Source organism: Mobula hypostoma, chromosome 20 (genome assembly GCF_963921235.1).
Source record: "Mobula hypostoma chromosome 20, sMobHyp1.1, whole genome shotgun sequence".
NCBI lineage: Eukaryota > Metazoa > Chordata > Chondrichthyes > Myliobatiformes > Myliobatidae > Mobula > Mobula hypostoma.
In genome coordinates, this window is record NC_086116.1 from 63,577,857 (window position 1) to 63,866,214 (window position 288,358).

At 42.8% G+C, this 288,358-nt stretch overlaps 3 protein-coding genes across 14 annotated transcripts in view; 1 reads left to right on the top strand and 2 right to left on the bottom strand.

The window, feature by feature from the left end:
• The first annotated feature begins 876 nt into the window (after nucleotides 1–876).
• On the top strand, nucleotides 877–166,534 carry LOC134359578 (interleukin-15 receptor subunit alpha-like). Of its 7 annotated transcripts, XM_063073071.1 has the most exons (11): nucleotides 3,528–3,776; nucleotides 56,013–59,119; nucleotides 97,017–97,214; nucleotides 111,011–111,097; nucleotides 119,517–119,651; nucleotides 123,041–123,163; nucleotides 123,291–123,506; nucleotides 126,169–126,273; nucleotides 139,892–139,939; nucleotides 145,036–145,114; nucleotides 159,308–166,534. In XM_063073071.1, the coding sequence occupies exons 2-11, from the start codon at nucleotides 59,104–59,106 to the stop codon at nucleotides 159,423–159,425; spliced, it is 1,125 nt and encodes a 374-aa protein (XP_062929141.1). In that variant the 5' UTR covers nucleotides 3,528–3,776; nucleotides 56,013–59,103; the 3' UTR covers nucleotides 159,426–166,534. The 7 variants fall into 7 exon arrangements, with proteins under 7 accessions (XP_062929144.1, XP_062929143.1, XP_062929141.1 ...); XM_063073074.1 differs by lacking the exons at nucleotides 3,528–3,776; nucleotides 56,013–59,119 and adding an exon at nucleotides 877–927 and having other exon boundaries at nucleotides 97,014–97,214; XM_063073069.1 differs by lacking the exon at nucleotides 56,013–59,119 and having other exon boundaries at nucleotides 3,532–3,776.
• On the bottom strand, nucleotides 24,434–36,739 carry LOC134359581 (uncharacterized). The gene is made up of 2 exons (XM_063073081.1): nucleotides 36,382–36,739; nucleotides 24,434–25,001 (listed from the first exon to the last, which is right to left on the bottom strand). Exons 1-2 carry the CDS (start codon nucleotides 36,423–36,425, stop codon nucleotides 24,434–24,436), a joined length of 612 nt encoding a protein of 203 aa, XP_062929151.1. The 5' UTR covers nucleotides 36,426–36,739.
• An 11,125-nt stretch (nucleotides 166,535–177,659) lies between the features above and the next one.
• Nucleotides 177,660–288,358, bottom strand: part of fbxo18 (F-box DNA helicase 1) — a 114,183-nt gene continuing 3,484 nt past the window's right edge. Inside the window, exons 1-20 of one of the 6 annotated variants that reach the window (XM_063073063.1) lie at nucleotides 281,909–282,588; nucleotides 281,158–281,827; nucleotides 279,435–279,565; nucleotides 275,508–275,643; nucleotides 261,242–261,432; nucleotides 260,339–260,431; nucleotides 256,802–256,899; nucleotides 239,995–240,163; nucleotides 235,118–235,337; nucleotides 233,585–233,663; nucleotides 225,533–225,619; nucleotides 224,433–224,569; nucleotides 222,877–222,976; nucleotides 222,219–222,340; nucleotides 220,027–220,102; nucleotides 203,528–203,725; nucleotides 197,252–197,377; nucleotides 194,659–194,765; nucleotides 183,424–183,558; nucleotides 177,661–179,190 (exon numbers count right to left, since the gene is read on the bottom strand). In XM_063073063.1, coding sequence (XP_062929133.1) covers nucleotides 179,137–179,190; nucleotides 183,424–183,558; nucleotides 194,659–194,765; nucleotides 197,252–197,377; nucleotides 203,528–203,725; nucleotides 220,027–220,102; nucleotides 222,219–222,340; nucleotides 222,877–222,976; nucleotides 224,433–224,569; nucleotides 225,533–225,619; nucleotides 233,585–233,663; nucleotides 235,118–235,337; nucleotides 239,995–240,163; nucleotides 256,802–256,899; nucleotides 260,339–260,431; nucleotides 261,242–261,432; nucleotides 275,508–275,643; nucleotides 279,435–279,565; nucleotides 281,158–281,733 — 2,835 coding nt within the window. In that variant the 5' untranslated portion in view covers nucleotides 281,734–281,827; nucleotides 281,909–282,588 and the 3' untranslated portion in view covers nucleotides 177,661–179,136. Of the gene's footprint in view, nucleotides 179,191–183,423; nucleotides 183,559–190,554; nucleotides 191,052–194,658; nucleotides 194,766–197,251; nucleotides 197,378–203,527; nucleotides 203,726–220,026; nucleotides 220,103–222,218; nucleotides 222,341–222,876; nucleotides 222,977–224,432; nucleotides 224,570–225,532; nucleotides 225,620–233,584; nucleotides 233,664–235,117; nucleotides 235,338–239,994; nucleotides 240,164–256,801; nucleotides 256,900–260,338; nucleotides 260,432–261,241; nucleotides 261,433–275,507; nucleotides 275,644–279,434; nucleotides 279,566–281,157; nucleotides 281,832–281,908; nucleotides 282,589–288,358 lie in introns of those variants that run through there. The other 5 variants (XM_063073062.1, XM_063073064.1, XM_063073065.1 and 2 more) reach the window with 5 other exon arrangements.

Consider the following 288,358-nt stretch of genomic DNA (forward strand, 5'->3'; position numbering starts at 1 on the left):
TGTATTTGTCTACGGGTAATTTTTGGAAAAGGGCAACATTCTACTTCAGCAAAGGGCCTGAGAAACAGTCGGAACAAAACATTAAACATACACTGCCAAGCCAGCTGTAAGAGTAGCTAAATATATGCACGACCCAGACAGACTTGTCCCTGGACTGTGGAGGAGGCCAAGTGTTGTTGATGAAGTGGAGTGAGGAAAATGATCCAAACAATTGCAGAAAGTTGTAAGCTCACCCAGCTCTATCATGGGCACTAGCCTCCCCACCATCGAGATCACCTCCAAAAGGTGATGCCTCCAGAAAATGGTATCCGTTATTAAGGACCTTCACCATCTTGGACGTGCCCTCTTCCCATTGCTACCATTAGGGAAGAGGTTCAGGAGTCTGAGACACACATTGAATATTTTATGAACAGCTTCTTCCCCTCCACCATCAGATTTCTGAACGGACATTGAACCAACCCACGCTTATCATATAAATTTCCTATGGTACCTTACAGTTCTTTTAACGTGTAGTATTGTACTGCTGCTCTACAACGAATTTCACAACATCAGCGATATTAAACCTGATTCTGATTCAACTGCGATCTTGTAAATTGGCGGAGAAGGTTCAAGGGGCTGTTTAGCATCTCCTGTGATAAAATTTTATGCTCTGATGAAGCACTTGTCCAAGCTTTGCATTTTTCACTCTGAGAAAAAATAGCTGACCTCAGGCATAGGTTAACCACTTTGCTCAACACCTATTAAGAGAAGCAATTAGAGATGATACCAGATTTCTGCTTCATGACTCAGACCTAACTGCTTATTTCAGCGTTGGGCTTATCTGTGCTGCCTCACCCTGGTTACATAAAGCTGCCCACAGCAACAACGTCCTGTCGTATACAGATGAACTTCGCTGGAGTGGAGGAGAATGAGAGGGATTTGATAGAGGTATGCTAAATTATGAGGGTATTGATAGGGTAAAAGCAAGCAGGTCATTTGTACTGAGATTGTGTGACATTAAAACTAAAGGTCATAGGTTAAGAGTGAAAGGTGAAATATTTAAATGGATCATGAGGGAGAAATTTTTCATTAAGAGGGCAATGTGAGTGCGGAATGAGCTGCTGGCAGAAGGTATAGATGTGGGCTTGATTACAAAATTTAAGATAATTTTGGATAAGTACATGGATGGGAAGGTATGGAGGGCTATGGTCCAGGTGCAGATTGATGGGCTGGGCAGAATAACAAATCGACACAGACTAGATGGGCTGAAGGACCTTTTTCTGTGCTGTAGTGCTCTAATAATCTATAAAAATGCATGCTGCGATTAGGAACGCAAACAGACTGAATCTGTGGAATGGCTCCCCAGCTGTGGTCAATCGTGCAATGACCATCCACACAGTACTCCTGCAATGGTCAAGCCTGCCATATTCATGCCTGCTATATTTAAAACTGTTATGGTCAAGATTGCAATGGTCAAGCCTGCCATAGTTGAACTGAACTGATCAAGCCTGTAGTGGCCAGGCCCACCATGGTCAAGCCTGCCATGGTCAAGCCTGAGATAGTCACTCTCACCATTCTCAAACCTGCCACGGTCAAGACTGCAGTGGTCAAGCTGGCTATGGTCACGGCTGCAATTGTCTTTGCCGCAATCTACAAATCAGCAAGTATCATTTCAACAATGTACATACACCCTGTCTGAATGCCCCGTTGTTTCACTTATTTATATGACTGCTCGTTTTATTATAATAGTGCCAGTAACATTATATTGTTGTACATAAGCGTGCACCTTGCACTTTATATTAACCTGTCAATCTACAGGCTATGCCAATCAGGGATGTGCTAATATTATTTTGTGACTCTATGTGCTGGCTATGTACTGTGTGTGACTTGCACCTGTGATTTTCACCTTGGTCCCAGAGGAACAACGCTTCATTTATCTGAAATACATGTGTATGGTTGGGTGACAATAAAGTTGAACTTGAACAAATGAAGTCAGTGAGTCAGGCAGCATCTATCAAGGAAACTGAATGGTCAATATTTTGGATTCAGATCCTTTATCAAGACCGGAATGAAAGAGAGGAGATAGCTAGTATGAAAAGGCGGGGGTTAGGGTTGGAGCAAGAGCTGGTTGGTGATAGGTGGATCCAGGTGAGGGGGGAGGGAGACTAGGAAGATGCAGGATGTTGGAAGGGATTGGTGGAAGTGACAAAGGGCGGGGGAAGAGGGAATCTGGTAGAACCAGAGAAAGAAACATGGCATAAAGAGAAGGAGGTGGAGAATCAGTATCAGGTTTAATATCACAGACACATCATGAAATTTGTTGTTCTGTGGCACTAGTACAGTGCAATATATTTAAAAACTATCAGTTATAATAAGAATAAAAACATAAATAAATAGTGCAAAAAGAGAGCAAAAAATAAGTTGGTGTTCATGGCTCCATGGGCCGTTCAGAAATCTGATGGCAGAAGGGAAGAAGCTGTTCATAAAATGTTGGGTGTGTGTCTTCAGTCTCCTGTACCTCCTCTCTAATGGTAGCAATGAGAAGAGGGTGATGGTACATCACAATGAATGCCACCTTTTTAAGGCATTGCCTATTGAAGATGTTCTCCATGGTGGGGAAGTCAGTGCCCATGATGGAACTGGCTGGGTTTATAACCCTCTGCAGCTTTTTCAGATCTGGCAATGCCGTACCAGTTGGTTATGCAACCAGTCAGGATGCAGTCGCTTAAAAAAACAATGTGTTGATTGTCCACTTGCCTTTGCTGATCCTGTCCGAGGCAGAGTTTTCTCTGTTCCTTTGTGTGATATCCCAGATGTCCAGTCTCCATTCCAGCAACAATCAATTTAACAGTAATGACGATCGCGGTCAGCATCTATGAAGAGAGAAAGAGCATTAAGGTTTCACGTCAAAGACCCATCATCAGCACTGGAAATGTTTTTATTCCAGTCAGCTCTTTAATCTTCATGAAACTTTAAAGGGTAGCTATGCTCCCAGCGCCAATTGCTACTGGTATCATGTCCGCAAATCTCTGCTCGACTGCGAGAGATGGCCGCAACGAGCATTAATGAGCCTGCAAGAGTTGTGTCTGCCAGGTTTTTTTTGCCACAGGTGTCAACCCATCAAGGCGCAGCAGGTAGTTCTGCAAAACAGTGGAACGGTGTAGATAGAAACTCATGTTGGAATTACAGTTAGCGAATTTTTATTCCGGGAAGGAGGTATGTGACAATGAAATAAGTCATACGTGAATGGTATTCCAGTGGTTGATGAAGTAAATCAGCAAATAGGGTGCAGCTAGTTAGCTGTGTGCATTCTGAGACATATGGAGAATATCCTACCCACCACTTCGTGGGGACTTTCACCGACATTGAAAGCGCTTCCTCTCACCCTGAACGCCAGTTCACTGGAACAAGGCGAAGGGAACTTCCATCGCATAGTCACCCGCGTTCCTAACTTCCCAGCAACCAAAACGGCCCTCCGCACGTTTCCGGGAATGCCAGTGTTAAAACTGGGGAGAATTAACGAGAGAGAGCGAGCGAGCGAGCAAAAAAAAAGCGAAAGCGAAAGTTATACCATGCGGGTCAGCCGCCGTCACGACAACAGATTCCTAAAAGGGGGGATTTCCTCGTTGCGAACACTTTTTTAAAAGGATCTGTGTTAAGAGACACGACGATGGGAAAGCTGCGACGCTGGACCGTCAGGAGGTGTTGATCTGGCCGTGTCCACCTCCTCCACATGGCCTGGATTAAGCAGTTTCTGCTCCTCTGGTCAATATTCCATGAATCTCTTGCCTCCAAAGGTAGGATTGACGTTCCTATCACAAGATAGTAACTGACACTGTGTGAATGCTGCACTCTCGCGTTCTCCCATTAATATCTTATAATTGCACCATCTTACGCGGAGGATTTACCTTGGTTCTGGTTTCTGTCTCAGTAATTCGATTCTTAATGTAAGTTTCACATTTCGTTGCTTACAAGTATTTGTAAACTTGCTGCAATCGACAGTAACACCCAGATTAATTTTTTAATTGCAGGATAATCCAAGGCAACTGTTGAGCAGAGGAGATAGAAGTGATATTGAGTGACAGTTCATAAACTTTGAATTGGCAGGCATATAAACTTTGTCTAATGGAGTAAAAATGTTTACTTTAAACACAAGAGATTCTGCAGATTCTGGAAATCCAGAGAAACATAAAACAACAAAACAGTGGAGCAGAGTTAAGCCATTTTGTCAATCAAATCCGCCCCGTTATTTCAGCATGTCTCTCAACTCCGTTCTCCTGTATCCTTTCCGTAACTCTCGACACCCTTACAAAATGAAGAATCTATCAACCTCTGTTGTAAGTATACCCAATGACTTGTCCTCCACGGCCATCTGCGGCGATGAATTCCACAGTTTCGCTATCCTCTGTCTAAAGAAATTCCTCCTTATCACTGTTCTAAAGGGACGTCCTTCTATTCTGAGGCTGTGCCCTCTGGTCCTAACCTTCCCCACTATAGGAAAACTCACACAAAATGCGGGAGGAACTTAGCAGGTCTTACGGAGAGGAGTCGATGATTTGGGCTGAGACACTTCACCAAGGCGCTTTCCATCGCATCATCCCCCCATTCTCAACTTCCCCAGGACACCTGATGAAGGGTCTCGACAGAAAATGGCGACTGTTCATTCTCCACAATAGATGCTGCCTGACCTATTGAGTTCTTCCAGCATTTTTTTTGTGAAAAATGGTTACTGCTGTTTATTTAAGTGAAGGAATGTTTTTATGCAAGATCACACTTGGGACATGAAAAAAAAACAAGATATGGTGCTGGAATCCCAAACAAGAAACAGTCCGCTGGATGAATTTAGTGAACCAGACAACATTAGTGGAGGCAAAGAGTTAGTTGACTGATACATCATCTTGACAACCATCACTCTTCCTCCTCGGATGCTACCTAGCCTGCTGAGTCATTTTAGCCCAAAACATCAACTGTTTATTCCCTTCCATAGATGCTGCCTGTTCACCCAGCAACTTGTGTGAGTTTCTCTGAATTTCCAGCATCAGCAGAATTCCTTGGCAGATTGTTTTCTTTTAGCATTTCTTGATATTCTCAGTTGTATTTGAGAAATTGGTGGGAAGCTGTCTTTTTTTAGAATGGCTGTAGTCCTTCTGGTAACAATACTACCATAGCGTTGTTGGAGGGGGGTCAGGGGGATCCATTGGGATGACCCAGTTATGAAGGAAGAAGGACATTTTTCCAAGCCAGGGTGATGTGCATCTTGGAGAGGAACCTGCAGATGGTTGTTCTCATGTGCCCACTGCCCTTGACCTCCTTAGTGATCAACATTGCTGTTCAGGAAGGTGCAGGATATTAGGAAATTAATGTAGGCCACTCAGCCTGTCAGATCTGCCCTGACAATCAATAAAATCTTGGCTGGTCCGCCTTGAGCCTCAACTCTTTCTCTGGACCACTTCAACATAGACAAGGTTGATAAACATTTTGGAGGGTGTGTGCTCAAATTGGTGATAATCGTCTAAAAAACTTATCTTATGTGCCATTGTAATTTTGAGCAGAGATGATAATTGATTATTGAATTAGTAACAATAATTATGGATTTTTAATGAAAAAAAGATAAGTCCTGTTGCTTATTTGTGTTTATTCATTGCTTTATTATTAAATAAGTATAATAGACAGACTGAAGTAAATGAAGTTTAAGAAAACCCATTCAAAACTTATTAATATTAATTTTTAAAAAGACAATTGGCAACCTGTAACATCATTTCTAAAAGGCATTGTTATTGTACCTCATCTACAACTTAAGAAATGTGATCATGAAGCTATAAGCTTTGGTGTATTTTCAAAAATGATGAAGGAAAGTGAAATATACACTTTACTCTCTGCAGGGGTGCAGTGCTGCTGGAACTCACCGGAGCACCGCTCCAGCACCTCTGTAAAAAAAAGTCAAAATAAACAAGCAGGGAATTTAACTGCGGCCACATATTAAATAGAGGGAATTTTACGGAAGTGGGGGTTGGGGAGAGGGGGTGGTGGCTGGCGGGGAAAATACCACTAATAGCATTAGGATATTTCATCGTTTTTGGTGAAATCCTGGAGCTGTGACTGTTTTTTATTTAGGTATTTGTGAAATTCCTCCTTGCTAGATCCGTTGTCCCAGCCTATCCTGCTGTAGCCTCCCGCTATTTCACAGACCCTCAGTCTCACTCCAGCACTTGTTGTTTGAGCATTGTTCCCTAAACAATACTGTATAACAACTATTTACATAGCATTTACATTGTATTAGGTATTATAAGTAATCTAGAGATGATTTAAAGTATACAGGAGGATGTGTGTAGGTTATATGCAAATACTACACCATTTTATATAAGGAACCTGAGCATCCGCGGATTTTGGTATCCATGGGAGGTCCTGGAACCAATCCCCTGGGGATACCAAGGGACAACTGGACACAAGTGTGAGCATTTTTCCGCTCTTTCCAATGGGTACCATTGGATTCCCGGTAGGAGCTGTATTAAGTAAAGAATGAACATCAAAACCTAAGGTTAAAAGTCAAAAATAATGAAAGGAAAATTCACTGCTCGCTTATCTTTGGCCTGATTTTGATGAAATATTCAAGGTAATCATCCAAAAACCTCTTCTACACCTGGATAAATTTAGTTTTTTTTTACAAGCCAAATGGAAAAAAACATTTCTAGGCTATAAGCTAGTTTTACGTCATTTCAACTATCATTAATAGCGGATCAACCCCTTGGTCTAGCTGCACCAACCATAGCTGATTGGAAAGAGGCACATTTTCTCTTCGTGTTGATAGGAAAAAGAGTAATTTAGTGAGGGAATGAACGAGCTGAAATGCATTTCCAAACCTCCCAATTGGTTGCTCTCCTCCCCGTTAACATTTGTCACTTCCAAAATACGATATTTTTTATTCGTATAGATATGATAATAATTTATGCTTCAAGATTCTTTAACTATTTATATATTTAAGGACTAAACAGGATCTGTGGTGGTCTAACCATATAATAGCCAATATGTGAGGATATTGTGAGTATCGACACTCACTGGTACACTTCCTGTCCAACCATTTCTGCGAGACAAATGGTATGAGGCAGAGTTACCAACCTACCGCTTTTGATACTAATATTCAGCAATATTCGTGGCTTTAGCAATAGTTCATTAGGCGTTCTTTTTTGATACTTGAATTGATAATTTAAATTGGTAAAATACATGATTACCGTCTTTTTCTTTACCTGTTTGATAATATTTGATGATAATTAGTGAATGCAACCGTGCACTACTTTGTCATATTATTAAATTAATTATTATATGTTTTATTCTACCAGTTATACACTGAAATGTAGTGTTAGGCTATAATCTTGTTAATGTCTTAACTATCACTATATTTCTGTGGAGCTCTGGAATTCATATATTTCTTTCATCTTGGTTTAGTGCTTGACATTATAAGAAGCCCTATTCATATGTATATGTCACACACAATTTGTGTACCTGCTCATTACATGAATGGGGCACGGAAGTTGCCCAGTACATGAAATGAGCAGGCACACAAATTGGGTGTGACATATATATAGAGCATTTTCATGATGACTTGGTGTTTCACTGTGTCAAAGGCTTTTGTGTAGTCAATGAAACAGAAGTATAGGTCTTGTTGTACTTCTATTGACCTTTCAATAATATTCCTGAGAATATAAGTGGCGTTTGACGTTCCCTTGCCTTCGACAAAGCTGCGCTGTTCTTCACTGATAGAACAGTGATAGAAAACTGACAAATCTCTGGTTTAATCTTGTTTCTTATTCTGAGCATGATGATTCTAAGTAGAATTTTTGTGAGGTGGCTCATTAAACTAATTGTTCTGTGTTGTCCACACTCTGTTGCACCTGGTTTCTTTGGCAGTGCAATGAATACTGTCTTTAAAAGATCTTCTGGCACTTTGCCACTGTTGTATATTCTATTCAATAAGATTGTTAATTTCTGTATGCTAAAATCTTATAGCGTTTCATACAGTTTAACAGAAATGTTATCTGGTCCTGATGATTTCCCCTTTCGCATTTTCTTCATAGCATATTCCACTTCTTTCAGTATTGCTGGGCACTCGTTGTTGTTGCCAATATCAAAGTTGTCCTATCGGTCTTTGTCGTCGTATAGGTCTTTGATGTATTCTGACCATCTTTGCATTATTTTTCCTTTTTCCATAATTGTAGAGCTGTCTTTTGCTTTTATACAGCCTGTTGTTGCCCCGCTTTTCTTCCGCTTTTCTCTCAGCTGCTACATTCTTCCTATATTGATGTACGGCTGCGAGTCATGGACCATCACAAATGCAATGAAAAAAAGAATCAATGCAGCAGAGATGTGGTTCCTCAGAAGAATGCTAGGCATATCATATACGGACAGGATAACCAACGAAGAAGTTCTATAGAGATCGAAAACAAAACGTACATTGCTTAAAAAAATTAGAAAACAGCAATCAAAATTCTTTGAACACATCATGCGAAGAGAGACATTAGAACATTCAGTTACAACTGGAAATCTGGAAGGAAAAAGAAGCAGAGGCAGACAGAGAATGGAAATGATAGATGGAATAACATCATGGTTAGAAACAGGAGAGGCAACAACTACAATTTGGAGGGTCAGGGACCGTGATGGATGGAGAGACACGATCGCCCATGCCGAACGGCAAGGCACCTGAATGAATGAGTATTTATAGAGAGAATATAGGAAACAGCAAGCATTTTGTCAGCCCCGGCACCTAAAAAGTTAGCACTGCACCCGTGACTCTCTGTTGCTGCACTGATGATGACAAATATTTTATATCTGGCTTGTATTTGGTTCCTTTGAGAGCAATGCACATGGCACTAGTTTCGAGGGGTGACATTGCATGCCACATTGCAAGAACACTTTGTCATGTGCCATCTTGTGCACACGGTGTCATAAATTTTCCACCTCTTGATCTTTCTTTTTTTTGTAATTTATTTTTTATTGAATTTCATCATCAAACAAACATTTCCATAAGATGTATTTCAGATACTGTACATATATATCATATAATCATACTTGTCACAAATCTCCACATGTTTATCTGAGGTATACACATATAGAAAGGAGAGGAAAGAAAGAACAATCGAAAGAAGAAAACTATGTACAGAGCGGGGAGTGATCTTTTTTTTTACAACATATTTATTGACTTGTGAGAATAAAATCAGGCCTATGAGGTGTTATGTAGTTAAACCATTTTTTCCAGTATGAATAAAATTGTTCCACTATATGATTAACAGATGCTGTTATCTTTTTCATTTTGTAAATGTCCATTGTAATTTCCATCCATGCATTTAAGGTTGGGCTCTCCTGAGATAACCATTTCCTGGTAAGGGTCTTTTTACCAGCCACCAGCAGTACATTCATAAATATTTATCTCTTTTCAACCATTCTTGCGGTATATACCCAAAATATATGTTCTTACTCTCTAAGGGTATTTCACATTTAAAGATGTCTTGTAGGACATTATGTATCCCACTCCAATAGTCTTTGATAACAGGGCATTCCCAGAAAATATGATAATGATTTGCAGTTTGATTTCCACAATTTCTCCAGCAAGCAGGGGCGTTACTATTATAATGGGATTTCTGAGAGGGTGTAATAAAATACCTTATCAAGTTTTTCCACCCGAACTCCCTCCATTTCTGTGAACTGGTACACTTCCATTGATACCTCCATATTATTGTCCAGTCTTCCTCAGATATTATTATCTCTCCTTCCTTCTCCCATTTTGTTTTAATGTATGAAGTCGAATGTGTTTTGAGATTTGACAAACCCTTATACATGCTTGAAATTATTCTACTACCGTTGCCTGAACTATATGCTTTTCTAAATAGCTCTATCAGACATGTACTTGCCTTGGTTACATTTTTAACCATCCTATTAGCATACTGTCACATCTGTAAGTACCGGTAACAGTCTTGTTTTTCTAATAAGTGTTTCTCTCTGAGCATTTCAAAACTGAACAGTGTTCCTTCTTTCATTATATTGCAAATAGCTGTTATTCCTTTAGCTGTCCAGTCCTTAAATCTAGCATCCAGTTTATTTGGCATAAAATCTGAGTCATATGCACACCATTTAAGAATTGCAATTTCTCTCTCTAGTTTATATTCTTTTATAATAGTTTTCCATATTTTAAGAGTCCATTTCATCCACGGGTTGTCAATATTATTTATATAACTTTGTAGGTTGTTATCAGCCAAAATTGCCTGTATGGGGATGGAAAGTATTCTCTCCTCAATGTTTTTCCATTGAGCATCATATGATGGGTTGCACCAGCATATCACAGCTCTCAACTGTGCTGCAAAATAATAATCTCTGAGAAGTTAGGCCCATCCCCCCTTTTCCTTGGCTAATTGCAAAGTTTTAAGATGAACCCAAGGCCTTTTACCTTGCCGTATGTATCTTGATAGCATCTTGTTCCATTCATTGAATTGATTTTGGTTAATCTCTATTGGTAGGGTCTGAAAGAGATGTAGTAGTCTGGGCTGTATATTCATTTTAATAGATTCAATCCTTGAACTGAGACCAAGAAAAGGTATTAGGTTCCATCTTGTTATATCTTCCTTAATTTTTTTATATTTAGGCTGATAGTTGCATTCTGATAATTCTACCAAATCTTTTGACATAATGATGCCGAAATATTTGACGGACTCTGTTTGCCATGCCCAAGGATATCTACTTTCAATTTCTCTTGATGGGCTATAGTTATATGAAAGTATTTAGGTTTTATCTGTGTTGATTTTGTATCTTGATAATTGGCCATATTGTTCAAAGGATTGCATCAATTTAGGTAAAGAGTGTATTGGTTGCCCTAGATAGATCAAAATGTCATCCTTGTAACAAGCCAATTTATGCTCTGTCCCTTCAATAGTAATTCCCCTGAAATCTTCGTTTTGTCTGATGTATTGAACTAATGGTTCCAGATATGATGCGGAGAGTAGCAGTGACCTTGAACAACCCTGTCTTGTGCCCCTTTCTAGGGTAAAACTATTAGATAAATATCCATTGATTTTAATCCTGGTGGTAGGATTGTCGTATAGTGCCGGTATAGTTTTAATAATTGTGTCATGTAGACCAAATCTATGTAAAACTCTGTATAGAAAATTCCAATTAGATAGATAGATAAATAGATAGACATACTTTATTGATCCCGAGGGAAATTGGGTTTCGTTACAGTTGAACCAACCAAGAATAGAGTATAAATATAGCAATATAAAATCATATATAATTAAATAATAATATGTAAATTATGCCAGATGGAAATAATTCCAGGACCAGCCTATTGGCTCAGAGTGCCTGACCCTCCAAGGGAGGAGTTGTAAAGTTTGATGGCCACAGGCAGGAATGACTTCCTATGACGCTCAGTGTTGCATCTCGGTGGAATGAGTCTCTGGCTGAATGTACTCCTGTGCCCAACCAGTACATCATGTAATGGATGGGAGACATTGTCCAAGATGGCATGCAACTTGGACAGCATCCCCTTTTCAGACACCACCGTCAGAGAGTCCAGTTCCATCCCCACAACATCACTGGCCTTACGAATGAGTTTGTTGATTCTGTTTGTGTCTGCTACCCTCAGCCTGTTGCCCCAGCACACAACAGCAAACATGATCGCACTGGCCACCACAGACTCATAGAATATCCTCAGCATCGTCTGATAGATGTTAACCGAATCAAATGCCTTTTAAGAGTCCACACTTATCACTATTGCTTCAATTTCATTTTTTTATATGACCCATAATGTGAAGTGTCCTTCGTATATTGTCTTGTGTTTGGCGTTGTTGTATAAAACCTGTCTGATCATTATGTATCAGTGTGGGTAGAAATTCTTCTAATTGTTTGGCCATGATGGAGGTAAATATTTTATTATCCACATTAAGAACAGATAGTGGTCTAAATGACCCACATTCCATTTTATCCTCGCCTTCTTTCGGTATAGCTGAGATTATCACCTCCTTCCAGCTGGGTGGCATTTGCGCCTTTCCTAGGGCCCAGGTCAGTGTGGGGAGTAAAATAGGAATTAACTCACTTCTAAACTCTTTATACACTCTGCCATATATCCATCTGATCCTAGTGACTTGCTTAATTTAAGCCTACTAATTGCAGTTTTTAGTTCAGCTTCGGTTATGTCAGCAGTCATCATTGTATTTTGTTCTTTGCTTAAAGTGGGTAACTCTAAAGAATTCAGGAAGGTGTCATTTTGGGTTATGCTTCCCCCTGGAACTTTGGAACATAGAGTTTTGTAAAACATTTCAAAAGCTTCTTGGATTTCACTTAGCTTATTTTTTATTACTTGTGTTGTTGGATCCCTAATTCTATGAATTGTATTTTCTGCTATCTTTTATTTTTCAGTTTCCACGCCAGTATTTTCATAGATTTAGATCCACTTTCATAGTTTCTCTGTTTTGGAAACATTAATTTTTTTCTAATTCCTTGTGTAGCCAAACTATTAATTTCATTCCTAATTTTTAAAATTTCCTCTGGTGTATCCTGTGCCAAACTCAATGTGTGTTTTTTTCTAGTTCCTTCAGCTTATTTTGTAATTCCTCTAATGTTTTATTCCTTTTTTTTTCTTATATGAAGATATCGCTATCATTTTCCCTCTTAAGACAGCCTTCAGAGTATCCCATAGAATGGTGGGTGAAACTTCTCCATTATCATTGACTTCTAAATAAAGATCAATTTCTTTTTTAATTTGTTGCTTAAAATAGGGATCATTGAGTAGACTTGAATTTAGTTTCCAAATACTATTCTTTGGTTGTAGGTCAAAATCAACAGATAAATATATAGGTGCATGGTCACTTACATCTATTGTCCCAATTCCACAGGTGACTATTTTGTCTCTATCTTTTCCAAATGTTATGAAATAGTCTATTCTTGTACATATGGAATGGGGGGCAGAATAATGAGTGTAATCCCTTCTGTTGGGGAAAAGGTCAATTAGACCAACATCCTCAAAAGGAGTGTTAACTTTCTTATGTAAGGACTTTGTTTCATAAGTTTTTCTATTGGAAGAGTCTAACTTTGATTGTAATTGTAAATTTAAATCTCCCCCACGTATCAAGAGACCTTCTGTTTCTGATACCATAATATTAGTAATTTTCTGGAAGAAACTACTATCACTTCTTGGGGCTGTATATATATTCAATAAAGTAACTGGATTTCCATCTATATTCCCCCTTACCAGAATATATCTGCCCTCCTTATCTTCCATTTTGAATACTTTTTCAAAATTTAGCTTGCTTGAGATGAGAATAGCAACTCCTCTTCTATGTCCTGATTTATGTGAGGAGAAGAACAAATTAGTGAAGCTCATTCTCTTTAATTTTCCATGCTCATTATCACTTAAGTGAGTTTCCTGTAAATATACTACATGGGCTTGTTCTTTTTTCATTTTTGATAGAATTTTACTGTGCTTGACTGGATTCAACAGCCCATTGACATTAAAAGAAATGAATTTTACTTTGTCCTGAGCCATGTGTATTTATCTGTTAGTGTATCATTGAAATTTGCAGAATATAACTTAATCAATCTACTCCCTGAACAAATAAGAGCCGAGAAATGCAAATAATAAAAAAAAGGTAACAAAGGTGTGATTCCAAGGCTGGGGTCTCTAGATGACCCTGGGTTGAACTAGGAGAAAAGTCTAGCCATGGGGGATAGCCCCTCCTACATGTGAGTTGAGGGCCCCCGTTGCAGTACCTATAAAAGTAAGTTAAAAAAACTATTTCTCGAGATAGGTATATCACCATCTATTTTTGCTTCCGTTTAGTTTATCAGCACTTCCACCTCTTGATCTTTCAAGATTAATCTTCAAATATCCTCTATGATATACCCTCACAGAGAATTTCAGAGATTCACCACGGCCTCTCTCAGCAGCCAGGGCAAGTAACTGCTGTGCAGTTCGTGGATGATATCCGCTGCAGTCATGAGGGAACTGGGGTGAAGGTGAAGGGGTGAATGCCAAGAGTAGTTGTGCGAGAGCACATTGAATGAGCTGCTTTGTCCTGGCTTGTGTGAGTCCCTTGACAAGCCCTCATCCCAGGCAGGCAGAGGGCTTTCCATCACACTCCTGACTTGCACGTGGTGGGCAGTTTAAAGGTTGCTGGGTATCAGGAGTCATGGTGTTGCTATGCACTGCCACTGAATTACCAAAGAACATAAACATCTGTTGAAATCATAAACACAAGGAATTTTGCAGATATTAGTACTCTTGAGCATCACACACAAATTGGTAGAGGAACTCAGCAGGTTGGGCCATGTTACAGTGGGACATCGATAGAGTGAGAAGCAGCAGATGGAGATCAACCCAGATAAGTGTGAGGTGGTTCATTTTGGTAGGTCAAATATGATGGCAGAATATAGTATTAATGGTCAGACTCTTGGCAGTGTGGAGGATCAGAGGGATCTTGGGGTCTGAGTCCATAGGACACTCAAAGCTGCTCCGCAGGTTGACTCTGTGGTTAAGAAGGCATGTGGTGCATTGGCCTTCATCAATCGTGGGATTGAGTTTAGGAGCCAAGAGGTAATGTTGAAGCTATATAGGACTCTAGTCAGACCCCACTAGGAGTACTGTGCTCAGTTCTGGTCACCTCACTACAGGAAGAATGTGGAAACCATAGAAAGGGTGCAGAGGAGATTTACAAGGATGTTGCCTGGATTGGGGAGCATACCTTATGAGAATAGATTGAGTGAACTTGGCCTTTTTTCCTTGGAGCGACGAAGAATGAAAGGTGACATTAAAGAGGTGTATAAGATGATGAGAGGCATTGATCATGTGGACAGTCAGAGGCTTTTTCCCAGGGCTGGAATAGCTAGCACGAGAGGGCGCAGTTTTTAGGTGCTTGGAAGTAGGTACAGAGAAGATGTCAGGGGTTTAAGTTTTTTTACGCAGAGAGTGGTGAGTGCGTGGAATGGGCTGCTGGCGACGGTAATGGAGGCGGATACGATAGGGTCTTTTAAGAGATTCCTGGACAGGTATATGGAGCTCAGAAAAATAGAGAGCTATGGGCCGAAGGGCCTGTATTGTGCTGTAGGTTTTCTATGTTTCTATGTGTCTATGGAGAAGTATGCTGTACCTGGTTTGCCCATTGGCGCACCTCAGTGAATCAAACCTGATAATCAGGCTCGACTGTAAAGTGCAGTCTGAGATATAGTGAGCTATTCTGCTACATGTAATGATCATCTGCATTTCTTTTGATGAGGTGCAACACAGGAATACCCGCATGTTAACCTGCAAGAACAAATACAGCTAAGTGACCTCAGAACACTGGGTCATATCAAAAGTCAATAGTCTGACCATATTGAATTATGAATAGCAGAAGGCAACAAAAAAGCTAAAAAGAACTAAAAGCTCCAAAACATTACCATGCTCAACAGTGCATGACTCAGCATTTTGCTAAAGGGAGCGTTGAAGCAATTGTGCTTTGCCTGAACTACTGAATAGATAACTCACTGAGGCATCCCTGTGTCATCAGCACCTGTCTTTGGCCGATTCACTTGGTGTCATTAAAGAAACAGCGAAGGTTGTTTATGGGGTAGGATTCTGTGAGGATCGCTGTAATACAGCAAAGATGATATGATCAGGTAGCAACCCAGCTGGAGTACTGAAGACCTGCATTCCTGGACTGATGGTGCTTCTTGCTATTATTGTTACAGGAGGGTTGCTTCAATAAGATCTACTCAACAATATGAAAAATTAGGCCTACGTGTCTTGTTCAGAAATTTCAGCCCAGATGAATTAAGCTGAAGGGCATCCATTTGTTTAGCAACCTGCATAGGGTGTAATGCAATAACTTCTGTACTTCCGTCCTAAGGACAACCAAAGGATACTTTGCAGTGCCTTTTGGTTGATGTAATCAAAGGCTTCTGTGAGCTCAAAGAAAGGCCATGCATTGTGATCACTATCTAAAGCATGCTGGACTGTTCACTGAGATCTTTAACCTCTTACTTTGGCAGACTGAAGTAGCCGTCTGCATCAAGCAAGCTTCAATGATACCAGTGCCCAAGAAGAACTTGGTAACCTGTCTCAATGACTATCATCGAATAGCACTTACATTCATAGTGATGAATTGTCTTGAGAGGTTGGTAGTGAAACATATCAACTTCTGTCTGAGAAGCAGCTTCGATCTGCTCCACTTTGCCTACCACCACAACAGGCCCACAGCAGATGCCATCTCATTGACTCTTCACTCAGCCCTGGAACATCTGCATACATCAGGATGCTCTTTATCAACTACAGCTCAGCAGTCAATACAGTACTATCATCGCTTCAAAACTACACTTATGACACGCTGGAGGAACTCAGCAGGTCAGGCAGCATCCGTGGAAAAGATCGGTCGACGTTTCGGACCGGAACCCTTCGTCAGGACTGTAGAGGGAAGGGGCAGAGGCCCTATAAAGAAGGTGGGGGGAGGGTGGGAAGGAGAAGGCTGGTAGGTTCCAGGTGAAAAACCGGTAAGGGGAAAGATAAAGGGGTGGGGGAGGTGAAGCAGGGAGGTGATAGGCAGGAAAGGTGAAGAAAGAATAGGGGAAAACACAATGGGTAGTAGAAGGAGGCGGAACCAAGAGGGAGGTGATAGACTGCTGGGGCAGGGGGCAGAGTGACATAGGGATAGGGGAAGGGAGGGGGAGGGAATTACCGGAAGTTGGAGAATTCTATGTTCATACCAAGGGGCTGGAGACTACCTAGATGGTATATGAGGTGTTGCTTCTCCAACCTGAGTTTAGCCTCATCATGGCAGTAGAGGAGGCCATGTATGGACATATCTGAATGGGAGTGGGAAGCAGAGTTGAAGTGGGTGGCTACTGGGAGATCCTGTCTGTTTTGGCGGATGGAGCGGAGGTGCTCCTTCTTAATAGGGCCTCTGCCCCTTCCCCCTACAGTCCTGACGAAGGATTCCAGCCCGAAATGTTGACCGATCTTTTCCACGGATGCTACCCGACCTGCTGAGTTCCTCCAGCTTGTTGTGAGTGTTGCTTTGACCCCAGCATCTGCAGATTATTTTGTGTTTATCGCTTCAAAACTGTTCAGTAAGCTTCAAGACCTTGCCCTCAATACCTCCTTGTGCAATTGGATCCTGGATTTCCTCTCTTGAAGACCCCAGTCAGTTCGGATGGGCAACAACACCTCCTCCACATTCTCTATCAGCACAGGTGCACCACAAGGCCGTGTGCATAGCCCCCTGCTCTACTTGCTTTACACTTATGACTGTGTGGCTAAACACAGGAGGTGTTGTAGGCCAAATCAAAGGGGGTGACAAATGGGCATATAGGAGGGAGACTGAAAATCTGGCTGAGTGGTTCCACAACACAACTTCTTATTCAATGTCAACAACATCAAGGAGATAATTATTGACTTCAGGTGGAGGAAACCAGAGGTCTACAAGCCAGGCCTCATCAGGGGAATCAGAGGTGGAGAGGGTCAGCAACTTTAAATTCCTCTGTGTTATTATTTCGGAGGACGTGTCCTGGACCCAGCACAGAAGTACAATTACAAAGAAAGCATGGCAGTGCCTCTACTTCCTTAGGAGTTTGTGAAGAATTGGCATGACCTCTAAAACTTTGACAGACTTCTACAGATGTGTGGAGGAGAGTATATTTTCTGATGATATTATAGCCTGGTATGGAAACACCACTGCCCTTGAACAGAAAATCCAACAAAAAGTAGTGGATACGGCCAAGTCCTTCACAGGTAAAGCCCTTGCCACCACTGAGCACATTTTCACAGAGCATTGTCATAAAAAAACAGCATCAATCATCATAGACTCCCACCACCTAGGTCATGCTCTGTTCTCACTGCTGCCATCAGAAAGATGGTACAGGAGCCTAAGGACTCACACCACCACGTTCAGGAACAGTAATTACCCCTCAACCATCAGGCTCCTGAACCAGAGGGGATAACTTCACTCAGTTTCACTTGCTCCATTATTGAAATGTTCCCACAACCAATGAACTCACTTTCAAGGACTCTTCATCTCTTGTTCTCAATATTTATGTATGTGTTATTTATTTATTTGTGTATTTGCACAATCTGTTGTCCTTTGCACACTGGTTGTCCAACCTGTCGGTGTGGTCTTTCATTGATTATGGTTATTATATTTATTGTGTATGCCCACAAGAAAATGAATCTCAGCGTTGTATATGGCAACATATATGTACTTTGACAATAAATAACAAATTCACATTGGACTTTGAACTTTGATGCCTTATGCTCATTGCTATCATCAGGGAGGAGGTACAGGAATCTGAAGACATATACTCAACATTTAAAAAAAAATATTCTTCCCTTCGACCGTCAGATCTTTGGATAACCCATGAACGCTGCCTCACTATTCCTCCTTTGCGCTATTTATTTTGATTGTAACTTACAGTAGTGTTTATACCTTGCACTGCACTGTTACCACATAAACAATAAATGTCATGGCATATGTATGTTAGTGGTAATCAGCCTGACCCTGATTCTGCCTCTTCTTTTGCTTCTGATTCTGATTAATGTTTCTCCCCAAATGTTTCATGGAGCTGACATATAATGAAGATCATGTCCACTGTGCTTCAGGGTGGATGGAATTGGGAGTGCAGTATGAGGACCAACTTTCTGGGCAGTGGTCAGTGTTGGTTGACAAAGATCCTGGCAGACAATGGAGAAATTCCTCCATAGTGACTGTACTCAGGATTGTTCTTTTTCTTGAAAATGGTCATGAATACAAAATTTCTGATGTCCTCTGGAATGTCTCCTTGTTCCCAGGAAGTTGCAACTAAAGTTCAATTCCACTGTGTTTTGGAACTTCAGCATGGTTAAGAATAACAGTTTAGCATTGCATAGATGGGCAGAAGGACCTGTTTCTGTGCAGTAGTGCTTTATCTCTCTATGACTCTATATCTTCGGCTCCTGGGGCCTTATTGTTTTCAGTTGAAGTGTGGTTTTTGATCTCATCAGAGCCCATGGTCTGGAATGAAGTCAGGGACATGGACACAGATGAGAGACCTGTCAATAAAAGCAGATATCGGTTATGTAATTCACCAGAGCCTTCATTGCACTTGTGTGCTGTCTGGCCATCTGAGGAAAAGAACATTTGAAGATCATGAGTTTAAATGTACCAAAATAGTCGTAGTCTTCTGCACAGTGGTCAACCTCATATCAGCCATTACTGTGCAGTTTGGTGCAACATCCTCTTACAATATAAAAAAACTACAGCAGAACTGTCAGGTCTACCATCATTGTAGAACTTGTGTGTGCCCAGGACAAGGAAGTGAACAGGAAAAATCATTGTCACCCAGCAAACTGCGTTTTCAAAAAGCTCCATTCTAGAAAGGCTTGTAGAGCTGTTAAAACAAAAACTCATGCCATCTTAAAAGTTTCTTCCCCCTAGCAGTTAACTTGATCAACCATTTTAGTTAACTTCCCCCCCCCCACCTATTTCTATCTATTATCCCTTCGCTGCACTGTACTATAAACATTGTAAACCACTTTTTGTAATGCTGTAAATATATATGGCAAATAAAGATCCTTGATCCTTGCCCTTCATACGGTTCTGAGAAATGGCTACCTACAGCACCGGAGATGCCATCAATGCCATCTTCAGTAAGCCTTCCAAATCCAATCAGTGAACCAGTTTCAGTGCTCTCTCCAAGACTAACATCCTCAAAAGCATGGCCCAGTTGCACAATTAATTCTACTGGTTAAGCTTGACACTAGTCTCCTGAAGCAGGCATTGTGGCAAAGCAGGAGATGAGCAAGTGGACAGAGAAAATGATTCAAAGATTTTAAAAAATAGTGTAAAATACCCTTTGACTCATGGGAACCTGTAGACCATATTCATTAAGAATGGTGAAGAGCAGCTAACTTGATATTGACTGTTTATCAGAACCACTTGAATTCCTGATCTAAATGATAAAATGCACACCTGTCTTTCCAGTCAAACATTACCCACCTATTGACATGGTCTGGATCCTATGCTATCTATGAATTGGAATTAAAATTGTTTTATTATTGTCACATGTACTGAGCTACAGTGAAAAGGTTGACCTACATACTATTCATACAGATCTAATTATTCCACAGTGTATTGAGGTAGAAAAGGGTAGAGTAGAACAACAAAAATGCAGATTCAAAATGCAGACGGTGAGGTCAAGAGTCCATTTGATCATAGTAGAGAACCATTCAGTAGACTTATTGCAGCTGGGTAGTCCTTGAGACTGTTGGTATGTACTTTCAGGGAGAAGAGAGAACATTTGAGGTGGGTGGCTTTCTGATTATGATGGCTGCTTTACAAAGATAGGTGGAGGAGTCAATAGTGTTGAGGAAACAGAGAGCCTGCAGAGAGACTTAGGTACTTTAGGGGAATGGGCAAAGAAATGGCAAATGAAATACAATGTTGGAAAGTGTATGGTCCTGCACTTTGGTGGAAGAAATAAGTGGGCAGACTATTATTTAGATGGGCAGAGAATTCAAAATGCAGAGATGCAAAGGGACTTGGGAGTTCTTGTGCAGGATACCCTAAAGGTTAACCTGCAGTTTGAGTCGGTTGTGAAGAAGGCGTTGATTTCTAGAGGTATAGAATATAAGAGCCAGGATGTGATGTTGAGGCTGTATAAGGCACTTGTGAGACCACACTTGGAGTATTGTGTGCAGTTTTGGGCTCCTTATTTTAGAAAGGATATACTGACATTGGAGAGGGTTTAGAGAAGATTCACGAGAATGATTCCAGGAATGAGAGGGTTACTGTATGAGGAATGTCTGGCAGATCTTGGGCTGTATTCCTTGGAGTTCAGGAGAATGAGGGGGGGAATCTCATAGAAACATTCCAAATGTTAAAGGGCCTGAACAGATTAAATATGGCAAAGTAATTTCCCATGGTAGGGGATTCTAGTACAAGAGGGCACAACTTCAGGATTGAAGGACGTCCTTTTAGAACTGAGATGCGGAGAAGTTACTTTAGTCAGAGAGTGGTAAATCTGTGGAATTTGTTGCCACGAGCGGCTGTGGAGGCCAAGTCATTGGGTGTATTTAAGGCAGAGATAGCTAGGTTCTTGATTAGCCAGGGCATCAAAGGGTATGGGGTGAAAGCAGGGGAGTGGGGATGACTGGATGAAGTGAATCAGCCCATGATTGAATGGCAGACTCGATGGGCCAAATGGCCTACTTCTGCTCCTAAATCTTATGGTCTTATGGTCTTATGGATGTTGATTCGGAGGAAGAATTGCTGGCTTTGGCTGTAACAGTTAAGAGAAGATTGGATAGGTAGATGGATAGGAGGAGCATGGAGGACTATGATGGGGTGGATACAGGTGGATGGGACCTGGTGGAAGACCAGGCTGGCATGGACTAGGTAGGCCTAATGCCCTGTTTCTGTGCTGTAGTGCCCTATGTCTCTGATGACTCTAAGGTCTGGAGTTGATGATTTCTGATCTTGAACTATTAGTTAGCAATGAGCTAATGAAATGATCGAGTCAAATTTTCTATCCCAATTAATTGAGGTTAAAGATTGACACAGAAAGAGGCTACTCAGATCATTGGGCCCATGCCACTCCCAGCAGGGAATTAGAATTGGTTTATTATTGTCACATATTCTAAGTGCAGCTTGTCATCAATCTACTGTCCCCAGTTCCTACCTAATAGTGTTGTAATTAGCCTTTCTTCAATTTAGCTCTTTTCCCTTGTCCAGTCTTATCTTTATCAATAACCATTTGATAACTTGTGGAGTTATGACCACTATTCCCAAAGTGCTCTTCTACTGAAACTCTGATTACCAGGCCAGCTTCATTTACCAATTCAGGATTTGTATAGTACCTTCCATTGTTGGATTATCTATACACTGTGTCAAGAATGGAATGGAAATGTTGGGATGACATTACTGATGGAAATGATGGATAATCAAATAGCCCTCGCATTCTCCATTGGGTAGAAGATGCAGAAGTCAGAGGGCATGTACTACCAGGTTCAAGGACAGTTTCTACACACTTTATAAGTCAATTGAATGTCCCTGGTATGACATTATGGACTATTAACCTCATAATCTATCTCCTTATGATCTTGCATGTTATTGCTTACTTACACAACACTTTCTCTGTAGCTGTTACACTTTATTCTGCATTCTGTTATTGTTTTACCTTGTATTACATCAATGTACTGTGTAATGATTTGATCTGTATGGTCAGGTGATCAGAATTTTAGTGGAAGACCATTCTGGGAACAGTAATCATAACTGTAGGTTTTCACATGGTTATGATAAGGATAAGACTGCACAGGGGAGAAGTGCTAAACTGGAGGAAGATTTATTGCAACAGTGTTAGGCAGAAACTGGGCATTATCGATTGATGGCAGCTGACTGGGTAGGTCAACATCTGACACATGAGAGTAATTTAAAGGCTATCTCTATAGAATTCAGTACCCATATGGTCACATGAGAAAGAAAGACATGGCAAAATTTGGGAACTTGAAAGATGAGTGATATTGGAAGTTTAGCTAAAACGGAAAAGAAAGAAAATGTAAGGGCTGAGAAGCTGAAATTGGACAGGGACAATAGGGAGTATCAAGGAACCAGGGAAGAACTTAAACAGGGCCTCGAATGGGTTAAACAGGCTATAAAATATCCATGGCATGTAAGATTAAAGAGAATCCCAAGGCATCTTATAAGTACATTAAAAATATGAAAGTAGCTAGGAGGAAGGTAAGATGACTCAAGGATAAAGGAGGGAATTTATTTCTGGAGCCACAGGAAATGGGTGAGGTATTAAACATATACCTACTATCAGTATTTACCAAAGATAAGGGCATGGAGGAAAATGGGAGGTATACTGATAGTCTACACCATGTTGATTTCAAGAAGGAGGATGCGTTGGGTCTCTTGAGGAACTTTAAGGTGGAAAAGGGATCTATCTCAGACTGTTGAGAGAGAGAAGAGTGATAATAGTGGGGATCTCAACAGAGATATTAGTCTCCTTTTCAGGCAAGATCCCAGACTACTGGTAGAAAAGCCAGTGTTTTCCCTCTGTTTAAGGAAGGCAATAGGGACACCTGGGAATCTATGCATATAAGGTACATCTGTACACCTGCTCATTAATGCAAATATCTAATCAGCAACTCAATGCTTAAAAGCATGCAGACATGGTCATGAGGTTCAGTTGTTATTCAGAGAAAACATCAGAATTTGGAAGAAATATGATCCAAGTGACTTTAACCATGGAATGATTGCTGGTGTTAAATGGGGTGCTTTGAGTATCTCAGAAACTGTTGATCACGTGGGATTTTCATGCACGACAGAGTGTGGTGCTAAAAGCATCTATTGAGCAGCAGTCCTGTTGGTGAAAATGTCTTGTTAATGAGAAAGATGACAGATGCCAGAGGAAAATGGCCAGACCGGTTCAAGTTGACAGGAGGGTGACAGTAGCTCAAATAACCTTGCATTACAACCATGGTGTGCAGAAGTTCATCTCTGAATGCACAACATGTCAAACCTAGAAGTCAATGGGCCACAGCAACAGAAGACCATGAACATACACTTGGTGGCTATTAGGTACGGGATGTACCTCATAAAGTGGCCTCTATGTGTATAAGCCACTGTGCCTTACGCCAATGCTAATAAAATTATTGTAGATGATTCTGGGGATTGGATCTACTCACATCTGGAAAAGCAAAGTCTTCTTAGGGATGGTCAACATGACATTGTGTGGAGGAGGTCATATCTTACAAACTTTAACTTTTTTGAACAAACTTCTCTTTTTTGATGAAGGTGTTTGATGAAAATAAGACAATGGATCTTGTATACTTGTGGGCTTTAACAAAGCTTTTGATAAATTCCCTTGTGGTAGGTTGATCCAGATGATTAATGACATGGGATCCAAAGAAACATGGTAGATTGGATTCAAAATTGGTTTGGCCATAGAACCAGAGGATAGTTGTGGAGGAGTGTTATTCTGACTGGAGGTGTATGACCTGTGGTGCTCTGCAAGGATCACTGTTGTTTTTAGACACAAGAAATTCTGCAGATGTTGGAAATCTAGAGCAGCATTTTATTAGTGTTCCTCTTCTGTTTGTGAAATAAATAAATAAATAAATATATAAAATGTACTGTGATGGGCAAATTAGTAAGTTTCTAGCCAACACAAAAACTCGTTAAGTTTTTGACAGTGTGGAAGTTATCAGTAAAAAAAAATTGGGCAGAGAAATGGCAGTGTGAGCTTAATCTGGACAAGTGTGAGGTTCTGCAGTTTCTTATGTTGAATGTAAGTGGAAAGTAGATAGATAAATAGATAGATAGATATACTTTATTGATCCAGAGGGAAATTGGGTTTCATTACAGCTGCACCAACCAAGAATAGAGCATAAATATAGCAATACAAAAACCACAAACAATCAAACAACAAAATGCAAACTATGCCAGATGGAAATAAGTCCAGGACCAGCCTATTGGCTCAGGGTGTCTGACCTTCCACGGGAGGAGCTGCAAAGTTTGATGGCCACAGGCAGGCACAACCTCCCATTACACCCAGTGTTGTATCTCGGTGAAATATGGCCGGAGTCCAACAGCAAAAAGTTCAATATCCGGTCTACAAACACGTTCCTCGATCGTAATATGACCAGGATTGCACCATCTGTTGTTAACCAGAACAGCAAGCCCCCAACTCCTTTACGCTTACCGCTCTCAGTGCACTTCCGGTCAGCCCGAACGGTCTGGAAGCCCTCCATGGAAAAGTTTTGGTCGGGTATGTCCTCGTGCAGCCCCGTTTCAGTAAAACACATAACACTGCACTCCCGAAATGTTCTCTGACTCCTGGCTAGTGCCGTCAACTCGTCCATTTTATTACCCACCGAACTGTTCTTCTCCATAAGTCTCTGTTGTCTTGACCCAGTCCTCTTTCTTTGCCTTTGTGATCCCCCTCTGTATCCTCTGTGTGTTTTCCTCCAGATTTCAGCAGGGGTGTCTGCTGCTCTGCTCGCTAAACCGGCCGGCATAAGCGCAATCAGCTGGTCCCTGGAATACACAATACACAGTGACAGTATACAGTATACAGTGACTTCAAAGTTCAAAGTAAGTAAATTTACTGTAAGTATTCACACCGCCCTTGGAAGTTTTCTTGTTTTATTGTTTGACAACATTAAATCACTGTGGATTTAATTTGGCTTTTTTGACACTGATCAACAGAAAAAGACTTTCGTGTCAAAGAGAAAACAGGTCTCTACAAAGTGATATAACTTAATTACAAATATAAAACACAAAATAATAATTACATAAGAAGTCATATGATATAGCAAATCATCACCGGTCTAGCCAATTGATTTGAGAAGTCACATAATTAGTTAAATGGAGATTTTTTTTTGAGACGTGTGTGCAGTCAAGGTGTTTCAATTGATTGTAGTAAAAATACACCTGTATCTGGAAGGTCCAACTGCTGGTGAGTCAGTATCCTGGCTAAAACTACACCATGAAGACAAAAGGAACACTCTAAGCAACTCTGCAAAAAGGTTATTGAAAAGCCTAAGTCAGGAGATGGAAACGAGAACATTTCCAAGTCACTGAATATCCCTTGGAGTGCAGTCGTCAATCATCAGGAAATGGAAAGAAATAGGGCACAGCTGTAACCCTGCCTAGAGTAGGCCATCCTCAAAAACTGAGTAACCGTGCACAAAGGGGACTAGTGAGGGCGGCCACCAAGAGACCTATGACAGCTTTAGAGGAGTTACAAGCTTCAGTGGTTGAGATGGGTGAGACTACACATGCCAGAACTGTAGCCTGGGTGCTTCACCAGTTGCATTTTTATGGGAGAGTGGCAAAGAGAAAGCCACTGTTGAAAGAAACTCACATGAATTCTCAGCTAGAGTTTACAAGAAGGCATGTGGGAGAACCTAAGTCAGCTGGAAGAAGGTTCTATGGTCTGAAGAAACCAAAATTGAGCTTTTGCCCATCAGATTAAACGTTATGTTTAATGCATAAGCCAAACACCGGACATAATCAAAAACACACCATCCCTATCGTGAAGCATGGTGGTGGCTGCATCATGCTGTGGGGATGCTTCACTGCAGCAGGCCCTGGAAGGATTGTGAAGGTACAGGGTAAAATGAATGCAGCAAAATACAGGGAAATCCTGGAGAAAAACATGATTCAGTCTGCAAAAGAACTGCGACTTTGGAGAAGATATGTTTTCCAGAAAGAAAATGACCTCAAGCATAAAGCCAAAGTTATACAGGACTGGCTTAAAAACAACAAAGTTAATGTCCTGGATGGCCAAGTCAGAGTCCAGACCTCAATCCAATTGAGAATTTGCGGCTGGACTTGAAAAGATCTGGTCACTCATGATCCCCATGCAATCTGACAGAGCTTAAGCAGTTTTGTAAAGAAGAATATGGAAAACTTGCAGTGTCCAGATGTGCAAAGCTGATAGAGACCTATCCACACAGACTCAAGGCTGTAGTTGCTGCCAAAGGTGCTTCAATTAAATACTCACTTGAAGGGGGTGAGTAATTATGCAATCAATTATTTTGTGTTTAATAATTGTAATTAATTTAGACCAATTTGTAGAAATTTGTTTTCACTTTGACACAAAAGAGTCTTTTCTGTTGATCAGTGTCAATAAAAGCCAAATTAAATAAACTGTGACTCAATGTTATAAAGCAATAAAACATGATAACTTCCAAGGAGGGGTGAATATTTTATAGGCACTGTACATATATACGTAGTATGCCACCAAATATTACCCTGAGATTCATTTTCTTGCAGGTATTTACAGTGGAACAAAGCAATACAATACAGTCAATGAGAAACTACATAGAAGCAAGGCAGACATCCAATGTGTGAAAGAGGATAAACTGAGCAAATACTTGTTAGTAGGGAAGTGGTGTTAGGTAAATTGAAGGGATTAAAGGCAGATAAATCCCCAGGGCCAGATGGTCTGCATCCCAGAGTGCTTAAGGAAGTAGCCCAAGAAATAGTGGATGCATTAGTGATAATTTTACAAAACTCGTTAGATTCTGGACTAGTTCCTGAGGATTGGAGGGTGGCTAATGTAACCCCACTTTTTAAAAAAGGAGGGAGAGAGAAACCGGGGAATTATAGACCGGTTAGCCTAATGTCGGTGGTGGGGAAACTGCTGGAGTCAGTTATCAAAGATGTGATAACAGCACATTTGGAAAGCGGTGAAATCATTGGACAAAGTCAGCATGGATTTGTGAAAGGAAAATCATGTCTGACGAATCGCATAGAGTTTTTTGAGGATGTAACTAGTAGAGTGGATAGGGGAGAACCAGTGGATGTGGTATATTTGGATTTTCAAAAGGCTTTGACAAGGTCCCACGAGGAGATTAGTGTGCAAACTTAAAGCACACGGTATTGGGGGTAAGGTATTGATGTGGATAGAGAATTGGTTAGCAGACAGGAAGCAAAGAGTGGGAATAAACGGGACCTTTTCAGAATGGCAGGCAGTGACTAGTGGGGTACCGCAAGGCTCAGTGCTGGGACCCCAGTTGTTTACAATATATATTAATGACTTGGATGAGGGAATTAAATGCAGCATCTCCAAGTTTGCGGATGACACGAAGCTGGGCGGCAGTGTTAGCTGTGAGGAGGATGCTAAGAGGATGCAGGGTGACTTGGATAGGTTGGGTGAGTGGGCAAATTCATGGCAGATGCAATTTAATGTGGATAAATGTGAAGTTATTCACTTTGGTGGCAAAAATAGGAAAGCAGATTATTATCTGAATGGTGGCCGATTAGGAAAAGGGGAGGTGCAACGAGACCTGGGTGTCATTATATGCCAGTCATTGAAAGTGGGCATGCAGGTACAGCAGGCGGTGAAAAAGGCGAACGGTATGCTGGCATTTATAGCGAGAGGATTCGAGTACAGGAGCAGGGAGGTACTACTGCAGTTGTACAGGGCCTTGGTGAGACCACACCTGGAGTATTGTGTGCAGTTTTGGTCCCCTAATCTGGGAAAGACATCCTTGCCATAGAGGGAGTACAAAGAAGGTTCACCAGATTGATTCCTGGGATGGCAGGACTTTTATATGAAGAAAGACTGGATGAACTAGGCTTGTTCTCGTTGGAATTTAGAAGATTGAGCGGGGATCTGATTGAAACGTATAAAATCCTAAAGGGATTGGACAGGCTAGATGCAGGAAGATTGTTCCCGATGTTGGGGAAGTCCAGAATGAGGGGTCACAGTTTGAGGATAAAGGGGAAGCCTTTTAGGACGGAGATTAGGAAAAACTTCTTCACACAGAGAGTGGTGAATCTGTGGAATTCTCTGCCACAGAAAAATGTTGAGGCCAGTTCATTGGCTATATTTAAGAGGGTGTTAGATATGGCCCTTGTGGCTACGGGGATCAGGGGGTATGGAGGGAAGGCTGGTGCAGGGTTCTGAGTTGGATGATCAGCCATGATCATAATAAATGGTGGTGCAGGCTTGAAGGGCCGAATGGCCTACTCCTGCACCTATTTTCTATGTTTCTATGTTTCTATGTATTTCCCTCAGTTCCTCCATCTCATTGGACCCTCTGTCCCCTACTATTTCTGGAAGATTATTTATGTCCTCTTTAGTGAAGACAGAACCAAAGTAATTATTCAATTGGTCTGCCATGTCCTTGCTCCCCATAATCAACTCACCTGTTTCTGTCTGTAGGGGACCTCAGGTCTGTATACCTCATCCCAACAGTAATATCTACTGCTGGTATCATCCCAAGGTCATTACACAATGGCATTAAGCAATTAGGTTTATGCAGCAATATATGGAAGTCTTCAGAAAGCCACAATAATAAACACCACTAGAATAGTCCGAATGTTCCTAGCAATTGAGAAAAGAGTGAACTTGGCTATGCAGGTACCTCAGGTTTTACCAGCTAGAGCTGAGAATAAATAAAAATACAACAACAATAACAATAATAAATAAATGCATAATACTGAGAACCTGAGTCACAGAGTTCTTGAAAGTCACACACAGGTGTTCTTCATTAAGGGAATCCACCCTAACATCCCCAATAAGGTCCTGTGGCAATCAGCATGTGGCAAAGGGGACAGGATTGTGAGGTCTGGAAGCCCACATGACACCAGAATATATGGATCCTAGATTGGCCTCTACAGCCACCTGAAGACTTAGCAATAGTTACCCCCTTAGGAGAACATCACCTTCAACCTGAGTGATCGCACTGCTACTGTAAAATGATGTGAGGCATTGATTTGGTAGATGGAATCTTTTTTTTCCTAGGGTGAAAATATCAACTAATAGGGGACATAGCTTTAAGGTGAGAGGGAGAAAATTTAAAGGAGATTTACCAGACAAGACTTTATACAGAGTGTGGTAGATACCTGGACCATACTGCCAGGACTATAACAAAGTTTCAGAGGTTTTTTGTTCTGGAGCAGCAACCAAGCAGAGATCTGAAGCGTAAGAAGACATCGCTCACTTAGGTTCGTTGATTGAGTAGCTAAGGCAGCAACTTGCAGAAGTTTGATGTTTTGGGCAGTGACCAATCAGTAAGCAGGATGATTGGCAAGAACAAATTAAGATAAAGCAGGGGCAAGCAGAGCGGCCATCATTGAAGTGGGCAGAGTTAGAGTGGGGAATTTTGAGGCTTTAGCTCTTTGAGGCTTCAGCAAGGAGAGGCTTGAGTGAGAGAAAGCAAAAAAGCAGTAGGTAGATTTTTGTCCCCAAAGTTTATTTATTGTTTTTTCCTCTTTATGTTTGCTCAGTTAGAACAGTGGAGATATTAGACAGGGTAGTTAAATGCTCCTCTCATGGGATATAGGAAGACAGGCAAACCTCCAGTGACCCTGATGGCCTATACCTGCATGAAGTGCATCCATCTGCGGCTTCTAACACTGCATTAAGGAGTTGGAGCTGGAAATGGATGAACTCTGGATCATTCGGGAGGCTGAGGCAGATATATTAAGGACAAATAGACAGGTAGTTACACCCAAGGTGTAGGACACAGAAAACTGGGTGGCAGTCAGGAAGGGGAAAGGGGATAACAATAAAACATGATAACTTCCAAGGAGGGGTGTATAGTGTATCCCTATGGCCATCCCCCTCAACAACAGGTATCTTTTGGGGGGAATCACCTAACAGAAGAAAGCCACAACAGTCAGGTCTCTGGCCCTGAGTCTGCCCCTGTGACTCAGAAGGGAAGTTGGGGAGAAGAGGCACGCTGTGACGATAGTGGATTCATTAGTTAGGAGAACAGAAAGGAGGTTCTGTGGATGAGAATGAGATTCCTGGATGGTCTGTTGCCTTCTGAATGCCAGGGTCCAGGATACATCGGATTGAGTCCTCAGCATCTCAGCATACTTACGTGGGAGTGTGAGCAGCCAGAGGTTGTGGCCCATATAGGTACCAATGACATGGGTCGAAAGAGTGGCGAGGTTCTGCAAAGGGATTTCAGGGAGTTATGTGCTAAGTTAAAGGGCAGGACTTCCAGTGTTGTGACTGCTGGATTGCTACCCATGCCACCGTGCTAGTGAAGCTAAAAATAGGAAGATTATATAGTTTAATATGTGGCTAATGATTTGGTGTAGGAGGTAGGGTCAGATTTTTGGATTACTGGGATCTCTTCCAGGGAAGGTGGGACCTGTACAGAAGGGATGGTTTGCACCTGAATTGACAGGGGATAATAACCTAGCGGGAAGGTTTGCTGGAGCTGCACTGGGGGGTTTAAACTAGAGTTGTGGGGGGATGGGAACCAGAGTGCCAGAACCGAGAGTGGAGAGGTTGTGAAGCCAGATGTTGTTAGACCTCAAACAAAGTCAAGAATTAAAAGGTTGAGCATGGTGCCACTACTGTTCTGAGCTACGTATATTGCAATGCAAGAAGTATCTTAAGAAAGACAGATGAGCTCAGGACATGGATCAATACCTGGAATTATGATATTGTAGCCATTAGTGAGACATGGTTGCAGAAGGGGCAGGACTAGCAGCTCAATATTCTGGGGTTTCATTGTTTGGGGGGGGTGGCATTTCTAGTCAGGGAAAATATCATGGCGGTGTTCTGTCAGGACAGACTGGAGAACTCAACTAGTGAGGCATTATGAGTGGAATTGAGAAATAAGAAAGATATGACTACATTGAGACTATATTATAGACCATGGGATTTAGAGGAACCAATTTGTAGAGAGATCACAGACTGTTGCAAAAAAGCATAAGGTTGTAAGTGATTTTTAACTTCCTACACATTGACTGGGACTCCATATTATAAAAGGACTAGATGGAAGAGAGTTTGTCAAAAGTGTCCAGGAATGTTTCCTTAATCAGTTCGTAAAGGTCGCAACAAGAGGGTGTGCGATACTTGATCTGCTAGTTGGGAATGAGACAAGGCAGGTGACAGAAGTTTGTGTAGAGATAGTGATCCGAATGCCATTAGTTTCAGGGTGAATATTGAAATGAGTAGGTCTGGTCTGTGGGTTAAGATTCTAAATTGAAGAAAGGCCAATTTTGATGGTATCAGAAATGATCTGGCAAATGGGACATGCTGTTTTCTGACATGGTGTACTTGGTAATTAGGAGACCAACAAAAGTGAAATTTTGAAAATACAAAGCTTGATGTGCCTGTCAGAATAAAAGGCAAAGATAGCAGGTTTAGGAAACCTTGGCTTTCAAGAGATATTGGTACCCTGGTTGAGGGGAAAAAAAGGAGGAGCATAGCAAGTATAGGCAGGTAGGAACAAATGAGGCACTTGAGGAGTATAAGAAATGCAAGAGAACACTGAAAATGCAAGAAATCAGGAGAGCTAAAAGAAGGCATGAGGTTGGTCCTCTAGAAGATCAGAATGGTAATCAGAAAGGCAATCTATGCGTGGAGCCAAAAGAGATGGGGAGATCTTAAATGATTTTTTTGCATCTGTATTTATTCATGACACAGACACAGAGTCTATAGTAATAAGGCAAAGCAACAGTGAGTTCATGAACCCTATACAGATTACAGGAGAGGAGGTGTTTTCTCTCTTGAGGTAAGTTAGGGTGGATAAATTCCCAGGGCATAACAAGGTGTTCCCTGGGATCCTGTGGGAGGCAAGTGCAGAAATTGCGGGGGTCCTAGCAGAGATATTTAAATCATCCTTGGCAACAGGTGAGGTGCCAGAGGATTGGAGGACAGTTAAAGTTGTTCCATTGTTTAAGAAAGACTTTAAATAGAAACCAGGAAACTATAGGCCAGTGAGCCTGACATCAATAGTGGGCAAGTTATTGGAAGATATTCTAAAGGACAGGATATTTGAGTATCTGGTTACACTTGGATTGATTAGGGATAGTCGACACGGTTTCATCCGTGGTAGGTCGTGTCTAACCAATACTATATAGTTTTTTTTGAGGAAGTTATTAAGAAAGTTGATGGAGGAAAGGCAGCAGATGTTGCCTACATGGACTTCAGCAAGGTATTTGACAAGAACCCATCTGGGAGGTTGGTCAAGAGGGTTCAGAGGCTCGGCATTCAAGATGAGGTAGTAAATTGGACTAGACATTGGCCTTTGTGGGAGAAGCCAGAGAGTGTGTAGCTGGTTGCCTTTCTGACTGGAGGCTTGTAACAAGTGGAGTGCCACAGTGATTGGTGCAGGGTCTGTTATTGCTTGTCATTTATTTATCAATGATCTGGATGATAATGTGATTGACTGGATCAACAACTTTGTAGATGACACCAAGTTTGATTGTGTAGGGGACAGTGAGGAAGAGTATGAGAGCTTGCAATGGGATCTGGATCAGCTGGAAGAATGGGCTGAAATAGGCAGGCGGAATTTAATGTAGACAAGTGCGAGGTTGTACTTCAGTAGGACCAACCAGGTTATTTCTTACACACTGAATGGTGGAGCACTGAGGAGTGTTGTAGAACAAGGGGACCTGGCAATGCAGGTCTATAATTCATTGGAAGAATCGGCACAGGTAGATAGGGTCACAAAGAAAGCTTTTCGCACATTAGCCTTCATAAATTAAAGTACCGAGTACAGGAGATGTTATGTTGAAGTTATATAGACATTGGTGAGGTCTAACTTGGAGTTTTATGTGCAGTTTTGGTCACCTACCTACAGGAAAGATGTTAATAAGGTTGAAAGAGCACAGGGAAAATTAACAAGGATATTGCCTGGAAGACCTGCATTATAAGGAAAAGACTTTATTCCTTGGAACATAGAAGGTTGAGGGGTATAGAGAGGTTAAATGCAAGTGGGCTTTTTCCACTGAGGTTGTGTGGGATTACAACTTGAGGCATGGGTTAAAGGTGAAAGGTAAAATGTTTAAGGGGAATAGGAGGGGAAAATGTTTTACTTAGAGCACCATGAGAGCTGACAGAGCAAGTGGTGCATGCCAGCTTGATCTGAATACTTACGAGAAGTTTTGAATAGGTACATAGATGGTAAGGGTATGAATGGCTATGGTCCCAGTGCAGGTCGATGGGAGCAGGCAGTTTAAATGGTTCAGCACACACTAGATGGGCTGAAGGGCCTGTTTCTGTGCTGTATTCTTGTATGACTTTATGAAAGACATATGAACAGGGAGGGGATGGAGAGATATAGACCATGTCCAGGCAGATATGCTGTTTAAGTTAAAGATTAATGATTAAAGATGAAAAGATTAAACATTAGCTTTATTTGACACATGGCTATCAAAACCTACAGTGAAATATGTTATTTGCAGCAATGACCAACACTGCCCTGGGGGGGGGGGGGTGGGCACACACACTCTGGTGCCAACATAGCGTGCCCACAGCTTGCTGACCCTAACTGGTACATTCCTAGAATGTGGGGGAAATCGGAGCTGCTGGAGAAGACCGACACAGTCATGGGGAGAATGTATAACCTCCTCGCAGGTGGCAGCTAGAAATCAACCCCAGTCTTCCAATCACTGGCACTGTAAAGCTTTACGCTAGCTGCCATGCTGCCCTATTGGCATCATGTTTGGCACCACGATTGTGTGGTCTAGCCGTGTAGCAATTAAGACCCCTACTTGAAGGGCCATGTGTTATCTTTCCAAACAGTTACAATATCACAGAGGAAGCTCATTCTGCCATTCCAAGAAACAAACTTTTGTACATATGCCAGGCTTTTGAATTTAATTACAGGAACTCTTTTATATGTACAGTATTTTTAAGTGGCTGTTGTAACCTTGGGGACAGCCTGTATACACATAATATTATGTAACTGCAAATGTCACTGTTCTTGTTTGATCATGAAAAACAGGTCAAAGCAGAACAGCAGAAGGGTCTTCGACCTGAAACACTGACTATTTCCCTGTCCACAAGTGTCACCTGACCTGCTGAATTTTCCCATTTTTCATCATTTTATTGCTGACTTCAGGAAGTTCTTCACGTGCATTGATCAATGTGTGTAGTGTATTTTTGTATTTTTTTAAGCTATGACTAATGAAAGAAAAGCCCTGGACTCATTTGAAAAAGATGTGGAGCAGACTTGATAGGCTGCATGGCCCAATTCTACTCTTATGTCTTATAGTCTAAATTAAACATAGCTGAAATAAGTCAGAATAGCCTTCTTCTTCTGTACTCTGTGCAATGTGCAACTAGCTGAACCTGAAAGGCAACATATTTCCTGTCATAGGTGGCCATACCACTGTTTTAGCTTCTGAGTCTGGTGACACTGATAGAAATTTATTGTTTATCTGGTTTGTCATGAAAACTGGTGTCTATTCTGCGATGAAATCAAACTAACTATGAAACAAAATAGCAGGCAACCCTGTAATAATAATCAGCAATTTAGAGCGAACTCTTCTGGGCACAGTACTAAAAATTCTCAAACAAGAGAAAATCTGTAGAATCTCTTGTGTTTATGATTTCAGGACTGAGAGTGTGAGAGGGAAGACGGCAGGTATAAAGAGGAGACAGGATAGGGGTGGGACAGAAGCACTGTTCCTTTTAAGCTGCATGGATACGCGGCCGTGCAGTAATTGAAATGCTCCCGTGAACATAACGTTTGTTGCCACGCAGCTGGAATTGGACATAGCTAGAAAGAGTTTACATAATATGGAAGATTTGCTTTATTGTACTCTATTTCATTATACCCTTCAATTCATAAATAAAATCAGAAGGGTGTGATTTTGCAATTTTCATTCTAAGTATTTATAGCAGATGGATTACAAACCAAAACGTTTAAAGTACTGTGCAGTTTTTAGGCCCTGTAAAGAAAGGAGAAAACAAATCTCCTGCTCAGAGGAATGGTTTGTCCACGCAGCTGTGAAAAAGAAGTTAGAAGGAACATTGAACAGGAGCACGAAGTGATTGATGGATTGAGGAGAGGTGAAGCCTTACAGGTGGATTGAACCAGGTAAGCAAGACCGAGGCAGGTGCTTGTTAGATTGTGGCAAAATAAACCAGAGGCAGATTAGCAAGGTGAAAAGTGGAGAGGGTGAAGGTGGAGACAGCTGCTGGAGAGTGATAAGCAGGAACACAAAGTTTACCTGAGCTGCAATCTGATAAGAAGGTAATATAAGTAATTAGGGGTGAGGTGAATGTCAGATAGAACCAAAACCTTTAGTCAGTTTCAGTACATCTTGAACGTCATATGTTCACCCTCCTTGCATGTGCCTTAATGGGCTATTAACTAGGCACTCGACGATCAGAAGAGTCTGATCATCTCCAAATTTACAGCAGGTTATTGAACAGGCCTGCTGATTTTTGTTGCCGTTCTAGCCCAACTATCTCAAAGCTATTTAAAGCAGCCAGCAAAGATGTTTCTAGGGAATTCCATGTACGCTGAAAGGTATTTTGCCTTTAGAAAAGTGAAACATTTGAGGTGGTGCAATTCAAGGATTATGAAAGATACTGAGAAGGATATTGGAAACCAATAACAAGATTTGGGTATATATTGAGAAGACAGTAGCATAGTTCTTTAAAGTGCTAGTGACCAGCAATCATGGTTGAATTCCCGCCGCTGTATGTAAGGATTTTATACATTCTTTCCATGACAACTTGGATTCCTCTGGGTACTCTGATTTCCTGCCACAATTCCAAAAGACATGCGGTCAGGGTTAGGGTTAGTAAATTGTGCATGCTATGTTGGCAGTGGAAGCACGGCAACACTTGCGGGCTGCCCCAACACATATTTGGGCGCCGATGCAGAACAACGCACTTCACTTTATGTCTCAATCTTTCGATGTACATGTGACCAAGTTAAAGAACTCAAACTATGTATTTACGAGGGAACATTTTCACACAAAAAGTTGCAGAGTTGCATAGCACTTCCAAAGAAGTACCAAATACAAACGGTTTCAAGAGATAAAAAAATATGTTTACAGAAAGAAAATGCAAAAACGTAAGACTAATAGACCCATCGGAAAGGCATAAGTATTTTGAGGTATCATCTTCCTCCTTCTTCAGACCTTTACGTTTTCCACCCATCACCTCCCAGCTCTCACTCCTCCTCCCTCCACCTACCATCTGGTTTCACCGATCACCTTGAACTCCTTCCCCTCCTCCATTTTCTTATTCTGTCTTCTTCCCCCTTTCTCTCCATCCCTGATGAAGGGTCTTGGCCCAAACTGTCGACTGTTTACTCGTCTCGATCAGCCTGATCAGCTGAGTTCCTCCAGCATTTTGTGTGTGTTGCTCTGGGTTTCCAGCATCGGCAGAATCTCTGGTGTGCTTATGATTTGAGCTGATGATCTGTCTCTGCTCTGTTTGTGTAAGTGTCCAGGCTGATTACTGACTTCCAGAATGAAGACTGAATATGCAAACTTACACACTTGAAAACCAGAAATGTACTTTGCATATTGTGTGTGGGATATTGTGAGCCTCAGGGCTGCCAGTAAGTAAGTCAGCTGTTGGCTCAATAACATACAAGCAGAAAGGCAGGTGGACTAGTGAATTCACTGAAGTACTATGCTGTGCACATGGGAGCACGCACAAGAAGTGAAATATGATCAGTATTGGACGTAAATGCAAATATTACAAACATATGCATCTACTCTATACTATGTGCATATTTTAGGCAAAGTTGTGGGGTGCATTGAGATTTATTGATTCAATGCTACACTGTTCTGTGAAATGAGCTGAGGCTCATCTGTGGATGATCAGGAATTACGATTGGTAAAGCAGTGGATTTAAGACTAAAGATAAGCTTTGATTATTTTGGTCTTAACACCATTTAAAGATTATTTTAAATATTCTTTGCTTGTGTGTTGTCTTACATTGACTCTATTGTGTTATTTTTGTATTTGCTATGAATGTCCGCAAGATAATGAATCTCAGGGTGGTATATGGTGTAAAATGATAATAAATTTACTTTGAACTTTGAAGACCATCCATGGTCTTACTTAGTGACAGAGAAACAGAATTAAACAGAAGACGTTTTGCCACTTCTGACTGCTGTTGGCACGTTCTACTTTTGATTTCTATCACCTGCAGTGCTTTAATTTCACAAATCCTGATGACCGACATCTGCTGTGATTTAGCATTTTCTTATATTCCAAGTTATGTGCAGAACCAAACATTTTTTTTTAATTATCAAGGCTTCTGGAGGAAGGGGCAGAGAAGAGGTTCAGGTAGGGGGTTTGGACAGGAAGAATCCAGCCCAGAAGCAAACTTTTAATCAAATTTTCGACTGGAGTCAGGGACGGCAGTGACACAGGTCTGCAAACGGTGGCTCAGCATGGTAGCTTATTGTAACACTTTACAGCTCCAGCAATCTCCAAGCAATTCCCGCTGCTGTCTGTAAGGAGTTTGTACGTTCTCCCCGTGGTCACTTGGGCTTCCTCTAGGTGCTCTGGTTTTCTCCCACATTCCAGTGACTTATGGGTAAGGTTTAGTAAGTTGCAGGCATGCTATATTGGCACCAGAAGTGTGACAACAGTTGTGGGCTGTCCCCAGCAGAATTCTTGAATTATTTTAGTTATTGACTCAAATGATGCATTCACCTGTATGTTTCGATGTTTTGATGTACATGTGACAAATAGAGCTAATCTTCTCTCTGAGTTGTTATGCAATAGGCTCATTCTGTCTGCACTAGTTCTTTGTAGAACAATCCTAAAAGGCCCAGCTGCTTGTCTTTTTACCTTAATAATCAACAAATCATTCTCCCTCGAATGCTCATCCATTTTCCCTCTGAAAGGTCTAACTAATTCTTTCTACCATACCTTAAAGGAAAGTGGCCCAGATCATAGCCATTCCCCAATTTTTCCTTGTGGCTTCCTTGCATCTTGTGAAAATTAGTCATACAGCATGCAAGCAGGCCACTCAGCCCACTGAGACCATGTCAGCCATCAAACACCTTGTTACGATCATCCCATTTTATTTTCCTCACCTTCCCATCAAGTCCCCTTCCTACCCCCATTGCAGATTCCTCTACTCACTTGCACTCTTTACTTCCTCCTTTATATTAGGCTGTTGGTTCCCTGGCATTTCTGGAAATCTTTCATATAATAACAGAACAACATTTCTTCTTTTATGTCTGTCGGAAATTTAATCCCATTCATCCAACTCTTGTTCCTTTAATGCTCAGTTCTAAATTAGATCTGTCATCATAGACTTGTATAGAACATAGAACACAGAACATAGAATAGTACAGCACAGTACAGGCCCTTTGGCCCACAATGTTGTACCGACCCTCAAACCCTGCCTCCCATATAAGCCCCCACCTTAAATTCCTCCATATACCTGTCTAGTAGTCTCTTAAACTTCACTAGTGTATCTGCCTCCACCATTGACTCAGGTAGTGCATTCCACACACCAACCACTCTCTGAGTAAAAAACCTTCCTCTAATATCCCCCTTGAATTTCCCACCCCTTACCTTAAAGCCATGTCCTCTTGTATTGAGCAGTGGTGCCCTAGGGAAGAGGCGCTGGCTATCCACTTTATCTATTCCTCTTATTATCTTGTACACCTCTATCATGTCTCCTCTCATCCTCCTTCTCTCCAAAGAGTAAAGCCCTAGCTCCCTTAATCTCTGATTATACTTTCTAAACCAGGCAGCATCCTGGTAAATCTCCTCTGTACCCTTTCCAATGCTTCCACATCCTTCCTATAGTGAGGTGACCAGAACTGGACACAGTACTCCAAGTGTGGCCTAATCAGAGTTTTATAGAACTGCATCATTACATCGCGACTCTTAAACTCTATCCCTTGACTTATGAAAGCTAACACCCCATAAGCTTTCTTAACTACCCTATCCACCTGTGAGGCAACTTTCAGGGATCTGTGGACATGTACCCAGAGATCCCTCTGCTCCTCCACACTACCAAATATCCTGCCATTTACTTTGTACTCTGCCTTGGAGTTTGTCCTTCCAAAGTGTACCACCTCACACTTTTCCGGGTTGAACTCCATCTGCTACTTCTCAGCCCACTTCTGCATCCTGTGGATGCCTCTCTGCAATCTTTGACAATCCTCTACACTATCTACAACACCACCAACCTTTGTGTCGTCTGCAAACTTGCTAACCCACCCTCTACCCCCACATCCAGGTTGTTAATAAAAATCATGAAAAGTAGAGGTCCCAGATCAGATCCTTGTGGGACACCACTAGTCATAATCCTCCAATCTGAATGTACTCCCTCCACCACCACCCTCTGCCTTCTGCAGGCAAGCCAATTCTGAATCCACCTGGCCAAACTTCCCTGGATCCCATGCCTTCTAACTTTCTGAATAAGCCTACCATGTGGAACCTTGTCAAATGCCTTACTAAAATCCATATAGATCACATCCACTGCACTACCCTCAGCTATATGCCTGGTCACCTCCTCAAAGAACTCTATCAGGCTTGTATTCATTGACGACCTCGCTCACTTCCATAGCCTCCAGGCACATCTTCCCACCTTTATCTCTAATCGGTCCTACCTACACTCCTGTCATCCTTTTTTCTTCACATAATTGAAGAGTGCCTTGGGGTTTTCCTTTACCCTACTCTCCAAGGCCTTCTCATGCCCCATTCTTGCTCCTCTCAGCCCCTTCTTAAGCTCCTTTCTTGCTTCCCTATATTCCTCAATAGACCCATCTGATCCTTGCTTCCTAAACCTCATGTATGCTGCCTTCTTCCACCTGACTAGATTTTCCACCTCACTTGTCACCCATGGTTCTTTCACCCTACCATTCTTTATTTTCCTCACCGGGACAAATTTATCCCTAACATCCCGCAAGAGATCTCTAAACATTGACCACGTGTCCATAGTACATTTCCCTGCAAAAACATCATCCCAATTCACACCCGCAAGTTCTAGGCTTATAGCCTCATAATTTGCCTTTCCCCAATTAAAAATGTTCCTGTCCCCTCTGATTCTATCCTTTTCCATAATAATGCTAAAGGCCAGGGAGCAGTGGTCACTGTCCCCCAGATGCTCACCCACTGAGAGATCTGTGACCTGACCTGGTTCATAGTACTAGATCTAGTATGGCATTCCCCCGGTCGGCCTGTCCACATACTGTGACAGGAATCCGTCCTGGACACACTTAACAAACCCTGCCCCATCTAAATCCTTGGAACTAATCAGGTGCCAATCAATATTAGGGAAATTAAAGTCACCCATGATAACAACCCTGTTATTTTTGCACCTTTCCAATATCTGCCTCCCAATCTGCTCCTCTGTATCTCTGCTGCTACCAGGGGGCCTATAGAATACCCCCAATAGAGTAACTGCTCCCTTCCTGTTTCTGACTTCCACCCATATTGACTCAAAAGAGGATCCTGCTACATTACCCACCCTTTCTGTAGCTGTAATAGTATCCCTGACCAGTAATGCCACCCCTCCTCCCCTCATGTCATGTATGACATGACATTTGCTGCTTTATGGCAGCAGAGTAGTGCAAAAGCATAAATATTACTGTAACTTACAAAATAAATGTACTGTAATAAAATGATTAATGATGTAGTGTTCATGGATTCATGGACCATTCAGAAATCTGTTGGCAGGGGGCTAGAAGCTGTTCCTAAATCATTGAGTATGGGTCTTCAGCTTCCTGCACTTCCTCCATGATGGCATTAATGAGAAAGAGATCGTATCCTGGACAGTTAAGGTTTTTGGAGATGGATGCCACCTTCTTGAGGCATCATCCCTTGAAGAAACTATTCTCAATCATTACGCTTGCAGCTTTTCCTGGTAATTTTATGTGATCCTTCTTTGGATCCTTCTTGCATTTTTATTTGCTCCAGAATTGAATGTTTACCTGCTGCAGTTCCAGAGTTTGTTCATTGCCCATTCACAGTTATGCCTTTCACTGAAGCTCCCAGGCTATCAAACTCTTGCACCCAAGTCCTTTACTTGGATTCATGGCCCAGGATCTGGGTTGAAAAACTTCACATTCCATCCCAGTGAAAAACCACATTATGATCACTCTTCCCCGATGGACGCACTAAAGCACAATACTTAACTAAAAGAAAAATAGGAGATGTTAGGACGGGTCCTCAATCTGGGGTCTACTGACCCCTCGGTTAATGGTAGAGGTCCATGGCATCAAAAAGGTTTGGAACCCCTGTTTAGAGCAATTTAGTCAGTCAAGCAGTATCTGTGAAAAGAGAAATTGGCTAATGTTTTGTGCCTAGGACTCTTCCTCAGAACTGGGGGAAGAGTGAAGAGCAGGAAAGTGTAAAACAAAAGACTGTATAGAGATGGGTTGAGGTCATAGGTTATAATGGCATGAGTACTGGCCTTTGGGAAGCCACTTTATAGAACAGAAATGCAGTTGTAAAAACGAGATTAGGTCAGCACCTTATCAAAATCATGAAGCAAAATGGGGATCACTGAAGGTGAATAGTGTGAGAGAATTTGATGGAGATCCCATCAGATAGAAAAAGAGGCCTTCTTCCATGTAGGCAGAATTGGAATGGGTGTTGTACTGACTTCAACAATCATGGAAAACCAATAAAACTGCAGATGCTGCGATCTGAAGACAAAATGTAAAATAGTGGAAGAACTCAGGCAGTCAAACCCTTTCTTTGGAAAAGGAAACCTGCCCTTGCTTTGGTTTAGGGATGTTCCATCAGAACTGGCTGCAGCATCAGGAGGCGGTGTGGGTATGGTTAAAATTTTCAAAGCATAGTTGGGGGAGGGAGTGAGGTGTAAATTGAACAATGGAATGGAGACAAATTCACATTAACTCTGCACAATACTCAGGGTAGGGTAGCTTCTTCATCATTTGGTTTCACAATGTATTAGTCCAAAACAGAAATGTGTGCACATTCCTGCACAATTCATCCTGCACAGACTTGCTACTAGTTTATTCAAGTGTTCAAAATCATTCCTTAATCAATATGGCACCCTTGTTACACAAATCTCTAATTTCCGGTTTGAAACTGAGTCTGGCATCCTGCCTGCTGTTAGAAGGCCGTTAGCCAACTCCCAAAAATGCTTTTGACGACATCTTGTCAACTCCTTGGTGATATTTATCCCCCTCAGGCCGATTCTACGTGTCATCTTTTTCAGTCATTGTTATTCTTAAGAGTGTAAAGGAGAACAAAATAATTGTTACTCCAGATCCAATGTAGCATTAAAACACCATTAACATAAATAACACAATAAAATTATTAAAGCACAATACATATGCTGTAAAAATAGAAGAAATCTTATAAATCACAATGCACAAGTAACTGTTTGAGTGTGGCCTAAGATTAGATTGTAAACATAGACGGATTGTATGTAGATAAAGTGATGCTAGATGCAGGAGTATCTGTGCATGAGGTAACTGACAGTAAATGATAAAGTGATAAAGTGAATCTTGGCAAGAGGAACTGTTCTAGGTAGCAGCAGGGCACGTGTAAGCAGTAAGACAGTGACTGTGTCAGTGTAGGGATGAGGTATGGAGAGTAAGTGTAAAGTAGCGGTGCATGGGGAGGGATTTTGGGCTGTGGAGAGGAGTGGCTGATGTGCATGTAATGTTGCTGGGTGGTGGTTAATGGATGGAGGGGTTGATTAACCGCTGGCTTGGGGGAATATGTAGGAATATTAAGTAGAAGCTGAGAATGATTCAGCACAAAGGTGCTCATTCAGTCCATTGTTGCCTGTGCCAGCTATTTGAAAGAGGCGCTCAATGTGTCTCACTCTCTCCACACTTTCCTCATTATTTTTGCAAATGTATATTGATACAGAAATTTGCCCAAATTCCACTTAAATGCTTCAGTTACTGTTGCTTCTTTTCATTCTTTCCTCAATTCCCCACTGGCTGAATTGCAAGTTAATACAAATGTAACCAGTGACTTGTTATGAATTATTTTGTGATTGAGTCACACCTAATTATACATCATAACTTGCGGAATGCAACAGAGTATGGGAAGCAATGACTTGCCTTTGGTGTATACTTGGTAGTTCGTTCGTTATGTGCCATGTCGTATGACGATCATGTTCTGTCAATGACCATGATTGTTCTTGGCAAATTTTCCAACAGATGTGGTTTGTCATTGACTTCTTCTGGGCAGCATCTTTACAGAACGGATGACCCCATCTATTATCAGTACTCTTTAACGGTTGTCTGCCTGGCATCAGTGGTCACATAACCAGGACGTGTGATATGAACCAGCTGCTCATACAACCGTCTGCCACCTGCTCCCATAGCTTCATGTGACCCTGATCAGGGGGCTAGGCTGGTATTACGTCTTGGCCAAGGGTGATCTGCATGTTAGTGGAGGGAAGGGGCACCTTAAATCTCTTTTCGTAGACCCTGCCACCCTGCCACCCAGTACTCTGCAGTAGGACCTTAAATTCTGAGCAGCCAGATCTAAATATGCTTCATCGTATGTGTGATGTATTTGTAATAAAGTGGGTGAATTAACTAGCACAAAGGGATGGAAGTAGACATGATATAATCACCGCTACGGAGAGACCAGAGCTGAACACAATACTCTAGAATGTGGTCTAACCAGGTTTTTTATAGATTTTCAACTGTACCTCATGGCTCTTGAACTCATTCCCCTGACTAATGAAGGCCAAAACACCACATACCTTCTAAACTACCTTATCAATTTGCACATCAGCTTTGAGAGGTCTACAGACTTGAACGCCGAGGTCCCTCTGTTCCTTCACACCGTTGAGAATCCTGCTATTATCCTTGTACTCTACCTTCAAGTTTGACTGTGCAATGTGTACTACTTCGCTGTTTTCCAGATTGAATTCATCGGCCACTTCTCAGCCCAGCTTCACATCCTGTCAATGCCCCATTGTTAATTTTCATTGACAGAAGCAAATGATTAAAAATTGGGTTACAGCTCCAAACTTAAGTGCAAGCAGGAAGCTGGAAATCTGTCAGGATTTGATGTAAATTTAATTATACTGCTGTTGGTATTGGCTTAATTGTAAAACAGTTGTCCAGTGAGACACAGAAGGATTCATTTAACTATTGATTTTACATGCTGTTTGACTTAGTATATTTTTGCCTAGACAAAAGAAGTAAAAGGGCTTTTAAATCTTTTACATTTCTAAAGAGAGTGGGTCCCTTGAGAGGAGACCTAATAAGTGGAGTCATTAACCTTGTGTCAGTCTGTGATACTCTCATCTCTGTGTAGAGTTTTAGTTCCTTTCCAGGACCGAGACACATCATTCGGACTGGTGTTTGTCCTACCTTCAGCCAAGGTGTTTTCCGGATGACACTTCAGCGATGCCCCGCAGGTTCTCTCAGGTGGACATCAGAGATCCCATAGTACCCTAGGCATGACTTCTTTGTTGAATCTGGTCTGTTGCAGCAGTCACTGCAAAATGCAGTGGGACAGACTGCGATGCCTTAATGAGTGTCTGTCCTTTCTTTCTTTCCTGCCCTGTTAATGGGTGCATTAGAGGCCTGTCAGGTGGTGAAGCCTAAGCTGTGGTAAGTCCTCAGGTGATGCAGTGCAGGGGACCACCCCAGACCAGAGAGACCTTTTCTCTGGAAAGCAGTTTGCAGCAAAACTTATCATTGATTTTAGCAAAAATAAACTAGTAAACTTAGTGCAACTAATTAAAAACTATGCACTTTTAAGAAAATGGAAACAAAAGAAGCATATTAAGCTACATAGAAATAATTAAAATCATTAAGATAAAATAACCCAATGATCAATAATCTGAACAGTAATTCAGCAGAACTGTCCAACAGTGACAAGGGCAAGGTGATAAAGGCAATTGTACATCACTTTTATGGGCCGCATGCCAAGAGTCAGCTTTTTGTTAGGAAGGGTGGGTGGAATCCAGGGTGGAATAGAGAGGAACTGTTGAAGGAATGAGTGAGGGACTCTGTAACACGAGAGATCCAAAGGAACACACACAAAATGCGAGAAACTCAGCAGGTCAGGTAGCATCTATGGAAAAGAGTAAGCAGTCGACGTTTCGAACCGAGACCTTTCATCAGTCCTGAATCTCCAGTAAATGCTGGTAATTTAATCCTTATGAAGGGTCTCGGCCCAAAACCTTGACTCTTTATTCTTTTCCATAGATGCTGCCTGGCATGCTGAGTTCCTCCAGCATCTTGTTTGTGTGTGTTGTTGAGGGACTCTGTAACCTTTGCTTATGACGGTATGGATATAGTGGTGGTGGTGTTATGTTATGTGTGAATATAAGCTCGAAACACACCGCAGAAGCTAAACAATTTAAATTCTTAGATAAATAAATGTGGAATAGATCAATTAGTGGACGTGTGAAAATTTTTGTAGAAATATGCTGCTGCTCTTCTCTGTCAGGATCTTATACAGTATATAAAAAGGAAATGCTGTTGAACCTTTATATTTTGACTCTAAACCATAGCTTATCTATCTCACTAATGAACAGATAAGACGAACAGTTCTAAGCATTAGGAAATACAACACAAGAAATTCTGCAGATACTAGAAATCTTGAACAACACACGAAAAATGCTGAAGGATCTCAGCAAATCAGGCAGTATCTATGATGGAGAATAAAGGGTTGACATTTTGGACCAAAATCTTTCATTAGATGTATATACCCCTCTAAGGGAAATAAATATCAAAATTTAAAATAAATACTGTGCTCAGTTCTGGTTGCCTCACTACACGAAGGAAGAGCAAGCCATAGAAAGGGTGCAGAGGAGATTTACAAGGATGTTGCCTGGAATGGGGAGCATGCCTTATGAAAACAGGTTGAGTGAACTTGGCCTTTTCTCCTTGGAGTGACGGAGGATGAGAGGTGACCTGATAGAGGTGTATAAGATGATGAGAGGCATTGATCGTGTGGATAGTCAGAGGCTTTTTCCCAGGGCTGAAATGGTTGCCACAAGAGGACACAGGTTTAAGGTGCTGGGGTGTAGGTACAGAGGAGATGTTAGGGGTAAGTTTTTTACGCAGAGAGTGGTGAGTGCGTGGAATGGGCTGCCGGCAACGGTGGTGGAGGCGGATACGATAGGGTCTTTTGAGAGACTTTTGGATAGGTTCATGAAGCTTAGAAAAATAGAGAGCTATAGGTAAGCCTAATAATTTCTAAGGTAGGGACATTTTCGGCATAACTTTGTGGGCCGAAGGGCCTGTATTGTGCTGTAGGTTTTCTATGTTTTCAATGTATCTATTCCTGTAACCCAAGGGATATGGGAACCTATATTTCTACTAATTTCTCAACGGTTACTTCTTCACTAAGTTCCATTTTCTCTCTAGGTTCCCCACTTTCTGTGGAATTATTATTACTCTGAAGATGCTTACATGTCAAGTTCAAATTCAAGTTGATTACTATTCAGCTGTATAAATGTATACTGCCAAACAAAATAATATTCTTCCGGACCAAGGGGACAACACAGTATATATCACTCACAATAGATTAAATAATATTACAATAACTAAATTAGTAAATAAAATATATTCCAAAATATTGACATTTAGGGTATTTATTTATTGTTTCCACATTCCCAATTATGATTTTCCAGCTTCCAACATCACCTTTTAGGTCCCTCTCTGAAGTTAGTAATTGCGTTATTATTGTCACATGTACTGAGGTACAGTGAAAAACTTTCAAAGGTTCAAAGGTCCAATGTTGAAATGCTTTTTCTTTGCATACATCCACAAAAACAGAGGAGTGCCCCAAAGAATGAGCGGCGGTTAAATGTTAGAACCCCAAAGTCTGCCCCCCCAGCTCCCCTCCCTCCCATGCATAAGCAGCAGTAAGCAACAATCCCCTCTCCCCCCACTGGCAAAAAAAGCATCGGCACCCGCCACCAAGCACTTAAGCGTGAGCAAAGACACAGACTTACAGTTACCCCAGAGACTTCGGGTTTCACCCGGTATTCGGCATGCCGCAGGTTCTTTCTCTCCCTAATAAGGGAGGAAAAGGTGTCTCGATTTTCCCAGTGAGCGGGAGACGTAACAAACAACTCACTGGTTTACAATGTTAAAAGTCCATTACGTCGCTTTTTTACGACCTCTGTCCCCAAAGATAAGTCTCTGGGCACACAGCTGCAGATATTCTGACTCCCCCGATGACACACGGTTCTCCTGTTGTGACACCAACCCTTGATCCGCCTGTCTCCAAAGCCCTGAGATCCTAGCCTTCCAAATCCGAGCTGGTCTCTTAGGCCAAACCCTTGGCATGCTGAACAACGGCCGGTTGTGAAACTCCGAGAGCAGGTCCCACTCCTGCAAAGAACTAAATTCAGCATGTAACTCCTGGTCAGGGTTTTCAAAAGAACCCTGAAAGGGAAAAATAGAGATATTAAAGATGGAAATAGAGCTGTCTCTGAAGATGCAAGCAAAGGAATCTCTGTTTAGCGCCATCATTACTCTGCTTCGCCTCCAGGGGTAGGAGATTTCTTGTGAATACCTTCCAGACAGATCACTTCACAGCATCAGTGCATCAAGGGAAAACAATTATAGAGAGCAGAATATAGTGGTACAATTACAGAGAAAGTGCTGTGCAGGCAGGCAGACAGAAAGGTACAAAGCCATGATGAAGTAGATTGTACAAGAGACCCATTCCATAATCTTATAACGGTGGGATAGAAATTCATCAAAGTGCAGACATTTGGTGCAGGTATTGTTGTAATGCTCCCTACAAGCACAATTTTCCTTCAGTAGCAGTATGTCACCTCAGTGCCATCATCCCTATCTCTACTCATTGGTTTAGTTAATTAAATATTATATATTTAATCTCTTGGCATATAGAAAGGTATTACTGATTGTTCGGCCTGACATTGTGGGCATACTATATTGGCACTGGAATGAATGGTGACATTTGCAGGCTGCCCTGAGCACACCCTTAGGTGTGTTGGTTGTTAATGCAAAATGACACATTTCTCTGTATGTTTTGATGTACATGTGTTACATAAACTTAATCCTGAATCTTATTTGGCTTAAATTGAATTTAGAAAGATTAAATACTTTTCTATAAATATATACCCTCATTGTGTTTCAATGGCCCATACTAATTTATTTTCTCTTGCATCATTTATGGACTAGTGCTTGTCCTCTCTTCTCCCTCAGCCTGTGTTAAACTGGGATTCAATTGTCATATTCAACTGGGCTGACAATCCCATACTACAATTCAAATGAAGGCATGTGTCTGACTCATTGTTCAAATGTTCAAAGTTCTAAGTAAATTTATTATCAAAGTACATATGAGTCACTATATCCAACCTTATGATTCATTTTCCTGTGCTCGTTCACAGTAACTGCAAAGAAACTAAATATAATAGTAATAACTAAGAAATAAATATCAAGAACATTAGAAAAGTCCTTGAAAATGGGTCCATAGGTTGTGGGAACAATTCAGGGTTGGAGTGAGTGAAGTTACTCCACTGGTTCAAGAGCCTGATGTTCATGGGTTCTTGATGTTCTTGAACCTGGTGGTGTGGGTCGTCAGACTCCAGTTCCTCCTTCCGGATGGCAGCAGTAAGAATTGAGCATGACCTGGATGGTGGGGGTCCTTGATGATTAATGATGTTTTCCTGTGACAGTGCTCCGGGTAGACGTACTCAATGGTGGGGAGGGGTTGGGAAGAAAGCTAAGAAACAGGATCTCAAGGGTAGTAATCTTGGGATTGCTGCCTGTGCCACACAACAGTGAGGATAGGAATAGAATGAAATGGCAGATAAATATGTGGTTGAAGAATTGAAGCAGAGGACAGCGATTCCGTTTTCTGGATCATTGGGACCTCTTCTGGGGCAGGTGTGACCTGTACAAAAGGGACAGATTAAACTTGACTCCAAGGGGAACTAATATTCTTGTGGGCAATTTTCCAAGAGCTGTTGGTAGTGGTTTAAACTAATGTAGTAGGGGCATGGGAACCAGTATGATAAAGGTGAGGATGAGCCAGCTGGTTTACGAGTAGATGATGGATGTAAAATGAATGTATGGAAGGACAAGCCAATGATTGGGTACAAGTGCAGATAGAGCAGAGTTAAGTTGTACCACAAAGGCAAAATTCAAAAGGGCGAAGAATGCAGGACTGAAAGTGCTGTACTTAAGTACACACAGCATTCAGAATAAGATGGATGAACACGAGGCGCAACCAGAAATTGGTCAGTATGACTTGGTGGCCATCATTGAGTTATGGCCAAAGGAATGCCATAGTTGGGAGCTTAACATTGTATCATTTCTTAATAGAAACATAGAAAATAGGTGCAGGAGTCGGCCATTCGGCCCTTCGAGCCTGCACCGCCATTCAGTATGATCATGGCTGATCATCCAACTCAGAACCCCGTACCTGCCTTCCCTCCATACCCCCGATACCTTTAGCCACAAGGGCATTATCTAACTCCCTCTTAAATATAGCCAATGAACTCGCCTCAACTGTTTCCTGTGGCAGAGAATTCCACAGATTCACCACTCTCTGTGTGAAGAAGTTTTTCCTAATCTCGGTCCTAAAAGGTTTCCCCTTTATCCTCAAACAGTGACCCCTCATTCTGGACTTCCCCAACATCGGGAACAATCTTCCTGCATCTAGCCTGTCCAATCCCTTTAGGATTTTATAAATTTCAATAAGATCCCCCCTCAATCTTCTAAATTCTAATGAGTATAAGCCTAGCCGATCCAGTCTTTCATCATATGAAAGTCCTGCCATCCCAGGAATGAATCTGGTGAACCTTCTTTGTACTCCTTCTATGGCAAGGATGTCATTCCTCAGATTAGGGGACCAAAACTGCACACAGTACTTTAGGTGTGGTCTCACCAAAGCCTTGTACAACTGCAGTAGTACCTCCCTGCTCCTGTACTCGAATCCTCTTGCTATGAATGCCAGCATACCATTCGCCTTTTTCACCGCCTCCTGTATCTGCATGCCCACTTTCAATGACTGGTGTACAATGACACCCAGGTCTCGTTGCACCTCCCCTTTTCCTAATCGGCCACCATTCAGATAATAACAGGAATTCTGCAGATGCTGGAAATTCAAGCAACACACATCAAAGTTGCTGGTGAACGCAGCAGGCCAGGCAGCATCTATAGGAAGAGGCGCAGTCGACGTTTCAGGCCGAGACCCTTCGTCAGGACTAACTGAAGTAACAGCAACTTTGATGTGTGTTGCTTCAGATAATAATCTGTTTTCCTGTTCTTGCCACCAAAATGGATAACCTCACATTTATTCACATTAAATTGCATCTGCCATGAATTTGCCCACTCACCTAACCTATCCAAGTCACCCTGCATCCTCTTAGCATCCTCCTCACAGCTAACACTGCCGCCCAGCTTCATGTCATCAGCAAGCTTGAGAGATGCTGCATTTAATTCCCTCGTCTAAGTCATTAATATATATTGTAAACAACTGGGGTCCCAGTACTGAGCCTTGCGGTACCCCACTAGTCACCGCCTGCCATTCTGAAAAGGTTCCATTTATTCCCACTCTTTGCTTCCTGTCTGCCAACCAATTCTCTATCCACATCAATACCTTACCCCAATACCGTGTGCTTTAAGTTTGCACACTAATCTCCTGTGTGCGACCTTGTCAAAAGCCTTTTGAAAATCCAAATATACCACATCCACTGGTTCTCCCCTATCCACTCTACTAGTTACATCCTCAAAAAATTCTATGAGATTCGTCAGACATGATTTTCCTCTCACAAATCCATGCTGACTTCGTCTGATGATTTCTCCGCTTTCCAAATGTGCTGTTATCACATCTTTGATAACTGACTCTAGCATTTTTCCCACCAGCGATGTCAGGCTTACCGGTCTATAATTCCCCGGTTTCTCTCTCCCTCCTTTTTTAAAAAGTGGGGTTACATTAGCCACCTTCCAATCCTCAGGAACTAATCCAGAATCTAACGAGTTTTGAAAAATTATCACTAATGCATCCACTATTTCTTGGGCTACTTCCTTAAGCACTCTAGGATGCAGACCATCTGGCCCTGGGGATTTATCTGCCTTCAATCCCTTCAATTTACCTAACACCACTTCCCTACTAACATGTATTTCCCTCAGTTCCTCCATCTCACTAATTTGCATGTTTCTTTTTTGGAATTGAAGGAGATGAGTTATACAGCTCTCGTTACATGCACGTGCAGTTCAACTCTTTGAGTGATTATGCAGAAAGTTTGAAAATAACTCATCTCATTCTACCTTACGCCACAAACTTATCAATCACTCTTGATGAGTTATTAACTTCAAACTTTCTGCATAATCACTCACAGAGTTGAACTGCACGTGCGTGTAACGAGAGCTGTATAACTCATCTCCTTCTGCCTTAGGCCACGAACTTATCAATCACCTCTTGTGGAGCAGGGTACTAAATTTTTTTTTCAGTTATATGAAGACATTTGTTCTAATTGTGTTCTGTCTTGGAAAGATGTGCTTATTTATGTTTCAGTTGTGAATGCTGATTGTATGATGCTATGTGCCTAAGATGCAGTGGTAGGTGAGTTTCTCGTTGCACTGCCTGTGTACATGTACTAGTGCAGATGACAATAAACACAATTTCGACTTCAACTCTGATAATATCTCTCCAAAGTCCCTTGCAGCTGACAATGATAAGCGGATGACATGAAGTGTTTCTATCCCAACTCATTCGTGACCTCTTGAAACATGCTTGATACCCAGATTTATGATGAAAAATTCAACAATACCTCATCCGCAACTTTATATGTGATCTTTCAGTGATGAAGCTGCTACAACTTTAGTGAACAACTCATGAATATCTGCTGTTAGCTGGAGCACCAAGAGGCAATATCGAGCTAAGTTGGAAGCCCAAGCTAACCAGAGGGGTGCCAGTAGACTATGGCAGGGTATAAATGAGATCACTGGCGCAAAAAAAAGGCTGGGAATATCAATAACTGTGGCGCTTCTCTTACTGACAAACTTAACGTATTCTATGCAAGATTCCAACAGAAGAGGAGTGTCCCGCTCCCTCCGGATGAACCGGACCTGGTGGCATCGAGATTCATCGTCACCGAGGAGGACATTAGAAGGGCCTTCCTGAAGATAAATCTAAGGAAGGCAATGGGCCCAGATGGCGTCCCAGGACGGGTTCTCCGGGCCTGTGCAAGCGAGCTAGCTGGAGTGTTTGCTGACATCTTCAACTACTCCTTGCTTCAGTCTAAGATCCCCTCGTGTTTTAAGAAGGCAATCATAATCCCAGTGCCGAAGAAGAGCAAGGTGGCATGCCTGAATGACTATCGACCTGTAGCTCTGACATCAATTGCTATGAAGTGCTTCGAGAGATTGGTTATGGCACACATCAACGACAGCCTACCGGTCAACCTCGACGCTTTGCAATTCGACTACTGGAGCAACAGGTCAGTGACAGATACCATCTCTCTGGCCCTACATTCCTCCTTAGAACACCTGGAGACTAAAGGCGCATACGTAAGGCTCCTTTTCATTGACTACAGCTCTGTCTTTAATACCATCATTCCAAATAAACTGATTCCTAAGCTCCGGAATCTAGGCTTAAGTACTCAGATCTACAGCTGGATCTTCAACTCCCTCACATACAGGACCCAGGCTGCAAAATTAGGGGACAAGCTCTCCTCTACACTCTGAGCACCAGTGCCCCACAAGGCTGTGTACTCAGCCCCCTGCTGTACTCACTGTGCACCCATAATTATGTAGGCAAGTTTCCAGCAAACTCAATATATAAGATGCTGATGACACAACAATTGCAGGTCGTATCTCGGGTAATGATGAGTTTGAGTACAGAGAGGAAATTAAGAACCTGGTGGCATAGTGCGAAGACAATAATCTATCCCTCAACATCTACAAGACGAAGGAATTGGTTGTTGACTTCAGAAGGAGTAGCAGACCGCACAACCAAATTTACATCGGTGGTGCGCAAGTAGAACAGATCAAAAGCTTTAAGTTCCTCGGGGTCAATATCACAAATGACCTGACTTGGTCCAACCAAGCAGAGTTCACTGCCAAGAAGGCCCACCAACGCCTTTACTTTCTGAGAAAACTAAAGAAATTTGGCCTGTCCCCTAAAACCCTCACTAATTTTTATAGATGCACTGTAGAAAGCATTCTTCTAGGGTGCAACACAACCTGCTATGGAAGTTGTCCTGTCCAAGATCAAAAGAAACTGCAGAAGATTGTGAACACAGCACAGCACATCACACAAACCGATCTTCCGTCCTTGGACTCACTTTACACCGCACGATGTCGGAGCTGTACTGCCAGGATAATCAAGGCCACAACCCACCCAGCCAACACACTTTTTGTCCCTCTTACCTCCGGGAGAAGGCTCAGGAGCTTGAAGACTCATACGGCCAGATTTGGGAACAGCTTCTTTCCAACTGTGATAAGACTGCTGAAAGGATCCTGACCCGGATCTGGGCCGTACCCTCCAAATATCTGGACCTGTGTCTTGGTTTTTTTGCACTACCTGCATTCTTGGGTTGTTTTAGAACATAAGGACATTTTTTTCCAGTTGTTTCAGACCCTTCATCAGGACTGTAAAGGAAGGGGGCAAAAGGAGGGGGTGGAGTACAAACTAGCAAGTCATATTTGAGACCAGGTGAGCAGGATGAAGTGGGTGGGTGGGTGGGTGGGGGAGGGGTAATGATGTGAGAAGCTGGGGGTGATAGGTGGAAAGGGTAAAGGGCAGAAGAAGAAGGAATCTGAGAGGAGAGGACAGTAACCATGGGAGAAAGGGAAGGAGAAGGGGAACCAGAGGGAAGTAAAGGGCAGGGGGAGAGATCAGATATACAAGTAATTGGACAGCCAAGGGCTGTTTAAAGATAGTCAGCATGACTTTGTGCATGGTAGATCGTGTTTAACAAATCTTGTAGAGTTTTTTGAGGAGGTTACCAAGAAAGTAGATGAAGGAAAGGCTGTGGATGTTGTCTACATGGACTTTAGTAAGGCCTTTGACAAGAGTCCCACATGGGAGGTTAGTTCAGAAGGTTCAGACACTAGGTATCCTTGGAGGGGTTGTAAACTGGATTCGAAATTGGCTGTGTGGGAGAAGACAGAGAGTGGTAGTGGATGATTGCTTCTCAGACTGGAGGCCTGTGATTAGTGGTGTGCCTCAAGAATCTGTGCTGGGACCATTGTTGTTTGGTGTCTATATTAATGATCTAGATAATAATGTGGTAAATTGGATCAGCAAGTTTGCTGATGACACTAAGATTGGAGGTGTTGTGGACAGCAAGAAAGGCTTTCAAGGCTTGCAGAGGGATCTGGACCAACTGGAAAAATGAGCCAGAAAATGGCAGATGGAAATTAATGCAGACAAGTGTGAGGTGTTGCATTTTGGAAGAATGCACTAACAGTGATTCATCCAGTGACCACAACAGCAGAGGAGAATAGATTCCATTCCCAGTACTATAGTCATCAAATGACTTGGAGGGGTATTTTCTTTACGCCTACCAACACCCATGACTGTGTCACCACAGTGTCCTTAATGGTAATAACATTCATCCGCTCCTCAACAGACAGATATTGCTGGATGGTGTGGCTCGAAGGACTGGAAGGGCCTACATTTGGAAGGGCTGCATTTCAATGTATACAGATTTTTTAAGGCTTCAGATGGTATGGCCTCTGATCTCAGCATCACTAAGGCGGTCTAGGATATTCTGGAGAGACAAACGCAAGTGAGGCCGCTGTAGAGTAACTGTGGCAAGTTCTCCAAGATGCTTGGAACAACCTACGAGCTGACTTTCTTATAGAACTGCATGGCAGTGTACCTAAGAGAACTGATGCTACTTTAAAGGCAAAGGGCAGTCACTCAAAAATTGTTTTGAGTTAGTTTTTTACTGTTTACTGCTCTTTATCTTTTTTTATATTTAGAAACTTTTCATTTCATTATTTTTGAAAGCAGCTTCACTTTATAGTATCTTTTACTTACGCCTGTAAATTTTACACAGTACTGTATATAAAGAATAAGTAGTGCAAAAATAGTGAGGTAGTGTCCATGGGTTGGATTCATTATCTGTTCAGAAATCAGATGACTGAGGGAGGAAGTTGCTCCTGAATCACTGAGTGTGTGCCTTCAGGCTCCTGTACCTCCTTCCTGATGGTAATAATGAGAAGTCCTGGGTATTGCGGGTCCTTAATAATGTATGCTGCCTTTTTGAGACATCACATTTTGAAGATGCCATAGATGGTAGGGAGGCTAGTACCCATGATCTTTCGTCAAGGCAGAATAACGGCTTGATTTAACGTTCCAGATTCTTGTCACTCTTCATGACTTGTGAGAGCAAGGATGGCACAGAACCCTGAAAACAAAGGTGTCCTGTGAAATTTCATCTTCATTTACTAAAGAAGTATCAGTGTCATTACCTTTACAAACTGCATAACCTCTGACTTCTCTGGAAGTTTGAAACTAAGTTCTGTTCACAATACTTTCTTGAATTAATTCATATAGTAAATGACCTTCTACATCAGGGGCTCCAAACTATTTTTATGCCATGGACCAATATCATTAAGCAAGAGGGTCCATGGACCCCAGTTGAGAACCCCTGTTCTGCACAAAAAACAAGGAAAAGCATAGTTTCCTATTCAGTCATGACAACAGTGGCTAACATGGGGTGGTGAATCTGTGGAATTCATTGCCACAGAGGGCTGTGGAGGCCAAGTCATTGGGTACATTTAAGGTGGAGGTTGATAGATTCTTGATTCATAAGGGCATTAAAAGGGGAGAAGGCAGGAAAATGGGTTTGAGAGTGATAATAAATCAGCCGTGGTTGAATGGTGCAGCAGATTTGATCGGCCAAATGATCTAATTTTGCTCCTGTGTCTTATTTATTTTATTTAGAGATACAGTGCGGAATAGGACTTTCCAGACCATCAAGTCACACCGTCCAGCAGCCCACTGATTTAACCCCAGCCTAACTACAGGACAATTTACAATGACCAAATAACCTACCAACCAATATGTCTTTGGACTGTGTGAGGAAACTGGGGCACCTGGAGTAAACCCACATGAATATGGGAAGATGTACAAACTTTCTTACAGAGGACACCGGAATTGAACTCCAAACTCCGAGCTATAATAGCATTGTGCTAACCACTATGCTACCGTGCTGTACCTTTGGCCTTGTTATGGGGAGAAGGCAGGAGAATGGAGTTGAAAGGCTTAATAAAGCAGCTATGATGGAATCGCAGAGCAAACTCGATGGGCCGAACGACCTGATTTTGCTCCTATGTTTTATGTCTTAGGGTCTTATACTGTAATAGTGAAAAAATGTGCAGTGATTTGAGGAGTAGGTAGGAGGTTATAATGGACTGCTGGTAGGTGGAGCTGGTGTGGGTTGGCAGGGTAAGTGGTTTTCTATTTGCTCTCATGGTTCCATGATTGTATGATGATTTATCCAGAAGAGTGGTGGGCAATATGAAGTCAGCATAGGATTGGATTTTATCGTCAGAAGCACACTGGTAATATCTACGATGGACCTTAGTACAAATACATGTCTATCTGCAGTGAGGTTCTGTTAACATAAATCCCAGGATGTTTTGGCACGACCTTCTGTATCAAATAGGGAATTATGCTGGGTGACTCAAACTGAACTTGTCTGGAAATGCTAAAAGTTAGTTGGTATTCCCCCAGATTTTCCTGGAAATGCTGGAGGAAGTTATTTTTTATAATGCTGAATGTTTATGAGGCATTGCAAAACAAAGACTTCTGCAATTATTGGAAAATTAAAAGAAAATGAAAGATATTTAAACATTCTAAACCAGCAAAACATTTAAGGATATTGCCAATTTTTTTTTAATTTAAAGTACACTACGGTAAAGTATTTTAGAAGAGATTTAAAGATTAGCCTTGCTTTCCACATGTACATTGATATGTACAGAGTAAAGTGTCCTTTGCGTCAAATCAAATCAATGAGGATTATGCTGGGGGCAGCCTGCAAGTGTCGCCATGCTTCTGGCACCAACATAACGTGCCCACAACTCGCTAACGCTCACCCAGATGTCTTTGGAATGTGAGAGGAGCCAGAGCCCCTGGGTGAAACCCACACAGTCACAGGGAGAATGGACAAACTCCTTATAAACTGTGGCAGGAACTGAACCCTTTACAGTTGGTACTGTAAAGCATTGCACTAACTGCTGTGGTACCGTGTCACCCAAAACAATAAAGCAAAATCCACATTGAACAAAAATTGCTGGAAGTGCTCGAGTTCAGCTGTGCAGAGAGAAACACTTAACACTTGAACTTGTCAGCCTTTCATCTGGATTTAGAGTGACGATTTCAAAGCAGTATGATTTTCTGATGAAGGTTTATCAGCCTACATAGAAAATAGAACATAGAACATAGAATAGTACAGCACAGTACAGGCCCTTCGGCCCACAATGTTGTGCCGACCCTCAAACCCTGCCTCCCATATAAGCCCCCACCTTAAATTCCTCCATATACCTGTCTAGTAGTCTCTTAAACTTCACTAGTGTATCTACCTCCACCACTGACTCAGGCAGTGCATTCCACGCACCAACCATTCTCTGAGTAAAAATTCTTCCTCTAATATCCCCCTTGAACTTCCCACCCCTTACCTTAAAGCCATGTCCTCTTGTATTGAGCAGTGGTGCCCTGGGGAAGAGGCACCGGCTATCCACTCTATCTATTTCTCTTATTATCTTGTACACCTCTATCATGTCTCCTCTCATCCTCCTTCTCTCCAAAGAGTAAAGCACTAGCTCTCTTAATCTCTGATCATAATGCATACTCTCTAAACCAGGCAGCATCCTGGTAAATCTCCTCTGTACTCTTTCCAATGCTTCCACATCCTTCCTATAGTGAGGTGACCAGAACTGGTCACCTGTTAGCTCTGTTTCCCACTCCATTGATGCTTCCTGACCTACTGACTACTTCCAGCACTTTATCTAATATTAACCCAAGTACCCTGCAGTGTAATTCTCAGAACCAGAATTGGATTTATTATCATTGACTTAATGATGTGGTTTGTTTGCCACCAGGTTCAAGAACAGTTACCTCCCTTCGACTATTCAGTTCTTGCATCTGCCAGCAGAACCCTAAACACTATCTTGGTATTGCAACAGTATGACCACTTTGCACCACAATGGACGTTGTGTTCTTCCTTGTGTAATTTTGTATACTTTTTTCAATGTGTGTTTTTCTTGCGAATGTTGTGGGTCAGATGCTATTTGGTCATGAGGCTGCTCCAAGTGCTTCACTGTACCTGTGAAAACATGTACTTGTGCATTTGAGAACTCAGTGTTGATCTTGACATTCATGAGATTCTTTTTACTGCCTGTGTGGGCATCATGTGTGGAGGTATACAATGTCCAGCTGCACTCCTCTGCCGTCTCAGCTTATTTACAGATTGTGCATGGCAATGTATGATTCGAAGGTACTATTTGCTGAATTCCAGGATGTGTACAAGTTTGCTTAGAAATCTTGATTTCACAGCAACCACAAATAAGCTCCAAGGCAAATTTTGCTTACTGACAGGCTCCTCTCACCTGGCAATTTTATCAATACAAAATCAGGATTTCATCCTCTGCAACCCAATAAATTCTGTATTGCCTCCAAAGTCAACTATTATTTAAGTAAATGACCACACTATGGCATTGATGCAGAATTACTGTATGTAGCATACTGTAAGATTTTACTGCTAATGTCACGGCTTCTCTGTAATGTTCCACTGCTGAGGAAATGGTTTCTCCGTAGCAGCAATGCTTGGGTTATGACTAGAGATAACGGGGCATGTTAGCCAATGAGCGGGATGTTGTTCTTTCTTGTGTGTCTGGGAACTAGGAATTTGTGATTCTTTTGCCGGGGAGAGATGAGGAGAAAAGACGCGAATGGAGAGTTGGTAGACCTCGGATGGAGTGGACTTAGAGCGAGGGTCCGAAGGTCAGCAACGATCGGAGGAGGTCGATGATGAATGAACGGCCTTATCAGTGAGCTTCAGCATTGCACATTAGACCGTTTCATGAGAATGCGCCCTTTTTCTTCTTTTGTTTTCTTTACGAACCATATCGTCAAATTAAGAATTATAAAGTTCAATCGTTTAATCACATATTGTGTACTGTTTGTTATTTTGTGGTACTAATTTGTTACAGAGGACACATTGCACAGCATCCACCCAAACGAGATTTCTTAAGTTTGGACGGGCCGGGGGCTATTATCCCCTATATTAAGCCGCTAGCCGAAGCGAGAGATACATGTATATATGTTGGATCCTTTATTTTCTCAGTAGCAATGGTTGTAAAAAAATACTACTTCTACTTACAACGATGCTTAGTGAGGCACAGAGAGATCTGTATTTACTGACAAATACCTTTATTGTTCAAACTAACAAGCACGTGAATGCATACACTAAATTCCTTGTGTGCACACTCGCTAATATCCCTGACTCTCCTGGATAGTCAAAGAATAGCGAAGGTATTACCTGGGCAAAGGAGTTTACGCTGGCCAGACGTTCCTCGTTGTCCCGATTCACTCGCAATGTGTTTCACACAGGGTTGCTTACACTTGTATCTGCGATGGTTATTCTTCGAAGTTACTGCTACCAGCACACACAAACCATCCACTTTTATATCCATTCCTTATCAATTCAAATATCGCATTCCAGTGTCATTGGCCACAGGTCATGTGTCTGTCCTTTAACACCTTGTTATTGGCTCTGCTCCAAGCCAGCATCCATTTATTGCCCTCTTCCCATCAGGTGACAGTCGATAATTTATGGCTGTTTGTTCTCAATCAGCAATGAGCTCGAATCACTTCAGGCAGGCGTCAACCCCAACATTCACAAACCTGTATGTTATAGACCAAAGAACATCTCACAAGTAACTTCTTATTTGGAAATGATCTCCAGTCCAGCAGATTACCTGAAGTATCACTATGTCTTCTTTAAAACATTGATCAGGCCCAGCATGTCAAGCTCACAAAATGGAGAATAGAGTGTCTTCACAAAATGGCAACCTCCATCCCCAAGCATGCGACAAGAACAAAGACTGCTTCCACTGTCCTTGATTCATTTGAATTCACTGATTTATAGATTGTCATTCTTTCTGGCCAACATCTCCCTCCTCTTGATCCAAAGATATCTATCTTAGGATCACTATCTTAATCTATTCTGTTGACCATCCATTGGATTGCCGTGGATCCCCCGCAGGTGTGCTGCACTTACATCATAACATTTACTTACTAAATTCATACAATTTTTATACTGGCCATCGTTTTTTCAGTATTACAAAATCAGCACTCTCTACCTTTTGCATAATTTCAGCCTTCCATCTTCTAAGTTGATGTACATTAAATAATACAATCATCAATGTACAAAAAATTAATATTACAGCAGCCTGTGAGATTATCCACAACCATGGATGTATTTGAACATTTGATCCTCAATTCCAAAATTTATCCCAAAAGTCCGAGTCACTCAATATTTCATTTGCCTTCTCAGCATGTGTCTTAATAACTTTTGGATGTTCAGCCCACTGATGAATTATCTCCTTTGCCTCCTCCACCACTCGTGTCCAGTCTGCAGTCAAATGAGGAATCGGTGACAACTCAGTTACAACATAGTCCCACAAATATCGATCTGTATCAGTTCATTGGATTGCAAGACTTTCCTCCATCACCTTCTCCACTGCTGGTTGAGGCAAAGTTTGTCCTCCAATAGTCAAATTTAAAGTCATATCCCCAAATGCAACATTGTGACTTTCCAAAGGACACTCTTTCCATCCTTTGGTATAACTCATGGCTGATGTTGCTATATAATATGTTCATCCCACAAGTGCATACTACAGAAAAGAATCATTATTCACAGGCAAAATAGACAAAGAACAATTCTCATAAGTATTGAAACCACAATCCACAAGTTTTTGACTTGTCATCTCTTCTGGACAAGTTCAGTAGTTTCCCCCTTGATGATATTTCGATAAATCTATCCCTTTTCCAATACCATTCATAACAATAGCATGTTTTGGAGGGTTGCTTAAGGATATCCAAGTATCCTCATGCTATCTACCTACATGTGAATCCTTTTCAAGGAGTAAGTTAAATTATTTCCATAATGGGGAATGTGAAATACTGCACCCACATGAAACTTCCCTTTACCATCATCGCAAGTACCCAGTACTCTATTGGTTAGTGTAAGATTTCTAATATGACATGAGGGAACCTCTTCTACAACCCATTCTATCAATTGCTCATCTGATATCCAATTTGATACTTCATGTGCATCAAGTTGTAATAAATTCATACCAACCATGGCGAGCAACCAACTAGTATATATAGCACAGATCCCTGCTTTATGTCTTCCTTTAGATAGGAGGTCTATGCAGTCAATTATCAAATTCGTTGTATCCTGAAGTGGTTTCAGAAATTTAAGTGAATCCTGTGTTACCTGTGATGCACTCTGACCAATTTCACTAGTTTGCATCTGATCCTGATAATTTTCCCCAGTAATGTCCTGTGTTTTTAGCTGAAGAGACTGTATTGATTGAAACAAATAAGATTATTAAGGGATTGGACATGCTAGAGGCAGGAAACATGTTCCCGATGTTGGGGGAGTCCAGAACCAGAGGCCACAGTTTAAGAATAAGGGATAGACCATTTAGAATGGAGTTGAGGAAAAACTTTTTCACACAGAGGGTTGTGGATCTGTGGAATGCTCTGCCTCAGAAGGCAGTGGAGGCCAATTCTCTGGATTCTTTCAAGAAAGAGTTAGGTAGAGCTCTTAAAGATAGCGGAGTGAAGGGATATGGGGAGACTCTTACTCTTAATAATTTCTCCTTTGGCCTCCGTCTAGCGGAATTAGTCCTTACTCTTAATAATTTCTCCTTTGGCTCCTCCCACTTCCTCCAAACTAAAGGTGTAGCTATGGGCACCTGTACGGGTTCCAGCTATGCCTGTCTTTTTGTTGGCTTTGTGGAACAATCTATGTTCCAAACCTATTCTGGTATCTGTCTCCCACTTTTCCTTCGCTACATCGATGACTGCATTGGCGCTGCTTCCTGCACGCATGCTGAGCTTGTTGACTTCATTAACTTTGCCTCCAACTTTCACCCTGCCCTCAAGTTTACCTGGTCCATTTCTGACACCTCCGTCCCCTTTCTAGATGTTTCTGTCTCTATCTCTATCTCTGGAGACAGCTTATCTACTGATGTCTACTATAAGCCTACTGACTCTCACAGCTATCTGGACTATTCCTGTTTTCACCCTGTCTCTTGCAAAAATGCCATCCCCTTCTCGCAATTCCTCCGTCTCCGCCGCATCTGCTCTCAGGATGAGGCTTTTCATTCCAGGACGAAGGAGATGTCCTCCTTTTTTAAAGAAAGGGGCTTCCCTTCCTCCACCATCAACTCTGCTCTCAAACGCATCTCCCCCATTTCACGCACATCTGCTCTCACTCCATCCTCCCGTCACCCCACTAGGAATAGGGTTCCCCTGGTCCTCACCTACCACCCCACCAGCCTCTGGGTCCAACATATTATTCTCCGTAACTTCTGCCACCTCCAACGGGATCCCACCACTAAGCACATCTTTCCCTCAGCCCCCCTCTGCTTTCCGCAGGGATCGCTCCCTACGTAACTCCGTTGTCCACTTGTTCCCCCACCGCCCAACCCTCCCCACTGATCTCCCTCCTGGCACTTATCCTTGTAAGCGGAACAAGTACTACACATGCCCTTACACTTCCTCCCTTACCACCATTCAGGGCCCCAGACCGTCCTTCCAGGTGAGGCGACACTTTACCTGTGAGTCAGCTGGGGTGATATACTGCGTCCGGTGTTCCCGATGTGGCCTTCTATATATTGGCGAGACCCGACGCAGACTGGGAGATCATTTTGCTGAACACCTACGCTCTGTCCGCCAGAGAAAGCAGGATCTCCCAGTGGCCATACATCCCATTCCCATTGTGATATGTCTATCCATGGCCTCTTCTACTGTAAAGATGAAGCCACACTCATGCTGGAGGAACACCACCATATATTCCATCTGTGTAGCCTCCAACCTGACGGCATGAACATCGACTTCTCTAACTTCCGCTAATGCCCCACCTCCCCCTTGTACCCCATCCATTATTTATTTATATACACACAGTCTTTCTCTCTCTCTCCTTTTTCTCCCTCTGTCCCTCTGACTATACCCCTTGCCCATTCTCTGGGTTTTTCCCCCCTCCCCCTTTTCCTTCTCCCTGGGCCTCCTGTCCCATGATCCTCTCATATCCCTTTTGCCAATCACCTGTCCAGCTCTTGGCTCCATCCCTCCCACTCCTACTCCTGTCTTCTCCTATCACTTTGGATCTCCCCCTCCCCCTCCAACTTTCAAATCTCTTACTAGCTCTTCCTTCAGTTAGTCCTGCCGAAGGGTCTCGGCCCGAAATGTCGACTGTACCTCTTCCTAGAGATGCTGCCTGGCCTGCTGCGTTCACCAGCAACTTTGATGTGTGTTGCTTGAATTTCCAGCATCTGCAGAATTCCTCGTGGATATGGGGAGAAGGCAGGAACAGGGTACTGATTGTGGATGATCAGCCATGATTACAGTGAATGGCGGTGCTGGCTCGAAGGGCCGAATGGCCTACTCCTGCACCTATTGTCTATTGTCTATTGTATCTAATTTTCCAATTCTGCTATATCTAATGTATTAACCGTTGCTACCCCTGATGTGTAACCTGCTCCCACTAATTCCAATAGTCCTTTCTTCTTTCTATTTTTGACTGACCTAAATTCACTCTTGCTTAGTTGTCTCCCACAAAGGTGAGTAAATAATTGTTTTGTTGTAAATGAGCACCGTTCAGGCACCATTATTTCAGTTAAATTAAAAAATTACCTGCACATGCTGGTACCCTGGTACCAAAGTGACAAATTCCCTTGTATCTTCTAACACTAATCCTACCCCATTTGTATTACGTTGAGATTCACTACATTTAGGCTCTCGTGTAGTTTCAGTTAATTGGGGTTGTGGAGTGGTCAATTTCCTATTAGTTTTGAAAACCCTGAAAGGACCTGGGCCCTGACGGAAACTCTTACCCGTGTCCCTTAGCGTCCTTTTCATTCTACTCTCCCCGTGTACTACATCCTCCTGTGGACAGTTTATAACAATAGAAACAATCTTTGAGAAACACTTGATGTGGCCACCCCAATCAATACTATATTGCTGTCCCTGAAAGGTAAATGCAAACTTGTATTGACATTCTCTTTCTAGTGGGATATGCCAAAATCTGTTATTTATGTCTAAAACTGTAAACCTTTGCACTCTTTCCTTCTGTTTGACTACTGCTTCTGGGTTAGTTGCTACAGTTGGGGCTGTTAAAGGGGTTACTTCATTCAGCTCTTGATAGTCTATTGTCAGTCTCCAACTACCATCTGGTTTCCTCACTGGCCATGTTGGGTGAGTTATTAGTTGAGGCTACTGGCCTCAGTACCCCTTGTTGTACCAAACTCTGTATTAACTACATCTTCCTCAGCTTTTTTTGGAAACCCATATTGCTTCTGTGGTTTGGGGTCTGCCACTGCCGGCCACCTTTCCGCAGTCATGCTTTACCATGCAAATACCCCTGAGTTCTGTGCAATGATTTGCTGTACCATGTGATCATTGCTCATCTCCTCTGGTTTTATCCACATTTCACCCATGGTGCATATTCTATCCAGATATTCACCAAATGGAATCTGTCTGTGGCATATGTCATTCATACCAGTTGGCATTCGCCAAATCATACAGTTAACTGGGTCAAAACAAAGCCCCACTTTGGCCATGTAATCACTCCCCAGTATATGTTCCTGCTCCTGGGGTAATTCAACTAGCACTATGGAATGTTCTACTGCTGTGTCTCCTATTCTAACTTCTAAGGGTGCACTCACATGTCCCACTTGTGAATGTCCTGTAAATCCACTTAAGATAATTTTGCATTGTATTTCCCAGTTTGCGTTGGTTACGTTAGTGGTGTTGATGGTGGTTCGGGATCCTCCAGTGTCCCATAAGAAGGTAACAGGGCGGCCTCTGACTCTACCATTTACTAAAGGTCTTCCAGTCTTGTCCCACCTTGTGTCACACACCCATGTTGATGAGGCCTGACACCGTCATTGAAGCTCTGGGTACAATCCTCTAGATGGCGATGTCTCCACCACATTGTTTTGTGGGCTTGTTCTACCTGGCCCCTCCAAGGTCAACCCTCCTTGCTCTAGTCTCCCACTTCTCAGGTTTGGAGATGCTCTCTTGATGTGTCCCTCTTGACCACAGTTATAGCATTTAAATACTCCACCTCCAAGTCTCCCTATTCTTGACACTGTTTCATTTCTTCTGGTTTTCCTGGTCACTTCATAGTGTGGTGGGGTGATATTTGGGGTGGGTCCCCTACCCTCATTTCTCCAGGAAGTTGCCTTACCTCCAACAGCCAGCACTTTCCCATAAGCGGGTTTATTTGGCCTTTGTGTCTCCTTTTCCCATGCTCTACTCATTTTCCTCAGTATCCGTGCCTCATTATGTGTAGGGTCATTGGGATCAAACATTTCTAATATCTTTTTAGATTCATTGGTAGAGTGAGACACCAATGTTCTTAACCATCTATTTTTGAGGGCTGTGGTCCTAAATGGTCTCGATCTAATGCTGTTCCATATACTCCTTGGAATACCGTCCATAAACGGGATGCAAACGCAGTGGGATGTTCACCTCTCCTCTGGTAACATTTAGCTAGTGCCTCTACCCGGTCCCCTCTGTTAATACCCATAACAGTCAGTATTGCCGTCTTTAATTCCTCATTTGTGCCCCCACCTTGTTGTTGTATATCTGGCAAAGCCAAGTGTATATTTGGATGTAAACACATTATAATCAATTTCCTTTCCTCGACATCATCTAGGCCGTGTATTATTCTCTGATGATCAGTTGCTTGAAACAGTTCCCGAGGGTCATCTCCGAACCCACAAATCCTGACATCTTTGGCAATGTCTCTGAGCTGCTGTACTCCAAACAGAGTAGTGTATGTTATATTCTGGTTTTGATTTCTGCCCCAGCTCCTCCCTCTCTAATAGTAACTCGGCGAGCTAGTGGTGCCGTTGGCACTGATGATTCCTTAGCATTGTATGCGGGCGGGGGCTCCTCAGGAAAAAGCGCTTCGTCATTATCACAACCATATCTGGTCGCATCATCTGCTAAACTGTTCCAATCTATATCTGCATATTCACTCTCCTCCCCTCTTTCAGATCCAAAAGTACATATTATTCCTCTGTGCAGCAAGTTGGTCCTGCAGTTTCTGTATCTGCTTTAAACAATTTGTATGATCTCAGTTGTAAAATACACCTTCTGGTGCTACTTGGACACGCCTTCAGTGATGAACCCGAAGTCATAGGGTGTTTCAGGTCTTTAATCATCAGACACCCTCGCCCGGTCGACCCAGCCAGGGGCGATCAGCCCCTGACTTGCATCCAAGTGGTGCACTAATCCATGAACCGCGGGGCCTTTTCACCAGCCTCCAGAATGTTCTTGGTGGCTCTTCTGCACTGCAGTCCTTTAATTCCAAGGAGTTTTAGAGTCCGCTGTAATGAATGGCCAGCAAAGCCCTGGCATCCGGCTTCGACTGGCTGACAGTGAGCTCTCCAGCCATCGCTCCAGCATTCTGCAATAAGATCTGTGTATCTAGCCCTCTTGTGCTCGTTGGCCTCTTCAATCCGGTCTTCCTAGGGGACAGTAAATTCCAGCAGGACCACGTGCTTTGTAGACTCCGATATTAACACCATGTCCGGGTGGAGCGGAGTAGCTGCGATGTTCTCTGGGAACTTGAGCTGCCTCCCAAGGTCAGCTTGGAGCTGCCAGTCTCATGCAGTGGCAAGAAGCCCTCCCGAGGAGCTAGACCGATGTTGAGCCTTCTCCCCCGCTCTTATAAAGGTGATGGACTGTTTGTGAGCGTGCTGATTTTTGCTGTCTTGAATCGCTGTGCTGATTGCATCCGCCTTAGACCGTAGAACTTGGGCATGGCACCAGTGGTATTGCCCTTCCCCCAACACCTTCGGGCAGCAACTTAGGATATGCCCCAAGTGCCTCTCCTGTGGCGCAGTCGGCATGCTGGAGTGTTTGCCATGCCCCACCTGTGCAGGTTGGCCGGGCTTGGGAGAACATCATAGACTGATTGGATGAGAAGCTTGATGCACAATGGTTCGGCTCTCCAGAGCTCTGTCCAGGTGAACTTGCGAGGTTCCGCATGCTCCCATCTAGTCCAGGCGCCTTGTTTGTACATGCTGGCCATCTTGCTGTATCGTTCTTCCTCCACTTCTGCTCGTATCTTGTTCTGAACCTGTTGACGCTTCTCCTTTCCATGGGTTTTGTTGTAGCGTGGTTTGGGAAAGCATCCCAGTCCTGCCCGCCCCACCGCCGCAGTGCCCACCAAAATACTATGTCACAGCCGTGCCTCCACCCTGTCGACCACTTCCTTCCGGTCTTTATGCCGATTCCTGCCTGAGGCGACTTTAACATCAGAGGAGTTTCGGTACATCATAACCTCCCTGGCTCGAGTGACTTTGAATTCCTCTGATAGGCCGCTGATGGGGAGCTGCAGCTTGGCGGGATGCCCATACAGGGCAATGCTGCTTAAGGTCCGGGGGAGCCCCAACCACCTCCGGAGAGACTGACCGATGGTCTTCTCCAGAGCCTCCACTGTTGACATTGGCACCTCGTAGACTAGAAGGGGCCAGAGTAGCCTTGGCAGGACTCTGTGTTGGTACATCCAGGCTTTGAATTTTCCTGGAAGCCCTGATTTGTCAATCGCGTTGAGCCAGGTTATCAAGTCGCTCCTGGTTTGTTGAAGTGTGGCTGTGTCCTTCAGGGAACTGTCGAAGATCCTGCCCAGGCTCTTGACTCATTTTTCTGTCACCGTTGGAATCTGGATCCCTCCCAGGGTAAAGTGGAACTGGTCGGTCACTCTCTCCTTCTTCAGGACCAGAGACCTGGACTTGGCTGGTTTAAAGCTCATCCTTGCCCATAGGATGAGCCGTTCCAGCCCTTGAAGGAGCCACCTGCACCCAGGGACGGATGTTGCAATCACCATCAGGTCGTCCATGAATGCTCTTATGGGGGGCTGCCGAATATCAGATCTAGACGTGGGGCCTCTACGTTCCACCTCCGCTAACTTGACAATCATGTTCATGGCCAATGAGAAGAGTGACACCGAGATTGTGCAGCCAGTGATCATGCCCTTCTCCAGCCGATGCCAGGCGGATGTTAGTGACCCTGAGGAGACTCTCAACCTGAAGTCACTGTGATAGTCCAGAATGAGGTTTCGTATCATCTCTGGAACATGGTGTCTTGTCAGTGCTGTTTCAACGAGCTTGTGTGGGATGGATCCACAGGCGTTGGTTAGGTCTAGTCAGAGTGCTGCAATGTCTCCTCTGTTCTCCCTTGCCTCCCGGATCAGCTGGGTCACCACTCCTGTGTGCTCTAGGCATCCAGGTACTCCTGGGACTCCTACATTCTGTACTGCGGTGTCTACGTACCCATTCTTCAAGAGGAACTCAGTTAAACGTTGGGCCACAATCTTGAAGAAGATCTTCCCTTCAACGCTGAGCAGCAAGGTGAAACGAAACTGCTCGATGTTGCTTGAATCCTCTTCTTTTAGTATCCAGACACCCTCTGCGTGCCTTCACTGAGCTGCGACCTTTCCTATCCTGGGAAGCCGGAGGATTGGGAAACTTTTAAAGAGCAACAGAAGGTAACTAAAAAGGCAATATGCGGAGAAAAAATGAGGTACGAAGGTAAACTAGCCAAGAATATAAAGGAGGATAGAAAGCTCCTTTAGCTATGTGAAAAGGAAAAAAATAGTTAAGACCAAAATTGGGCCCTTGAAGACAGAAACGGGTGAATTTATTACGGGGAACAAGGAAATGGCAGACGAGTTGAACAGGTACTTTGGATCTGTCTTCACTAGGGAAGAAACAAACAGTCTCCCAGATATAATAGTGGCCAAAGGACCTAGGGTAATGGATGAACTGAAGGAAATTTATATTAGGCAGGAAATGGTGTTGGATAGGCTGTTGCGTCTGAAGGCTGATAAGCCCCCGGGACCTGATGGTCTGCATCCCCACTTACGGAGGTGGCTTCAGAAATCGTGGACGCATTGGTAATCATTTTCCAATGTTCTATAGATTCCAGATCAGTTCCTATGGATTGGAGGGTGGCTAATGTTGTCCCTCTCTTCAAGAAGGGAGGAAGAGAGAAAACAGGGAATTATAGACCGGTTAGCCTGATGTCAGTGGTGGGAAAGATGCTGGAGTCAATTATAAAAGATGAAATTACGACACATCTGGATAGCAGTAACAGGATTGGTCCGAGTCAGCATGGATTTATGAAGGGGAAATCGTGCTTGACTAATCTTCTGGAATTTTTTGAGGATGTAACTATGAAAATGGACAAGAGAGAGCCAGTGGATGTAGTGTACCTGGACTTTCAGAAAGCCTTTGATAAAGTCCCACATAGGAGATTAGTGGGCAAAATTAGGGCACATGGTAGTGGAGGCAGAGTACTGACATGGATTGAAAATTGGCTGGCTGACAGAAAACAAAGAGTAGCGATTAATGGGTCCCTTTCAGAATGGCAGGCAGTGACCTGTGGGATACCGCAGTGTTCAGTGCTGGGACCGCAGCTGTTTACAATATATATTAATGATTTAGATGAGGGAATTAAAAGTAACATTAGCAAATTTGCCAATGACACAAAGCTGGGTGGCAGTGTGAAATGTGAGGAGGATGTTATGAGAATGCAGGGTGATTTGGACAGGCTGGGTAAGTGGGCAGATGCATGGCAGATGCCGTTTAATGTGGATAAATGTGAGGTTATCCACTTTGGTGGTAAGAACAGGAAGGCAGATTATTATCTAAATGGAGTCAAGTTAGGAAAAGGGGAAGTACAACGAGATCTAGGTGTTCTTGTACATCAGTCACTGAAATCAAGCATGCAAGTACAGCAGGCTGTGAAGAAAGCTAATGGCATGCTGGCCTTCATAACAAGGGGAATTGAGTATAAGGGTAAAGAGGTCCTTCTGCAGCTGTACAGGGCCCTGGTGAGACCATACCTGGAGTACTGTGTGCAGTTTTGGTCTCCAAATTTGAGGAAGGACATTCTTGCTATTGAGGGAGTGCGGCGTAGGTTCACAAGGTTAATTTCCGGGATGGCGGGACTGTCATATGTCAAAAGATTGAAGCGACTGGGCATGTATACTCTGGAATTTAGAAGGCTGAGAGGGGATCTTATTGAAACATATAAGAATATTAAGGGATTGGACACGCTGGAGGCAGGAAGCATGTTCCTGCTGATGGGTGAGTCCAGAACCAGAGGCCACAGTTTAAGAATAAGGGGTAGGCCATTTAGAACGGAGTTGAGGAAAAACTTTTTCACCCAGAGAGTGGTGGATATATGGAATGCTCTGCCCCAGAAGGCTGTGGAGGCCAAGTCTCTGGATGCTTTCAAGAAAGAGATGGATAGAGCTCTTAAAGATAGTGGAATCAAAGGTTATGGGGATAAAGCAGGAACTGGATACTGATTGTGGATGATCAGCCATGATCACAGTGAATGGCGGTGCTGGCTCAAAGGGCCGAATGGCCTACTCCTGCACCTATTGTCTATTGTCTATTTTGTCTATCCACCAGATCACCTTTAAGATCTTCCAGAGTTGCACAAGGAGCCTTGGGCACTGCTTGTAGACTTTGTAAGACACTCCGCTGGGGCCAGGGGCGGAACTTGCTCTTACTGCTTTGACTGCTTCTTTGACCTCCTTCAGGATGGATTAAGAGATGTTGAATTGGGTCACCGGTTCTGGAGGTATCTCCAGTGCCTCACACAGGCCGAGGTCCTGCTCTCTCATGGTGTCACTGAAAGTGATACTGAGATGGTGGTTTATCTCCTCTATAGAACAAGTGAGGTGGTCACTTCGCCTCTGTCCTAGTATCCTCTTGGTGAAGCCAAAGGGATTGATAGTGAAAGCACTGCACTTTCGGGCCCTCTCCCTGCCCTTAGCCTTCCTGAGTGTGATGAGCCTCCTCTTTATGATATCTGTGAGGTCTGACAGGGCAGTTTTCTCCTCCTTCTTGGCCAACTTAAAATGGCGCTTCAGAGATTTGAGTCAGCTGGCTGATCTTCAGTTCCCGCCGGTTTGGTCTCACTGGATCACTAGTATTACTTCTCTTTTCAGAAACTGATTTCTGTATCATATTTATAGCTGTTTTTAAATCACTGCACTGTTTCTTTAATTCTTCTGCCTGGCTCTCGGCTAAGTTAGCTTCTTCTTCCTGTTTACTTTGTTCTTTAACCAGTTTCTCGCATTTCAGCTGAAATTGATTCATATGCACCAAATCCACACTTCTTTGTCCCTGTAAATCTGTAAAATTTCCCTTGAGGATTTCTAGCTCCTTTCGGAACATTCTGTTTTCGTCTCCTAAAACCTTTTTGATTCTTTTGTTTTCGTCTTCTAACTTATCTTGCTCAGTGTCGGCCTTTTGCCGATATCCTGTTAACTCCTCGATAAGGCGAGCAACTGCTACTGGCTTCAGTAGTCGCCTAAATTCCTTATCCAACAATTTCCCTCTGGCAATTCTAAAAAACACTTCACTGCTGATGTGTCCAGCATACTCCCCGTATTGTGGCCATTTCCCCAATACGTACTTCTGGAGGAATCCCCTCCAATCAAAACAATCCAAGTCCTTCAGACTTGCAGATTTCCCAAAATTCTTCATCCTGGGTCAGTACTAACTAGCTACCCAGCCCCCGCCCCCCCCCCCATCTCTCTGTTTCTCACCCACGTGGTCTAGCTCGAGTCTCTTGTTGACTCAACAGGAGATTTAACCTTGAGCCCACAACAGGGACGCCAATTCTGTTGTGAAAAAAAAATACTACTTCTACCTACAACGATGCTTAGTGAGGCACAGAGAGACCTGGATTTACTGACAAGTACCTTTATTGTTCAAACTAACAAGTATGTGAATGCATACATTAAATTCCTGTGTGCAACCTGCTAATATACCTGACTCTCCTGGATAGTCAAAGAGTAGCAAAGGTATTACCTGGGCAAAGGAGTTTATGCTGGCCAAGCATTCCTCGTTGTCCCGATTCACTCGCAATGTGTTTCACACAGGGTTGCTTACACTTGTATCTGCGATGGTTATTCTTCGAGGTTACTGCTACCAGCACACACAAACCATCCACTTTTATATCCATTCCTTATCAATTCAAATATCGCATTCCAGTGTCATTGGCCACAGGTCATGTGTCTGTCCTTTAACACCTTGCAATCGGCTCTGCTCCAAGCCAGCATTCATTTATTGCCCTCTTCCCATCAGGTGACAGTCGATAATTTATGGCTGTTTGTTCTCAATCAGCAATGAGCTCGAATCACTTCAGGCAGGCATCAACCCCAACATTCACAAACCTGCGTGTTATAGCCAACCAAAGAACATCTCATAAATAACTTCTTATTTGGAAATGATCTCCAGTCCAGCAGATTACCTGAAGAATCATTGCGTCTTCTTTATAACATTGATCAGGCCCAGCATGTTGAGCTCAGAAAATGGAGAATAGAGTGTCTTCACAAAATGGCAACCTCCATCCCCAAGCATGCGACAAGAACAAAGACTGATTCCACTGTTCTTGATTCATTTGAATTCACTGATTTGTAGATTGTCATTCTTTCTGGCCAAGGCAACTATTAGCCACAATGCACTTCATATATCTACAATGAAATTCTTTTCTTGATCCAAGGCATTTGTGACCTTAAACACTTCAAGTTCAAGGGGAACATGAAAGGGAACACCTTCTCTCAGAGGATGGTGACAGTGTGAAATGAGCTGCCAGCGGAAGTGGTAGATTTGGGCTCAGTTTCAAAATTTTGGCTAAGTTCATGGATGGGAAGGGTATACAGAGGCATGGTCCAGGTCCAGGTCCAGGTTCATCATGGACTAGATGGGTTGAAGGGCCTGTTTCTGTGCTGTAGTATTCTACGACTCTATCGAATTGCTTAGACTGCTTTATGGAGAACAGTACCAACTACTCCAATCTATACACAAAAATGTGATCTCGCATTTCTTGAAACTTTACAGTGATATTTTTTCCCAAAGCCTTCACTTCCTTTCTAAGATAATGAGAGGTGCAAAATAAATGTGTTTTAGTTATACTTATAACCGTGAGGCTAAGCACAGCTCCAAGGCCATACCTAAGTTTGCTGATGACACCACTGTTGTGGGATGAATCAAAGGTGGTGACGAATGAGCATTAAGGATGGAGATTAAAGTGCTAGCTGAATGGTGCCACAACAACCTCTCACTCAATATCAGCAAAGCCAAGGAGCTAATCATTGACCTAAGAAGGAGGAAACTAGAGATCCATGGGCCAGTCCTCAGTGGGGGAATCAGAGGTGGAGAAAGTCAGCACCTTTTTAAATTTCCTGGTGTTATCATTTCAGAGGACCTATCCCAGGTCCAGCACTTAAGTGTTACTACAAAGAAAGCACGGAAGCACTTCTACTTGCTTAGAAGTTTGCAAAGACTCAGTATGTCATCTAAAACATTGACAAACTTCTATAGAAGCACGGTGGAGAGCAGACTGTCTTGGTTGCAGTCAGCCTGGTATGGAAACATTAAAACCTACAATAAGCAGTGGATACCGCCCAGTCCACCATTGGTAAACCCCTTCCCACTATTGAAAACATCTTCAAGGAGTGCTGTCGCAGGAAAGCAGCATTCATCATCAAGGATCCCCACCATCCAGGCCAAGATCTCTTCTTGCTGCTGCAATCGGGAAGGAGGCACAGGAGACTAAAGACCCACACCACCAGGTTCAGGTACAGATGTTACCCCTCGACCTTCAGGCTCTTGAGCCAGGAAATCTTCATTCAACCTCACTCACCCCAACCCTGAACTGTTCCCACAGCCAATAGACTCAGTTTCAAGGACTCTTCATTTCACCTTCTCAATATTTATGGCTTATTTATTGTTATTATTATCATTTATTTTTATATTTGTAGTTTGCTGTCTTTTGGCGCCTTGGTTGTTTGATTCTCTTGTTGTGTGCAATGATTCTATTGTATTTCTTTGTACTTACTATGAATGCCAACAGGAAAATGAATCCCAGGATTGTACATGGTGACATGCATGTACTTTCATAATAAATTTACTTTATTCTTTTTGAACTTTGAACTGTTTATACCATTGAGCCTGGAATTGTGTATGATTGTCATAATTTTATTGTCTCATAATGAAATATCATCAGTGAGTTCACATTTAAACTACTTTATTGTGAGGAGTGCTATTGTTAGCAGTGAGGAGGATGCTAAGAGGATGCAGGGTGACTTGGATAGGTTGGGTGAGTGGGCAAACTCATGGCAGATGCAATTTAATGTGGATAAATGTGAAGTTATCCACTTTGGTGGCAAAAATAGGAAAACAGATTATTATCTGAATGGTGGCCGATTAGGGAAAGGGGAGGTGCAACGAGACCTGGGTGTCATTATACACCAGTCATTGAAAGTGGGCATGCAGGTACAGCAGGCGGTGAAAAAGGCGAACGGTATGCTGGCATTTATAGCGAGAGGATTCGAGTACAGGAGCAGGGAGGTACTACTGCAGTTGTACAAGGCCTTGGTGAGACCACACCTGGAGTATTGTGTGCAGTTTTGGTCCCCTAATCTGAGGAAAGACATCTTTGCCATAGAGGGAGTACAAAGAAGGTTCACCAGATTGATTCCTGGGATGGCAGGTCTTTCATATGAAGAAAGACTGGATGAACTGGGCTTGTACTCGTTGGAATTTAGAAGATTGAGGGGGGATCTGATTGAAACGTATAAGATCCTAAAGGGATTGGACAGGCTAGATGCGGGAAGATTGTTCCCGATGTTGGGGAGGTCTAGAACGAGGGGTCACAGTTTGAGGATAGAGGGGAAGCCTTTTAGGACCGAGGTTAGGAAAAACTTCTTCACACAGAGAGTGGTGAATCTGTGGAATTCTCTGCCACAGCAAACTGTTGAGGCCAGTTCATTAGCTATGTTTAAAAGGAAGTTAGATATGGCCCTTGTGGCTACAGGGGTCAGGGGGTATGGAGGGAAGGCTGGGTTCTGAGTTGGATGATCAGCCATGATCATAATAAATGGCGGTGCAGGCTCGAAGGACCGAATGGCCTACTCCTGCACCTATTTTCTATGTTTCTATGTTTCTATTGTTATATTCTCACATTACAATCATCAACCCAGGGAGGTACTGGCTAATGTGAGGGGGCATAAATTTTAAAGTTATTGAAGAAAGTATAGGGGGGACATTGGAGGGAAGTTCATTAAACAGAGAGTGGTGGGTGCATGGAACACCCTGCCAGGGGTGATGGTAAAGGCATATACATTAGAAGCATTCAAGAGACTCTTAGATAAACACACGGATGATAGAGGGATGTAGGGTTAGGTGGAAGGGAAGGGTTGGATTGTTCTTGGAGTGGGTTGAAGGGTTGGCACAACACTATGGGCTGAAGGGCATGTACTGTGTTGTAATGGTTGATCTTCAGTGTTCTAATACAGATGAGCTGCTCTTCATAAACTGCAAAGTGCTTCAGAGACGTGCTGAAATTCTCTCTGAATCCAAGCATGTTCCTTACAGAAGGAAAATCTTAAACGCAAAAGATTCTGCAGATATTGGAAATCCAGAGCAACACACATAAAATGCTGGAGCAACTCCGCACATCAGCAGCATCTATAGAGAGGAATAAACAGACAACGTTTCAGGAAGAGGCTCTTTGTCAGAACAATCTATCCTCTCATAAGCTGGAAGTTTGTAGTTTGTAGGTACAGTATATCCTCAATGTAGTATTTTTCTCAATATAATGTTTGTGTGTATTTTTTCATTGTTTTTGTTCTCCTGTGTTCTACCTGCAAAAAAAAATCAGGGCAGTATATGGTGACATATACATACTTTGATAATAAATTTACCTTGAACTGAATATGCTTTGGAAGCATTGCTTTTAAAAAAAAGGATATACTGTTGTTAACTGTGAAATGGTTTGGAAGCCACATCAGAGATATCATAGCCAAATTAGCAGTGTACAGCCAATTCTTGTCTACGGGCACGGTTGGAGGAAAAGATCCTACTTGACTTCTTTTACTGATTTTATGTGTATGGCCTATTCACCTATCATTGAAGATAAAATATTGGGCCCTACCTTTAACATAAGTAAACCCAGGTCCTCTGCCAGCGTACCCTCGCAGTATAAATATCCTCTGATGAAAAGAGTCTGCAATAAGATAGTGGAAATGTGGACTACTTCCCACATCATGGTGACCACCTGTCTATGAAGGCAGGCAGCAGTGTTGGTTCCTCTGTAGTCTGGGCAAAGTCTTTGTCAATCTAAGTGAGAGTGCCTTCCTCAGATAGGAGGCTAGCACAAGACTCGTGGTCTACTAGGGAGCAGTGTGTCCTACCTCTCTGCAAGCTTCTAAAAGGAACTTCCTACAACAGAGATCATTCTTTTTTTCTGTGATATCCACCACTTGCAGTTTAAGTAAACCAACATCAGTGTCTCCTTCCAGGCCAGCATCCATAGCACTGAGCCTTAATTACACTAGAAGTTGATTCTGAAGAGCAAGACCACTTTGTATGCATACCTGGCACCACACTCCACTCCTAGCCCAATCTTGGCAACAGATTGCCAGATGGGGAGAAGAAATGATTGAAGGACATTCTCAAAGCCTCCTTGAAAAAGTTTTACATCTTAACCAACTCATGGAAACCCCTAGCCCATAACTGCTCAAAGTAGCAAAGTGAACATTCAAGAACCTTGAGCCCTTCATCAAGAGTACTCAGAAGCCGAACATAAAGAGTGGGGATAAAAAACAGACCATTTCTCAGATTAGCCACCCATTGTCTAAACTTCTCACTGCCTCAGTAAAGCAGTCATCATAATGAAAGACCCACCCCCACAACCTGGACATTCTGTCTTCTTCCCTCCTCCACTGGACAGAAGATAGAAAAGCCTGAAAGCATGTACTACCAGGCTCAAGGACAGCTCCCACCCCACTGGTATAAGACTATTAAATAGTTTCCAGGTACGATAAATTTGACTCTGGACCTCACAATCTATTTCATTCTAATCTTGCACTCTATCATTTACCTGCCCTGCACTTTATCTGCAGTTTTTAAACTTTAGCCTGCACTGTTGCTGTTTACCTTATTCTAGCTCAATGCAGTGTGTAATGATTTGATCTCTATGAACTGTACGCAACACAAGCTTTTCACTGTATCTCGGTACATGTGTACAATCATAAACCAAATCCAGTTCCAATTCCTTCCCCATCTGTGCATATAGTCTTTGGGTCCCACATTGGTCTTGTCATCGCTGATAACTGGACCCAGAACACACACTTATGACTCCATCATACTTTATGTTACTTGTGCACAAGGAGAATAGCATGGCCCCTGTCCACACACTGCCCTGAAGCCAGGGCAGAAAAGTGGTATTTTTATACAGATTTGACTTATCTGTTACGGATATTGACCATTTGGTAAACTGTGTATGTTTGAATTCCTTGCAAGATCAATAGCGGTGTTAAAAGTCAATAGAAACTACAAGCTGCCAATGATACTTGGAAGTTAGTAAAGCAATTATCCCTTAATTGTTGGATGTGTTCACATCCTTCCATTATATTCCTATCTGATCTGTCTCCAGCACCCCTACTGTGTAAAGGGAAGCTCTGTTCTTCAAATACTTTTCCAGAGAAGTCTCACTTCAGAGGCCCCACTTGTCTGCATTGACTATAACTGCCAGAGGTTGTCCTTGCCTTGATGCTGTCTTTAATCCTTGCCTTGCTGCAATACCCACAGTCTCATCAGGCACTTCAGAACTTATAAAAGCAACTCACTCTCATTCCCAGGGGTGTAGAAGACTGGATCATGCAACTGGTTGAAATACCAGATGTTAAGCTAGAATTTTTTTTGAAAATAACTACAAGGATTCAATAACAGTCTATGTCCTTGGAGCACTTCCTATTCTAATGCTGTCTGGTATGTTCTGTTTTCTTGTGTTCTGTGTTGTTCTGCTGAGCATTGTGGGTATTCAGTGTTGGTGCCAGAATGTGTGGCAGCACTTGCAGCTTGCCCCCAGCACATCCTTGGGTGTATTGGTTGCCAACGCAAAAAACACCTTTCATTGTATATGCATATGTGATAAATACATCTGAATCTGAATCTGAATCCTTTTTTTTAATGTAGCTTCAATGTAAGAATGAGTTTTGTGGGCCAGGTAGTAGTTCTGAAAGATCAGGAGAGGAGACACTTTGGAGCTGTGTACACAGATGTTTAGCTGTGCGACGTGCTGGCTGACAAAGCTGGGAAATAGAAGATGTAAGATTGTAGATCTGATACAATGAGCAGAAAAGCTGAATAAAACACAATGGAGCAAAATTTGATGAGAAGTATCAGCTTTCCATCTGGAACTGTAGGATTTTCTCAATCCAGTGCAATCACTTCTTAATCTCTTCGATTGGTGCTGCTTACTTGGGAGTATGCAGAAATTCCACAGTGCTGACATCAGTTCACTGCTGTTTTTCTGACTTCTTTCACTATTGAACTTCCCTTGGAGGTCAGATTTAGTGAACAAAGTTGTGGGACTTGGTTCAAGAATCACAACTGAGGGAAGGATTTCCAATTTCTCAGAAAGGCTGTGGACATCATAATACTGAAGTCGGTACAATTCACACATGATCAGAAGATGGTGGAGCTAAGTATGGTTATTTCCACAGATTACAGGGAGGCGCCTAAACAACTTTTTCCATGAAGGATCAGTTTCAGATCATCACCAAGAAATAATTAAAGGGAGGATTACAAGAACAGTGTTACATTAAACATTGTAGAAACTTTCAAATCTCAACCCAAGATAGGTGGAGGTGAAAAAGGAATAACTTGTGTTTATGTAAACCTGGACCATATTAACATTTGAATTAGGAGCAGAAGTCCGTCCTTCAAACCATTTGTAATGTTTAACTAGATTGTAGCTGGTTTGTATGTAGAACATAGAATGCAGTGCCCACAATATCTGTGCTGACCAGCTGCATATTTAAGCTGTAACTCATTATTTGAATCCGAACGTTGCATCCTTGCCTAACCAGGTTAACTTTTCACCCACCTGTAGTTTAAGAATTGATTGACCTCTTTCACAAAATTATTCAAAGACACTGCTTCAACTGTCCTCAGCAGAAGAGTTCCAAGACTCAAGAACCTCCATTACATGAAAAAAAAGTTAATTTCTTACTTGAATCGATGATGCCAACTTATCAAAAATATTCTCTTGTTCTAAGTTCTTACAGAGGAGCAGTCATCCTCCTCATATCCGAACATTCCAAAATCACTCAGGATTATGTGTTTAATTAAGAGCTGCTGATCTTTTCTCTCGATTAAGAGAAAGTCTCTTAATTCTGTTGTGAATGGGCCAACCAGGTTTGAAAACCCTCTAAGTCTTTAATCAAGGCCAGATGGTCTGATTTCAGAAATAAGAACTTCTTTATTGATGCACACATTTTGCCTTGAAATTTGGTCATATATATAAATTCTGAACTAAGGAGATATTTAGATAGGCACATAAATAGCAGGGGTGTGGGGGATTTCAGACTGTGTGCAGGTGGATAGGATTACTTTAAATTTGGATCCAAAGACCATAGGACATAGAAACAGTCAGGCCACCTGGCCCATTGAATCTGCTCCACTATTTCATCATGGCTGATTTATTATCCCTCTCAACTCCCATTCTTCTGCCTTCTCCCTGAACCCTTTGATGCCTTTACTATTCAAGAACCTATCAACCTCCTCTTTAAATACACCCAATGACTTGGACTCCAGCGCCATCTGTGACACTGAATTCCACAGATTCAGCATCCTCTGGCTAAAGAAATTCTTTCTCATCTCTGCTCTAAAGGGATGGCCTTCTATTCTGAGGCTATGCCCTCTCGTCCTAGACTCCCCCACTGTAGGAGACATCCTCTCCATGTCCACTCTATCTAGGCCTTTCAATATCACTGGACAACAAAGATTTTGCTTCCTGAATTCTTTTGGGTTCATCTTATGGATTTGGGTTTGCTGATCAGGAAAATCACCGTGAAATTTCCCTATCGTGCATGACTTTTTTTGAAATCTTCTACATTTGCTATTCCAATTCATAATTCGTCAATTAAAATGTTGCCCACACTGCTAGCTGAAAAGTTTTTTTTTATATCTTGTCCAGGCATATCTGCACAGCAGAACAGGTTTTAGAAAGGCTAGAAAAGCATCACGCACACACCGCTCTATGCATTGCTTTAACATGTATATCATTTTGTGATCACGACGTGCATGCTCTATGCGCATAGCGTATCGTGTGTAACTCATTATAATAAAGTAATTGTATTTTCAGGAGTATTTGTGATAGCAAAATGTCTTGCCAATGTTCCAACAGCAGTGATACTTTCTGTTATATTTGTGGTGTGTATATGCTTAAATCTCATAGATGGAGCATGACTCCTCTTCTTAAGAAAGCCTATGAGCTCTACTTTGGCAACCAGTGCATAGCCTGGGGCTCCTCACACTTGTTGCGCAAAAGAAGTTGTTGCTCTTAGATCTTGATTCAGAGGTACTCAGAACTCAATGTATTTCGCTGTACCAATGATATGACAAGAGCAGAAGGATCATGTGACAGACTGCTTCTTCTGTCTGACCAGTGTGTCTGGTTTCTCTGCTAAAAACAAGAAATCCATTGAATACCCCAATCTCCCTTCAGCTATGAGTCCTATGCAACATGACGATAATCTTCCGGTACCGAAGCCATCAGAGGCATGGAGTCTAGAGGAGGCAGATGAAGGTGCCACGATGCACGAGCCAGGAATGGAAAATGACGCAGATGTTGAATCCTTTATGATGAGTGAGCCTCATCTGATAACTCAGTCTAACCGAGTTATATGACCTGGTCTGAGACTTGGGTTTGTCAAAGGCAAAAGCAGAATTACTGGGTTCAAGACTGCAAGGATGGAATCTGCTGTCACCAGGCACAAACACTTCCATGAGGATTTTGATATTTGAGACAGATGTCTCCCAGAATAACTGGTGCCTAGATTAAGGAAGGCATTTTTGTTGGTCCACAAATCAAACTGGTCATCGATGACAGGCAATTCGAAAAACTTCTAGTGGACTCAGAGAAATGCACATGGAAGGCATCCAAGGATATTGCTGAAAATTTTCTTGGCAACTAGAGCACCAAACTATGTGCAGCTGGTTGATAGACTTCAAGTATACAAAAGCATGAAGTGCAAAATGTCACTAAAAATTAATTTTCCGCATTCTTATTTCGAATTCTACTTTGCAAATTTTGGTGCAGCTAGTGACGAGCACGGTGAAAGGTTTCACCAGGACATTCAGGTCATGGAGAAATGGTTTTAGGGGAACTAGAATCCATCAATGCTGGCTGATTGTTGTTGTCCTGGTTTCACCTATCACCTTCTACGTTTGTAGTTTGTATTCCTTCCCCTCCCCCCATCCTCTTATTCTGGCTTCTATACCCTTCCATTCCAGTCCTGATGAAGAGTCTCAGCCTGAAACATTGGCTGTTTATTCACCTCCATTTTTGCTGCCTGACCTGCTGAGTTTCTCCAGCGTTTTGTGTGTGTTAAAATGTACCAGCGAAACATTTCAACTTCTGCTTGTGGGTGCTTTCAGTAGGGATTTGTTTCAATGTAACATTCAAGCCTGACACAACTGCAGTTGAATCATTCTCAAGCTTGAGGACATTAATATTTTAAATACCCCACTTTACCCTGGATCGTATCCATTGGATTTGGCTGAGGAACCCAGGCTGTAATTGGATATGTCCTCCAGAAGGTTTATTTTCTGGGGTTATTTGAGGATGAGAAGCCTGTGAGTCTTCCCTATTCTTTGGAATTTAGTTATTCTGATCCAAGATCCCATTTTATAATTTTGTAACTCTAAAACTGAACTGGCATCATTTATGATCTTCCGATCACACACTCTGCAGGGAATCCTGATGAAGGGTCTCATCCCGAAGCATTGACAGTTTATTCCTCTCCAAAGATGCTGCCTGAGCCGCTGAGTTCCTCCAGCATTCTGTGTGGCTTAGAGAAAATAGGTGTTGGTTCTTCAGGAAATGGTAACACCAGCCAGTATAGCTGATTGCATCCACATTATGAAAGGGCTGCAGAATGATAAAAGGCACTTCACACCAAATGAATGACTTTTATTTCAACCATTGTAATGCATTTTGTGCACAACCAACTCCCCAGATCAATTGGGAGAGAAGATGGAACACTAGAGCACAGGTACAGGCCCTTCAACAGCTGTGCTGACCACATCAATTCTCACTAATCCCATTTTTGTTTATGTATAGGTTTTCATGAATTCCTTTGTTTTTCTTTACTTTTTTTCCTGAACGTGCCTTGAAGAAAATTATTCAAGGTAATATATGGTAACAAACTGGTAATTTGATAATAAATTTATTTTAAACTTTGAAATGGGTAAAATATTGTAAGGCAGAGGTATGTCCACAGGCTCTTTGCCCCTTCTCTGTAAATTATATAGTCACAGACTGTCTGCACCAACCATCTACACTAATCTCAGTCCTCCTCTCATATCCCATCAGCTCCAACTTCTCGGATCATCCTGCCATTCACCTATACTTGAGTGGGAGGGGGGGGTCGCAATTCAATGGCCAATTAACCTGCTGACCTGTACGTCTTTGGGATGTGGGAGGTAATGGGAGCACGCAGGGGAATCCCACTCAGTCACACAGAGAATATGTAAACAGTCCTGGTCTGAACTGAGCCTGCATCACCGGAGTTGGAAGGCAGCATATGCTGACCACCATTGCTGCTCCTTCCCGTTCCCAGGTGATTTCAGGTTGGTAGTTAATATGATCATCCCGCAAAAGCTGGTGGGTAAGCTGTCCTTGTTGGGTCTCAACACCTCTTACTGTAACTGGATGCTGGAGTCCTTGAGAGAAAGACCACAACAATCAGATGCTGGCAGCAACACCTTCAGCTTCATCGCAGTGAGCACCGGCAACCCCCAGGGCTCTGTCCTCAGCCCGCTGATGACGCATGAACGTACTGCTAGATCCAGCTCAAACTGAATAGTCAAGTTCGCTGATGATACAATGGATAGCCTCATCAACAATGACGATGAGATGACATACACAGAGGAACTGTAGCAGCTGGCATAGTGCAAGCACAACATCTTGAGTCTTAACATGGACAAGACTAAAGAGATGATTGTGGACTTCAGGAAGGTTCGGGCTGATCACTCCTCACTGCACATAAACAAGTCCTTCATGGAAAGAGTTAGGAGCACCAGGTTTCTGGGAGTGCTCACAACTGATAATCTCACCTGGCCCCTTAACATCACCTCCTCAGTCAAGAAAGCATAGTAGTAGCTCTACTTCCTGAAGAGATCGAGGCATGTGCGGTTCACGTCTCCAATTCTAATCTATTTTTATAGGAACACCATTGAGTGTCCTAACCAACTGCATCACCGTATGCTGCAGGAATTCCAAAACAGCTGACCGCAAGACCCTGCAAAGGATTGTGAGGACGGCGGAGAGAGAGTCACACCATTCTCTAGAGACTGATGAGTGCAAAAATTCCAGGAGATCAGCAATTTCTGAGATACTCAAACTATGCTGTTTGGCTCCAACAATCTTTCCACGATTGAAGTCACTTAGATCACATTTCTTCACTCTGGTTTTTTTTATTTGAATGACAGCTGAGTCTCTTGACCATGCCTGCATGCTTTTATGCATTGAGTCGTATTAATGAGCAGCTGTGCAGATGAAGCTAATAAAATGGCCACTGAGTGCCAATAAGCAACAAAGAGTTGATGATTGCTCAGGATATCATGAACACATGGCCCAGAGACACAGGATATCATGCATACATAGCCTGGAGCAATAAGAAAACTAATGGCTGAAATTTCTGATCTACATTGCTGTAATTACTGAAGCAGAAACATAAGCCTTTGTGATCTTTCAAATCTCCTCTCAACCTTCGAGGAGAACAAACCCACCCATTCCAGACCAACTTTGTAGCTCAAGTACCTCACTGAGGCATGGATAGTGTGGATAGTCAGAGGCTTTTTCCCAGGGCTGAAATGGCTAGCATGAGAGGACACAGTTTTAAGGTGCTTGGAAGTGGGTACAGAGGAGATGTAAGGGATAAGTTTTTTTACGTAGGGAATGGTGAGTGCGTGGAATGGGCTGCCGGTGACGGAGGTGGAGGCAGATACGATAGGGTCTTTTAAGAGTCTCTTAGATAGGTACACGGAGCTTAGAAAACTAGAGCGTTATGAGTAACCCCAGGTAATTTCTAAGGTAAGGACATGTTCGGCACAGCTTTGTGGGCTGAAGTGCCTGTATTGTGCTTTAAGTTTTCTATGTTTCTATCTGAGAAATATTCTAATAAATCTCCTGTGTGTCCTTTCCAAGAACTTCACATTCTTCTTTAGAATCATTAGAACAGGAGCATAACACAGGACAGACTCTTCAGTCTACAATAGTGTAAGGATCAACTCTCGATGCAAGACTCCAATTGTGGCCTAATCAGTCCTTTCTGCAAGTTCAACATAACTTCCCTCCTTTAGTACCATCATGAATTGTGTGTGCTTTACTTATCATTTTCTCAGTATGCCTTTCCACTTTAGGATTTATGCTCATAAGAAACATAAGGAACGTAAGAAATAGGAGGAATCAGCCTTGTGGCCCATCAAGCCTGCTCCACCATTCAATAAGGTCATGGCTGATCTGGCTATGGACTCAGCTCCATCTACCTGCCATTTATAAGATTCTAAAGGGATTGGACAGGCTAGATGCAGAAAGATTGTTCCCAATGTTGGGGAAGTCCAGAACAAGGGGTCACAGTTTAAGGATAAAGGGGAAGCCTTTTAGGACCGAGATGAGGAAAAACTTCTTCACACAGAGAGTGGTGAATCTGTGGAATTCTCCGCCACAGGAAACAGTTGAGGCCAGTTCATTGGCTATATTTAAGAGGGAGTTAGATATGGCCCTTGTAGCTAAAAGGGTCGGGGGTATGGAGAGAAGGCTGGTGCAGGGTTCTGAGTTGGATGATCAGCCATGATCATACTGAATGGCGGTGCAGGCTCGAAGGGCCAAATGGCCTACTCCTGCACCTGGTTTCTATGTTTCTATGTTTCTATTTCTCCATAACCCATAATTCCACAAAAAGCTATTTAACTGTGTCTTAAGTCTATTTAATGAGGTAGTCTCTACTGCCCAGATATAGACCATACGGTTGGTAGAGGTTCTACCTCACCCAGAACTAGGTCTAATGCCCCAGGAATCTGAAAGCCTCTCTCCTGCACCACAGATCAACCCACATATTCAGTCTAACTATTCTACTATTCCTACTCTGACTAGCAACTTTGAGATTATTACCTTTGAGGTCCTACTTTTAAATTTATCTCCTAGCTCTCCTAATTCAGCTTACAAGGCCTCCACCTGCGTTTTTACTATACAATTAGTACTTTGATGTATCATAACATCTGGCTGTTTGAGCCCCTCTTCCAGAATGCACTACAGCTTCTCTGAGACAGCCTCAACCCTTGCACTTGAGAGGCAACACACCAACCAGGAGTCCTATCCATAGGCCACATAAGCTACACATTCTACTATACTGTTATAAAATTACTGAATTGGTCCCTTCTACAATAAAATCGACTGTTGACCTCACAATCTATCCCATTATGATCTTGCACCTTATTGTCTACCTGCACTACTCTGTAGTTGTTACACTTTATTCTGCATTCTGTTATTGTTTTGCCTTCTACTACCTCAATGTACTGTGTAATGATTTGATCTGTATGAACAGTAGGCAAAGCAAGCTTTTCATTAATCTTGGTATATTGACAATGATAAACCAATTCCAGTTCTAAGTGTTTACGCCAGCTTTTGATGAGCTGTCTTAATAAACATGCACAAGATGTGTTTGAGTTTTCTTCTGTGAAGAGCCCTAGTTTGTTTATGATTATAGAACATAGAAACATAGAATAGTACAGCACAGTGCAGGCCCTTCAGCCCACAATGTTGTGCCGACCCACAAACCCTGCCTCCCATATAAGCCCCCACCTTAAATTCCTCCATATACCTGTCTAGTAGTCTCTTAAACTTCACTAGTGTAACTGCCTCCACCACTGACTCAGGCAGTGCATTCCACGCACCAACCACTCTCTGAGTAAAAAACCTTCCTCTAATATCCCCCTTGAACTTCCCACCCCTTACCTTAAAGCCATGTCCTCTTGTATTGAGCAGTGGTGCCCTGGGGAAGAGGCACTGGCTAACCACTCTATCTATTCCTCTTATTATCTTGTACCCCTATCATGTCTCCTCTCATCCTCCTTCTCTCCAAAGAGTAAAGCCCTAGCTCCCTTAATCTCTGATCATAATGCATACTCTCTAAACCAGGCAGCATCCTGGTAAATCTCCTCTGTACCCTTTCCAATGCTTCCACATCCTTCCTATAGTGAGGTGACCAGAACTGGATACAATCTTCCAAGTGTAGCCTAACCAGAGTTTTATAGAGCTGCATCATTACATCGCGACTCTTAAACTCTATCCGTCAACTTATGAAAGCTAACACCTCATAAGCTTTCTCAACTACCCTATCTACCTGTGAGGCAACTTTCAGGGATCTGTGGACATGAACCCCAAGATCCCTCTGCTCCTCCACACTACCAAGTATCCTGCCATTTACTTTGTACTCTGCCTTGGAGTTTGTCCTTCCAAAGTGTACCACCTCACACTTCTCCGGGTTGAACTCCATCTGCCACTTCTCAGCCCACTTCTGCATCTTATCAATGTCTCTCTGCAATCTTTGACTATCCTCTACACTATCTACAACACCACCAACCTTTGTGTCGTCTGCAAACTTGCCAACTCACACTTCTACTCCCACATCCAGGTTGTTAATAAAAATCATGAAAAGTAGAGGTCCCAGAACAGATCCTTGTGGGACACCACTAGTCACAATCCTCCAATCTGAATGTACTCTCTCCACCACGACCCTCTGCCTTCTGCAGGCAAGCCAATTCTGAATCCACCTGGCCAAACTTCTCTGGATACCATGCTTTCTGACTTTCTGAATAATGATAATTATGATTATGATTATGAGGACACGCAGACCCCTTTTATTGTCATTTAGTAATGCATGCATTAAGAAATGATACAATGTTTTTCCAGAATAATATCACGAAAACACATGACAAACCGACTTAAAAACTAACAAAAACCACATAATTATAACATATAGTTACAACAGTGCAAAGCAATACTGTAATTTGATAAGAACAGACTATGGCATGGTAAAAGTCTCAAAGTCTCTCGGAAGTCCCATCATCTCACACAAACGGTAAACCAAAAGCGCCGCCAACTTGCCAATGCAGCATACTGGAAGCATCCGACCACAGTCCGACTCCGAGTCCGAAAACTTCGAGCCTCCGACCACCTCTTCGACACTGAGCACCGAGCACCATCTCTGCCGAGTGTTTTGACCCTGGCCCCAGCAACAGGCGGTAAGCAAACCGAGGATTTGGGGCCTTCGTCTCTGGAGATTCTCGATTGCACAGTAGCAGTAGCAGTGAAGCAAGCATTTCAGAAGTTATCCAGATGTTCCTCTGCACTTCTCACGGCTGTCTCTATCAAATCCAGATTGTGCACGTCCCCTAGTTACATATGATCGATATTTATTCGGAACGGCCACACGCGCTGCGTTGCGCCACAGTCTTCTCCTCCCTCCTCTCTTTTACTTTGGTTACTGCTGTTGTACAAATACTCACTGCTCTTCTTGGTCCCCTCTGCCCACCTTTTTATTCTAGTGTCTTCCCCCTTCCTTCCAAGTCCTGATGAAGGGTCTCGGCCCGAAACGCTGACTATGGAAATGAATAAACAGAGACTGCCTGACCTACTGAGTTACTCCAGCATTTGTGTGTGTTGCTTTGGACTTCCAGCTTCTGCAGAATGTCTCGCATTTATTCTTGTTGCATTAGTGTTAGCTTATGAACAGGATGTTCTCGTCTGACCCAAGTCCTAGTTGCCCTCAGCTAGATGTGGAAGAGTCAATACAAGAAAGATGTTCCGATTGGACATGGAGTTGTGGAGTGATACAGCACGGAAACAATCTTTTCATCTACCATGTCCATACTAACCATTACACTTATCTGTAGAAGAAAACAAATAACATTTAAAAGTTTATGTGTATAAGCATTTGGGTGTATAAGATGATGACAGGCATTGATCATGTGGATAGCCAGAGGCTTTCTCCCAGGGCTGAAATGGCTAACATGAGGGGCATAGTTTTAAGGTGCTTGGAAGTAGGTACAAGGGGGATGTCAGAGGTAAGTTTTTCACACAGAGAGTGGTGGGTGCGTGGAATGCACTGCCAGCAAATTTGGTAGAGGTGAATACAATAGGGTCTTTTAAGAGACTCTTAGATAGATACATGGAGCTTAGAAAAATAGAGAGCTATGCAGCAGGGAAATATTAGGCAGCTTCTAGAGTAGGTTACATGGTCGGCAAAACATTGTGGCTGAACGGCCTGTAATGTGCTGTAAAGTTTCAATATGCTAAGTTACATTGGGAAATGGAAAAATACCACTTAATTGGCAAAGGTCTGTAACAGTGGTTCCCAGAGTGGGCAATATTATCGCCCTGGGGGGCGATGGGAGTTTTTAAGGGGGCGATAGAGAGAAAGGGGCTGGTGGGGAGAGCTTGGGAAGAAGGTGGGGCAGCTGAGGGATTATCGGCTTGATTTAAGAAATTAATTACTTATAAGTTAGCCTCATAATTGATTACAATAATCACATAATCACCTTATCTCTTGCTAACCCAACTTTCTCTTAGACTTTATTTGAAGCACATTATAGTTGTTGAAAAGCAATGTGACACTTCTCTATCTGGTATACCTGGACTGAAGAATTTGTGTTATTTCCAGGCCCAGCCTGTGCATTATTGCCATTCACTTCTGTAGTACAGTGTAAGCTAGTACGATCTCCATACTCTAACCATGAAGTGCTGTAATTCTCGTGAATTAAGGTATGCATTCGATCAATGCTGGAGATTGGACTTAAACTGGCAATTGACCATGGTCATTAATGCTTAATGAAAATGGCAGAAGCAGACCAAACAAAAACAAGTGTCAACAGTTTAGTCTGGAGTGTCTGAAATCTAGTTTTATACCAGCACAAAGCTGCCAACAGCAGCAAATATGTCTGTGTTGTGTGAAAAAGTTTTTTTTTAAATGAGACAATGAAATAGTCCTGGCTTCTTGAATATCTGGAGAGAATACACTCAGATAAAGGAAACAAGAACTTGGCTTATTTTCAAGCAACACACACAAAATGCTGGTGGAACGCAGCAGGCCAGACAGCATCCATAGGAAGAAGCACAGTCGACGTTTCGGACTGAGACCCCGAAATGTCAACTGTGCTTCTTCCTATGGATGCTGTCTGGCCTGCTGCGTTCCACCAGCATTTTGTTTATGTTGCTTGAATTTTCAGCATCTACAGATTTCCTCGTGCTTGGCTTATTTTCAGTCACTTTTTGATAACTTTTAGAAATTGAAAGGAGTTTAGACCATGTTTACCAGCACTTCACAACAAAAGGGTGATGATGTACATGCTTCATACAGCATGTCATTGCTATATCTGGAAAGTCCCTTACAATTAGAAAAGAACTGATTCTGCCAGCAGTGAAGGAGTTTCTGAGTATAGTTTTGCTTAAGTTACCAGACCAAATAATTAGTGTGATTCTGCTCGGCAACAATTCCGTTCAAAGATGAATAGATAAAGTGTCTGAGAAATTGGAAGACCGTGCCCCTGTGCAATCTTACTAATCACTAATTACATCCTATATACAGGAAAATTGAAATTTCTACCTCTAATCCATAAAGTTCCATCATCTGCATATGGTGATTTACCTACCACAATACCCATCTCAGAGAAAATAATCATTAATCATCATATTAAATAAATAGCTACAAATACTGCCTTGTGGATCCCATTCTCTATCACAGAAGCCCGAATGTACCTTACCCACCCTTACCTGCATAGATTGCCCAATTAAAAAACAAAAAAATATGCAATCACTCCTAATTTCTGTAGTTTAATCAAAAGTCATTCCATGCATAAAATATCATATGCCTTTTCAATATCAAAAAATACTGCCATTACAACTTCTTTATTTACCTGTGCTTTCCTAATATCAGCTGTGGCAGCGTGTTGTGCCCTTGAGCAAGGCACTTAATCACACATTGCTCTAGTCTGTGCGAGGAGTGGCGCCCCACACAGACTTCCAATCGGCCTCTCATGGTCTGAGTCGACGTTCCCTCCCTTCCTAATATCATCATCCAAACATAAAACTGAATTCAATGTCAGTCTACCCTTCTAAAATCCACTGATAAAACACTATATCACATCTTTTCTACTGCTCTGTTACCATATGTTCCATAGGTTTACATAAATGAGACATTAAAGATATAGATCAATAACTAGAAGGATCTGACGGGGTGTTCTCAGGTTTTAGAATAGGCACTACTACTGCCGTTTTCCATGAGGAAGGAAGATGGTCTAACCTCCAAATATGATTCAAAAATGTTAATATTATCTCGAGAGTTGTCAGTCATATATCTAATCATACAGTAATATATGTGAGCCTTTCCTGGAGATGTCTAGCCTGCATTAACAATAGCTGCCTTAAATTCAGACAAAGAAAACTCTACATCTGTAATACTAACATTGCTACAGTTGACTTCCAACACATTATAGTATTCACTTTAAAACCTTATCCCTTTGTTGTTTAACCTCTCCACTTAAATTATCTTGATCATGCATTGCAGCAAATGGTTACCTAGCCAGTAACTCAACTTCCCTATTCCAGTAACAATCATTTTACCCTCATCAATCAATGCTAGAATATTATTATCTCCACATCACGCCCCTATTTTCTTAATCATTCCCCAAATGTCTCCAAGTTTAATATCCCTTCCAATATTATCACAATATGTGCAGCGAACGTCTTTCACAATCTTCCTCACTTTCTTTACCATGGCTTGTGCCCTTTTATACTTTACAAGGTCACTTGTACAGAGATACTACTTTACTTCTCTCCCACCCTATCCTTCCATCACCCCACCAGGGATAGGGTTCCTCTTGTCCTCACCTACCACCCCAGTAGCCTCCATGTCCAACACATAATTCTCTGTAACTTCCGCCATCTCCAACAGGATCTCACCACCATGCACATCTTTCACTCCCCCCTCTACTTTCTGCTTTCCACGGGATCACTCCCTACTCAACTTCTTTGTCCATTCATCCCTCCCTACTAATCTTCCTTGTGGTACTTGTCCTTGTAAGCAGAACAAGTGCTACACATGCCCTTCCACCACCTACCTCACCACCATTCAGGGCCTCAGACAGTCATTCCAGATGAGCTAACACTTTACCTGTGAGTCTGTTGGGGTCATATACTGTGTCCAGTCCTCCTAGTGTGGCCTCCTGTATATCAGTGAGACCTGACGTAGATTGAGAGACAGCTTCGCCAAGCACTTCCAACACATCTGCCGGAAAAAGTGGCATCTCCTGGTGGCCACCCACTTCAATTCTAACACTTCAACGGGAAGCCATGCCATTCCAACATGACAGTCCATGGCCTCCTCTACTGCCAGGATGAGGCCACACTCAGCTTGGAGGAGCAGCACTTTATATTCCTTCTGGGTAGCCTCCAACCTGTTGGCATGAACACTGATTTCTTGAACTTCTGGTAATTGCACCCCACCCTGCTGCTTCACCTTTCCTATTTCCCTGTCTCACCTTATCTCCTTACCTGCCCATATCCTCCTTCTGGCACACCTCCCCCTTCCCTTTCTTCCATGGTCTGCTACCTTCTCCTATCAGATTCCCCCTTCTCCAGCCCTTTATTTCTTTCACCTATCAGCTTCCAAGCTCTTCACTTCACCCCCCTCCTCTCCTAATTTCACCCATCAGCTACCACCTTCCACTTCTTCCTCCCCTCCCCCCACTTTCTTGCTCTAACTCCTCATCTTTTTTACCAGTCCTGATGAAGCGTCTCGTCTGAATCGTCGACCGTTTACTGTTTTCTGCAGATGCTGCCTGGCCTGCTGAGTTCCTCTGGCATTTTGTGTGTGTTGCTTGGATTTTCAATATGTGCAGATTTTCTCATTCCTTAACTTTCCTAGGCACGGTCTTTCTCCCCCTTGTTGCTTCTGCACATTCCTCAGCCCACAATGGTACAGCCTTTCTCCTATTAATGCCCTTTTTAATAGGAATCACTTCCAACTCAGTTTGATGAATAATGTGACACAATCTTTCGTTATCATTCTCAACATTCAGCCCTGACAGACACTCATCACATAACACCTTAAACTTCTCCCAATTTGCTTTACCAAAATTCTACCTCCTAAAAGTGGCCTCCTGTCTCCTATACAAATCCAAACCCAAGCTTATAAATAGTGGAAAATGATCACTCCCCAATGTTTCATTTCCCATAACATGCCACACACTCACTCCAGCCAGAATACTCAAAACTAAAGTCAGAACTTTTTTATGATTATGAAGACACGTAGTCCTCTTTTATCGTCATTTAGTAATGAATGCATTAAGAAATGATACATTATTTCCTCCGGTGTGATATCACAAAACACAGGACAAACCAAGACTGAAAAAACTGACAAAACCACATAATTATAACATATAGTTACAAATAGTGTAACAATACCATAAGTTGATGAAGAAGTCCGTGAGCACAGTAAAGTTCAAAGTTTCTCAAATGTCCCACATCTCACGCTGACGGGGGAAGGAAGAAAAACTCTCCCTGCCATGCCGACCACAATCTGACTCTGAGTCATCCGAAAACTTCGAGCTCTGATCAGCTCTCCGACACCGAGTACTGAGCGCCATCTCTGTCCGAACAATTCGACCTCCTTCTCGGTCGCCAAAAGCAGGCAAGGCCGGGGATTTTGAGGCCTACCCTCCGAAAGATTCCCAACCACACAGTAACGACAGCAGCGAATGGGCGTTTCAGAAATTTCTCCAGATGTTCCTCTGTGCTTTCACGTCCATCCTCCATCAAATCAGAATTGTTCACGGCCCCTATTTAACAGATACTATATCATTTTCACTGGAGAGCTGCGCACGCATGGCGTGCCACCATCTTCTCCTCCCGCCAATCTTTTGCTGTTTCAGAACTATTATGAACATTATATCCCATACCCCTCCTGTCAGCAGGACACACAAGATGAGGAATATTTAAAAATTCATCGACAATCAAACCATGACAATCGTTCTGCAAATATCCCCTCAGAGAACTGTGTGTATTAAAATCCCCTCACCATACAAACCCTTAGTGAGCTAGAACTACATGTACTTTCTAAAAAATCAATCTGAAGTGTTCCACGAGGATTGTAAAAATTAATCACTTTAATAGCCCTACCTGTTCAATCAAATATTTCTACAAGTGTCTCATATATTTCGTTCACATTCACAACTTTATACCCTACACCTTTCCTTATAAAATTGGCAACACCACCCCCTCTACCAGCTAACCTATAACAATATAATCCTGTAAAGAAAAAAAAGTGTGGTAACAACTAGCTTTCCTGAATACATATAACATTGGATAGATTTGACAAATCAGAAATAAACTCCTTAAACTTTTGACTATTTGACTATTGAAAATCAGGCTTCTCACATTCTACTGCAATATTCTTAATCCCGTTATATACCTTCACAAGTAGATTGGGATACAGATACCCCACCCATCAGTTTAATTTACAGCTTCCCACATAACACCAGTTATACCAAGATACTTTTCTGCAGTTTTTACAGTAACTTTAATTTACTCAGTACAACTCGATGGCTGAGCAGTACAATTCACCGCATCCGTTACGAACATCACAAGCTTCACTTTGTCGACTAGTAGAGTATCTTTAGTAAGAACTGTGATGCTATCATATATACACTGACTTCACAGTCTGTTCTCTGTTAATACTTTATCAACATTCCATCTAACTTTTTGTTAGTGACCAACAACTCTGATAGAGGCAGATGCCAAGTTTTTAAGCTCACCAGTGGGAGGTGGTGCTTCAGCACTGCTGACCCACCACCTCGAGGGAGTCTTGATCATAGGCGGGCCGAAACTCCTGAAGACAGGTGGCAGCTCAACTGATGATCCCACTGGTGATAGCACAGGACAGTTAACATCCTAGTCCACGTGTTTTTTAACTCACACACTTTGTAAGGCCACTGCATATGACACACCCAACTGTACTGTAACCTGTTGAACTGCAGTTGCATTCTTAAGCATTTTACTTCCTCTATAAAAACATCTAAGCAGAGGTGGAATATAAACTCGTAGATTATAATTAACATACCCTAAAATAACTTTGTCGGGAAACTTTGCCTCATGAAAATAAATCAAACAGAAACTATGCATCTTTTCTCTCCCATTTCCAACAAATTGCAATCTCTTTACCTCCTTAACCTTACCTCCTAGTGTGAGATTTAACCTTCTCTATTGAAATCCCCACTGAAATATCTATTATCACAAACCTAACACCTCTACCTTCATAAGGCACATCGATACCTTCTCTTTGCCAAGCAAAGTCTTCAAACATAATGCCTTCTCACACTGTTTTGTATCCTTACAAACAATTAACAAATTCCCTCCTCTCTCAAAGGAGAAGCACAGTCTATATCCCCATAGCAGATTTCAACCCTCTATAGTTAATTTAATCAGATTGATGAAAGAGTGTTGTTCCAGGTCAAATTTAGTCATAGTCATACTTTATTGATCCTGGGGGAAATTGGTTTTCGTTACAGTGGCACCATAAATAATAAATAGTAATAGAACCATGAATAGTTAAATAGTAATATGTAAATTATGCCAGTAAATTATGAAATAAATCCAGGACCAGTTTATCGGCTCAGGGTGTCTGACCCTCCAAGGGAGGAGTTGTAAAGTTTGATGGCCACAGGCAGGAATGACTTCCTATGACGCTCTGTGCTGCACCTCGGAGGAATGAGTCTCTGGCTGAATGTACTCCTGTGCCCACCCAGTACATTATGTAGTGGATGGGAGACATTGTACAAGATGGCATGCAACTTAGACAGCATCCTCTTTTCAGACACCACCGTGAGAGAGTCCTGTTCCATCCCCACAACATCACTGGCCTTACGAATGAGTTTGTTGATTCTGTTGGTGTCTGCCACCCTCAGCCTGCTGCCCCAGCACACAACAGCAAACATGATAGCACTGGCCACCCCAGACTCGTAGAACATCCTCAGCATCGTCCGGCAGATGTTAAAGGACCTCAGTCTCCTCCGGAAATAGAGACGGCTCTGACCCTTCCTGTAGACAGCCTCAGTGTTCTTAGACCAGTCCAGTTTATTGTCAATTCGTATCCCCAGGTATTTGTAATCTTCCACCATGTCCACACTGACCCCCTGGATGGAAACAGGGGTCACCGGTACCTTAGCTCTCCTCAGGTCTACCACCAGCTCCTGAGTCTTTTTCACATTAAGCTGTAGATAATTCTGCTCACACCATGTGACAAAGTTTCCTACCGTAGCCCTGTACTCAGCCTCATCTCCCTTGCTGATGCATCCAACTATGGCAGAGTCATCCGAAAACTTCTGAAGATGACAAGACTCTGTGCAGTAGTTGAAGTCCGAGGTGTAAATGGTGAAGAGAAAGGGAGACAAGACAGTCCCCTGTGGAGCCCCAGTGCTGCTGGTCACTCTGTCGGACACACAGTGTTGCAAGCACACGTACTGTGGTCTGCCAGTCAGGTAATCAAGAATCCATGACACCAGGGAAGCATCCACCTGCATCGCTGTCAGCTTCTCCCCCAGCAGAGCAGGGCGGATGGTGTTGAACGCACTGGAGAAGTCAAAAAACATGACCCTCACAGTGCTCGCTGGCTTGTCCAGGTGGGCGTAGACACGGTTCAGCAGGTAGATGATGGCATCCTCAACTCCTAGTCGGGGCTGGTAGGCGAACTGGAGGGGATCTAAGTGTGGCCTGACCATAGGCCGGAGCAGCTCCAGATCAACTCTCTCCAGGGTCTTCATGATGTGGGAGGTCAATGCCACCGGTCTGTAGTCATTGAGGCCGCTGGGGCGCGGCGTCTTCGGCACAAACAGAAACTATGCATCTTTTCTCTCCCATTTCTAACAAATTGCAATCTCTTTACCTCCTTAACCTTACCTCCCAATAAGTGAGATTTACCCTTCTCTATTGAAATCCCCACTGAAATATCTATTATCACAAACCTAACACCTCTACTTTCATAAGGCACATTAAACAATACCTTAAAGTCTTCCTTTTTTTTTACAAAGAATCTCACTCTTCCTCTCCATCATTTGAAATCACTCCAATATTATGTTTCTTTTTCCGTTTTCCAGATGTAGATTCAACTTCATTCCAACCTCCTCCCGCCAACCCACACTCTCCCCCAACCTCCATTTCCAGTTCCTTTTCTAGATGCTCCTCATTACCTAAACCTACACTATATGGTCATAGTCACAGTCACTCACCATCCCCCACCCTCCATCTCCAACCGAGCCAGGCTACACACAACTGAACATCTTGATCTTGCCTGCATGCTTTTATGCATTGAGTTGCTACCACATGATTGGCTGATTAAATATTTACATTGACAAGCAGCTGTATAGATGCATCTCATAAAATAGTCACTGAGTGCACATTGACACTTGCACAGTTTATTGGCACTGAAAAGACTATTTTAATTGCTCCAATCAGAACTTACCTCTTTTTTTTTCTGGCTTTCAGTAGACAGCTGCAGCAAACCCAACTTTACAATTGAAAATGTAGATATGAGCGAAATAATGGAAACACAGTTTGAAGTTGGTCGGAAACTGCGATTGAAGTGCCAGAGGGGTTATAAGAGAATGGCAGGAACATCCAACCTCATCAAGTGTCAATACATCTCCGAATTTGCCAAGTGGACAAAGCCCATACTCCAGTGCATAAGTAAGTACCACAATCCTTTTTACTATATGGGCTCCATATGGGCCCCAGCTATGCCTGCCTTTTTGTTGGCTTTGTGGAACAGTCCATGTTCCAAGCCTGTACTGGTATCTGTCCCCCAATTTTCCTTCGCTACATTGACGACTGCATTGGTGCTGCTTTCTGCACGCATGCTGAGCTCGTTGACTTCTTTAACTTTGCCTCCAACTTTCACCCTGCTCTCAAGTTTACTTGGTCCATTTCCGACACCTCCCTCCCCTTTCTTGATCTTTCTGTCTCTATCTCTGGAGACAGTTTATCTACTGATGTCTACTATAAGCCTACGGACTCTCACAGCTACTTGGACCATTCCTCTTCCCACCCTGTCTCTTGCAAAAATGCCATCCCCTTCTCGCAATTCCTCCGTCTCCGCCGCATCTGCTCTCAGGATGAGGCTTTTCATTCCAGGACGAAGGAGATGTCCTCCTTTTTTAAAGAAAGGGGCTTCCCTTCCTCCACCAACAACTCTGCTCTCAAACGCATCTCCCCCATTTCACGCACATCTGCTCTCACTCCATCCTCCCGCCACCCCACTAGGAATAGGGTTCCCCTGGTCCTCACCTACCACCCCACCAGTCTCTGGGTCCAACATATAATTCTCCGTAACTTCCGCCACCTCCAACGGGATCCCACCACTAAGCACATCTTTCCCTCCCCCCCCCTCTGTTTTCCGCAGGGATCGCTCCCTACGCGACTCCTTTGTCTATTCGTCCCCCCCCCCATCCCTCCCCACCGATCTCCCTCCTGGCACTTATCCTTGTAAACAGAACAAGTGCTACACATGCCCTTACACTTCCTCCCTCACCACCATTCAGGGCCCCAGACAGTCCTTCCACGTGAGGCAACACTTCACCTGTGAGTCGGCTGGTGTGATATACTGTGTCTGGTGCTCCCGATGTGGCCTTATAAAAATAAATAAGGGATGGGGTAAGAAGGGGAGGAGGAGCATTAATGGAAGTTAGAGAAATCAATGTTCATACCATCAGACTGGGAGACTGGGAGACCGTTTCGCTGAACACCTACGCTCTGTCCGCCAGAGAAAGCAGGATCTCCCAGTGGCCACCCATCTTAATTCCACGTCCCATTCACATTCTGATATGTCAATCCACGGCCTCCTCTACTGTCAAGGTGAAGCCACACTCAGGTTGGAGGAACAACACCTTATATTCCGTCTGGGTAGCCTCCAAACTGATGGTATGAACATTGATTTCTCTAACTTCCATTAATGCTCCTCCTCCCCTTCTTACCCCATCCCTTATTTATTTTTATTTCCCCTCTTTTTTTTTCTTCTCTCTCTGTCCCTCTCACAATCATTCCTTGCCTGCTCTCCATCTTCGTCTGGGCTCCCCTTTCCCTTTCTTTCTCCCTAGGCCTCCTATCCCATGATCCTCCCCCTTCTCCAACTCTGTATCCCTTTTGCCAATCAACTTTCCAGCACTTAGCATCTTCCCTCCCCCTCCTGTCTTCTCCTATCATTTTGGATCTCCCCCTCCCCCTCCCACTTTCAAATCTCTTACTAGCTCTTCTTTCAGTTAGTCCTGACGAAGGGTCTTGGCCCGAAACATCGACTGCACTTCTTCCTATAGATGCTGCCTGGCCTGCTGCATTTCACCAGCATTTTGTGTTTGTTGCTTGAATTTCCAGCATTTGCAGATTTTCTCGTGTTTGCCTTTCTACTATGCTGGTGTGAAGATTATATTACCTGATTCGAATGCAAGTCATTAGGCTAAGAAATCGGACTGGTTCCTCTTCTGGAACTAATATGCAAGATTTAAAAGCCCTGAAACAAAATCAGAATCTGGATTTTAATCACTGGCATATGACGTGAAATTTGTAGTTTGCGGCAATTGTACAGGGCAATACATAAAATATACCATGAATTTTAATAAGATATATATATATAATTTAAATAAGTAGTGCAAAAATAGTGTGGTGGTGTTCATGGGTTCATTATCCTTTCAGAAATCTGATGGCATTGGGGAAGATGCTATTCCTAAAAGTTTGAGTATGTGTCTCAGTCTCCTGTACCTCCTCCCTGATGATAGTAATGAGAGGAAGGAATGGGTGATCGGGGTCCTAAATGAAGGAACCTTATATTCATTCAGAAATTTCCACATCAACTTCCCAATTAACTGACCCCCAAATGCCTTTATAGATAATTCAGCTTTGGAGTCGACAACCATTACTGTGAGTTTTAGTAAGGATATTTTAAAGGCCCAACTTGCCAGAAATTCCCTTACATTATGGCATATGTACATAATGGATTTGATTTTTCAGAGTATAGTATATGAAGTTGCCACTAGAATGGATTAGACTACGTCCTTGGCAGTCAGCACATTTGTTTTGACAGCTGGAGCAGTTACCTGTATCCTGCAGGGACGCATTTTTAAGTGTATGTGTCTGGAACACTTGTGCCCTTTAATATGTGGACAAGCAATGCATCCGAGATAGTACAATGCATTTAAGATCAGACCTTTTTAGGCTGAAATTGACACCCATGCAACAAACTCAAGTCAAGATGTTTCTTGGGGGGTGGCAAGGCAGCACAGTGGTTAGCGTAATGCTGTTACATTCCCACTGACCTGGGTTCAGTTCTGCTGTTGTCTGTAAGGAGTTTGTACATTCTCTCCATGGCTGTGTGGGTTTCCTCCTAACATCCAAAGACGTACAGGTTAGTAGGTTAATTGGTCCATGGGTTCCGGTTCCTTGGGCTAGAAGGCCATATCTCTGAATAAGATAAAATAAAATAGAGATTCAATAAGCAATTGGTCAGGCAGCATCTATAGGAAGAGGCGCAGTCGACGTTTCAGGCCGAGACCCTTCGTCAGCACATTTGTTTTGACAGCTGGAGCAGTTACCTGTATCCTGCAGGGACGCATTTTTAAGTGTATGTGTCTGGAACACTTGTGCCCTTTAATATGTGGACAAGCATTACGCTAACCACTGTGCTGCCTTGCCACCCCCCAAGAAACATCTTGACTTGAGTTTGTTGCATGGGTGTCAATTTCAGCCTAAAAAGGTCTGATCTTAAATGCATTGTACTATCTCGGATGCATTGCTTGTCCACATATTAAAGGGCACAAGTGTTCCAGACACATACACTTAAAAATGCGTCCCTGCAGGATACAGGTAACTGCTCCAGCTGTCAAAACAAATGTCCTGACGAAGGGTCTCGGCCTGAAACGTCGACTGCGCCTCTTCCTATAGATGCTGCCTGGCCTGCTGCGTTCACCAGCAACTTTGATGTGTGTTGCTTGAATTTCCAGCATCTGCAGAATTCCTGTTGTTTTCAATAAGCAATTGCTGCTTTTACATCTCCACAGTGGAGTCCTAAAGGCAGTCTTTGAATACTTAATGAAGGGTTAAATAGAAAACATTCAAACCACACTGGAGTCATGGTGGGTGACATTATACCTCCTGGCTCCAGTGAGATATTGTTGAAGTTTTGTACAAAGAAACCTGAACTGCTCAGGAAAGAGTTTGGCCCCTTATTTAGATGTTGCTTCCTTGATACCTAAAAATTGATTCTGATCCAATATTCAGGGATCCTCGGGCAGTGACAGTGTGAGTGATCCTTGAAATTTCACCCTGGGGTGTCTCTTTTCAGCTCAGCTGACTGCTGCAATGTTTTAATAGCAAGATATATTTATGGCCCTCTCAGTTCTCCAAAGGAAAAAGGGAGTTGATGTTGTGGCGATCAGTTATCCTTTCTGATACAACATCTTCAAGAAAGAAGAAATACAAAAAGAAGAAATTCCACAGACTTTATATTCTAGACTAGAAAGGGTTATCTCACGGTTAATGTGATGTAAAATACTTCTGTAAAATGCAGCAGTTTCACAGAAGCTATTTCAGAGTTAACCAAAAGCCAGGGAACCTGTCACTGATTAACACTACATACCCTGAAAGTGAAAGTCATGCAATCGAGGAAACCCCCGATGAAAAATGCGACTCTCTAACTGAGCAGTTGGCCAGGAAATACCTTATTCTGCTTTGGGTCATGTCTCAAATTCCTTTTACTAATCTGGAAAAAAAGTAACAGCTGTAATTTGCAACAATTACCCATGATTCCTCACGACTTAATCTTCATTTATGCCTAAAGCCGCATATACATTTGGGGTTTTGCAAAATTAATGACAGGAGATTTTTGGCAGATCTTCATTTCATTATTAACTTACCTGTACCCTGCATATTTTGATTTCAAGCCTTTGTGAGCAGGTAAGCCTATGGGCCCTGTACCATAGAATGGCCTTATAGAAACCCACTCACTGTGTTACTGACACCCTGAAGGTCATTCCAGGTTGCAGCAGAGCAATCTGTCTTTTAAATATTCCTTATTCTTACTTTCATGCTGCCCATTTCCATCAACCCTATTTTGAAACATATCTATGGGGTAATTAACTTTGGGAGGAGACCAGAGCCATCCGGCTAAAGCCCTCACAGTTTGAGAGAAAATAGAAACATAGAAAACCTACAGCACAATACAGGCCCTTTAGCCCACAAAGTTATGCCGAACTTTTTTTTGTATGTGTAAACTCCAAACAGAACAAGGTTAGAATCTGGCTGAAGTGCAGCTCCACTGATGTCAGCAAATACACAAAACAGTGAGCTGGATGCTTGTTCTGCTAACTAAATAACAGCACAGTCAAGGGCTTGACTTCATCACCGTTTTCCCCATGTTTACCTTTAAGCAGGAGTGATTCCTGGATCAATGCATCCAGTTAATTTTCTTTAAAATTTTTTGAAATTACTTTGCTCTACGACTGTGCACACATTTTCAGAATTGTACAAAATGAAAATTAATAGTCTGAAGAAGATTTAATTCTCTTTTCAAATCTGAATTCTGATGATAAAGACAGCAATGGTCACTGAGAGATTTTGCAGTTTACCACTTTCAGTTTGTCAATGCTTTATCTGACCATATACAAAAACCTGCTTCACTGAGACTGAATTGCGATTTCTAAAATCACAGCTACTTATATAATGTGTGGCCTTCATGTACGTCATGAAACAATGTGAAAATATTTTATGGCCTAAATCCTTCACCTTCCCATACCCAGTAATCACTTGATACAATGATAATTTGATTTTGATAAATAGTTATTGATCTCTTGCAATAAGTTTGCAACACGCCCAGACTTGATGTGAGAAATTTATGAAATGTTGATGTAGATTTACCTGTTCCTCCAAAATGTGTTACATTTACCTTCAATCAACTCAAATTACTCTTGTAACATGCAGTAAAGTGTCATCAAACAAGTGCTTATATCACTATCTTGATCATTTGTGTTGGGCACATGGCCAAGTGGTTAGTGATTTGAAGATCGCTAGTTCGAGCCTCAGCTGTGGCAGCGTGTTTGTGTCCTTGAGCAAGGCACTTAACCACACATTGCTCTAGTGTCTGTGCGAGGATTGGCGCCCTACACAGACTTACAATCTGCGCCTTGTAAGGCATGAAAATGCCCAACGCAGGACTCTCATGGTCTGAGTCGACGTTCCCTCCCTCCCCTCTCTTGATCGTTGGTGTTGACAAAGGGTCTCAGCCCAAAACATTGACTGTTTATTCCTCTCCATAGATGCTGCCTGACCTGCTGAGTTCCTCCAGCATTTTGTGTGTGTGGCTCGGGATTCCCAGCACCTGTAGAATCTCTCATATCTATGCAATAACAGTTGTTATTTTGCCTATGGCCTTAATGTTGTATAATTATAGATCTTATTATCTCTGGCTGAGACGTTACCTGTGTAACACACACAGGATGCTGGGGGAGCTCAGCAGGTTGGGCAGCAGCTATTGAGAGGAATAAATGGTCAATATCTTGGGCCAAGACTCCTCATCAGGACTCTTGTCTTCGTTGTGACGAACTAAAATTGAGCCACACGGTAGCTGTAACTGGGAAATATAAAAGTCTTCATTCACACAGCAAACCTCCAGGAGAGGGAGACTCCAGGAGACTCTCACTCTCCTGACATGATAATTTTATACTTCTTCAACACAAAGATAACAATAACCAGTTTCCATTCTGCTCCTATGCATTATGGTCTTATAGTTTCAGGGCCTGTAAAAAAAGAAGGTTCTCTGTTCTATGTCCTTTCAGCTGAATTGTTCCAGCTTCCATTTTATCCTCTGTTCTGCTTGCCCTTCACAATTGTACAGGGTAATTGATGTTACATTCGCACTGCTCTGTGGAGGTTGTTGTCCGGTCCACAGGTGGATTCCCTCTGGGAAGCTGGTGCAGCTCCCGGCCCTTCACTCTCACCCCTCCTCCCAGGAATGAATGGCCCCACAGTCTTGTTGTGTCGAGGCTGTCCATGAAGGCCAATCCAGGGTGGGCCAGGGTAAGTGATGCAGCTAGTCAGATTTGAGATGTGGGGCTGAGGGCTGCTCTGTGGCTGGGACTGTGGGTGAAACCCTTGCTGGTGGCGGGCTGCACTTGCTCCATGTGTTATTTGAATTTATTTATTTAAATCTTACATCAGTCCCACAATGTGAGTGAGTAAAAATCTTTGTGTTATGACTCCATTGCAATGTACAGACACATGAATTTATAAGTCTAATTGCTATTGAATTTATACTAGAAAGAAACTGTGCCATAGCCTGTTGGTCCAATAGGCCGCCTGGATGCTACAGTCTCGCAAAGTACAAAGTTCAAAATAAGTCCATTATCAAAGTACGTATATGTTACTATATATGACCTTGAGTAGGTAAGATATACGATTTTTCTTTTGCGGCACATAGGGGCGATTCGAGTAGCAGCAGTACTGTCAATGGGTATAATTAAATATTCTCGTTTCAGCCTGATACAGCTAAAAAGTACAACTGCTTCCAAGCTCAGTACAGTCAACAAAGATGTCTTAATGCATTTAAACAAACTATCGCAGCTTAAAACTGATAGAAACAACTCTGATTGTGGACGGAAGCGCCCAAAGCGTGGCTGCAGATCACGGTTACAGGTGTGTTTAAGGAAACAGGGTTTTAAACTCCCAATACCGACAATCTTGCTGGCAAACATGCAGTCTCTGGTGAATAAAATCAATGATCTCAGAGTTCGGGTGCTGAATCAGAGGGACATAAGGACGACAAGTGCCCTTTGTTTCACGGAATCCTGGTTAACCCCTTCCATATCGGATGCAGCGATTCAGATTGACGGGTTTACTATACACTGTCAGGATAGATCTATAGAGTCTCTCAAAAGCAGAGGTGGAGGAGTATGCCTGATGATCATCTCTTCTTGGTGCACAAATATATCACTGCTGTCCCAATTCTGCTCACCAGACCTGGAATATCTAGCAGTTAATTGCCGTCCTTTTTACCAGCCACAGGAGTTCTCCAGGGTCATTTTGGTAGCAGTATACATTCCATCTCAGACCAATGTCAATCAGGCTTTAGATGATCTGAGCGATGGGATCAATATGCACAAAACTGCGCATCCTAACGCCTTCATCATCGTTTTGGGAGATTTTAACAAGGTCAGTCTGAAAAAAATCACTAAGCAATTACCATCAACAGATCACTTGCAATACCAGAGGAAACAACACACTGGACCATTGTTACACCACCATCAAGAATGCCCACCGTGCTATTCCACCCCCTCACTTCGGGAAGTCTGATCACCTGGCTGTACTTCTACTCCCTGAGTATAGGCAGAGACTGAAGACTGCAGCACCAGCAGTGAGGACCAAGAAGGTTTGGACAAGGGAAGCACAGGAGCACCTACAGGGCTGCTTTGAATCGATGGACTGGACTGTATTCAGGGATTCATCTTCGAACCAAGATGAGTATGCTGCAGTTGTTACTGACTTCATTAAAACCTCTGTGGTTGAGTGTGTGCCTGCAAAGACTTACTGTACATTCCCAAACCAAAAGCCTGGATGAACCAGGAGTTACGTTGTCTGCTGAAGGCCAGATCTGTGTAATTCAAGTCTGGCAACCCAGGCTTGAACCAGAAAACCAGGAATGATTTGCGGAGGGCTATCTCAAGGGCGAAGAGACAATTTCGAACGAGGTTGGAGGCGGCATCGGATGCACGACAACTCTGGCAGGGCTTGCAAGAGATTACTTCCTGCAAAGCGATCCCAATAGCATGAATGGCAGCAATGCTTCACTACCAGATGAACTCAATGCCCTCTATGCATGCTTTGAAGGGGAGAATGTAACTACAGCTGTGAAGATCCCCGCTGCACTTCATAACCCTGTGATCTCTGTCTCAGAGGCCGATGTTCGGCTGTCTTTAAAGAGAGTGAACCCTTGCAAGGCGGAAGTCCCGATGGAGTACCTGGTAAGGCTCTGAAAACCTGTGCCAACCAACTGGCAGGAGTATTCAAGGACATTTTCAGTTCCCACTTGCTTCAAGAAGGCAACAATTATACCAGTTTCTAAGAAGAATAATGTGAGCTGCCTTAATGACTATTGCCTGGTAGCACTCACATCTACAGCGATGAAATGCTTTGAGAGGTTGGTCATGACTAGACTGAGCTCTTGCCTCAGCAAGGACCTGGACCCGTTGTAATTGCCTATTGCCACAATAGGTCAATGGCAGACACAATCTTAAAAGGTTTTCCACATGGCTTTAGACCACTTGGACAACACAAACACCTATGTCAGGATGCTATTCATCGACTATAGCTCAGCATTTAATACCATCATTCCCACAATCCTGATTGAGAAGTTGCAGAACCTGGACCTCTGTACCTCCATCTGAAATTGGATTGTTGACTTCCGAACCGGAAGACCACAATCTGTGTGGATTGATGATAGCATCTCCTCCTCACTGAATATCAACACTGGTGCACCTCAGGGGTGTGTGCTTAGCCCACCACTCTACTCTCTATATACACATGACTGTGTGACTAGGCATAGCTCAAATACCATTCATAAATTTGCTGATGATACAACCATTATTGGTTGAATCTCAGGTGGTGGTAAAATGGCATACAGGAGCGAGATATGCCAACTAGTGGAGTGGTGCTGCAGCAACAACCTGGCACTCAACGTCAGTCAGATGAAAGAGCTGATTGTGGACTTCTGGAGGGGTAAGATGAAGGAACACATACCAATCCTCATAGAAGGAACAGAAGTGGAAAGAGTGAGTAGTTTCAAGTTCCTGGGTGTCAAGATCTCTGAGGATCTAAGCTGGTCCCAACATATCGACGTAGTTATAAAGAAGGCAAGACAACAGCTATACTTTATTAGGATTTTGAAGAGATTTGGTATGTCAACAAATACACGCAAAAACTTCTATAGATGTACCGTGGAGAGCATTCTGATTGGCTTCATCATTGTCTGGTATGGGGTGGCGGGGGGGGGGGGGGCTACTGGACAGGACCAAAAGAAGCTGCAGAGGGTTGTAAATTTAGTCAGCTCCATCTTGGTACTAGCCTACAAAGTACCCAGGACATCTTTAGGGAGTGGTGTCTCAGAAAGGCAGCTTCCATTATTAAGGACCTCTAGCACCCAGGGCATGCCCTTTTCTCACTGTTGGCATCAGGTAGGAGGTACAGAAGCCTGAAGGCACAATCTCAGTGATTCAGGAACAGCTTCTTCCCCTCTGCTATCCAATTCCTAAATGGGCATTGAACCCTTGGCACTACCTCACTTTTTAAAAATATATAATATTTCTGTTTTTTGCACAATTTTTAATCTTTTCAAAATACTTATACTGTACAAAGTATACTGAATAAGAATTACTTACTTATTATTTTTTTTCATCTATATTATATATTGCATTGAACTGCTGCTGCTAAGTTAACAAATTTCATGTCACATGCTGGTGACAGTAAGCCTGATTATGATTCTGATTGAGATTCATTATCTGACAGGTATTTAAAGGAATAAAGAAATACGATCGATTATCTCAAGAAAAACTACAGAAAGAAAAAGACTGACAATACAAAATGTGCAAAAGAGTACATATGTTGTGAAGAGTCCTTAAAAGTGAGTCTTTAGGTCATAGAATGAGGTGCATGACGTTACCCACACCGGTTCAGGAACCTGATGGTTGAGGGGTAATAACTGTTCATGAACCTGAAGGTGTGTGACCGAAGGCTTTTGTATATCCTGCCCAATGGTAATAGCAAGAAGAGAGCATGGCCTGGATGGTGAGGGTCTTTGATGATGGATGCTGCTTTCTTGTGGCAGTGCTCCATATAAATATACTCAGTGGTGAGGAGGACTTTGTCGGTGATTAACTAGGCTGAACAAAATGACACTGGTGAACTATGTCAATATGTTGTGGCTGCATACAAACTTTCTAAATATACCTCTTCTGAATTGCTTTCATTGCAATCTGCAGCCTGTCATCCTGTCATTTCCCTTTAAGCAATATACTTTTGTACTGTCTTAATAAGCTAGAGATTTCACGATCTTCTGAAGGACTTGGTGGACTTAACTCTGAGGCATGCAGATATGGCAGCTTTAAGCAGCCGAAGGTACATTGCCGTGGCCGGGTTGAAACACCAAGAAATGAAAGACCCTCTACCAAGCAGCTTCTTAGCACGTGCACAGTCACTGGAGGCAAGATTGAGGAGCTAAAGGCAAAATTGCTGCATCAGAGGGGATTGAGGAATTGTTGTGTTTCATGGACACTCTGGACACGCCGGAAGCATCGGTAAGATCCAAAAGCTTCTCAATGCACAGACAACAGGAATTCTGCAGATGCTGGAAATTCAAGCAATACACATCAAAGTTGCTGGTGAACGCAGCAGGCCAGGCAGCATCTCTAGGAAGAGGTACAGTCGACGTTTCAGGCCGAGACCCTTTGTCAGGACTAACTGAAGGAAGAGCTAGTAAGAGATTTGAAAGTGAGAGGGGGAGGGGGAGATCCAAAATGATAGGAGAAGACAGGAGGGGGAGGGGTGGAGCCAAGAGCTGGACAGGTGATTGGCAAAGAGGATATGAGAGGATCATGGGACAGGAGGTCCGGGGAGAAAGGCGGGGGGGTGGATCCCAGAGGATGGGCAAGGGGTATAGTCAGAGGGACAGAGGGAGAAAAAGAAGAGAGAGAGAAAGAATGTGTGTATATAAATAAATAACGGATGGGGTATGAGGGGGAGGTGGGGCATTAGCGGAAGTTAATGCTCCGGGTCCAACGTATTATTCTCTGTAACTTCTGCCACCTCCAATGGGATCCCACCACTAAGCACATCTTTCCCTCCCCCCCCCCGCTTTATCCCCTTTTGCCTATCACCTGTCCAGTTCTCGGCTCTATCCCTCCCCCTCCTGTCTTCTCCTATCATTTTGGATCTCCCCCTCCCCCTCCCACTTTCAAATCTCTTACTAACTCTTCCTTCAGTTAGTCCTGACGAAGGGTCTCGGCCTGAAACGTCGACTGCGCCTCTTCCTAGAGATGCTGCCTGGCCTGCCGCGTTCACCAGCAACTTTGATGTGTCAATGCACAGGCTTAATTGAACTGCTGATTTGCAGAAGGCAAAAGGTGGGGGCATCTGTGTTTTATAATAATCTGTCTGTGGTGTTCAGACACAGTGGCCTTGGTCTTGTTGCACTGCTGTTCTCCCAACCCAGAACATGTAACGATTAAGTGCCAACCGTTCTGCTTACCAAGGGAATTTTCCTTCATGATCCTGACCACAGTTTACATACTGCCAAAAGCCGAAGTTAATCAGGCGCTTAAGGTGCTGCCATCACCAAACAGAAAACAGCCCACCTTGGCATATTTCAAATCATACTCAGGGACCTCACTCAGACTTGTTTGAAGAAATCTCTGCCCAATTATTGTCAGCATGTAATATGCAGCACCAGGGGACCTAATAGTCTGCTGTCCTATGATTAGGAATGCCTGCTGTTCCATGCATAGACTGCATTTCAGGAAGTCTGATCACGTGGCTGTTCTTCTCCTACCTGCATACAGGCAGAGGCAAAAGAGCAAGTCTCCAGGGATGAGGACAACAAAGATGTGTTTGTGAGAGGCAGAGGAGTGGCTATGTTCAATGACTCATCGGAGGATCTGAATGAATACAGCATGGTTGTCACATACATAATAAAATAGCTTTGACCATCAAAACATGGAGGAACAACCCCGATGACTCTTTGATTTCGGCCTCTGAGGCCAACATGAGAACACCCATAGAAAGCATCTGGCCCTGGCTGAGTACTAAAAACCAATGCCGATCAACTGGCTGGAGTGTTCACTGATATCTTTAACTCCTCACTTTAGTAATCTGAGGTGCTCACCTGCTTAAGCAGGCTTCAATTATACTGGTCCCTAAGATGAACGTGGTAACCTGCTTCAATGATTATTGGCCAGTAGCACTTACATTCTTGGCCAAGAAGTGCTCTCAGAGGTTGGTGATTAAACATATGAACTGCTGCCTGAGAAGAGGCTTGGATCCATTCCAATTTGCCTACTGTCAGAACAGGTCCACAGCAGATGCCATTTCACTGGCCCTTCTCTCAGTCCTGGAACATCTGCGCAGCTAAGGTGCAAATATCAGGATGTCTTTTATTTACTACAGCTTGGCATTCAATACTAACATCCTCTCAAAACTAATGAATAAGCTTCAAGGCCTTGGCCTGAATACTTCCTTGTGCAATTGAATCCACTATTTCCTCACCTGAAGACCCCAGTCAGTTCGGATTGGCAACAACATCTGCTCCACAATTTTCATCAGTACAAGTGCACCACAAGGCTGTGTGCTTAGCCTCCTGTTCTACTCACTTTATACTTATGACTGTGAGCCTAAGCACAGCTGCAATGCCATCATTAAATTTGTGGACAATACCACTGTTGTTAGCTGGTGGTTACGAATCAACATATAGGAGGGAGATTGAAAATCTGGCTGAGTGGTGCCACAACAACTCCGTACTTAATGTCAACAAGACCAAGAAGCTGATTATTGACTTCAGGAGGAGGAAACTAGAGGTGCATGAGCCAGTTCTTATTGGGAGATCAGAGGTGGAGAAGGTCAGCAACGTTTAATTTCTCAGTGCTACTATTTCGGAGGATCTGTTCTGGGCCCAGCACATAAGTGCAATTATGAAGAAAGCACGGCAACGTCTCTACTTCTTTAGAAGTTTGTGAAGATTCGGCATGAATTCCAAACTTTGACAAACTTCTATAGATGTGTGGTGGAGAGTATATTGACTGGTTTCATCATGGTTTGGTATGGTAACACCAATGCTCTTGAATGGAAAATTCTAGAAAAAGTAGTGGATATGGCCCAGTCCATCATGGGTAAAGCCCGACCCACCGTTGAGAACATCTACATGGAGCACTGTTGCAGGAAAGCAGCATCCATCATCAAGGACTCCCAACACCCAAGCCATACCCCCTTTCCTGCTGCTGCCACAGGAAGAAGGGACAGGATTCTCTGGACCCATCCCACCAGGTTTAGGTACAGGTATTACCTCTCAACCATCAGGCTTTTGAACTAGAGGGGATAACTTCACTTGTCCCATCATTGAACTGCTCCACGATCTGTGGAATGACTTTCAAGGATTCTTCAAGGATGTTTTGATATTTAGTGTTTATTTTTTTTCTTTATTTTTGTATTTGCACAGTTTGTTGTCATTTGCACATTCATTGCCACCCTGTTCGTGTGGTCTTTCATTGATTCTATTACGGTTATTGGATATATTGATAGAAAGACAGGAGTACTGCTGTTATTTGAGCAAGTTTGACTCAGGAGGATTTTATTTGAACCCAGACTGGAACTCAGATGAATTGTGTGTGTGTATGAATTAACATCTACCTATCAGTACTTGCTCCTTAACTGATTTTTATTTCTTCTATACCTGCCATTGTCAGGGATAGGTGGTGCTCAGTCACCAGCACCAAGCACTTCATCAGCTGAGGTCCCTGAGGAATTGACTCCTACCATCCATGGCACTTCAGGTTTGTTACCTAAAGCCACTTCACTGACTTTGCAAGCTGTGGAGGCCAGTCTAATACCTGCTTTCTGAGTGTTCAGCACTTCTGCTTTCAAAGTATACTGCAGTCCCCCGAGTTCCTTTAACGTTTGTGTTTCATCCCATGATTTGACTTGTGACTTGCTCTGAAGCAGAATGATCTTTGATGCTTTTATCCCATCCACTGAAACAGTTTGCATTCGTTTACTTGTTCTCTGACTTCAGAACCTCAAAGAGACCATCATATATTTGATGAGGTCGACTATATTCTTTACATCCTGCAAATTCACTAACTCTGCTGACTCACTCGTTGACTTGTTCATACTGTTAAAGTCTTGTCGTCAGTGTCCAATGTGCTGTCTTTTTTCTAACATCAGTATTTAGATCATTTTTCTGTTTCCTTCAAGTGTCTGTGATATATGGAAGCAGCAAAACAGGCAATAATAAATTTATATGCACTCCTGCTAATAGGAAATATGGTGGGGTTTATTAATAGACTTGGGAAGAGTTGTCTCATAAACTTGAGAGAAAAGTAGAAATATCTAAAAGATCAACAGCTTGGAATTCATTGCCACAGGTGGCTGTGGAGGCCGAGTCATTGAGTATATTTTAAGTGGAGGTTGATAGATTCTTAATTAATAAAGGTGAAGGCAGGAGAACGGGGTTGAGAGGGATAATAAATCAGCCACGATGGAATGGTGGACCAGACTGGATGGGCCAAATGACCTAATTCTGCTCCTACGTCTCATGAACTCTGCATCAATGATATTGAAACATTTAGTAAAATACTATAGCAAGCTGGAAAATTAAGCTTGAAAAATGTTTATAAATTCAAAATGAACTTTGAATCCGCTTCCAATGTACGAATAAATAAAATATGATTGTGCCACAAAGTGAAGGAGAATTCTGCCATAGCCTTTACTATGCTCTTTCCAATAGATTTTATACTAAAGATGGTGCTAATTTTAAAGGATTTGGTAGATGAAAAAAGATTAAGGTCCACCCATCCCAGGATGTACCAAACTAGAATCAAGTTTTCTTCAAAATGCAACACACACAAAATGTTGGAGGAACTCAACAGGTCAGGAAGCATCTATGGAGAGGAATAAAGAGCCAATATTTCGGGCTGAGAATCTTTATCAAGGCCTGATGAAGGGTCTCAGCCCAAAACTGGTTATTCCTCTCCATAAATGCTGTCTGGCCTGCTGAGTTCCTCCAGCATTTTGTGTATGTTGCTCTGGATTTCCAGCATCTGCAGAATCTCTTTCTTGTGTTTATAATTTCTTTGAAGTGACTTATAAAATACAGCAAATAGCTTTTGCATACCACAAACCACAGAGTCAGAGTGATTGGATAATAGGCAAATGCTGCAGAGTGTGATGTGTTCTTGCAATGAATACCGTGGAAATTTTAACATCCCAATGAGGGGACAGGCAGGGCCTTGGAGCAATGCCTCATCTGAAAGACAACCAGACATTCACTCTGCCCAGGCATGTAACTCCAGCTCTGAATTTCACACCCTTTCACATTGCTTCATTGGTACTTTTTCTCTCTCTACACCGTTTCATGTCTTTTGTTCATTTTCTCCCTTCGTTGGCTGCTCCCATTAACACATTAATAAAATGACACCCACAACCTATCCCCGTAGCAACCGGGGCCTCACCCCATTATAGATATTCCCTTTGTCCCTCTTATCTCTCCCCCACCTTAATGCAATTTAAAACTGGCATATGTCTCTCCTTTTCGGTTCTAGGAAAGCATCTTCCATCAGAAACATTAAACGTTTCTCTTTTCTTAAACTACCTGCCCTTCTGGCTGGTTACGCTATTTTCTGTCTTTAGGTTGTGTTACCCGTCTATGGTGAATGTTTGCACTTTGGGGAGCACCACATACAAATACACCTTCCAGATGTGCATACAGAACTTGCAGTGACCAACAATGGGAGGTTCGTCTCTTTGTCAGTCGAGCTATTTCTCAACAAGCTATAAACAATCTGTGTATTTCTCCAGGATCCAGCATCTGCAATCTCTTTTATGTCATATTTCTCTGCAATGCAGCAAATAGCGTGTGCCAGCAGGAAAAGCTTGAAAAGATCTGAGGCAAGGCTTCAGAGAGGCAGGGTTAGCCTGTCTTTGACTTTAAGATCAATGCATCAATATGTTTGTTGTCCAAGTAGCATTGTGGCATTTCTCTACAATGACCAGCAGGACTCACATGATTGTTCAATTGCCAAATACACATATAAATATACCTTATGTAGTGGTGTCACAAACAGGATCTTAGTCTGCATTTAGGATCTTCCAGATTGTTTGGAGGTATAAGGAGAGTTTGAAGAAACTTTTTCTGGTGCACTGGAGACTGAGGGGGATCTGATAGGTTTATAAAATTCTGAGAGGCATAGATAGGGTAGACAGTCAGAATCTTTTCCCCAGGGTTAGAATTTCAATTACTAGGGAAAATATCTTTAGGGTGAGAGGAGAGATGTTTAACAGAAATGTGCAGAGCAAGTCTTTTACGCAAAGTGGTAGGTGCCTGGAACTTGCTGCCACAGCAGTCTGGAAACAGATATTTTGGTGGTGTCTAGCTAAGCACAAGAATATGTAGGGAGCGGCAGGTAGAATGAAAAAGATAAGTATATAATTGTGTTGTCCTATGCAAATCAATTCCCATTATGTTAGTGCAAAAAATACAAAACATTATTGAATGCAGAAACTGAAGCGAGAGGTCATGATGTCAAAAATAGTGTTGCGTTGGACGGAGGAAATGGATGCGGTCCTCGTGACTGCTTTGAATTGGTGGACTGGTTAGTATTCAAGGACTGGGCAGCTAACCTCAATGAGTATGCCTCAGCTGTCACGGACTTTATTTGGAACTGCACGGAGGACTGTGTGTCTTGCAAGACGATCCAGGTATTCCCTAAGCAGAAACCTTGCATGAATTATGAGGTCAAGTCCCTTTTAAAGGCTAGAGCTGCGGCTTTTAGGTCTGGGGATACCAGTCGCTACACGGAATCCAGGCGTGAACTCCGGAAAGACATTAAGGGAGCCAAGAGGCAATACTGAGCCAAGTTGGAAGCCCAGGCTAACCAGAGGGATGCCAGTAGACTATGGCAGGGTCTAAATGAGATCACTGGGTGCAAAGAAAAGGCTGGGAATATCAATAACTGTGGAGCTTCTCTTCCTGACGAACTTAACGTATTCTATGCAAGATTCGAATGGAAGAGGAGCGTCCCGCTCCCTCCAGACGAACTGGACCTGGTGGCATCGAGATTCATCATCACCGAGGAGGATGTTAGAAGGGCATTCCTGAAGATAAATCCAAGGAAGGCGACAGGCCCAGATGGCATCCCAGGACGGGTTCTCCGGGCCTGTGCAGCGAGCTAGCTGGAGTGTTTGCTGACATCTTCAACTGCTCCTTGCTTCAGTCTAAGATCCCCTCGTGTTTTAAGAAGGCAACGATAATCCCAGTGCCAAAGAAGGGCAAGGTGGCATGCCTGAATGACTATCGACCTGTGGCTCTGACATCAATTGCTATGAAGTGCTGCGAGAGATTGGTTATGGCACACATCAACCATAGCCTACCAGTCAACCTCAACGCTTTGCAATTTGCCTACCGGAGTAACAGGTCAATGGCAGATGCCATCTCTCTGGCCGTACATTCCTCCTTAGAACACCTGGAGAATAAAGACGTGTATGTAAGGCTCCTTTTCATTGACTACAGCTCTGCCTTCAATACCATCATTCCAAATAAACTGATTCCTAAGCTCCGGAACCTGGGCCTCAGCACTCAGATCTGCAGCTGGATCTTCAACTTCCTCACAGACAGGACCCAGGCTGTAAAAATAAGGGACAAGCTCTCCTCTACAATCACTCTGAGCACTGGTGCCCCACAAGGCCGTGTACTCAGCCCCCTGCTGTACTCACTGTACACCCATGAATGTGTAGCCAAGTTTCCATCAAACTCAATATATAAGTTTGCTGATGACACAACAATTGTAGGCCGTATCTCGGGTAATGATGAGTTTGAGTACAGAGAGGAACTTAAGAACCTGGTGGCATGGTGCGAAGACAATAACCTATCCTTCAATGTCAGCAAGATGAAGGAATTGGTTGTTGACTTCAGAAGGAGTAGCGGACTGCACGACCCAATTTACATCGGTGGTGCTCAAGTGCAACAGGTCAGCAGCTTTAAGTTCCTCGGGGTCAATATCACAAATGACCTGACTTGGTCCAACCAAGCAGAGTTCACTGCCAAGAAGGCCCACCAGCGCCTTTACTTCCTGAGAAAACTAAAGAAATTTGGCCTGTCCTCTAAAACTCTCACTAATTTTTATAGATGCACCGTAGCAAGCATTCTTCTAGGGTGCATCACAACCTGGTATGGAAGCTGTGCTGTCCAAGACCAGAAGAAGCTGCAGAAGATCGTGAACACGGTGCAGCACATCACACAAACCAATCTTCCGTCCTTGGGCTCGCTTTACACTGCACGCTGTCGGAGCAGTGCTGCCAGGATAATCAAGGACACGACCCACCCAGCCAACACACTTTTCGTCCCTCTTCCCTCTGGGAGAAGGTTCAGGAGCTTGAAGACTCGTACGGCCAGATTTGGGAACAGCTTCTTTCCAACTGTGATAAGACTGCTGAACGGATCCTGACCTGGATCTGGGCCGTACCCTCCAAATATCTGGACCTGCCTCTCGGTTTTTGTGCACTACCTTACTTTGCATTTTTCTATTTTCTATTTATGATCTATAATTTAAATTTTTAATATTTACTAATTTTTACTATTTTTAATATTTAATATTTGTAATCCAAGGAGCGGAAAGCGCAGAATCAAATATCGCTGTGATGATTGTGTGTTCTAGTATCAATTGTTTGGCGGCAATAAAGTATGAAGTATAAAGTATTAATAAGTTTTGAGCAGGCCACACAGTAACAAGCAATCTAATACATAATTTTATTTGTAATGGTTATGTACGAAATTCTGTGCCAACTTTAGCTTGAAGTTCAGGGGAGAAAAGTATCGAATGCATCAGAGATGCATGGGAGATTCTACCACCAGTTTATTGAAACTAAATGTGTAGGAGTGAATGCAACTGGCAGGCCAATAGTTTTTCATCAGTTTACTGTTAAAGGTACATATCTATCCCCCAAGAATTAAGGTATAGCCATTTCTAAAAAGACAACAATGTGATCTACCTAATTACACTGTGGGAGAAGAGCTTTAGTATAAATCAATGATACAACAAAATTTGTAAAATATTATTGTATGTAAACTCATGCCTGGTTGGTGTCACTCATGGCACTCTGTTGCAGTGTCAGTGCATTCTGTTTGCCTCTGATGGTACAAGTGTAACACATTGTTCTATCTACTATAGTAGTCGCCAACCGGTCGACCTTTGAGACTTTCCTAGTAGATCCTGAAAAAAAAAGAAAAATAAATACACAAATATATTATGCCTGATAAACCTTTTGATGCAAAAGCAAATTGTACCCCTACAGCGCATATGTGAGTCATATGTAGTAAATTCTGCTTTGAAAAAGGACCACTCGACAACTTCATGTCCAAAGGGACAACTTTATCTGGGACAGCAAAACCAATGTAGCGGAGGGGCTTATACACACATGCGCAGAAAAGACCGGAAGTAAAATCCCGCATCCTGGAAACAACCTCTGTTTACAAACAGCTTTCCGTAGCGGGAGTATTGCTATATTACCATTATCCTAATTGGTATTAACTTATCTTTATAATGCTCACATTACAACATCTTTAATTCTAAGTTTCATTATTTAATTTTATTTCAACACAAAAAATAAATGAATAAAAATTGACTGTTGTACTCAGTGGGATGACTGGGGCTGAATACTTTCTGCTAGTTCCCTGAAATTTGGCTCATAACTACAGACTGCCAGTCTGAGATAGTCTGTGAGGTGTCTGTCAGTAAGAGAGCTCCTGTACTTAGATTTTCACACAGATAAGTTGACCCGAAGTAGGCACTGACTTTTAGTGCACATGTGGTGAGATGAGGAAGCTTCTTCCTGCTGACAAGCCCCCAAAGGTCACCGTCCCTTAATCTTGCTTTATGTAAGATTATCATTGTCATTTTGCAAATCAATTATTTCCATTTCAATATCACTTGGCACACCAAACACTTGCTGGAATTTGGCTGCTATCTGTTCTATATCGATCAGTAGAAATGGGTTTGAAATAAATGCAGCAATATCTTTCATGACGTTTAACTACGTTAAACACCGATCAAACTCTGTTGCCAGTTTGTCTAGGTAAGCACAGTACTGCTCAGGGCAAAAAGCATTTTTTTTCCTTGATGGCCAGTCTCTCCAAGTTGGGAAAGTGTGTCAGCCTCCCGTTCTTTAAATTTGAAATCCAAACACCGAGCTTGGCCTTAAACGCATTTACTGCGCTTATCATGTGGGGCATGTGTCGGTCTTTTCCCATGAGCATGTTGTTAAGGGCATTTAATTTAGCCATTAGGTCTATCAGAAACCCTAAATTCAGTAGGCACGCATCATCTGACAGTTCCTCGTGCTCCTCGTTTCTTTATCTCAGGTAGCAAGTCAACAAGCCATTGCAGCACAGTGCCCTCGCAAACCTCCTGACAAACTGAATATTCGAGTGGACAGTTTCCTTCATTAGACTGAATGTTGAATCTGCCACGTTTTTCAGGTGTTTTGTATTGGTAAACTGTTACTGAGACACTAGTATAAGTTTCAGGGGTATGCAAGCTAATGACACCACTGTTTTTTGTTTCCCAGTTCTTTTACATTTCGGGAATGTTGGAATTCAAAGGGGGAGAAGTGTTGTAATGTGAACAATATAAAGATAAGTTAATACCAATTAGGATAATGGTAATATAGCAATACTCCCACTATGGAAAGCTGTTTGTTTCCGGGGTTGCAGGGTTTTACGTCCGGTCCTTTCTGCGCATGTGTGTATAAGCCCCTCCGCCGCATTGGTTTCGCCATCCCAGATAAAGTTGTTCCTTTGGACATGAAGTTGTCGAGTCATCCTTTTTCAAAGTAGAAGTTACTACAAAAGGTATGAAGTATTGTAATATTCTTAGAGAAAGACAGCTATGGTCTGTTTGGTACAATGTTTTCTTAGTTACAGTGTTTTCTTGGTTGAATTAATTTGCAAGTTTGACAAAAGCATTTTATGTAATTCAAATACAATTAGCCTAAATAAAAGGCCTCAAGTTGGAAGTACAATCTGAGCTGTTTTTTCTCTAAACTATTTGGTAGGTAGATCTTGCCTTTCACTAAGGTCGAGGTAGGGGATCTTGGGCTTAAAAAAATTGGAGACCACTAATCTACTAGTTATGAAGTCCTAGTTAGTTCCTGTAGCTGTGGACCAGCTGGAACCTGATTCTGAATATGTTTCCCACACAGTACACATGAGATAGCATTATCCCTGCACCTGTTCTCCAAGTGCCCCTGCCAGCACTCACGCTGCATGGGTTATAGAGAAGCTAGTACATTCTGTGAAAGTCCACTGAGGACAGAAAGTTCCTTAGAGATTACAACAACAGTCAAAAATAAATAAAGAAAACACTTCTCAGCCCCTTTCTTTTCTGATCATATCTTCCATTTTAGCGTTGACTCGTAGATGACATATTTCAAACACTTCTCACCTTTTTTGCTGACGTATCTGCTTTTAAATGTACTGTTGACCAAGTGTTGTTCCTTGGTTACACCTGACTAACTTATTCTGAACTGAGATTCTGGGTTTACCTTGTATAGTCTCCTGCCCAGACTTGTTCTGCTCGCATTGGGAGCTCCCTTGGGTGTTTGGGATTTATCTTCTTCAAGTACCAAGTGCTGCTTTGCAAGAGCAAAGGTTGCACAAATGGTACGTTAATCTACACAGAATAAAACGATGAATATTCTACCTTGATCACAAGTAGTGATCTGAAAAATGACCAATCTCATTTAACAGACCCAGTTATGGATGGTTGCTGAGGTGACTTCGTTGCCTGTAAAAAATAAAATCACAACATGCCCTCCCATTTCAAAAAATTAAAGCAAAGTACTTTAAATATTTTCCATTTCTTTTGCAATGGCCTAAATTTAGCAGTCACTCAAATGAGCAAAGCTGCCTTGAATCCCAGCTTTAATTTTTTCGAAGTCCAAGCACTGTAATATCAGGCTCAGATTACTGACAGTGATCTATTGACATCCAGTGTATTAGTGCAGGATGCATAATCCTACAATTGTGGGTGAAATGTTTGAGGGAGAGTTATTGTTTTATAATTAGTTATTTAATTTGATAGAAAACTTAAAGGGTGTGTTCTGAAGGAAAGTTACATTGTTGATAATGGCAGATTAATTTGGTTTTAAACACATTTAAGTTTTACATGAATGAAAATCTAGGAAGTCATTTATTTACAGCAATGACATCATTAGCAACATCTGTAAAGCCGACAGCATTAACAACATCTGTAGAACCTACATCGGTAGAGCCAGCAAAATCGGGAACCACTGCAGATCATTATACATCAACTATGGATATTACAGTCGCCTCAGGTGTGTTGCTATTTAATGCAGTTACCCTTCAGGGATTTCATGGCAAAATATCAATAGTATTTGGGTAAAATAAAATGATATTTGAAAGAGATATTTCTGTAACATATTTAATATCGATTCATTTAAATACTATTTCTGTAGTAATGTAGAGACAATTTAGTTACAGTCGTCTTTGGTTGAAAGGCTATAAAATGTGAACTCTGCCTTGAAGTTGGTTTCTAGGGGTTTGTTCCTGTAGAAGATACTGGGTTGTCCCATATCAAGGGAAACTCCCGGAGGAAGACCGAGAGAAAGTGAGACCTTGACAGACAACTTGGGCAAGCATGTGAGGACACAGAGACGATTATGATACAGATTCTTTAATCAGAAATGCAGTGCGTCGAAACTGACAGTGAAATGTAACAACCAACACAACCTGACAATGTGCTGGGGAAAGTCCGCATAGCCATAACCATAATTAACCATAAATGGTTCTAGTTACCATGCCATAAAATTACCAGAAATGTTGAAGATTGATATGTTTTATTTCTAAATGATATTTTAAGGTGACCGAATTTAAAATTGCAGGATTGAGGTGGGAAATTTCCTCTGAGTATCACCAGACATGCAAAGTCTGTAACATACATAAGGATCCTGTTGCATTAACAGCTTTGTTCTAATGGCAAGACAGAAGCAAGTTGAAAGATTTCCTGGTTAATGAGAGGATGAGTGATGTTGTTCCAAGTGGATGCCAGCTTAGAAACGAGAAGGTTATAAGAGAGGAGAGAACAGTTTTGCCTATGTCGGTGAAACCCAACATTGATTGGGTACCGCTTTGTTGAGCACCTTCACTCTTTTTGCTACAAAAGACAGGATTTCCCAGTGGCCACCCATTTCATTCTCATTCCCTTTCCAATTCCAACATGTCAATCCATGGCCTCCTCTACTGCCACAATGAGGCCACACTCAGGCTGGGGAAGCAACACCTCATATTTTATCTGAGTATCCCCCAACCTGACAGCATAAGCATGGATTTCTCCAACTTCCAGGATTTCTTCCCCCCTCCCCTCTCTTTTTTTCCATTCCACATTCTGGTCCACCTCACAGCCCTTCTCTTCTCACCTACCTTTCACCTCCCCCGGTGCCCTTCCTCCTTCCCTTTCTTCTGTTGTCCACTGTCCTTTCCTATCAGATTCCTTCTTCTTTAGCCCTTTACCTCTTCCACCTATCTTGTCACAGCTTCTCACTTCATCAGTCTCCTAACCCACACATTTTTCCCCTCACCTGGTCTCACCTGTCACCTGTCCACTTGTACTGCTTCTCCTCCCCCATCTTCTTTTCCTGGCTTCTGTCCTCATTTGTTTCAGTCCTGATGAAGGGTCTCAGCTCAAAATGTCGACTGTTTCCCCCTGTAGACGTTGCCTGATACACTGAGTTTCTATAGGACTCATGGTTTTGTATGTCAGCTTCAATTCTGCAGGTTGTCCACCTCAGCTCAGCCTTCAGGCATTTCTCTGACTCAAAATACCCCCAGTGCAGCTTTAAAGGAATACAATGTTCAGGCAGAGAGAAAAATGTAGAGGATTAATTAAGTAGGTCAGTGTTATGGAGGGAAGTGTTAGAGGGATTAATAATCAAATACAAAATCAGTTCTAGCACAAAGAAATATTTTGAGACATAAAACTAAAAAGCAGATGTATTTTGTTACATTTGTTAACATGCCATGTTAATGGGGTTATTTTATAGATCTCCCAATAGCCAGCAGGATTTAGAGGAAAAAATTTGTAGAGAGAAAGTAGACAGTTGTAAGGAAAATAAGATTGTGACAGTAGATGATTTTAACTTTATTGACTGGGATTCCCAAACTGTAAAAGAACTAGATGAGATAGAGTTTGTCAAATATGTTCAGGAAAGTTTTCTTAATAAATGTACAGAAATCCCAACTAGAAAGAGCATGAAACTGGGTGTCCAATTAGGGAACAGGACAGAGCCAGTGTCTGAAATATGTGCAGGGGAATACCTCGGGTCTAATGATCATAATTACATAAATTCAATATAATTATGGAGAAGGATACGCTTGGTTTTCAGGCTTATATTCTAAACTGCAGAAGGCCCAGTTTTGATAATAACATCAGAAAGGATCTGGCAAAAGTGGATTGGGATAAATTGTTCACTAGCAAAGGAATGCTTGGTATGTGGGAGGTCTTCAAAAGTGACATTTTGAGAGAACATAGTTTGCATGTTCCTGTTAGAATAAAAGGCAGTGATAACAGTTTTAGGGATCTTTGATTTTCAAAGGATTTTGAAGCCTAGGTTATGTTAATGTATATGGCAGGTATAGAAAGGAAGGAACAAAAGGGACAGTTGAGGAATGTAAGAAATACAAGTGTACACTGAGGAAAATCAAGAGGGCTAAAATAAGGCTTGAGGTTGCTCTAACAGACAAGGTGAAGGGGAATCCCAAGGGCTTCTACAGATATATTAAGAGCAAAAGGGTATCAAGGGACAAAATTGTTCAACTTGAAGGTCACTGTGGTAATCTATTCATGGAGCCTAAAAAGACACAGGGCATCTTAAATGGATAAATGGAATTTTATATCTGTATTTACTTAGGAGACAGACAAGAGAGTCTATAGAGATGAGGCAAAGCAGCAGTGGGGTCATGGACCATATCTGGATCACCAAAGAGGAGGTGTTTGATGTTTTGAGGAAATTAGGATAGAAAAGTCCAGGCCAGAGCTGGGCTAGGATTTATGTTATAAACCCAGTGGTTAATTAATTGTTCAAGTTTCAAGATTCAAAGGTTCAAAGTACGTTCTTAGAAATTTCCTCAATACTCTTTCAATCTTATTGATGTCTTTTACTGTAAGTGACAAAAGTACACATAATATTCCGATTTGGCTTCTCCAATGTCTTATTCAACTTCAAATTAACATCGCAACTTAAATGAAAGAAAATGAACAATGTATTTTGGAGAACTATATTAACCTGAGAGGTGGTTGGAATGTGGATCTAGTGTTAGATAGCTTACTGAGTGAGGAACATGGAAGGAGAACTCAGATGCACATGTGGGAGAAAGAGATGAAAGAACATGCAGGTAGGGTGAGATGAAGAGGGATGGGGAAAGGCTCATACAGAGCATAAATGCTCTGCTTCAATGTTATTACTCATTGTAAACTGTCCCAAACCTCTTCCATGTCATAATGGTGTGCGTTGCCCACAAATCATGAACCACAAAGACTTCGTCTTACTCTAGTAAACAGTGGCAAGGAAGAACGAATGCAAGTCCCCCTAAATCCCACATTTTCAAGGCAGAGTTCTGTTTTATTGGGGGGGGGGGGAAATAAACACCTGATGGAGTGAGTTCACTTTAAGTTTGTTCTGTTTTATTCCATGCTGGAAAACTTTAGGAAGCCATTTATCAGCTGCACTGACAACAGTAACAAGAGCAGCAACCCTGACCACTGCAACAAGATCCATTTCAATCTCCAGCCAAACCTCCTCCAGCACTCCATTAACAACCGATATCTCAGGTTCGTTGCTAATTGACCCAGGTACTGCCTGGAAGATGAAGTGAAATTGCCAGTATTATGACAGCATTTGCCTAACTGTGTTAATATCAATTTCTCCTAAATATCGCACATTTATATATTAATTAAGACAAAGGACTGAGACCCTTAAATATGACATGGAGAGCAGTAAAGCCATCAGCATCAAGCGGATCAACAGCTGGAACAGAATCCACAGCAGCAGTGCCCTCAGACAGAAAACAGAGAGCAACAGCTGGAACAGAATCCACAGCAGCAGTGTCCTCAGACAGAAAACAGAGAGCAACAGTTGGAACAACAATCACTTTCATTAGTAGCAACACCTCAGGTCAGTACATTACAGAATGTGTTCAACTCTGCATGCTACTTCTGGTCATAGAGGTGGGCTAGGATTCACTGTAATAAACGCAATGCTTAATTAATCATTCAAGATTCAAGGTTCAAAGTAACTTTATTATCAAAGAAATTCAATAGAATAAATTAACATTACACACAAAGACTAACAACCAATGTGCAAAAGAAGACAAACTATGCAAATACAAAAAAAACTAATAACAAAAAAGAAACAAACAAATAAATAATACTGAGATCTTGAGTTTAGAGCCCATGAACGCCCTGCCGTGGCAGGGCTTGAATGCTATTACCTCTTACAATGTGAAACCAGGCGACATAGGTGCCAACAGGGCCTCACTTCGAGAAGAGCTCAATGCCTTCTATGCTCGCTTTAACTATCAAAAAATGGAGGAACAGTCATGAACTTCCACAGCCCCCAATGGCCCAGTGGTTTTAGTCTCTGAGGTTGATGGGAGAGCATCTTCAGGAGGGTGAACCCACGGAAAGTATCTGACCTAGATACGGTACCTACCCAAGTACCAAAGACCTGTGCCAATCAACTGGATGGAGTGTTCACCGATATCATTAACGACATGGTTCGACAGTCTGGGGTACCCACCTGCTTCAAGCAAGCCTCAATGACTATCGTACAGTAGCACTTATATCCGCTGTGATGAATTGCTTTTGGAGGTTGCTGATGAAATGTATCAGCTGCTGCCTGAGGAACGCTTGGATCCATTCTAATTTGCCTACAGGCACAACAGGTCCACAGCAAATGCCGTTTTAATGGCTTTTCACTCAACTTTGGAACATCTGGATAGCAAAGGTGCATACATCAGGATGCTCTTTATCGACTGCAGCTCAGCATTCAATACTATTTTTCCCACAAGACTAATCAATAAGCTTCAAGACCTTGTCCTCAAAATCTCCTTGTGCAATTGGATCCTCGGCTTCCTTACTTGCCAACTCCAGTTGGTTTGGATTGGCAACAACATCTCCTCTACAATTTCCATCAACACAGGTGGACGACAAGGCTGTATGCTCAGCCCCCTGCTTTACTTGCTTTATACTGATGGCTGTGAGGCTAAGCACAACTCCAATGCCATATTTAAGTTTACTAACAACACCGCTGTTGTAAGCCAAATCAAAGGTGGGTGATGAATCAGCATATAGGAAGGAGACTGAAAATCTGACTGTGGTGCTACAACAACAACCTGTCACTAAATGTTAGCAAAACCAAGGAGTTGTTTATTGTCTTCAGGAGGAGGAAGCCATAGGTCCAGGAACAAGTCTTTATCAGGGGATCAAAGGTGGAGAGGGTCAGCAACTTTAAATCCCTCTGTTTTATCATTTCAAAGGATCTCATCGGGGCCCAGCACATAAGTATAATTATGAAGAAAGCACGGCAGTGCCTCTACTTCCTCAGAAGTCTGTGAAGATTTAACAAGACATCTAAAACTCTGACAAACCTCTATGGATATGTAGTGAAGAATATATTGGCTGGTTGCATCACAGCCTGGTATGGAAACGCCAATGTCCTTGAACAGAAAATCCTACAGAATGTAGTGGATATGTCCCAGGCCTTCATGGGTAAAGCCCTCCACTCCATTGAATACATCTACATTGAGCACTGTTACAGGAAAGCAACATCCGTCATCAGGGATTCCCACGACCTAGGTCATGCTTCCTTCTCACTGATGACATCAGGAAGGAGGCACAGGAGCCTCCTGAGCCACACCACCAGGTTCAGGAACAGTTATTACCCTTCAACCATCTGGCTTTTGAATCAAAGGGGATAACCTCACTCAACAACACTCACTCCATCATTGAAATGTTCCCACAACCTATGGACTCAGTTTCAAGGACTCTTCATCTCATGTTCTTGATATTTATTGCTGATTTAATTTTTTCTCTTTTTGTATTTGCATTGTTTGTTGTCTTATGCACATTGGTTGTGTATTCGCACAAGAAAATGAATCTCAGGGTTGTATATGTACTTTGATAATAAATTTACTTTTGCACTTTGAAGATCGTTTATAGTCATTCGTTAGTGCACAAGTGTAAAGGGTAATGAAATTATGGTTACTCCGGATCCGATGCAGTATAAAAACATACTATAAGCATAAAGAACACAGTAAAAAATCTGCAATAAATGTAAATATAAAAGCAATCCTATAAAACAGAATGTACAAGTAACTGAGTGTGGCCATGTGTACACAAGATGTGACATTAGGAACAGGAGTATCTGTACATATGTGACTGGCAGGAGATGATAAAGTGACAAAGTGAGTTGACAAGAAGAACTCTTGTAGGTAGCAGCAGGGCACATGGAAACACAGTAAAAGAGTGGCTGTGTCAGTGTAGAGATGAGGTGTGGAGAGTAGGCGTAAAGTAGCGGTGTGTGGGGGGAAGGGTGCTGAGAGGCTATGGATATGGATGTAATGGTGGAGGGTGGGGGGTGGTGGGCTAGGATTAGGAGAGAAGACCATCTGTTATACGTTTGGGAAACCTGGAACTCTTGTAGAATGTACTGTAATATAAAGAGTATTGGCATGCTGTTGTGAAGTATCTCTTTGTGAAGGACACTAAGTATTACAAGTATTTACAGAAGGTAGCTAATTGTAAATATTCTTCCTCTTATATAAACACCAATTTAGGAATGGAAACAATAACAACCAGGAAAACATTGGCAGGAAGAACAGTAATTTCTCCTACACCAACAGAAACAACTTCTGACTTTGCCTCTACTGTAACTACCACAGGTCAGTTGCAATTAGTCAGATTACCCTCCATATCCTCATACCTTCCCTGACTCTGTTATCACCAGAACTCTCTAATCCCGCTAACTTCTTGCAAGTGTCTAATTTTGTCCTCTTGATCATCCCCAATTTTTGGCACTTGACTGTTGGTGACTATTTGAATGGTGTCAAGTTAGGAAAAGGGGAAGCACAACAAGATCTAGGTGTCCTTGTTCATCAGTCACTGAAAGTAAGCATGCAGGTACAGCAAGCAGTGAAGAAAGCTAATGGCATGTTGGCCTTCATAATAAGGGGAGTTGAGTATGGGAGCAAAGAGGTCCTTCTGCAGTTGTACAGGGCCCTGGTGAGACCACGCCTGGAGTATTTTGTACAGTTTTGGTCTCCAAATTTGAGGAAGGACATTCTTGCTATTGAGGGAGTGCAGCGGAGGTTCACGAGGTTAATTCCCGGGATGGCAGGACTGTCATATGTTGAAAGATTGGAGCGACTGGGCTTGTATACACTGGAATTTAGAAGGATGAGAGGGGATCTGATTGAAACATATAAGATTATTAAGGGTTTGGACACGCTAGAGGCAGGAAACATGTTCCCGATGTTGGGGGAGTTCAGAACCAGAGGCTACAATTTGAGAATAAAGGGTAGGCCATTTAGAATGGAGTTGAGGAAAAACCTTTTCACCCAGAGAGTTGTGGATCTGTGGAATGCTCTGCCCCAGAAGGCAGTGGAGGCCAATTCTCTGGATGCTTTCAAGAAAGAGTTAGATAGAGCTCTTAATGATAGCGGAGTCAAGGGATATGGGGAGAAGGCAGGAACGGGGTACTGATTGAGTGCGCATGTGCCGCTCGTGCATGCAGCCTGTTACAGCCATTCCAGACCAGTATTCTTACTTTTTTCTTCTTACTTTTTAACTTACGTTATGTTTTGTACTTTTTTTTTGCACGGTAACACGTCGAAGCTGCATCCTGTCTAACATGCTGTTAGAAAGAGTTTTATTTGGGTTTTTAGCGCTGGAAATAGTTACATTCCAACACATCTCATTAGTGGGACAGAAGCATGGTAGCATTGTGTATTCCAGGGACCAGCTAATTGAGCTTATGCTGGCCGGTTTAGCGAGCAGAGCGGCGGACACCCCTGCTGAAATCTGGAGGAAAACACACAGAGGATGCAGAGGGGGATCACAAAGTCAAGGAAAGAGGACCGGGTCGAGACAACAGAGATTTATGGAGAAGAGGAGTTCAGTGGGTAATAAAATGGATGAGTTCACGGCGCTAGCCAGGCGTCAGAGAACATTTCGGGAGTGCTGTGTTATGTGTTTCTCTGGAACGGGGCTGCACGAGGACATACCCGATCAAAACTTCTCCATGGACGGCTTCCAGACCATTCGGGCTGACCGGAAGTGCACTGAGAGCGGTAAGCGTAAAGGAGTTGGGTGCTTACTGTTCTGGTTAACAACAGATGGTGCAATCCGGGTCATATTACGATCGAGGAACGTGTTTGTAGACTGGATATTGAACTTTTTGCTGTTGGACTTAGGCCATATTCTACCGAGATACAACACTGGGCGTCACGGGAGGTTGTTCCTGCCTGTGGCCATCGAACTTTGCAGCTCCTCCCGTGGAGGGTCAGACACCCTGAGCCAATAGGCTGGTCCTGGACTTATTTTCCTTCTGCCATAGTTTGCATTTTGTTGTTTGATTGTTTGTGGTTTTTGTATTGCTATGTTTATGCTCTATTCCTGGTTGGTGCAGCTGTAATGAAACCCAATTTCCCTTGGGATCAATAAAGTATATCTATCTATCTATCTATTGTGGATGATTGGTGAACGTCGGTGCTGGCTCGAAGGGCCGAATGGCCTTCTCCTGCACCTATTGTCTATTGTCTATTGTGACTTTGGTGACGCTGCCAAGACCCCAAGCTCTGGAATACTCTCTATGGACCTCTCTCCTTTAAGTCCCTCCATGAAACCTGCTGCTTTGATCGAATGCTTTTTATGTCCTGTGCCTAGTAATAGAGCAATGAGACATTTTAAAAAGGCAAACTCAAAAAGCTTAAGTGCATTAATTTCTGCAGCCAAATTATTCTTTCAAAATCCTGAGGAAGTTCAGCATATCTGCCTTTGAAATAGTGGCCTGGACAGTGAAATCTGGTGAAGATGAAACTTTGCCACACTCACAAAGTAGAGATTCTTTAATCTCCCTTCTGTAGGTGGGTTTATGTTCCTTGTCATTCCACTGTACACATGTATACAACTCTGCTACTAAGGTGCAAAACACAGCACATTTATTAAATACAGCACATAACATTATATTAACACAACAATATTAACAGATAATTTTAAAATTCTGTAGATGTTCAAGTTGACTTAAAGTGCATATATGATATTTTGAAAAAGTAGGACTTATATAAAAGAGACTGTTCGCATCTGAACTGGAGGGGAATAATATCCTAGCAGTAAGGTTTACTAGTGATGGAGGATGGTGAGGGTTAAACTAGAGTGGCAGGGGGATGGGAACCAGAGTGCTAGAACAGGTGGTGTTAAGACCTTAGACAAAGTCAGGACTGTAAAAAGTTGAGCATGGTGCAGGTAGTGTCCTGAGCTGCGTATATATTCAATACAAGAAGTATCATAAGAAAGGCAGATGAGCTCAGGACATGGATCAACACATGAATTTATCACATTGTGGCCATTAGTGAGACTTGATTGCAGGAGGGGCAGGTCTGGCTGCTAAATGTTCTGGGGTTCTGTTGTTTTAGACGTGACAGAGCGGGAGGGACTAAAGGAGGAGGGGTGGCATTATTAATGAGGGAAAATGTTATGGCTGTGCTCAGTCAGGACAGACTGGAGAACTCACTGAGTGAAGTATTATGGAACTGAGGAATAAAAATTGATGTATTTATATTACAGACCATCCAACAGTCCATGGGAATTAGAGGAACAAATTTGTAGAGAGATTGCAGACTAGTGCAAGAAACATAAGGTGTTATAAAAGCATAAGACCATAAGACATAGGGGCAGAGTTAGCCATTCATCCCATTGAGTCTGCTCTGCCACTTCCTCATGGCTGATCCCGGATCCCATTTCAACCCCATACACCTGCCCTCTCACCATATCCCTTGATGCCCCGACCAATCAAGAATCTATCAACTTCCGCTTTAAATATACCCATGGACTTGGCCTCCACTGCAGTCTGTGGCAGAGCATTCAACAGGTTCAGCACTCTTTGGCTAAAAAAAATTCCTCCTTACTTCTATTCTAAAAGGTCACCCCTCAATTTTGAGATTGTGCCCACTAGTTCTGGATATCCCCACTAGAGGAAATATCCTCTCCGCATCTACCTTATTTCGTTCTTTCAACATTTGGTAGGTTTTAATGAGATCCCCATGCATTCTTCTAAATTCCAGTGAGTACAGGCCCAAAGCTGCCAAACACTCCTCATATGTTAACTCCTTCATTCCCAGAATCATCCTTGTGAACCTCCTCTGGATTCTCTTCAATGACAATACATCCTTTCTGAGATAAGGAGGCCAAAGCTGTTGACAGTACTCCAAGTGTCACCTGCTTGTGTCCTATAAAGCCTCAGCGTTATCTCCTTGTTTTATATTCTCTTCTCCTTGAAATAAATGCCAATGCTGCATTTACCTTCTTTACCATAGACTCAACCTGTAAATTAACGTTCTGGGAGTCTCGCACCAGGACTCCTAAGTCCCTTTGCACATTTGATGTTTCAATTTTCTCCCCATTTAAATAATAGTCTGCACTATTTTTCCTTTTACCAAAATGCATTATCAAACATTTCCCAACACTGTATTCCATCTGACACTTCTTTGCCCATTCTTCCAATTTGTCTAAGTAATTTGCATTACTTCCTCAGCACCACCTATCCCTCCACTTATTTTCATATCATCCACAAACATCAATTTCATTATCTAAATTACTGATAAACAATGTGAGAAGTAGTGCTCCCAATACTGTCCCCTGAGAAACACCACTAGTCACTGGCAGCGAATCAGAAAAGACCCCCTTTATTCCCACAAGCTACCTCCTCCCTGTCAGTCATTCCTCTATCCATACCAAAAAATTTCCTGTAACACAATAGGATTTTACCTTGTTAAGTAGTCTCATGTGAGGCACCTTATCAAATGCCTTCTGAAAATCTAAGTAACTGAATTCCACCGCCTTTCCTTTGTCCGCCCTTCTTGTTACTTCCTCAAAGAAATCTAACAGATATGTCAGGCAAGTTTTCCCTTTACAGAAACCATGCTGACTTAGACTTATTTTATCATTAGTCTCCAAGTACTCTGAATCCTTCTGCTTAATAATCACTAATGGCAAGTGGGCAGGTGATCTTAACTTTCTACATATTGACTGGGACTCCCACACTGTAAAAGGACTAGGTGGGATAGAGTTTGTCAAATGTGTTCAGGAATTTTTCCTTAATCAGTACACAGAAGTCCCAATGAGAGAGTGTGTGATATTTGATCTGCTATTAGGGAATGTGGCAGGTCAGGTGACAGAAGCTTGTGTAGAGGAACACTTTGCATCTAGTGATCATAGTGCCATTAGTTTCAAAGTTTATATGGAAAAAGATAGGTCTGGTCCATGGGTTGAGATTCTAAATTGGAGAAAGATCAATTTTAACGTATCAGAAAGGATCTGGCAAGTGTGGATTGGGACAGGCTGTTTTCTGGCAAAGGTGTATCTGGTAAGTAGGAGGCCTTCAAAAATATAATTTTGAGAGTACAAAGCTTGTATGTGCCTGCAGAATAAAAGGTAAAGATAACAGGTTTAGGGAACCTTGGTTTTCAAGTAATATTGAGGCCCTGGTTAAGAAGAAATGGACAGAGCATAGCAGGTAAGGGCAGGTAGGAAAATATGAGGTACTTAAGGAGTATAAGAAATGTAAGAGAACACTTAAGAAAGAAATCAGGAGGTCATCCTAGCAGTTAAGGTGAAGGAGAATCCTAAGGGATTCTACAGGTATGTTAAGAGCAAAAGGATTGCAAGGGACAAAATTGGTCCTCTGGACGATAAGAATGGTAATCTATGTGTGGAGACGAAAGAGATGGTGAAGAAAGTAAATGCATTTTTTGCATCTGTATTTACTCAGGAGACAGATCCAGAGTCTATAGAACTGAGGCAAATCAGTAGCAAGGTCATGGACCCTATGCAGATTACAGAACAGGAGGTATTTGCTGATTTGTCCTCATAATCTAATCTAATCTAATTAGGATGGATAAATCGCCAGGGTTGACTTTATTCCTTGGAATGTTGAAGGATGGGGGAGATTCAATAGAGTTATACAAAATTTCAAAGGGTATAAATGCAACCAGGCTTTTTCCACTGAGGTTGGGTGGGACTACAACTAGGGGTTGTAGACCCTACAACTGTTGTAGACAACTACAACTGTTATGGGTTAAGGGTGAAAGGTGAAAAGTTTAAGGGGAACATGAGGGAAAACTTGATGTTGATCCTGAGATGTAGCTTGGGATGTTTTACTTCACTAAAGGCATTGCATAAAGGAGGTGGAGGTTGAAGAAAAGCTTATGGAAGATACACATTATATCACCATCCATAATTGGGGCTTTCATTGAACATTTTGATTGCTGGCCTGTGCTGCGAATGATAACATTACAAAAATGTGCATTACATTTAGTACTCACAATGTGGTTACCTCTGTGTTGGGGAACCCAGATGCAGGTTGGGTAACCTTTTCTCAGAACACTTCCATTCAGTCCGTAAGATAGCCATTTCTTAGAACACTTCCATACAGTCTGAAAGGTAACCATTTCTCAGAACACGTCCATTCAGTCTGAAAGTGTGATTCTGACCTTCCAGTCGCCTGTTACTTCAATTCTCTGCCCCCTCCCCACTCTGAAAGCTCTATCTTTAGCCTCTGCATTGTTCTTGAGATGTCCAGCATATTTTTGGGGAGCAGTGCTTCATAGAAACATAGATACATAGAAAATAGGTGCAGGAGTAGGCCATTCGGTCCTTCGAGCCTGCACCGCCATTCAGTATGATCATCCAACTCAGAACCCTGCACCAGCCTTCCCTCCATACCCCCGATCCCTTTAGCCACAAGGACCATATCTAACTCCCTCTTAAATATAGCCAATGAACTGGCCTCAACTGTTTCCTATGGCAGAGAATTCCACAGATTCACCACTCTCTGTGTGAAGAAGTTTTTCCTAATGTCGGTCCTAAAAGGCTTCCCCTTTATCCTCAAACTGTGACCCCTCGTTCTGGACTTCCCCAACATCGGGAACAATCTTCCTGTCCAATCCCTTTAGGATTTTATACGCTTCAATCAGATCCCCCCTCAATCTTCTAAATTCCAACGAGTATAAGCCTAGTTCATCCAGTCTTTCATCGTATGAAAGTCCTGCCATCCCAGGAATCGATCTGGTGAACCTTCTTTGTACTCCTTCTATGGCAAGGATGTCTTTCCTCAGATTAGGGGACCAAAACTGCACACAATACTCCAGGTATGGTCTCACCAGGGCCTTGTACAACTGCAGTAGTACCTCCCTGCTCCTGTACTCAAATCCTCTTGCTATAAATGCCAGCATACCATTCGCCTTTTTCACCGCCTGCTGTACCTGCATGCCCACTTTCAATGACTGGTGTATAATGACACCCAGGTCTCATTGCACCTCCCCTTTTCCTAATCGGCCACCATTCAGATAATAATCTGTTTTCCTGTTTTTGCCACCAAAGTGGATAACTTCACATTTATCCACATTAAATTGCATCTGCCATGAATTTGCCCACTCACCTAACCTATCCAAGTCACCCTGCATCCTCCTCACAGCTAACACTGCCACCCAGCTTCGTGTCATCCGCAAATTTGGAGATGCTGCATTTAATTCCCTCATCCAAGTCATTAATATATATTGTAAACAACTGGGATCCCAGCACTGAGCCTTGCGGTACCCCACTAGTCACTGCCTGCCATTCTGAAAAGGTCCCGTTTATTCCCACTCTTTGCTTCCGTCTGCCAACCAATTCTCTATCCACATCAATACCTTACCCCCAATAGCGTGTGCTTTAAGTTTGCACACTAATCTCCTGTGTGGGACCTTGTCAAAAGCCTTTTGAAAATCCAAATATACCACATCCACTGGTTCTCCCCTATCCACTCTACTAGTTACATCCTCAAAAAATTCTATGAGATTCGTCAGACATGATTTTCCTTTCACAAATCCATGCTGACTTTGTCCGATGATTTCACCACTTTCCAAATGTGCTGTTATCACATCTTTGATAACTGACTCTAGCAGTTTCCCCACCACCGATGTTAGGCTAACCGGTCTGTAATTCCCCGGTTTCTCTCTCCCTCCTTTTTTAAGAAGTGGGGTTACATTAGCCACCCTCCAATCCTCAGGAACTAGTCCAGAATCTAACGAGTTTTGAAAAATTATCACTAATGCATCCACTATTTCTTGGGCTACTTCTTTAAGCACTCTGGGATGCAGACCATCTGGCCCTGGGGATTTATCTGTCTTTAATCCCTTCAATTTACCTAACACCACTTCCCTACTAACATGTATTTCCCTCAGTTCCTCCATCTCACTGGACCCTCTGTCCCCTACTATTTCTGGATGATTATTTATGTCCTCCTTAGTGAAGACAGAACCAAAGTAGTTATTCAATTGGTCTGCCATGTCCTTGCTCCCCATAATCAATTCACCTGTTTCTGTCTGTAGGGGACCTACATTTGTCTTAACCAATCTTTTTCTTTTCACATATCTATAAAAGCTTTTACAGTCAGTTTTTATGTTCCCTGCCAGTTTTCTCTCATAATCTTTTTTCCCCTTCCTAATTAAGCCCTTTGTCCTCCTCTGCTGAACTCTGAATTTCTCCCAGTCCTCAGGTGAGCCACTTTTTCTGGCTAATTTGTATGCTTCTTCTTTGGAATTGATACTATCCCTAATTTCCCTTGTCAGCCACGGGTGCACTACCTTCTCTGATTTATTCTTTTGCCAAACTGGGATGAACAATTGTTGTAGTTCATCCATGCGATCTGTAAATGCTTGCCATTGCATATCCACCGTCAACCCTTTAAGTGTCATTTGCCAGTCTGTCTTAGCTAGTTCACATCTCATACCTTCAAAGTTACCCTTCTTTAAGTTCAGAACCTTTGTTTCTGAATTAACTATGTCACTCTCCATCTTAATGAAGAATTGCACCATATTATGGTCACTCTTACCCAAGGGGCCCCTCACGACAAGATTGCTAATTAACCCTTCCTCATTGCTCAAAACCCAGTCTAGAATAGCTTGCTTTCTAGTTGGTTCATCTTTTGTCTAGACATGCCAGTACAATCAGCACTGAACTATTCCACGGATATGGATTTGTTTCAATTTGTGATGCTCTGTGTCATGTGACTTTGACAGCTTTGGCTTACTTCACATCGCAGGCATTCCTTTTGCTCTATCCACTATTCTTCTGCAATTTACAACACACTTGTCTGCTTATTTTTCCGGTTTGGGGCCTCCCTGTAATGTTTTACTGCTAATGCAATGGTTTCTCTGTAGCAGCAATGTTTGGGTTAAGACTGGAGATAACAGGGCTTTGGAATGTGTGGGCTATTCAATAAGAGAAATTTTGTTCTTTCTTGTGAGTCTGGAAGAGAGATTTTTGCGGTCTTTTGTCGGTGAGAGAGAAAGAAGGAAGACACGTGTGGAGAGAGCTGGTAGGCCAGCGAATGGATGCAATTGGAGCGAGGGTCCAAAGGTCGGCGACGCTCGGAGGAGGTGGATGGTTGATGAATGGCTGTATTTGTGAGCTCCAACGTGCACTTTTGACTTTTCCCTTAAAATGGGTCCTTTTTCTTTTTATTTTCTTTACTAACCCTATATTCAGATTAAGATTTATAAAGTTCAATCATTTAATTGCATATGGTGTACTGTCAGATATTTTGCAGTGCGGATTTGTAACCGGGCAACACATCAGAGGGTATGGAGGGAAGGCTGGTGCAGGGTTCTGAGTTGGATGATCAGCCATGATCATAATAAATGGCGGTGCAGGCTCGAAGGGCCGAATGGCCTACTCCTGCACCTATCTTCTATGTTTCTATGTTTTCTATCACGCAGCATCCACACAAACAAGATTTCTCAGTTTGGCGGGACCAGAGGTTGTCTTCCCCTAGACGAATGCGTGCTGGCCGAGCCTGAGGGTTACAGACTTCAGGAAGATTTAGCCTGTACTGCTCCCTGTTACTATTGATGATGAAGACCTGGATGTGGTGAGGACCTACAAGTACCACGAGGGGTGCACCTGGATGACAGACTTGAGTGGAGCACCCACACAGAGGCTGTGTACAAGAAGGGCCAAAGTCACCTCTATTTCCTGAAGAGACTGAGGTCCTTTGGAGTATGCAGGCCTCTCCTTCACATATTCTACCAGTCCGTTGTCGCCAGTGCAATCTTCTATGTGGTGGTGTGCTGGGGCAATGGCATCAACACGGGTGATGTCAACAGACTCAATAAACTGATTAGAAAGACTGACCCTGTTATAGGAATCAAATGGGACACACTGGAGGCTATGGTAGAACAAAGGACTCTATGGAAAATTTGCAATTCTGGACAATGGTTCTCACCCTCTGCATGCCACCTTGGATGAACAGAGGAGCAATTTTAGTAATAGACTAAGACAACTGCGCTGTTCCAAAGAGTGCTATATGAGGTCATTCTTACCCTTGCCCATTAGGTTCTATAATGAGTCAACTATAGTTGGGGAGTGATGACCCCCTCTTGTTGACTGTTTGAGCTAACTTATTTTTTATTCTTTCTTATTTCTTTTCTAATATTTGTATATCTGTGCGCTTGTAATGCTGCTGTGACACTGTGATTTCCTTTGGGATCAATAAAGTAGCTGTCTGTTGATGTATCTGTCTTATACGTGCTATATGTGTATTGTGCTGTGTGTGGCTGATGGTACTGTATGTCGCACTTTGGCTCCAGGGTAATGCTGTTTTGTTTAGCTGTATTCATGAGTATTTCTCTATGGTTGAATGACAATTATACTTGAAAAATTTGAACTAGAGGTTGAATAGATTAGGACTTTATTCACTGGAGTATAGGAAATTGAGGGGACATTCAATAGATGTATACAGAATTATGAGGAATACAGATAGGGTAAATGCATGCAGGCATTTTTTCCATTGAGGTGAGTGAAGCATGGGTTGAGAGTAAAAGGTGAAACATTTAAGGGGATCGTGATGGGGAATTTCATCACTCAGCTGGTAGTGAGAGTGAGGAATGAACTGCCAGTGGAAGCAGTGGATGCAGTTCGATTTCATCATTGAAGACAAGTTTGGATAAGTACGTGGCTGGGAGGGGTATGGAGAGCTCTGGTCTGGGTGCTGGTTGATGGGACTGGGTAGAGTAACAGTTCAGCACAGACTAGACTGGCCAAGGGGCCTGTCTCTGTGTTGTAGTGTTCAATGACTGTGGGCCCCTAGAGCCAGCAGTACCACTAATCCTCTGTTTTCATTTAGCATCAAGGATCACACAAGGATCACACACAAAGAACTGCTGGCATGTCATTGGTGCCGTTAGACCATGCATCAGAGAAGAACAGTGTTAAAGGCTGGCAATGTACAAGTTAACAAGAAAGACAAGTTTTCACACATTGCTTTCAAGTTCCTTTAAGAATGTTCCAGAGCTCTGCACGTCCAGTGAAACTTCTCAAAATGCGGTCATTATTGTAATAAAGATGCAACAGCAAATTTCAACAAAGCTCATTTAATTTGATTTGTAAATGTTGATTCAGAGATAAATATTGACCAGAACAGTGAATGCACTGTATCTGAAAGTCAGGCGCCATGGCTGGTCTCAGTTTTGCAATAGTACAGCCAAGGGGGACCTGAACATAATGTTTCATTTAGCAAAATATTACTTGATTACCCTCATCCCAAAGTGAAGAAAGAAGCAGAAGAAGAACCTATAAACTAAAAAGGTTTTAAAAATGCATAATAGACATCAATGCAAAAGCAAAACTCTAGACGTCAAAGCACGTTGTCAGTGTCAGCATGCTAGCAGCCAGCCTCAGCTAAGGAGACAGACATCTGGAAATCTGTGCTGTGCTGCTGTGTTTTACATGCTACACTCTAAATATCAGTTGTCTTTAGACCAAATCACGCTATGCAGGAAACCAGAGCAACCATTCCTGTTTGCCTCTCAAGGCTGGTACCCTAATTTCCCTTTATTTTCACATAGCTCCTAGTACGGACCCCAGTTCTTTAGATGGGCCCTAAAACTGAGAGAGGGGCATGGTGACTCCTTTTCACCTATGACTGCATTCCTGTACATGGTTCTAACTCCATAATCAAGTTCGCAGACGACACCACGGTTGGCCTGATCAGAAGGGATGACGAAACGGCCTACAGGGACGAGGAGTGCTGACAACAACCTGGCCTTTAACACCCAGAAGACCAAGGAGATCATTGTGGACTTCAGGCATGCTAGGAGCCACACTCACATCCCCACCTACATCAACAGAGCTGTAGTGGAGTGTGTATCAAGCTTCAAATTCCTTGGTGTCCACATTTCCGAGGATCTCACCTGGTCCCTGAACTCCTCCATCCTGATTTATTTCCTGTGGAGCATCAAGAAAGCTCACCTTGGTCCCAGGATACTGACGGACTTTTACCGCTGTACCATTGAGAGCATACTCACCAACTGCATCTCAGTGTCGTATGGCAATTGTCCCGTATCGGACCGCAAATCGCTTCAGCTTGTGGTGAAAATGGCCAGCGGATTATCGGCACCCAATTGCCCACCATTGAGAACATCTACTATAACCGCTGCCTGGGCAGGGCGAAAAGCATTATCAAGGATGCATCTCACCCTAACCATCGACTTTTTACTCTCCTCCCATCCGGTAGGCCCTACAGGAGCCTCTGCTCCCGCTCCAGCAGGCACAGGAAGAGCTTCTTCCCTGAGGCTGTGACCCTGCTGAACCTCACATCACAGCGCTAAACAGTATTGCACCTATATTGTACTGTCTCAGTACTTTTATATTTGTGTGCTGTAGCACTTACTTTATCTTCGCAGTTATTTTGTAAATAACACTATTCTTTGCATTTCTGGTCAGATGCTAACAGCATTTCATTGGCTTTGTATCCGTACTTGGCACTATGACAATAAAGTTGAATCTAATCTAATCTAATCTAATTTAGATGACTGCTCTGGATGACTGAAAATTCTCTCAAACCAATCTGGTGTCCTCAAACCTGTGAACTTTGACATTTGTTCCACATTTGTTTTAGTCCCAGCAATGACCAGATTTTCCCTGGTGGACTCTAATGGAATGGCCATCTTCTACACCTTTGAAATGAGAGGTGAGGTGGTGGAGGGGGTGCCCAGGTGTTGTCACCACTGGTGAACAGGCAACAGGGCAGAGCCTGTTTACTTTAGTGTGTTTCTTAGACTGTGGAGTGTTATTTCAACCTAGGTACCTCATAGGTAGTTGCAAACAGCTTACGTGGGAAAATAAGTTTGTAGAGAATTCAGTCTTTCTGTTACCTACCAGTGAGTATTTGGTCCTGGCCATTGGCAATTGAAACAGACTCCCATTTCTTTTATGAACCGAGAGCTAAAGTTTCACTTCTTTGGTGGAAAGTGGAAATAATAAGAGCTGTATGAATGTTAGGCCTTTACTTTGATGTATACTTCTGTATGTTTTGATGTTCAACCTTCTGCATTCCTAGCTGAGGATGTCAAAGTTAATAACCAGCAATTAATAACCTTGCCAAAGTATCCATTTTGATTTGAGAATTCATAAGCCCTGGGTTAATAAACTGTAGGAGGCATCCAAGACTAAGCCGTCGTTCCATCCTGTCAACAGGTCATTGGATTTTCCACCCCTTCCCTCTCCACATCAGTCATCTGCAATCTAAAGCAGGCAGACATTTCCATTTCTCGGTTTCCTCATATGTGCAGGTCTGGTCACTGTACTATAGGAAGGATGTGAGTGTGTTATAGATGCTGCGGTTTTAGCCTTGTGTAAAAATGGGATTATTTTCACCAGGGCAGAGAGGTTAACTGAGGTGTATAAAATTGAGTGACCTAGATACTGCAAACTGGAAAGGAATGATCTCAATGTAGACAAGTCATCAAACAGGGAACAGAGATTTAAGACAAAGGACTGGAGTTGTGTTCCATGAATATTTTCACCAATTCTGCATTGTGGGGTGGGGGCTGGGAGGTGTGGAGCTCACCACCAAAAGAAAGGTGGGGCCAGAACTGTTTCCTCCCTATGCAGAGTACTTGGATAAGGACATGAAGTGAGGCAGCCTACTAGGTTCTGGCAGATTTACAAAGTGCTATTAGGCTGGATAGCTCGCAATTGACAAGGACAGATAAAATGGATCAAATGGTCTTCAGTCCGGCCATAAACATCCCTAATTTTGAAAAGACATTGCAATTTCTTCCTCAATTCTTCCTAACTCACATGACTCAGTGAATACTAAGCACAGGCTGTGTGCAATGTATTGAGCTACTGGGGATTTTAAGTTGAATCCTCCCATTTGCCCTCAGTGTAATGTTGAGATTTCAGTAGACACCCAAGATCAGTAATAAGTGAACAATAATAGTTTATTTTTATTTCCTGCAGGCATCAATCAAACAGTGACTGCTGGAAAAAACATTGGATTAGTCATCGGTAAGGAGCAAGAAAATGGACTTTGGAAAGTAAAAAACAAGGAAGTATCTGCATTGGTGGGTAACACAGGAACTGTGTTGCTGGCCAAGAGATTGGGAGTAATGATCGAAAATATGCAAGTTCACATCCATGTTCAGGGCTTGGGGATAGTTTAATTTTGTGAACTGAATAAATCTGGAATTACAAACTAACATTGATTAAAATCTGTTTGGTTTAGGATATAGAAGCAGATTTGATGGCAACTCTTGGCCCACAACATTCCCTCTGAAATGGGTTACTCAGGGTAATAAATGTGGCTCATGTTAATGACACCCACATTCTGTGAATTAATTTTAAACAGTAGTCACCAATTTAGGATATTGGGTAGAAACCTTTTATTCTCCTTTCGGTATTAAAAAGAAACAAAGTGGATCAATAACAGAAAGGATTTGTGTAATGCACTCCAAATATTTACATTTTATGGAGACAAAATCTATAGTTATTCTGAATTATTACTACTTGACATACTTGCTTCAGTACTACTTTCATGGCACTCAACTCCACAAAGCGACTGGAACCAAATCTCAACGGGAAACGAGGGTTAAGAATTGCTTTTCTTACCATCTAGAACATAAGACATAGAAGCAGGGGTAGCCCACTGAACCCATTTTGATCTCAGTCAATAAGATCAGAGCTAATCTTTTACCTCAGTGCCACAGTTGGAGTATTGTGTCTAACTTTGATCACCCTATCATAGAGGAGATGTTATTAAACTAAGAAGAGTACAGAAAAGATTAACCAGGATTTTGCCTGGACTTGGGGACTTGAGTTACAAGGAGAGGCTGGAGAGACTAGGAATATCGGAGATTGAAGTGGGAGGCATTGGCAGGGTGAAAGCACACATTTTTATTCCCAGGATGGGGGGAGCCTAATACAGGAGGAGAACGGTTTAAAATGGACATTAGGGGCAGCTTTTTCTCTCAAAGGGTGGTGCGTACTTGGAACGAGCTGCCAGCAATATTGTTGAGGTGGGCTAGCTTGTACATAGATAGGAGAGATTTAGAGGCCCATGGGCCAAATGTGAGCAGATGGGACTAGCTTACTGGGCAACATAGTCGGCGTGGACAAATTGGGCTGAAGGACCTGTTTCTGTACTGTACAACTCTATGCCACTTTCTGGCATTAAGCCTAAAAGTCCTGATTCCCTTAACACCTAAAAATATCATTGCTGGCGGCCACATAACATGCCCTATGACATTTTTCATTAAAGGTATGTTGAAAATGCAACAGTCATGTCAAAGAGCATTGTTATTAATGATTATGATATAGTTGGGATCACAGAGACATGGCTCCAGGGTGACCAAGGATGGGAGCTCAACGTTCAGGGATATTCAATATTCAGGAGGGATAGACATGAAGGAAGGGGAGGTGGGGTGGCGTTGCTGGTTAAAGAAGAGATTAACGCAATAGAAAGGAAGGACATAAGCCAGGAAGATGTGGAATCGATATGGGTAGAGCTGCGTAACACTAAGAGGCAGAAGACGCTGGTGGTAGTTGTGTACAGGCCACCTAACAGTAGTAGTGAGGTCGGAGATGGTATTAAACAGGAAATTAGAAATGTGTGCAATAAAGGAACAGCAGTTATAATGGGTGACTTCAATCTACATGTAGATTGGGTGAACCAAATTGGTAAAGGTGCTGAGGAAGATGATTTCTTGGAATGTATGCGGGATGGTTTTTTGAACCAACATGTCGAGGAACCAACTAGAGAGCAGGCTATTCTGGACTGGGTTTTGAGCAATGAGGAAGGATTAATTAGCAATCTTGTCGTGAGAGGCCCCTCGGGTAAGAGCGACCATAATATGGTGGAATTCTTCATTAAGATGGAGAGTGACATAGTTAATTCAGAAACAAAGGTTCTGAACTTAAAGAGGGGTAACTTTGAAGGTATGAGACGTGAATTAGCTAAGATTGACTGGCAAATGACACTTAAAGGATTGACGGTGGATATGCAATGGCAAGCATTTAAAGGTTGCATGGATGAACTACAATAATTGTTCATCCCAGTTTGGCAAAAGAATAAATCAAGGAAGGTAGTGCACCCGTGGCTGACAAGAGAAATTAGGGATAGTATCAATTCCAAAGAAGAAGCATACAAATTAGCCAGAGAAAGTGGCTCACCTGAGGACTGGGAGAAATTCAGAGTTCAGCAGAGGAGGACAAAGGGCTTAATTAGGAAGGGGAAAAAAGATTATGAGAGAAAACTGGCAGGGAACATAAAAACGGACTGTAAAAGCTTTTATAGATATGTAAAAAGGAAAAGACTGGTAAAGACAAATGTAGGTCCCCTACAGACAGAAACAGGTGAATTGATTATGGGGAGCAAGGACATGGCAGACCAATTGAATAATTATTTTGGTTCTGTCTTCACTAAGGAGGACATAAATAATCTTCCAGAAATAGTAGGGGACAGAGGGTCCAGTGAGATGGAGGAACTGAGCGAAATACATGTTAGTAGGGAAGTGGTGTTAGGTAAATTGAAGGGATTGAAGGCAGATAAATCCCCAGGGCCAGATGGTCTGCATCCTAGAGTGCTTAAGGAAGTAGCCTAAGAAATAGTGGATGCATTAGTGATAATTTTTCAAAACTCATTAGATTCTGGACTAGTTCCTGAGGATTGGAGGGCGGCTAATATAACCCCACTTTTTAAAAAAGGAGGGAGAGAGAAACCGGGGAATTATAGACCGGTTAGCCTAATGTCGGTGGTGGGGAAACTGCTGGAGTCAGTTATCAAAGATGTGATAACAGCACATTTGGAAAGCGGTGAAATGATCGGACAAAGTCAGCATGGATTTGTGAAAGGAAAATCATGTCTGACGAATCTCATAGAATTTTTTGAGGATGTAACTAGTAGAGTGGATAGGGGAGAACCAGTGGATGTGGTATATTTGGTTTTTCAAAAGGCTTTTGACAAGGTCCCACACAGGAGATTAGTGTGCAGACTTAAAGCACACTGTATTGGGGGTAAGGTATTGATGTGGATGGAGAATTGGTTAGCAGACAGGAAGCAAAGAGTGGGAATAAACGGGACCTTTTCAGAATGGCAGGCGGTGACTAGTGGGGTACCGCAAGGCTCAGTGCTGGGACCCCAGTTGTTTACAATATTTATTAATGACTTGGATGAGGGAATTAAATGCAGCATCTCCAAGTTTGCGGATGACACGAAGCTGGGTGGCAGTGTTAGCTGTGAGGAGGATGCTAAGAGGATGCAGAGTGACTTGGATAGGTTGGGTGAGTGGGCAAATTCATGGCAGATGCAATTTAATGTGGATAAATGTGAAGTTACCCACTTTGGTGGCAAAAATAGGAAAACAGATTATTATCTGAATGGTGGCCGATTAGGAAAAGGGGAGGTGCAACGAGACCTGGGTGTCATTATACACCAGTCATTGAAAGTGGGCATGCAGGTACAGCAGGCAGTGAAAAAGGCGAATGGTATGCTGGCATTTATAGCGAGAGGATTCGAGTACAGGAGCAGGGAGGTACTACTGCAGTTGTACAGGGCCTTGGTGAGACCACACCTGGAGTATTGTGTGCAGTTTTGGTCCCCTAATCTGAGGAAAGACATCCTTGCCATAGAGGGAGTACAAAGAAGGTTCACCAGATTGATTCCTGGGATGGCAGGACTTTCATATGAAGAAAGACTGGATGAACTGGGCTTGTACTCGTTGGAATTTAGAAGATTGAGGGGGGATCTGATTGAAACGTATAAAATTCTAAAGGGATTGGACAGGCTAGATGCAGGAAGATTGTTCCTGATGTTGGGGAAGTCCAGAACAAGGGGTCACAGTTTGAGGATAAAGGGGAAGCCTTTTAGGATCGAGATTAGGAAAAACTTCTTCACACAGAGAGTGGTGAATCTATGGAATTCTCTGCCACAGGAAACAGTTGAGGCCAGTTCATTGGCTATATATAAGAGGGAGTTAGATATGGCCCTTGTGGCTACGGGGATCAGGGGGTATGGAGGGAAGGCTGGGGCAGGGTTCTGAGTTGTATGATCAGCCATGATCATAATAAATGGCGGTGCAGGCTCGAAGGGCCGAATGGCCTACTCCTGCACCTATTTTCTATGTTTCTATGTTTCTATGAGCCATCCACAAGCAAGAGAAAATCTGCAGATGCTGGAAATCCAAGCAACACACATAAAAGGTTCCTGGAGGAACTGAGCAGAACAGACAGTATCTATGGAAAAGAGTAAACATTGCCATTTCAGGCTGAGACCCTTCATCAAATTTATTATAAATGACTCACTGTGACCATATTAGTCTCAATCAGTTCCAGTTTCCTTCTACATCCCCAAAATTATCTGGGTTGGCAGTTCAATTAGTCACTGTAAGTTGCCCCTAGTTTGTGCTTGGGTGGTAGAAACTAGGGTAAATTGATGGAAGGTAGGGAGTACAATAGTTATGGTTGGATTTATGTAAAAATGAGTAGTAGTGGGGGTGTGATCACTTGAACCGAGTATGATGTTCTCCTAGTGGGTTGTCTATTGGTGTGTCCTCAGGTGGTTGTGGAGGCTGATGTGGGATCCATATATTCTGGTGTGTTCTGGGCAAGAGTAAGTGGTGGCTGTGGTTAGTGATTGGGTCTTTTGGTTGTTCACCGTATGGGTCAGTGTGGTCTTGATGGACCAAAAGGCCTGCTTCCATGTTGTATCCCTCTATGACTCTGATCTTTCACTGCAAAGCTTGACACTGTGCAGTCTTATATTGTAGCAGTGTTTCTTGAGTATTCAGTAATAGCCCAAAACTTTATTTTCACATCCAAGTGAACCTAAACAGTTAGCCCATTTGCTTTTAATAACTGTTGATATTTCTGCCAAACTTCATAATTCCTGAACTGCAGTTAATCACTACCCCTATACAAGTAGAATTCTGTGGTATGATCATTGCCAGTATCAATCATTCAATCAAAAGACCCAACAACTTACCACAGCGACGACTTACTCTTGCCCACACTGCACCAGAACTTGGTACTCGGTTCGACTGATCGCACTACTATGATTCCTGAATGCTTTCCGATTTGTAATCACTGATTTCTTTTCCTTTCAATCCAAGGGACCAGCACAGGCAGCTTGTTTGTCATTTTCCTGGTTATTCTGTTCTTCGTTTGGCCGTTGGTTTGCAAAAACAGAATGTGAGTATTAGTTTAATTTTAGTTTCTTGTTGCAACTATGCCAATAATACCAAGCTGCAGCACTGAATTCTTGTCTACAACTGTGGTCAGTTTTGCTCTGGGCCTGAGTGGGGAACTGTCCCATTCAGCAGTGACTGGGAGACATTGGATTTCACTCCCACCCCCACTTCAGGTATGACCAATTTATATCAGCTATGGCCCAGAGCAAACTGAGGAAAGATGTCTGCTCTATCATTGTTAGATTATGGATGATTTGTGTCTCAGTTCTTCTTGTGTAGATTTAAAGATTAGTTTTATTTGTGACATGTATGTGAAAACATCAAAATTTACAGTGAAAAGCGCTGTTATTGTGTCAATGACCAACAGAGCCCGAAGGTGTTCAGGGAGCAGTCTGCAAGTGTTGCCAAGCTTGCGGTGCCTACGTAGCATGCCCACATCACACTAACACCAACTCCTATTTCCTTTTGGAAAATATGGGAGGAAATGCACATGGACTCTGGGACAGCCGTACAAACTCCTTACAGGCAGCCGTGGAATTTGAACCCTGCTCTTCCAATCAATGGTACTAACTGCTTTATAGCACTGGAAACCCCTCCCTAATGTGGGCCTTAATGGCAAAGCCAATATTTACTGGCCACTACTAATTATCTTTGGGAAGGGGGTGAATTGCTTCTGAGGGGCAATGTCTGCGGTAAACTTTGTGAAAAGTTGTGATGCCAGGGTGGGAGCACATGTAGAGCCACTGCATTGCAGAGGCAGAGACTTAGGTTCCATCTTGACTTCCAATGCTATCTGTGTGGAGTTTGCATGTTTCCCCTATGACTACATGGATTCACTGGACAACTAATTTTTTCAAAAGTGTTGTTTCCTCAGATTTTTTTTTGTTTATGATGGACTGCTTGAGATGAACACAAATATAATTTCGGACTACTTGTATCACATAGGAATTTGGAGAAACAACAAATTAACTTTTATTGAATATAATGTGTTTAATTGCATAGTGGTGCTGATGCTTTGCAATAGTTCAACTAAGTTAAAAACATTTTGTTAATGATTTTCATTTGTACTGAGTGTCTGAGGCTTCTCGCTTAAGTGTCCAACAATAATTCGCCAGCATTGATGGATTCCAGTTGCCCTGGTATATTTTCTCCATGACCGCAATGTCCTGGTGAAACCTTTCACCATGCTCGTCACTAACAACACCAAGATTTGCAGGGAAGAAGTCTAAATGGGAATGCAAAAAATGAATCTTTAGTGACGTGTTGCATTTCATGGTTTTATATGCTTGAAGCTTCTTTCAACCAGCTGCATGTAGTTTGGTGCTCTGTAGATGCTGAGAAAAATTTCAACAACTTCCTTGAATGCCTTCAATTTGATTTTCTCCAGTCCTACTAGAAATTCTTCAAATTGCCTGTTGTTGATGACCTGTTTGATTTGTGGACCAACAAAAATGCATTCCTTAATCTTGGCATCAGTTATTCGGGGAAGCATCTGTTTCAAATATCAAAACCTTCATAGAAATTTTTGTGCCTGGTGATCGCAAATTTCTTCCTTACAGTCCTGAACCCAATAATTATTACTAAAACCTGTCCTTCCATGCAGCAGCCATGCCACCTAAGCATGCCCAAGCATGCCTGGACAAGATAGGAAACTTTCCAGCTTACATTGTAGGCAATATTTTAATTGACTTGAATTATGAATTGAAATAATAAACATAAGTGATTTCAAAAAATGGTGCGTGATAGGGAAATTTCATGGTGATTTTCATGATCGGTAGCCTAAAAATCATAAGATACATCTAAAGGTATTCAGGAAGCAAAATCTTTGTTGTCCAGTGTGATACAGCATTAAGCCTTCATTCTCCTGGAGGTCATGTTCTCGGCCACAGAAATCTTCCCTAGTGAGGGAGGACTCAATAGGTACTTCTCCTCTTCACCCACACCTTCTTATTCTGGCTTCTGCTCCTTTCTTTTCCAGACTTGATGAAGGGCTCTCAACCCAAAACATTGACTGTTTATTTCTATCCATAGATGTTGCCTCACTTTAGACCATAAGAGAGAGGAGCAGAATTAGGCCACTTGTCCCATTGACCCTGCTGTGCCATTCCATCATGGCTGATTAATTATCCCTCTCAACTACATTCCTCTGACTTCTCCATGTAAATTTTGATATCTTAATTAATCAAGCACCTGTCAGCTTCGCTTTAAACTGACTTAGCCCACACAGCTGTCTGTGGCAATAAATTCCACAAATTCACCACTCTCTGGCTAAAGAAATTACTCCTCATCTCTGTTCTAAATGGGCGTCCCTCTATTCTGAGGCCATGCCCTCTGGTCTTAGACTCACTCACTATAGAAAACATCCTCTCAATGTCCGCTCTATTGAGGCTATTCAATATTCAATAGGTTTCAATGAGATCCTCCCCTCATTCTTTTAAACCCCAGAGGGTACAGGCCTAACCCTTCCATTCTCAGAATCATTCTCATGAACCTCCTTTGAATCTTGTCCAATTACAGCATATCCTTTCTTAAATAAAGGGCCCAAAACTGCTCACAATACTGCAAGTGAAGCTTCGCCAGCGCCTTATAAAGCCTCAGCATTACATTCTTGCTCTTACAGTCCTCTTGAAATGAATGCTAACATTGGACTAGCATATAAGGCTAGCAGAAAGGAGCTTAAGAAAGAAATTAGGAGAGCCAGAAGGGGCCATGAGAACGCCTTGGCGGACAGGATTAAGGAAAACCCTAAACCATTCTACAAGTATGTGAAGAGCAAGAGGATAAGATGTGAGAGAATAGGACCAATCAAGTGTGACAGTGAAAAAGTGTGTATGGAACTGGAGGAGATAGCAGAGGTACTTAATGAATATTTTGCTTCAGTATTCACTACAGAAAAGGATCTTGGCGACTGCAGGGATGACTTACAGTGGACTGGAAAGCTTGAACATGTAGAACAAAGAGGACATGCTGGAGCTTTTGGAAAGCATCAAGTTGGATAAGTCACAGGGACCAGATGAGATGTAACCCAGGCTACTGTAGGAGGCGAGAGGGGAGATTGGTGAGCTTCTGGCGATGATCTTTGCATCAGCAATGGGGATGGGAGAGGTTCCAGAGGATTAGAGGGTTGCGGATGTTGTTCCCTTATTCAAGAAAGGGAGTAGAGATAGCCCAGGAAATTATAGACCTGTGAGTCTTACTTCAGTGGTTGGTAAGTTAATGGAAAAGATCCTGAGAGACAGGTTTTATGAACATTTGAAGAGGCATATGATTAGGACTAGTCAGCATGGCTCTGTCAAAGGCTGGTCGTGCCTTACAAGCCTGATTGAATTTTTTTGAGCATGTGACTAAACACATTGATAAAGGTAGAACAGTAGATATAGTGTATATGGATTTCAGCAAGGCATTTGATAAAGTACCCGATGCAAGGCTTATTGAGAAAGTAAGAGGGCATGGGATCCAAGGGGACATTGCTTTGTGGATCCAGAATTGGCTTGCTCACAGAAGGTTAAGAGTGGTTGGGTCATATTCTGCATGGAGGTTGGTAACCAGTGGTGTGCTTCAGTGATCTGTTCTGGGACCCCTACTCTTCGTGATTTTTATAAATGACTTGGATAAGGAAGTGGAGGGACGGATTAGTAAATTTGCTGATGACACAAAGATTGCGGGTGTTGTGGATAGTGTGGAGGGCTGTCAGAGGTTACAGCGGGACATTGACAGGATGCAAAACTAGGCTGAGATGTGGCAGATGGAGCTCAACCCAGATAAGTGTGAAGTGACATACATCAAAGTTGCTGGTGAACGCGGCAGGCCAAGCAGCATCTATAGGAGGAGGTGCAGTCGACGTTTCAGGCCGAGACCCTCCTGACGAAGGGTCTCAGGAAGGATGTGGAAGCCATAGAAAGGGTGCAGAGGAGATTTACAAGGATGTTGCCTGGATTGGGGAGCATGCCTTATGAGAATAGGTTGCTTGAACTCGGCCTTTTCTCCTTGGAGCGACAGAAGATAAGAGTTGACCTAATAGAGGTGTATAAGATGATGAGAGGCATTGATCGTGTGGATAGTCAGTGGCTTTTTCCCAGGGCTGTAATGGATAGCACAAGAGGGCACAGCTTTAAGGTGCTTGGAAGTAGGTACAGGGGAGATGTCAGGGGTAAGTTTTTTACACAGAGAGTGGTGAGTGCGTGGAATGGGCTGCCGGCGACAGTGGTGGAGGCGGGTACGATAAGGTATTTTAAGAGACTCCTGGACAGGTACATAGAGCTTAGAAAAATAGAGGGCTATGGGTAACCCTAGGTAATTTCTAAGGTAAGGACATGTTTGGCACAGCTCTGTGGGCCGTAGGGCCTGTATTGAGCTGTAGGTTTCTATGTTTCTATTCCATTTCTTTCCTCACTACTGACTCAACCTGCAAGTTAACTTTTAAGGAGTATAAAATTAGTGGGAAGACAGAGGATTGGGAATTTTTTAAAAGCTTACAAAAGGAAACTAAGAAGTCATTAAGAGGGAAAAGATGAACTATGAAAGGAAGCTAGCACATAATATCAAAGAGGATACTAAGAGCTTTTTCAAGTATATAAAGTGTAAAAGACAGGTGAAAGTACATTATAGGACCGATAGAAAATGATGCTGGAGAAATTGTAATGGGAGATAAGGAGCTGGCAGAGGAGCTGAACGAGTATTTTGCATCAGTCTTCACTGAGGAAGAGATCAGCAGTATACCGGACACTCAAGGGTGGCAGGGAAGAGAAGTTTGCGCAGTCACAATTACGACAGAGAGAGTACTCAGGAAGCTGAATAGTCTAAAGGTAGGGAACTCTCCTGGACCAGATGGAATGCACCCTCGTGTTCTAAAGGAAGTAGCTGTGGAGATTGCGGAGGCATTAGCAATGATCTTTCAGAAGTCAATACATTCTGACATGGTTCCGGAGGACTGGAAGATTGGACATGTCACTCCACTATTTAAGAAGGGGGCAAGGAAGCAAAAAGGAAATTATAGACCTGTTAGCTTGACATTGGTGGTTGGGAAGTTGTTGGAGTCAATTGTCAAGGATGAGGTTACGGAATTCCTGGAGGCATATGACAAGATAGGCAGAACTCAGCATGGATTCTTTAAAGGAAAATCCTGCCTGACAAACCTATTACAATTTTTTGAGGAAATTACCAGTAGGCTAGACAAGGGAGATGCAGTGGATGTTGTATATTTGGATTTTCAGAAGACCTTTGCCAAGAGGCCTTTGCCTTTGCCTTCACACATGAGGCTACTTAATAAGATAAGAGCCCATGGAATTACGGGAAAGTTACATACGTGGATAGAGCATTGGCTGATTGGCAGGAAACAGAGAGTGGGAATAAAGGGATCCTATTCTGGTTGGCTGCCGGTTACCAGTGGTGTTCCACAGGGGTCCGTGTTGGGGCCGCTTCTTTTTACATTGTACATCAACGATTTGGATTATGGAATAGATGGCTTTGTGGCTAAGTTTGCTGATGATATGAAGATAGGTGGAGGGGCCGGTAGTGCTGAGGAAACGGAGAGTCTGCAGATAGACTTGGATAGATTGGGAGAATGGGCAAAGAAGTGGCAAATGAAATACAATGTTGGAAAGTGTATGGTTATGGACTTTGGCAGAAGAAATAAACGGGAAGACTATTATTTAAATGGCGAGAGAATTCAAAGTTCCGAGATGCAACGGGACCTGGGAGTTCTCGTGCAGGATACCCTCAAGGTTAACCTCCAGGTTGAGTCGGTGGTGAAGAAGGTTAATGCAATGTTAGCATTCATTTCTAGAGGAATAGAGTATAGGAGCAGGGATGTGATGTTGAGGCTGTATAAGGCACTGGTAAGACCTCACTTGGAGTACTGTGGGCAGTTTTGGGCTCCTTATTTAAGAAAGGATGTGCTGACGTTGGACAGGGTTCAAAGAAGATTCACTAGAATGATACCGGGAATGAGAGGGTTAACATTTGAGGGACTTTCGTCCGCTCATGGACTGTATTCCTTGGAGTTTAGAAGAATGAGGGGGGACCTCATAGAAACATTTCAAATGTTGAAAGGCATAGACAGAGTGGGTGTAGCAAAATTGTTTCCCATGGTGGGGGAGTCTAGTACGAGAGGGCATGACTTAAGGATTGAAGGGCGTCCAATCACAGCAGAGATGCGAAGAAATTTTTTTAGCTGGAGGGTGGTGAATCTATAGAATTTGTTGCCACGGGCGGCAGTGGAGGCCAAGTCATTGGGTGTATTTAAGGCAGAGATTGATAGGTATCTGAGTAGCCAGGGATCAAAGGTTATGGCGAGAAGGTGGATGAGTGGGACCAAATGGGAGAATAGATCAGCTCACTCATAATAAAATGGTGGAGCAGACTCGATGGGCCGAATGGCCGACTTCTGCTCCTTTGTGTTATGGTCTTATGGTCTTACTGCACAAGGACTGTCAAGTCCCTTTGCCCTCTGATTTTTTTTTTGAATTTTCTCCCCATTTAGAAAATAGTTAGTGCTTTTATTCCTTCTACCAAAGTGCATTATCATACACATCCTTACCTTACTCTATATTCCATCCTGCCACTTCTTTCCCATTCTCCTTCTGCAGGCTGCCCGCTTCTTCTACCCTACCTACCCCTCTACCTATTTTTGTATCATCTGCAAATTTGGTCTCAAAGCCTTCAATACCATCATCCAAATCATTGACATATAACGTGAAAAGAAGCAGTCCCAACACCGACCCTTGTGGATCACCATTAGTCACTGGCAGCCAACCAGAAAAAGCCCCCTTTATTTCCCATCTTTGCTTCCTGTCAGTCAGCCAAACTTCGATCCATGCTGGGGCCTTTCCTGTAATGTCATGGGCTCTTATCTTGTTATGCCTTGTGAAAGGCCTTCTGAAAATCCAAGTAAGCAACATCTACAGACTTTCCTTTGTATACTCTGCTTGATATCTCCTCAAAGTATTCCAACAGATTTGCCAGGTAAGATATCCCTTTAAGGAAATCATGCTGACTACGTCCTACTTTACCGTTGCCTCCAAGTACCCCAAAACCTTATCCTTAATAATCGACTCCAATATCGTCCCAACCACCAAAGTCAAGCTAATAGACCTGTAATTTCCTTTCTTCTGCCCCAGCCACCATCTTAAAGAGTGGAGTGACATTTGCAATTTTCCAGTCTTCTGGAACCATTCCAGAATCTCGTAATTCTTGAAAGATCATTTTTAATGTTTGCATAATCTCTTCAGTTACCTCTTCCAGAACCCTGGGGTGTAGTCCATGTGGTCCAGGTGACTCATCTAACTTTTAGACGTTTCAGCTTCCCAAGTACCTTCTCCTTGTTGAAGCAACTACAGTCACTTCTGCCCCCTGACTCTTAAATTTCTGGTGTACTGTTAGTGTCTTGCACAGTGAAGACTGACACAAAATACTTATTAAGTTTTTAATCCCCCATTTCTACCTCTCCAGCATCATTTTCTAGCAGGCTGATATCCACTCTCACCTAGTGTATCCTTCCAATCAACTTTAGCCAGTTTACCTCTCATGCCTCTTTAATTCCCTTTCTTCCACTGTAACACTGAAACAACAGGCTTTATCTTCTCCCTCTGAAACTGCAAGGTGAATTCTATCACAGTGTGATCACTGCTTCCTTAAAGGTTCCTTTACCAGTCAGAGGTTCCCAATCCGGGGCCCACAGACCCCTTGCTTAATGGTATTGGTCAGTGGCATAAAAAGGGCTGGGAACCCCTGATTTACCTTAAGCTCCCTAATCAAATATGGCTTATTACACAACGCCCAGTTCAGAATTGCCATTCCCCTCATGGGCTCAGCTACAAGCTGCTGATAGCCATTCTACAAACTCCTTCTCTTGGGATCTAGCACCGACCTAATTTTCCCAAATTACTTGCTTATTAAAACCCCCCCCATCACTATTGTAACATTGCCCTTTTTACATGCCTTCTCTATATCCTTGTGCAATTTGTATCCCACATCCTTGCACTACCCAGAGGCCTCTATATAACTCCCATCAGGGTCTTTTTATCCTTGCAGTTTCTTAACTCTATCCACAAAGATTCTACATCTTCCGATCCTATGTCACCTCTTTCTAAAGATCTGATTCCATTTTTTACCAACAGAGTCACCCCATCTCCTCTGCCTATCCTTTTGATACGATGTGTACCCTTGGACGTTAAGCTCCCACGTATGATCTTCTTTCAGCCTTGACTTGGTAATGCCCACGGCGTACCTGCCAATTTCTAACTGCACCACAAGATTCCGTAAACTGTGTGCATTCTAATATAACACCTTAAGTCCTGTATTCATCACACTTTTTGATTTTGCCTGCATGTTGCACTTCAACTCATCTCATTGACTGCATTTTTTTCCTATCATCTGCCTGTCCCTCCTCACAGCACACTGCATCTAGTTGTATACCAACTGCCCCACCCTCAGCCCTCTCTACCCCTGCCAAATTAGTTTAAACCTTCCCCATCAGCTCTACCAAATCTGCCCACAAGGGTATTGATCCCCCTTGGGTTCAAGTGTAAAACGTCCTTTTTGAACAGGTCACACCTTCCCCAGAAGATATCCCAATGATCCAGAAGTCTGAAATCCTGCCCCCTGCACCAATTCCTCAGCCACAAATTCATCTGCCAAATTTTCCTATTCGTACCCTCACCGACATGTGGCACGGACAGCAATCCAGGGATTACTACCCTGGAGGTCCTGCTTTTCAGTTTTCTACCTAACTTGCTATATATTATCTCTTCTGGTGTGTTGTTGAATTGCATGTGTTGACATGAAGGTTAAGGCTTCATTTACAAGAGGAAGGAAAATCACCAGAAGGGAGTTAGACAGTAATTCATAGTGTATATGCATTATGGAGCTGTGCAGTGTGAGAGGAGGTGTGTAAAAGGAATGTAAATTAACTTCTTCATTTTTGATTGCTGGTAGTTCACGTTCAATTTCAAATGTAATTGTTGTGAATTCCCATGAATACAGTCAAACCAAACAACGTGACTCTGAGACCAAGGTGCAAGGCTCAGTACCAGCGGTCATACGCAGCACAGGGCACATGTAGCACATACGAGAGAGCAGTAAAATAGCCATTCACAAAAATATATAATCCAAGTCCCCGAGTGCATGAATGTTGCAGTAGTCTTCAATCAAACTCAGTACAGTTTGCCCTCTGCCAAGTGAACACTGGAGAGCATCATCGACTCCAACATGGATACCACACCACACTACTTTTAGCACTCTGGTGGAGCGCCCGACTCCAACACCTCACCCTGGGTGTTTGCAAGCAGCCGACAGCGCAGCTCAAGGCCTATTCCGTGCTACGAACTGAAGCCACGCAGCTCCCCCATTGTCCATTTCCACCATTCACCATTAAACCAAAGGATTGGACTTGCAGCATTCCACATCACCAATGTCCAGGAGGATCTTGCGATAACAAGAAATACGACTGAGACAATCATTGGCTGTTAGACTGCGTACCTCCTTTGTGCACTGATGCCTGTCTTTCGCAGACAGCATCACAGTCCACACCAAATGTCGCTCCTTCAGTTTCTCCACCAAGAAGCAACTCGTTGCTGGGGTAAACCTGCGGTATTTCAAGTTCTTAACGTCCAGCAGGGTCTTACAATCATAAAAAAAACATTAAAAAAGACAATAGTACCTTCCGTTGACCCTGTAGAAGCTGCTGTGTCCGAGCACACAGCCACCTTACCAGAATCTCACTGGTATCAAACAAAGCCAAATCTTATTGGCAGCATCTTGGACTCATGGTCAGATTTGCTGATATTAGTGGTGCCAAGCTTACAGAGCAGACAACTGCTCAATGTACTCAGCCTGGGCAATTTAAGGCATATGTGTTCACAGAGTTTGCTATGCTTTACCGTCTCTTTGACATATTGTGCTATGGGGAATTGACAAACTGGATTCATTTGTGTCCTGAAGAGGGAGAGGAAAGAGCATCGCTGACAGACAGTATCCCTCTGGCATAGATAAAGCCTGGCTGAAGGCTCAGAGATACCACAAAGAGGAATCGTGCACAGAAAATTAGACAAGGATAAAGTGACTCAAGCCAAGATAATATTTGATTGTTTAAAACAGTTAACTTAAAAAAAACAAATAATTCAGTGGTATGTTTGGTCAAAGCAGCTCTGACTGTAAGGAAACTTGAATTTATTTATCCCCTTCCAAGCTTTTACGATGTTTCATGTTTCACGCAACCTGGTGTTTGGACGATTTAAAACTTTCATCCAGATAGACTAATAAAGCAGGGTGTCAGGACCAGAGGCGAGGATTGGGCCAATTCTGCTTGCCCTTCTGCGATGTTTATTCCTCCCTATGCAGTGTTGAGGACATGAAATTGCTTGAGCTGCAACACACTTAATGTCTGCAAGCTTCATGGCAATTTCCTCGGCTGCATGATGAACTGAGACTGAGGCTTTGGGCCTACTCCAGCTGCTCAGGGAATTTGGGGTCTATGGACTTAATTTGGTTCTGAATGCTGTTGCTTGCTTTTATTGTTTGCATGATTTGTGTTTTTGTTCTCTCTCTGCACATCAGCTGTCTTTTTTTTTGAATTGGGTTATTTCGGGTTTCCTGCTTTGTGGCTGCCTGTAAGCAATTGAATCTCAAGGATGTTCAATTTATATATTAGTAATAAATGTAGTTTGAACTTGAACTGTTGAGAAATACACTGAGTGGTCACTTTATTAGATAGAGTACATCTGTTCATTAATGCAAATATCTAATCAACCATTTATGTAGCATCAACTCCATGCATAAAAACATGCAGATGTGGTCAAGAGGTTCAGTTGTATCTCCCAGGTGCTCCACCCAAAGAAACGTTCTGTCATCATTCTTCCTATCAAACTCCCTCAGTATCGGCTTTCAAGAAGTAAGCTGACTCTGAAGAATACAAAATGTCTGCTCAGCTGTTCTGGGGGAATCTGCAAGACTTTTACGGATTAAAGATTAATTTTATTTGTCACATGTACATCAAGACATATAGTGAAATGAGTCACTTGCATCAAATCAGATCACCGAGCACTGTGCTGGGGTCAGCCCACAAGTCACTTCAGGTGCCAACATAGCATGTCCACAACTCACTAACCTATCCTGTATGTCTGCGAAATCTTTTGGAATTCTTTGAGGAAATAACAGGCTGGATAGATAAAGGAGAGTCAGTGGATGTTGTTTACTTGGATTTTAAGAAGGCCTTTGATAAGGTACCACACATGAGGCCGCTTAACAAGTTAAGAGCCCATGGTATTACAGGGAGGGTACTAGAATGGATACAACATTGGCTGATGACAGGAGGCAAGGCGTTAGAATAATGGGACCCTATTCTAGTTGGCTGCCAATGACAAGTGGCGTTCCACAGAGATCGGTATTGGGACCGCTTCTTATCATGTTATATGTCAACAATTTGGATAAGGAAATTGTTAGCTTTGTGGCCAAGTTTGCAGACAATACAAAGATAGGTGGAGGGGAGAGAATCAATCAGGGAAAATGTTACAGCAGTGCTCAGTCAGGACAGATTAGAGGGCTTGTCTACTGAGTCCCTATGGGTGGAGCTGAGAAACAGGAAAGGTATGGCCACATTAATGGGGTTGTATTATAGACCACCCAATAGTCAGCGAGAATTGGAGGAGCAAATCTGCAGAGAGAGAGCAGACAACTGCAGGAAACATAAAGTTGTGATAGTAGATAATTTTAATTTTCCACATATTGATTGGGACTCCCATACTGTTAAAGGTCTAGATGGGCTAGAGTTTGTAAAATGTGTTCAGGAAAGTTTTCTAAGTCAATATATAGAGGTACCAACTATTAGATCTCCTATTAGGAAACGAGTTAGGACAGGTGACGGAAGTGTGTGTAGGGGAACACTTTGGTTCCAGTGATCATAACACCATTAGTTTCAACTTGATCATGGATAAAAATAGATCTGGTCCTCGGGTTGAGGTTCTAAACTAGAAAAAGGCCAAATTTGAAGAAATGAGAAAGGATCTAAAAAGTGTGGATTGGGACAGGTTGTTCTCTGGCAAGGATGTGATTGGTAAGTGGGAGGCCTTCAAAGGAGAAATTTTGAGAATGCAGAATTTGTATGTTCCTGTCAGAATTAAAGGCAAGGTGAATAAGAATAAGGAACCTTGGTTCTCAAGGGATATTGGAACTCTGATAAAGAAGAGAGAGATGTATGACATGTATAGGAAACAGGGAGCAAATAAGGTGCTTGAGGAGTATGAAAAGTGCAAAAAAAACTTAAGAAAGAAATCAGGAGGGATAAAAGAAGACATGAGGTTGCTTTGGCAGTCAAGGTGAAGGATAATCCAAAGAGCTTCTACAGGTATATTAAGAGCAAAAGTATAGTAAGGGATAACATTGGTCCTCTTGAAGATCAGAGTGGTCGGCTATGTATGGAATCAAGAGAAATGGGGGAGATCTTAATTTTTTTTTTGTGTCTGTATTTACTAAGGAAATTGGAATGGAATCAATGGAAATAAGGCAAACAGGTAGTGAGGTCATGGAACCTATACAGATTGAAGAGGAGGACGTTCTTGCTATCTTGAGACAATCAGAGTAGGTAAATCGCCAGGACCTGACAGGGTATTCCCTTTTGAAGGAGACTAGTGTTGAAATTGTGGGGACCCTGGCAGATATATTTAAAATGTTGGCATCTACGGGTGAGGTGCCGGAGGATTGGAGGATAGCTCTTGTTCTGTTTTTTAAAAAAGGCTCTAAAAATAATCCGGGAAATTATAGGCCGGTAATTTGACGTTGGTAGTAGGTAAAGTATTGGAAGGAGTACTAAGAGACAGGATCTAGAAGTATTTGGATAGACAGGGACTTATTAGGGAGAGTCAACATGGCTTTGTGCGTGGTAGGTCATGTTTGACCAATCTATTGGAGTTTTTCGAGGAGGTTACCAGGAAAGTGGATGAAGGGAAGGCAGTGGATGTTGTCTACATGGACTTCAGTAAGGCCTTTGACAAGGTCCTGCATGGGAGATTAGTTAGGAAGATTCAGTCACTAGGTATACATGGAGAGGTAGTAAATTGGATTACACATTGGCTCAATGGAAGAAGCCAGGGAGTGGTAGTGGAGGATTGCTTCTCTGAGTGGAGGCCTGTGACTAGTGGTGTGCCACAGGGATCAGTGCTGAGTCCATTGTTATTTGTCATCTATATCAATGATCTGGATGATAATGTGGTAAATTGGATCAACAAATTTACTGATGATACAATGATTGGAGGTGTAGTGGACAGTGAGGATGGTTTTCAAAGCTTGCAGAGGGATTTGGACCAGCTGGAAAAATGGGCCGAAAAATGGCAGATGGAGTTTAATACAGACAAGTGTGAGGTATTGCACTTTGGAAGGACAAACCGAGGTAGAACATACAAGGTAAATGGTAGGGCACTGAGGAGTGATCTGGGAATAGAGATACAAAATTCCCTAAAAGTATTGTCACAGGTAGATAGGGTCGTAAAGAGAGCTTTTGGTACATTGGCCTTGATAAATCAAAGTATTGAGTATAAGAGGTGTAATGTTATGGTGAGGTTGTATAAGGCATTGGTGAGGCCGAATTTGGAGTATTGTGTACAGTTTTGGTCACCAAATTACAGGAAGGATATTAATAAGGTTGAAAGAGTGCAGAGAAGGTTTACAAGGATGTTGCCAGGACTTGAGAAACTGAGTTACAGAGAAAGGTTGAATAGGTTAGGACTTTATTCCCTGGAGCGTAGAATGAGGGGAGATTTGATAGAGGTATATAAAATTATGATGGGTATAGATAGAGTGAATGCAAGCAGGCTTTTTCCACTGAGGCTAGGGGAGAAAAAACCAGAGGACATGGGTTAAAGGTGAAGGGGGAAAAGTTTAAAGGGAACATTGGGGGGGCTTCATCACACAGAGAGTGGTGGGAGTGTGGAATGAGCTGCCAGATTAAGTGGGAAATGCAGGCTTACTTTTAACATTTAAGAAAAATTTGGACAGGTACATGGATGAGAGGTGTTTAGATGGATATGGTCCAGGTGCAGGTCAGTGGGACTAGGGAGAAAAATGGTTCGGCACAGCCAAGAAGGGCCAAAAGGCCTGTTTCTGTGCTGTAATGTTCTATGGTTCTGTGGTTCTAATTTATCATATATATAAGAAGTAATTTTGCTCACCTTTTCCCTAACTTTTCCTTTTTTTAAAATTTCAGTTCCTGTACCAGGTTTTGGGCTGCAGAGTATGAATTGACACCAGTGGCACCGATGGATGTTCCAACAGTGGTGAATGCAAATGAAACTAATCCTTTACAGTCACCAGGAGAGAGCTGACTTTCCTGAACTAGTGATATGGTTCAACAATGTACGTTGTCAGCTTGGACAAAAAAATTGGAGATTCAGCCAAATATCAACATTGCATTTTCTGCAACTGAACAGGAAGCAAAGATTGTCAATTTGGACAATCTTTCTTTGCCTCATCTTTGCCAAGCTACTTGGGATAAAATTGGTCTGCCTTCAGCTACAGAGAATGAACATGGAAACAGACCAGAGGCACTGGCGGCTCCTCATTTATACTTAATGGATGGGACAGATACAGGAAATGCCTCTGGATTGTATTTGTGGAGCTCTTTTAAAAAAAACCTCTCCATTGAAACTCCATTAAATTGGTGGCAGAGGTGAGCAGAAGCTTGAAATAAATGTTTATAATTATATATTTCTATTAAATTCATTAGAAATAAAAACTGATCCACATCTGGATTTCTGCATATGTTATCCAAATACGTTTCACCTTTCTCTAGGTATTTTCACTTAATTTTCAAGATGCATTGCCTGGCACCTGTATTGGTTTTGAAGACAACTGTTACAACATTTGAAATATTTCCTTTCTTCAAAGGACCACTTCTCAGGCAAGAAGTTCTCTACCACAGGGCAAAGTTGTTGACTGCTGCGCAGATGAATTCAATTTAAAATCCCCACAGCTAAACACAGGCAGGTCATAAAGAAATACAGCATGGAAACAGGCCTTTGGCTCACCACATCTCTAACAATTATTAACACCTAATCACCCTAATTGCAGATCATCTGTGCATTTGGTGAAATTAGATACATAATTGGAAATCACTCTGTAAAATTCTTTTCCAGATTGAAGACCCTCTGACATGGCTAATTACAACACTTACAACATGCTGGAGGAACTCAGCAGGTCGGGCAGCATCTGTGGAAAAGATCGGTCGACGTTTCGGGCCGGAACCCTTTCTCTGAGATCCTCCAGCATGTTGTGAGTGTTGCTTTGACCCCAGCATTCGCAGACTATTTTGTGTTTACGATGGCTAATTACAAGTGTCAGAACCAGCACCGCAAAGGCCTTTTGATGCACTTGACCTTCGAATCTTGTGGATTGATAGGACTAACCCTAAACCGTCACTTTTCCTTGTACTGAAGAATTTCTAAGCCAGTATCTTTTGATCAAGAGGTCAAGCAGGCTCATTTACCTGCCTTAATTAGCAGGTTTAATATGAAGAAAATAGTTCTTCTGATAGGAAAGTATATAGTTTTGAGGGAGACTATGTTCATGTTTGGCCATTCATATTTATAAAAATTAGTTTAATATTTTTAATTGTAAATATAATTAAGAGTGACATTTTTGGTTGGTAATTCTGCATCAAACTGGCAACTGTGAATAGGGTCTGTAAATTAAGTGACTGAGAGCAGAGATTGCAGTAGTATTGTGTTAATATCAAGCTTATTCTGAATGGAATAATACTTTGGTACTTGAAGTGTGACAGGCTGGTTATGAAATTTCTGCAACACACAGTTCCTGGATTTTCTGTATTATTCAATTAAGTTTCTGTTCATCTTTTAATCTGCAAATATAATAAGGATTTCCTTGTGTGTATACAGTGGCATGCAAAAGTTTGGGCACCCCGGTCAAAATTTCTGTTACTGTGAATAGCTCAGCAAGTAAAAGATCACACGGACTAGAGGCCAAGATGGCCTGTTTCCGTGCTGTAATTGTTATATGGTTAAAAGATGACCTGATTTCCAAAAGGCATAAGGTTAAAGATGACATATTTCTTTAATATCTTAAGCAAGATTACATTTTTATTTCCATCCTTTACAGTTTCAAAATAACGAAAAAGGAAAAGGGCCTGAAGCAAAAGTTTGGGCACCCTGCATGGTTAGTACTTAGTACAACCCCCTTTGGCAAGTATCACAGCTTGTAAATGCTTTTTGTAGCCAGCTAAGAGCCTTTCAATTCTTGTTTGGGGGATTTTCGCCCATTCTTCATGCACTGCTCTTGTGAGGTCTATCCACAGATTTTTGATGATGTTCAGGTCGGGGGACTGTGAGGGCCATGGCAAAACCTTCAGGTTGCGCCTCTTGAGGTAGTCCATTGTGGATTTTCAGGTGTGTTTAGGATCATTATCGTATTGTTAAAGCCATCCTCTTTTCATCTTCAGCTTTTTTTATAGACAGTGTGATATTTGCTTCCAGAATTCGCTGGTTTTTAATTGAATTCATTCTTCCCTCTACTAGTGAAATGTTCCCCGTGCCACTGTCTGCAACACAAGCCCAAAGCATGATTGATCCATCCCTGTGCTAAACAGTTTGAGAGGTGTTCTTTTCATGAAATTCTGCACCCTTTTTTCTCCAAACGTACCTTTGCTCATTGCGGCCAAAAAGTTCTATTTTAACTTCATCAGTCCACAGGACTTGTTTCCAAAATGCATCAGGCTTGTTTAGATGTTCCTTTGCAAACTTCTGACACTGAATTTTGTGGTGAGGATGCAGGAAAGGTTTTCTTCTGATGACTCTTCCATGAAGGTCATATTTGTGCAGGTGTCGCTGCACAGTAGAACAGTGCACCACCACTCCAGAGTCTGCTAAATCTTCCTGAAGGTCTTTTGCAGTCAAATGGGGGTTTTGATTTGCCTTTCTAGCAATCCTATGAACAGTTCTCTTGGAATTTTTTCTTGGTCTTCCAGACCTCAACTTGACCTCCACCATTCCTATTAACTGCCATTTCTTAATTACATTACGAACTGAGGAAACGACTACCTGAAAACACTTTGCTATCTTCTTATAGCCTTCTCCTGTTTTGTGGGCATCATTTATTTTAATTTTCAGAGTGCTAGGCAGCTGCTTAGAGGAGTCCATGGCTGCTGATTGTTGGGACAAGGATTGAGGAGTCAGGATATTTATAAAGCTTTGAAATTTGCATAACCTGGCCTTTCCTAATGATGATTGTGAACAAACCATAGCCCTAACAAGCTAATTAAAGCCTGAGATCTTGGTAAAAGTCATCTGAGAGCTCAGATCTCTTGGGTGCCCAAACTTTTGCATGGTGCTCCTTTCCTTTTTTCACTCTAAAATTGTACAAGACAGAAATAATACTCTAATCTTGCTTAAAATGTTGAAAAGAATGTTTCATCTTTAATTTTATGACTCTTGGAGATCAATTCATCTTCTACTCACTTAACTATTCACAGGAACAGAAATTTTGACCGGGGTGCCCAAACTTTTGCATGCCACTGTATATGTACATATAAATAGATCACAAATATTAAACTGCATATTTATTTATGATTAAATAGCAATATATTTGAATCTTTAGTCAGTATTATAATGTGCACCATTTTAGAAGAGCTTAGTAATGTGGGACAAGACTGTATTATCTTCATACAGCCACCTATGCCAGATGAGTAACTGTGATCCTTGGGGAAAATGCAAACTGTAGATAATGCCCAGATTGATTACAGGTGGAGTCGATGGAGGAGTCATGTGGTGCCAGGGCAAACCTATTGTAAATTAACTCCAGAATCCTGAATGCTGAGGGAGACTTAAGATTATGTGGTCTCTCATCATATCTGAGAAATGTTCCAGAGTAAATTGTATACAATGAATACCTTTGGAGCCATTGTTACTTCTGTAAACTTGGCATTCACGTAAAACAGGCTTCCATAAAAGAGTTAACAAATGGTCAACTGCATTAGAATTGGTTGTTGAGGGAAGTTGGTGATGTGCGACTTAAGCTACTACAAAGTTAATTCCATGTGTGAAAACACTAATCAGCAACCATCAAGCATTCCATTGCTGACAGTATAACAGATATAAGTACCAGTCCACTGTAAGTACCAATATCTCTTTGATCAAGATGCAAACTTGTGGGGCTGCTGCAGGTAGCATTTTACCCAAAAAAAAGCCACAACCACTCATTTGCAAAATGTTTTCAGAAGATTTTGGTTTACAGATGTCAAACCAAGAGCAAATGGTCACATAGAACATAATACGAGATACTGTGGCAGCTTGGACCACAGTTGGGAGTATTGTGTTCAGTTCTGGTCACCTCATTATAGGAAGGATGTGGAAGCTTTAGAGAGGGTGCAGAGGAGATTTAACAGGATGCTGCCTGGATTAAACAGCATAGAAACAGGCCCTTTGGCCCATGATATTATCCGAACTAATTAAACTAGTAATTGCCATGGTAGTGTAGTGTATGATACTATTACAGCTCAGAGCTTCAGAGTGCAAACCAGGCATCCTCTGTAGGGACTTAGTACTTCCTCCATGTGGAATACATGGGTTTTCCTTGGATCCTCCAGTTTACTCCCACAGTCCAAAGATGTTCCGTTGTAAACTGCCCGCGATTAGGCTAGGGTTAAATTGGGGTTGCTGGGCAGTGCAGCTTGGAGGACCAGAAGGGCCTATACTGTGCTGTATCAGTAAATAAATAAAATTATCACTGAACTAATCTCATAATCTTATACATTTCTATCAAGTCTCCCCTCAGCTCCACTGATACAGAGAAAACAACCCCTTAGTTTGTCCAGCCTAACACTCTGCAAATAAATGGTACTAATGACACTCAAGGTGCCAACATTGTTAGGGAGAGAATTCATTCTTTGCTTTCAAAGCAGATGGGAAGCTGTTGGTCAATGTTTGGGAGGTCGTTGGTCGATGTCTGGGAAGCAATTTCACAAGTGTGAACTGGCCAGATTATAGGAAAGAAAATGGCCAACTCATGTGCATTCCAAGGGAGCTGAACCATTAACTCAATTTTCTCATTTCAGAATCAAAATCAGGTTTAATATCAACGGCATATGTTGTGAAATTTGTTAACTTTGTGGCAACTGTACAATGCAATACATGGTATAGAAAAATTGTTACAGTAAGTACATATAATGTATATTAAATAGTTAAGATACGTAGTGCAAAAACAAATTAAAAAGAAAATAGTGGAGTAGAGTTCACGGGTTCAATGTCCATTTAGAAATTAGATGGCTGAAGGGAAGAAGCTGTTCTTTAATCGCTGAGTGTGCGCCTTTAGGCTTCTGTACCTCCTTCCTGATTGTAAGAATGAGAAGAGGGCATGTCCTAGGTGGTGGGGGTCCTTGATGATGGAAGCTGCTTTTCCGAGGCACTGCTAATGAAGATATCTTGAAAACTACAGAGGATAGTACAAATGGAGCTGACTAATCTTACAACTCTCTGCAGCTTACTTCGACCCTGTGCAGTAGCGCCTCCCCACCCCCCACCAAACGCTGATGCACCCAGTCGGCATACTCTCCGCAATACATCTGAAGAGATTTTGGAGTGCATATGCTGATGAACCAAATCTCCTCAATCTCGCTGCTGTCTTGCCTTCTTTATAACTGCATTGACCTGCTGGGTTCAGGTTAGATTTTCAAGAGATATTGACACCCCCCCCCCCCACCAGTAAGGGTTTCCATTTCTGTCCACACTTGACACCAAGTTGATCCAACTCAGGATAGTAGTCATGGCGTTGCAATCTCTTTCTTAGAGTAACGATGAGACAACAAACATTGTTTTTTCAGTCTTATAGTTTTTTAGATTCTGTGTTTTTCACCTGACCTTTCTCATACTTTTTTGTGCAGGGGATGGAAATTTTGGGGCAGATTTGACTGTTCTGTTTTTATTCTATTTTTTGTGAGGGGAGGGATTTGGAGGTTGATGATTGTACAGCCATTCTTTTCTTTCTTGGTTTCATGACTATCTGGAGAAGAAGAATTTCAGAATTATAAACTTTGATAATAAATGAACCTTTGACCTTTGACAAACCCATGATGCTTGTATTGGTGATACAAGATACAGCAGTCATTGCAATCTGGAGTATTAGACAATCTATGGATGGAAATGGACTTCATGTAGGCTTAAGGAATTAGTTGTCCATTTGGTTGCTAATTTATTAGGTTTAGCACAACATTGTGGGCCAAAGGGCCTGTTCCTGAGCTGTACTGTTCTAATCTACTGGAGGAACTCTTGATTAAGCAACATCTGTGAGGTGGTGTGTGCAGGGAATGGAACTGTTGATGTTCTGGGTTGAAACCCTGCATCAAGACTCATTACTGGATAGCTCCTTCTCTCCCCAGCAGATGCTGCTTGAACTGCTGAGTTTCCCCAGCAGATTGTTTTGATGCTTGTAATGATGCTTCATCTTACACAACATGGGGACAGGAAGGCATTCACCTGTGAGGCCTCCTCTAGTTAATCAGGCTGATGGATGGCCACCCAAGCATTGGTTATAGATATTATCAGTAAGGTCAATAAATTGATACTGTGGTTCAACTATTCATCATGGAAAAGAGTAGACTGGATGAAGATAACAAATATATTTGGACATTGAACACATATTTTTCACAGCACAATACAACGTCACCAATTGGGGTTCAATTCCTACCACTGTCTGTAAGGAGTTTGTATGTCCTCCCCATGGCCATGTGAGTTTCCTGCCAAATTCCAAAGATGGACAGGTAGGGGTTACTGAGTTGTGGACATGCTATGTTGGCGGTGGAAGCATGACAACACATGCACAATCCTCGCTGATTTGATCTGATGCAAACAACATTTCACTGTATGTTTCGATATACTGTATAGGTGACAAATAAAGCAAATCTTTGAGCCTTAGAGCAATAAATACAGCATGGAAATGGGCCCTTCTGTGCTCCAAGTCAAGGCTGATCAACTAACCAAACATTTTCCCAAACCACCCTCGTGTTCCACCATCAACACACCAGGGACAACTTACAGTGGCCAAATAACTTCAAAATCTGTACCTTTTTGGAATGTGGGAGGAAGCTGGAGCACCACAAGAAACACACTTGGCCAAGGGAGGACAGATAAACTCCATAGGTCAGAACTGAACTTGGATCTCTGAAGTAGCAGCTTCAGTCCAGATGAAACATTGGCTGTTCAATTCCCTCCAAAGATCCTGCCTTACCTACTGAGTTCTTCAAGCACCTTGTGAAACTCTGTTTACTGGGTAACAGGTAATTAGTGCTAACAAAAAGATGTACAAGGCAGTGATGACTGACACATGCCAGAGTTTAGAAAATCACCGAATATTTCAATGAGAATACAAGACTACTTTATACTTTATTGTTGCCAAACAATTGATACTAGAACGCACAATCATCACAGCGATATCTGATTCTGTGCTTCCCACTCCCTGGATTACAAATATTAAATATTAAAAATAGTAAAAATTAGTAAATATTAAAAATTAAAATTATAAATCATAAATAGAAAAATGGAAAGTAAGGTAGTGCAAAAAAACCGAGAGGCAGGTCCAGATATTTGGAGGGTACGGCCCAGATCCGGGTCAGGATCCGTTCAGCAGTCTTATCACAGTTGGAAAGAAGCTGTTCCCAAATCTGGCCATACGAGACTTCAAGCTCCTGAGCCTTCTCCCAGAGGGAAGAGGGATGAGAAGTGTGCTGGCTGGGTGGGTCGTGTCCTTGATTATCCTGGCAGCACTGCTCCGACAGCGTGTGGTGTAAAGTGAGTCCAAGGACGGAAGATTGGTTTGTGTGATGTGCTGTGCCGTGTTCACGATCTTCTGCAGCTTCTTTCAGTCTTGGACAGGACAACTTCCATACCAGGTTGTAATGCACCCTAGAAGAATGCTTTCTACGCTGCATCTATAAAAATTAGTGAGGGTTTTAGGGGACAGGCCAAATTTCTTTAGTTTTCTCAGGAAGTAAAGGCGCTGGTGGGCCTTCTTGGCAGTGAACTCTGCTTGGTCGGACCAAATCAGGTCATTTGTGATATTGACCCCGAGGAACGTAAAGCTTTTGACTTGTTCCACTTGCGCACCACCGATGTAAATTGGGTCGTGCGGTCCGCTACTCCTTCTGAAGTCAACAACCAATTCCTTCAGCTTGCTGACATTGAGGGATAGGTTATTGTCTTCGCACCATGCCACCAGGTTCTTAATTTCCTCTCTGTACTCAAACTCATCACTACCTGAGATACGGCCTACAATTGTTGTGTCATCAGCAAACTTATATATTGAGTTTGAAGGAAACTTGGCTACACAATCATGGGTGTACAGTGAGTACAGCAGGGGGATGAGTACACAGCCTTGTGGGGCACCGGTGCTCAGAGTGATTGTAGAGGAGAGCTTGTCCCCTATTTTTACAGCCTGGGTCCTGTCTGTGAGGAAGTTGAAGATCCAGCTGCAGATCTGAGTGCTAAGGCCCAGGTTCTGGAGCTTAGGAATCAGTCTATTTAGAATGATGGTATTAAAGGCAGAGCCATGAAAAGGAACCTTACGTCTGCGTCTTTATTCTCCAGTGTTTTAAAGAGGAATGTAGGGCCAGAGAGATGGGATCTGCCGTTGACCTGTTGCTTCGGTAGGCGAATTGCAAGGTGTCAAGGTTGACCGGTAGGCTATAGCTGATGTGTGCCATAATCAATCTCTCGAAGCACTTCATAGCAATTGATGTCAGAGCCACAGGTCGATAGTCATTCAGGCATGCCACCTTGCTCTTCTTTGGCACTGAGATTATCGTTGCCTTCTTACAACACGAGGGGATCTTAGACTGAAGCAAGAAGCAGTTGAAGACGTCAGCAAACACTCCATCTAGCTCGCTTGCACAGGCCCGGAGAACCCATCACCTTCCTTGGATTTACCTTCAGGAAGGCCCTTCTAACATCCTCCTCGGTAACAATGAATCTCAATGCCACCAGGTCCGGTTAATCCGGAGGGAGCGGGACGCTCCTCTTCTGTTCGAATCTTGCGTAGAATACGTTAAGTTCGTCAGGAAGAGAAGTGCTACAGTTATTGATATTCCCAGCCTTTTCTTTGCACCCAGTGATCTCATTTAGACCCTGCCATAGTCTACTGGCATCCCTCTGGTTAGCCTGGGCTTCCAACTTGGCTCGATATTGCCGCTTGGCGCCCTTAATGGCTTTCCGGAGTTCACACCTGGATTCCGTGTAACGACTGGTATCCCTGGACCTAAAAGCCACAGCTCTAGCCTTTAAAAGGGACTTGACCTCATAATTCATCCAAGCTTTCTGGTTAGGGAATACCCGGATCGTCTTGCGAGACACACAGTCCTCCTTGCATTTCCAAGTAAAGCCCGTGACAGCTGAGGCATACTCATTGAGGTTAGCTGCCAAGTCCTTGAATACTAACCAGTCCACCCATTCAAAGCAGTCACGGAGGACCTCATTTGTTTCCTCCGTCCAACGCGACACTACTTTGGACACCGTGACCTCCCGCTTCAGTTTCTGTTTGTAAGCCGTGAGGAGGAGTATGGCCTGATGGTCCGATTTTCCGAAGTGAGGTCGTAGGACAGAACGGTAGGCATCCTTGACTGCTGTGTAGCAGTGGTCAAGTATATTCCGGCCTCTAGTGGGGCAGGAGACAATGTTGGTATAACTTTGGCAGCACCTTTCTGAGGTTGGCCTGGTTAAAATCCCTGGCTGTAATGTGCAAAGCCTCCGGATACCTGGTCTCATGTTCGCTGATGTTGGCATACAGTACGAAAATCCCTCCGGTTGGATGGCACAGTCGGGGGTGGCAGGGGAGAGCCAGGTCTCGGTGAAACAGAATACACAGCAGTCCTGCATCTCCCTGCAGTAGGTGAGTCTCCCTTTAAGATCATCCACCTTGTTCTCTATAGCTTGCACATTAGCTAGTAGGATGGTGGGCATAGGGACCCTGAAGCCCCTCAGCTTCAATCTGACCAGCAGCCCACCTCTTTTCCTACGCTTCCTCAGTAAATAGTGCATCTTTCCAGGTTTCCATCGATGAAGTGTGTTGTTGTCAGCTCTTTGAGGTTGGTGGACGTATCCCGCAGGGATCGATCGGTGGGTTGTGTCATCAGGCCGAGTAACAGGGGAGGCTCCGCTGCCACTTCCAGCTGTCAGGGGCCTGGGCTGTCGATTGGGTCGGGCCCGAAGCCGACACTTAATCCCGGATGGCCGGGCTCCTGGCTGAAGCAAGTCCATAAGCCAAGTCACGGTTGCGGAGGCCTCCGCTCCAGCTGAAACTCAGGCTCGATATCCGAGGTCGGCGGTGGAGGCCTCAGTTCCAGCAGCTGCGGATGGCCACCAACGTGGCTTTACGTTGGTCGCTCCGGGGAAGCGTCTGGGCACTTCGAGGTCTCCACCGTCACTTCTGTGTGGTCGTCTGCTCTGGAGAGGTGCCGGTCCAAATGGGCTGTGTCTCCAAGCTCTCCAGCACGCGAGTCTCTGGGAACATGGTGGGCCTCGCTGGTTGGGTCCAGGTGTGGTCTGGAGTTTAAGAAGCAATTCTGGTGCGGTGGTCTCCAGCTGGGTCAGTAGCTGCGCCAGGGTGTTGTTGATCTTGCTAGATGTAGCAGATTGGAGGTTTAGAAGGGTTTCTCTGGTATAGGATAGTGGAAAGGGCAGTTTGCTCTGGAGAGCCTGCGCAAAGTCGCCACACCGGCGCCATCTTTCATTCTTGTTCCACATAAAATATATTAGAGAGAAGGCAGGAGGGTCCAGAAGAGATTTACAAGAATGATCCTGGGAACAGGAAGGTTTATATATGAGAAGTGTTTGTTGGCTCTGGAACCATACTCATTGGAGTTTAGAGCAAGAGGGTGGTTGGGGGAAAGAATCTCATTGAACCCTTCCAAATATCGAAAGGATTAGACAAATTCAGCGTGGAAAACGATGCTTTCTATAGTGGGAGAGTCTAGGACCAGACGGCACAGCCTCAGAAGAGAGGAATATCCCTTTTGAACAGAGATCATGAGGAATTTCTTTAGCCAAAGGATTGTGTATCTGTGGAATTCATTGCCACAGACTTTTACCGCTGTACCATTAAGCGCATACTCACCAACTGCATCTCAGTGTGGTATGGCAATTGACCCGTATCAGACCGCAAAGCACTCCAGCGTGTGGTGAAAACTGCCCAGCGGATTATTAGCACCCAATTGCCCACCGTTGAGAACATTTTAGATTAGATTAGATTAGATTCAACTTTTTTGTCATAAACGTTGCCTGGGCAGGGCGAAAAGCATTATCAAGGATGCATCTCACCCTAACCATGGACTTTTTACTCCCCTCCCATCCAGTCGGCACTACTGGAGCCTCCACTCCTGCACCAGCAGGCACAGGAAGAGCTTCTTCCCTGAGGCTGTGACCCTGCTGAACCTCACATCACAGCGCTAAGCAGTATTGCACCCATATTGTACTGTCTCAGTACTTTTATATTTGTGTGCTGTAGCACTTACTTTTTATTCACAATTATTTTGTGCACTATTCTTTGCATTTCTGGTTAGATGCTAACTGCATTTCATTGGCTTTGTATCTGTACTTAACATATAGAACATAGAATAGTACAGCACAGTACAGGCCCTTCGGCTCACAATGTTGTGCCGATCCTCAAACCCTGCCTCCCATATAAGCCCCCACCTTAGATTCCTCCATATACCTGTCTAGTAGTCTCTTAAACTTCACTAGTGTATCTGCCTCCACCACTGACTCAGGCAGTGCATTCCACGCACCAACCACTCTCTGAGTAAAAAACCTTCCTCTAATATCCCCCTTCAACTTCCCACCCCTTACCTTAAAGCCATGTCCTCTTGTATTGAGCAGTGGTGCCCTGGGGAAGAGGCGCTGGCTATCCACTCTATCTATTCCTCTTATTATCTTGTACACTTCTATCATGTCTCCTCTCATCCTCCTTCTCTCCAAAGAGTAAAGCCCTAGCTCCCTTAATCTCTGATCATAATGCATACTTTCTAATCCAGGCAGTATTCTGGTAAATCTCCTCTGTACCCTTTCCAATGCTTCCACATCCTTCCTATAGTGAGGTGACCAGAACTGGACACAGTACTCCAAGTGTGGCCTAACCAGAGTTTTATAGAGCTGCATCATTACATCGCGACTCTTAAACTCTATCCCTCGACTTATGAAAGCTAACACCCCATAAGTTTTCTTAACTACCCTATCCACCTGTGAGGCAACTTTCAGGGATCTGTGGACATGTACCCCGAGATCCCTCTGCTCCTCCACACTACCAAGTATCCTGCCATTTACTTTGTACTCTGCCTTGGAGTTTGTTCTTCCAAAGTGTATCACCTCACACTTCTCCAGGTTGAACTCCATCTGCCACTTCTCAGCCCACTTCTGTATCCTATCAATGTCTCTCAGCAATCTTTGACAATCCTCTACACTATCTACAACACCACCAACCTTTGTGTCGTCTGCAAACTTGTCAACCCACCCTTCTACCCCCACATCCAGGTCGTTAAAGTTGACTGGAAAGAGACACTGGCGGGAAAGACAGCAGAGCAGCAGTGGCTGGAGTTTATGCGAGAAATGAGGAATGTGCAAGACAGGTATATTCCAAAAAAGAAGAAATTTTCGAGTGGAAAAAGGATGCAACCGTGGTTGACAAGAGAAGTCAAAGCCAAAGTTAAAGCAAAAGAGAGGGCATACAGGGAAGCAAAAATTAGTGGGAAGAGAGAGGATTGGGAAGTTTTTAAAACCTTACAAAAGGAAACCAAGAAGGTCATTAAGACAGAAAAGATTAACTATGAAAGGAAGCTAGCAAATAATATCGAAGAGGATACTAAAAGCTTTTTCAAGTATATAAAGAGTAAAAGACAGGTGAGAGTAGATACAGGACCGATAGAAGATGATGCTGGAGAATTTGTAATGGGAGATGAGGAGATGGCAGAGGAAGTGAACAAGAATTTTGCATCAGTCTTCACTGAGGAAGACAGCAGTATACCGGACACTCAAGGGTGGCAGGGAAGAGAAGTGTGCGCAGTCACAATTACGACAGAGAAAGTACTCAGGAAGCTGAATAGGCTAAAGGTAGATAAATCTCCTGGACCAGCTGGAATGCACCCTGGTGTTCTGAAGGAAGTAGCTGTGGAGATTGCGGAGGCATTAGCGATGATCTTTCAAAAGTCGATAGATTCTGGCATGGTTCCGGAGGACTGGAAGATTGCAAATGTCACTCCGCTATTTAAGAAGGGGGCAAGGAAGCAAAAAGGAAATTATAGACCTGTTAGCTTGACATCCGTGGTTGGGAAGTTGTTGGAGTCGATTGCAAAGGATGAGGTTACAGAGTACCTGGAGGCATATGACAAGTTAGGCAGAACTCAGCATGGATTCCTTAAAGGAAAATCCTGCCTGACAAACCTATTACAATTTTTTGAGGAAATTACCAGTAGGCTAGACAAGGGAGATGCAGTGGATATTGTATATTTGGATTTTCAGAAGGCCTTTGACAAGGTGCCACACATGAGGCTACTTAACAAGATAAGAGCCCATGGAATTACGGGAAAGTTACATACGTGGATAGAGCGTTGGCTGATTGGCAGGAAACAGAGAGTGGGAATAAAGGGATCCTATTCTGGTTGGCTGCTGGTTACCAGTGGTGTTCCACAGGGATCAGTGTTGGGGCCGCTTCTTTTTACATTGTACATCAATGATTTAGATTATGGAATAGATGGCTTTGTGGCTAAGTTTGCTGACGATACGAAGATAGGTGGAGGGGCCTGTAGTCCTGAGGAAACGGAGAGTCTGCAGAGAGACTTGGATAGATTGGAAGAATGGGCAGAGAAGTGGCAAATGAAGTACAATGTTGGAAAGTGTATGGTTATGCACTTTGGCAGAAAAAATAAATGGGCAGACTATTATTTAAAAGGGGAAAGAATCCAAAGTTCTGAGATGCAACGGGACTTGGGAGTCCTCGTACAGGATTACCCTTAAAGTTAACCTCCAGGTTGAGTCGGTAGTGAAGAAGGCGAATGCAATGTTGGCATTCCTTTCTAGAGGAATAGAGTATAGGAGCAGGGATGTGATGTTGAGGCTCTATAAGGCGCTGGTGAGACCTCACTTGGAGTACTATGGGCAGTTTTGGTCTCCTTATTTAAGAAAGGATGTGCTGACGTTGGAGAGGGTACAGAGAAGATTCACTAGAATGATTCCGGGAATGAGAGGGTTAACATATGAAGAACATTTGTCCACTCTTGGACTGTGTTCCTTGGAGTTTAGAAGAATGAGGGAAGACCTCATAGAAACATTTCGAATGTTAAAAGGCATGGACAGAGTGGATGTGGCAAAATTGTTTCCCATGATGGGGGAGTCTAGTACGAGAGGGCATGACTTAAGGATTGAAGGGCGCCCTTTCAGAACAGAAATGCGAAGAAATTTTTTTAGTCAGAGGGTTGTGAATCTATGGAATTTGTTGCCACAGGCAGCAGTGGGGGCCAAGTCATTGGGTGTATTTAAGGCAGAGATTGATAGGTATCTGAGTAGCCAGGCCATCAAAGGTTATGGTGAGAAGGCAGGGGAGTGGGACTGGATAGGAGAAAATGGATCAGCTCATGATAAAATGGCAGAGCAAACTCAATGGGCCGAATGGCCTACTTCTGCTCCTTTGTCTTATGGTCTTATGGTTAATGACAATAAAGTTGAATCTAACCTAATCTAAAATGGCTGTGGAGACCAAGGCATTATATTTAAAATGGAGCTTGATATATTCTTAATTAGTAGGGGCATCAAAGGTTATTGGGAGAAGAGAGGACAATGGGATGATATAGAAAATAAATCAGTCGTTATTGAGTGGTAGAGCAGACTCAATGAGCCAAATGGCCTAACTTTGGTCCTATATCTTCTAGTGTTATATGCTCTTGGCATGTACCATTCAATTCTTGTCTCCAAAGCTCAGAGATTACCACCAAGTCTGGGCAATTCATCCCACCCATTAAAATTTTGTCATAGGGTACTACAGAAATAGGCCCTTCAGCCCATCTAGTCCATGTCAGACAGCTCTTCTGCCTATGCCTAGTGCCACCTACCTGCACCCAGATCATAACCCTCCCTTCCCTTCATGTAACAAACTTCTCTTAAATGTTGTCATCAAACCCATATAGAAACATAGAAACATAGAAAATAGGTGCAGGAGTAGGCCATTCAGCCCTTCGAGCCCGCACCGCCATTTATTATGATCATGGCTGATCATCCAACTCAGAACCCCGCCCCAGCCTTCCCTCCATATCCCCTGACCCCCATAGCCACAAGGGCCATATCTAACTCCCTCTTAAATATAGCCAATGAACTGGCCTCAACTGTTTCCTGTGGCAGAGAATTCCACAGATTCGCCACTCTCTGTGTGAAGAAGTTGTTCCTAATCTCGGTCCTAAAAGGCTTCCCCTCTATCCTCAAACTGTGGCCCCTCGTTCTGGACTTCCCCAACATCGGGAACAATCTTCCTGTATCTAGCCTGTCCAATCCCTTTAGGATTTTATACGTTTCAATAAGATCCCCCCTCAATCTTCTAAATTCCAACGAGTATAAGCCTAGTCGATCCAGTCTTTTATCATATGAAAGTCCTGCCATCCCAGGAATTAATCTGGTGAACCTTCTTTGTACTCCCTCTATGGCAAGGATGTCTTTCCTCAGATTAGGGGACCAAAACTGCACACAATACTCCAGGTGTGGTCTCACCAAGGCCTTGTACAACTGCAGTAGTACCTCCCTGCTCCTGTACTCGAATCCTCTCGCTATAAATGCCAGCATACCATTTGCCTTTTTCACCACCTGCTGTACCTGCATGCCCACTTTCAATGACTGGTGTATAATGACACCCAGGTCTCGTTGCACCTCCCCTTTTCCTAATCGGCCACCATTCAGATAATAATCTGTTTTCCTATTTTTGCCACCCAAGTGGATAACTTCACATTTATCCACATTAAATTGCATCTGCCATGAATTTGCCCACTCACCCAACCTATCCAAGTCACCCTGCATCCTCTTAGCATCCTCCTCACAGCTAACACTGCCACCCAGCTTCGTGTCATCCACAAACTTGGAGATGCTGCATTTAATTCCCTCATCCAAGTCATTAATATATATTGTAAACAACTGGGGTCCCAGCACTGAGCCTTGCGGTACCCCACTAGTCACCGCCTGCCATTCTCAAAAGGTCCCGTTTATTCCCACTCTTTGCTTCCTGTCTGCTAACCAATTCTCCACCCACACCAATACCTTACCCCCAAAACCGTGTGCTTTAAGTTTGCACACTAATCTACTGTGTGGGACCTTGTCAAAAGCCTTTTGAAAATCCAAATATACCACATCCACTGGTTCTCCCCTATCCACTCTAGTAGTTACATCCTCAAAAAATTCTATGAGATTCGTCAGATATGATTTTCCTTTCACAAATCCATGCTGACTTTGTCCGATCATTTCACCGCTTTCCAAATGTGCTGTTATCACATCCTTGATAACTGACTCCAGCAGTTTCCCCACCACCGACGTTAGGCTAACCGGTCTATAATTCCCCGGTTTCTCTCTCCCTCCTTTTTTAAAAAGTGGAGTTACATTAGCCACCCTCCAATCCTCAGGAACTAGTCCAGAATCTAATGAGTTTTGAAAAATTATCATTAATGCATCCACCATTTCTTGGGCTACTTCCTTAAGCACTCTAGGATGCAGACCATCTGGCCCTGGGGATTTATCTGCCTTCAATCCCTTCAATTTACCTAACACCACTTCCCTACTAACATGTATTTCGCTCAGTTCCTCCATCTCACTGGACCCTCTGTCCCCTACTATTTCTGGAAGATTATTTATGTCCTCCTTAGTGAAGACAGAACCAAAGTAATTATTCAATTGGTCTGCCATGTCCTTGCTCCCCATAATCAATTCACCTGTTCCTGTCTGCAGGGGACCTACATTTGTCTTTACCGGTCTTTTCCTTTTTACATATCTATAAAAGCTTTTACAGTCCGTTCTTATGTTCCCTGCCAGTTTTCTCTCATAATCTTTTTTCCCCTTCCTAATTAAGCCCTTTGTCCTCCTCTGCTGAACTCTGAATTTCTCCCAGTCCTCAGGTGAGCCACTTTCTCTGGCTAATTTGTATGCTTCTTCTTTGGAATTGATACTATCCCTAATTTCTCTTGTCAGCCACGGGTGCACTACCTTCCTTGATTTATTCTTTTGCCAAACTGGGATGAACAATTGTTGTAGTTCATCCATGCAACCTTTAAATGCTTGCCATTGCATATCCACCGTCAATCCTTTAAGTGTCATTTGCCAGTCTATCTTAGCTAATTCACGTCTCATACCTTCAAAATTACCCCTCTTTAAGTTCAGAACCTTTGTTTCTGAATTAACTATGTCACTCTCCATCTTAATGAAGAATTCCACCATATTATGGTCACTCTTACCCAAGGGGCCTCTCACGACAAGATCGCTAATTAACCCTTCCTCATTGCTCAAAACCCAGTCCAGAATAGCCTGCTCTCTAGTTGGTTCCTCGACATGTTGGTTCAAAAAACCATCCCGCATACATTCCAAGAAATCCTCTTCCTCAGCACCTTTACCAATTTGGTTCACCCAATCTACATGTAGATTGAAGTCACCCATTATAACTGCTGTTCCTTTATTGCACACATTTCTAATTTCCTGTTTAATACCATCTCCGACCTCACTACTACTGTTAGGTGGCCTGTACACAACTCCCACCAGCGTCTTCTGCCCCTTAGTGTTACGCAGCTCTACCCATATCGATTCCACATCTTCCCGGCTTATGTCCTTCCTTTCTATTGCGTTAATCTCTTCTTTAACCAGCAACGCCACCCCACCTCCCCTTCCTTCATGTCTATCCCTCCTGAATATTGAATATCCCTGAACATTGAGCTCCCATCCCTGGTCACCCTGGAGCCATGTCTCTGTGATCCCAACTATATCATAATCATTAATAACAATCTGCACTTTCAATTCATCCACCTTATTACGAATGCTCCTTGCATTGACACACAAAGCCTTCAGGCGCTCTTTTACAACTCTCTTAGCCCTTATACAATTATGCTGAAAAGTGGCCCTTTTTAATGCTTGCCCTGGATTTGTCGGTCTGCCACTTTTACTCTTCTCCTTAGTACTTTTTGCTTCTACCCTCACTTTACACCCCTCTGTCTCTCTGCACTGGTTCCCATCCCCCTGTTGTGAACTAACCTCCTCACGCCTAGCCTCTTTAATTTGATTCCCACCCCCCAACCATTCTAGTTTAAAGTCATCTCAGTAGCCCCCGCTAATCTCCCTGCCAGGATATTGGTCCCCCTAGGATTCAAGTGTAACCCGTCCTTTTTGTACAGGTCATGCCTGCGCCAAAAGAGGTCCCAATGATCCAAAAACTTGAATCCCCGCCCCCTGCTCCAATCCCTCAGCCACGCATTTATCCTCCACCTCATCGCATTCCTACTCTCACTGTCGCGTGGCACAGGCAGTAATCCCGAGATTACTACCTTTGCGGTCCTTTTTCTCAACTCCCTTCCTAGCTCCCTATATTCTCCTTTCAGGACCTCATCCCTTTTCCTACCTATGTCATTGGTACCTATATGTACCACGACCTCTGGCTCCTCACCCTCCCACTTCAGGATATCTTGGACACGATCAGAAATATCCCGGACCCTGGCACCAGGGAGGCAAACTACCATCCGGGTCTCTGGACTGCGTCCACAGAATCGCCTATCTGACCCCCTTACTATTGAGTCCCCTATCACAACTGCCCTCCTCTTCCTTGCCCTACCCTTCTGAGCTACACTTCTATCAACCACTTCTTCTGGCAGATTGTTCCACACTCTCACCACCCTCTGAGTGATGATGTACTCCCACAGGTTCCACTTAAATACTTAATCTTTCATTCTAAACCTATGACCTCTGGTTCTAGTCTCACCCAACCTTGGGGTGGGGGGGGAATAGCCTGCATCCACTTATCTTATCCATATTGCTTATAACTTTGTATGTCTCCATAACATTTCGCCTCATTCTCCTGCATTCCAGGGAATAATTAAACCTAATCATCATTTCCCTATAACTCAGGTCCTCAAGTCCCAGCAACATCCTTGTAAATTTTCTCCGTATTCTTTTAAGCTTACCATTCTTGTAGGTAGATAACCAGAACCGCAGACAATACACAACACCAAAAGCTCTCTTTATCACCCTATCTACCTGTGATGCCAGTCATGGAACATTGGATCTGTGTTCCCATGTCCCTTTGCTCTACCACACACTTCAGTGCCCTACTGTTCACTGTTTCAAGTCCTACCGTCATTTGTCCTCCCAAAATGCAAGACCTCACACTTTTCTGCATTGAAGTCTGACATTCAATGGGAGATGAGTTTCCATTTATCACAGCAAGGATGTTATTTTGGGCTGAGAAGGGTCTTGGTGAAGGGTCTCTGCCTGAAGTGTCAATTCTTTATTCATCTCCAAAGACGTCTAACCTGCAAAGTTCTTCCAGCATTGTGTGTGTGTGTATGTTACTTGAGATGACTGACAATGTTGGTGAAGTGGTAAGGGTGATCAGGAAACTCCCGCCATCCGCAGGAAAAATTTAAAACAAACAGTATTATGAAGTTACAACCTCCGTGAGAGAGGTGGAACACAAATTAAACATAACTCAATAGTTAAATGAACAGCAGCTTTATGGAGGGAAAACAGATATAAAACATTAAGTGCATAAAGATGATTGAAAACAGTAATTTTTTTTATCACAATAGGAGTTAAAATATTTACATACTGCAAATCCTTATCTAAGTTGCAAATTAGCAGGATATTTTCATAAGATTTCTTGGGAGTTCCAGATATAACATCCTTCCTGATGGAGGTGATATGTCGGCCGGTTGTCTGATCTCTTCCAACAATAATTACATGCTCTCACCCTTCTCACTGCTATCTCCTACCACACTCCCAGCTCCAGGATATTTTCAAAGGGGGATCACAACCCCTTCTGCCTGGTCTAACACAATTTGCCCAGTTCTGGAGAAACGAGGAGGTAGATCTTCCCAGCACACTGCCGAGACAGAAGCAAAAGAAGGAAACAATTGAAAATAATGCATAAAGTATTATATTGTCCATTAGCAACACTTTAATATTTCTGTCCTGCAAAAACGACTATTTCCCTTTGTCTATGCCGCTCACAGTACTGTGCAAAGGTTTGAGATATATGTGAGTTTGTAAATCTGGTTGGAGCAAAGGATATTGGGAATGGGGAGGGTGGAGCACTGCGGGAGGAGTGTGGCACAGGTGGCAGAGAAAGAGTGGCAGGAGCAGTGGGTGGCGTGGGTGCAGGCACACCCAGCCCTGAGACATCAGGCAAGTCATTTGATTCCAAACAACTGGTTTATCAATCATTTCAGAATGTTTGTGTAGTGCTTCCCACTCTCGCCCCTCTCCCTTCCCCTCTTCTCAATTATGATTTCCCTCTCCCTGCCCCCTTCCTCCTCTCAGTCCACAATAGAGACCCATATCAGAATCATGCCATGAAATTGTTTTTTTTTGCAGCAGTAGTATGGTGCAATATATAAAATTACTACAGTACTGTGCAAAAGCCTCAGGTAACTGAGATATATTTATGTGCTGAAGACTTACACAGTACTGTATATTTATTGTATTTACTGATATATAGTATTTATATCGGGTCATGTTGAGGTGGGGAAGGGGAATGAAGTAAGAAGTGGGGAGAGGATAGATGGAAGAGCTGAAGAGTTGGAGAAGGACTCTGATAAGAGAGGAGAGTGGATCATGAGAGAAAGGGCACCAGAGGGAGGTGATAGACAAATGAGGAGAAGAGGAAGGGTGAGAGATAACCAGAATGGGGAACAGAAGACAGGGGGGAAGGGGGAAGAAATTACTGGAAGTTAGACAAATTGATATTTATGACTAGATTGAAGACTAGATAGATGAACTGTGAGATGTTGTTCCTCATCCTCAAACTGTATTGGTTGTTGATGCCCGTTTCGATGTACATGTGACAAAGAAAGCTAAGCTTTAAAAACTATCATGTTCCTGCTGTCCATCAAGCACCTGTCTTTACTAAAGCAACACACACAAAATGTTGGTAGAACTTAGCAGGTCAGGCAGCATCCATGGAAATAAACAAACAGTCAACATTTTAGGCTAAGAACCTTCTTCAGGACTGGAAAGGAAGGGGGAAGATGCGAGAATAAAAACGCTGACCCCCTGGATGGAAACAGGGGTCACCTGTAATAGGTTTTGGGCATGCTACGCTGGAGTTGGAAGCATGGAGATACTTGCGGGCTGCCCCCAGCACATCTTCAGACGGTGTTGGTCGTTGACATGACACATTTCACTGTATGTTTCAATGTACATGAAAGGAACAAAGCTAATTTTAATCTTGGATAGATAGGATTTCCATCCACCTACCCTATCAACATCTATCATAATTTTGTATCAATCAATCAAAAACACCACAGTTTCCTCTGCTTGATCTCAGCCAGTCTAGCCTCTCCTCACAACTGAAATGCTTCATCTCGGAGAAAAGATTTGCTGAGCATTCTCCAATGCAGCTATACCTCAACGTACTGGGACGCATCAATATGGTGGTTAAAACAGATTTCAGATACTTTCTAAAATGCTCTAAGATACTGAACATAAGACAAAAGATACAGCAAGATATTCTGATGACCCGTAACTCACTGCCTGCAAGGACACAGATGATCAATATGTTAAAACAGGTATAAGTACAGGGAAAGGACTGACATGGGCCAAATGCAGGCAAATGGGATTTACATGCTAGGCAGCATAGTTGGCATGAGTGAGGTGGGCAGAAGGGTTTGTTTCTATGCTCTATGACTTAGCAAATTGGATACACAGAAGAGAAAGGGTAGTTAACTGGTGTGGATTTATATGTGGAATGCATCCCTCCCATATCCCAAGTTGAGGGCATGCTATATTAGCACCGGAAGCATGGAGACACTTGTGGGCTGCCTCCAGCACATCCTTGGACTGTGCTGCTTGTTGACACAACTCCAAGAGCAGGGATCTCAAACTACATACAATACACACTGCAAACACAACGACCAGAAACGTCGACTGTTTGTTCCTCTTTGTGGATGCTACCTGACCCTGCTGAGTTCCGCCAACATTTTGTGTGTGTTGCCTTGCATACAATACAGGCTAATGAGATCATGACTTGAATGCTGTGTACAGTTCTGGTCACTTTCTTAATGGAACTATGTGACTGCACTGGAGATGGTCCTGAGAAAACTTAGGACTCTGCTAGACGAGCAAAGGTCAGATCTAAAGGAAGACTGGAGAGGCTGGAGATGCTTGCTTGGAACAAAGGCAATCAAGGGGAGATTTAACTGAGTTGAATAAAAATATAAAGGGCTAGATCCAGTAAACGGATGAGTGAAAGACCAGAGGACACAGATTCAAGGTGGAAGGATTAAAGGGCAGATGATAAAACTATTTTTTTCACCTCAGGGTAATGGAACGTGCTGCCTGAAAGGGTGGCGAAGGCAGAAACATTTAAACGGTACTCTGCTGTGTACTCGGAGTGGGTGCCTTGCAGAGTCATATTACTATTGCTGGAAGCTAGGATTAGGCTGGGTACCACTGAGAAGAAGGGCAAATGGTCTCCTGCTGTGCTGTAACATGCTATGAGCCAGTGATCAAGTCATCAGGAATCCCGTGTCTTGATGGATACATCACCTCTAACTGGGTAAGTAGATGAGGAATAGATAGAGTGGATAGGCAGCGCCTCTTCCCCAGGGCACCACTGCTCAATACAAGAGGACATGGCTTTAAGGTAAGGGGTGGGAAGTTCAAGGGGGATATTAGAGGAAGGTTTTTTACTCAGAGAGTGGTTGGTGCGTGGAATGCACTGCCTGAGTCAGTGGTGGAGGCAGATACACTAGTGAAGTTTAAGAGACTACTAGACAGGTACATGGAGGAATTTAAGGTGGGGGGTTATATGGGAGGCAGGGTTTAAGGGTCAGCACAACATTGTGGGCTGAAGGGCCTGTAATGTGCTGTACTATTCTATGTTCTATGTCCTATCAGGAAGGAGATTTAGGAGTTGAGGATGCACACTCCGTCAATGGATTTCTGAATGGTGCATCAACCCATGAATACTATCTCACTATTTTTGCACTACTTATTTTTTTATAAAGTTTTCATATATATTTCTTGCTGTAATTTATAGTATATTTTATTTTTTGCACTGCACGGCTGCTACAACAAATTTCACGACATATGTCAGTGATAGTAAACCTGATACTGATGCATACCACACTGCTCACATGATGTGTTAACATAGAAAATAGGTGCAGGAGTAGGTCATTTGGCCCTTCAAACCTGCACTGCCATTCAGTATGATCATGGCTGATCATCCAACTCAGAACCCTGTACCAGCCTTCTCTCCATACCCCCTGATCCCTTTAGCCACAAGGGCCATATCTAACTCCCTCTTAAATATAGCCAATGAACTGGCCTCAACTGTTTCCTGTGGCAGAGAATTCCACAGATTCATGTGAAGAAGTTTTTCCTAATCTCGGTCCTAAAAGGCTTCCCCTTTATCCTCAAACTGTGACCCCTCGTTCTGGACTTCCCCAACATCGGGAACAATCTTCCTGTATCTAGCCTGTCCAATCCCTTTAGGATTTTATACGTTTCAATAAGATCCCTCCTCAATCTTCTAAATTCCAACGAGTATAAGCCTAGTCGATCCAGTCTTTTATCATATGAAAGTCCTGCCATCCCAGGAATTAATCTGGTGAACCTTCTTTGTACTCCCTCTATGGCAAGGATGTCTTTCCTCAGATTAGGGGACCAAAACTGCACACAATACTCCAGGTGTGGTCTCACCAAGGCCTTGTACAACTGCAGTAGTACCTCCCTGCTCCTGTACTCGAATCCTCTTGCTATGAATGCCAGCATACCATTCACCTTTTTCACCGCCTGCACCCACTTTCAATGACTGGTGTATAATGACACCCAGGTCTCGTTGCACCTCCCCCTTTCCTAATCGGCCACCATTCAAATAATAATCTGTTTTCCTGTTTTTGCCACCAAAGTGGATAAGCTCACATTTATCCACATTAAATTGCATCTGCCATGAATTTGCCCACTCACCTAACCTATCCAAGTCACCCTGCATCCTCTTAGCATCCTCCTCACTTGTTCCAAGTGGCACAAGTGCAACCATCTTCCCTTTCCCTTCTCCTAAGTAACCATCCTATTAATGATATCTATCAGATATATTGTTCTACAGAATAATTACCTGTAAACTTGATGCTTTCCTCATTGTTAACACTGCTTCCCTTGAAATATGATTCAAACACCCTCTGACATTGCATTTAGCAGGCAAGCTCTTGCCAAGCAGGTTGGTGGTTAACTCAGGCTTTAGAAAATACTCCTGTAATGTTGAGATTAAACATGATTTAGAGGTGGGAACCACAACTCCAAGCCAAAACTAATGTGCAGCAGAAATTGACGTCTAAAGACTTTACTCTTGGTATTAGGACAGCACAGCAGTGTAGTGGTTAATGTAATAATAATTTATATTAAATATAAATGTAACATTTAAATATGTTAATATTTACACTACCACCTACTATAAATTGTTTGTACATTCTCCCGACAATTGTCTGGGTGCTCCAGTTTCCTCCCACATTCCAAAGATGCATGGTTAGGGTTAGTAAATTGTGGGCATGATATATTGGCACCAGAAGTATTGCAACACTTATGGGTTTCCCCAGGCACATATTTGGGCTGTGTCGGTCGCTGACACAAATAACACATACCAATTTCAATATCTTGATTCACATGGGACAAATAAACCTAATCTTTGGTATTGGTTTATTATTGTCACAAGTAGCTAAAAACAGTGAAAAACTTGCCTTGCATACTGTTCATAAAGATCAATTCCTTACACAATGCTTTGAGGTAGAACAAGGCAAAACAAAAGCAGTGCAGAATAAAGTGTAACAGCTGCAGAGTAAGTACAGTGCAGATGAACAATAAAGTGCAATATCACAACAAGGTAGATTGCAAGGCCAAGAGTCCATCTTATCATCCAGAGAGGTCCATTCAAGAGGCTAGTGAGAGTGGAACAGAAGCTGTGCTTGAGTGTACTGATAGGTGCTTTCAGGCTTTTGTATCTTCTTCCTGATAGGGCAGCCAGGAAGAGAAAACAACCAAGATGGATGGGGTGGTGGAAATGTACTGTACTTGTAGTAATAAAATATAATTTTTGTCTGTAACAAATTGGATCCTGTATTATACCAGAGTGCTTTGCTGATAGGCTTTATGCAACATTATGCTGATGGACCTTGAGTATATGACAATATGAAAGACAAGCAGATTCAGTTACTGGAAGAATGCGCAGTACAATAATTAAGCAGACTAACAGAATGCACCCTGTCCTTGAACTGACACGGGTACATAATACTTGTATAAAAGAGCAACTATGCTGTCTGTTTTTTCGAAGCTATCACTGGCTCTTGCGCAATAGTGGTCTTCCTTTGCAGCAAGCAAAACAAATGCACCTATTATTGATCCACTTTGAGTTAATTGTTGTTTGTTATAAGACGTAGCGAAAAGGTGGTCAACAGTTTTGTTGATTATGTTGGTAACTTTACTGAGGCAGAGTCCACAGAGGGGAGGCTAGTTTCCATGATGTGCTACAACTCTCTGCGGTTTCCTGTGGTCACTGGCACAGCAGTTGCTGTACCAAGCCATGATACATCCAGACAGAATGCTTTCTATGGTGCATTGATTAAAATTGGATCAGGATCTGTATTGTTATAGTTTTATCTTGTACTATCTTAATGTACTGTGAAATGAACTGATCTATATGAACAGTACACAAGAGCTTTTGAGCTTTTCACTGTATATCATTACCTGTAACTACAATATGTCAATTCCAATTCATTACTGTTTAGCTAGTCCTAATTAGTTAAGAATGAACCACACTGCAAAAAACAACATGCAGTAACTCTTCAAATAATTCTTTGTAGACCTAGATACTCTGTGCGCAGGGTCTCAAACCAACATCCTTCCCCAGTCTATGTTAAGGGTCTCAGCCCAAAATATCAATATCAACTTGTCCATTTTCCTCTATAGGTGCCGCCTGACCTGCTGAGTTCCTCCAGCATTTGGTGTGCATTACATAACAAAGAATTTGCATTGCTACAGCATCGTTCATGAACCCCACACTTTTCAAAGTCCTTCACAATCAGTGAGGGGCAGAAATGCCAACTCTTCTTCATAAGGTCCAGAAAAAATTATTTCAGTCTCTATTTGATTTCCAATCCAGTTAAATCTTGTATATGAGCAGGACTGAGAAATTACTCATGAGTGAAATATCTGCCATGTCAGGATTTGATTATAAACACCCCACGAGTGGTTTGATTTAAACATCTTATTATAAAGCTTTTTACTGCGACATCTCCCAAATGCATTTACACTGACAGGTACACCTGCACACCTGAAAACAGAACTACAGGGAGTCAGGAAGGAAGTTGAGAAGCAGGACCTCAAAGGTAGTAATCTCGGGATTACTGCCTGTGCCACGTGACAGTGGGGATAGGATGAGCTGGAGAATAGATGTGTGGCTGAGAGATTGGAGCAGGGGGCAGGAATTCAGATTTCTGGATCATTGGGACCTCTTTTGGGGCAGGCGTGACCTTTACAAAAAGGACAGGTTGCACTTCAATCCAAGGGGGATCAATATCCTGGCTGGGAAGTTTGCCAAGGCTATTGGGGAAAGTTTAAACTAGAATTGCTGGGGGGTGGGAACCAAACTGAAGAGACTGAGGAAGGATAATCAAGGACACGACCCACCCAACACACTTTTCGTCCCTCTTCCCTCCGGGCGAAGGCTCAGGAGCTTGAAGACTCATACGGCCAGATTTGGGAACAGCTTCTTTCCAACTGTGGTAAGACTGCCGAACAGATCCTGACCCGGATCTGGGCCGTACCCTCCAAATATCCGGACCTGCCTCTTGGGTTTTTTGCAATACTTTACTTTTCATTTTCTATTTTCTATTTATGATTTATAATTTAAATTTTTAATATTTACTATTGATTTGTACTCCAGGGAGCGGGAAGCGCAGAATCAAATATCGCTGGGATGATTGTATGTTCTAGTATCAATTGTTTGGTGACAATAAAGTATAAAGTAAGGGGTGGCTGACTCACAAATAGAGAAAGCCTCTAGACAGTGCGAGAGGGAGGATAGACAAGGGATGCACTCAGACCTATGGTTTGAGATGTGTCTATTTTAATGCAAGGAGTATCATAAACAAAGCAGATGAGCTTAGGCGTGGATCAGTACTTGGAGCTGTGACGTTGCGGCCATTACAGAGACTTGGATGGTTCAGGGGCAGGAACGGTTACTTAAAGTGCCAAGCTTTCGATGTTTCAGAAAGGACAGGGAGGGAGGCAAAAGAGGTGAAGGTGCGGCACTGCTGATCAGAGATCGTCACGGCTGCAGAAAAGGAGGAAGTCACGGAGGGATTGTCTACTGAGTCTCTGTGGGTGGAGGTCAGGAACAGGAAGGGGTCAATAACTCTACTGGGTGTTGTTATAGGTCACCCAATAGTAACAAGGACATCGAGGAGCAGATAGGGAGACAGATTCTGGAAAGGTGTAATAATAACAGGGTTGTGTGGTGGAATATTTTAATTTCCCAAATATTGATTGGCATCTCCCTAGAGCAAGGGGTTTAGATGGGGTGGAGTTTGTTAGGTGTGTTCAGGAAGTTTTCTTGACACAATATAAGCCTACAAGGGGAGAAGCTGTACTTGACACAATATAAGCCTACAAGGGGAGAAGCTGTACTTGATCTGGTATTGGGAGATGAACCTGGTTAGGTGTCAGACCAGTGTTGCTCAGTGGGAGAGCATTTTGGAGATAGTGATCACAATTAACCAGAGGTAATTTCTAAAGTAAGGAAATGTTCGGTACAGCATTGTGGGCCAAATGGCCTGTATTGTGCTGTAGGCTTTCTATGTTTCTACTCATTAATGCAAGTATCGTGTCAGCCAATTATGTGGCAGCAATTTGATGCACAAAAACATGTAGACTTGGTCAAGACGTACAGCCGTTGCTCAGACCAAACATCAGGATGGGGAAGAAATGTGATCTAAGTGACTTTGATCATGGAATGATGTCGGTGCTAGAAGGGGTGGTTTCAGTATCGCAGAAACTGCTGATTTCCTGCGATTTTCACTCACAGCGGTCTCGAGTGCGAAAAACAAAGAAGAACATCCAGTGAGCAGCAGTTCTGTGGATGAAAATGCCTTGTTAATGTGAGAAGCCTGAGGAGGATGGCCAGACTGATTCAAGCTGATAGGAAGGTGACGGTAGCTCAAGTAACCAGCAGTTACAATAGTGGTGTGCATAAGAACATCTCGGATCTCACAACACACAGATCCTTAAAATGGATGGGCTACAGCAGCAGAAGACTACACCAAGTTCCACTCCTGTACCCAATAAGGTGGTCACTGTTTGCATATTCCTCTCTCAATGAAATAAATTGCCAAGTCACTCGTTTACATGTTGAGTGACAGATGTGGGCCAAGACATCTGGAGAAGTTTCAGGTAGCTGCCTTGGAGTCTTTTTCTTCATGTTGCTGGGTAAATTTTGTTTAAGTTTTATTATTATTCAACTGTACATAAATACCCATGAATATAGCCAAACAAAAGTGTGGTCCTCTGGGGCCAAGGTACAAAACACAGTACCAACAGTCATACATAGCACTAGGCACATGATGATGGCTGGATCTTCGCTTGTGAAGATCAGGAGGGAAGAAGAGTCCTCAAGAGCAATGGCACGATTGCTGGTGACTGTAGAGGCCAATCTTCCCACCTGCGTCATGTAGGTTTATAGTGAAGATCAGTGCACACGGACTGATTCCACTCTTTAGACCGGGGGATGTTCCACAATGGCTCAGCAAGCTGTGGTGAGTGCAAAACTCTAGGCTGAGGATTGGAGTTTTCCTTCTCCTAGACAGACTGCCTGTGAGGACTAATGAGTCCCATTTACCTGTGTCTGGAATTGGAGTTCAATGAGCCCACCCTGACCACCCCCCTCAGTTATACCGCTGGATTGCGCCATGATGTAGCAAACTCAGTAAGAACAGGGATGCCACGTGAAGGTGTTGCTATGGGCACAGTAGGGTAGAAGAGGCCATATATGAGTTACCTTCTGCATGGTAAGCCTAGCAGTGGTCCTTATGCTATCATACAGTGCCTATGAAAAGTATTCACCCCCACCCTCCCCCCGGGAAGTTATCATGTTTTATTATTTTACAACATTGAACCTCAGTGGATGTAATTTGTTTTTTTTTTTGACACTGATCAACCGAAAAAGACTCTTTCATGTCAAAGCAAAAACAGATCTCTACAAGGTGATCTAAATTAATTACAAATATAAAAACATAAAATAACTGATTGCGTAAGTATTCACCCCCTTTAATATGACACACCAAATCATCAGTGGTGCAGCCACTTGGCTTTAGAAGTCACATAATTAGTTAAATGGAGATCTTGTTTTGTAGTGGAAACAAGAAAATTTCCAAGTCACTGATATCTCTTGGAGTACAGTTAAGTCAATCATCAAGGAATGGAAGGAATATGACACAGCTGTAAATGTGCCGAGGGCTGGCCATCCTCTAAAACTGGGTGACCATGGAAGGAGGGGACTACTGAGGGAGGCCACCTGACAACTCTGGAGGAGTTACATGTTTCAGTGGCTGAGATTGGAAAGCCTGCACATACACGAACTGTTGCCCGGGTGCTTCACTAGTCGCAGCTTTATGGGAGAGTGGCAAACAGAAAGCCACTGTTGAAAGAAACTCACATGAAATCTTGGCTAGAGTTTGCCAGAAGGCATGTGGGAGAATCTAAAGTCAGCTGGAAGAAGGTTCTATGGTCTGATGAAACCAAAATTGAGCTTTTTGGCCATCAGACTAAATGCTATGTTCTGTATAAGCCAAACACTGCACATCATCAAAAACATACCATCCTTACAGTGAAGCATGGTGGTGCCTGCATCATGCTGTGGGGATGCTTCACTGCAGAAGGCCCTGGAAGGCTTGTGAAGATAGAGGGTAAAATCAATGTAGCAAAATACAGTGAAATCCTGGAGGAATACCTGATGCAGTCTGCAAGAGAACTGCGACTTGGGAGAAAATTTGTTTTCCAGCAAGACAATGACCCGAAGTATAAAGCCAAAGCTACATAGGAATGGCTTAAAAACAACAAAGTTAATGTCCTGGAGTGGCCAAGTCAGACTCCAGACGCCAATCCAATTGAGAATTTGTGGCTGGACTTGTAAAGGGCTGTTCACGCACGATCCCCATGCAATCTGACAGAGCTTAAGCAGTTTTGCAAAGAAGAATGGGGAAAACTTGCAGTGTCCAAATGTACAAAGCTGATAGAGACCTATCCACACAGACTTAAGGCTGTAATTGTTGCCAAAATTGCATCTACTAAATACTGGTTTGAAGGGGTGAATACTTATGCAATCAATCATTTTGTGAATTGAATTGACTTTATTACTTACATCCTTCATATACAGGAGTAAAAATAATTATGTTTCTGTCTAAATGTGCAGTTTATAGTAATTTATAATAAATAGTATGTACAACAGAATAGTCAATATAACATACAAATACAGTTGTGTCATCATGAGTTCATAAGTCTGATGACCTGGTGGAAGAAGCTGTCCCGGAGCCTGTTGGTCCTGGCTTTAATGATGCAGTATTGTTTCCCGGATGGTAGCAGCTGGGACAGTTTGTGGTTGGGGTGACACAGGTCCCCAGTGATCCTTTGGGAACCTTTTTAGACACCTGTCTTTGTAAATGTTCTGAATAGTGGGAGGTTCACAACTACAGATGTGCTGGGCTGTCTGCACCACTCTCTGCAGGTCCCAGTAGGGCTTAAGAAGATGATGTTGATCAATCTAAATCTTCTCTCCCATATATCACTCCATTTTTCTTTCACCCATGTGCCCATTCTAAATATCCTTAATGTATCTGCTTCGACTACCACCTTGGCAGCATGTTCCACACTCCTACCAATTTCTGTAAAAACACCTCCAACCCACCCCTCCCCCCAAACTTTCCTCCAATCACCTTACAATTATGTCCTCTTGTATTAGTCATTGCCACCGTGCTTAAAGGCTCTCACTATCTACTCTATCTATGACACTTATCATCTTGCACACTCTATCAAGTAACCTTTTGCCCTCCTTCACTCCAAAAAGAAAAGCCCTAGATTGCTCAACCTCTCCTCACAAGACATTAGATTAGATTATGAGGACACTCAGTCCTCGTTTATTGTCATTTAGAAATGGATGCATTAAAAATGATACCATGTTCCTCCAGAGAGATATCACAGAAACACAGGACAAACCAAGACTAAAACTGACAAAGCCACATAACTATAACATATAGTTACAACGGTGCAAAGCAATACAGTAATTTGATAAAGAGCAGACCATGGGCACAGTAAAAAAAAAGTCTTAAGTCCCGATAGCCCCATCATCTCACGCAGACAGTAGAAAGGAGAAACTCTCCCTGCCATGAACTTCCAAACGCCGCAAACTTGCCGATGCATTGGAAGCACCTGACCGCAGCCGATTCTGAGTCCGTCCGAAAACTTTGAGCCTCCGACCAGCCCCTCCGACACCAAGCACCGAGCAGCATCCTCTGCCGAGCGCTTCGACCCCGCCACGGCTGCCAACAACAGGCAAAGCCGAGGACTCGGGGCCTTCTCCTCCAGAGATTCTGGATCACATAGTAACAGCGGCAGCGAAGCAGGCATTTCAGAAGTTTCACCAGATGTTCCTCCGTGCTCTCACGTCTGTCTCCATCAAATCAGGATTGTGCACGGCCCCTACTTGACAGATAACAGATATCATCATCACCAGAGTGGCCACTGCGAGCTGTGTCGCGTCACCATCTTCTCCTCTCTCTAATACAGAAAACATGCTGGTAAATCTCCTCTGCATCCCTTCTAAAGCTTCCATATCTCTCCTACAATGTCTCTTCTTGGGACTGAACCACAGTCAGCTGACTCACTGCCACCACGAAAGCGCAAATGCGACCTTTCTACTTTGATTTTGAAGCTGCTTCCAGACTCAGACAGTACATATACGCTTAGAATGATTTCTTGACACACTGAGGAACTTAGTGTGCAATCAACCTTTAGCCTCTGCCCCTATGGTAATGTTTGGCATCTGCAGAATCTCTTGTGTTTATAATTTTAACATCCCTTTCTGATTTGCAATCTGATAGCCCCATGTTTGGACAAAACCGAGAAATAATTAATGACCTGATCCTGCATCATTGAGATTTGAGTATAAAAACTTAATAAATTAGGCAGCTTCTGTGGAAATGAAAACAGAATTAATGTAAAAGAACTTTTATCAGGCCTGCCGAACAGTCCCAGCATTTTCGGATATTTTTTCGGATTTGCAGCATCTGCATCGTTTTGATTTTAATGATCATCGCAGCTTGGTATGCCAACCGGTTTGACCATGACCACACAAAAGTGTAGAGAGTTATTACACAACTCAGCACATCACAAAGGCAGCCTCTCTCCTCCATGGACTCTGTCTACACTTCTTACTGTCTCGTAAAGCAGTCAGCATAATTAAAGACCTCATCCTTCCCGGACATTCTCCCTCCTCCATCAGGCTGAAGACATAAAAGCCTGAAAGCACATGAAACCTATCAAATGTTGAAAGGCCTAGATAGAGCGGATGAGGAGAAGATGTTTCCTATAGTGGGGGAGTCTATGACCAGTGGGCACACCCTCGGAATACAAGGATGTATCTCAGAGCATGTGACAATGATAGACTAATTTACCATAAGCTCACATGCATCAGGCATTCACACCTTTATTAGATATTGAAACACAGCCCTTTAATTAGAAGAGATATGTCTGCCTTTTGCCTGATTTGAGCACATATTCAGCGCTAGATCTTCAAGCTGAGAGGCAGCACTGAGTACTGAGGTGGGTAACTCAACAGCACCTTTCCAAGGACAATCAGAGCAGAACAATAAAGGCTGTGCTTGCTTCTGACAGCCAGATTCTGGGATATGCATATTTTAGTTTTTACTTTATTTAGAGATATAGCACAGTAACAGGTAGGCCCTTCTGGTCCAATCAGCCCCATGTGACCAAATAACCTACCTGCTAACTCACATGTTCTTTAGAACACAGAAAGAAACCCACACAGTCACGGGGAGAACATACAAACTCCTTATGGACAGCGACGGGAATTGAACCCCGGTCACTGGCATTGTAAAACCATTACGCTAACCAACATCGCCTCTGATCTGGGCCGACATTTATGTGCCAGGCGGCACCTAGTTAATTAGCTTGTTTATTTCGGCTTTTTTCTTAAAGATGTGCTGGGTGCCTCCCGGCTACCGCTGCATTCTCCGCGGCCTGGGGGTTGGGGTGGTTGGACACTGGGGATATCATCTCATCGTCGTCTGTTTCCATTAGGGCAGGCAGGTCATCTTCTTCCATCTCTGCCTGCCTCGATGTTGAAGGTCGAGGTTTATTGTTTGCTGTGGCTGATGTGGAAGGCTTGCTTGACTGCTGAGCCTCGCGCATTTTTCTATCATACAGTTCTTTGTAAGGATTCAAACTATCTTGCAAATATGCCCTAAACCGACGTACCCTTTCAAAATTAAAGTCGTACTTTATCATTACTCATTCAGTTTTGATTGTTATCCTTTCCTCTTGTAATTGCATCAGCTCTTCATCTATCAGTTCTTGGTCATGGGATGCCAAAACCTCTTCAACATCATCTTCGTCAACTTCTACAAGCCAAACTCACTTTGTCCTTACTTCGTTCACCACGATCGAAATGCATAATTATGTCAAGTTTTACGCTAAGTGTAACACCCTTACGAGCTCTTTTAGGCTTTTCCGATACCTTAGAACTCATCTTGCTAACGGCTGCTCACAGGCAAGTGTTTAAGCAAAGCCGGTGAGAATGCTGTTCCCGGGGAGAGTGGCTACTCGGGGCGTGTGCTGCCTTTTATCACGCGCTGCTTTTTCCGCACGCTGCCTTTTTTCATAACAGTGAAAACACCTTCTGTTAGCTGTTACGTACCCCGTAACTGGGTTGCCAAAACCAGCAGAAATGGATCACTCAGTTGGAGTCTGGAGTACTAGAACTAAGAAAGTTTTATTAAAGAAACAAGCAACACAGTAATCGAAAGGATAATAAATGCAACAATTTAACAATGATAACCACACATGTGCACAGAATTAAGATAACAGCATCAATCAAGCTCTATCGTTGTCTAGGGGTAAATGACCAATTTCAAAATGACTCAAAGTTCAGTCCAGTTAGTAGTTCAGTTCGCAGTAATCGTTGCCATGGCGATGGACAAGGTGGGGGAAGAGAGACAGAGAGAACAGGAACAACTCATCATTCAGCACAGCTTCACTCACAGATCAGCGAGATTGCTCACAAGCAACTTTTGGGCAGGTCCTTGGTGATGTCACCTGAGGTCACCGACTGTGACCCCTCCTCCAGATGCGGTCGATCCTCTGCAGTGAACCCGGCACCCAGGCAAGGGCGGACACACACCGGGTTCCCGCTGATCGTACCTTTCCACCCTTGTCGTTGTCTGGCACTTCTCACCCACTCGTGAGAGGCGCACCGCTTCCAGGGTCTCGTTACCTCGGGTGGCGTGTGTGTCGTCTTAGCGAACCTGTCCCTTTTTATCCCCCTGCTGGGGTATCGCCTGTCCATCACTTCAAACAGTTCAGGGTTCAAAGGGGGGAGCCGCTCCAGACAGCTCTCCCTCCCACATCCCTTCATTACACATCTCCAGACGCTGCTCCATTGTTCCTTATCTCTCCTTCCCCTGAGGGCAGGTGGCAGACCAACTGCTGATGCCACTGATGCTAGCCCAGGCCAGCAAACATCTTAATTTTATGTGTATTCTCGTAACATAGCGAAAACAGGGAACTAGTGTAGGTCTTTCGTAACAGTGTGGTTTCGTAAAGCGAACGTTTAAAAAGCGAGGGACACCTGTACAGGCATATGGGACTAGACAACCTGGTCAGGTTGGAAGAGTTCTGCTGAAGGGTTTGCTTCCATGCTGTAGGTGCTCAATGACCTTTCTCAGCACTGATTAGCCACACAGCTCACCCCAGCCTGTCTCTACGTCACCCAGGTAGTTTCTCCATACCGGATCATGGGTTGATGCATTCATTGCTGGCTTCACACCAGTATCCTGGTACAGCAGTACGGTCCGTGTCACATCTTTTTCTATACAAAGCTATAATGACCCTTGTAGCACCAACTCTATGAGCACTCTTGTTCCTGCACAGACATCCTGAGCACTAAGCTCAGTACCCAGTTTGGCACAGTGTGACACAGTTCATGCCCAAACATCTGAAGAGCCTCGCAGTCCAACGTACAATCCTCCCCAATGCTCTACTCACACTGAAACACAGTAAGAATCTCACTCACGCTGGCAAAGGAGAGAAGACATTCCAAAGACCGGCTCATCACTAGACGCCTCTTTGCACGGGTAACGGCAATATAAAGCAAGTTCCAGTCGATACTTGGGACCAAGTCTAAAGGCAGAATTGTAATTTACATAAATACAGTCATACTCCAAGGAAACAGTGTTATCAAATACCTGCAGAATTTCAGTATATATTTTAGAGGTATCGAGAGGAGGTTTACAAGAATTATCCTACGGATGAAAGATAAAACCTATGAGGAGCTCTGGCTCCAGAGATTAGAAGAATGAGGGAAGATCTCTTTGAAACAAACCGAATATTGAAAGGCCTAGATAGAATGGATGTGGAGAGGATGTTTCCAATAGTGTGAGAGGCTAAGACCAGAGGACAGAGCATCAGAATAAAAGGATGTCCCTTTATAGAGCAGAGACGAGGAGGAATTTCTTTAGCTAGAGAGTGGTGAATCTGTGAAATTCATTGCCACAGACAGCTGTGGAGGCCAAGTCATCGGATATATTTAAAGCAAAGGTTGATAGGTTCTTGATTAGTAAGGGTGTCATAGGTTATGGGGAGATGGCAGGAGAATAGGGTTGAGAGGGATAATAAATCAGCCATCATGGAGTGGTTGAGAAGCTTCGATTTGCCAAATGGCCTAGTTCAGCTGCTGTCTTATGGCAAATGTAAGAGCCATTACTGTTACTCAGTAACAGTAAAGGTGGTGGATTACATTATGCTGATTGACAACAATGACGAGGCTTCTCTCTGAAGACACCAGCAAGCACTGTGTTACTGCTGTCACTGAGATTAGATCATGCAGGCAAAGGGCAGCAGATGTTTTTCATTAGATCCTGCAGTGAAACACATACCTTCCAAAGTCCAGCTACAGGGATTGCAGTGGAACACAATTTAGAGGCAAGATACAAACTGTGATTACAATTCAGTCTTAAGGGCCAAGAGTGATTTCTGCACTCTAGTTCCTTTTGCAATCCCACTGCTCAAATAGCTGCTTTGCTCTTGGCAAGTCAACATCCCAAAGGTTACAATGTAAATCATTTGTATCCAAGAATGGTGCCTGTTAACCCGTTACCCCTCCTCTATTCAGAAACAGAGGCATATCGATGAGGATCTAAATTTAAAGCAAGCTCAAAAATCAGGAAACAGTTTATTTTAATAGATGCCCTTCCCATGAACAACATGGACCAGTTCCTGGGTTACTGAAATGTCCCAGCCCAGAAAACTAATTGATATATTCACGTTTTTGATTTTGGTTCATTATGTTACAGTGCCTATCGCTGGGCCTGGAGGGTAGGCATCTGTATGCCTCTCTCTTTCAATGATGTTGGAGGAAGTTATCAATTTTCTGCATTTATGGATTTGGACTAGGGACTTTTTCATAGAAAATCTACAGCACATTACAGGCCCTTCGGCCCACAATGTTGTGCCGACCATGTAACCTACTTTAGAAACTGCTTAGAATTTCCCTACCACACAGCCCTCTATTTTCCATGTACCTAGCTAAGAGTCTCTTAAAAGACCCTATTGTAACCGCCTCTACCACCTTTGTTGGCAGTGCATTCCATGCACCCACCACTCTCCCTGTGTGAAAAACTTACCTCTGACATCCCCTCTGTACCTACTTCCAAGCACTTTAAAACTATGCCCCCTTAAGTTAGCCATTTCAGCCCTGGGAAAAAGCCTCTGGCTGTCCAGATGACCAATGCCCTTCATCTTATACACCTCTATCAGGTCACCTCTCATCCTCTGTCACTCCAAAGAGAAAAGGCCAAGTTCACTCAACCTATTCTCATAAAGCATGTTCTCCAATCCAGGCAACATCCTATTAAATCTCCTCTGCACTCTCTCTATAGTATCCACATCCTTCCTGGAGTAAGGTAACCAGAACCGAGCACAGTACTCCAAGTGGGGTCCGACCAAGGTCTTATATAGCTGTCTAATGGTTTTTAATATTCTGTGTTCCCACCTATTCTTTCTCCTCTTTTTTGTGGGGGAGAAGGGTGGTCCGGGGGTCAATGTTCTTGGGGCATTTTTGTTAGTTTTCTCTGTGGGGAGAGAGTGATCTGGGGGCTGATGTTCTTGTTGCATTTTGTGAGGGGGAAGCGGAAGACGCAGGGACTAATGATCATGCTGCTGTTTTTTGGGGGGGGTGGGGAGTTGGTTTACTGTTTCTCTTTGAACTGGCTTCCATGTTTTTTCTTGGTTTCGTGGCTATTGGAAAAGAAGAATCTCAGGGTTGTATACTGCATACATACTTTGATAATTATTGAAACTTTGAACCTTTATCATGTACATTAAAGGCACAATGAAAGCTTGTTTTCAATGGGCTGACTGGAATAACAAATGATTTCACTCAGAGGCTACAAATCACAATTATTATCTGCTCAACCTGCCAGGGATCTTTTAATCACTTTCTCTGATAACGTATTCATGGGTGGATGATCAGAAGGACTTGAATATGATGTCGCAGTATTGTTGAATAGCTGTCTGCCTCCCTGCAAGGCTCATGAAAGAATGACAGCCTAGTGAAAGGTGAAAAGTGGGAGTGGGGACAAGTTTGAAAAGAATGGAAAAGTACTCACCCATCTTGAACTGTGAAAGAACAGTAGGGTTATGTTGAAAGTCAGGAACCTTTATAAGGTCTTCAGCAATCTGCACTGTATCAAACTCCAATCCTTTTGCTTTGTGCACGGTTCCCAGAAGAACATCTATAGAAAAACAAAGGGGAAAGTTAACCTTTCTAATCAGGAACAATAGAAATTTCAACTTTTAGTCTCTTACACATTCTTCAATTGTTTGTACGAGGTGACCCTTGAAGTTTTATCAGCTGTCGGAAAGGAAAACAAATAAAATCAGTGAAAGGAAGGGGCCATTTCATCTCCCTTGTCTGTTGAGACCTGGCACCTAACTCTATTTACCCACGTAGAAACATAGAAAACCTCAGCACAATACAGGCCCTTCAGCCCACAATGCTGTGCCGAACATGTGCTTACTTTAGCAATTATTTAGGGTTACCCATAGCCCTCTATTTTTCTAAGCTCCATGTACCTATCCAAGAGTCTCTTAAAAGACCCTATTGTATCCACCTTTACCAACACTGCCGGTAGCTCATTCCAAGCACTCGCCACTCTCTGTGTAAAAAGCGTATCCTTGACATCTCTTCTGGACCTACGTCCAAGCACCTTAAAACTGTGCCCTCTCATGTTAGCCATTTCAGCCCTGGGATAAAGCCTCTGACTATCCACATGATCAATGCCTCTCATCATCTTATACACCTCTATCAGGCCACCTCTCATCCTCCGTCTCTCCAAGGAGAAAAGGCCAAGTTCACTCAACCTATTCTCATAAGGCATGCTCCCCAATCCAGGCAACATCTTTGTAAATCTCCTCTGCACCCTTTCTATAGTTTCCACACTCTTCCTGTAGTGAGGTGACCAGAACTGAGCACAGTACTCCAAGTGGGGTCTGACCAGGGTCCTATATAGCTGTAACATTACCTCTCAGCTCTTGAACTCAATCCCATGGTTGATGAAGGCCAATTCACCATATGCCTTCTTAACCACACAGTCAACCTGCTCAGCAGCTTTGAATGTCCTATGGACTCGGACCCCAAGATCCCTCTGATCCTCCACACTGCCAAGAGTCTTACCATTAATACTATATTCTGCCATCACATTTGACCTACCAAAATGAACTACCTCACACTTACCTGGGCTGAACTCCATCTGCCACTCCTTAGCCCAGTTTTGCACCCTATTGATGTCCCGCTGTAACCTCTGACAGCCCTCCACACTATCCACAACACCCCCAACCTTTGCGTCATCAGTAAATTTACTAACCCATCCCTCCACTTCCTCATCCAGGTCATTTATAAAAATCACAAAGAGAAGAGGTCCCAGAACAGATCCCTGAGGCACTCCACTGGTGACTGACCTTCATGCAGAATGTGACCCATCTACAACCACTCTTTGCCTTCTGTGGGCAAGTCACTTCTAGATCCACAAAGCAATGTCCCCTTGGATCCCATGTCTCCTTACTTTCTCAATAAGCCTTGCATGGGTTACCTTATCAAATGCCTTGCTGAAATCCATATACACTACATCTACTGCTCTACCTTCATCAATGCATTCAGTCACATCCTCAAAAAATTCAATCGGGCTCGTAACGCACGATCTGCCTTTGACAAAGCCATTATGCCTCTCCATATGTTCATAAGTCCTGCCTCTCAGGATCTTCTCCATCAATTTACCAACCACTGAAGTAAGACTCACTGGTCTATAATTTCCTGGGCTCTCTCTACTCCCTTTCTTGATTAAGGGAACAACATCCGCAACCCTCCAATCCTCAGGAACCTCTCCCATCCTCATTGATGATGCAAAGAATCAATTCTTAATAAGTTACATTCCTTAATAACTTTGGTCAATTAAAGTCTGTCAATTAAAATTTAAAATTTGCAACAGGAGTGGAAAGTAACAATTGCAATTTGCAGAAGAACAAAACACAATATTGTCATAAAGCCAAATATACGATCCTTTTCATTACTTTACAATCATGCTCAGCCTTTCAAACAAACATAAACTGTCTTCAGATCTGGTCTTATGCTGTAAAGTAGGAAACACAGCAACCAGTTTACACTGAAAAGCTGAAAAAAAATCTATCAATATGGAGATAATCTGATACTAACAGCAGTTTGAACATAGGGGTCAGATCCTACACAACCTAGTTCACAGTTCCTTCCACTTGCTTGTAGCAGCACTTCCATTTTAAAGCCTTGCCATCAGAAGTCTACAAATGGCAAGCAAGCCATATGGGCACTAAGTGAGGCCTTTCAGCCTTCAGAGATGTGCTGTACCTGGACGTTCAATCAGTAATCACTGGCATTTGTCCTCTAGGGCATTCCCAACTTCTGCATTAATGTAAGAAGGAACAGGAATTGGTATTGGTATTAGTGGAAAGCTTGACTTGCTTACTGTTCATTGAGATCAAATCATTGCATAGTGCACTAAGGTAGAACAGAGTAAAACAATAACAAGGCAGAATAAAGTACAGCAGCTACAGAGACAGTGCAGTGCAGATAAACACCAAGGTGCTAGATGATAATGAGATAGATGGTGAACTTAAGAGTCCATCTCATCACACAAGAGATCCATTCCAGAGTCCGTAACAGTGGGATAGAAGCAGTCCTTGAACCTGGTGGTATGTGCTTTCAGCCTTTATATCTTCTGCCAAATAGGAGTGGGGAGAAGGGAGAATGTCTGGGGTGGGTGTATGCCTTTTATTATGCTGGTTGCTTCACTGAGACAGGGAGAAATCCCTGGAGGGAAGGCTGGTTTCTGTGATGTTCTTGCAGTCATGTGCTGAGCAGATGCCAGACTAAAGCATTATGCACCCAGACAGAATGGTTTCTATGGAACATCAGTAAAGATTGGTAAGGGTCAAGGCAGACACGCTGAACTAATTTAGCCTCATGAAACTGGAAGTCTGATTCTGGAATGCACTACACATCTGGGTATTAGCACGATCTGGTCTATTACTGGGAACTCTTCTCTCAGTTTATGAAAAGCTTGAGGGAGCAGAATGGGCCCTGGTTTAATGTTGCATTCTAAAGACTATACTTGCAGCCCTGCTATGGAAATCCCACCAAGACTTCTGTGCACAGCTTTATCATGAGTGAATTGAACATGTAACTTTTTGACTAAGAAGCGTAGTGGACAAATATATGCTGTTGGAGAAGTTTTGTTGTCTCAGTTGAGTGATAATACTCAAAGAGGATGTTCTTACAAAACAAAAGGAAATCAGCTAACCCATGCATAGTTCTTCATCCTGCTCTCTATACTTATTAAGGGGTCATAGGCAGTAGTCAATTAACACACACCACTTCCTTGGGTGTGAGAGGAAACTGCAGAACACAGGAGAAACCCATGCAGCCACCGTGCAGACAATGCTTTCGGTTGTGGGAACATTTCAAATATGCGACAAATGAAGTTGAGTGAAGAACCCACTAATTCAAGAGGCCAAAGGTTCAGGGGCAGTAACTATTCTTGAACCTGGTGGAGCGAGGCCTGAGGCAGCAGCAAGAAGAGTGTACGACCTGGGTGGTGGCGGTCCCTGATGATGGATGCTGCCTTCCCACGATAGCATTTCACGGAGGTGTGCTCAACGATGGGGAGGGTTTCACCAGTGATAGACTTGGCCATATCTACTACTTTTTGTAGGATTCTCTGTTCAAGGTCATTGGTGTGATGCAGCCAGTAATATACTCTCCACTACAAATTTGTAGAAGCTTGCCCAAGTTTTAGATGTCCTGCCGAACCTCCGCAAACTCATAAGGAAGTAAAGGCACTGTTGTGCTTTCTTCGTAATTGCATTTATGTGCTGGGCCCAAAGACAGGTCCTCCAAAATAATAACACCGAGGAATTTAAAGATTCCGATCTTCTGATGCGGACTGGCTCACTGATCTCCAGTTTCCTTCTCCTGAAGTCAATAATCGGCTCCTTGCAGGTTGTTGTTTTGGTACCACTCAGCCAGATTTTAATTCTTTACTCTATATGCTGATTCGCCACCACCTTTAATCTGGCCTACGACAGTGGTGGCATCAGCAAATATAATTATGCCATTGGAGCTGTGCTTAGCCACACAGTCCTAGGAGTAAAGTGAGTAGAGCAGCGGCTAAGCACACAGTCTTGTGGTGCTGTGTCCTGTACGCAGACTCTTTGCATGAACCTCAGAGACTTCACTATAAAATAGTGCAGTACAGCACTGTGCAAAAGATTTAGTCACCCTAGATTTTTATATGGTTTCAAACGGTATGGACTCCACTGAGCCCTGATCGCAACATCTGGGATTACCTGGAGAGACAGAAGCAAGCGAGACAGCCAAAGCCTGTAGAACTGTGGCAAGTTCCCCACGATGTTTGGAACAACCTAACAGCTGATTTTCTTATTAAGCTGCACAAAAGCACACCTAACAGAATTTATGTAGTTTGGTGATCACACCAAATATACTTTATACTTTAATGTCGCCAAACAATTGGTACTAGAACGTACAATCATCACAGCGATATTTGATTCTGCGCTTCACACTCCCTGGATTACAAATATTAAAAATAGTTAAAATTAGTAAATATTAAAAATTTAAATTATAAATTATAAATAGAAAATAGAAAAATGGGAAGTAAGTTAGTGCAAAAAAACTGAGAGGCAGGTCCGGATATTTGGAGGGTATGGCCCATATCCGGGTCAGGATCCGTTCAGCAGTCTTATCACAGTCGGGAAGAAGCTGTTCCCAAATCTGGCCGCACGAGTCTTCAAGCTCCTGAACCTTCTCCCGGTGGTCTTAATATTAACTTGATTTAGTATTTTCACTGTTTACTGCCCTTTAAAGTAATTCTTTGATATTGAAAACTTTCTCATTTCATTATTTTTGGAAACATCTTCATTTTACAGAATTTATTTTGATGTGCCCAAATCTTTTACACAGTATTGTCTATATGGATACTTCCGGTTTGGTCGTGGGCCACTCGACCATGGTTTTCGGTCGGACGCCGGACGCTCGGAGAGATTCGGCGGGGGGCGGGCGCCCGGCCAGGGGCCCTGGTCAGTGACTTGGGCAGGCTCCCCCACTGGACTTAGTCTGATGAGGAGGGTGTGAGGACACCCAGCAGGACTGAAAAAAACAGGACCTGACAAAGGGCGGATGAGCTCCTTGTGAGCCAACAGCCATCTTCCGTGGAAGAGATTAAAGCCTCACCACGTATCTACGAATCGTGTGCTATGCACTTAGTTAGAAGAGACACGATGAACTTGGGCGCTGCACTGTGTGCCTGGACCTGCCCAAGGCCTCCGTCTAAGGAAGGGCCGAGCTCGAAGAAGCGGCCGCGGCTGGAGGCCAACACGGCCTCAGGCTTGAGTTCAGCGGGGGCGGCGGTGGGTGGTGCCAAGGCGGCCAGCGGGAACAAACTGGAGGAGAGGCTGTACTCGGTGCTGCTGCAAGATCGAAGAAGATGGAGGTGCGTAGCCGCCAACCCCAGATTCGGGACTGACTATCTATATGGATATTTTTAAAGTGGAAGTTGCTGGGTTCTTGATTAACAAGAGCATTAAAGGCTATGGAGAAGGCAGGAGAATGGGATTGAGAGGGAAAATAAATGAGTTATAATTGAACAGTAGAGCAGACTCAATAGGCTGAATGCCCCAATTCTTCTCCTATGTCTTACGGTCATATTTTCTCCACGAAAAATATAAGTAGATCACTGACGTAAGATGAATCTCAGTCACTTATGGTCGTATGATTAACAAGTTTGATTGATAGGGGAATTGTCCAAGCATCCCTTTAATAGCTGCATACTGTATTGCCTTATATATAATATTTAAAATGAGCTGTCACACTAGTGTAGCATTAACTCAACACTTTACAGCTCCTGTGATCACCAATCAGAATTCAATTCCCACTGCTGTCTGGAAAGAGTTTGCACATTCTCCACATAACCACATGGTGTACTCCGGCCTCTCCGGTTTCCTCCCACATTTTAAAACACTACAGTTTGGGTTAGTAGGTTGCGAGTAGGCTATGCTGGCACCAGAAGCATAACCTTCGGACTGTAATAGATGCTGATGCAAACGATGAATTTCACTGTATGTTTCAATGTGCGTGGGACACATAAAGCCAATCTTTGTCCTTTTCTTTTCTAGTTTGCAGCACAAATGGTCAAGAAGTGCATTGAGTTATGGTGTTGAAGGGTTCAGTCTTTGCTGCATGCTTAAAAAGGAGGTGAAGGAACTTAGGAAAAACAGGAAGAGATCACGATGCAAAGAACATTCAATTTAAGAAGCTTTAGATAGGTAGGGAGTCGTGTTACTTGCAAATGATGGGCAATTGACACAGAGGTTGGTGATTTTCTTCACTAGCATAGGAATTTCCAGACTGTATTTCTCCACAACTGCAATCCTCTCCTCCAGCTCTGAGTCTTCAACTTGTACAGCATACTTTCTTAGTCCATGCCAACCACCATTGCCTTCAAACATCTGGACGAATGGATTCCGAATCACAAGGTCTTCTAAAGAAATCAGAATTCCCTGGTTATTATTTTCTAGAGACACCACACACTTAGCTCACAACATCACAAATTTAACAAAGATGACAAGGATAGATCTTGGAATGTTTATTAAAGAAAGCAAACAAACTGCACAAGGAAACCACTTATTAAGAATTAGGCTCACCATTGGAACTAACTCCACCAGGAAAAGGTACCCCCACGGGTGCCCGAGAGCGGGAGAGGATGAGCACCCCAGTCGGATGGACACAACGACATCATACCCAGGCAATGAACAAATGACGATGAGGAAGCAGTGTGCATGTGGCAAAATCTGCAAGAACGATCGTGGCTTGAAGATCCACCAAGCGAGGATGAAGTGTTTGGCGGCAGCAGGAGCAGCACAACACGCAGGGTCCAACCTGGTGAGACGAAGGAGGGGCCAGGCCCGGAGTCACCCTATAGTGCCCGGAACCTCCAAGTGTTGCAAACTAATCCTTCTAACATGAAGTCTAACAGGAGGCAGATCAAATGGCCTGCAGCTAACATGACTTCACTGTGGAAGCAGTTTGATGAAGATGTTAACCAAATTCTGGAGGCAACAGCGAAGGGAGGGGTTGATAGGAAGCTGCAAGCCATGACAACAATTATTCAGCAGGCTGGATGGAGAGCGAGGTGTCTCCCAGTGGAGGTTGGTTGTAGGGGATTTGTAGCCCATTCTTTAGTTAGAGCCTTCAGCATTTTGGGCATCGAGGGAGAGAGGAAGAGGAGAGCCATCCGCAGTACCACCGAAGCGGCAGAGAGGGCCTCAAGATGGCTGTGGCTCAAAAGAGGGGAGCCATGGAGTCATAAGTAGCTAGCCATCTGGACACAAGCTGGGGTCTGATCAGCCCCAGCTGGGTCACCTGGAGGAGGATGTATGATGTTGAAAGACCCGAAACACCCGATGATTCCAGGAACATCACTGAAGATGTGTCCAGAAGCATCAATAGATGTATGTACACTGCACCCAGCTTCTTGATGCTCAGTTACCTTAGGTCCCCGGGGTGGAGAATTCTGAATATTCCTAACCTTGTCTGAGAACAGATTTCTCCCCATTTTAGTCATACATAGTCAACATCATATTCCAAGACTATGTCCTCAAATGTAGGAGAAACAGCACCATCACATTCACCCTGTCAGCCTCTCGCAGAATCTTAAGACATTTTAATGAGATCATCTCTTGCTCATCTAATTTCCAATCAATAAAGGTATTTACAAAAAAATATGATGTTGTGTGTAAATTAGATACATCTGTTGTAGATATATCACATCCCACAATCTTTCAATTCAAGAGCATCGGGGCAGAAATGAATGTGGTCACTATTACTTAGGAGAAGGTGCTTGGGAAGCTGAAAGGTCTGAAGGTAGAGTCATCTGGACCAAATGGATTACACTCCAAGGTTCTGAAAGAGGTGGCTGAAGAGATTGTGGAGGCACTAGTAGTGACCTATCAAGAATCTCTGGATTTTGGAATTGTTTCGGAGGACTGGGGAATGTCATTCCACTCTTTAAAAAGGGAGGGAGGCAAAAGACAGGAAATTATAACCTAGTTAGCCTGAATTCAGTGGATGGTAATGTGTTGGAGTCCATCAATAAGGTTGAGGTTTTGGGGTACTTGGTGGCACATGATAATACAGGCCAAAATCAACATGGTTTCCTCAAGGGAAAATTTTGCCTGACGAATTTGTTGGAACTCTTTGAGGAACTAACAGGCAGAACAGATAAAGAAGGGTCAGTGGATATTGTTTACCTGGATTTTCAGAAGTCCTTTAACAAGTGCCATACATGAGGTTGCTAGACGAGAGTGTATGGTATTACAAAAAAAGGTACGATCATGGATAGTAGATTGGCTGATTGGCAGAGGGCAAAGAGTGGGAATAAAGGAGGCCTTCTCTGACTCAACCTGCAACTTAACCATCAAGGAATGCTGTATAAGGACTCTCAAGTCCCCTTGCACCTCTGATTTCTGAATTTACACTCAATTCAGAAAACAGTGTATGCCTTTATTCCTTCTACCATACACTTCCCAAAACTGTCCAAGTCTTTCTGCCGACTTCCTACTTCCCCCCCCCCCCCCCCACTTATCTTTGTATCATTTGCAAACTTGGCCACAAAGCCATCAATTCCATTATCACTCCTTCCCTTCTAATGAAGGAGAGTACCTCTACTCCAATATAGCACCAATTCCTTTGTGCCACTTTCCACTTGTGCAGACTACAAAACTGACCTTGAACTACCGTTTGTCTGTTACATCAATCCAGTTTTAATTTGCATTACACTCTGATCTGTTGTACTGTTTCAACAAAGACCAATGCAAGCTGGAGAAATGTTACCATACTGTCTAATTAGAGCCTTTTAGACTCATGTGTTCCAAAAGCTTAAATTCAAGAAGTCCAAATAGTCTTTCCAGCTCTGATGAAAGGACGTCAAACTGTAACCACTTTCTCTGGATGCTACCCAACTTGCTGAAAATTCTCCAGCATTCTTCTTTACTTCAGATTTACAACATCTGCTGTTTTATTGATATTTACATTTAAAATGTCTTTAGCACTGTTTTGAAGAAAAGTAAGGTGATTGCTTCCTATTTTACTGGTAATAATTACCTCTCAACCAAACAATATTGACCAAAAAACTCCTGGTGATGGAAGTACCATTCAAGGCTGGAGCTAAAGGTTATTTAAAACTTTAGAATTCAGCTAAATATGAAAGGTCTGTTATCTGCTGATAAAAGTGGAGCTGTTGTTCCTTGAGCTTCCATTGAACTTCAATCATTACAAAGATTGGTGGAGAGGCAGGTAGTGTTGAGGAAACAGGGAGGGTGCAGAAGGACTTAGAGCAGGGGTCCCCAACCTTTTTGGCAGCGCGGACCAGTTTAATATTGACAATATTCTTATGGACCAGCCGACTGGGGGGTTGGTGGTGTTCAAGTAGGGTTAAACTCACCTCAACATGTCTTTTACAGTTAGGGTTGCCAACTTTCTCACTCCCAAATAAGGGACAAAAGTAGCAGTCGAATCCGGGGACACTTTACCCTAGGAAAGACTACCATGTCCATGAAGCCTTGCGCGAGCACCTGTGTGCGCATGCGTGACGTGCACGTGATGTGTGCGTGCTCTGTGCACATGCGTGACGTGCACATGATGTGTGCGTGCCCTGTGCGCATGCGTGACATGCACATGTGATGTGTGCGTGCTCTGTGCGCATGCGTGACGTGCACGTGATGTGTGCGTGCTCTGTGCGCATGCGTGACGTGCACATGTGATGTGTGCGTGCTCTGTGCGCATGCGCGTACATGCCAATGTTTTTCCCCACAAATTGGTTTTGCCTTCATCTTCCCGACTATACTGTACATACATTATTTCCACTTTATATAGGCTGTGTATTTATCATATCATTCCTGCTTTTACTATATGTTAGTGTTAGTTATTTTCGGTTTTGTGTGTTATTTGGTATGATTTGTTAGGTTATTTTTTGGGTCTGGGAACGTCCAAAAAATTTTCCCATATAAATTAAAGGTAATTGCTTCTTTGCTTCATGCCATTTTGGCATGAAAGGTTTCATGGGAACGCTCTACCTCAGCGGGGGAAATACGGGACAAACCAATTTAGCCCAATATACGGGATGTCCCGGCAAATACGGGACAGTTGGCAACCCTATGTTCAAGTTCAACAGTGCGTGACAGGGAATAAGGAAAGGTCCAGCTGACTGATATAGTTTCCTCGCGGCCCGGTAGCACATGCTTTGGTGGTTGGGGACCGCTGACTTAGACAGTTAAGGAGAATGGGAAAAGAAGTAGCAGATGGAATATAGTGTAGGAAAGTGTATGGCCAAGCACTTTCGTACAAGGAATAAAAACATAAATTATTTTCTAAATGGAGAGAAAATTGTAAATTCCGAGATGCAAAGGGACTTGGGATTCCCTAAAGGTTAACTTGCAGGTTGAGTTGGTGGTGAGGAAGGTAAATTCAATGTTAGCATTCATTTCGAGAGGAATAGAATATAAAAACAGGGTGTAATGTTGAGGCTTGTGCTGGTGAGGCTTCACTTTGAGTATTGTGAGTAGTTTTGGCCCCTTAACTAAGAATTGAGACTTCATGAAACAGTTATACAGGACCCTCCTGAGACCAAACCTGGAATATTTTATCTGGGTCCAGACTCCTTACCTAGAGAAAGATATAGCTACAAGTGTGAGAGTGTAATGATTGCTGTGATGGTGGTTTGCAGTACAGGACAAGATATAGGTAGAATGGGTCAATACTCTGTACCATGGGTAGCACAGTAGCCTAGTGGTAACTACAACACTTTACAGCACCAGTGATTAACAATAGGAATTCAATTCCCACCACAGCCAAAAATGGAGTTTGTACATTCTCCTTGTGATCGCATGGGTTTCCTTTGGGTCCTTGGGTTTCCTCCCATGTTCCAAAGACATACAGGTTAGGGTTATTAAATTGTGGGTATGTTATGTTGGCACAAAAGCGTGGAGCTACTTGTGGGCTGCCTCCAGCACATCTTGGGACAGTCTTGGTCATTGGGTCAAAAAGACGCATTTCGCTACATGCTTCGGAGTAGGTGTGACAAATAAAGTTAATCTTTAATGGGTGGCACAGGAGCTTACACACTGGATCAAAGACTGGTCATCGTACAGAAGGTAGAGACAGAACTAATAGGTCTTTATCAGGCTGGAGGGATGTAACTAGCGGAATGCACCGGGGATAATTCATTGGCCTCCAGTTATTTAATGCCCCAAGAGGCAACCAAGTTTGACAAAAGCAATGTGATCTGGATGGAAGAGCACGGTGCCATGAGAAGAGAGAAGAGGAGCTAATATTCCAGGCCCGCAAACTTTCATCACAACTTGAAAGGTTAATATTAGTAGTAAATAATCGTTGGGAAGGCAGTAGGGGAGTGGGGGGCGGGGAGAGAAGAATCAAGAGTTGATCCTTGTGCCCTCTACTAGTTACATCATTCCAGCATGAAAAAGTATATAGGTGGGTTGAGGAAAAATTTGTGAAAGGCTGGAGGCCCTAAGATGGCTTATCCTGGGGTTGAAGGACTGCCTTGTGTGTGTAACTGGGTGGGAAGCTGGTTTTGCTGAATATTGTGGGCATGCTATGTTGGCGCCAGAATGTTTGGCGACATTTGTGGGCCGCCCACAGCACATCCTTGTGTTGTGTTGGCTGCCAATGCAAACGAGACTTTTCACTGTCTGCTTCAATGTACATATAACTTAATCTGAATCTTTAAACCTGGCAAATGGAACTTAATGTGGAAAATTGCAAGGTCGTGCACTTCAGTTGGAGGGATCAAACGGCAGACTGTTGTTTAAATGCAGCGAGACTTGCATATGTGAGTTAAGTACAAGAGAATCCAGGTGTTCTTGCACCTGATTCACAAATGGAACAAATAGTTATAAGGCACATGACATTTGGCTTCTATTGCAAGGGGGTCAGACCTGAGAGATAGAGAAACATAACTGCGATTGTATTGGTATTGGTGGAACGACACCTGAATACTGTGCAGAGTTTTGTTCCCCTATTTACAAAACGATATACTTCCAGTGGAGTCAATCTACAACAGAGTTACCAGGATAGTTCATCAGTTGAGAAGGGTGTTCTGCCGCAGATGACTAAACTTGGATCTGTTTTCTTTGTTTAGAGACTGAAATGCATAAGATTGTATGGGGGCATTGCAAGATAGTTGAAATTTCTGCCAATGGGAGTGTCTCAAACAAGGAACACACAGTGCCTATAAGAAGTATTCACCCCCTTGGAAGCTGTAAATCACTGTGGATTTAATTTGTTTTTTTTTGACACTGATGAACAAAAAAAGACTTTTGTGTCAAAGTGGAAACAGATCTCTACAAAGTAATATCAATTAACTACAAATATTAAACACAAAATAATTGATTGCATAAGTATACACCCCCCTTTAATATGACACATCAAATAACCACTGGTGCAGCCAAATGGATTTAGAAGTCATATGATTAGTTAAATGGAGAACTGTTTTGGGAGACCAGTGTGCAGTCAAGGTGTTTCACTTGATTGTAGTAAAAATACAGCTGTATCTGGAAGGTCCAACTGATGGTGAGTCAGTATCCTGGCAAAAACTACACAAAGAAGACAAAAGAACACTCCAAGCAACTCTGTGAAAAGGTTACTGAGAAGCACAAGTCAGGAGATGGATACAAGAAAATTTCTAAGTCATTGAAGATCCTTTGGAGTACAGGTTAAGTCAATCATCAGGAAATGGAAAGAATATGGTACAGCCGTAAATCTGCCTAGAGCAGGCTATCCTCAAAAACTGAGTAACCGTGCACAAAGAGGACTAGTGAGGGAGGCCACCAAGAGACCTATGACAACTCTGGAGGAGTTACAAGCTTCAGTGGCTGAGATGGGAGAGAGTGTGCATACAACAACCGTTGCCCGGGTGCTTCACCAGTTGCAGCTTTATGGGAGAATGGCAAAGAGAAAGCCACTGTTGAAAAAAACCTCACATGAAATCTCAGAGGACTTTCCAGGGGGGCGCTCATGGAGTGAGCTGTACTTTGGCGTTGCTCCATACCCTTTATCTTTTTTACATGTAACCACTCTTATTTACTTTACCTATACCTATCTTTGAACTTTGATTTTTACTTACTGAAAATGCTTACCACAGCACAAGAAGTTAAAAACGGAAAGGGCTCTGGCGGGAACAGAAAAAAAGATGGTGACCCTGAAGCATCGAAGGAGGGTCCACTAACTGCTGAAGCAATGAAGAAACTTCTAGACGATACAGTTAATCGAAGACTTGCCGTAATTGAAGGTATGGTGAAGACGACTCAAGATGATCTTAAATCGTTCAGACGTGAAATCAATCAACAACAAATTAGAATTGCGGAACTAGATGAAGATGGCCGCAAAAGGGAACAAAAAATTGAAGCTCTTGAAAAAAATTTAACTTCGGTAACTCAGTAGTTGGAGCATTATAAACCCAAGACTATTGATCTTGAAAATTGCTCTCGACGTCAGAATCTACGAATAATCGGTTTTCCTGAAGATGTTGAGAAGGGAGATCCTACTAAATATTTTTCTAAATTGTTAGCGGATGTGTTTGGTCCAGATATATTGGAGGAACCCCCACTGTTAGACCGCGCACACTGTTCTTTATGTTTTAAACCGGCAAAACAGGCCAGACCGAGGCCAGTCATCATTTGGTTTCAATACGTTCATGATAAGGAACAAGTGATTCGAGCTGCTTGGCAGAAAGGCATGATTGAGTTTCAAAGTTTTAAATTTCGAATTGTTGAGGATTACAGCCAAGAAGTATTGAAAAAATGGATGGCTTTTAAACCACAGATGTCAGAATTTTATTGACAGGGCTATAAAATAGTGTTACTGCTCCCAGCCTGTTTGAAGTTGTTATGCCGGACAACTCTCGTCGTTTGTTCAAAACTCCGACCAAAGCTCAAATTTTTCTCGACAATTTGTCTTCCTCTGTTGAGGACTAATTAATGCACTGTTTTTTTCTCGTCTTTGATCTGTTTTTCATTTCCTTTTTTAAAAAAAAAGTTAGAACTTTATATTCTGAGGGTTTTTGCCTTGATCTTGTAGTGTGGGTATGTTTTACATTCTTAAATGATAGTACGCTTTTTTGCTAGTGATTTTGTATATCTCACTTTTAATTTTTTTACTTCTTGAGAGTTATTTAGTTACAATTTTAATGCTTGTTTTCCTTTTTTTTCCCAAAACGTTACTGGAGAAGCATTATATTTTAAGATGGTGGATTGCATCCTTCTTCTTCCTAGAGTTCTCTTTTTTTTTTCGCGTCACTTCCGATCATTTATATATGAAAAACTAATAATATGAACTGACACTTGGTCTTTTTTTTTTGAAATGTGTGTAAGAAGTAACTATTTTATGTTTGTAATTGTTGTAATCTTTTCCTTACATTTATACTTTTTTCACTTTTTTGAATATGGGTGGTATTTCTTATGATATACATACTTCTTTTGGGTTGCCTTCTGGAAAGATGGGGTTACAGTTAGCTGTAGATTTAGCATTAGCCACTTTCTGGCTTTTTTCTGGGTTTTTGCAGGAGGAGGGTGGCATTTTTGTTCTTATTTTTAATTTACTTTTTCTTTTGAAACGGGCTGACCTGAAACTACCAAAATGTCCGAAATGTCGTAATTTCTGGTTCCTCTTCGGATCTTTTTCCCTCTTTCAGGGTCATGAGTTCGTACTCTGGTTAACCCTTTACATACCTTATGCTCGAGTTCAGTACGATGGATAAGATTATTAATTTGGTTTCTTGGAATACAAATGGTTTAAACCACCCAATTAAACGGAAGAAAATTTTTAAAGTATTCCATAGGATGAATGCTCACATTATCTTTGTACAAGAAACTCATGTCCGGAAAGAGGATAATCAGCGGTTTTTTAGGTTCTGGAAGGATCAACAGTACCACTCGAATTCACAGGCCAAAGTAAAAGGCGTACCACTCGAATTCACAGGCCAAAGTAAAAGGCGTTTCTATTTTTATAGATCTGTCGATTTCATTTTTGCACCATGAGACGTTTTCAGACCCGAATGGCAGATTTTTGTCAATTACTGGTTTGTTATTTAACAAAAAAATTGTTATGCTTAATGTTTATGCCCCAAATGTTGACTGTCCCAATTTTTAAGAGTCTCTTTATATCTCTTCCTAATTTAAGTGATTATATGTTGATTATGGGTGGGGATTTCAACTGTTATTTAAATCCTTTGATGGATAGATCCATGTCCAATCAAGCACTTCCGAATAAATCGGCTACCTTTATTAACTCTTTTATGTTTGACTCTGGAATCTCAGAATTTTGGAGATTCTTGCATTCAAATGAGAAAGAGTTCTCATTTTTTCCACATGTATATCATCACTATTCAAGAATTGATTATTTTCTTATCGATTCTCGATTAATTCCAGTTGTTACTGGTTGCAAATATGATTCCATTGCTGTTTCTGATCATGCACTGTTGAAACTATCTATTAAGTCAAGGGATACATCTTCTAGTTCTAGACAATGGCGATTTAATACCACTTTGCTTCAAGATTCAGATTTTGTCAAATTTATTGAAAAACATATTAATTTTTTCTTCACAACAAGTTCTACAGAGGATATTTCCAGTGGGACACTATGGGATAGTTTTAAAGCATATATTTGTGGACAAATTATTTCATATACTGCTGGATTAAAAAAGTGAACTAATAATGAAATACTTAAACTGGTTGACAAGATTAAAGAAATTGACAAGAAATATTCCATAGCCCCTAATCAGGAGCTTTACAAACAGAGAGTTGAACTTCAAATGGAACATAATCTATTACTATCATCTTCGATTGGAAGTCAATTAACCAAAACTAAGAGTCAATTCTATATAAGTGGTGATAAAACTGGGAAACTATTGGCTAATCACTTGAAATCGGCCTCGGTTAAGCGACAGATTGTTAAGATTCGTAAACAAGATGGCACTTTGACGTGACAAGATAAATAAATCCTTTCAAGAATTTTATACCTCCCTATATCAATCAGAACTTCCTGATGACTCCACTATACTGCATGAATTCTTAAAGAAATTGAATATTCCAAAATTATCATCTAATGAACATTTAAAACTAGATGTACCTATTTCGGTAGAGGAAATAAAAAATGCTATTCTTTCGATGAACTCTGGTAAAGCACCTGGCCTAGACGGATATACAGCAGAATTTTTTAACTTTTTCACTGACTCCTTGGCTATGTAGAATTTTTAGGGACGCAGTATCTATAAGTAAATTACCACAATCTTTTTATCGAGCTTTTATTTCCCTAATTCTTAAAAAAGGATCCTACTGAATGTGCATCTTATAGGTCTATATCTTTGTTGAATGTGGATTCTAAGATTTGTTTCTAAAATATTGGCAATGAGATTGGAGAATGTATTACCTCAAATTATTTCTGCTGATCAGACTGGATTTATTAAAAACTGTTACTCTTTTTAAAATTAGGAGATTAATGAATATTGTTTATACTCCTTCAATATATAAATCAATATATAGAGGGACCAACTAGAGGGGATGCAATATTGGATCTCCTGTTAGGAAACGAGTTAGGAAAAGTGACAGAAGTCTGTGTAGGGGAGCACTCTGGTTCCAGTGATCATAACACCATTAGTTTCAAATTGATCATGGACAAGGATAGATCTGGTCCTAGGGTTGAGGTTCTTAGCTGGAAGAAGGCCAAATTTGAAGAAATGAGAAAGGATCTAAAAAGCATGGGTTGGGATAGGTTGTTCTCTGGCAAAGATGTGATCAGTAGGTGGGAAGCCTTCAAAGGAGAAATTTTGAGAGTGCAGAATTTGTATGTTCCTGTCAGGATTAAAGGCAAAGTGAATAGGAATAAGGAACCTTGGTTCTCAAGGAATATTACAACTCTGATAAAGAAGAAGAGGGAGTTGTATGACATGTATAGGAAGCAGGGAGTAAATAAGGTGCTTGAGGAGTATAAGAGGTGCAAGAAAATACTTAAGAAAGAAATCAGGAGGACTAAAAGAAGACATGAGGTTGCCTTGGCAGTCAAAGTGAAGGATAATCCAAAGAGCTTTTACAGGTATATTAAGAGCAAAAGGACTATAAGAGATAAAATTGGTCCTCTTGAAGATCAGAGTGGTCGGCTATGTGCGGAACCAAAGGAAATGGGGGAGATCTTAAATAGGTTTTTTGCGTCTGTATTTACAAAGGAAACTGGCATGAAGTCTATGGAATTAAGGGAAACAAGTAGTGAGATCATGGAAACTGTACAGATCGAAAAGGAGGAGGTCCTTGCTGTCTTGAGGAAAATTAAAGTGGATAAATCCCCGAGACCTGACAGGGTGTTCTCTCGGACCTTGAAGGAGACTAGTGTTGAAATTGCAGGGGCCCTGGCAGAAATATTTAAAATGTCGCTGTCTATAGGTGAGGTGCCGGAGGATTGGAGAGTGGATCATGTTGCTCCGTTGTTTAAAAAAGGATCAAAAAGTAATCCGGGAAATTATAGGCCAGTAAGTTTAATGTCGGTAGTAGGTAAGTTATTGGAGGGAGTACTGAGAGACAGAATCTACAAGCATTTGGATAGACAGGGACTTATTAGGGAGAGTCATCATGGCTTTGTGCGTGGTAGGTCATGTTTGACCAATCTATTGGAGTTTTTCGAGGAGGTTACCAGGAAAGTGGATGAAGGGAAGGCAGTGGATATTGTCTACACAGACTTCAGTAAGGCTTTTGACAAGGTCCCGCATGGGAGGTTAGTTAGGAAAATTCGGTAGCTAGGTATACATGGAGAGGTGGTAAATAGGATTAGACATTGGCTCAATGGAAGAAGCCAAAGAGTGGTAGTAGAGAATTGCTTCTCCGAGTGGAGGCCTGTGACTAGTGGTGTGCCACAGGGATCAGTGCTGGGTCCATTGTTATTTGTCATCTATATCAATGATCTGGATGATAATGTGGTAAATTGGATCAACAAATTTGCTGATGATACAAAGATTGGAGGTATAGTAGACAGTGTGGAAAGTTTTCAGAGCCTGCAGAGGGACTTGGACCAGCTGGAAAAATGGGCTGAAAAAATGGCAGATGGAGTTTAATACAGACAAGTGTGAGGTATTGCACGTTGGAAGGACAAACCAAGGTAGAACATACAGGATTAATGGTAAGGCACTGAGGAGTGCAGTAGAACAGAGAGATCTGGGAATACAGATACAAAATTCCCTAAAAGTGGTGTCACAGGTAGATAGGGTCGTAAAGACAGCTTTTGGTACCTTGGCCTTCATTAATCAAAGTATTGAGTATAAGAGCTGGAATGTTATGATGAGGTTGTATAGGGCATTGGTGAGGCCGAATCTGGAGTATTGTGTTCAGTTTTGGTCACCAAATTACAGGAAGGATATAAATAAGGTTGAAAGAGTGCAGAGAAGGTTTACAAGGATGTTGCCGGGACTTGAGAAACTCAGTTACAGAGAAAGGTTAAATAGGTTAGGACTTTATTCCCTGGAGCGTAGAAGAATGAGGGGAGATTTGATAGAGGTATATAAAATTATGATGGGTATAGATAGAGTGAATGCAAGCAGGCTTTTTCCACTGAGGCAAGGGGAGAAAAAAACCAGAGGACATGGGTTAAGGGTGAGGGGGCAAAAGTTTAAACGGATCATTGGGGGGGGCTTCTTCACACAGAGAGTAGTGGGAGTATGGAATGAGCTGCCAGATGAGGTGGTAAATGCAGGTTCTTTTTTAACATTTAAAAATAAATTGGACAGATACATGGATGGGAGGTGTATGGAGGGATATGGTCCATGTGCAGGTCAGTGGGACTAGGGAGAAAATGGTTCGGCACAGCCAAGAAGGGCCAAAAGGCCTGTTTCTGTGCTGTAGTTTCTATGGTTCTATATGGTTCTATGGTTCACCCAGAATTCCAGATTGTGTAATTTCATTGGAAGCTGAGAAAGCCTTTGACAGAGTAGAATGGACATATTTATTTAATACCCTCGAGAAATTTAATTTTAGTCCGATATTTATATCTTGGATTAAATTGATATATCTTACTCCTTTGGCTTCGGTATTTACTAATAATCAAAGATCTCCCCTTTTTCATCTATTCCGTGGTACTAGGCAGGGCTGCCTTCTTAGTCCACTATTATTCGATATTGCCCTGGAACCGTTAGCTATTGCTATTCGTGACTCCCCTAATATATCTGGCATTACCCGTGGAAATGAGACACATAAATTATCATTATATGCAGATGATTTACTATTATATATTTCTAACCCGGGGATATCTATTCCGGCAATATTAACACTGCTTGCTCAGTTTAGTAGTTTTTCTGGTTATAAATTGAATCTCGGTAAGAGTGAACTTTTCCCATTAAATATGCAGGTTCCCATTTATAGACGTTCTCCATTCAGAGTGATTACTGACTATTTTACTTAATTGGGAGATTATATTACCTAAATTCTTATATTTATTTCAAATGATACCAATTTTTATTCCTAAATCCCTTTTTGATATTATCAATTCTAAAATTTCCTCATATATGGCAGAACAATAATCCCAGATTAAGTAAAAAAATTTACATAAATCCAAGAAAGATGGTGGTTTAGCACTGCTTAATCTAAGATTCTATTATTGGGCAATTAATATTCGATATTTAATATTTTGGACACGATTGGAATATAATTCCAAATCCACATTGGGTAACCTTAAAGGTTACTCTGTACAAGGGTACTCTTTGGCTTCCATTTTAGGAACTTCACTTCCTTTCGTACTATCTAAATTGAATAAATAAATGGTTAATCCAATAGTTAAACATACATTACGAATATGGTTTCAATTTCGTAAATTTTTTGGTTTGAACAAATTTATATTATCAAGCCCTATATCTAATTTTTTTTTTCAACCCTCGGTTTTGATATGGAAAACGAAAGGTATAACATGTTTTCGTGACTTATTTCTGGATAACTGTTTCATGTCTTTTGAACAGTTATCTAAGAAATTTGATTTGCCTAGATCCCATTTTTTTTTAGATATTTACAAGAAAGAATTTTTTTAAATACCATGTTGCCAACCTTCCCGACTTCATACCCTACTGATATCATCGATAAAATTTTAGGTTTAAATCCTCTTCAGAAGGGATTAATAGCATCTATCTATGATATAATTATGAAATTACAGCCAGGTATATCTGATAAATTTAAAAATGAATGGGAAATGGAACTTCAACTTTGCCTACCTATAGAGAAATGAGATAAAATTTTTCAATTAGTCAGTACTTCCTCTATATGTGCTAAACATACATTAATACAATTTAAAGTAGTGCATAGGGCCCATATGTCTAAAGATAAATTAGCCCATTTTTATTCCCATATACACCCTATTTGTGACAGATGTCACTCTGAGGTGACTTCTTTAACTCATATGTTTTGGTCCTGTCCTCTTTTGGAAAAATTTTGGAAAGATATTTTTGATATTATCTCAAGAGTTCTGTGTTTTGATTTACAACCCCATCCTATAAGGCATCCATTAGTCTTGCGAGAGCACGGATCTGCGCCTGGAAAATCTTCACTCTCCAGGGCGCAGGCCTGGGCAAGGTTGTATGGAAGACCAGCAGTTGCCCATGCTGCATGTCTCCCCTCTCCACGACACCAATGTTGTCCAAGGGAAGGACATTAGGACCCATACAGCTTGGCACCAGTGTCGTCGCAGAGCAATGTGTGATTAAGTGCCTTGCTCAAGGATACAACACATTCCCTCGGCTGGGGCTCGAACTCACGACCTTCAGGTAGCTAGTCCGATGCCTTAACCACTTGGCCACGTGCCCATACAACCCCATCCTATTTCGGCAATTTTTGGATTGCCAATGGTAGAACATAGATTTTTATCTACTTCAGCCTGTCTGATGATTGCATTTGTTACTCTAATTGCCAGAAGGTCCATTTTATTGAACTGGAAGGAGACCAATCCTCCTACTACATTCCAATGGTTTTCCCAGACTATATTATGTTTAAATTTAGAAAAAATTAGAAGTGATATTTTTGATCCTTCGGTTAAACTTGAAGAGACTTGGAAACCATTTATTCAACATTTTCATATGACGTAATTTGACCTTTCCGAATCCTTATTAACTTAAGATATATGAATAGAAGAGTGGAGTTGACGACATTATTGAATGCGTTCGATTTAAGATAACGGTCTAGCCTTGTTTTGTTCTTTTTGCTTTTTCGGGTTTAGTATTTAGTTCTTTTTTTTGTTTCTTTTTGGGGGTTTTATTTGTATTTTTTTCTTTTTATTTCTCTTTTCTCTATGACTAATTACATCATGAGTTTGGAAGTCCATTATACCTGTGTTATCTGAAATCTTTTCCGTATATGCTTATTAACAATAAGATTATTCCAATCTCTCTGTATCAACATTGTTATTTTGTTTATAATTTTTGAAAAATTAATAAAAAGATTTAAAAAGAAAGAAAGAAATCTCAGCTAGAGTTTGCCCAAAGGCATGTGGGAAACTCTGAAGTCAGCTGTAAGAAGGTTCAATGGGCTGACGAAACCAAAATTAAACTTTCTGTCCTTCAGACTAAACACTATGCTTGGCGTAAACCAAACACAGCACATCATCAAAAACACACTACCTCATGGTGGCTGCAACATGCTATGGGGTTGCTTCACTGCAGCAGGCCCTGGAAGGCTTATGAAGGTAGAAGGTAAAATGACTGCAACAACATACTGAGAAATGCCGGAGAAAAACCTGATGCAGTCTGCAAGAGAATTGTGACTTGGGGAAGATTTGTTTCCCAGCAAGCCAATGATCCTAAGCATAAAGCCAAAGCTACACAGAAATGGCTTAAAAATGATAAAGTTAATATCCTGGAGTGGCCAAGTCAGAGTCCAGACCCCAATCCAATTGAGGATTTGTGGCTGGACTTGAAAAGAGCTGTTCACTCATGATCCCCACGCGATCTGACAGAGCTTGAGCAGCTTTGTCAAAAAGAATGGGGGAAAATTGCAGTGTCCAGATGTGCAAAGCTGATAGAGACTTATCCACACAAGCTCAAAGCTATAATTGCTGCCAAAGATGCATCTACTAAATACTGACTTGATAGGGGTGAATACTTATGCAATCAATTATTGTGCATTTTATATCTGTAATTAATTTAGATCACTTTATAGAGATCTGTATTCACTTTGACACAGAAGTCTTTTTTCTGTTGATCAGTGTCAAAAAAGCCAAATCCACTGTGATTCAATGTTGTAAAACAATAAAACATGAAAACTTCCAAGGGGAGTGAATACATTTTATAGGCAATGTAGTTATAAGAAAAAGGTAGCCATACATTCCCAAGGTCTGTAGGGATTGCTTCTCACAAGAGCAGGTGAATTGCTGGAATTTTCTACCCTCCAGGACTGTGGAGTTTAAGTCATGGAGGTATTTGTGGAGGAGGTAAATAATTTTTTGAAAGAAGAGGGAAAGGTAAGATGAAAAATGACATGACGATATTAAATGCTGGGGCAGGCTTAAAGGGCCTGGCGGCCTATACCAGCTCCCGTGTCCCTTTGATTTCATTTAAAAGTATAAAATTCCTCCAGATCTTAATAGGGTAGGTGTAAAAACGGCCTTCCCCTCACTGTGGATTTAGAACAAGAGGTCACACAAGAACGTTGTGGGAATAGAGGAGTCTTTGGCATGTTTTTCAGGGAGAAAAGAGAAATACAGAGGACTGTGAGCAAGACAACAAATTACATAAATCAGAGCTGAACTCACTGGTTGCTTGTTCCTTCTCCAAGATCATTAACATCCAAATATCCAGTATTGTGCTCATTCCAAACTTATCAAGTCCCTAAGGAGAGAAAAAGATGGAGGTAGTCAATGTGCTCTGAGCAATAAGCTTCTGCAAAACTGAACAAACATGACGTAGCAGCTGCAATGTTTTTATTAAGCGAAATAAACATTATTCATAATAAACAATGTACATTGGCTAAACACCCAAGTTGGTGCAGTCTTTCATTGATTCTATTATGGTTATTATTCTAGCATGAATTTATTGAGTATACCTACATAGAACATAGAATAGTACAGCACAGTACAGGCCCTTCGGCCCACAATGTTGTGCCGACCCTCAAACCCTGCCTCCCATATAACCCCCCACCTTAAATTCCTCCATATACCTGTCTAGTAGTCTCTTAAATTTCACTAGTGTGAAATTTACCTGCAAAAAAAAAATCTCAGGAGTGTATATGGTGACATATATGTACCTTGATAATAAATTTACTTTGAAGTTTAAATACAAGAGATTCTGCAGATGCTAGAAATCCAGAGTAACATTCACAGGATTCATAATGAAAAGTAATTACAAGAATAAACCATGCAATGCCTTTTCGTCTTTACATTCGTAGACCATGCTTTCAATGTTATATAGTTTAAAACCAAGAACACTAATGCTGTTCATGAAGCCCAAAACAAGGTACTCTGTGCAGCTATTCTGCATGCGACTGCAAGAAACTTCAGACAGTTGTGTTATTAACTTACACAAAACACTGGAGGAACTCAACAGGCCAGGCTGCATCTATAGAAAAGAGTGAACAGTTGATATTTCGGAATGAGACCCTTCATCAGATCTGGAAAAAAGTGATAAGTCAGAACAAGAAGGTGGGGGAGGGAGGAAGAAGTATAAGGGTAGTAGGTGAGAGGTGAAACAGAGAGGGAGAGGAGGTGAAGTAAAGAGCTGGGAAGTTGATTGGTGAAAGAGATACAGGGCTGAAGAATGTGAATCTGACAGGAGAGGACAGAAGGCCATAGAAGAAAGAAAACGGGGAGGAGCACCAGTGGGAGGTGATAGGCAGATAAGGAGATAAAATGCGAGAGGGAATTGGGAATGGGAATGGTGAAGCAGGGGGCTTTACCCGAAGTTCGAGAAATCGATGTTCATGCCATCAGGTTGGAGACTACCCAGATGGAATATAAGGTGTTGCTCCTCCAACCTGAATGTGGCCTCTGTGTGGCAGTAGAGGAGGCCATGGACTGACATGTTGGAATGGGAATGGCAGGTAAAATTGAAATGCCTGGTCACCGGAAGATCCCACTTTTTCTGGTGGATGGAGCGTAGGTGCTTGGCAAAACAGTCTCTCAATCTACATTATGGATACAGCTCAGCATATCTCAGGTAGTGGCCTCCCCTCTATGACCCTGCCTGTACTTCTCGTTGCCTCAGTAAAGCAGCCAGCATATTCAAAGACCATCCCCCACCCACCCACACCAGACATTCTCTCTTCTCATCTCTTTCATTGGGCAGAAGATACAGAAGTCTGAAAGCACATATTATCAGGCTCAAGGACAGTTTCTATCCAACTGTAAGCAGACTCATGAACAAATCTCCTGACAATAAGATGTGTCTCTTTTCCTCACAATCTACCTCTTTATGGTCTTGTACTTTGTTTACTTGCATTGCACTTTTTCAGTTTAAGAAGTTTATTCTGCATTGTTATTGTTTTATCTTGTTCCACCTCTGTTAAGTCTCCCTTAATCTGGTTTGATACTTTATTTCTAGCTACTAGATCACTTTACTTAATTGTAAGTTTACAGCTGTTGTTGATTACTTATTATTGCATTGTTAAGCAATTAACCTTCGACATTCGGTCAGCCTTTACATAATCACCTGTACATTCATTCACTTGTAACAAGTGCTTTTACCAGTCAAATGAATTTCAATCATTATTTGAATCTACCTTTCAATAAGAATGCTGAGAAATACTGTCTTTTTACTCTGCTCCTTGCATATGTTCTATTATTGACACTGGAGTTTACCTATCTGCCTAGCTTGAGAAACAGAGGCAACTCATGAACGAGGGCAAAATAACCTCAATGCTCTCTGGGATGATTTGATCTGTATGAACAGTATGCACGTCAAGCCTTTCACTGTACTTTGATACCTGTGACAAGAATAAACCAATACTCACCCCAATGAAATACATCTTGGTTGGATTGCTGCTGGTCACAATACGCACAGCTTCGTCGAACACAGCAGATGTAGTCTTACACAGAACTGCCACCTGCCCAACTGAGCTTTGAGTAGCATTGCCTGTAACATAGAACTCATGGGATTACACCTAATGCTGCTTTGTGGTCAGAAAATCTACCATACATTCAGGTCAAGGGATTTGAAAGATGCAAATAGTAACTCTAAAGCAAGGAAAAGGCGATAGTACAAATCTGATGAAAGTTCAAACTACATATATCACCATGTACTACCCTGAGGTTCATGTTCTTGCAGGCATTCACAGTAGAACAAATAAATACAATAGAATCAATGAAACTCTGCACAAAGACTGACAATCAACATGCAAAAGATGACAATCTGAACAAAAATAAACAAATAAACAACAGAAAATGTGAACTGTAGAATCTATAGGTAAACAGTTTTTCATAAAACATAGGGTTCATGTAGCAACCACCCCCTTCACCTTTGCTACCCTTCCTCCTGGCTTCACACAGTCACCCACCCTAAACACCACATATTCAGCCAGAGTCACCCATTCACACACTTAACACTGTCCCACACTCACCTGCCACACACTCACACTCACTGACTTTCAAAAGTGCCCTTGCCCCATTTACCATCTTCATTTCCGCCAACCAAGGTCTTGTCTTTGACTTGTTTGCACACTTCCAATATTGTTGCTGCCACATAAGCTATCTGGGGTCCAAATCTGAAACTCTGCAAGTACAAAAAGAAATGCCAACAAGTTGGGCACACCACAATCATATAGCAGCATGCCAGTCCTTGGATCAAAGTCACATATTGAATTAATGTTACTCCAATACTAGAGGACAATGACAAACTACAACACATTATACAACGAATTAAGTTTTCAGCCTATCGGGAATAACAAGAAAGAGTAAAATCCATTTAGTGAGCAGAGATTACACCACCCATTGCTGCCAGAATGGATGAAAAGATTGCTGCTTCCCTTCATGTGAAACACCTCAACAGCAACTTCTCCTCTAACATCAGATCCAGTATTATTGGTCTGATCCGCCCACTCCTCAACACAGCCCATTTCCACAGAATTTTCCAATAGCTCACTGACTGGGATGAGAGGATAAGAGGTGACTTGATTGAGGTGAATAAGATTATGAGAGGCATCGATCGAATGGATATCCAGACACTTTTTCCCAGGGCAGAAGAGCTAACATAAGAGGGTATAATTTTAAGGTTGATTGGGGGACGTATAGATTGGAGGGGATGTCAGAGGTAGGTTTTATTTGTACAGAGAGTGGGTATATGGAATGCACTGCCGGGGGGTGGGGGTAGTAGAGGTAACATATTAAGAGACCCTTAGATAGGCACACGGATGAAAGAAAAATGAAGGGTTATGTGGGAGGGAAGGGTTAGATTGATTTTAAAGGACATTAAAGGTTGGCACAATATCGTAGACTGAAGGTCCTGTGCTGTACTGTACTGGTATATGCTCCAACGCCTTCCACTAAGAGCTCTACTGTCTGCATCCTGACTTGCATCATCACCCTTCGATGTGCTGTTTTGCAGCAGATCAAAGTTTCAATTTTAAATTTCTCATCCTGGGCCCTTCGTTTTCTGTCCCCTATAACCACGTTTAAGCCTGTAACTCTGCGCTCCTCCGCCAAAGGCCAGCGCACTGTCCCAACAAAGGGCCTCGACGTGAAATGTTGACTGTCCATCTCCTTCCATAAATGCAACCTGACCTGCTGAATTCCTCCAGATCTTTTGTGTGTCACTCCAGATTTCCAGCATCTGCAGCTTCCTGTGCAACTCCTCAATTCTATACTCAGAGGCTCTGTTTCCATTCCTTCTTGCCTAAGTTTCAAGATCAGGAACTCCCCCACTAAATCACTGCTTCTTAAAACCCATCTCTTTGACAGTCAACCACATGCCCAACCAACTGGAGATCTAACCAGCATATTAGTAATAGATCACCACACAGTTGGGCACATGGCTGCTGTACATGCCTTGACATGTATTACTGTGTTAAAAATGGCACAGGAAAATACTATGATGTTGTTAAAAGTCTTTTTATTATTGAAATACTTTGGCTGCAAACACATCCTAGAAGGTGTCACTTACTGCCAGACCAGATAATTTATTTGAGGCTTGAAAACATTGTGTAGTTTTAAGAAAAAAGATACATCCTTACTTGTGTTAGACTGAACAGTTGAGGGCGGTGAGCTTCACACAGAGCTTCAAAAGGACTCTTGGAACTACTGATCTGTTGGTGTGGATCTCCCACAAGAATCTTCCCACATTTCTGAGAAAGTATAATGTCCATAATGGCTGAGGAAAAGAGAATCATTTACAAACGTTTGTAGTAAGGAGGTAAAGTGATGCTGGAGATTCTTGCAACAGTTCTTCCTGTGGGAAAGGGCAATAATAAAAGGCTTGCCATAGGAGGAGCATTTGATGGCGCTAGGCTTTGTACTCACTGGAATTCAAAAGAACGGGAGTGGGAAATCTCACTGAAACCTATCAAATGTTGAAAGGCTTCAACAGAATGGATGTGGAGAGGATTTTCCTATGGTGGGGAAGTCTAGGACCAGAGGATACAGTCTCAGAATAGAGAGATGTCTATTTTGAATGGAGATGAGAAGGAATTTCTTTAGCCAGAGAATGGTGAATCTGTGGAATTCATTGCCACAGGTGGTTGTGGAGGGCAAGTCACTGGATATATTAAGGCAGAGGTGCATAGGTTCTTAATTAGTCAGGGCATGAAGGGATACAGGGAGGAGGCAGGAAAATGGGGCTGAGAGGAAAATATGATGAAATGTGGAGCAAACTCGATGGGCCAAATAGCCTAATTCTGTTCCTATGTCTTATGGTCTAAACCAGAGGTTGGCAACCTTTTTGCCTCTGTGGGCCGGATCGCATATTAATGAGCGGACGGAGGGCCAGATAAATGCCATAAAAACTTGAAATATGGGAATTATCCATTTAAATACATCTAGATATGTTTTGCCTCAAATTAGTGAATAACACATGCTAGAAATTCATTTGTGCTTAACCAAGGATGCCAACTAGTAATCAAAGAGCTCAGTTTAGTTCTTCTGTCCCACCATTGCTGGTGCCCCATCAGTTGTGATGCCAATTAGGTTCGACACATTAAGTTTCATTTCTGACATCATTTTCAGCAAAGCTTCAAAAATGTCTGCTCCAGTAACCGTGTCCTTCATAGGAATTAATTGAATAAACTCTTCAAACACATTCCACCAGTGGATAAAGTATAAAGTGTTACCATCATACCTGGACTACAATCTTCAGCTTCATCCAAAAGGAGGACATCAAATTGCGACAGATTGGGTTTGCTAAGTTGCCAAAGTTTCAGATAGCCTTAAAATAAAGCACAAAACATTAACAACAAAAGAAAAAAACTACTCTGGATGCTAGAAATCAGAAATAAAAGCAAAATATTGTTAAGATAATCAAATTATGAAATGTCTGCACAGACCAAAAATTTTTTTAAAAACACTACAGATGCAGAAAATCTGAAAGAAAGACAGATGATGCTGGAAATACAGTTAGTCAAGTGCTAAATGTTACTCTTGCACAGGTGATGTCAGGCTCTGGAGAGAGAAACAGGGCCAATATTTCAGGAGTAACAGGAACAGTAAGCTTCCCCGGTCTGCTTTGCTAGTTAATATCCCAAATTGATCTGCAGCCAAACTTCATATTTCTGTTCTTTCACTTTATTCCTCAACACAGATTAACCAATCTCTAGTTTTAACTCTAGAAAGGATTTCTGGATTTCTACCAAGATTAAAGATTGTTCACTGTCATTCTTCACACATCTATTCCATCTAGGTCTTTCAATATTTAATAGGTTTCCATGAGATCTCCCCCCGCCCCCATTCTTCTGAACCCCAGTAAACAGATGCCTAAACATTAACCCTTTCAGTTGAAGCAAGCAGCTGAGAAGAAGGGAGTGAAGAAATCGGGTAGAAAAAGTCATTTTTTTTCCCAACACTGCTCGGGGGGAAGGGTCTGCACTGCGCAGGCGCGTGATGTAGTGCGCCAAGGTTTAAAAAGAGAAATTTTCAACGGTTCTTGTTTCAGTCGAAGCAAGCAGCTGAGAAGAAGGGAGTGAAGAAATCGGGTAGAAAAAGTCGTTTTTTTTTTAAAACACTGCTTGGGGAGAAGGGTCTGCACTGCACAGGCGCGTGACGTAGTGCGCCAAGGTTTAAAAGCAGACCACCATATACAGCGGCCATCGTCGGAGTGGACTGAGTCAGAGTGGGACGGCTTTGGCTCAACAGGCTTCGGTGAGAACAGGCAGAGGCCAGGGTAGGTTCCGGTAAGTTTTTTGTTCAGATTGTTTAGAGTAGAGAGAATGCCAGGCAGGATCTTGGAATGCTCCTCTTGGAGGGTGTGGGAAGTCAGGGAGCCCTCCGGTGTCCCTGACAACAACACCTGCAAGAAGTGCATCCAGCTGCAGCTCCTGACAAACCGCGTTAGGGAACTGGAGCAGGAGCTGGATGACCTGCGGATCATTCGGGAGAATGAGGAGATTATAGATAGTAGCTACAGGGAGGTAGTTACGCCAAAGGAGCAGAGGACAGGAAATTGGGTCACTGTCAGGCGAGGGAAGAGGAAAGGGCAGGCAGAGCAGAGTTGCCCATGTGACCACTCCCCTCAACAAGTATACAGCATTGGATACTGTTGGGGGGGAATGACTTACCTGGGACAAGCTGCAGTAGCCGGATCTCTGGCACTGAGTCTGGCTCTGCAGTGCAGAAGGGAGGGTGGAAAAAGAGGAGAGCGGTAGTGATAGGGGACTCGATAGTTAGAGGTGCAGATAGGAGGTTCTGTGGTCGTGACAGAGAATCCAGGATGATTTGTTGCCTCCCGGGTGCCAGGGTCAAGGATGTCTCTGATCGATTGCATGACATTCTGAAGTGGGAAGGTGATCAGCCAGATGTTGTGGTGCACATCGGTACCAATGACATAGCAAGGAAGAGTGAGGAGCTCCTGGAGAGTGAGTATACAGAGCTTGGTAGGATGGTGAAAAGCAGGACCTCAAGGGTGGTAATCTCAGGATAGCTACCTGTGCTACGTACCAGTGAGGGTAAGAATAGGATGCTCTGGAGGATGAACAAGTGGCTGAGGAACTGGTGTAGGGGGCAGGGTTTCAGAGTTCAGGATCATTGGGACCTCTTCTGGGGCAGGTGGGACCTGTACAAGAGAGACGGGTTACACTTGAATTACAGGGGGACCAATATCCTTTCAGGGAGGTTTGTTAGTGCTATTGGGGAGGCTTTAAACTAAATTTGCAGGGGGATGGGAACCAGAGTGCCAGAGCTGACAGTGTGGCTGGGGTGAAAATAAATGATGTTGAAAGTTCAAGCAAATCCGCTAATAGAAAGGTTGTGAGTGGTGGTAAAAATCTTCTGAGGTGTATATACTTCAATGCTAGGAGTATTGCGGGGAAGGCGGATGAGTTGAGGGCGTGGATTGACACGTGAAATTATGACGTTATAGCAATTAGTGAAACTTGGCTACAGGAGGGGCAGGACTGGCAGCTTAATATTCCAGGGTTCCGATGTTTCAGATGTGATCGAGGCAGAGAAATGAAAGGTGGGGGAGTAGCATTGCTTGTTAGGGAAAATATTACAGCAGTGCTCAGGCAGGACAGATTAGAGGGCTTGTCTACTGAGTCCTTATGGGTGGAGCTGAGAAACTGGAAAGGTATGGCCACATTAGTGGGATTGTATTACAGACCACCCAATAGTCAACGAGAATTGGAAGAGCAAATCTGCAGAGAGATAGCAGGCAACTGCAGGAAACATAAAGTTGTGGTGGTAGGGGATTTTAATTTTCCATATACTGATTGGGACTCCCATACTGTTAGGGGTCTAGATGGTTTAGAGTTTGTAAAATGTGTTCAGGAAAGTTTTCTAAATCAATATATAGAGGGACCAACTAGAGGGGATGCAATATTGGATCTCCTGTTAGGAAACGAGTTAGGACAAGTGACGGAAGTCTGTGTAAGGGAGCACTTTGGTTCCAGTGATCATAACACCATTAGTTTCAACTTGATCATGGACAAGGATAGATCTGGTCCTAGGGTTGAGGTTCTGAACTGGAAGAAGGCCAAGCTTGAAGAAATGAGAAAGGATCTAAAAAGAGTGGATTGGGACAGGTTGTTCTCTGGCAAAGATGTGATCAGTAGGTGGGAAGCCTTCAAAGGAGAAATTTTGAGAGTGCAGAATTTGTACGTTCCTGTCAGGATTAAAGGCAAAGTGAATAGGAATAAGGAACCTTGGTTCTCAAGGAATATTGCAATTCTGATAAAGAAGAAAAGGGAGTTGTATGACATGTACAGGAAGCAGGGAGTAAATAAGGTGCTTGAGGAGTATAAGAGGTGCAAGAAAATACTTAAGAAAGAAATCAGGAGGGCTAAAAGAAGACATGAGGTTGCCTTGCCAGTCAAAGTGAAGGATAATCCAAAGAGCTTTTACAGGTATATTAAGAGCAAAAGGATTGTAAAGGATAAAATTGGTCCCCTTGAAGATCAGAGTGGTCGGCTATGTGCGGAACCAAAGGAAATGGGGGAGATCTTAAATAGGTTTTTTGCATCTGTATTTACTAAGGAAACTGGCATGAGGTCTATGGAATTAAGGGAAACAAGTAGTGAGATCATGGAAACTGTACAGATTGAAAAGGAGGAGGTGCTTGCTGTCTTGAGGAAAATTAAAGTGGATAAATCCCCGGAACCTGACAAGGTGTTCCCTCGGACCTTGAAGGAGACTAGTGTTGAAATTGCAGGAGCCCTGGCAGAAATATTTAAAATGTCGCTGTCTACAGGTGAGGTGCCAGAGGATTGGAGAGTGGTTCATGTTGTTCCGTTGTTTAAAAAAGGATCGAAACGTAATCCCGGAAATTATAGGCCGGTAAGTTTAACATTGGTAGTAGGTAAGTTATTGGAGGGTGTACTAAGAGACAGAATCTACAAGCATTTGGATAGACAGGGACTTATTAGGGAGAGTCAACATGGCTTTGTGCGTGGTAGGTCATGTTTGACCAATCTATTGGAGTTTTTCGAGGAGCTTACCAGGAAAGTGGATGAAGGGAAGGCAGTGGATATTGTCTACACAGACTTCAGTAAGGCCTTTGACAAGGTCCCGCATGGGAGGTTAGTTAGGAAAATTCAGTCGCTAGGTATACATGGAGAGGTGGTAAATAGGATTAGACATTGGCTCAATGGAAGAAGCCAAAGAGTAGCAGTAGAGAATTGCTTCTCCGAGTGGAGGCCTGTGACTAGTGGTGAGCCACAGGGATCAGTGCTGGGTCCATTGTCATCTATATCAATGATCTGGATGATAATGTGGTAAATTGGATCAGCAAATTTGCTGATGATACAAAGATTGGAGGTGCAGTAGACAGTGAGGAAGGTTTTCAGAGCCTGCAGCTGGACTTGGACCAGCTGGGAAAAAGGGCTGAAAAATGGCAGATGGAGTTTAATACAGACAAGTGTGAAGTATTGCACGTTGGAAGGACAAACCAAGGTAGAACATACAGGATTAACGGTAAGGCACTGAGGAGTGCAGTAGAACAGAGGGTTCTGGGAATACAGATACAAAATTCCCTAAAAATTGTGTCACAGGTAGATAGGGTCGTAAAGACAGCTTTTGGTACCTTGGCCTTTATTAATCAAAGTATTGAGTATAAGAGCTGGAATGTTATGATGAGGTTGTATAGGGCATTGGTGAGGCCGAATCTGGAGTATTGTGTTCAGTTTTGGTCACCAAATTACAGGAAGGATATAAATAAGGTTGAAAGAGTGCAGAGAAGGTTTACAAGGATGTTGCCGGGACTTGAGAAACTCAGTTACAGAGAAAGGTTAAATAGGTTAGGACTTTATTCCCTGGAGCGTAGAAGAATGAGGGGAGATTTGATAGAGGTATATAAAATTATGATGGGTATAGATAGAGTGAATGCAAGCAGGCTTTTTCCACTGAGGCAAGGGGAGAAAAAAACCAGAGGACATGGGTTAAGGGTGAGGGGGGACAAGTTTAAAGGGAACATTAGCGGGGGCTTCTTCACACAGAGAGTGGTGGGAGTGTGGAATGAGCTGCCAGACGAGATGGTAAATGCGGGTTCTTTTTTAACATTTAAGAATAAATTGGACAGATACATGGATGGGAGGTGTATGGAGGGATATGGTCCGTGTGCAGGTCAGTGGGACTAGGCAGAAAATGGTTCGGCACAGCCAAGAAGGGCCAAAAGGCCTGTTTCTGTGCTATAGTTTTTCTGTGGTTTCTATTCCTGGAATCACTCTTGTTAACCTCCTCTGGACACACTCCAATGCTACCTCATCTTTTCTTAAAAATGGGGCCCAAAACTGCTCACAATACTGCAACTGTGGTCTGACCAATCCTTATAAAGCCTCAGCATGGCATGCTTGCCCTTATATTCTAGTCTTGGGGTCCCCAACCTTTTTTGCACTGTGGACCGGTTTAATAGTGACAATATTCTTGTGGACTGACCGACTCCCCCCCCCCCCCCAGTGTTCAAGTGGGGTTAAACTCACCTCAACATGTCTTTTATAGTTAGGGTTGCCAACTTTCTCACTCCCAAATAAAGGACAAAAGTAGCAGTCAAATCCCGGGACACTTGTGTTTACCCCGAGAAAGACTACCATGACCATGAAGCCTTGCGCGGGCACCTGTGTGCGCATGCGTGACATGTGCGTATGTGACGTGCGCATGCGCGTACATGCTGATTTTTCCCCCACAAATCGGTTTTGCCTTGATCTTCCTGACTACACTGCACATACATTATTTCTACTTTATATAGGCTGTGTATTTATCGTATCATTCCTGCTTTTACTATATGTTGGTGTTATTTTAGGTTTTATGTGTTATTTGGTACGATTTGGTAGGTTAGTTTTTGGGTCTGGGAACGCTCAAAAATTTTTCCCATTAAGTTAATGGTAATTCCTTCTTCGCTTTATGCCATTTCGGCACGAACGGTTTCATAGGAACGCTCTACCTTAGCGGGGGAAATATGGGACAATGGCGGTCCCATATGGGACAAACCAATTTAGCCCAAAATACGGGATGTCCCGGCAAATACGGGGCAGTTGACAACCTTATGTTCAAGTTCAACAGTGCGTGACAGGGAATGAGGAAAGGTGCAGCTGACTCGTATCGTTTCCTCGCGGCCAGGTAGCACACGCTTTGCAGCCCAGTACCGGTCCACGGCCCGGTGGTTGGGGACTGCTGTTCTAATCCTCCTGAAATGAATGGTAACATTGTACGCCCTCCTTACCACCAACTCAACCTGCAAATTAACCTTTACAGAATCCTTCACGAGGCCTCCCAAGTCCCTTTGCACTTCTAATTTTTGAATTTTATTCCTGTTTAGAAAGTAGTCTACACCTTTATTCCTCTACCAAAGTTCATGACCATACATCTCCCTGCATTATCTTCCATCTGTCATTTCTTTGCCCATTCTCCCAATCTGTCTAACTCCTTCTGCAGATTCTCTGCTTCTTCAACACTATCTTTCTCTCTACCCATCTTTGTATTATCTGCAAACTTGGCTGCAAAGCCATCAATTCCACCATTCAGATCATTGACATATAACATGAAAAGAATTAGTCCCAACACTGATCCCAGCCGAACACCACTAGTCATCGGCCGCCAACCAGAATAGACTCCCTTTATTCGTACTCTTTGCCTCCTGCCAATCAGTGAATGCTTTGTCCATGCTACTATCTTTCCTATCATATCATGGGCTCTTTTCTTGTTAAGCAGCCTCATGTGTGGCACCTTATCAAAGGCCTTCTGAAAATCCAAGTAAACAACATTTGCTTTTAGACTTTTTACTGTCTCTATCACAGTGTTTTTGTAGCTTATCACAAGTTTTCCATTTCTTTTGATTGGTAAATGTCTATATTTGCCTCATTAACTCTCTCTTTGCCTGCACATTCGATCAAACTGACCTTACAGACTTATCTCTAAATCAGTAGCAGCCATTCCCTTTCCCTCAGACATTTTCTGGATCTTAATAAACTTAACATTGTTGGTATATTTCATCCAGACTTTTTCATTAGTTTTATCAAACTGAGGTGTTTTATGCAGGTAAAATGCACTAAGGTTCTTACTGGGTTTCATGACTTTGGCCATTGTTTAGATTTGATCTTAAGTTGTATAATATGTACTTTATATTACTTTGGACAAGTTCTCAATGTATAAATAGATTGCAACTGAAATTTTACGTTTTCCACCAGATTGCACGTATTTAAGTTTTCTCACACACTCCACTCATGCATTTAGTTTTTTTTTTAAATCTGTGCTCTGCTGCTTGTATGATTTTATTTTTTTTGACACTCTACTGGCTTGCATATTTAATCTGCACACTACTAGCTTGCGTGTGACTTTACCAGCTTGAGTTTCACAGATGTTCTTCCTTTCAAAATAGCAACATAGCAATTCTTCATTCCTAATTAGTTTCCTTTTAGACCAATTGGAACAGACAAGTTCTTACCCACTTTGCTGTGCTCTAAAAATTCCACTTTGCAGTTGCTCCAAATGCTTAAATCTCACAACCATCCTGCCAACTGCACCAGTTACTGGGTACTGATATTTTAATTCAAGAGTCTTTCAGAAGTCAGGAAACTTATTGCTTACAAGTGTTTTTTTAAAAGCTAATAGAACAAAGAAAAATTGAAATGGCCAGTGATAGAGGTCTGCTAAGCATAGAGAGAGAGACAACAGAACAAAAAATTAAGATGGAGCGGCATTGCAGTCCCCTATTGTTATACCATAAGGATATTCTACACAAATTCATAGATAGCTCCTATTCAAACAATGCAGTACCAAGAGAAGCTTTCAGAATTTTCTAGAAATTATAACAATATAACCACTAGGGACACATTGAACAACTATATCTATCCACTGCGACCGCTAAGGAGCTTATAAAACTGTTACATGCATGCAAGAAATACTTAAATATAAACAGACAATTAAATGTTAAACAAAAAAGAAAATAACAGTTAAACAATCTAATCTGAGAATGAAGCAGCTGGGTCCAACAATAACTTCAAACTAGAAACTACCAAAATAAACAATTCTAGGCAAGCATCTAAATAACTGCAAGCTTTCGAGGACTGGTCATCAACTTGATCAGTTAACTGTTTCCTTGCACATTCTTTTCCCCTAAACTGCAGAATACTTCCAGCATTTTCTTTTTATAAATGCTCTAACATAGCAACATATTCTCCAAGGCAAAAGAATCAGAAGCTACTTAAATTCTGGAAAAATTAATGCACCCGACAACCACAATCAACTTCACCATCATGAGTCATGAAGTAGTTGGTTTCATGAAGATCCACCATCTTTTTCCAAATCTTCTTTGCATCTCCAACCAGCTCCTGAAATAAATCCACAATTAATTCCACATTTAAAAAATGGTGATGAGGAAATGAAGAGTAGTGCATATTAATACAGCTTCTTCAAAGATTAAAGAGATATTAGCTTTTTACATGTACATGGAATGAAACACCAAGAGAGACCCACATAAAGATGATTAGGATGAAGATTCACGGACTGTATGCAGCCCATTTGTGGTAACACAGTGGTCTGTCAAATAAAGCCACACAGCACAAAAACAGGCCCTTAGCCCATCAGGTGTGCACTGGCCATCAAGCACCCATTTATACCAATCTCATTTTATTCCCCTCACATTCTTTTCAATTTCCCCCCAGTACCTACACATTAAGGGCAATTTACAGGGGCCAAATAATACATCACCTCCAAGAGGACCACAACCTTGTCATAGGGTTTGGAGGCTTGCGTGCCTCAGTAACCCGGAGAGCTATAATGGCTGGAGTCAGGGCTTTATGCTTTAATGCACTCATGCTAAACAGGTCAAAGGGTAGAGGCCAGACTAAGAGTAGCCTACCCCCAAGTTTAGGGCCAACAACCCTGACTGGTGAAACAAAACTGTTACAGAAACAGCAATGAAGAGTCCTTCCACATCTGTGCGTGACAGTATTCCTGAGTCTCCACCCAGGACTTGCATGATTGACAGTAGTGAAAACCAAGAGGAAGTTACTGACACAATGAAGATCACCAGAGAGGGAGGACATTCACTGCTGCCCTAAACACCAGCGGCATGATGCGTAGTAGGTAAAGAATCTAGCAACACGTCTCTGGAATGCAAGAGGGAAACTGGGCACAGTGAGAAGATGAAAACGCCACACAGACAGCACCAGAGATCAGAATGGAACCCGAGTGGTTGGAGCTTTGAGGCTGCACCACTGTGGAAAGCGCAGCTGTGCCCAGGACCTCAGAACCCATGGAAAGGTGCCATTTAATGCAATTAATTTGTTTCTTTGAGTCACCAGATTGGGAATTGTCCAAGATATCAAAAACAGGTAACATGACAAGTACCTCTAAACTTCCTCTTTTAAAACTCACTGCATGAAAATGGTTGGAGTTCTCAGCGTTGAAATCTAGAACCGTGAGAGGTGACATTGTTCTGCATTGGGTAATTTCGATTTCAATTCCTAGGCTGTGCTGAGCTATCTCTTCTCAGCAGGTGCTGAAATTACAATTGACTTGAGCGTCCTTAAGCAACAGAGGAGAGAGGAAATTAACCATAAAGAAAGGATATAAAACAAGGGGGGAAATGGGCTGTCCAGTGAATGACTTTCAGTTGTGTATGCAACACATTTTTTTTAAACCATCTCTTGTTACTCCCATATATACCTTTGAAGGTGATCTACCAGAAACAGATTCAACAAGCCTGACCTAGTAAGATTCAGTGGCCTGGAAACCACTGCAGTACCGGAGGGATAATTCTATCTACAGTTGGTAGACTCACTAATTTCTCGTGATGTTCCATTGACCTGGTACCTCCATACGTGCTCTTGCATTCGCCCGGTACATGAGCTACAGTGATAGATGCATCCGCTGAGGAGAAGAAAGTGCTGAGGATCCGACAGATAAAACTTGCTCGAGAAAGGCTACCCTGTCCTTCAGCAAATCTTGAAACAGCAAATGGCTTCAGACCACAATGCATAAGCTTCTTTTTCTGATGGTATCTAGAAAAAAATGCTTTTGTCAAAACTTAAGAAAACTCACGCACGTCAGTTATCTGCTGTTGCAACTGTTACAACATCCTTCCTAGTTGGCAAACGGCAAAGACTACAGGGAGTTCTTCACTTTGTGCTGTGGAAGATTAAAGGTTAGTTTTATTTGTCACGTACTGTACATTGAAACATCGAAACACAGTTAAATGGGTCGTTTTGTATCAACAACCCAGAGAGTCTGAATGTGTGCTGGGGCACCACACAGGTGTCACCATGCTTCTGGCACAATGTAGCATGCCCAAAACTTACGAACACTGACCCTTACATCTTTGGAAAGAAACTGGAGCACCCAGAGGAAATCCATGCAGTCACAGAGAGAACTTATAAACTCCTTACAGACCCAGCATTAATTGAACCCAATCATTGATGCTGTGAAGGGCTGTACTAAGCATTACAATGTAGTCATATCCATCTTCAATACCACATTTCATTACAGTCGACCTTCACTAATCTGACTACCTGTAATCCGGTTCCTTCGATAATCCGGCACTGATTATGCTTGATGTGATCTTTCTGTAATTCGGCATTTTCACTAATCTGGCTCTCCTCAGGTCCCAATGGTACTGGATTAGTGAAGGTCGACCTGTAGTAAGTAATTCAGTACAGGTGTACTGATGTGCAAGATATCAGTTTTGAACCAGCAGGGAGCTGCCAACATCAACCATTCCCCACATTCGCCATCTTCCAGCTAGACACCACATCAGACATCAATAAATCTTGTACAACCACCTCACTGAACAACAGCTGCTGCTCGTAAATGAAAACAAGTTCATCTTTCTTCACGCTAAATTGGAAGAGATTAGCTAGGACACTGCAAGTTCTCCTTGCTCTTCTTTTCATTAGTTTCTGTGTTAGTTCAGTTTGTCACCATAACATCAATCCAAAAGATGCCCTGGTTGAAATTCATCCTCCTCTTGGCTTAAACAGAAGCAGCATAGAAGTGTACTGCTGCACATTTAACACAACAGCTCACAAATTTCTACTCCACTGCCTATCAAAACGAGGCTCATCAATGCTGTACTTGAAACATTGTGCTTTAATGTCTTGAACGTTCAGTCTTTAAATTAGTTACAGCATGGAATAGGCCCTTCTGGCCCTTTGAGCCTCGGCGCCCAGAAACGCCTGATTTAACCCCAGCCTAATCACAGGACAATTTACAATGACCAATTAACCTACAAACCAGTACCTCTTTGGACTGTGGAAGGAAACCGCAGCACTCAGAGGAAACCCATGCAGTCACGGGGAGAACGTATAAACTCATTGCAGACAGTGGCAGGAATTGAACCCAGGTTGCAGGTAATATAAAGTGCTACGCCACCGTGTCATCCTTAGGAAAAGTCCGACAAATCAGCCAAGTTATCCCTATTTTCATGTGTTTTCAGGACATTGGAACACACACAAACTCACAAACCATTCCAGCAACTGTTTAAAATTCCTCAGCACAGCCAAGCGTTTCCTTTCCTTCTGGAGGCAAATGTAAGTACAAGAAGTGAAAGGTTATATCTCTACCCAACATAAACACGTGATAGTCAACCCACAATAAACACACAAGCACCATTTCCATTTTTAGTTAGTGTCATTCAATGAATTAATTCAGGGACCAACATCTCCGACTGAATCAACTATAGAGAACAGCTGTCGATTGTATGAGCTTCAGGTACATCACAATGGAGGAAGGGAGGAAAGGACGAAGTGACCTCCAGCATAGGGACAAATCTTCTTCTGTCTACTGAAACATCAGCAGAATTGAAAGATGAAGATATGGACTATTTCCATGTTCTCAAGATGGCAATTTAAAAACAGTGAATTGTGAGGTCGTCACGGTAACACAGTGGTTAGAACAATCACTTTATAGCACCAGAGATCGACGATCGGTGTTTGATTGGTGTGGTGAAAAGCCAAACCAACAGAGAAACTAAAGAGCAAGGAGAACTCAAAGTGTCCTGACCAACCCCTTCCATTATATCACAAAGATCAATTTGGTCTCAGTTACCAGCAGCAACCACAGTTCAGTGAACTGGTTGCAGACTTACTGATGTCCGATGAGGTAGTGTCCACCTGGAAAATGGCTAGTGTGGGGGATGGCTGATGCTGCCAATCCCTGTTACCTCAAGACAAGTAGCCTGCCCCTGTACCAGACCACTTATGAAATATGGCATTAAAGATAGATATGATTGCAGCGTAACAATTAGTGTAACACTTTACAGAGCCAGCGATCACTTAGATTAGATTAGATGAGATTCAACTTTATTGTCATTGTGCCGCGTACAGATACAAAGCCAATGAAATGCAGTTAGCATCTGACTAGAAATGTAAAGAATAGTGTTACTTACAAATTAACTGCAAATAAAAAGTAAGTGCTACAGCACACAAATATAAAAGTACTGAGACAGTACAATATGGATGCAATACTGCTTAGCGCTGTGATGTGAGGTTCAGCAGGGTCACAGCCTCAGGGAAGAAGCTCTTCCTGTGCCTGCTGGTGCGGGAGCGGAGGCTCCTGTAGCGCCTACCAGATGGGAGGAGAGTAAAAAGTCCATGGTTAGGGTGAGATGCATCCTTGATAATACTTTTCACCCTGCCCAGGTAGTGTTTATGGTAGATGTTCTCAATGGTGGGCAATAGGCTGCCAATAATCCACTGGGCAGCTTTCACCACATGCTGGAGTGCTTTGCGATCCGATACAGGACGATTACCATACGACACTGAGGTGCAGTTGGTGAGTATGCTCTCAATGGTACAGCGGTAAAAGTCTGTCAGTATCCTGGGACAGAGGTGAGCTTTCTTGATGCTCCGCAGGAAATAAAGGCACTGTTGAGCCTTTTTGATCAGGATGGAGGAGTTCAGGGACCAGGTGAGATCCTCAGAAATGTGGACACCAAGGAATTTGAAGCTTGATACACGCTCCACTACAGCTCCGTTGATGTAGATGGGGACGTGAGTGTGGCTCCTAGCGTGCCTGAAGTCCACAATGATCTCCTTGGTCTTCTGAGTGTTAAGGGCCAAGTTGTTGTTGGCACACCACGCAGCCAGGTGCTGGATCTCGTCCCTATAGGCCGTCTCGTCACCCCCTCTGATCAGGCCAACCACTGTGGTGTTGTCTGCGAACTTGATTATGGAGTTAGAACCATGTACAGGAACGCAGTCATAGGTGAAAAAGGAGTACAGAAGAGGGCTCAGCACACAGCCTTGAGGCACGCCGGTGTTCAGGGGACAGTGGAGGAGGAGGGGTTGCCTAACTTAACTGATTGGGGTCTGTTAGTCATCAATCACCAATTCCTGCCACTGTCTTTAAAGAGTGTTTTCTCCCTGTGTCTCTCCCCGCATCCCTCCCCCCCCACCACCCCCGTGACTGACCATGCTGGTTTCCTCCTATATTCCTAAAAAGATACAATTAAGTTGTGGGCATGTTATGTTGGTGCTAGAAGCATGACAACACTTGTGGGCTGCCCCCAGCGCATGCTTGGACTGTGGTCTTTGGTGAAAATCAACATTTCACTGTATGCTTCAATGTACATGTGACTTTTAATCAGTGTGCCACTGGTGCTATTATAGGGAAATGGCAGTGAACATTCACTTGTTAGGGCTACAAACAAGAGGAAGATTAGTTTACCTGCTGGGGCTAATCCAATAACCTTTTTGCCTTAGTCACTAGACAATGATGTAACTAGGATTATATGACAAAGTAACTTATTCTACACTCCAGGCTGTAAACTGAACTTTTGTGATCCTGTAGTTGCAAAATCCATAAAGTGTTTACAAAATGAATTTTGCTTATTACAGCTATTGACTTTATACTTTTGGCTTCAATCTTGCATTTAAATTCTAATCTTCAATTTGTCCCAAGTCACTTTACAGTATTGTGTAATTACTACTGTAATCCACAATATGCAGAGTCTGCACACAGAAAGTTCTCACAGTACCCATTTGATATCATCATTGGATAAACATTCAGTGTAGGAAAAACTACACCAGAGCTACTCTTCAAGCTCAAAGCTTGTTGGTCTGCCTGAGAGGAGACACGGTTTTAAGTTCAGTATTCTGTCTGAGAAACAGGATCATCTGTACAGCATTCCCTCAGCTCAGAGCCTGGAGTTCGGTGTTTAGTGTGGTTTGAACTCACAATCTTCAGATTCAGACAACTGAACCGTAGCAGCCACTGTGCTTAGGTAGAATTTCAACCTTTAATCAATATAATTAAAAGCCCATTTGAGAGTTGGAATTGAGAGTACCAAGTGCACACTCCTTGAATTGGAACCAGTGACCAAATAATTCTCTGTCAGAACCATTCTACTGAAGAAGGTGCTCTCAGAAGCCTGGTACCTCACTGGAAGAGATGGGCAACTGAACAGAGCATGACTTGCGCTCAACAGCACCAGCAGCTGGCAAGTATCACTGTTGTCTGCCCAGCGATGGATGTGCCAATGCCCCATGAAGGTGGCCTCCAAATCCCACCAGCCAGAACATGCCCTCTTCTCATTGCTACCATCATGGAAGTGGTATAGGAGCATGAAGACACACAGGCAACATTTCAGAACCAGCTTCTTCTCCCCTTAGGACACACAGACACATGACAGGACTGAATAATATCCATTCCGTTCCTACTTACTTGTACCCAACACACTGATAGGCTTTGGTGTGCATGGTTGTACACTCCACATTTGAAGGGAAATGGTAACTGACTTCCTCTGGAACAGGCTTGTTGGGAAGTACAAACAGGAACTGGAGGTGAGGTCTGTGCCATGCATACGTAATCAGCAATGACGTTTTACCTGTACCTGGGGCAGGAGGAAGATTAACAACATTAAGATCTTGACCAAAGAATTAAAGATCTATGTTTCAACATACTATTGAGAATCAAGAATCAACTTGATCAGTGTTATTGAAAATTGGCAGGTCAGCACTTTTTTTTAAAAAAAGAGTACACTCCTAAACTGTGGAATTTAATACCTAAATGCAGACTCAGTTGGTACTTCTAAACGCCAGCTCAAAACCTATTTATTTAACCTTGCTAGGAATGAACAACTTTTTGTCTTTTATTTTATGCTTGTACTTTATCCTACTGTACAGCACTTCACAAAAGGAAAAAGTTATTATTTACTTTACTCGACATATACAGTACATTTACACATATTAGGAATTTGCTGTGGAGTGTTCGTGCGACATGCAACAAAAAAACCAACATTCAACTACCAAAAAAAAGAGAATAATATAAAATTAAAGTGTAGATACGGAATCAAATGTGCATAAATACATAAAAACCAGCATATATCTACAATGTAAACAGCATTAGAGAAAGTGGCTTAAAGTGTTACACTGCAGTGACGGGCTGGGGAGAGCTAACTAGGATGGTTGATCAGATTAACTGCCTGGGGGAAGAAACCTTTAAGATGGAGAGAAGTTTTGTTTTAACAGTCCTATGGTCAGATTGGTGATGGAAAACTGGCCATGAGACAAATCAGTTTATACATAAACACAGTAACACAAGATGCTGCATTCCTTAATTTCCCATCCTTTGCACCTTACACTTCAACTCCTTCTTAGGAGCTTCTTTCCAGAGACCCCTCTTTTACGCATTTGTTCATGGGATGCTGCTGTCTCTATCAATGCCAGCATGTATTATGCACCCCTAATTGCCTCAATCAGGACGCAGTTATGGACTGACAACATTGGTGGCAAGGAGTCACGCGTAGACCAGATGGGGTAAAAGAGAGCAGATTTGCTTCCCCTAGGACCTTACTGAACCAACAATCTGAATTATTTGTTTTGGATTATTAAAGTTATTACATGTACATCAAAAGACACACTGAAATGTGCCATCTGCCTTAGCACACAACACACCCAAGGATGTGATGGGGGCAGCCTGCAAGTGTTGCCACACGTCCCAGCACTGACATAGTGTGCCCATTATGTTCAGCAAAACAACACAATCAGCAACAACAGGCTCCTTACCACTCTCCCATTTACCCACCCACTAACACAGACAAGACCGCCTCCAGGCTACGATCACTCAGGCACCCGTCCTCCAGACTCGCCAAGCTCCAGACCTTAACCTTCAAGATTTATTTGGCTACACTTAATTTATATTTGGATTCAAACTCTCTCTGATTCAATGATCTAGGCTGTGCCCACCACTGCATAAAGACCCTACCAGAAGTACGTAAATATGTTTAAGGCACAGTTCAGTTTTCAGAACTAAATAACCATTGATGTTCAGAGCACATCTTTTTCTTATGTTGATTCACTGGTCTTTATTGCAAAGCAGCTGGAGTTTAAGAACGTAACAAATAGGAGCAGGAGTAGGTCACCTGGCCCGTCGAGCCTGATCTGCCATTCAATAAGATCATGGCTGATCTGGCCATGGATTCATCTCCACCTACCTGCTTTTTCCCCCATAACCCTTAATTCCCCTACTATGCAAAAATCTATCAAACCTTGTCTTAAATATATTTACTAAGGTAGCCTCCACTACTTCATTGGGCAGAGAATTCCACAGATTCACCACTCTCTGGGAAAAGCTGTTCCTCATCTCCGTCCTAAATCTACTCCCCCGAATTTTGAGGCTGTGTCCTCTAGTTCTACTCTTACCCTACCAGTGGAAACAACTTTCTTGCCTCTCTCTTATCTATCCCTTTCATAATCTTATGTTTCTATAAGATCTCCTCTCATTCTTTTGAATTCCAGCGCGTACAGTCCCAGGCGGCACAATCTCTCCTCATAGTCTAACCCTTCTCATCTCTGGAATCAACCTAGTGAACTTCCTCTGCAGTGCATCCAAATCCAGTAAATCCTTCCTCACATAAGGAGACCAGAATTACATGCAGTATTCCAGATGTGGCAATACTCCCTATTTAAAAATAGGGAGTGTTGGTGTGAGACCAAATCTGGAATACTGTGCAGTTTTGATCCCTTAATTCCAAATAAAAAACAGTACCAATGGAGGAAGTCCGAAGGAGTTTCGCCAAGCTAGTTCCTGGGATAAAAGGGACACCCTATCAACAGGCTTGATAGTCTGGCCTGTATTCCTTGGAAATTAGAAGAATGAGGTATGATCTCATTCGTACAAAATCCTAAATGGACTTGGCAGACTAGATGTTGAGATGTTTTCACTTGTGGGAGAACCTATTGTCTTTGGAATTAAATAGGCATTACACAAACCTTGTGTAAACTAGCCTTCCCTCTGATCTATCCACACTTCCTGCTGTTTTAGGAAAGAAGCCAACATAATCAGACATCTCCCATCCAAGTCCTTCTGCCTTCTCCCTTTTCTATCAGGCAAAAGACAGAAAAGCTTCAACAGCAGTACCACCAGTATTGCTGAAAAGGCCAGTATTTAAGGCTCATCCCTTACTCCTGTCGAAGAGAGACACAAGAGACTGGAGATGCTGGAATCTGGAGCCACACACAAGATGCTAGAAGAACTCAGTCAGGCAGCATCTATGGAGGAAAATGAACAATGTTTTGGGTCAGACTAACTGGCGTACAAGTTTTTTTCTGCCTCCCTCCCTTCTCAAAGAGTGGAGTGTCATTTAATAATGACATTTGGAATATAGCTAGCAGCTGGGAGATGACAGGTGGAGGAAACAAAGGGCTGAAGATAGTGGAAACTGATTGGAGAGGAAGGTGGAAGATAGAAATGAGAAAGGGAGGAGAAAGGGCATTTGAGAATTGGCCAGTGGGGACTGACCTACTAAGAGGAGCATGTGGGTGATGGGCAGATGGAGTGCATAGAGACGGGTTAGGAATCAGGGTGATTGGGCCTGGTGTGAAGAACTGGTGGATCAGGAGGAGAGTGACAAGGGACAAAGTGAGAGCATTTTATCAGAAGTTGAAAAATTCAATATTCATACATTCATGCATCGGAGCGGGCTGCAGAGTGAGAGGGTGCACAGTGAAAGGACTTTGGCTCAACAGGCTTCGGCGGAGACGAGAAGAGGCTTTCTGCGACCGTTGAGTCTCGTAGTAATGGAGTAAGTTACAGTTTTTTGGTATTTGGTACAAACAGTAGCATTAGAGGTATGCATCTAGGATTAGTGTTGTGCTCAGAGTGCCAGATGTGGGGACCCTGGGAGACTCCCAGCCTCCCCAAGGATTACATCTGCGCCAGGTGCACTGAGATGAGGCTTCTGAAGGACCGTGTCAAGGTGCTGGAGATGAAAATAGATGACCTTCGGCTAATTAGGGAAAGTGAGGAGGTGATAGATACTACCTATAGAGAGGTAGTGGATAGCACCCCTGTGACTGTCCCCCTCAGAAATCGATATATCGTTTTGGATACTGTTGAAGAGGCAGACACCCTGACAGAGGAGGACCACAGTGAACGAGACTCTAGCATTCTGCCCAGTGCCAAAATCAAGAGAGCAAGAAGAAATGCGGTAGTTATAGGGGATTCCATCGTAAGGAGGAGGGACAAGAGATTCTGCGAGCCGGACGAGGATACCCGGATGGTGTGTTGCCTCCCTGGTACCAAGGTACAGGATGTCTCAGATCGAATCCAGAGTATTCTGAGGAGAGAGGGCGAGCAGCCGGAAGTCTTGGTACATGTTGGTACCAATGACATGCTCAGAAAAAGAGAGGAGGTCCTGAAGAAAGATTACTGGGAGCTAGGAAGAAAATTGAAAAGCCAGACCTCCAGAGTAGTAATATCAGGATTGCTGCCTGAGCTGCACGCTAATGATGGTAAGAATAGCAAAATTAAGCGGATGAATGTGTGGCTAAGTAACTGGTGCAGGGGGCAGGGTTTCAAATTCTTGAATCATTGGGATCTATTTTGGGGAAGGTATGACTTGTAGAAAAAAAATGGATTACACCTGAACTCAAAAGGTACTAATATCCTAGCGGGATTGTTTAATAAAGCAGTTAGGGAGGGTTTAAACTAAGTTGGCAAGGGGAAGGAAACCAAGGTGTTAGGATCGAGGAAGAGAAAAATAGAAATAAGTCAAAAATACTGTGCAGCAAAGATGGTAAGAAGGACGGGCCGGTGAATATACAGGATAACTTGCTGCAAAATAGAAATATAGCACAAGTGGCAACAGGTACCGATCTAAATGTACTGTACTTAAATGCACGCAGCATTAGAAATAAAGTGGATGACCTTGCTGCACAGCTGCAGGTTAAAAGGTATGACATTGTGGCCATCACCGAGTCATGGCTAAATGATGGATGTGATTGGGAGCTGAATATCCCAGGATACACAGTGTACAGGAAGGATAGGAAGGTAGGTAAAGGGGTTGGCGTGGCTCTGATGGTAAGTAACGACATCAAATCAACAGAAAGAAGGGACATAGGATCAGAAGAGGTAGAATCCTTATGGGTAGAATTAAGAAATGGCAAGGGTAAAAAGACACTAATAGCAGTTATATACAGGCCTCCAAACAGCAGTCGGGATGTGGACTACAAGTTGCAGCTGGAAATAGAAAAAGCGTGTCAGAAGGACAATGTCAAGATAATTATGGGGGATTTTAATATGAAACTGGATTGGGAAAGTCGGGAAGGTAATGGATCTCAGGAGAGGGAGTTTGTAGAAGGCCTACAGGATGGCTTTTTGGAGCAACTTGTCCAGAAGCCCACCAGGGGACTGGCTGTTTTGGATTGGGTGCTGTGTAACGAACCTGAGGCGATTAGGGAGCTGGAGGTAAAGGAACCTCTTGGAAGTAGTGATCATAATATGATTGAGTTCAGTTTCAAATTTGAAAAGGAGAAGCTGGTATCAGGTGTATCGATATTTCAGTGGAACAGGGGAAATTACAGTGGTATGAGAGAGGAACTGGCCCAAGTCAATTGGAAAAGTAAACTAAATGGAGGGACGGCAGAGCAGAATTGGATGAAATTCCTACAAGAAATAAGGAAAATGCAGGAAAAATATATTCCAAGAAAAAAGAATCATGAATGGAAAAATGGCACAAATGTGGCTAACGAGAGAGATTAAGGCAAAAATAAAAGCAAAAGAAATGGCGTACAAGGAAGCAAAAATTAGTGGGAAAAATGAGGACTGCAAGACCTTTAAAAACTTACAGAAAGAAACTAAGAAAGTCATTAGGAAAGAAAAGATGAATTATGAAAGGAAGTTGGCGATTAACATATAAAAGGATACTAAGAGTTTTTTTAAATATATGAAGAGTAAAAGAGTGACAAGGGTAGATATGGGACCGATTGAAAATGATGCTGGAGTAATTATAATGGATAACAAAGAGATGGCGGAGGAACTGAATGAGTATTTTGCATCAGTCTTCACAGTGGAAGACATGAGCAATATACCTGATAGCCAGAGGTATCAGGGAATAGAATTAGGTACAGTCAAAATAACTAGAGAGAAAGTGCTTGGGAAGCTAAGTGGACTAAGAATAGATAAGTCTCCCGGCCCGGATGAGGTGCACCCAAGGGTTCTGAAGGAGATGGCTTTGGAGATTGTGGAAGCATTGGAAATGATCTTCCAGGAATCAATAGACTCTGGCATGGTTCCGGAGGACTGGAAGGTCGCAAATGTAGTTCCGCTATTTAAGAAAGGAAGGAGGCAGCAAAAAGAAAATTACAGACCTATTAGTCTGACATTGGTTGTTGGAAAGATATTGGAGTCAATCCTCAAGGACAAGGTTATGAAATACCTCGAGGTGCATGACATGATAGGCCGAAGCCAGCATGGTTTCATGAAGGGAAGATCCTGCCTTACCAATTTATTGGAATTTTTTGAGATAATCTCGAATAAGATTGACAAGGGAGAGGCTGTGGATGTTGTGTATTTGGATTTTCAAAAGGCCTTCGATATGAGGCTGCTTAATAAAATGAGAGCCCATGGAATTATAGGAAAGATATTGAAATGGGTGGAGCATTGGCTGATAGGCAGAAAGCAAAGGGTGGGAATAAAGGGATCCTATTCTGATTGGTTGCTGGTTACTAGTGGTGTTCTACAGGGGTTGGTGTTGGGGACGCTTCTTTTTACGATGTATATCGATGATTTGGATTATGGATTAAATGGTTTTGTGGCCAAGTTTGCGGATGACACCAAGATAGGTGGAGGAGAAGGAAATGTTGTAGAAACGGAAAGGTTGCAGACAGACTTAGTCAGTTTAGGAGAGTGGGCAAAGTAATGGCAGATAAGATACAACGTTGACAAATGTACGGTTGTACATTTCGGAAGAAGAAATAATTGGGCAGATATTATTTAGATGGGGAGAAAATTCAAAAATCGGAAGTGCAAAGGGACTTGGGGGTCCTCGTGCAGGATACCCTAAAGGTTAACCACCAAGTTGGATTGGCGGTAAGGAAAGCGAATGCTATGTTGGCATTCATTTCAAGAGGAATAGTGTATAAGAGTAAGGAGGTGTTGATGAGACTCTATGGGGCATTAGTGAGACCTCATTTGGAATACTGTGTGCAGTTTTGGGCCCCCTATCTTAGAAGGGATATACTGATGTTGGAGAGGGTTCAGAGAAGATTTACGAGGATGATTCCTGGAATGCAGGGGCTAACATATGAGGAGCATCTGTCGGCTCTTGGATTGTATTCATTAGAGTATAGAAGAATGAGAGGGAATCTCATAGAAACGTTTCCAATGTTGAGAGGGTTGGACAGAGTAGATGTGGAAAGGTTGTTTCCCTTGGTGGGTGAGTCCAGGACAAGAGGCCATAGTCTTAGAATTAGAGGGTACCCAGTTAAAACAGAGATGAGGAGAATTTTTTTTAGCCAGAGGGTCGTGGATTTGTGGAATTCGTTGCCACATATGGCTGTGGAGGCCCGATCATTGAGGGTGTTTAAGGAGGAGATTGACAGGTATCTAATTAGTCAGGGTGTCAAGGGATATTGGGAAAAAGCCGGAAATTGGAACTAGATGGGTGAATAGTTTAGCTCATAGGGGAGCTGCAGAGCAGACTCGATGGGCCGAATGGCCTACTTCTGCTCCTTTGTCTTGTGATCTTCTTTAGCCCTTTCCCTCTTGCTCCTATCACCTCCCAGCTTCATATTTCATCTCCCTTCCCCCTCACCTGCCAAGTTGCACTGCGTGTGACATCGGGCAGTGCAGCGCGGCAGATTTAAAAGGGCAGACATCCTGCTTCGGGTTTGATTCGAAGAAGGAGTCTGAGAGTCTGAGTGGGAGTGCCGAGAAAGACATTTTTGAAATTTTCGTTATTTTTTTTCTCCAACGGCTTTCTGAGAGGCGGGACTGCGCAGGCGTGTGACGTCGGGCTGTGCAGCGTGGCAGATTTAAAAGGAACAAAGCCTCATAGAGCGGGCAGCGTAGTTTGCGGGCGGCGGAGTGAGCCGGGAGCAGAGTGAAGACTTAAGGGCTTCGGCTCACCGGGCTTAGGCGGAAGCGGGCGAGGCGGAAGCGGGCGAGGCGAGGAAGGTTTGACATTCATTTTCTGTTGCTATTTGAGGAGAGGGGCATTATGACTGTGAGGGCAGTTTGCTGTTCTCGGTGTCGGATGTGGGAGGCCCTGGAGTCTCCAAGCCTCCCGGACGTCTACATCTGCGCCAAGTGCATCGAGATGCAGCTCCTAAGGGACCGCGTTACGGAACTGGAGCTGCAGCTCGATGACCTTCGACTGGTCAGGGAGAGCGAGGAGGTGATAGAGAGGAGTGGAAGGCAGGTGGTCACGCCGGGGCCACGGGAGGCAGGCAAGTGGGTCACGGTTAGGAGGGGAAAGGGGAAAAGTCAGGTGATGGGGAGTACCCCGGGGGCTGTGCCCCTTAACAACAGGTACTCCTGTTTGAGTACTGTTGGGGGGGACAGCTTACCCGGGGAAAGCAACAGTGGCCGTGCCTCCGGCACAGAGTCTGGCCCTGTAGCTCAGAAGGGTAGGGCAAGGAAGAGGAGGGCAGTTGTGATAGGGGACTCGATAGTAAGGGGGCCAGATAGGCGATTCTGTGGACGCAGTCCAGAGACCCGGATGGTAGTTTGCCTCCCTGGTGCCAGGGCCCGGGATATTTCTGATCGTGTCCAAGATATCCTGAAGTGGGAGGGTGAGGAGCCAGAGGTCGTGGTACATATAGGTACCAATGACATAGGTAGGAAAAGGGATGAGGTCCTGAAAGGAGAATATAGGGAGCTAGGAAGGGAGTTGAGAAAAAGGACCGCAAAGGTAGTAATCTCGGGATTACTGCCTGTGCCACGCGACAGTGAGAGTAGGAATGCGATGAGGTGGAGGATAAATGCGTGGCTGAGGGATTGGAGCAGGGGGCAGGGATTCAAGTTTTTGGATCATTGGGACCTCTTTTGGCGCAGGCGTGACCTGTACAAAAAGGACGGGTTACACTTGAATCCTAGGGGGACCAATATTCTGGCAGGGAGATTAGCGGGGGCTACTGAGGTGACTTTAAACTAGAATGGTTGGGGGGTGGGAATCAAATTAAAGAGGCTAGGCGTGAGGAGGTTAGTTCACAACAGAGGGATGGGAACCAGTGCAGAGAGACAGAGGGGTGTAAAGTGAGCGTAGAAGCAAAAAGTACAAAGGAGAAAAGTAAAAGTGGCAGGCCGACAAATCCAGGGCAAGCATTAAAAAGGGCCACTTTTCAACATAATTGTATAAGGGCTAAGAGAGTTGTAAAAGAGCGCCTGAAGGCTTTATGTGTCAATGCAAGGAGCATTTGTAATAAGGTGGATGAATTGAAAGTGCAGATTGTTATTAATGATTATGATATAGTTGGGATCACAGAGACATGGCTCCAGGGTGACCAGGGATGGGAGCTCAACGTTCAGGGATATTCAATATTCAGGAGGGATAGACATGAAGGAAGGGGAGGTGGGGTGGCGTTGCTGGTTAAAGAAGAGATTAACGCAATAGAAAGGAAGGACATAAGCCGGGAAGATGTGGAATCGATATGGGTAGAGCTGCGTAACACTAAGGGGCAGAAGACGCTGGTGGGAGTTGTGTACAGGCCACCTAACAGTAGTAGTGAGGTCGGAGATGGTATTAAACAGGAAATTAGAAATGTGTGCAATAAAGGAACAGCAGTTATAATGGGTGACTTCAATCTACATGTAGACTGGGTGAACCAAATTGGTAAAGGTGCTGAGGAAGAGGATTTCTTGGAATGTATGCGGGATGGTTTTTTGAACCAACATGTCGAGGAACCAACTAGAGAGCAGGCTATTCTGGACTGGGTTTTGAGCAATGAGGAAGGGTTAATTAACGATCTTGTCGTGAGAGGCCCCTTGGGTAAGAGTGACCATAATATGGTGGAATTCTTCATTAATATGGAGAGTGACATAGTTAATTCAGAAACAAAGATTCTGAACTTAAAGAGGGGTAACTTTGAAGGTATGAGACGTAAATTAGCTAAGATAGACTAGCAAATGACACTTAAAGGATTGACGGTGGATATGCAATGGCAAGCATTTAAAGGTTGCATGGATGAACTACAACAATTGTTCATCCCAGTTTGGCAAAAGAATAAATCAAGGAAGGTAGTGCACCCGTGGCTGACAAGAGAAATTAGGGATAGTATCAATTCCAAAGAAGTAGCATACAAATTAGCCAGAGAAAGTGGCTCACCTGAGGACTGGGAGAAATTCAGAGTTCAGCAGAGGAGGACAAAGGGCTTAATTAGGAAGGGGAAAAAAGATTATGAGAGAAAACTGGCGGGGAACATAAAAACGGACTGTGAAAGCTTTTATAGATATGTAAAAAGGAAAAGACTGGTAAAGACAAATGTAGGTCCCCTGCAGACAGAAACAGGTGAATTGATTATGGGGAGCAAGGACATGGCAGACCAATTGAATAATTACTTTGGTTCTGTCTTCACTAAGGAGGACATAAATAATCTTCCAGAAATAGTAAGGGACAGAGGGTCCAGTGAGATGGAGGAACTGAGTGAAATACATGTTAGTAGGGAAGTGGTGTTAGGTAAATTGAAGGGATTGAAGGCAGATAAATCCCCAGGGCCAGATGGTCTGCATCCTAGAGTGCTTAAGGAAGTAGCCCAAGAAATAGTGGATGCATTAGTGATAATTTTTCAAAACTCGTTAGATTCTGGACTAGTTCCTGAGGATTGGAGGGTGGCTAATGTAACCCCACTTTTTAAAAAAGGAGGGAGAGAGAAAGCAGGGAATTATAGACCGGTTAGCCTAACGTTGGTGGTGGGGAAACTGCTGGAGTCAGTTATCAAGGATGTGATAACAGCACATTTGGAAAGCGGTGAAATGATCGGACAAAGTCAGCATGGATTTGTGAAAGGAAAATCATGTCTGACGAATCTCATAGAATTTTTTGAGGATGTAACTAGTAGAGTGGATAGGGGAGAACCAGTGGATGTGGTATATTTGGATTTTCAAAAGGCTTTTGACAAGGTCCCACACAGGAGATTAGTGTGCAAACTTAAAGCACACGGTATTGGGGGTAAGGTATTGGTGTGGGTGGAGAATTGGTTAGCAGACAGGAAGCAAAGAGTGGGAATAAACGGGACCTTTTCAGAATGGCAGGCGGTGACTAGTGGGGGTACCGCAAGGCTCAGTGCTGGGACCCCAGTTGTTTACAATATATATTAATGACTTGGATGAGGGAATTAAATGCAGCATCTCCAAGTTTGCAGATGACACGAAGCTGGGTGGCAGTGTTAGCAGTGAGGAGGATGCTAAGAGGATGCAGGGTGACTTGGATAGGTTGGGTGAGTGGGCAAACTCATGGCAGATGCAATTTAATGTGGATAAATGTGAAGTTATTCACTTTGGTGGCAAAAATAGGAAAACAGATTATTATCTGAATGGTGGCCGATTAGGAAAAGGGGAGGTGCAACGAGACCTGGGTGTCATTATACACCAGTCATTGAAAGTGGGCATGCAGGTACAGCAGGCAGTGAAAAAGGCAAATGGTATGCTGGCATTTATAGCGAGAGGATTCGAGTACAGGAGCAGGGAGGTACTACTGCAGTTGTACAAGGCCTTGGTGAGACCACACCTGGAGTATTGTGTGCAGTTTTGGTCCCCTACTCTGAGGAAAGACATCTTTGCCATAGAGGGAGTACAAAGAAGGTTCACCAGATTGATTCCTGGGATGGCAGGACTTTCATATGAAGAAAGACTGGATGAACTGGACTTGTACTCGTTGGAATTTAGAAGATTGAGGGGGGATCTGATTGAAACGTATAAGATCCTAAAGGGATTGGACAGGCTAGATGCAGGAAGATTGTTCCCGATGTTGGGGAAGTCCAGAACGAGGGGTCACAGTTTGAGGATAGAGGGGAAGCCTTTTAGGACCGAGATTAGGAAAAACTTCTTCACACAGAGAGTGGTGAATCTGTGGAATTCTCTGCCACAGGAAACTGTTGAGGCCAGTTCATTGGCTATGTTTAAGAGGGAGTTAGATATGGCCCTTGTGGCTACAGGGGTCAGGGGGTATGGAGGGAAGGCTGGGGCGGGGTTCTGAGTTGGATGATCAGCCATGATCATAATAAATGGCGGTGCAGGCTCGAAGGGCCGAATGGCCTACTCCTGCACCTATTTTCTATGTTTCTATGTTTTCCTCGCTCACCTTCTTATTCCGGTTTCTACTCCCTTCCTTTCCGGTCCCAATAAAGGATCTTGGCAGAAAACATCGAATGTTTATTCCCTTCCAGAGATGCTGCCTGACTTGCTGAGTTCCTCCAGCATTTCACAAGTTGCTCAACATTATAATTAACACCATTTTATTTCTGAACTCTCCTGCTAGCATGGTGGAATTTAAGATAATTTCTTCAGGGCATGGGTGCAAATCTCTGGATTTCTAATCCGTTATATCTTCTATATACTCCTTCACAAAGAATGTCACTTTAAAGGGTGACTTAAACCTAGACCATTAGCATCAATTTTTGATACAATAGTCTATTTGGCTCAACAATCTGACCAGGCTCAAACACCATCAACATCCATTCTCTTGCGCCCTGTTTTTTCTGACAGGTCTCACAATGTCTCACACCCATTCTCCAGTAGGCATTGTGATGGTTATGGTCGCAATAATAAGTATAGCTCTGGGCTCAGGACCAGAGTTATCCTAAACCAAGGAGCCTGCATTGAGAAGGAGCTGAGTGCCTCTGAGGGAAGAAGAACAAACAACATTACTGCTGTTGTCAAAGCGACTGTACTAATCACGATTATACCAGAGTCCTTCTGTACCTAATAAAGTGTCCACTGACAATACGTTTCTGGTCTTCTGCTCCTGTAACCCATCTACATCAAGGTTCAATGTGTTGTGGGTTCAGAGATGCTCTTCTGCACACTATTATAATGCTTGATTATCTGAGTTACTGTCGCTTTTCTGTCAGCTTGAACCAGTCTGGCTATTCTAATCAGACTTCTCTCATTAACAAGGTGTTTTCACCCACAGAACTATTGCTCACTGGATGTTTTTTTTTCGTTTTTTGCACCATTCTGTGTAATTCTAGAGACTGTTATGTATTAAAATCCCAGATCAGCGGTCTCTGAGATACTCAAACTACCCCATCTGGCACCAACATTCATTTCACAGGCAAAGTCGCTTAGATCACATTTCTTCCCCATTCTGATGCTTGGTGTGAACAACAACTGAACCTCCTGACCATGTCTGCATGGTCTCCAAGAGGATTCCAGGAGGCAGAGACAGCGTACGTGAACCTTGTAGCACGCAGCCTGCAGGATGGGGCACAGGCCGATGTTCGGCTCCATTTGGCTGATTATAGATTCAATTGTTTACCAATTTAAGTGACAAGGGAGAATAAAACGTCTAAGAGAGTGCAGAGGGTGAGTGCCGGCTGCTTGCCTTTTGATCGGTTGCTCTGTACTAGAGAGGAGAGAGTCTGCCACTGCGCCCAGAGTGTTGCCCAGGTTTTTTCTGCATTTCGGATGTGGACTTAGACTATAGATTCCTTTTCTCAGTCTTATAGTTTTGATATTCTGTGTTCTACGCCCAATGTTCTCATTATTTTTTTGTGCGGGAAGGGGGATTTGGGGGTCAATGTGCCTGATCCATTTTGTTTCTTTTGGGTGGGGGGAGGGATCTGGGTGTTGATGTGCCTGTTTTGTTTTTGTTCTTTTTTTTGCAGCGAGGGGAGAATTGGGGGTTGATGATTATGCTGCCTTTCTTTTCTTTCTTGGTTTCATGGCTACCCTGACAATTAAAGAATTTCAGAGTTGTACACTTTGATAATAAATGAATCTTTGAAACTTCCCAATAAAATAAGATGGACTCTTGACCTCATAATCTACCTCATTATGGCATTTCACATTGTCTAGCTGCACAGCACTATCTCTGTGACTGTAACCCCATATTAAAAATTCTATTGCTGTTTCTCTCCTGTTTTATCATGATGTATCGATGAAATGATTTGTGTGGATGGTGTGCCAAAGTTTTTCCACAGTACTGCAGTACATGTGACAAAATAAGCCAATTACAATCAACGTTGCTGGTCAAGACCCTTCATCTGGACTGAGAAATAGGGGGAAGAGAGCCAATGCAAAGAGGTGAGGTGCAGGGATGGCGCAGGAGCTGGCAAACGATTGGTGGATCCAGGTGAGGAGGGATGATAGGCTAATTGATGGAAGAGGGGAAAGTGACTGAGACTGGGAGGTGAAAGGTGCAGATGTAAAAGTGATGAAGATGATGAAATCTAATAGGAAACAAAGTTGGAGCACAGAACCAAACAGGGGAGGTTGGGAGAGAGGAGAGGAGGGGACACTGTGGACAGAGTATGTCTATGATGGGCAGATTATGTGGGTGATGGAGGGGAAAGAATCAAGGTGTTGGGGAGAACGGAGGGAGCATAGGAAGAAGTGGGTAGATCAAGAGCAGACAGAGACGGGACAAATGGGGAGCAGGTTATTGATTCATGTTGTTGGTCACAAATTACCCAAGCAGAGTAATGAGGTGCATTTGCTCCAGTTTGCATTTTTCCTCACCCAGACTGAGGATAATGTGGGAATGGGAAGCTGGCAAATGGGAGCTTGAGATGTCCCTGGTAGACAGAGCACAAACGCTCAGCAAAATGGCCACCCAGTTCCTGAATACAGCTCTGAACTATTACCATAAAGTCATTTGAAAGTTAAAGAGATTGCAGGATGAGGGAATGGAATCGGTTTTAATATCACTCCTGTAGCTCCTTCCTGATGGCAGCAATGAGAAGAGGGCATGTCCTGGGTGACAGGGGTTCTTCATGATGAATGCACCTTTTTGAGGCATTGCCTTTTGAAGGTGTCTTTGATGCTGGGGAGGCTGCTGCCTATGACACAGCCGGCTCAGCTTACAGCTTTCTGCAGTTTTTTCTGATTCTGTGCAGTGGCCCCTCTGTACCAGAAGGTGAGGCAACCAACTAGAATACTCTCCTCAGTACATCTGTAGAAACGGATGAGTGCCTTTGGTGACGTACCAATTCTCCTCAAACTCCTAATGAAACAGAGCTACTTTCGTGCCTCCTTTCTAATTGCTTCAATATGCTGGGCCCAGGAGAGTTCATCCTTTCCACTTCTGATCCCTCAATAAGGACTGGACTGAGTTCCCTCAACTTCCCCTTCCTGTAGTCCACATTCAATTCTTACTGAAATTGAGTGCAAGGTTGTTGGGGCAACCAGCTGATCTATTTCACCCCTGTCTGCCTCCTCATCTCCATCTGAAATTATGAGAACAATAGTTGTGTTGTTGGCAAATTTACAGATGGCATTTAAGCTATGCCTAGCCACACAATCGTGGGTGGAGAGCAAGTACAGCAGTGGGCTAAGCACACACAAGAGCGAGGCAGAGGGTGGGCAGCTGGGGGTGGGGTGGAGGGAAAACAGAAGGCATGAATTTGAGAGGAGGGAGGATGGAAGATGAACAAGGAATGGAATGGGCAGGGAGAAGAGGAAGAAGGCAAAATGAGATTGATAAGATAGAAATTAATAAGGACAGAGGCACGGTATTATAACGTTATTATAGGACTAGTGAGCCAGGTTCAATTTCATTGCTATCTGAAAGGAATTTGTATATTTTCTGACTGCATGGGTTTCCACAAAGTGCTCCAGTTTCCTCCCACATTCCAGATGTACGGGTTTGTTGGTTAGTTGGTCACATGGGTGTAATTGGACAGCGTGGGCTCATTGGAGTGTGGAAATGTACTTGTAGTAACAAAATGGCAGTTTTTGTCTGTAACAAGATGAAACCTGTATTGTACCAGAGTGTTTTGCTAGTAGTGTTCATGCAGCATTTTGCTGATGTTCCTTGCAGAAAGACAAGTGGATTCAGTTACTGGAAGAATGCCAAGTACACTGATTAAGCAGATGAACAGAATGTAGCCTGTCCTTGAATTGAGGCACAGGGAGCAGCACTTGTGTATAAATGAGTGACTATGCCGTATGTTTCTTTGAAGCTGACACCGGCTCTTGTGTGGTGCTAGACTTCCCTTGCAGCAAGTAAATTAAACGTGCTTATGACAAAGCCACTCTGAGTTGATTGTTGTTTGTTATAAGGCACAACAAAAGGTGCTCAACAGCAAGATGTACCTGTTAATGTGCTGCATCTCAAAATCAGGGTCCCCAACCTGGGATCCACGGACCCCTTGCTTAATGGTATTAGTCCAAGACATAAAAAATTTTGGGAACCCTTGCTCTAAATAAAACAGGAAACAAAATGTGATGTGTTGCTGGGTGCATGACGATATATACAGCTAGTATGGTGCTCGGTTCTCAAGGCCCCTGCTACGCATGTTCAATCCTGATTCTTCAGTGCCATCCATTTGGAGTTTACACTTCTTTCCAATGATCGTATGGCTTTCCACCGGAGGCTCCACCACCCTCCCAACTTCCAAAGACACACATGGGCAGCTTCATACTGTAAATGATCCCTTTCTGTGTGCAAGTGGGAAAAAGAACAAAAGCAGAGTCGAGGGATGTAAAAGTGAAAATAAGCTCAAAACTGCAGGCTGAGGTTTGACTGATTTAAGCGTGGCGTCAGATTGAAAAGGTCGGGGTGTCAGGGCCCAAGGCAAGGGACGGGCCAGTGTTCAGTTTGCTGCCCCGCGAGGTTTACCCGTCTCTGCACTGAACTGAGGCTGTGGCCGGCAACCAGCTGGCTCCTGGACCACCTGCAGCGATATACAGGCTTCATTGCTGAGGGCTCACTTTCAAGAACTTCAAATTCTGAATATTATTTGCTCCCTTTTTATTGTTTGTATGACTTTTTTTTGCACATTGGGTGCTTGATGGACTTTTTAAAAAAAAAAATTGGGTTCTATTTGGTTCCTTTGTTTTTGTGGCTGCCTGTTAGGAGGCAAATTTCAAGGTTCTATATAGTATACATACCTCCATAATAAATGTACTTTGAACTTTGAAAATAAGGAGAGGGGGAATTGGGACCGCTGGAAGCTGGCACAGACCAGATAGACTTCCACATTGCCTTCAACTGAAAAACGGGCCTCATACTTGGGGAATTAAGCAGAGTTGACGAGGGTGGGGTGGGGAAGTTTCCACAATCTTTACAACTTCTTAAAAAAAAACTTACCCGCAAGTCCCATTATTTTTATCACACGGTCTGGGAGGATTTCATGACTCAGCACACGCTCCAGCTCAGGACTTTGATATACATTATCCCTCTCAAGCCTATTTTTGAAAAGAAAGTTAGGAAAATAGTAATGAACTGTACATCCGTCATTTCTAAAACCAATGAGTAATAGGCAAGGTATAACAAAAAGTAACAATTTTACAAATGTCCCATTCATACATAGTAAAGTGCTAAAATTGCATGGCTTTTTGTCACTTGTACATTAAAGCATACAGTGAAATGTGTTGCTTGCATCAACGACCAACCTGTCCGAGAATGTGCTGTGGGCAGCCCACAAGTGGTACCATGCTTTTGACCGCAACATTGCGTGCCCAAACTCACTAACCTAACCCATACGTCTTTGGCATGTTGGAGGAAACCCACGTGGCCATGGGGAGAACGAACAAACTCATTACAGAGGGTGGCAGAATTGGACCCGGGTCACTGACACTGGAGCTGCGTTTTGCTAATTCTACGCTATACCATGCTGCCCCATTGAGGAGTGAGAATGAGGATGAAAGTAACCTGCACTTCTGTTGAGTTTTTAAATGTATTTAAACGCTAAAGGATTGCTTTTAAGCCTTTCATACTGAATCATACAAAGAGATAAAACAAGAGAAGACCAAAATCTTGGACAGAAAGTTCGCAGAGTGTAGTACACAGCATAAGAACAGGCCCTTCAGCCCATGATGTCTTTGCCAACCAAAATGCCAATATAAACTGCACATCTGCCACATGTGATCTATATCCCTCTATCCCTACCTCTTCACATGCTTCTTAACAGTTGAGACGACTTTAAATAGCTCCTTAAAGAGGCAGAGAGGATGGAAAGGGAATTACTGAGCTTTGGGTCCTGGCATCAGAAGGACAGCTGCCAATGAGTGAAATAAAACACTATGGACGAACACCAAGGCTTTACAAGGCATTGGGCAGACCACATTTGGAGTACTGTGAGCAGTTTTAGCCCCATAGCTAAGAAAGGATGTGCTGGCACTGGAGAGGGTCCAGAGGAGATTCACGAGAATTAATCCAGGAATGAATAGGTTAATGTATGAGGGGCGTTTGATGTTTCTGGGCCTGTACTGGCTGGAGTTTAGAAGAATGACGGAAGATATCATTGAAACCTATCAATATTGAAAGGGCTAGATGGAGTGGATGTGGAGAGAATGTTTCCAATAGAGGGGGAAGTCTAGTACCAGAGGGCACATCCTCAGAATAGAAGAATGCCCCCTTAGAATCAATATGTTTCAATAGGTACACTTAATGTGAGAGAAATGTGCAGCCTGAAATTCTTTTTCTTCACAGACATCCACAGAAACAGAGAAGTGCCCCAAAGAATGAATGACAGTTAAAACGTTAGAACCCCAAACCCCCAACTCCCCCTCCCATGTATAAGCAGCGACACCACCCCCACCAGCAAAAAAGCATCAGCACCCTCCACTGAGCACTCAAACGTCATTAAAGACACAGACTTGCAGTACCCCAAAAACAACTTGTTCACCCAGTAACTTGACATCTACAGGCTGTCTCTCTCTCTCCTCCTAATAAGGGAAAAAGAGGTGTCACTGTTTCATAGTGAGAGGGGAAGACATAACAAATAACTCGATGATTTATGATGTTAAAAGTCTGTTGCGTCGCTTTCTCTGAGCTCTGTGCCCACAGAGTCGGCACCAAAAAGGTGCAGCTCTCCGGACATATAACCCCTGGCAGCTAACCCGCTGCTCCCGATGTTCCATGTTCTCCCGCGACACTTCAGTTAGGGGCACCGACCTAGAAGCAGCACGTCCCCAGAACCACAAAAACCCAGAACCCTGAAGGAGCACTCATCTTTCAGTCTGTGATGAATTGGAACTTCTTTAGTTAAAGGATAGTGAATCTGTGGAATTCACTGCCACAGACGGCTGTGGAAGACAAGTCAATGAGTATATTTAAAGCTGAGTCTGACAGGTTCTTGATTAGTAAGGCTTCAAAATGACAGTGAGAAGGCAGGAGAATGGGGTTGAGAGGGGAAATAAATCAGCTGTGACGGAATGGTGGAGTGAACTCAGGGTCAGCGTGACGGAATGGTGGAGTGAACTCAGGGTCAGCGTGACGGAATGGTGGAGTGAACTCAGGGTCAGCGTGACGGGATGGTGGAGTGAACTCAGGGTCAGCCGTGATGGGATGGTGGAGTGAACTCAGGGTCAGCCGTGACGGAATGGTGGAGTGAACTCAGGGTCAGCGTGATGGAATGGGGGAGTGAACTCAGTGTGCTGAATGATCCAATTTTACTCCTATGTTTTATGGTCAAAGGGAGTTGTGAGGGTAGAGGTGGTTATGGAGCTGGGGGGGGGAGCAAGGTCACGGAGTTTGTAAAAATAGGTTTGCAATATTAAAACTGAGGTGTTGCAGGACGAGAAGTAAATGCACCTCAGCACGAAAAGGACTTAACACAAGTTGGATAGAGACAGCAGAGCCATGAATGTCCTCAAGGCTACAAAGAGTGAAAGGTGAGAGGCTGACCAGCAGAGCAATGGAAAGGACTATTAACGACAAAGGCAAGGATTGGAGGACCACCAGCAAGAATGAACTGTAGGTATTGTTGAACGGTGATGTGGCAGTGAGGGGAAGTAACTTTGGAGATAAGATCAGGCGGACAGATGGCTACTATGAGTTAATTACAGCTCCAAAGGTGTGTAAGCTTGGTTCAGGTACAGATACCTGAGACAGAAAGGCAGCTAGGTCGGTGGGAAAGAGGTTTCGTCACAGAGGCTATGGAGAATGCCTTTGGTCTTTTCAGTGTTTATGCTGAGAGGAAGTTTTTGCTTATCTAGTAGCTTGATGTTTTATATCATAGACAGAAGCTTCAGCAGAAGAGTACAGACATCAGCAACATCAGCACCTTCATAACTCTCAGGAACGTTCTGGGAGGTAGGATTTGCATGGTTCACCCCACCATGGAGAAAGATTCTTTCACGAAAGAGGTTGTAAAGTTCAGCGACAAACAGCCTGGTGTGTTTATAGGAGGAAATGAATCAAATTTGCAAGCAATAAAGACTTGAATGTAGACTTGATTCTTTGTGGAATTAAATATTAATTATTTTAAATAATCTTCTCTAAGGATCATCACCTTGCTGTGGTGGAGAGGCTTTGAGTTCCTGAAATCCTGAGAACGATGTTGTCTTTAGCTTAGCTCCTCGTGGGGTCACATGACGGTGAGGTCAAAGGGTAGGTTCTAGACAAAGACCCATGCAACCAAGGCCACAATGGTGGAGCTGGCAGAAGATGTGATGACAAACCACAATGGCACTGAAGGCGAAGTTAAGGGTCCCCAGTTGCCTTGCACTCCATGTTACTGGACCCTGATCCTGATCTGTCAAGGACAGTCCAGTGACTGCCCATGCACTAATCTCTCCACGTTAATCCAAGTCACACACAGGCATTCTCCAATAACAGAATAACTCCTTGGGAGAACATCACACTTGACTTGAGTGATGGCACTACTATTTAAAAACTCACCTGCCAGAGTCCGGAGAACAGACACGCGTCGGCTGCTTTCTGCAGACCGGATTCTCCCTCAAGTAGAGCACGCAGAACAGATTATAATGGATCCTGAAACACATTTAGATTGGTAATGGTTTGGAATATAAAATATTTTTATTTCAGCATCACTTAAATCTCCCATCTGTGGAGTTGGGGATTGGGAGCAGTGTTATAGGGAGGAATTCCTTTTCCCAATTCTGATGAAGGGTTTGGACCCAAACAACTAATGATCTTATTCTTTCCACACAAGGTGCTGCACATTAGGTGGAATTAAAGGACATGCAACATCAGGGAAAATAAGCAACAAGACCTGGGGGCAGGGGGCAGGGGGCAGTTCAACAGCATGCTGACTTAGTAATTTTCACATAGCCATCTCTAGCCATCCATGTCTGTAAGTTTGCTGTGTCCAGCCATCGGAACCCCTGCAATAGCCACTCCTCTCCTCACCTGCCCATCACCTCCCTCTGGTGTCCCCCCTCCCCTTTTTCCCATGATCCATTCCCCTCTCCTATTAGATTCTTTCTTCTTCAGCCCTTTACTTTTTCTGTCTATCACCTCCCAGCTTCTCACTTCATCCCATCTCCCCAAACTACCTACCTTCCCCCTCAATTGGTTTCACCTATCACCTGCCAATTTCTCACCACCTTCAGATTCTGGCTTTGGCCCTTCCTTTTCAGTCCTGTTGAAGGGCCTCAGCCTGAAACATCAACTGTTCATTCTTTTCCACAGATGGTGCCTGACCTGAGCTCTCGTACCACAGTCGCTACCCAAGAACCTCCAGCACTTTTGTGTGCGTTGCTGTGGATTTCCAACACCTGCAGAAGCTCGTGTTTATCCCTGCACTAGTCATCGGAAGCCAGGGTAAAGCAATGGCCTTACCTGTTGCTGATGCCGATGTCTTTTTCTCCAAGGGCAAAGAGTAACGTCGCCATGCAGTACAGGACTTCCATAAACTCTGTTGGTGGGAGAGTTGAACAAGGTTGCCCCAGAGAGGAAATAAGTGTCTGGATTTCTTGTACACTACTGGACAGGAGAACGATCACAGCCAGTATCGCCCATGTGCTTATAGTCTAAGTAACAAAAATTGCAGAGTTTATGAATTTCCTTCTTTATGATAGGCACCAGAGCATACTGTACATCTCAAACTGTGTTCTTGTTCCCTTATTTTCTAACCAGGTGGCTGAGGGGAGATCTCAAATAAGATTTTTATCTCTAACATACAGTATGCCGTAAAATTTGTTGTATTGTGGCAGCAGTTACAATTCAAGACATAAAAATTACTACAAGTCACAAAAAATAAGTAAATAATGCAAAACAGGAATAGTAAGGTAGCGTTTATGGATCAGAGGGGAAGAAGTTGTTCCCAAACGCTGAGGTCTTCAGGCCTCCTCCTCCCTGATGGTAGCAATGAGAAGATCCCTCAGATGGTGAGGGTCCTTAATAATGGATGCCAGCTTCCTCCTCGATGGTGGCAGGGTTGTGCCTGTGATTGTGCTGGCTGAGTCAACATCCCGTGAAGCCTCTCAATCCTGTACACCGGAGCCTCCATATCAGGCGGTGATACAGTCAGTCAGAATACGCTCCATGGTACATATGTTTAAATTTACCAGAGTCTTTGGTGACATGCCAGTCTCCTCAAATTTCAAATGAAGCATAGCCACCAGCATGCCTCTTTCATAATTGTATCAATATGTTGGGCCCAGGATAGATCCTCGGAGATGCTGATGCCCAGGAACATGAAGCTGCTCACCATTATCGGCTGCTGATCCCTCAATGAGGACTGGTATATGTGTTCTCCAAATTTGCCCTTCCTGAAGTCCACAATCAGTTCTTTGGTCTTGCTGACTTTGAGTACAAGATTGTAGTGCTCTTTCGCTCCTGTATGCCTCCTTGTCGCTATCTGAGATTCTGCCATCGGCAAATTTATAGATGCTATTTAAGCTGTGCCTAGCCACATAGCTCAACTGAGAGTAGAGAGAGTAGAACAGTGGGATAAGCATGCATCCTTGAGCACAGCAGCTCAATCAACACTGACTTATAGAAGTGTATAAGATCATGAGAGGATGTTTAAGTTATGGCTAAAATGAAGCAACTGCAAATGCAGTCAAGAAATGTGCTGTATTTTAGAGAACAAAACAGTGCAAACCATCTCAATGATTTTTTTTTAAAAAAAGAGGTAAATTTTACCAAGAACATAAGCAACACACAAAATGCTGGAGGAGATCAGCGTGTCAGGGAACGTCTGTAGAAGAAAATGGACAGTCAATCTTTCAGGTCCAGACCCTTCACCTAGTGCAAGGTCATAGTTCATGTGGACATTAAATGTCCCTAATTTCTCTGCCTCTACCACCATACCAGACATTGCGTCCCATGCCCCTACCACTCTGTGTAAAAACAAAATCTACCTCTGACATGCCCCTGGCCCAATCACCTTAAAGTTATGTCTCCTTGTATTAGCCATTTCCACCTTGTCTACTCTATTTGTGTCCCTTATCCTCTTATCCATCAAGTCACCTCCCAAAGAGAAAGTCCCTACTTCACTCAAACTATCTGAAGACATGCTGTGTAATCCAGGCAGCATTCTAGTAAATTTCCTCTGGGGCGTCTCTAAAGCTTCCACATCCTTACTATAATGAGGCAACCAGAACTGAAGACAATACTCCAAGTGCGGTCTAGCTAGACATTATCTGCAACGTTATCTCACAGCTCTTGAACTCAATCCCCTGACTAATGAATGCAACACACGATACGCTTTCTTAACCACTATCAACTTGCATGGCAACTTTGAGGGATCTCTGGACATGGATCCTAAGATCCCCCTGTTCCTCCACACTGCTAAGAATCCTGTCATATATCTTCTACTTTGCTTCCAAGTTTGTCCTTCCAAAGTGAATCACTTCACACTTTTCCAGATTGAAGTCCATCTACCACTTCCCAGCCCAGTTCTGCATCCTGTCAATGTTCCATTGTAACCTACAAAGACGTTCTACATTGTCCAAAACAAAATCAGAAGGAAATATGTTTTCACTTAGCATCTTCGTTGAAATACAGTGTATAAAATTCTTACAGGGCTTGACAAGGAGGTGGAAATCCCTCGAGCCAGGGATCACAGACTCAGAACCAGAGGTCAGCCAACCAGGACAAGAGCAGAGAAAAAAAATTGTTCATCACAAGGGTAGCAGAGACTCCATTTTGCAGCGAATGGAGTGAGACGCGTTTTTCACCGCGGCTCTACTTTTTATATCTTACATTCCACTGATAGATCTGTTTTAAGTTTGAAGATTCACTATTTTTGTTGAAGGGTTTATGACTTAACTACAATGGCAGGAAGTCGATCCAGTATTGAATAGAGGGGCGGCAAGACCCTTCCCGAAATGGAAAAAATGGAACAAAGAAATTGGAGGAACTTTCTACTTTAGAAAGAATACTCTCTTCAATACAAGATATAAAACTTGAATTTGGTTCGCTTAACACTAAGATTGATAAACTGACGAATGCTAACGGAAAGCTTGAAAAATCCATCTCTACTGTTCAAGAATCTGAAGAATTTGGATTTTCAATTTCAAACGCTCAAACAGACTACTCATCGAATTGAGAGGGAACAGGAGTTATTCAGGCAAACTATTAACGAGCAAGAATTGAAGATGTCATCTATGGAAAAGAAAATTAATGAAGTTACTTTGGAATTGTCAAGAATGAAGAAAAAAACAATTGATTTAGATAGCAGAATGCGCAGGAGGAATTTACGTATATTGGGCTTGCCTGAAAATACTGAAACTGGTGACCTGTTAAAGTTCTTTTCAGATGTGCTATATTCAGTTTTTAGCGAGAATCTTCAAGCAAACCCTGTACTCGATACAGCTCATCGACTCCCACGTTCTAAGCCCTCACCCGAACTACATCCACGACCACGGATACTATGCTTGCACTAGTTTACAACCAAAGAAGCTATACTCTGAGAGGCAAGAAAAAGGGGTAAGCTAATCTACAATGCAACAGAAATTCGTATAGTGGAGGACTTTGCTCCGGAGATCTTTGCCAAAAGAAGGAAATACCGGGAACTGATGGTTGAATTATATAAAATAAAATGTCGCCCGTTGCTCCATTATCCGGCATGTTTGATAATTTTTCCGCCTGCCTCCTTTGGATTCCGCATGGATTCCTTAAAGGAAAATCCTGCCTGACAAATCTATTACAATTTTTTGAGGAAATTACAAGTAGGCTAGACAAGGGAGATGCAGTGGATGTTGTATATTTGGATTTTCAGAAGGCCTTTGACAAGGTGCCACACATGAGGCTGCTTAACAAGATAAGAGCCCATGGAATTACTGGAAAGTTACATACGTGGATAGGGCATTGGCTGATTGGCAGGAAACAGAGAGTGGGAATAAAGGGATCCTATTCTGGTTGGCTGCCGGTTACCAGTGGTGTTCCACAGGGGTCTGTGTTGGGGCCGCTTCTTTTTACATTGTACATCAACGATTTGGATTATGGAATAGATGGCTTTGTGGCTAAGTTTGCTGATGATACGAAGATAGGTGCTGGGGCCGGTAGTGCTGAGGAAACAGAGAGTCTACAGCGGGACTTGGATAGATTGGAAGAATGGGCAGAGAAGTGGCAAATGAAGTACAATGTTGGAAAGTGTATGGTTATGCACTTTGGCAGAAAAAATAAATGGGCAGACTATTATTTAAATGGGGAAAGAATTCAAAGTTTAGATGCAACGGGACTTGGGAGTCTTCGTACAGGGTACCCTACCTCCAGGTTGAGTTGGTAGTGAAGAAGGCGAATGCAATGTTGGCATTCATTTCTAGAGGAATAGAGTATAGGAGCAGGGATGTGATGTTGAGGCTCTGTAAGGCGCTGGTGAGACCTCACTTGGAGTACTGTGGGCAGTTTTGGTCTCCTTATTTAAGAAAGGATGTGCTGATGTTAGCGAGGGTACAGAGAACATTCACTAGAATGATTCTGGGAATGAGAGGGTTAACATATGAGGAATGTTTGTCTGCTCTTGGACTGTATTCCTTGGAGTTTAGAAGAATGAGGGGAGACTTCATAGAAACATTTCGAATGTTGAAAGGCATGGACAGAGTGGATGTGGCAAAGTTGTTTCCCATGATGGGGGAGTCTAGTATGAGAGGGCGTGACTTAAGGATTGAAGGGTGCCCATTCAGAACAGAAATGCGAAGAAATTTTTTTAGTCGGGGTGGTGAATCTATGGAATTTGTTGCCACAGGCAGCAGTGGAGGCCAAGTCACTGGGTGTATTTAAGGCAGAGATTGATAGGTATCTGAGTAGCCAGGGCATCAAAGGTTATGGTGAGAAGGCAGAGGAGTGGGACTAAATGGGAGAATGGATCAGCTCATGATAAAATGGCGGAGCAGACTCGATGGGCCGAATGGCGGACTTCTGCTCCTTTGTCTTATGGTCTTATGGACTCTCAGCCACAAAAGATTAACTCTCTAGATGAAGGTTGGGAATTTATTAAGGGGTTTAAGTCTATGTTGAAAGCAACTTGAATAGGCAAACCCGAGCTGGGAGATGTTTATAGATGCCTCTACGTTTTATGGATGTCCATACAGGACTTGGCTGATTTAATATTTTTTTATTTGTTAATAATTAGTATATATCTATAGTTGCTTTGAAGAAAGTCTGTTCCACATTTTATGGATGTCCACACAAGACCTGGTTGATTTCTTTTTCTTGCTTGCTTTAATATTAATATAGCTCTGGGTTTGACATACATATATTTACTTGTTTTTTTATGATTTATAAGTTTTTTTAAAATTTCAGTTGAGACTGAATCCCATATTTCAGTGGAGACTGAATCCCATATTGTTACAAGATCCAACTTTTGTTAGTTTTATCAAGGAGCAAATTTCTTTATTTTTTGAACTTAATACAACTGAAGGCATGTCAAATTTGGTTATATGGGATACGATGAAATCCTTTCTTTGGGGGCAGATAATTTCATATTCAGCAGGTTTAAGAGGGAAAACCAAAGCGGAACTTTTAGTAATTACTAATAAAATTAAAGAGGTATATAAAGCGTATTCAGTAAGACCTAGTGAAGATCTATATAAGGAAAGGGTTGAACTCCAAACACAGCATGATCTGCTTTTGACCTTCCCCATTGAGCAGCAACTTTTAAAATCCAAAAGTCAATTTTATATACATGTTGATAAATCAGGTAAATTGCTGGCTGGTCAGTTGAAAGCAAGTATGGTCAGAAGACAGATTTTGAAAATATGTAGACCAGATAGAACTGAAACATTAGATCCTCATGAAATTAATAAGATATTTATGGATTTCTATTCTAACCTTTATAAATCTGAATTTTCTGATAATAAGCCTCCCCCCTCTGATCCCAGCTCTCATCCGTGCCGGGTCTTTACCATCCCCTCCGACCTTCAACTGTCGGAGGCAGAACGCTCTGTTCTCAGTAAGGGCCTCACCTTTGTCCCCCTTCGCCCACACCTCAGTGAGTTCCGTGTTCGCCATGATGCGGAACTTTTCTTCCGCCGTCTCCGTCTCCGAGCCTACTTCTTCGGCAAGGACTCTTCCACCCCCACCGATGACCCCTTCTCCCGTCTTCAACCCTCCTCTTCTTCATGGACACCCCGCTCTGGTCTTCTGCCTGCTCTGGATCTCTTTATTGCTAATTGCCGACGGGACATCAACCGTCTCGACTTCACCGCACCTTGTCCCCATTCCAACCTCACTCCGTCGGAACGCTCTGCTCTCCACTCCCTCCGCACTAATCCTAACCTTATTATTAAACCCGCCGATAAGGGGGGTGCTGTTGTAGTCTGGCGTACTGACCTCTACCTTGCCGAGGCACAGCGACAACTCGCGGATACCTCCTCTTATTTACCCCTCGATCGTGACCCCACTAAGGAGCACCAGGCCATTGTCTCCCACACCATCACCGACTTTATCCGCTCAGGGAATCTCCCATCCACTGCTACCAACCTTATAGTTCCCACACCCCGCACTTCCCGTTTCTACCTCCTACCCAAGATCCACAAACCTGCCTGTCCTGGCCCACCTATTGTCTCAGCTTGCTCCTGCCCCACCGAACTCGTTTCTGCATACCTCGACACTGTTTTATCACCCCTTGTTCAATCCCTTCCGACCTATGTTCGTGACACTTCTCACGCTCTTAAACTTTACGATGATTTTAAGTTCCCTGGCCCCCACCACTTTATTTTCACCATGGATGTCCAGTCCTTATATACTTCCATCCCCCATCAGGAAGGTCTCAAAGCTCTACGCTTCTTTTTGGATTCCAGACCTAATCAGTTCCCCTCTACCACCACTCTGCTCCGTCTAGCGGAATTAGTCCTTACTCTTAATAATTTCTCCTTTGGCTCCTCCCACTTCCTCCAAACTAAAGGCGTAGCTATGGGCACCCGTATGGGTCCTAGCTATGCCTGCCTTTTTGTTGGCTTTGTGGAGCAATCTATGTTCCGTGCCTATTCCGGTATCTGTCCCCCACTTTTCCTTCGCTACATCGACGACTGCATTGGCGCTGCTTCCTCCACGCATGCAGAACTCGTTGACTTTATTAACTTTGCCTCTAACTTTCACCCTGCCCTCAAGTTTACCTGGTCCATTTCCAACACCTCCCTCCCCTTTCTAGATCTTTCTGTCTCTGTCTCTGGAGACAGCTTATCCACTGATGTCTACTATAAGCCTACTGACTCTCACAGCTATCTGGACTATTCCTCTTCTCACCCTGTCTCTTGCAAAAACGCCATCCCCTTCTCGCAATTCCTCCGTCTCTGCCGCATCTGCTCTCAGGATGAGGCTTTTCATTCTAGGACAAGGGAGATGTCTTCCTTTTTTAAAGAAAGGGGCTTCCATTCCTCCACTATCAACTCTGCTCTTAAACGCATCTCCCCCATTTCACGTACATCTGCTCTCACTCCATCCTCCCGCCACCCCACTAGGAATAGGGTTCCCCTGGTCCTCACCTACCACCCCACCAGCCTCCGGGTCCAACATATTATTCTCCGTAAGTTCCGCCACCTCCAACGGGATCCCACCACTAAGCACATCTTTCCCTCCCCACCTCTCTCTGCATTCCGCAGGGATTGCTCCCTACACAACTCCCTTGTCCATTCGTCCCCCCCCATCCCTCCCCACTGATCTCCCTCCTGGCACTTATCCGTGTAAGCGGAACAAGTGCTACACATGCCCTTACACTTCCTCCCTTACCACCATTCAGGGCCCCAGACAGTCCTTCCAGGTGAGGCAACACTTCACCTGTGAGTCGACTGGGGTGATATACTGCGTCCGGTGCTCCCGATGTGGCCTTTTATATATTGGCGAGACCCGACGCAGACTGGGAGACCGCTTTGCTGAACATCTACGCTCTGTCCGCCAGAGAAAGCAGGATCTCCCAGTGGCCACACATTTTAATTCCACATCCCATTCCCATTCTGACATGTCTATCCATGGCCTCCTCTACGGTAAAGATGAAGCCACACTCAGGTTGGAGGAACAACACCTTATATTCCGTCTGGGTAGCCTCCAACCTGATGGCATGAACATCGACTTCTCTAACTTCCGCTAAGGCCCCACCTCCCCCTCGTACCCCATCTGTTACTCATTTTTATGCACACATTCTTTCTCTCACTCTCCTTTTTCTCCCTCTGTCCCTCTGAATATACCTCTTGCCCATCCTCTGGGTCCCCCCTCCCCCTTGTCTTTCTTCCCGGACCTCCTGTCCCATGATCCTCTCGTATCCCCTTTTGCCTATCACCTGTCCAGCTCTTGGCTCTATCCCTTCCCCTCCTGTCTTCTCCTATCATTTTGGATCTCCCCCTCCCCCTCCAACTTTCAAATCCCTTACTCACTCTTCCTTCAGTTAGTCCTGATGAAGGGTCTCGGCCTGAAACATCGATTGCACCTCTTCCTAGAGATGCTGCTTGGCCTGCTGCGTTCACCAGCAACTTTGATGTGTGTTTCTGATAATACTATCTTTATGAATAGATTTTTGCAAAAATTAAATATACCTAAAATTTCTATTCAAGATATTAACACATCAGATGCGCCTATTAAACAAGAGGAAATAGCTAGGGCTAAATCCTCTATGCAACTAGGGACCAGATGGACATACAGTGAAATTTTATAAGACTTTTACTGAAATGCTTACATCACATCTATGTCAAACTTTCATTGATTCTATATCCTCTGGGAATCTCCTGAAAACCTTTTATGAAGCATCAATCTCATTGATTCCTAAAAAAGGAAAAGATCTATCTGAATGTGCCTCCTATAGACCAATTTCCTTATTGAATGTGGACTTTAAAATTCTCTCTAAGATTCTGGCTAATAGGCTTGAAAATATTTTGCCTACTGTTATTTCAAATGATCAAACTGGATTTATTAAAAATAGGTATCCACATTCTAATATTCGAAGATTGTCAAATATTATTTATTCTCCCTCAGATAAAGAATCTGAATGTATTGTCTCTCTTGATGCAGAGAAAGCCTTTGGTAGGGTGGAATGGCCTTATTTATTTCAGGTTTTGGGGAGATTTATTTTTGGTCCGGGATTTATTTCCTGGATCAAACTGATCTATCAAGCCCCGATGCCTGCGGTTATAACTAACAATCAAAAATCTCCTTATTTTAGACTATATAGAGGAACCCGTCAGGGTTGTCCTCTTAGTCCTTTATTATTTAATTTGGCTTTAGAACCACTTGCTATCGCTCTTAGGGATTCCAACTCTGTTCAGGGTATTAAGAGAGGGGATAAAGTACATAAGGTTTCATTCTACGCAGATGATTTATTAGTTTACATTTCAGACCCTAGGAAATCTATTCCTTCTATGTTATCCATAATTACTGAATTTAGTACTTTCTCTGGATACGTTAAATTTACATAAAAGTGAATTATTTCCTAGTAATAATTATTTGGATCAATATGATCAAATACCTTTTAATATTGCTAAAAATATTTTACCTATCTTGGTATTAAAATTACTAAAAATTTTAAAGATTTATATAAATATAGTTTTCTTCCTTTAATTGAATATACACAACAAACGCTTTCCAAATGGTCGCCTATGACGATGTCGTTAATTGGTCGAATAAGTGCTATAAAAATGACAATTTTACCGAAATTTTTATACACATTTCAAGCTGTTCCATCCTTTTCCCCGAAAATGTTTTTTGATAGAATAGATTCTATGATCTTATCATATATCTGGAATAATAAAAGCTCTAGAGTGAGTAAACCTTTACTGCAAAAATTAAAAAGAGATGGTGGCTTGACTTTACCAAACTTTAGATTCTATTACTGGGCAATTAATATTCGTTATATTACTTTTTTGGATTGACTGTACAGATATGCAGGACTGTTCTTCATGGTTGGACATTGAGGAGAACTCGGTAAAGGGGTTCTCTTTTGCTTCTTTACTGGGAGCTCCTCTTCCCTTTTTGTTTTCTAAGATTGGTAGACAAGATCTTAGTCCCATTGTTAGACATACATTAAAAATTTGGTTTCAGTTTCACAGATCTTTTGACTTAAATAACTTTGTTCTTTCTAGTTTTAAAGGCATCCGTTAGTCTTGTGAGACCATTGATCTGCACCTGGAAAGTCTTCACTCTCCAGGGCACAGGCCTGGGCAAGGTTGTATGGAAGACCAGCAGTTGCCCATGCTGCAAGTCTCCCCTCTCCACGACACCAGGGCATTAGAACCCATACAGCTTGGCACCAGTGTCGTCGCAGAGCAATGTGTGATTAAGTGCCTTGCTCAAGGACACAATACGCTGCCTCGGCTGGGGCTCAAACTCACGACCTTCAGGTCGCTAGTCCAATGCCTTAACCACTTGGCCATGTGCCCACACTCTTTCTAGTAATCACGAGGAATTCTGCAGATGCTGGAAATTCAAGCAACACACATCAAAGTTGCTGGTGAACGCAACAGGGATGCTAGAGATGCTGCCTGGCCTGCTGCATTCACCAGCAACTTTGATGTGTGTTGCTCTTTCTCGTAATATCCATTTTAACTATTTTTTAAACCATCAATTTTAGATAAGGTCTTTTTAACATGGAAAACTAAGGGAATAAAAATTTCTCTAGATTTGTTTTTAGAGGATAGTTTAATGTCTTTTTCACAGCTAGTGGACAAATATGATTTATCTAATGCACAATTTTTTTTAGGTATTTACAAATTAGGAATTTTTTTTACGCAATTTGTTACTGAATTACCCATTTGTTCATTTACCAGATATGATAGATGTTATCTTTCAACTTAAACCATTCCAAAATCGATTGATAGCCATCATAGATAAACGGTTATTGAATTTACAAATAATTTCTAATGATAAGGTTAAACATGCTTGGGAATCGGAACTTCAAGAGTCACTTTCAGATAATCAATGGAATAAAATTTGTCATTTAGTTAATAATTCATCTGTCACTCCTTGATTCAGTTCAAGGTAGTGCACAGGGCACATATATCAAAAGATAAACTAATGCATATTTTTTCTAATATAAATCCTACCTGTGATAGATGTAACACTGAGGTGGCCACTTTAACTCATATGTTTTGGTCCTGCAAAAGTTAAATAATTTTTGGAGAGATGTATAGTCAGGGGAGCAGACAGGAGATTTTGTGGACGTGAGAAGGACACCCGCATGGTTTGTTACCTCCCGGGTGCCAGAGTCCGGGATGTCTCTGACCAGGTGCACGACAACCTGGTACGAGAGGGAAAGCAACCAGAAGTCGTGATACATGTTGGTACCAACGACATAGAGAGTATGCATTATGATCAGAGATTAAGGAGACATCATAGAGGTATGCAAGATAATAAGAGGAACAGATAGAGTGGATAGCCAGCGCCTCTTCCCCAGGGCACCACTGCTCAATACAAGATAAGGTAAGGGGTGGGAAGTTCAAGGGGGATATTAGAGGAAAGTTTTTTACTCAGAGAGTGGCTGGTGCGTGGAATACACTGCCTGAGTCAGTGGTGGAGGCAGATACACTAGTGAAATTTAAGAGACTACTAGACAGGTATATGGAGGAATTTAAGGTGGGGGGTTATACGGGAGGCAGGGTTTGAGGGTCAGCACAACAATGTGGGCCGAAGGGCCTGTACTGTGCTGTACTATTCAATGTTCTATGTTTTTAGAAAGTTATCAAAAGTCATAGGTCTGGACCTACAACCTAATTCACTTACAATAATCTTTGGGACTATTCCAACGGAAGCAGGAAATGTTTCTGCTTCTGCTCAACGCATGATAGCTTTCTCAACTTTATTGGCCAGGAGAGCTATTCTATTGTACTGGAAGGATCCCAATCTACCCAGTTTTTTTTTGGCTCTCCTCCATTATGTCTTGTTTAAGTTTGGAGAAAATAAGGAGTTGGATGTTTGATACATCTTTTAAATTTGAACAAACTTGGCGACCTTTTATTCAATATTTTCATATGATCTAATTCTTTTTACTTTTCCAGTTTTTTTTTTCTTCTCCGCGAAGTTTTAGATTTGACCAGAAGGATTTTCCCTTTTTTTTAAAAAACTGTATCCTCAAAATGGACTGCTCAGTCCCCCTCCCCCCCCTTTTTTTTGTTTTAGGTTAGTTTAGTGGTTTTTTTTCTCTCAATAACAGGAAATCTTGAGTTTTTTTTTCTATGAACTGTTAAGAGAAGTGGATCTTTCCTCTCTTTATATGAGCTTAATACTATCTATGATTTTGACAGTGTATATTCCTTTCTTTGTTTGTACTATTATTGAAGTATGTATTTGAGATAACCTCCCCTCTGGTTTGTATTTATCCTCATTCTTTTAAGTCAATAAAAAAAAAATTGAAAGATAAAGATCACAAGTGCAGCAAATCTTTGGAATTGAGTACCTGAGATGGAGAGAATGCTTTGATACTAAATGAACCATGATGTACTATAGATAATGACGTATCATTAGCTAACCTGCAACGGTCTAAATCTGGCTGTTTGGGTGTGTCTGCCTAAATTTTTATATTTTGTTTTTAACCATCTAACGAGCAGTAGGTATAACATTTTAGTAGATGAGGCACTATAAAACTCGCAACCATTATAAAACTACCCAACTATGAGGGTTAGTGCAAGGGGGTACTGCTGGGGTAAAGGTTCAGCCACACTGAAATTTGAAAGAGGCCTACGAAGGTCGAATGGCCTACTGTTACTTCGCTTTCTCATGTTCTGGGTTAGTCCGTCCTTTCTGGTTACCCTCAACTATGCAGTAATGAGCTTTGAAATTCTTTTTGATGGCCAAGGGGCTTGGGGATTTCCTAATGTTTGTGAAGTATGTGATAACAGCACATTTGGAAAGCTGTGAAATGATCGGACAAAGTCAGCATGGATTTGTGAAAGGAAAATCATGTCTGACGAATCTCATAGAATTTTTTGAGGATGTAACTAGTAGAGTGGATAGGGGAGAACCAGTGGATGTGGTATATTTGGATTTTCAAAAGGCTTTTGACAAGGTCCCACACAGGAGATTAGTGTGCAAACTTAAAGCACACGGTATTGGGGGTAAGGTATTGGTGTGGGTGGAGAATTGGTTAGCAGACAGGAAGCAAAGAGTGGGAATAAACGGGACCTTTTCAGAATGGCAGGCGGTGACTAGTGGGGTACCGCAAGGCTCAGTGCTGGGACCCCAGTTGTTTACAATATATATTAATGACTTGGATGAGGGAATTAAATGCAGCATCTCCAAGTTTGCGGATGACACGAAGCTAGGTGGCAATGTTAGCTGTGAGGAGGATGCTAAGAGGATGCAGGGTGACTTGGATAGGTTGGGTGAGTGGGCAAATTCATGGCAGATGCAATTTAATGTGGATAAATGTGAAGTTACCCACTTTGGTGGCAAAAATAGGAAAACAGATTATTATCTGAATGGTGGCCGATTAGGAAAAGGGGAGGTGCAACGAGACCTGGGTGTCATTATACACCAGTCATTGAAATTGGGCATGCAGGTACAGCAGGCGGTGAAAAAGGCGAACGGTATGCTGGCATTTATAGCGAGAGGATTCGAGTACAGGAGCAGGGAGGTACTACTGCAGTTGTACAAGGCCTTGGTGAGACCACACCTGGAGTATTGTGTGCAGTTTTGGTCCCCTAACCTGAGGAAAGACATCCTTGCCATAGAGGGAGTACAAAGAAGGTTCACCAGATTGATTCCTGGGATGGCAGGACTTTCATATGAAGAAAGACTGGATGAACTGGGCTTGTACTCGTTGGAATTTAGAAGATTGAGGGGGGATCTGATTGAAACGTATAAGATCCTAAAAGGATTGGACAGGCTAGATGCAGGAAGATTGTTCCCGATGTTGGGGAAGTCCAGAACGAGGGGTCACAGTTTGAGGATAGAGGGGAAGCCTTTTAGGACCGAGATTAGGAAAAACTTCTTCACACAGAGAGTGGTGAATCTGTGGAATTCTCTGCCACAGGAAACAGTTGAGGCCAGTTCATTGGCTATATTTAAGAGGGAGTTAGATATGGCCCTTGTGGCTACGGGGGTCAGGGGGTATGGAGGGAAGGCTGGGGCGGGGTTCTGAGTTGGAGGATCAGCCATGATCATAATAAATGGTGGTGCAGGCTCGAAGGGCCGAATGGCCTACTCCTGCCCCTATTTTCTATGTTTCTATGTTTCTAAGTAGTCACAGGTTTGCTTATTGCCTCTCGGACAGACTGGGTGGCAAGAGTCAATCATTATTGCCTGGATGAGGTACTTTTCATAGGGCCCAGAAACCCTGTCATTTGGATGTGAGAAAAATGCACACCTGTATACCAGGCTTGCTCTTTCTTTGTGCACACTTCATTACCGTTGAGTTTCTCTGGAGTGGAAACACTGTCTGAGATCTGCACAATACAACCAACCCTTATCCCAACCACTGAGCTCAGTGCCAAAATCATCTTCTGTGCAGTTTGACCTGAACCTCCAACTCTCTCATCAGCCCAACTCCCCATCCCGATGATGTCCCAGTTGAATTTCCCTTTCACCCACCATGACTGAGTGTCACCCTGTCCCCAGATCTGAATCAGGCCTCTGACTTCCAGTCCCAGGCAAGAGAATTTTATTTCTATTTGCTCCAGGTAAGGGAGCACAGAAGGAAGTGCAAGAAGAGAGGAAGCCCCTATGGAAAACCTACCCTGGCTGCTCCGAAAACATCTGGAAGGATCTGGTTCATGCATAATTTGGACTGACTGAAGACAGGGTGGTCCTTAAGACAATCCAAGACTGCTTCAGAGTTTACAGTTCTTGCATGCTGGAGAGATGCCACATACCTAATTAGAAAAAGAAATCCAGAAACATCAGGGAGTTGGCAAAGCACAAGAGATTGAAAATCATAATGTATCATTGCTCTTCAAGTACATTTGGGATGTCTCTATGGGTCATAGAGGACCCCAGGTACCTGACTGCAAGAGGTGCCAAGTTGATGCTTTCACAAAAGCTGACAGGCAAGCAACCCACTGTTTACTAATGCCCTCTTTGCTTACAGGGGACCTACAGAACACAGATCAGTACTGCACAGTCCAGGCCATTCAGCCCATGACAATGTACCGATCTTCTAACCTAATCTAAGATCAATCCAACTCTTCCCTCGTACATAGCCCTCTATTTTTCTATAATCCACATGCCTACACAAGAGTTTCTTAAATGTCCTGAATGTATCTACCTCTACTACCACCACTGGAAGAGTTTTCAAAGCAGTCTTCTGTCTTTTAAAAAAAAACTTACCTCTGAATCATTGGGATCTCTTCTGGGGAAGGTGGGACCTGTACAGATTGGATGGGTTGCACCGGAACTCGAGGGGGAGCAATATCCTTGCAGGTAGGTTTGCCAGCATGGTTCGGGAGGGTTTAAACTAATTTGCAAGGGGGATGGGACCCAGAGCGATAGAGCAGTGAAAGAAGTGCATGGAGTAAAGCCAGATCTAACATATAGAGAGGCTTTGAGGAAAGAGAAGCAGAATAAACAGTGTAAAGACAGTAAGGTAGAAGGGCTGAAATGTGTGTACCTCAATGCAAGAAGCATCAGGAACAAAGGTGATGAACTGAGAGCTTGGATACATACATGGAATTATGATGCAGTGGCCATTACAGAGACTTGGCTGGCACCAGGGCAGGAATGGATTCTCAATAATCCTGGATTTCAGTGGTTTAAAAGGGATAGAGAGGGAGGGAAAAGGGGCGGAGGGGTGGCATTACTGGTCAGGGATACTATTACAGCTACAGAAAGGGTAGGTAATGTAGCAGGATCCTCTTTTGAGTCAGTCTGGGTGGAAGTCAGGGACAGGAAGGGAGCAGTTACTCTATTGTGGGTATTCTACAGGCCCCCTGGTAGCAGCAGAGATACAGAGGAGCAGACTGGGAGGCAGATTTTGGAAAGGTGTAAAAATAACAGGGTTGTTATATTGGGTGACTTTAACTTCCCTAATATTGATTGGCACCTGACTAGTTCCAAGGGTTTAGGTGGGGCAGAGTTTGTTAAGTGTGTCCAGGATGGATTCCTGTCACAGTATGTGGACAGGCCGACCAGGGGGAATGCCATACTAGATCTAGTACTAGGTAATGAACCGGGTCAGGTCACAGATCTCTCAGTGGGTGAGCATCTGGGGGACAGTGACCACCGCTCCCTGGCCTTTAGCATTATCATAGAAAAGGATAGAATCAGAGAGGACAGGAAAATTTTTAATTGGGGAAGGGCAAATTACGAGGCTATAAGGCTAGAACTTGCGGGTGTGAATTGGGATGATGTTTTTGCAGGGAAATGTACTATGAACATGTGGTCGATGTTTAGAGTTCTCTTGCAGGATGTTAGGGATAAATTTGTCCCGGTGAGGAAGATAAAGAATGGTAGGGTGAAGGAACCATGGGTGACGTGAGGTGGAAAATCTAGTCAGGTGGAAGAAGGCAGCATACATGAGGTTTAGAAAGCAAGGATCAGATGGGTCTATTGAGGAATATAGGGAAGCAAGAAAGCAGCTTAAGAAGGGGCTGAGAAGAGCAAGAAGGAGGCATGAGAAGACCTTGGCGAGTAGTAAAGGAAAACCCCAAGGCATTCTTCAATTATGTGAAGAACAAAAGGATGACAGGAGTGAAGGTAGGACCGATTAGAGATAAAGGTGGGAAGTTGTGCCTGGAGGCTGTGGAAGTGAGCGAGGTCCTCAATGAATACTTCCCTTCGGTATTCACCAATGAGAGGGAACTTGATGATGGTGAGGACAATATGAGTGAGGGTGATGTTCTGGAGCATGTTGATATTAAGGGAGAGGAGGTGTTGGAGCTGTTAAAATACATTAGGACAGATAAGTCCCCGGGGCCTGATGGAATATTCCCCAGGCTGCTCCATGAGGCGAGGGAAGAGATTGCTGAGCCTCTGGCTAGGATCTTCATGTCCTCATTGTCCATGGGAATGGTACCGGAGGATTGGAGGGAGGTGAATGTTGTCCCCTTGTTCAAAAAGGGTAGTAGGGATAGTCCAGGTAATTATAGACCAGTGAGCCTTACGTCTGTGGTGGGAAAGCTGTTGGAAAAGATTCTTAGAGATAAGATCTATGGGCATTTAGAGAATCATGGTCTGATCAGGGACAGTCAGCATGGCTTTGTGAAGGGCAGATCATGTCTAACAAGCCTGATAGAGTTCTTTGAGGAAGTGACCAGACATATAGATGAGGGTAGTGCAGTGGATGTGATCTACATGGATTTTACTAAGGCATTTGACAAGGTTCCACATGGTAGGCTTATTCAGAAAGTCAGAAGGCATGGGATCCAGGGAGGTTTGGCCAGGTGGATTCAGAATTGGCTTGCCTGCAGAAGGCAGAGGATCGTGGTGGAGGGAGTACATTCAGATTGGAAGATTGTGACTAGCGGTGTCCCACAAGGATCTGTTCTGGGACCTCTACTTTTCGTGATTTTTATTAACGACCTGGATGTGGGGGTAGAAGGGTGGGTTGGCAAGTTTGCAGATGACACAAAGGTTAATGGTGTTGTAGATAGTGTAGAGGATTGTCGAAGATTTCAGACAGACACTGATAGCATGCAAAAGTGGCAGATGGAGTTAACCCGGCGAAGTGTGAGGTGGTACACTTTGGAAGGATAAACTCCAAGGCAGAGTACAAAGTAAATGGCAGGATACTTGGTAGTGTGGAGGAGCAGAGGGATCTGGGGGTACATGTCCACAGATCCCTGAAAGTTGCCTCACAGGTGGATAGGGTAGTCAAGAAAGCTTATGGGGTGTTAGCTTTCATAAGTCGAGGGATAGAGTTTAAGAGTCGCGATATAATGATGCAGCTCTATAAAACTCTGGTTAGGCCACACTTGGAGTACTGTGTCCAGTTCTGGTCGCCTCACTATAGGAAGGATGTGGAAGCATTGAAAAGAGTACAGAGGAGATTTACCAGGATGCTGCCTGGTTTAGAGAGTATGCATTATGATCAGAGATTAAGGGAGCTAGGGCTTTACTCTTTGGAGAGAAGGAGAATGAGAGGAGACATGATAGAGGTGTACAAGATAATAAGAGGAATAGATAGAGTGGATAGCCAGTGCCTCTTCCCCAGTGCACCACTGCTCAATACAAGAGGACATGGCTTTAAGGTAAGGGGTGGGAAGTTCAAGGGGGATATTAGAGGAAGGTTTTTTACTCAGAGGGTGGTTGGTGCATGGAATGCACTGCCTGAGTCAGTGGTGGAGGCAGATACACTCATGAAGTTTAAGAGACTACTAGACAGGTATGGAGGAACTTAATGTGGGCGGGGTTATATGGGAGGCAGGGTTTGAGGGTCAGCACAACATTGTGGACCGAAGGGCCTGTAATGTGCTGTAGTGTTCTATGTTCTATATGTTCCGACATTCCCACCCTTGTACCAGCCATTTCTGTCCTGCGGAAAAAGGTCTCTGGCTGTCCACTCGATCTACATCCATTCTCATCTTGTACGTCTCTATCAAGTTACCTCTCATCCTCTTTCATGCCAAAGAGAAAAGCTCCATGCTCACTTGTTCTCTCAATTCTGTCCAATTAAGTTACACATTAACTATAGTTAGCATGTTCAGTCATTGTGACACCAATCACTCACCTTACAAGATTTATCATGCCCTGTTTGTCACCCTTTGTGACTTTGTTTTCTTTCAGAATCCTGTCAACTTCCATCATGGCAGTTCTTTGGCCCTTCCTGTATCGATAGTACAGTCTCTTCCATGGCACAAACTACAAAACCAAGATAAAGACAACCAAAGCATTGCATACAGAATTGGTTCCATGCTGACTGAAAAATCAATGAAACTTTTGTTGCATCAATGGCAACATGGCAGCCTTCCCAGACTCAGAACAAATGTCATTGGATTTGAATAATCAGTCACCCTGTGCATTTCACATCTCCAGCACTGACAAGCGATATCCCACAGATGCATGATCTCTCGAATAAAAATGAAAACCACCTGGTACCCCTCCTCCTAGGGTCCACTCTCCTCTCCTATCAGGTTCCTTCTTCTTCAGTCCTTTACCTCCTCCACCTATCACCTTTCAGCTTCTCACTTCATCCCCCTCCCCCACCCAGCATCCCCTTCACCTGGTTTCACCAATCACCTGCCAGCTTGTACTCCTTCCCCTCCCCCACCTTCTTATTCTGGCTTCTTTCCTCTTCCTTTACAAAAATGATGAACAAAGAAAATAAATAGATAGATACTTTACTGATCCCAAAGGAAATTACAGTGTGACAGTAGCATTACAAGTGCACAGATATAAATATTAGAAGAGAAGTAGAAATAATAAAATATAAGTTACCACGTTCTAACAGGAGGGGATCATCACTTCCTCAGCTCTAGGTTAACTCATTACAGAGCGTAATGGCCGAGGGTAGGAATGACCTCATATAGCACTCTTTGGAGCAGCACAGTTGTCTTAGTCTATTACTAAAAGTGCTCCTCTGTTCAGCCAAGGAGGCATGCAGAGGATGAGAAACATTGTCCAGAACTGTCAGGATTTTCTGTAGGGTCCTTTGTCTACCACAGCCTCCAGTGTGTCCAGTTTGACTCCTTTAACAGAGCCAGCCATTCTAATCAGTTTATTGAGCCTGTTGGCATCACCCGGTTTGAAGTCATTGCCCCAACACACCATGGCATAGAAGATTGTACTGGCGACAACAAACTGGTAGAACATGTGAAGGAGAGGCCTGCATACTCCAAAGGACCTCAGTCTGCTCAGGAAGTAGAGGTGACTCTGGCCCTTCTTGTACACAGCCTCTGTGTTGGTGCTCCAGTCAAGTCTGACATCCAGCTGCACCCCCAGGTACCTGTATGTTGCTCTGGATTTCCAGCATCTGTAGAATCCCTTGTGCTTATGGCATGAGAGGAAAGCATTTTGGCCCATCGTCCAATTTCACTTATCAATCCCCATCCATTTTCCCTTTGACCTAAACTCACCACGTTCCCATCAATACTTCCCCAATTCCACCACTCATCAGCACACCATGGGCAATTTACAGTAACAAACAACACCACGTCTTTCGGACAGAGGCGGAACCTGGAGGAGATGGGAGAAACCTACATCGTCATGGGGATAATCTGCAAAATCCACACAGACACCACGGGAGATCAGGATGGAATCCAGGTTACAAAAGCTGTGTGGCAAATGATTATCCAACGCCCTCTCTTTCAGTCCCTCAGCTGATGAATTAGTGCCTGCCTTAGGAAGAAACCACTTGTCTTCCTGTTCCAGAAGTCAATGCCTGCAGGAGGTGGGAGGGGTGTATAGGACAGCACAACGCATACTAAGTGATATCAGAAGAAACCAACATTTACCATTGGGTCACTGAGAACACGTCGCCATTGCTGACAGACCAGCCTGAAGCTATACAAGTCCACCGCTGGCAGGTGACAGAATATAGCCCTGAGAATTTCGTCTGGGAGCTGGGAGATGTGTCCGGAAGGCCGTGTCTGGGAGCCTGTGCATCCCAACAATCCAAAGTAGGAATCAGGGAGAGGTTCGACCTCTGGCTCAGCACCAGTGACTCCAGCTCTCATGTTATTCTGCTGGAGGATGACAGGGACATTTTCCAGGCTCCTTGTGGAGCGGTCCAATCCACTCCTATCGCTGTTCGAACATCCCGGTGACAGCACGGGTTGCTTTCTGCTGGAGTTTGAATTCAGAACCAACACGTCATTTTCAATGGACACGTCACTGGAAAGGAAATCTTTGGGGTCGAAAGCAAAATCGAGCTCAGAGTTTGACTGGCCGACACTGGCTTTGCCGCTGGTCACATCTTCAGAGGGCCTGTGCATGTCATCCACCTGCTGCCTTTGGAGATGGCATAATCGGCCTGCTGTTTTCCTGCTCCTTGGGTATAGACCCCTATGTAAACCTCTGCCTGTGCCCATATAACAGAATGGCTGTGTCAGTGAGAACGCACCCACACGGCTGTTGCTCAGAGACAGGCAATCTGAGGAAGCAAGATGTTTGCGCTTGCCTCGTCTACCTGCACAGAAGGAAAAAAAAGATCAAATAATATATTGAAAAACTTTTGATGCGGGTATTCTTTAATTTCTACTTAACCTACTCCTCAGCTTTTTTCTTCAGTCCTGCTGAAGGGTCTTGGCCAGAAACGTCAACTGTACATTTTTCCATAGATGCTGCCTGGCCTGCTGAGTTCCTCCAGCATTTCGTGTGTGTTGCTTGGATTTCCAGCATCTGCAGATTTTCTCATGTTTGTGATTCCTTAATTTCCATTAATTTTGTTAACACAAGCCTTTGACTCTGTCTTGGCTTTGCAAAGCAATGCACCAGTTTCTATCCAAAGGAATACAGCTGCAGAAAAAAGCATGACAAATTTCACCCAGCCTTTACTATCTATGAAATTTCACTTAACAAAACTCATCCCTTTTGTAAATCAAGCGACAACTGTATTGCCTTACTGGTAGTGTGGCTCAGCTGTTGAGGCTTTTGTGGTAGGCTACATATTTAATTCTCATAACCAGAAAACTATGTAAATAAATCTAAGCTGACACTGCCGGTCTGTTGCACTGAATGAGGTGCCAACTTTCAAATGGAATTGTAAACCAAGACCTGTCACTCAAACTAAAAAAAAGTGGCCTTATTTCAAGAGACCTGGGGGAAAAAAAATTACCCCTCATCAAAACCAATAACTTGAGGGGCGCCAGTGTGCATGCGTATGGATTAGACGTGTTTGGTCAGTGCTCCTCTCCGAGGCCTCGACAAAATTACTATTATACCGTGTTTTATTTATCCATAGGCCAACAGCGTATGTCTAAACTAAGTGTCTGGAAAAGTTTGACAATACCGAAGGCAAACAAAGCCAAGACCGCCGACTGCCAAACTACTGAAGTTAGTACTAACAACGGGTCGGTAAAGAACTTTTCCGTGTCTGAGATACCGCCAGATAAAACTTACGCCACGTGCAAGGAATTAGGTCAGGAGATTTCTGAGTCAGTTCTGTGCGGCATTTACGGCCGCTTTGATGTTTTTGAGACCAAGTTTCAGGCGCTTGTGGCCTCCCAGGCTGACTTACAAGCCCGTGTGGCTAATCAAGAACTAACCATCAGTGACCTTGAAGCACGCAAGCAAGAGCTTGAAGTTAAGTATTCAGAGCTAATGAGACAAAATAGCCAGCTTGAAGCTAAAGTGCATGACTTAGAGGCTCGTTCCCGGAGACATAATATTAAGATTGTAGGGATACAAGAGGGCAAGGAGGATGGTAAACCTACTGAATCTGTTTCCAGACTGATTCCCAAGTTGCTCAGGGAAGAGCATTTCCCGTATCCGGTTAAAGTCCATCGCGTGTATCGTTCTCTCCAGCCGAAGCCAGCTGCCAGCGCTAAACCGTGCACCATCTTGGCACGTATCCATCACTTTCAAGTGGAAGAGCTGATCCTGCACCGCAGCAGACTACAACCCATGGAGTACAAGGGAAACAAGGTCTTCATCTTCCCGGACTATACTAAAGAGGAGATGACTCAACGTCGTGCCTTTCGGGATGTACTGCAAACTCTGCATGATGGTTCAAATCAAGCACACCCTGCGGTATCTGGCTAGGCTCTATACTTATCATCAAGATGGAAGAGCGCCTAAAGTATACAACGACTCGATAGAAGCAGCACAATTCTTGGAAAGGAATAACGCATGCAAAAGGGAGTAGATATATTGACACTGTTTATTCAGCTCATATTTGTGCCGGTTTCCATGTTGGGATAAGGTGAGGGACTTGCTTGTTATATGTAGTTTTGCAATGCTGTATGCCGCACTGGGATTTAATTGCAGAGAATGTTCTAAATATTTTTGTTATTATAAGGGTTAAATTTGAGTTGGTGTCATGAATGTTCAGCTTCAGGTGCGGACATTGGAGACCTCTCCCCAGCCCTAATAGCATCTGTTTAATGGTATTATATAATTTGTGTTATAAATTTTCTTAGAGAGGGGGTTTGTGATAATTGTGTAATGTTAATTACCTGCCCAGCAGCTCCTTTTGGGATGGAAATGGGAAACTATGTGTCTGGTTTAGGGAGACACGAAGGGGGGTAGGTTAGAGTGTGTGTTGTTCCTGTTTATAGCTCAGACATGCTTTTTGTTTGTGTATGTTGTGTTCTTATGAGGCTGCCAGTTATTTTGCATTGTTTACTATGTTTGTACTCAACTCTAATAATCTCTTTTTTATTCTCATATGTAGAGGCCCTGCAGTAGAACGCAGCTGGGGGGGGGGGGGGTAAAGATATTACAATAGTCTCATGGAATTTTAAGGGCCTTGGTCATGTTGTTAAGAGGGATAAAATTTTTAGACATCTCAAATCTCTATCTGCAGATGCGATTTTTCTACAGGAAACCCATATCAAAGTAACTGAGCAACACAGATTAAGATCTAGCTGGATATCGCAGGTTTATCAGTCACCATTTACTTCTCATGCCCGTGGTGTGGCTATCCTCTTTAGGAAAAATATTCCATTTCAACTAATTTCCATGACCACAGATCCTCTCGGTAGGTTCATTATGATCTCTGGCACCATTAATTCATTTCCACTAACCTTCCTTAACACTTATGGTCCAAACACAGATGAGCCAAATTTTTTTAGGAAAGTTTTTGATTTATTCCGGATGCCAGTAATTCAAAGATAATAATCGGCGGTGACTTGAATTGATACCTGGATCCATATTTAGATAGATCGTCCTCCCGCCCGTCCTCAAATACAGTATCGTGTCAGTGCAGGTCCTAAATAGTTTGACTAGATCTAGGAATTTAGTAGATATTTGGCGAGTTCAACATCCCACTGACAAGGACTATTCTTATTATTCTCATGTACACAAATCTTAGAGCAGAATAAACTATTTTTTGGTTGACTCTCATTTAATATCTTGTGTTACCAATACAAAATATCATAATAGATTAATTTCTGACCAAAGCCCCTTGACAATGTCCCTAAACCTCTCCCTTTCCAAACGAGACTATTCCTGGCATTTTAACCCCTCCCTACTCGCCGGTAAGAAATTTATAGAATATATCACCACCAGATTAAAAGATTTTATAGAAATTAACGATAACGGCGAGGTGTCAGATTCCACACTCTGGGGGACATTAAAAGTTGTAATCCGTGGGTATATAATTTCATATGAATCCGCTACTAACAGGGAGAGAGAAGGGCGATAATTAGAGATTGAGAATACTCTCCCAACCATCGAAGTGACATACCAGGCTTCGAAATCCTCTGAAGATTATAATAAAATAATGAAGCTTAAATATGAGTACAATTGTATTTTGGGTAGTCAAATAAATAACCTCCTATTAAAATTAAGACAAAAGCATTTCGAAATGGGGGACAAGCCCAAGGGGCTCCTGGCGTGGCAGCTCCAGGGCGCCCAGGCCATAAGAGACACTGCTAGGGAGGACTTAGATTCTGACTTCACATTGGAAGAAATAACTTCTGCCATTAAGTCATTTCCACCCGGCAAGGCTGCTGGACCGGATGGATTTGGCTGTGAATTTTATAAGAAATTCTGTGATATCCTTGCCCCACTTCTCCACAGAATGATATCTTGCTCTAAGAGAGATAAACTCTTGTCCAGAACATTTTACAAGGCTAACATTTCCCTCATTTTAAAGAAAGGTAAAGAGGAAACAGACCCGGCCAGCTATAGTCCCATTGCACTCCAGAATGTCGATAGAAAGGTAATTACTAAAATGCTGGCTAACTGACTAAACAAGTATTTGTCATCTATCAATCATCCTGATCAGACAGGATATATATATTGCTGATCATGGGAAAGCTAATGGGGCAGCAATTTTATCCCTTGATGCACAGAAGGCTTTTGACCAGATTGAGTGGCCTTACATGTTTGAGTCAGCTTACAGGTTTGGGTTCGGTGAGTCATTTGGATCCCGGGTAAAACTGATATCCGCCAGCCCAATGTGCTCTATTATAACTAATGGTGACAAATCAACTCCGTTTCCCCTACACCGTTCAGTCCAGCAGGGCCCTTTTTGCCCTTGCCTTAAAAATAAGAAGTCACCCAAATATTCTGGGTTTGAAAGTGGGAAGTATTGAAACACTTATTAGTTTATATGCTGACGATGTGATACTCTACTTACAAAACTCAGAAATCAGTCCCTCTTCTTCTAGATTTAATCACATCTTTTGGCCGACTATCGGGATACTCAATCAACTGGACAAAAAGTGACTTTGTGCCCCTCTCCAACCACTACACCTGGGTTTTTTGGAAAGTGTCCCGTTCAATGTAGTTAAAGATCACTTTACTTATCTTGGCTTGACAATCCCCAAAGATCCTAAATTAAAATTTAAATTAAACTTCGCAGAGTTTATTTCAAAACTTAAACAGAATATAAAAAGTTGGAAACCCCTACCTCTGTCCATGATTGGTTGTATAAATTCAATTAAAATGTTTTCTCTTCCTAGGTTTCTCTATCTTTGTCAAAATCTCCCCATTTTTCTTATATCAGCTTTCTTTAAAGAATTGGACTCCATAATATTGTCTTATATCTGGAATTATAAGAATCACGGGATTTCGAAAATTCATTTACAAAAGCCCAAGTCTGAAGGAGGGCTGGGATTACCTATATTTAGACACTATTATTGGGCTGTCAATGCTAGGGCTTTAATGTTTTGGCAACAGGGGGCTCCAGATAACCTAGCCCCTGGGGCTCCCTTGTGGCTATGTATGGAGTCTAACTCCATTGTCAATTCCTCCTTGCCAGCCATGCTGTTCTCTAAGTTAGAGAAGCCTGGGACTACGAAAAGGTTGAGTTTTGTTTCGAAAAATTCCATCAGAATTCTAAATCAGATTAGGAGCATTCTGAATTTACCAGAGACCTCTGTACAAACACCAATCTGTTTCAATCACTCCTTTCTACCCTCATGGTCAGAGAAAACCTACCATGCTTGGAGGGAGAAGGGTCTAGTTTCTACTGAAGACCTGTACATAGAGGGATGGTTTGCAAAATTTAGTCTGCTGAAAGAGAAATTTGAGCTGCCCCATTCACACTTTTTTCATTACTTACAAATTAGACACTACATTCAATCTAAGATTTGTAATTTTGAAATCCTTCCAGGGAAACATATGTTTTTTGATATTTTAAAGAACCCTCCTGACTCCAGGCATCTTGTTTCTAAGTTTGTACGTTTGTTTGATAATTGCACTGTAGTGTTTACTGTGAAGATTAGAGGCGCCTGGAGAGACGAGTTGGGCATTGAATTATCTGAAGCTGCCTGGGACAAGTGTTTGTCTGTGATACAGGCTTGCTCTGTTAACAGCAGGCACCAACTGATCCAGTTTAAGGTTGTCCACCGTCTCCATTACTCTAAACTTAGACTGCACAGGATTTACCCTTCTGTCTCGCCAATGTGTGACAGATGCCAAGGGACGGAGGCCACGTTGTCACACACCTTTTGGTTTTGCCCATTACTGACTGGATTTTGGTCCAAAATATTCCACTGGTACTCAAAGGCCAATAAAAGATCTTTCCCCTTGGAAGCTGGCCTCGCTATATTTGGCTGCTCGCAATCTGCTATTTGTTTCCCTGCAGCCATACAACAGTCTCTGATGCTGGGGATGATTGTTGCCAAAAGACTTATCTTGAGGGAATGGAAATCACCTTCTCCCCCTTCCTTTCGCAGATGGATGGCTGATATGATCTCAGTCATGCAGATGGAGAAACTTAGGTTCTTGAGAACCAATTCAATTAAAAATTTTCGGCTCTCTGGGATCCATTTCTTGCCGACCTGGACGAGTCCAGGGGCGGATGAGCAATTTCCCCCCAGCTGATTTCTCACGGCCCTCATTTGAGATTTAATATTTAGTATTTTTGAGCACTTTGTACAATAGGCATCCTCTAATGTTATGGCTCTTTCTTTTTTAGGCTTATTTCATTTTTATACATGTCTGAGCTGGTATGTTCTTGTTGATTTCATTGTTTATTTTTGAAAATTTTGGAAATAAAGTATTAAAAAAAACCTGATTTTTTTTTTCCATTCTGCCCTTGATTCAAGTTTGCAGGGTAAATTGGCTACCATGCTTCCAATATCAAAATGGTATCTACACTCCAAGTGTGGCGCATGGCCAAGTGGTTAGGCATTGGCTCACGATCTGAAGGTCGTGGGTTCAAGTCTCAGCCGAGGCAGCGTGTTGTGTTTTTGAGCAAGGCACTTAACCACACACTGCTCCAGTCCACCCAGCCGAAAATGGGTACCAGCAAATGTGGGGGGTTAACCTCGCGATAGACTGGCATCCTATCCGGGGGCGGGGGTAGTCTCGTACTCTCAGTCGCTTCACACCACAGAAACCGGCATAAGCACTAGCCTGATGGGCCACAAAGGATCTACACTCCAAGCTGGCCGATGGTGTCGTGGCATCCACACCTTTGAGGTGAGTAGTCCCGGGTTCGAAACCGGCCGACTCCTTGCACACTTTCCATCCGTGTTGGGTTGAGCAACGAGCCAGCAACCCAACCTCAAAAAAAGACAAAAACGCTAAAGAAACAGCAAG

Bases quoted from the DNA above. Each gene is read 5' to 3' on its own strand.
- LOC134359578 (XM_063073068.1), top strand. From the start codon at position 3,713: ATGGCCTGGATTAAGCAGTTTCTGCTCCTCTGGTCAATATTCCATGAA. The intron at 123,164-123,290 runs GTTCGTTGCTAA...ATATTAATTAAG, and splicing joins ATTAACAACCGATATCTCAG to ACAAAGGACTGAGACCCTTA. The intron at 139,940-145,035 runs GTAAGGAGCAAG...TTTCAATCCAAG, and splicing joins AAACATTGGATTAGTCATCG to GGACCAGCACAGGCAGCTTG.
- LOC134359581 (XM_063073081.1), bottom strand. From the start codon at position 36,425: ATGGAGGAGGGGAAGGAGTTCAAGGTGATCGGTGAAACCAGATG. The intron at 25,002-36,381 runs GTAGGTGGAGGG...TGTGTATTCCAG, and splicing joins GTGATCGGTGAAACCAGATG to GGACCAGCTGATTGCGCTTA.